Source organism: Marmota monax, unplaced genomic scaffold (assembly GCF_021218885.2).
Source record: "Marmota monax isolate L192 unplaced genomic scaffold, Marmota_monax_Labrador192_F-V1.1 WCK01_AAM20220418_F8-fsc00066, whole genome shotgun sequence".
In the NCBI taxonomy this organism is placed as follows: Eukaryota; Metazoa; Chordata; class Mammalia; order Rodentia; family Sciuridae; genus Marmota; species Marmota monax.
In genome coordinates this window covers 10,413,480-10,671,126 of record NW_026692805.1, presented here as the reverse complement: position 1 = coordinate 10,671,126, position 257,647 = coordinate 10,413,480, and the positions used below count along the sequence as shown (strand labels likewise).

General features: G+C 38.3%; 1 protein-coding gene across 1 annotated transcript; it reads left to right on the top strand.

The window, feature by feature from the left end:
• Window positions 1–22,310: 22,310 nt before the first annotated feature.
• On the top strand, window positions 22,311–221,800 carry Itga8 (integrin subunit alpha 8). The gene is made up of 30 exons (XM_046448373.2): window positions 22,311–23,039; window positions 23,685–23,818; window positions 56,359–56,459; window positions 60,349–60,472; window positions 65,607–65,668; window positions 66,780–66,825; window positions 70,766–70,891; window positions 71,940–71,984; window positions 77,523–77,566; window positions 78,452–78,508; window positions 81,611–81,663; window positions 91,578–91,783; window positions 94,283–94,474; window positions 123,147–123,192; window positions 125,549–125,656; window positions 130,873–130,928; window positions 131,290–131,444; window positions 132,697–132,834; window positions 133,351–133,418; window positions 134,779–134,926; window positions 147,413–147,505; window positions 151,895–151,974; window positions 156,815–156,895; window positions 166,475–166,580; window positions 169,357–169,515; window positions 187,367–187,495; window positions 193,834–193,947; window positions 207,607–207,708; window positions 216,858–216,980; window positions 218,952–221,800. Exons 1-30 carry the CDS (start codon window positions 22,843–22,845, stop codon window positions 219,036–219,038), a joined length of 3,180 nt encoding a protein of 1,059 aa, XP_046304329.1. The 5' UTR covers window positions 22,311–22,842; the 3' UTR covers window positions 219,039–221,800.
• Window positions 221,801–257,647: the final 35,847 nt, after the last annotated feature.

The window sequence follows — 257,647 nt, the reverse complement described above, 5'->3', positions numbered from 1 at the left end:
TTTTTTAGTTAATGCTTTACTTATATTATAAACTTATGGATGATTTTATATTTTGGTTTATTTAATTCAGGTATCAGTGGTAAAAATGGGAAGTGAGAGATTATGATGGGGTTAATTAAGTCCTTTTCCATACTCTCATCAATTTGTCTTTTGAGGGCTCTCTTATTTTCTGCATCATAAGGCACACCAGGTTAAACTTGGGTATTACTTGCCCCAGTTCTAGAATAAGCCAATTCTCTAGAGAGCCCAATTCCTTTTATTGGAGAATGGTGTTCGAAACCAAGGTATGGTTCTAGGCTGTGCTTATTGCTTCTGGGGTGTCATTGTTTCGAGGTCCTCTCAGTGGTAATTCTTGACTTAATGCTCCTTATTTTTGACTTCTCAAACATTCCTAAAAGAGAATGGTGGTATGCGCCTCTAGTCCCAGCTACTCTGGAGTTGAAGGCAGAAGGCTTCCCTTGAGGTCATGAGTTTGAGACCAGACCCCGCAACATAGTGAAACTGAAATTCAAGAGGAGACTGGATTCTTCCTTCTGTTGGGAGGTGGGGCCTGCGCAAGCTGTAGGCTATTTAATCACGGCAAGGAATGCCTACCTGTGTCAGCTCCGAGGGTCGCGGCTGGCAAAGTCCAATTCTCCTCCACTACCACTGAGTCAGCTGTGTGGCAGCTCTCAGTACTGCAGCTCCGAATGGGGGCGCTGTGCCCTCCAGTGTGGCACTAGACTCCAGCAGCTCCCCACCAACTTCTTTCCAGGTTCTTCTCTCACAAATATGAAGAATGAAGTTCACAAGACAACGGAAGACCAGAATGAAAGGAGTAGGATTTATTCAGAGGTAGGAAATAGAAACAGAACTCTCACATGGGCCAGAGGGGACCCCCAACATGGGTTTCCATCTCAGTGTGCTAGCCTAGGGGTTTATATAGCACTTGGGTCAACACTGTTGGTCCACATTTATGCTCATTAGGGTTTGGAAGAGTACCAGTGTTAATGGTTAGATCTGCAATTCTATTCAGGTGTGCCCCTCTTCGGTTTTCCGACTGTTGGTAGGGAAGCAGGAGGTTGAGGTGCTCAGATTGTGGGTGCTCCTGGTTGCTGTGTAGAGCAGGTGTCTGTACCTGATGGCACTGGGCTGCCTCCAGCTAGTGCCAGCATAACAGGCTTTGAGTGGCCCCAGCTGGTGCCTTCTGCCTGCCCTCTAGCCCACTGGCCAGCTCCTCCACAGCTTCAATAGCAAGACCCTGTCTCAAAATAAACAACAAACAAGAAGGTTCGGACCGGGGCTAGGAGCCCGCGGAAACTGTGTCTCGGTCCGGGTCCTGCTGAGGGCAGGTCAGGACTCACCCATTGCTTGGGTTGCCTGGCAAGGGGAACGAAATGCTGCCATTCGCATAGGATACCAACATGGCAGAGATCTGATGTCAGCAGAAAGCGGTGGAGGAGAGATCTTCATCAATACCAGCGGTGACATAAGCAGTTGGTCTCCTGGTAAGGGGGGTGAGGCTCAGTCACCCGAGTCTCCTCAATTTGTCCTCGAGCCGGAGGGAAGGAGCCGGGCCGCCGCCAGCCCCCGGAGAAGGCCCAGCGGCTCGCCAGCGTGGTGACCGCGTGACCCCAATTGGAGAGGGAGCGGAGCGGAGCCGCCACCCACACCCGCCAGGTGGGCAGACCCACGACCCAGTAGTACATGGGCGTGGTAGGAGGGGCAGGGCAGAGCCGCCCTTCGCGCTTGCAAGGTAAACAGACCTGTGACAGCCTGGCGGGTCAGGCCCAGTGGCCTGCCAGTGTGGTACACACGTCACCCCAACTCGAGTAGGGGCAGAGCAGATCCTTATCCCACGCCCGGATCAGGCCCTGCCGGTGTGGTGGTCACGTGACCCCAATTGGAGTGGGGGTGGAGCGGAACCGCCACCCGTGCCCGCAGGGTGAGCAGACCAGTGATCAACCTGCAGATCAGGCCCAGGGGTCCGCAGGCGTGGTAGGAGGGGCAGGGCAGATCCGCCGCCCGCGCCTTCAAGGTAGGCAGACCTACAACAGACCGGCGGATCAGGCCCAGGAGCCTGCCGGCGGGGTACAAACACCACCCTAATTGGAGTAGTGACAGAGCAGAGTCGCCTCCCTTGCCAGGAACAGACCCAGCATCCTGCAGGCGGGGTAGTCACGACACCCCAATTGGAGTAGGGGCAAAGCAGAGCCTCCACTCGTGCCCGAAAGGTGGGCAGATCTGCGACCGACCAGCAGGACAGGCCCAGTGGCCTGCTGGTACGACAGACACGTCACCCCAATTGGAGTAGGGGCAGAACAGAGCCGCCACCAGCTCCCAGAACAGGCCCAGTGACCTGCCGGCGTGGTAGCCACGACACCCCAATTGGAATAAGGAGAGAGCAGAGCCGCCGCCCGCACCTGCAGGAAAGATACGCAAGCAGTATGAAAAGACAAGGAAAGAAAGGACCACAAGCAATGCAGGTCAACGCAACTTTAGAAGAGGTAACAGCTGCAGCAGATGGAATGTCAGATAAAGAATTCAGGATATACATGCTTCAGATGATCTGGAGTATCAAGGAAGACATTAAACAGCAAAATCAGACAATGAAAGATCACTTCGACAACGAATTACGCAAACAAATCCAGGAAGCAAAGGATCAACTATACAGGGAGATAGAGGTTATAAAAAACAAGCAATCAGAAATCCTAGAAATGCAGGAAGCAATAAACCAACTTAAAAACTCAATGGAGAATACTACCAACAGAGTAGAACACTTAGAAGATAGAACATCAGACAATGAAGACAAAGTATTTCAACTGGAAAAGAACATAGACAGCTCAGCAAGACTGTTAAGAAACCATGAGCAGAACATCCAAGAAATATGGGATAACATTAAGAGACCAAACTTAAGAGTCATTGGGATACAGGAAGGTACAGAGCTCCAAACCAAAGGAATGAGCAGTCTATTCCATGAAATAATACAAGAAAACTTCCCAGACTTGAAGAATGAGACAGAATCCCAAATCCTAGAAGCCTACAGGACGCCGAATGTGCAAAATCATAAGAGATCCACACCTAGACACATTATAATGAAGATGCCCAACATACAGAATAAGGAGAGAATTTTAAAAGCTACAAGAGAAAGGAAGCAGATTACATTTAGGGGCAAGCCAATCAGGATAACAGCTGATCTTTCAACACAGACTCTGAAAGCTAGAAGATCCTGGAATAACATATTTCAAACACTGAAAGATAATGGGTTCCAACCAAGAATTGTGTATCCAGCGAAATTAAGCTTCAGGATGGAGAATGAAATTAAAACCTTCCACGATAAACAAAAGTTTAAAGAATTCGCAGCTAGAAAACCATCTCTTCAAAACATCCTAGCCAAAGTATTACAGGAAGAGGAAATGGAAAATAACAATGAAAACCAACAGTGGGAGGTAGGACAGTAAAGGGGGGGGGGAAACAATCAAAGAGGAAAACAAACAATGTTTAGTAACAGAAATAAACAAATATGGCTGGAAGAACAACCCATATCTCAATAATAACCCTAAATGTTAATGGCTTAAACTCACCAATTAAGAGACACAGGCTAGTAGAATGGATCACAAAACAAGACCCAACAATATGCTGCCTACAGGAGACGCATTTGATAGGAAAAGACATACATAGGCTGAAGGTGAAAGGTTGGGAAAAATCATATCACTCATATGGACTTCGGAAACAAGCAGGCGTGTCCATACTCATATCAAATAAAATAGATTTCAAGCCAAAGTTAATCAAAAGAGATAAAGAGGGACACTACATACTGCTTAAGGGAACCATACACCAACAAGACATAACAATCATAAATATTTATGCCCCAAACAATGGTGCAGCTATGTTCGTCAAACAAACTCTTCTCAAGTTCAAGAGTCTAATAGACCACCACACCATAATCATGGGAGACTTCAACACACCTCTCTCGCCACTGGACAGATCTTCCAAACAAAAGTTGAATAAGGAAACTATAGAACTCAATAACACTATTAATAACCTAGACCTAATTGACATATATAGAGTATACCACCCAACATCAAGCAGTTACACTTTTTTCTCAGCAGCACATGGATCCTTCTCAAAAATAGATCATATATTATGTCACAGGGCAACTCTTAGACAATATAAAGGAGTAGAGATATTACCATGCATCTTATCTGATCATAATGGAATGAAACTGAAAATCAACGATAAAAGAAGGAAGGAAAAAGCATACATCAATTGGAGAATGAACAATAGGTTACTGAATGATCAATGGGTTATAGAAGACATCAAGGAGGAAATTAAAAAATTCTTAGAGATAAATGAAAACACAGACACAACATATCGGAATCTATGGGACACATTAAAAGCAGTTCTAAGAGGAAAATTCATTGCTTGGAGTTCATTCCTTAAAAAAAGAAAAAACCAACAAATAAATGATCTCATACTTCATCTCAAAATCCTTGAAAAAGAAGAGCAAAACAACAGCAAAAGAAGTAGAAGGCAAGAAATAATTAAAATCAGAGCTGAAATTAATGAAATCGAAACAAAAGAAACAATTGAAAAAATTGACAAAACTAAAAGTTGGTTCTTTGAAAAAATAAACAAAATCGACAGACCCTTAGCGATGCTAGTGAAGAGAAGAAGAGAGAGAACTCAAATTACTAGCATACGGGATGAAAAAGGCAATATCACAACAGACACTTCAGAAATACAGAAGATAATCAAAAACTATTTTGAATCCTTATACTCCAATAAATTAGAAGATAGTGAAGGCATAGATAAATTTCTTAAGTCATATGATCTGCCCAGATTGAGTCAGGAGGATATAGAAAACCTAAACAGACCAATATCAATTGAGGAGATAGAAGAAACCATCAAAAGACTACCAACTAAGAAAAGCCCAGGTCCCGATGGGTATACAGCAGAATTTTACAAAACCTTTAAAGAAGAACTAATACCAATACTTTTCAAGCTACTTCAGGAAATAGAAAAGGAGGGAGAACTTCCAAATTCATTCTATGAGGCCAACATCACCCTGATACCTAAACCAGACAAAGACACTTCAAAGAAAGAAAACTACAGACCAATATCTCTAATGAACCTAGATGCAAAAATCCTCAATAAAATTCTGGCGAATCGGATACAAAAACATATCAAAAAAATTGTACACCATGATCAAGTAGGATTCATCCCTGGGATGCAAGGCTGGTTCAATATACGGAAATCAATAAATGTTATTCACCACATCAATAGACTTAAAAATAAGAACCATATGATCATCTCGATAGATGCGGAAAAAGCATTTGACAAAGTACAGCATCCCTTTACGTTCAAAACTCTAGAAAAACTAGGGATAACAGGAACATACCTCAATATTGTAAAAGCAATCTATGCTAAGCCTCAGGCTAGCATTATTCTGAATGGAGAAAAACTGAAGGCATTCCCTCTAAAATCTGGAACAAGACAGGGATGCCCTCTCTCTCCACTTCTCTTCAACATAGTTCTCGAAACACTGGCCAGAGCAATTAGACAGACGAAAGAAATTAAAGGCATAAAAATAGGAAAAGAAGAAATTAAATTATCACTATTTGCAGATGATATGATTCTATATCTAGCAGACCCAAAAGGCTCTACAAAGAAACTATTAGAGCTAATAAATGAATTCAGCAAAGTGGCAGGATTTAAAATCAACACGCATAAATCAAAGGCATTCCTGTATATCAGCGACAAATCCTCTGAAATGGAAATGAGGACAACCACTCCATTCAAAATATCTTCAAAAAAAATAAAATACTTGGGAATCAACCTAACAAAAGAGGTGAAAGACTTATACAATGAAAACTACAGAACCCTAAAGAGAGAAATAGAAGAAGATCTTAGAAGATGGAAAAATATACCCTGTTCATGGATAGGCAGAACTAACATCATCAAAATGGCGATATTACCAAAAGTTCTCTATAGGTTTAATGCAATGCCAATCAAAATCCCAACGGCATTTCTTGTAGAAATAGAGAAAGCAATCATGAAATTCATATGGAAAAATAAAAGACCCAGAATAGCAAAAACAATGCTAAGCAAGAAGTGTGAATCAGGCGGTATAGCGATACCAGACTTCAAACTATACTACAGAGCAATAGTAACAAAAACAGCATGGTACTGGTACCAAAACAGGCGTGTGGACCAATGGTACAGAATAGAGGACACAGAAACCAATCCACAAAACTACAACTATCTTATATTTGATAAAGGGGCTAAAAGCATGCAATGGAGGAAGGATAGCATCTTCAACAAATGGTGCTGGGAAAACTGGAAATCCATATGCAACAAAATGAAACTGAATCCCTTTCTCTCGCCATGCACAAAAGTGAATTCAAAATGGATCAAGGAACTTGATATCAAATCAGAGACGCGCCGTCTGATAGAAGAAAAAGTTGGCTACGATCTACAGTCAGTGGGGTCGGGCTCCAAATTCCTCAATAGGACACCCATAGCACAAAAGTTAATAACTAGAATCAACAAATGGGACTTACTCAAACTAAGAAGTTTTTTCTCAGCAAAAGAAACAATAAGAGAGGTAAATAGGGACCCTACATCCTGGGAACAAATCTTTACTCCTCACACTTCAGATAGAGCCCTAATATCCAGAGTATACAAAGAACTCAAAAAATTAGACAATAAGAGAACAAACAACCCAATCAACAAATGGGCCAAGGACCTGAACAGACACTTCACAGAGGAGGACATACAGTCAATCAACAAGTACATGAAAAAATGCTCAACATCTCTAGCTGTCAGAGAAATGCAAATCAAAACCACCCTAAGATACCATCTCACTCCAGTAAGATTGGCAGCCATTAGGAAGTCAAACAACAACAAGTGCTGGCGAGGATGTGGGGAAAAGGGTACACTTGTACATTGCTGGTGGGACTGCAGATTGGTGCAGCCAATTTGGAAAGCAGTATGGAGAGTTCTTGGAAAGCTGGGAATGGAGCCACCATTTGACCCAGCTATTCCCCTTCTTGGTCTATTCCCTAAAGACCTAAAAAGAGCATGCTACAGGGACACTGCTACATCGATGTTCATAGCAGCACAGTTCACAATAGCAAGACTGTGGAACCAACCTAGATGCCCTTCAATAGACGAATGGATAAAAAAAATGTGGCATTTATACACAATGGAGTATTACTCTGCATTAAAAAATGACAAAATCATAGAATTTACAGGGAAATGGATGGCATTAGAGCAGATTATGCTAAGTGAAGCTAGCCAATCCCTAAAAAACAAATGCCAAATGTCTTCTTTGATATAAGGAAAGTAACTAAGAACAGAGTAGGGACGAAGAACAGGAGAAGAAGATTAACATTTAACAGGGATGAGAGGTGGGAGGGAAAGGGAGAGAGAAGGTAAATTGCACGGTAATGGAAGGAGACCCTCAGGGTTATACAGTGGAGGGGGTAGAGAGAGAGGAGGGGAGGGGAGGGGAGAGGTGGGGAGGGGGGAGGGTGGATGATGGGAAAGGCAGCGGAGCACAACAGACACTAGTATGGCAATTTGTAAATCAATGGATGTGTAACTGATGTGAATCTGCAATCTGTGTATGGGGTGAAGGTGGGAGTTCATAACCCACTAGAATCAAAGTGTGGAATATGATATGTCAAGAAATTTGTAATGTTTTGAACAACCCACAATAAAAAATTAAAAAAAAAAAAAAAAAAAAAAAAAAAAAAAAAAAAAAAAAAAAAACAAGAAGGTTCTGATATAATGCTTTGTCCCAAACCAAGAAATACGAAAGGAATAATGGAAAGAAGTAGATACACGTTCTGTAATTTACCTTCTGATTTTGTCACTGACTAGATAATGAAATCTCTTGCAAGTTACTTACCTCCGTCAAGCTAGGGACTCACCATTTAAAAAAAAATATGAATTACTAGATAATTCTTTTTTTTAAGAGTCATCTAAGCCGAGAAAGTTGAAAAAACTTCAGATTAAAGTGAAATAATACCAACAAAAATGTGAATGATTAAAAACATATTAAAAGAGATTATGGATATAAAGGGTAAAATAAAGACCATGCCCATGACTGAAAAATATTAGCAATCCTTTAGCATAAAAGGATTACTCATTCTTTTGGGTTTTTGAGACCTTTTAATAAAGGAATAGTTGTTTTGATAAATATTTTTCTCCACGTGTGAAATGTAATGCAAAAGTCAGTTGATAACAAAAAACTAGAACTTGATAGATTCATTTATTTTTTCAGATTCTGTCCAGTATTTTAAACCAATTACTGAATGAATATGAATATAACTTCCAATTTAAAAATATCTGAAGCTGATTATTTTTCCTAAAACAAATCCCACATTAGATCTTCTCTCTTTTTAATAGAAGCACAATAATCCACTCAAATTGTCCAGATTCAAATTCTTTAGCTTTGAATAATGTCAAAATATGTACTTCATAGTAATACTCTATTTGAAAACAACTAGTAAATATTGACAAAATATTTTTTCAATATTCTTAAAGACATTGAAGTGTTTATAAGACACTGAAGAGTTATAAAGCTGATGTTCAAAGGGAGAGAAGAAAGTTCAGAGTTGGATGCCACAGTCTGGCTGGGCACAAATCACTAGCCACTCAAGCAGGAACAAACTTTATTTCCGAACTCCCCCAAATGCTGCCCTATTGCTGGACAGCAGGGGTCTATATACAATTGAATACACAGCCTGTTTCAATCCAGTATCATCCAGTCATAGCAATTATACACAGCTTAACTTAATTATCATCATCTTAATGGCTCCCCTCTCAACCATTACTTCTGGCAAAATGCCAGGGGCCATTCCGACTCAGCTGTGGCTCTCAACATCTCCCCCTTTCTGTTTAATTAAACAACAAGCATGTGGCTTAGGGACCTTGCCTGTCTTAGGTTGTCCAATACTACATATGGTTCTTACCCATCATCGGATGAGCTGACCTCAAGGCTTCAGCCTTCTGTCTTAGATTAGTACCATTGCAATTTGATTTTACCCGTCATTGACTACCGGCCCAGCATACAGCCATACTTGTGGATAGGCCTTTGCACCAGTGTGATGGGGGTAAGAGTCTTTGCCTCACTTCTGTTGGCCCCCAAATTTGGCCTTTGCACCAGTGGGTGGCTGAGGTTCTTTGCCTCACCTCTGTTGGCCCCCAAATTTGGCCTTTGCACCAGTGGGGGGGTGAGGTTCTTTGCCTCACCTCTGTTGGCCCCCAAATTTTAGCTGAACGACTATCACAAGCAGAAGGGAGGGGGATAAAAAAAATGCCATGACACCAAGCCAATTGACAGCTCCTTTTGGAAAAATTGTACCATCGATGACACCATCAGCAAAGGTACCCCAGCACTACCACAATTCGCTGCACCAACAGATAGTTCCCAATGCATACAAGTGATACATAGTCCAGGCAAGTTCTGTAAGCAGTTCAAAGCAGAGGAATCTATTAATATGTCCATTTCCTCCCAAAGTAAATCAACTCCTTGATTGAGCATCACTTGTTGAGTTACATTATTGATTGGTGCATCAGTTTATACAGTTTGTTGTGATAGCTATTGCAGAAGCTGTAGTTTGGTTTTATCTTTGTCTTCACTGGCACTGGGATGAAGACAAGAATTCTGGCAATGATGGCTAAAAAAAAATTATGTAACATTCCAGCAGGCACTAAAAGAAAGCAATTTTCTAAACAATTTAGTATCCTGAATAGAATTAGATATAATGAAAAGGAAAGGTGAAAGTAAACAAACAGATCTGTTAACCTCCTTTTTTTTTCACATATTAAAACAATCCTCAACAGCTGTTTACCCAATTTAAATTAAACCATTTAAATCACGTGAATAAAAAAATATTTGGATCCCTTTTTTCATGAGCGCTCCTCATATATGACATATGGACATATGCACATACAGACATACAACACAAAACACAAGTGTGCACGCATAACATACAACACATAAGACAATAGTAAAGGCCTTGTAGCTTTTCACAGGTGAAATCTCCATTGCAATGTTTAAAAACTCCACAGTCAAAAAATAAAACTGATCAGAAAAACATTAATCTAGGTCTGTATGAGCTCAAAAAATAAAATAGAATTTTATGATGTGGGAAAGGGCAATAATAAAATAGATATTGAAAAAAAAGCATTCTGGTTACCACCTAGGTTTGACTCTTCTTTTGATATTCCATCCTTCTTCCTGTAACTTGCATAATGGGTCTGAAGGTATTCCCACAAGCAAGCCCCAAGGTATTTACATTTGAAATAGGCTTTAATGGTGTTCATTATTCATTAGCCTCCAGGTGTGGGAGAACCACTGTTGCAGATGTAAGGATATCAGCTATTATGGATTTGAGCCAAGTCATCTTCTTTTTGGTGATTCTGCAATCTGTATATGGGGTAAAAATGGGAGCTCATAACCCACTTGAATCAAATTGTGAAATATGATATATCAAGAACTATGTAATGTTTTGAACAGCCAACAATAAAAAATTAAAAAAAAAAAAAAAAAAAAAAAGAAATCGCTTTAGTTAGTCTCTTTGGAATCCAAATCGGCTGCTGTTCTCCCTGTGGAAATACACAAACAGACCCCCGACTCCAGGCAATCACTGGGTCAGGACCTTTCCAATGTCCTGTTAGGATATCCTTCCAAAGTACCTTGGGCTTATGTACATTTTTTGGACACATGTGCCTTTCCGCAGCACTAAACCCTGATGAATCCAAATTTAAAAAGTTTAGAGTAAAAAGGGTTATTTTAAGTTTATCTTTGGGGGATATATACCCCTTCCCAATTCCCTCTTTTTGCTTTAATAAGTACATTTTAATAGTTTGATGAGCTCTTTCAACTATGCCTTGTCCCTGTGGATTGTATGGGATTCCTGTTATATGAGTAATGCCAAATGATGAGGAAAATTCTTTAAAAGAGGTAGAAGTATAACCAGGGGTATTATCTGTTTTTAACTGTTTTGGAACACCCACAGTGGCAAAATTTTGTAAGCAATGAGCTATAATATCTTTAGTTTTTTTCCTCTGGCATGAAGGGAGCCCATCAAAAATCCAGAAGAAGTATCAACTGTAACATGCAAATATTTTAATTTTCCAAATTCTGGCAAGTGTGTGACGTCCATCTGCCAAATATGGTTAGGTATCAGTCCTCTAGGATTGACTCCAAGATTAACTTGTGGTAAAAAGGGCACACAATTTTGACATTGTTTTATTATTTGTCTAGTTTGTTCCTTAGTTATTTTAAAACACTTTTTTAAAGTATTTGCATTGACATGGAAGGATTTATGAAAATTTGTAGCTTCTTCTAGTGTAGAGAAAATATGTATGTCATGTGTAGATTTATCTGCTAAATCATTGCCCAAACTAAGGGCTCCAGGCAATCCTGTATGTGCCCTGATATGTCCTATAAAGAATGGATCTTTTCTGTCCCAGATTAGACTTTGTATAGTGGAAAACAAAGAGAAAACAGTAGAGGAAGGGGAAATCCTGCCAGCATCTTCAAGGGATACTATAGCATTAACTATATACTGACTATCAGAAAATAAATTAAATACAGGATCTTTAAACATGACAAAAGCTTGTAATGCTGCATTAATCTCTACCTTTTGAGCTGATTGTTTGGGTACTAAAAATGTAAAAGTTTGATCAGGGGTAACTACTGCTGCTGTACCATTATTTGACCCATCAGTGAATATATTTGGAGCATTCATGATAGGTGTTTTTCTTGTCATTTTTGGAAAAACTACAGGATGAGAAGACCAAAAAGACAACAAAGGATTAGATGGTAAGTGATTATCAAATGAAGCATTAGATTTACACATGATTATTGCTCAAGTATTTAACTCATGAGATAACTCATCAATTTGATCCATTGTATATGGAGTAATAATTTTATTGGGAGAAATGCCAAACACTCCCTTTGCTGCTTTATTCCTTTGAGTATTAATTGTCCTACAGCCTCAGGATACCTAGTAATAATAGTGTTAGGAGAATAAGATAAATGTATCCACAATAATGGAACTTCTTGCCAAAATACTCCTGTAGGAATATTTTTTGTTGGTAGTACAATAAATAATAAAGGCAAACTTATTTCAGTTCTATCCAAATGCATATTTTCCATATATGTTTCAATGATTTTTAATGTCTTTCTTGCTTCAGGCGTTAACATGCGGGGTGAATTTGGGTCTGATGGACCTTTTAGGATATCAAATAAAGGTCCCAACTCTCCTGTTGGTATGCCTAGATAAGGCCTTATCCAATTTATGTCTCCTAATAACTTTTGAAAGTTGTTAAGTGATTTGAGTTGATCTACTTGTATTTGAATTTTTGGTGGATGGACCATGGTTGAGGATAATAGAACTCCTAAATATTTAATTGGAAAATTTAATTGTACTTTATCTATTGCTATCTCTAGATTATAATTTTTTAATAAGTTTGTAAGTATGGCATAACATTCTAGCAATGTGGTTTTATCCTTGTGTGCTAATAATACATCGTCCATATAGTGAAATATTTGTAGTTCAGGATTTTGATTTCTAAGTGACTGGATTGCTTTGTTAACATAAATTTGACACATAGTTGGGCTGTTAGCCATCCCTTGAGGGAGTATTTCCCATTCATATCTCTGATCAGGACTTTCATGATTCAACGCAGGGACAGTAAATGCAAAAGGTGGACTATCCTCAGGATGAATTGGAATTGAAAAAAAAAAACAATCTTTAATATCTATAACTAAAACATACCAGCCTTTTGGCAAAGCAGACAATTGGGGAATCCCCGATTGAGCAGGTCCCATAATAACCATCTCATTATTAATGGCTCTTAAATCTTGCAATAATCTCCATTTACCAGATTTCTTTTTAATGACAAAAATGGGAGTATTATGGGGAGATACAGAAGTTTGTATATGTCCCTCCGCTAATTGTTGTTTGACCAGGTCATGGGCTGCTTGTATCTTTTATTTAGTCAGGGGCCACTGAGGAACCCATACTGGCCTTTCTGATTTCCAAGTAATTTTTATTGTCTCAGTGACCCCTCCAGAAAACCCAATCCATGTCTGTCTGTTCCTTGATCTATTTGTATTGGTGCTGCTATACCTTGTTCTTGTTCTCCTAATCTTTTTCCTTTCCTAAAACCTTGTATAGCCCTAATAGTGGGCGCATTTGGATTGATGTTATTTGTTAATGTCAAACCTAATTGATCTAGGACATCTCGTCCCAATAAATTTATAGGAAGATGATCCAATACATATGGCTGTATAGTTCCTTCACATCCTTCAGGATCCTTCCAATCTAATACCATTACACTTCTATGGGGATTAGTCGCCACTCCTAGGCCTCGAAGCGTTTGAGTGGCTTGTTGTAATGGCCAATGTTTTGGCCATTCTTGACGAGAGATGATGCTAAGGTCCGCACCTGTATCCAGTAGCCCATTAAATTCATGTCCTTGAATATTTAGTTTTAGCATGGGGCGAGAATCTAAATTTAAAGAAAGCATAGCCCAATCTCCACCTGTGGAGCCTGAACCCCTGGAACCTCTTTCTATAGTACGACTGGAAAATTTATCATATAGGCTGGGTATTATGAATAACTGTGCTATTCTATATCCTGGTGAAATTACTGATATACCCCTTGGAGAACTGGCTATAATTTTTATTTCACCTTCATAATCGGGATCAATTACCCCAGGACTTATCATAAGTCCTTTTAGAGTAGAAGAATGCATCTCAATAAATGAATGATTAGAACAAATTGAAAGCAAATAGGAAGATAGTAGATTCAAATTCAAATTTATCCATAACTCTATTAAATGTAAATTCACCAAATATTCCAATTAGTGAGGCCCTAAACAACTAGCAAGACCCTGTCTCAAAATAAAAATAAAATGAGTTGGGGATGTGGCTCAGTGGTTAAGCTTGGGGATGTGGTCATGGGTTAAGCTACTCTGGGTTCAATCCTGGTAACCACAACAACAATGAAAAATTAGAATGTGATAAAATAACAGAACCTATCTGTTTTACTTAGTACACAACATCCACATCAAAAGGACTGAACACAAACATCAATCCAATCAGCAATACCTTTTGACCTACCAATGCCATAACAAGGTGTATATCCTACCACAATGCATACTCATGAGTACCATGAGACATGCACATAACTGATCACAGTGATATTATCTGTACAAACACAAAAATGGAAACAATCCACATCTTTATCAACAGGAGAATGGATAAATAAACCGTAGTGTATTTATACGATGAAATCCTACTCAACAGTACAAATTAATGAACAACTGATACAAACAATAACACAGACGACTCTCAAACATACCTTGAGACAAAGAAGCAGATACAAATGAGGACGGTGTATTATTCCATAGATAAAAAGTTCAAAATAGACAAACCTATGCTATACTTTATTTATTAGGAACAAATGCTTTATTTATGCTTTACTTTATTTATGCTTTATTTAACGTTGAGGAGGAGACATTGAGAGCAGCACTAGTGGAGGTTTTAGGATGTGGTAATATTCTATTCCTTGACCTGGGTGATAGTTATAGGTATTTTGCTTTACGATACCCCATTACGAATTATATTTCTGTTTTGTGATTTTTTTTTATTTGTTAAACTCCAGTTTTTACGTGTTTACTCTTCAAGCCCTCTCCTGCCAGGCATTCACAAGGTTCTTTTTATTCTTTCTTCACAATTTTCCTGTCTGCACATCCTGTTGCCTTATGCCATCCCAATTCTGACCTTTATTTTTTCACATATGGAAAAATCTAAGAGGGTACTAACTATTCTCTGTTCTTCCTCAGACACGTAACTGTCAGATTAATATTCTTAAAACATAATTTATGATACCTCCCAAATATTCAAAATAATTTGGTAACCTCTCTATACCCTGCTATTGCCTCAAGAGTATTAACCAAGAAAGTTCAACCAAACAGTCACACACTATGCTCAAGAGTACAACAATTTTCATGCTGAGTTCCAGAAAATAGTGAGTACTTGAGGTCCCTGGTGAAGAGCAGGCATATGTGGGAAATTAAAAGCAAAAGATAGCATCATTCCATAAACAATCCATAACCAATTAGAAATGTACGTAGCCAAAATGACTAACGCTTAATAATGCTTCTTGTATGGATTCTTTCATAAGTTAATATATTTTAATTCATTTACTCCTCAAGCCCATGTGATATACTGTTGGTATGTACATTTTATAAATGGGGAAATTGAGGCATAGAAATGGTAAGTCATCTGACTAGGCTCTCACAGATAGGTGGCAACACTGGGTTGCAAACAAACCGCTGTATCTGGCTCCAAAATCTATTCTCTTAACCCTTGCACTACATTGTCTTTGTAGGACGCTTCAGTTGCTTATGTCTTTGTACCTGTGCACAGCACTGGTTTCCAAATAGAATCATACCGTGGCTAAGTGGACTGCAAGATTTAGAGCTCAAGAGAGACATGTTAACTATGTTTAGAGGTCATGTCTCACCTCTTTTGATTGAGATGCAAATGAGTGAGGTCACTCTGTAACTAAGTGCTAAACAAGCACTCCATAAAAAGAACTGTGATTTAGAGCCCTTCTGTCCCTCTGATGACCATTATTTCCCTGGTTTGGTTTGATAATGTAAGTAGTGGCAAGAAAGTTTTCAGGGGTTTTGTAAGAAATCATTCTCACATCTACTTTGAACAAATCCTCCTTGCAAACCAGTTGAGAAATGGGCTAAATTGAATCCATTTGATTTAGTCCTTTCTCCTTGCGGCAATACGGCTTCTTGCCTTTCCTTTTTCCTTTATGAGAGGACTTTAACTTTCATCGGCTGGTTTTAATTTAACTTGTCATATTTCTATTTTTTTTTTTGTACATCTGCCCAAGGCCTTTGGGAAAAGGACACATTTTTTAATACGTCAGAACAATAAAAACCAGAGAGATCAATTTAAGTCAATTAGTCATATTTTAGGTAATCTAAGTAGAAGGCAAGAAATTCACTTACAACTTTTAAGTTATTCTTTTGAAGCTTCCATAGTGTGCAAACTGGCTATGGCAGTTTAAAATTGCCATGTTCTTAGATAGCTTAGACACCATCGTGGATCATCATGGAAATCCTTAGATGAGAAGTAAGAGGGTAGTTTGTTTTTCAATATGAGGGTTGAAACCCAAGGCCTCTCCAATGTCAGGCAAGTGCTCTATCACTGAGCCACCTTCCCAACTCATTTTATTTTTGAGACAGGCTGGCCTTGAACTTGCAATTCTCCCTCCTTAGCCTATCAAATAGCTGGGATTACAGATGTGTGTCACAGTGCCTGCCACCAGGAAGCCTTTTTATGTAAGCTACACAGAAGCTGAAATGCACTGGTACCATGCAGGAGACATATGGTACTCTACAGGAGCGCTCAATGTCTTAACTCAGTTTCATGTGCACAGATGTATGTTAAGAATGAACTTTTCTAAGTCCATGGGCCCAGAAAAGCCATTTTTTTTTTGTTTTCCAGAAATAGGTGAGGCAGGCCACAATTATGTCATGAATAGTCCATTTTATTCTTTGGTTGGTCACATGGTTTTAGTCCTCTCTAATGAAAAATATCTCATAAAGAATTCCCCACCTGGGCTGAGGATATAGCTCAATGGGTAGAGTGCTTGCCTCTCATGTATAAGGCCCTGGGTTCAATCCCCAGTTCCTCCAAAAAAGAAAAAGAAAAAAACTTCCCCACCTTACCTCCACCCTCTTTATTCTATAACACCAAACACTGTTAGTTTTTCTCCTGATATATATCTATTTTATTATATTCTTATCTGTTTTCTTGCTTGTTTTCCACCTATATCCTCACTATATCATAAGCTCCATAAAAGGAGGAACTAGTCTTCCCTCAGTATCTGCACAGGATCGGTTCCAGAACCCCCATGAATACCCAGATCCAAGGACGCTTCAGTTGCTTATGTAAAATACTGTATTTTAATATAACCCATGCACGTTCTCTCATATATTTTAAATCATCCCTAAATTACTTACACATAATACAATGTAAATTCTATGTAACTAATTGTTATGCTGTATTGTTTAGAGAATAATAAAAATAAGTTGTTGTACTGTATTGTTTGGAGGGGAAAAACAAGAAAAAAATAAGAAAGTTGGCTTATGTTTGGTACAGACATTTTTCTTCAATAATTTCAATGTACAGTTGGCTAGAACTGGTGCTAGCAGGGCGGGGAGGGGGGCGGCTGCTGTATGTATCTCTTTAGTTCATCATTGTATCTCCAGTGTTGGCAGAGTGCCTAGTGTATACTTGGTACTCATATTTGTTGAAAGGATACAAACAATGAATAGATAAATCTACAAAATCAGGAAGGCAAGTGAGGCTGAGTAAGTCATAAATTTTGCAAGGATGACACAGAAATCCAATTTGGATGTTGCCATTAATTGGGAAAATATTAAGTAGTGTTTTTATGGGCTACTTCCTCCCCCGTCCCTCCCATCCTTCCTTCCTCCCTTCTAGCTTCTCTCTCTTTTCTTCTTCCCCCCCCCACCCCCCGCCACATAATGATTTGCAAAACTGTAACAAGGAAATAAAAAATGAATGTGGGAAAGATCACCTTTCATTTTAATGAAAGTATTTCAAAATTCCATTTGTGAAGGTCATCTAAATTATTTTGATGCTGTCATTTTTCACAAGGAAGATTTCTATTTCCCATGGAAAATCCCATGCACTCAAATAAGATCACAGACACTAGAGGGCAGCCCCAGACACCCCTATGGTGCTTCCTGATGATGGATAAACAGAGCAGCCTAACCTTGGGCTTCAAGCACAGGCATGTCAACATACAGATACTCCATCTTTCACCCCTCCAGGATTGGGGGACTTCCTCCATGGCTTCTCAACCTATTTGTAGGAGAACTTCTTTGGTGTCCTGCCTGAGTCTTGGAGCCTCCCCCAAGAGCTGAATGGAGATGGTCTGGAGTAGGCAGGGGAGGAAAGAAAGCCTTGATTTCCATTTTAAATGCCCTTATTCTAGAGTGGTACTCCGACCTCTCAACCTTAGCAGGCTAAGGAGATTTAGATTTTTTTAAAGCCTCTTAAATACATCCCTACACTTTCTTTTTGCATTGGACTCAAAAACAAGCCCATGGGGAAACTAGATTTCCCATTCTCCAGACTCCAAATTTATAAGACTAAAAGGCTGTTAGATCCCTGTCTCCCCACAAGTTTCCTTTAGTCATTTTGGCCAATAGCTAGCAAAAGTTCCCTCCTACTAAGCCATCAGACCTGTAAGATTTGCAGGATTCTGGAATGAACTGGTCTTAGTTGAAACTTGTAAATCAATCAAGATCCTGACTATAGGGTTCCAATGCCCACACCCCAGGACTTGACCTCTCAGAAAAATTTAGCCCCTCATTTCAATGATTGGAAAGAACATTCATATCTTTAACCTTCCTTTTAGAGAAAGCCTTGTTTTATCAATTTTTATTTTGCTTTAAAACAATGTTGTTTTTAAAAGTTTTTATTTTAAAAGAAATCCAAATCTGGTTCTGACTAGTGGGAATTTTCCTTCAGCCAAACCTGTTGGTTGTGCTTGAATCTCTGCCAGTATGGGGGCTATCACTGCAGCACTTTAAACTTAATAGTGGCTAATAAAATTATGAAGAAAAATCATAAAAGAGAATTACAAACAAAATCATCAAAAAAGAGAAAAAATGATTTGACTGTGATGAAAATCACCCTCTAGAGACCAGAATAGAAAAATTTGCAGACATAAGCTTATGTCAGCAGAGATACTTGACAGATATAAAAGTTGTTTTTCCTCAGTAGGTTTAACTCATCAGTTTCCATTCATCAGTTGTTTCTAAAATTGCAGGAAAGTTAAGTACAGCTGGGAAAAAGTAAAATTCAAAATCACCTCAATGACCCAAATTATAAGAGGTTGGAAAACTATTTTCCCTTTCTGGAGCATTTATTTTATTTTTTCCATATTTTTTATCGGTCCAGTATATTTATTTTTAAAGCTGATGGAATCTTCAAGAACACATTGCTTTCACATTTGGCTTATTTTTTAAGTGGTTTAGCTAACATATCGACAGTGTGGTTGTATTAATGAAATAATTATGTCAGAACTCTCATACCTCTTGATTTTAAGGTGTGAACACATCACATAACAAAATAGAGAAGCAGAATCAGAAATTAGAGTTGGTTGTTAAGTTTTGAATGTTTGTTCTAACTGCTTAAATACTGCAGCATCTCTATTTTGAAGCACTTCATATATGGCTACAAGTCTAAGATCATTTTTTTTTCCTCTGGTTCTCTTAACTTGTTTATTTTTGGAATGTTTTGGCCAAATCTGTTCCAACTTTGACCTTTGGGTTCTTTTCTTTTCTTTTTAGGGAAACAACTATGTATACCTTTCCCAGTATTAAACATACACACATATTCACATGCATGATAAACAATTCCCAGACTTGCTTTTCTGACAAATAAATCAGTGCCAGTACATCTTTGAAATGTCAAACTTCTCATTCAGCCTGAGACCTGTTGCTCTCCATGTGTTTCTTTGACAACATCTCAGATCTTAATGATTGGCATGGTTCCCAACTGTCAGAATGCTGAAAAGTACAAGACACCTATTCAAACTCTTCTGTCCCTGAAATTACTGCAGATGCTTTTTTAATTTTATTTTTCTGACTTCTTGGAAGATTTACTACTCTCCCAGACTTCTGGCCTCCCAGGAAGGTCAAAGAGCTTCAAGTTAGTTTACTTTCCCTCAACTCTCTTAAAACCAAGGTGCCACCAAACCTTTTTCCAAGATCACTTAGAAAAACACAGGACTGTTTTATTTTATCTCACAAGCAATACCCAGGCATGCTTAAAGGGTAAGTCCCAAATACCTTACTGCCTTAGAAAGGTGACTTTTTGTTATGATTGTAACTTTACACACATTATTATATAGAGACCTAATGGCATAAGGACTTGGTTTTGGCATCTGATAGGCCTGGATTCAAATCATATCACTTACTTCCTTTGTAAACATGCTATTATTGTACTTCCTAAACCTTAATTTGTGTCCTCATCTGTAAAGTAGAAAGTGGCAATATTAAAAATATAGACTTCTGTAATTCAAGAGCAAGTGTGTTTTAGAAGAAACGAGCAAGAATATATTCAATTATATGACAAGAAGGAGAATATTTTCCTTACCTATTCATCTTAGACAAAAAGTTTAATAAAAAAAATACAAATTAAGAAATATGTCAGTTGGGTGCACATGCCAATAACCCAAGTGACTCAGGAGGCTAAGATAGAAGGATCACTAGTTCAGAGCCAGCCTTTGTAAAAGCGAGGTGCTGAGCAACTCAGAGAGACCCTGTCTCTAAATAAAATAAAAAATAGGGCTGGGGATGTGGTTCAGTAGTTGCATGCCCCTGAGTTCAATCCCTGGTACACTCTCCCCCCTAAAAAGAAAAGAAATATTCCAGTAAAGTATGAAATATGTGCAATAGAGGATGCTCTGATGATGTGCTACCCCACGTAAACCAAAGCATTGTGTAATACACAGCTCATTCTCCCTCTAATAAAGTACATGGGTCAGGTGTACCTCTAGGGCCCTGCTATAATTTTTACCTATATAGATGTTACACATAACCTAAAGTTTGCCTGTAACATGATAAATTTCCAAATTTTAGCATAATAATGTCAAGAATGACCAAGTTGAGGTTATTCCCTAGCCTTATGCGTGTGGTGCATGTGAACTACTCATTGAAATTTGCTATGGGGAATAACATATTCATTAACAATAGTATTTTGACCAGAGTAGCAGATTCTGTGTCCAACACAAAAGGACTTTTGAATGACAGGGAAAGAAAAGTCTTTTATCATCTATTCTTAAGCCCTTATCTGGGAAATGACTATCCAGTTAGGAAATGATCCAGATGTGACAATTTGTCAATACATACTATTTATTTTTAGCATTTTACAGAGACAAATAAAAATAAGAAATTCATATCAGTCTACCAAGTGGGTTCTGATGATAGAGACAAAGACATGATATTCACATCAGTCTATCAAGCAGGTTCTGATGGGAGGGAGATAAGAATATCTGATTTTTCAGTGGGCTCAGAGATTTTCCTCCAGATAGTCTCCCAAGTCTGAATCTGACAGCTCTCCAGACTACAACTAATGCAAACTAATCCCAGGCTAGTAACTCATTCAACAGGTCCAGCATCTAATTCACCACCTATTTCTTGTACCTTCTTCACCTCCACCTGCTAATACCATCTGTGGTTCTTCTCGTCTAAATGGATACTGTCAGATTCACCTTGGACCCTTTCCTCCTGCAATCTCTTCTCTGACCCTTTCTCTTTCCCTAATATTTGACCTTCCACTCTCTTACTTCTCCTACCCAAGTAGGGCACTTCTTTCCCCCCATGCATCTCTGGGAATAAGCTTCTTCGCTTTCTCTTCCTTTCAGTAACCATGCATATACACACCCTTGCCTCTAACTTTTTGAATCCCTGTGTGCAAGCCCTGTCTCTGCTCTAAAACTGGATCCTTTTGTTAACACAAGTTCTTGTTATGAAGATCAGGAGATCCGTCCAGCCCTATTTCCCGCCAATCCCTAGCCCACTCCTTTTGTACTAGTCTTGTGCACAACCCTTTAATCTAAGCCTTTTTTTTTCTTTAATAATGTCCCTGCGACTTTCCCTCCTACAATACACAAATCTAATGCTTGCCTAAGTCTACATCTGTCCCCAAATTTGTTCAAAATACCTCAGAAACTACTTACCTCTTCTGACTCTACTCTCCTTGCTATTTACCCTCTGCCCTATACTGTATAAGCATTAGTCCTGTGATCCTGGAAGCTCCATGTGCTAAGTAAGAGCATCTATACTTCAATTCCCTTCTCCTCCCTTCTTCACCTCCTGGTTCCTGAGTCCTCCTTGCACAAGGGGCATAGAAAGAGATCAACAATTAATAGCTGTGCATGGGAACTGAAGTTTAACCCTTCTGATTCTAATCCACACCTTTTACTCCTGCTTTGGATAAACGGTACATGGCAACATCCCTAACTTTGCCACATCACAATCACACAGGATGGAGATTTACTACCAAGTCATTTTACTACCTTTGAGTAGTAAAAGATGCCTTTGAGAAAGACCTAAGTAAAATCCCCAACACTTTCTTTATTAGCTGCCTCTTAAGTAGGGAGGAGTTAAGGGAGGTGGGGATTGTTGCATTTCAACTTTAAACTCCCAGTCACAGATGAACAAACGCGTGGAACCCTGAGTGTCCTCAGGCTATAGAAAAGATAGATGCGAAGATACCAGTTTTACTCCGCCCTTCCCACCCTTCCATCCAAGCGGTGCAATGGGAAGAAACTGGCACAAACTGTCTCCCACTTGAGAAATTAAAACAATGGCCGGCGGTGGCATAAGGGAGACTCACATAGTCCTCGCAATGCAACTGCAATAGAAAGCCGGCAGCCCCAACCAGCGCCAGACGTCCACCGCCAGCCTATTAGGGAAGCCTCGGGGTCGCGGGCTCCTGTTCGCAGCCGGAGAACCCGCCGCTAGGAGGCGCCGCGAGCGCGCCAGCCCCGCCCGCTGCTGAAGGAGGGCTAGCGCCCGATCCCCTCCGCCAAACCCCTAGCCGCCGGGCAGGCAGGCGGGACTAGACGCGGGGACTGTCACTGCAGACGCGCCGCTCCTACCGACCCGGGACGCGAGCATCAAGGGAACTCCAGGCGCCACCCTGCCATTTGTCCCACCGGAGTCCTTGGCTCCCGCTCCCCAGTGAGCAGCATCAGGAAGACGGCGATGTCTGCTGGGGCCCGCCGGAGGAACCGGGCGCAGCATTTCGCCCCCCTCTGGTGTTTCTCGGTCGGGTTGGGGATGCTGTGGTCCCCTGCCTCACAGGCTTTCAACTTGGACGTGGACAAACTCACCGTGTACAGCGGCCCAAAGGGCAGCTACTTCGGCTACGCAGTGGACTTCCACATACCTGATGCCCGCACGTAAGTCGCTCTCCTGGGGGAGGTGGCACGCGTGCGCCAACCCGCTCACAGGTCGGGTCCCGGCCCCTCTGCTGTTAGCCCCTGGTAGGTCTCCCGAGCTTGGAAAGGCAGTGTCTGAGGTCCCACCCGTCTGCTCACCAGGGCTTCCGTCCCGTTTTCGGCTGGCCATGAGCCCCTTCTTTCCCTTTGCGCGCTAGATGTGCCTTGTGAACTTTGAACTAGAGAAATGCCACTGCAAAGAACTCCCGGTTCAAACTCCACTCATGCATCCCATAAAGGAGAGAACGGGACCGAACTGAGCCAGTTAAAACAGTTAAAACAAAAACCCAATATGGTGCAAGTGCTGCTGGTTGGCTGCAAGCACCTGGGCTCTTGTCCTCTACTTTCTCCCCATGGACTCTCATCTCACTGTATCTACATAGCTCCACCTAGAGAAGAATTAGGACCACTCGCACCCTCTTCCAAACCAGGTTTCTGACGCCCATTTCTTTCCAAGAGGAAATCAACCTTAACACTCTCTCCATCATAAATATGCTTCTGCCCTCCACCCCTACTCCAGCCTCAGTAGACATGCACCTCCTGAGTGCAACGCGTGCGCACAGTTTTATGATTGCCACCAGGTGACCTTTTCCAATCCTTTCTCAGAGCAAGTGTCTTGGTGGGGGCACCCAAAGCCAATACCAGCCAGCCGGACATCGTGGAAGGGGGAGCCGTCTATTACTGCCCTTGGCCGGTGGAAGGATCTGCACAGTGCAAGCAGATACCGTTTGACACCACCAGTAAGTGCTATTTGTCATTCTGGACTCTGGGCCCTGGTTTGAAAGAGCCAGAGCAATCCTGGAGTCAACTTCCGACTTTCTTTGTATTCATAGTCCTGTTCAACTTTTAGGTATTGTGGGCGGTGCAGGTTAGAGAAATAAGTCTTCAACCCTGAGTAAAAATGTTTAGTGAACCCTAGAGAAGGAATGTTATCTGACCCTGAGTGTTTAGATGCATCCAGGTAATTTCTTTTTCCTTTTTCCCCTTGCTGTCCAGAGGTGAGCATTTTTAGGGTGAGTGGATGTTTTGGAAAATACAAAAGTTACATCTTAACCTTGACCATGGACAGAATGTGGTTGCTTCCCAAGGACCAACCTGGGAAAAGACAGATTCTTAGCCGAGTTCCAAACTCCAGAGGCAAGACTTAGCTGACTTAGCTGCAGCAGACCCAGACATCACTCCATGTTGCTGTTTAATTCTTTACAGAAAGAAAGAATTTTCTTTCAAAATATTGGACATTGGATGCAAACTAGTACAGGCAGAGTGTGGATGGATTACATTCATTTCCAAAATCCCTAGACAGATGTTTCTTATTTAATTAAAGGAAAAATACATTTTAAACAATTCAGTCTGGTTACGTTTCCTCTGTGTTTTCTCTTTGGGTTCTAAGAAAATACTTTAAATGTAATGTGTTCAAAAACATTAACACTGAATATTTTAATTTTTACCACCAAACCTTTATGAATTCAAATGATATGTATTATCAGAAAGCTAATCACTTTCCAGAAAAATGTGAATATGTCAGCTCAAATAACCCTTTGATGACCAGTCATTTAAAATCCCTTGTGCACTGCTCAATTGTTTTATAACATCATTCTCTGTGTATTTTGTTGGTATCCTAGTATGCATTCAGAACTTATGTAGAATGTCCATTTTATCAGAATTTTAATGAAATCCATTGGGTGGTGTTTACTTGTTAATTTATATCTTTTGTGCTAAGGAGAAAAAGTATTTCAGTTCTATGAATATGGAAATCATTTTTAAAAAATCTGTGCAAGAATTACCTTGAATTATGACCAAACTAAGAAAGTCTTCCATAAAAGCATTTTTAAATTATATTTTTCATGCCTGTCTATATATGGTCATGATAGCTTATTTGCTGTTTCATTAAATAATTCAGTTATTTCATAACCAAGTTTTATAAGCTTTTTTCTTTTAAATTTAAGGATTGATAATGGAAAAATTAAGCTGCTTAATGTTACTTTATGACAGAAATTCTTTAATTAGTTGTTTTATCAGGCTTGAGATGCCTCCTAGTTATGGACCCTAAGTTTAAGAAAAAAACTTCCTAAATCAGAAAAATTGATCAGTTAAGTGTGAAATTAATGCCATTTTAATCATTCATGCCAAAATCCTTTTAATTTTTTAAAATATTTAAAATTCAGACCTTGACAAGTAAAAGCATCCTTGACATCAATTGAATTTACATTCAGGAAAACAGGTGTTTATTTTTTGACACATTCAGTTTGTTTTCACCAAGAAACAATCTATAGTCATGGAAACGATTTTAATAACCCACCTAGGACATTTCTTAGCACATCAAGTCAGGATCTAGTTGGTGTAGTTTTCCTTTGATAAATGGAGAATCAATGTCTGCCCAGATAAGTTACACCTGAACAAACACCTTCTATACCCCCAATCCCTGTAATGCCATGATTCAATAGATAAAAACTAGAAAATCCAGGCATTAGTATGAGTTTTTAAAAACTGACCACTCCTAACCAAGATTTTCTGGTGTTAAATCACAATAAGTAAAAATTTCCAAGGTTCATTCTAAAGCACTTGTTTGGAACTTTGAATTCACTTTCCCAGAGAAAACTAATGCTGAAAGATTGGGCTTTGGTTTCTAGAATAGCCCACAGGAATGTATTTAACCCTTTCTGTAGCTGAATTACATTTGCAATGAAACACTTGGGGACAAACCAGTACAATTTAATCAATTAAATGAATAGGAAAACAATGTCAAGGAAAGGTCAATATTGCTTGGAGAAAGATGGGAGTGGGGGTAGATGACTCTTAAGCAGGTTCTGAAAAAGACAGTTGGATGTCTCAAAGGGCTTCAGAGATTGATGCTGCTGGCTTTATACTAGATCTTACTTCTAAATGTGTGGAGTTTTTCTTGACAGGTAGACAGATGCATCCTACTATATAGGATTACTATAATTGCAGTAATTTGAGGACTCATAAATGGAACAAAGTGGGAGGGGGCAGGAGAGAGAAATAGATATTCCTGAAATAACTGAGCAGGAATTTCTTTAAAAAAAATAAGCAAGGCAGGAAGGCTACACAAAGTTTGTAAGAAATGAATGGTTCATAATGGAATGAACAGGGCAGTGATCTGTGGAAAAGGGTGTCTCACGAAGAGAGGTGGGAAATTTTTCTTTGGGAAAAGAAAGTTCTCCTCCTTAGCCATCAGGGGGTACTGTGGGCCCAGAAACCTTGGTTGCTGCTGGGAATGGCCTGGAAAAGGGGAGATGAAAGGGAATCAGGACCACAACTGGGTGCTACTGAATGGGTGCCAACACTTGGCACCTATTTCCACCAGTTACTTTATCCACATGTCCTGAGACAATGGAACTGGCTGTGAAGTGAAGAAGGACCAGCAGAGCTAGCTCCAATCAGAGCAGGCAGTTTTGTGGGCAGAGTAGAATCTTGGAAAGATAGAAATGGACCTTGCTGACTCTAGGTCTTGCACTCGATATTGCCAGTCGTATCCTGTTTATTGATTACTACCATGTACCAGTCACTTGATTACTACCATGTACCAGTCCCATGATTCCTAATCTGTAACATGAATAAGGAAACTGACTTCAAGGGTCTGGTCCAAAATGGCATGATTGAGATGGAGTTCTGCCTACTCCAAATCTAGCCTCTTCACCTTGCCTCCCTCCCAAAAATGGAGAGAGGATTAGTTCTCACAGCGTGCAAGTTCATGGTTGTGACAGGATCATGAGGAGCCCCAACAGGCACTGTGCCCCTTTCCTGACTTTTCTCCATCCCCCCCCCCCCAACACGGGCTCTAGATGTTCCAACAGAAGTGCCCTACAGAGAAGAGCTACAAAGGAGGAACAGCTTTGCTAGGAAAGTTGTAGAAACCAGAGGTTTAGAAGCAGGGTTTGTCTTGGTTGTGTATGTCTCTGGTTTGCTCAAACTCCCATAGAATCGTCCCCAGAGTCCCCTATTACATCCTGAGTTACTCTCTGCCCAGTGACAATAATTCACTGTTTCCCTACAAAGAGGAAGCAAATGTCCCTACTTGACAATGTAGTGGCTCTGACTGGTGAACACCTACAAACTGATATCCACATAACAGTTTGTGATGTGCAGGGCATTTTATATATATATATTTCCCAATATTCCTCTGTGGGGATATCTATGACTTTTGCTGTCTTGTACCCCGTCTACTCTTACTATCATGTCTGAATTCAAGACGTGCCAAGTAGGTTGACCTTTTAATAAAGTTGTTTCAACTTGTTCAGGCCTCTTGGGTGTCTGTAATTTAGCATTTTGCTGGAGTAACCAACTACATTTTCTCAGCCTAGATACTAAAGTAGATGGGCCTATAATTTAGACCCTGAATCTGGCTGTGATCCTGTACCTCAATTTAAGATCAACCACTTTTGAAAAACAAATAAGCTGTTAGTTAAATTTTTCATTAAATAATAATGATTTATAGCTTATCATTTAGCTTGGATTTCTGGGGGGTCTATTTTTTTTTTAAATTCAAAAAGAGAGGAAGCTTGGACTTTGCCTACCATTTCAAATGCATGAATACTATTAAATTCTGCGCCTTTCAAGTAAGGAAAAGGGAAATTTTAAGGAAGCATATGGTGGTGGGGGAGGTGCAAAGAGTAGATAATTTTCCTGCTCTGCCCAAAATCAAATGGTTCCAAAAAAGCACTTCTCTCATCTCCCTTCTGTCTTTCCCTCGTACTTCAATAGAACAAAATTCCTCCCATCACCAAATTGATTTCTTTCACTTTTGCCTCGGGAGCTCTCTGAACTATGCTGTATCTTAACCAACTTAAAACATCACATCTGCCTAATTCATGCCTCTCGTCGCTAAGTCTACTCCAACATTTATTTCTTCTTTTTTCCAACACTTCCCAAACTCATGTGAAGATTAAATAAGGATGGCTAGATTACAACCCTTCTGATAAAAGGGGGAATGAATGAAAAAAAAATGAAACAGTCACTTCATTTTTGGAATAATGAATGGGTGATTTGCAACAATAATAGCCAAAGCAGAGAACATGAAATATTTGATTGTTTTCAATGCTCAAGTGGCACATTTGGAGGAGGAAGATAATGGCTTGTGCTAATAGATGATGATAATCATCATAGCACTGACATCAGCAGAGTCAGTACAGCTGGGATACATGCACAATTAGGGACCCACATAAAAAGGGAACAGGAAGAGCTGGGAGATGCCATTGAGATTTGGAAGTCATCTGAGAGACACTACTAGAATTAGCCTGGCCTTAATTTAGTATCTTTGTGCTTAAAATAAGTAAATGAAAAACCCCTTCGAATGGAAGATGATTTGGTTAGGACGTTTCAAAGCTCCAGAACGGTAACATTTTTGTTGGAATTGTGTTTTAGCTTGGAGACCAGAAGCCTTTGTTTTGGGAGTTCTGTTTTATTTTGTGTCGAGTGAGCCCACAATAAGAAGCAGCTTACAGCATCTGTTTCTGTGACTGGTACAGGACTGGTTTTTGATAGTATGGGGTGTGCCCTCTTTCTCATGTGAGGGTTAGGAAACATATTGGTCACAGAAGTCTTGCTTTTCTGACTTGCCCAGAAAGAAATTAGGTTTTGTTTGGGAACAAAGAAAAGAAAAAAATGTAGGTCAGAGTTACTCAAGTAGATGACAGAGGAAATAATATAAATGTGATAAGATTCAGGAACAGCAGAAATCTATGGTACAGTAAGCTCAGCTGTAAGGTTAAAAAAAAAAGTGAGGGGGAGCCCAAAGATTACCTACTTCTTTTTAAGAATCGATAATGCCAGGAGTAGAAAGAGTTTTGTTATTTGCATATATACATATATATGTACAGAAATCTTCCTGTACCGAGTGCTGATCCCACCGAGTCATCAGGTCTTGTTTGGCTGAATGTTTACTTTTTCTGCAAGCAATTCTCCAGTTCACAATGGTTACTATGTCTGAATATGCGGACCTGACACAGGCAACCACCATCCAGCCCTGAAGGGATCCTGATTGGCTCACACACCCATGCAACAGAATGCAATTGAGTCCTGATAGGAGCAGAGAGGAGGTAGTGGTCCCCACAGCACAGCAACCAAGGAAGCAATTAGAAAAAGGAAGTCCTTGAAACTCTGGCTAGAAATAGGAAACAGACCTGCTCTATGGATAGTTGGGTAGTATGAACATAGGAGCCTGTTCCTTAATCTGCAAAATTCTTTCAAGAAGCTAGACGTCCGTCGGAGGGAAGAGGCTGCCAGGTTCTTGGCAGGAATCTTCCATGCAGCAGCTGCAGCATTTTGGAAGAGTTGTCCAAAATAGTCTTGACGTTATCCTGGAAACAAAATATGTTTTGACATTTCAGCTAACTGGTTGAGATGAATGAATTCAAATATTACCCCGTGTGTATAAAGAGTTCTGTACCTGAGAGTTGTATTGATGAAGAGAACGGCCGACATCATTAAGAGCTCCACTGAGGTGTGTCCTGATGGACACCATCCAGACACACAGACATGGATTTTTTGAGGAAGATAGACGAAAAATGTATCATTGATCTTATTAAAAGCACCCCTTCATCTTTTAACCGGTCAACATGCTTAAGACCTTTAAAATATGTAATTTTCCAAATGCATTTGAATATATGTTTAAAATATATCTTTAATACATGCTTTAAAAATATGTATGGTAAAGCAAGGTATACCTGAGTGATGAATCCTAAACTAGATTTTAAATAAAGCCCAATTCTGGGTTATGTTATAGGGAGACTTTAGATGTGCAAGCAAATAATGATTCACTGATAAGTGATTGATACTCAAAATAGTCCACTCATTGCCTCAGTTGGGCTATTATGGAACCCAGGCAGGCAGTTCTCAGATGGATGTCTCCAGACATCCTAGAAGGATTCGAGCTCGACCTCATCTGTGCAGAAAGGCCAGAACTTGGATCTCTGATATTTAGTGTAGCATCCCAAATGCCTGCCAACTTGAGAATCTTTTCTAGATCCATAACCATTAGTGAAAATGATCCTTTAGCTGTTGTGTTCTTTTGGTAAAAATAAGGCATCAGTTACAAAATTAAGTCTTTCTAGAAAAATAAATCTTTCTAGGTATTGGGGGAAGAGCTGACTTTGAAGGGGGAGTATAAGGAAATTCAGGGAGGGTGATGGAACTTTTTGAATCTTTATTATGGTATGTGTGTATTTGTCCAAACCGATAAAACTATGTATCAGTAGAAGTGAATTTGATGGTGTACAAGTAAAAACCAAATGAAAAGAGAAAAATACCTCCATGGATAGTATGAGAGAGCTATATATATGATCAATTTGGTTTTCTGACCATTGCTATGAGCATGTTGACAGTAAGATCTTTGACAGCAATAAGTTCGGATACAATAGCTCTTGAAAGTCTGACATATTTTATGACTGAATAACATAGGCCACTGCTCCCAAATAAGGGTGAACAACGAAATCATCATGTAGGACCTTCTTTATCGTTCTGTAAATAAAGATAGAATGTTCAGCATGTATTTGGTGGAAGAACTGTGAGAACATGTTGAGTAAGAATGACCCCTGTGCAATCCAGTGTCACCCTGTGTCTTTCCTCTGTGCTTATGAAATGCAGGCATGGGACTCCTCCTTGGTGTTAACTAAGCTAAGGAGGTCTCACTTCAAACACGTGTTATAGTTATCCACAAAAGTACAACTGCACTGCAGGGCTTTTACTTATTCACATTAGGTCAACTTTTTTCTTTATCTCTGGTATTTGACATGGGAAAACAGATTTGGATATGACATTGCAAAAGCCTCTGTATCAATCTGCCCGGATTTCCAGGCCATACAGAAACTAGGGAGAAGGGTACACACCATTGCTACAGGGATAGGTTTATTAAAGGAGCCCAGGTGGCCAAAATTACACCCAGCATCCCTCCCAGAGGTAATGATGGAAGACAACTCCTGGTAGCTGCCTCCATTGTCACATCCTGTGATTTATCCAGATGTTTCCATCCAACGCTTCTTGCCACATGGCTTGCACAATTTACCTCCTTCTCCCAGTTCTTCATGCCACAGTACAGTACAAGTACATGGCAAATACCCCCTATATATACATGTCCCCCTCACCCTGGGCCTCAGTTCTTAACCACTCAGAACTTCTTATCTTTCAGTGATGACTTTCTGGTACTTTCAGCTTTTCTCTCTCCCTACATTTTCCCAAAGGATATATACTTCAGAAATTAATTCTAAAATCATTGTGAGTCCTTTTTGTGGAAAAAAAGGGACACAACACCTAGAAATGTTTCAGGCCGCCTGAATATGGATAGTCCATTAAGTAAAGCATAAGATATATGATGAAATATTATACAGCCATAAAAATGAAGTCCACAAAGTATCAACATTAATATGGAAGATATGCTTGTTTTAATGTTAAATGAAAAACAAACTCCAAAATTGTATCTACAAGTTTTTTGTAGTATGAGAAGGGAAATGAAACCAAGTGATATGCATGGTAGAAGGTGGGGACAGGTTGAGGACTGACTGCTGGTATGAAAGTCATACTCATATCTTCAAATCTGCTGACAGAAACATTTTCCTTTTCTCACCACATGATGTGCTCTCTACCACAAGTGTTGGGTTTGGGATGAAAGCCCCAAAGAACTGTGCAATTTGAGTGTTCCAAAAACATCTTCAGGAAAAGCCATTTATTATAAAAAGAAGTAAAATCAGTGCTAATCACATGTCCCTAAGACAACCTTTTTTTTGTTGAATTTCCTTTCTTGTGGTCTTTTAAAGGTACGGATACCATTTTGATAGGTGCAGATAATAAATAAAGTATTCAACATTTAAATAAATTGGAATCACCAACCTCCTAGGCATGCTTTGGCTTATGAAATGTCAGAAACAATGAAGATCCACTCCAGGTGTATAGAGAGTATGCACTGTGCCTTCTCTCCCTTTCCCAGTAGGGAGAAGTTGGACACATGTATCCATAAGGAACCTCCATGAGCTAGGATCCTTGGGTGGTTTGAATAAGCAGAACCTTCCTGTCAACTTACATGAAATATATAATATGAGCAAGAAATAAACCTTGGTTATATTAAGCTAGAGATTTGAGGTCATTTGTTTCTATAGACTCATCTGGGCACTTTTTGGCCTATTAGTACATGTGAGGAGCAATAATGGAAATAAATGTTCTACCCCATGAATACAGTATTTTTTAAGTTCATGAATTCTTAGTGCCTTTTCTAGAAAAACATGCACTATGAGTCTCATGGGAAGAGACCAAATGTAATTATCTCTGCACCTGTTGGATACAGAACCAGTTTTTACCCTTCACGTTCAGTCAAAATACTTTTATAGAAGAGATTCTGGAAAATGCATTCACTACCCCCAACTGCTTTTCCCTTTTCCCTTGCTCAACCCTTATTGCTGACAAATATGTCGACATACTTTTCATTTATAGAAACAGACACGTCTTTACAGAATTCTGAACAATTTACTTGGGTCTGAGTAATACAGTTTATCCCCAAAGAAATGCTCTAAATAGATTTTTAGCTCACCGTTGGGGCACATATAATTTCTTAAGGGGGGGGGAACCCTTCTTATTGAACATAGCAGATCAAGAGCTAATCACCAATTCATATTGTGAAACTGAATACCATATCATGACTTCACCTGAATGGTTCAGTGGAATCGAAAATAACTCTTAGCGTTTGTGACATTCCACAAGCAGTGTTCTTCTAGACCCTGGAAGATGGCCACAAAGCTCAAGGCCTTGCCCATGTATGGTTTACAGTGAACAGCAAGGACCAGATGAGAAAAATTAAGGTAAGGTTGAGGGGACAGAGTGGGGGAGTGGGCATGTGTACACGCATGTTATTTTAGGTTGGGGTGGCATTATTTTTCTATTGCTGCTATGACAAATTACCACACATTTAATGGCTTTAACAACACAAATTGATTATTTTACAGTTTTAGAAGCCAAAGTCTAAAATAGGTTTCCCTGGGCTTGAATCAAGGTCTTGGCAGAGCTGTGTTCTTTCTGGAAGCTCTAGGGACAATCTCTTTTCTTGCCTTTTCCAGCACTCACAGCCTGCCCACATTCTTTGGCTTATGGCCTTTTTCCATTTTTAAAACTAACAATGTTGGGCAGAATCCATCTCCACTTCCTTCTTCTTCTCTGTCCCCCTCTTTCACCTTCAAGTACCCTGGTGATGACATTGGACCCACCCTTACCATGCAGGATAACTTCCCTCTCTCAAGGTCAGATGATATGCAATCTTAATTCCATCTGCAACCTTAATTCCCTTTCTTATGCAACAATTTATTTATGGGCTTGTGGAATGAAGGTGTAGACTGGGGGGGAGGCCTATTATTTTGCCTATCACAAGTGGTCAAAAATTTTTCATTGAGTAGCTGATATTTGAGTGAGGGTTTAAATTAAGGAGGTCTCCCTGGGAGAAGAGCCTGGATTGTAGCAAAGTCAGTGTTCAAGACTAGAGGGAAACTAGTGTGCCTGGGAAATGGAGCAAAGGCCTCTGGGCCAGAGAAGCAAGTCAAGGAAAGAAGGATACAAAACTGGCCAGAAAGCCAAGTGCATATAGGGTTGGGGCCATAATCCCCAAAGATGGACTCTCAAATGCCATAATCCCAAATGTTGAAATCCCAAAAGATCAAAATCTCTGAATTCTAAAATCCCTGAAGTCTAAAATTTCAAAAATATCATTTTGAAAATATAATTTTAAAAATTTATCTAAAAGACAATTTATAGTTTTTAAAGGAGATTTATGTGGGACACATAAAAACAGGACTGAACACTTCATAGATCTCTTTGCATTATAAAGCAGACAATAAGAAGATTCATAGTTTTGCAAACATAAATTCTGTTATACTAATGACAGTTGTGAGTGTGACCATATGCATAAAGAAATGGTCAAAAAGTGAAGTATATAAATCTACTTACTATGGTTGATAATTGTGTGCACGTGGCTTTCTAACTGTCTTCTCTGAAATTCTGTGATGGACAACCTAAGCTTTTGCAAGATCAATCAAAAAATCTCTGTAGGTAACCACTGCATGCAGAGTTGCAGAAAGAGCTAAAATATGGAGAGATTTTATCTTTCACAAGTACAGATGTATAAAAAGAACATCTCCTTATTTACTGAGGAAATTCCAAGGTTTTTAATGTTTATATCAATGCTTGCAAGCTAAGTCAATTATTTTATGATAATAAAATTTCAGTGTCAATTTTTCAAAAAATACTTCAAGTAAATTATGACTCTTGAAAAGTCATTATACAATTAATACTTCTATTATTGGAAAAGATGCAAAGATACAACACATACAAAGCAAATTGTAAAAAGAAAATGATAAGGATTTAAAATAGTAAGAGAAAAAAAACAAAGAAACCGAGAAAGTCTGAGGGCACAAGAGGCTATTGAAATAAATCCTAAAGTTCAAAAGCCAGGGAGCCTGGAGTTCTGATGTCCATGGTGGTACAAGAAAACTTTGCCCCAGCTCTCAGAGATCAAATCACCTTCTATGTTCATTCTCTCTGGTCCTCTGGCTAAATAGATACGTTAATCTCTGGAAACACACCCCAAATAGTACTTTACCAGGTTTCTACACTTTCATTCTGTGTAACAACGCATCTATTCTACAAATAACCAAAAATATGCTAATCCTTTCCCCAGAATTTGGCTTTCAATCCCTCTTAGATAACTTTCTTCCCCCTCAATGGGAATTGTGGTTTGGGGGATTTCAACTTTTGGGATTTTAATATTCTGGATTCTAATCTTTCAGGATTATGATTTGGGGGATTTTTGACTTGAGATATAGATTTTGATCTTTTGGAATTTCAATATTTGGGATTATGGCATTCAGGGTTGTGTCTTTCAGGATTATGATCAGATCTGGGATCAGGATTTTGGATTTTATTTAATGAGTGATGGGAAGCCCAGGGTGCCTTTAAATAGGCAAGTAACATGATTTGAATTATGTACTTGAAAGGATCAGTCTCACTTCTGGATGAAGAATAGCCTGGGCCTGTGTCAGAGCACAAACAGGAGCCTCTTCTCATTGTCCAATAAAAGAACTATGGCTTGGCTTGAGTGAGAGCAGATGGCTGAGAAATGGTTGGACATGGGATTGGAAAGTGCAGTTAGTAGGATATCATTATGGGTCAGATGAAGAGTGCAAAAAAACATCTTGACTTGAGTTTCTGGAGAGAAGAGATTGACACAGGGAACAGTGGGAAAAAGAGCCCATATTGGAAGAAATATCAAGAGATGAGTCCAGATATGTGAAATTTGGTACTTTAGTTGGACATCCAAATGGAGGTCAAATGGGCAGTCGGATAAATAAACCCAGACCTCAGGCAAGATGTCTTGAGGATTTAAATTAGGAATCAGAAGTATGTGGGTGATGTTAAAGAACATGACTTGAGGAGTGAGTGTGGATAGAGAGAAGAGAAGTGAATCAAAGAAAAAGGAACATAAAAGAGATAAGATGAAGGTTGAGGCCACCCTGGAGCACCCTGAAATTGAGAGAAATATTAGAGAATACAGGAGGATGCATCAAACCCACAAATGAGCAGCCTGTTAGGTGAAAGCTGGGAATATGGGTTGAGTGAATGAGGACTGAAGTTTAAACATTTGATTTACTAATTGAAGATTATCAATGACTGAAAATAGTAGTTCAGAGCAGTATATCAAGAAAGGAAGTGGCAGAAGACAACAGGAGACATCAATGTAAGCAGACAATTTTTAAAGGAGTATTGTTATAAGCAGGACCAGAGAAATTTAAGTCAAGAAGATCACATAAGGTATTAGCCTAATAGAAATTATTCAGAATACAAGAAGAGGGAAACCACGATGATCAAAACAGAGGAACTGTGCAGGAGCACATTCCTGAGTGGATGAGAATGGATGGGATTCTTACACAAATGGAGGGACTGGCCTTAGAGCATCATAGAGGGAAGGCAGTTCAGTCTCTGCAATGGGAAGGAAGGCAGAGAAAGGAAACAACCAAGGGTAGGTTCTTGGATTTGGGGACTGGAGGGAAAAAAATTATCATTTTCCATTTCTTGCATTTTCTTAGTAAAATAAGAAGCCAGGTCATTGGCTAAGAGTGAGGAGGCAGAGAAGAAGGTTGGGAGGAGAAGACAGTGTGACTGGTAATAGCAGAATGACAGAATGAATCAACTAGTGAAGAAATGGGATGCCCAGGAAGTGTGTGGACAACACGAGTCTGAACCTGTTTGTTGAATGAGTAAACTTTTGTCTCTGCTCACCCCACAGAATGGTACCGTTTATTTAGGGTAGGACTTAAGAAGATCTCCTAGAGAACAACTCCATCTTGGATTTTAATCTTCTATCTTGGAAGATTAAATACAGTGCAGACATAAAAAGTTTGAATTCTTCAGTTCCTACTTTTTGTAACATTAGGAGGTTACCTTCTTAAAGAAACACAATATGAAAACTCATTTGTGAGATGAATGGTTGGGACCCCTTTTTAATACAGCACTTCTAGAAACAGGGATGAAGCCTAGAGGAATATGCAGCTATGAAACAGGAGGGAGTGGGAATATATTTTTCAAGTGCTAATGGGAAGTAAGTTTATACAACCTTCATTGTGAAACCCAATCACATCCTGTATTTAAAGTGGTCCTTTGAGATTATACACAAAGATATTTGTGTCAGTTGGCTTCCTGAGATTCCCATGCTGAGAGGTTTTCATTACTTCTTGAAGCAAATAAACAATGGGGCACTAAGCAGAATCATGCTGTGCTCCTGACCATCCAAAGGTGATATCTAAGCCATACCGAGAGTTCTGATTTCTCAATTGTGCCTACAACCATGATATGTGATCCCAGGTAATTACTCCAAGGATGAAAACCCAGAGAAAGTGAAAAATTCAAAGAGCTGAAAGCAAACCACAGTGGTTGAGAATGCTGAGGATGATCCTGGCAAGGTCAGGGATTATACTGGTTTGTCCTTGTAGAAAGAACCCTGCTCCATGATAGAGAATGGGCTTGAAGGTGGCAAGCCTAGAGCAAGGAAGGTGAGCCAGGAAACTGTGCCAGTAACCAGAGCTAAAGCACATGATGGTCACCATGGAGTAATGGAAATAGGGATGGAAAGAAGATGGACTGAGAGGGATTTGGAAGGAAGGTGTTTTATTCAGCTTTTTTGCTGCTGTGACTAAGGACCTGGCCAGAACAACTGTAGTGGAAGAAATGTTTATTTGAGAGCTCACGGTTTCAGAGGTCTTTGTCCATAGAAGGCTGGTTCCATTCCTCAGGGCTCAAGGTGAGGCAGAACACAATGGCAGAAGCAGGTAGCAGAGGGAAGCAGCTCATATGATGATCAGAAAGCAGAGAGAGAGGTCACACTTGCCAGATACAAATATATACCTCAAAGCCACACCCCAACTCCCACTCCTCCAACTGTAGATACCACTTCAGATACCACTCAGTTAATCCCTATCAGAGGATTAATTCACTGATTGGGTTAAGACTCTTACAACCTAATCCTTTATCCTCTAAACCTACTTTCATCGTCTCTCACTCGAGCTTTTTGGGGACACCTCATATCCAAACCTAACAGAAGGATCAACCAGAAGTGATGACTGAATGGAATTTGTAAGCACAGGATTGGTAGTTTACAAGAATGAGTTTCCTGGGCTGGGGTTGTGGCTCAGTGGCAGAGCACTTGCCTCGAACGTATGAGGCACCAGGTTGGATCCTCAGCATAAAAGATAAATAAATAAAATAAAGGTATTGTGCCCATAAAATAAAGGTATTGTGTCCATATACAACTAAAAAAAAAAAGAATGAGTTTCCAGTGTATGGCTTGGTTAATGGGGTTATTATTATATTGGGCAAAACTAATGAACAAGATAGACATAGTCTCTGACCTTGCAATGCTTCCTATGGAAGACCAGTAGCTGGCATCTCTAATCCAGGTATAAGTGCCATAGTAGCACTTTTCTAGTGAAGAATACTTTAGGTGTTCAAAAGGACCCCATTTCTAACTGAAGGGGGTGGTTTTTATGTGTCAAGGAAGGCTTTTCAGAGAGAATGGCACTAAAGGTCAGATCTAAAGAGTGACGTGAATGTGCATGTGTGAACATGAATGAATGTGTGCATGTACATGTCCATCTCTGGGATTGGCAGATAAGAGAGAAAACTGCTGCAGCCAATGTGGATGTACTGGAGGAAGTTGTAAATGAGGTCAAAACTGATGTTTTCATCACTACAATGTAACTGGAGCCAGCTTCGCCTTTCTGACTATTATGTTGCACTTGGGACTCACCTTATTTTGTTTTGTTTCAATCTGGTCTGCCACAGATGGCTGAAGCTTTCCCTTTGAAGAGGTCATTCATCCATTTCTTAACTCCTAATTTCTTGCTCTTCTTGCATCATATCAATCAGTATAATACCCACCTCCAAAATGGTTCATATTGTACCAGCAAAATTCCACATTATTTCCAGAACATACCTTACATAAGACCTTAGTCAAGTTACATATGAAAAAGGTTTCAAATGATATTCAATGTAGAAAGCTTATTCATTTTTTTATTAGTAAGCAAAACTCTAAAGAACACTAGCTAGCTACTCTTGGCTATTCAAAATAGTAGAGTTGGAAACGTGATCTCTATTTTAGGGAAGATGATCTTAACATGAAAATAATTATAGCAGAAAATGTAATTGGTGATCCACAGCAGGAAAACTATATAATAGGAAGGTTGCAATACCATCTATATGATTGCTGTTCCAAATCCATACATATAAACATAATTCTTAAAACTCTAAAATTACACATTTATCTCACTTTATTAGTATTTGGTTATGTATGAAATTGAAAATTTAAGTACTGATATAAAGAAATGATTTAAAATAAAAGTTCCAGAAAGGAAAATTTTATTTCTCTATAAACTAAAGAAATGAAATAGAGTCCCTTAAATTCTGAACAGCTGGATGAATTTATCAAATTTAACAGCAACTAGTCACAGGGAATTGAATTCTAACAGCCTTTCACTTGCTACGTCATATAATTCCTTATATAAGCTTTGTTACATTTTATTATTTAAAAAATTTGGAACAATATTTTTATTGTTGAATAATTGAAATAACTTTACTTTGTAAGTAAATAACTGAATTCACTTTGTAAGTGAATAACTGAAGTAATTTTACTATATTTTAAAACAGCTTTTTAAAGAATCAATTTGGGCCCAGTGCAGTGGTGCACACCTATAATCCCAGCAGTTTGAGAGGCTGAAGCAGCACGATCTCAAGTTCAAGGCAAACCTCAGCAACTAGAGAGGCCCTGAGCAACTTAGCTAGACTCTGTCTCAAAATAAAGAATAAAAAAGACTTGGGATGTTGCTCAGTGTTTAAACACCCCTGGGTTCAATCTCTGGTAACAAAAAAAAAGTGATTTGGGCAAATTGGCAAACAAGAGGGAAATGTATTTGACAAGATAAAGAGCTGAAAAGAAGGCCTTAGAGTATGACTCAGAGGGAACAGAGGGGTAGCACCTGATTGAGAGAATACCCCATACCTAGAAATCGGCTGAGGTCAGGGTCCACAGGTGCAAGGCACAAGACATTTAGACATGATCCATTAGGAAGACAAAAAAAAAAAAAACTGTGTGCGTACAATGCACTATGTACCTATCTAAATATTATACATATATGATATAAATCATTACTCTCTGTTACATATAATGTCCACTTAATCAGAATAACACATTTCTTGAACATCACGTGGAAAATGAATTAGTGAGATATTTCCTTAAATACTTGAAAATTCATATTAAGATGACCAAGAGTGTGAAGTCTACAAAGGTGTTCTTTCAATAGTGATCTTGCAGTATTAGGAATCATACATTCAGATGTCTAGTCTTCTGGGAAAAAAAAAAATCAGCTCTTGTTCTTTTTTGGGATTTGCCTGACCACTGCTATTTTATCTTGAATTTTAACTGAGTGCTCTTCATTCTCACAATTTCAATGAAACTTTTACAGCACACGTTTGACTGTGGTAAAGATCATAAGCAAATGTTTAAAGATCTCTTTCCCCCTCTTCCTGATTAAAACTGTCTGAACAGCTCCTGCAACGGCTTTAAGAAAGTCCCTAAGGGGATGGATTTGGAAGTGATGACTGAAAGTTATAGGGGAAACTTACTGTTTTTCCAGTACAAGGTCGAGAGCTTTATAGTTTTCAAAAATCACATCATCTGCCAAAATGTTTGGTCCCACCTGTGTCCGTTTCAGCTTCTCCCTTCCCTTGCCCATGGTGATCCATCTTCACTTCTTGTAACTCTCCCCATTTCGCTAAATGAGAAGATTGGAAAAACCTGTTGTAGTTCATGTGCGCACCACATTCTACACTCCCTCACTCCTGCTCTCAAAGACATACTCCCGAGAATGAAGGAACCAAAACCCAGTAGGCTTGCCACCCACTGGGAATTGTACCGAGACAGTCCATCGCTGCCATTTAAGGATGATTGCATCAAAGTCTAGAAACGTAGGATGAACCGGATCAATTTTACTCCTAACACCTATCTAAATTTCCCAGGTTAGCCTACAGAGTTTTTCATTGTATCTTCAGGTTTGTCTTTTCTTATTTTTTTTTAGATCATAAATGTAATAATGCCCACTCTAAGCACTCTCTCTCTCTCTCTCTCTCTCTCTCTCTATATATATATATATATATATATATATACAGAGTGCTTATATATATATATACACACACACACACACACACACACAGAATATTTGCCCTTTCAACAAAAGTGGAACCATACTGAACAATGAATGTATCATAGACAAACTTCTGAAGGAACAGATGGGCCGTTGGTCATTCATTGAGGGTCTATTATGTGTCCTCCACTGTTTTAAAAAAATGGGAAATTCACTGGAGAAGCAGAGGAGTCTCTGTTCATGAAATTTAGGCATATTCTCAAGGGCGTAGTCAACACACGTGCAAACTAACAAGGCCATCTGAGATGGTGGCAAGTGCTACAAAGAAAACTAGAAAGAGTAACAGGAGGAGTGAATGACAGGGCAGTCTGACCAGGTGGCTGAGGGGATGTGTGTCTGGGGAAGTGACATTTGAGCTACATCCTGAGTATTGAGGAGGTAGCAACCCTGTGGGACTCACGGGAGGAACAGTCCAGGCAGCATGAAGAGTAACTGCAATGGCGAGACTGAAACAGCTGGGTGTGTTCAATGGACAGATAGTGTGGCTGCAGCTTCATGAACCTGAAAATGTAGGAGAGGGTGAGGCCAGAGAAGCAAGCAGGACAGGTTTTGTTGGCCCCAAAGGCCACTCCAAACTTACTGTTGCAGAGGTGGCATCATAAATCATCCAGCGAAGAGCGAGATTGTTTTGTAAATGATGTTGGGACAACTGACTCTTTATATTGAAATATGCAAGATATTCCTGCCACATTGTATGCAAAAATAAATTTCAGATGGACAACAATCTCCATATGATTAAAACAACAAAAGAAAAATTGGGAGAAAGTACTTGCAACTGATATTTGTAAAGAAGACTCCAGACCCCCAATGGGTGATGAATTTGTGGTAATCAAGGCTATTAACCAAATAAGATGAGCCAAGGATATAAACAGGCAATTCACAGAAGAAAAAAGTGAATGGTACATAAAGATGAAAAGAGGATCAATCTTACTAACAATCAGGGAAATGAAAATGAAAACAAAGTGAGATATACTTCACAGTCACTCTGGTTGGGAATAATTTAAATGTCCTGCAACATCAAGAGCTGATACCTCCTCTCTCACGAGCCACTGGTGGGTCTGGAAATTGTGGTTGCTTTGAAGTGATAAAATGGATGTGATCATATTCTTTGATCCAGTAACGTCATTTCTTGTCTGTTGCCAGAGAGAAACCCTTGTACATATGCAGATGACGATGGATATAAGGATACCTAGAGATCATGTTTATAGTCATTGTAAAACTGAAAATGAACCTAATTTTGTTTTTGTTGTTGTTTTGTTTTTGGTACAGGGGATTGAAACCGCATCACTGGCCCTTTTTATTTTTTGAGAAAGGGTCTTGCTAAGTTGCTTAGGACCTTGCTAAATTGCTGAGGTGGACTTTGAACTTGTGATCCTCCTGTCTCAGCTCCTCTGGCTGCTGAGATTACAGGCATGCACCACCATGCCTGCCTTAAATCTAAAGTTTTATATGTAAATGAAATAAATAAATAAAATTTAGGTGATTATTCAATGTGATTTAGTACTATATAGAAGTTATAAAGAATGAACTGAAGATGTCCATCTGTCTTTCCATCCATTCGTCCACCTACCCATCTATGTCATTATGTATTTGTCTTTGTATCTAGCTAGCTAGCTATTCATGGACATCTCATCTCTCACAGATATAAAATTGAATGTAAAACACAAATACAGGCTGCTACATAAAGATAAGGTGATGCCTTATTTTCAGTTAAAAGGAATCCACAGCTAGGCGCTATGGGGCACACCTGTAATCACAGTGGCTTGAGAGGCTGAGACAGGAGGATCCCAAGTTCAAAGCCAGCCTCATCAACAGTGAGGCATTAGGCAGCTCAGTGAGACCCTCTCTCTAAGTAAAATATAAGATAGGGCTGGAGGTGTAGCTCAGTGGCTGAGTGCCCCTGAGTTCAATTCCTGATACTCCCCACCCCCCCAAAAAAAGAATACACAAAAGAATACTCTATCAATTGTTGGCAAACCACAACTAAATCTGATCTACCTTCTGTTTTTGTACTGCCTATAAGCTAAGAATAGTTCTTACCTTTTTAAATGGATGAAAACGATTTTCAATAATAATATTTTAAAGAATAATATTTCATGACACATGAAATTATATGATATTCAAATTTCTGTGCCCATAGATAAAATTCTATTGGAACACCACCACAGTCATTCTTTTATATATTACCTACGGGTTGCTGTTGCTATAAGGACAGAATTGAGTAGTTATGACAAAGACCATAGAGATAGAATAAACTGAAACATTTATTATGTGGCTCTTGATGGAAAAAAAAATTGCAGAGCCCTGATCTCTATTATCCATAGACATTATTTTTTAGATGGCCAGAATTCATGATGGTGGCAACCTCTGGACGAGGAAGGAAGTGGGGAAAAGGTGGTATGGGCTTTAGATGGGACTGCTGCATTTGGAAAACTTCACAATCATCAGTTCTATACAGTAGGAACACGTGGTTGCCATATTAAGTCCTTATACTTTTCATACTTGAAGAAGAAAAAAATATATTTTATACACATTATTCTGTACCAATGCATACAACTCTATTCGTACATGTTTTAACAGTAGGATAGTAATCCATTTTATAGACAGCAGAAATTTATTTTTGAGTCCCTTATATATGTGCCTGTAAGTTCTAGTTTTTCATATTGCACACAGAACTGTAGTATGTTTGTATTATATCTTTGGGCATTAGTGTTGTATTTTAATTGAACAAAAATTTCAAGCAATTTCTCAATCAAAAGAAAAAATTGCATTTAAAAATTTGACACATATTGTTTATGGACATTCCAAAACATTGCAATCAAGCTACTCTCTTAAGAATAAATATTATTAATCTTTTGCCAGACTGGTAGATGACAAGTGTTAAATCATTGTTATTTTAATTTGAGACACAAGATGTTTCCATGAATTTACAAGCTATCTAATTTATTTTCACCTGCAAGGCCTATCCAGGCCCTTAGAACTTTTTCTCTATAGAATTTTAGTCTTTCTGTATTGATTTTTGAGCTTTTTACATATTAAATATATTGATCTTCTCTTGAAAAAAGACTCACTAGGATTTTCACTGTTTATTGGACACAAATAGAAATGTTTATGTTTTTCATTTTAGGCTATAAGGTATAAGATGCCCTTCTTCTTTGCCAGTGTGTGCAATTTTGGGTGAAGATATCCAGAGCTTGTTTTGTTTGTTTGTTTGTTTGGTTGGTTGGTTGGTTGGGTTTTTTTTTAATGTCCAATCAAAAGCATACAAATTTTAAGAAGGAAATTAATTATTTTCTTTTTTTTCCTTTTTTTATTGGTTGTTCAAAACATTACAAAGCTCTTGACATATCATATTTCATACATTTGATTCAGGTGGGTTTTGAACTCCCAATTTTACCCCAAATACAGATTGCAGAATCACGTCGGTTACACATCCACATTTTTACATAATGCCCTATTAGTAACTGTTGTATTCTGCTACCTTTCCTATCCTCTACTATCCCCCCTCCCTCCCCTCCCATCTTCTCTCTCTACCCCATCTACTGTAATTCATTTCTCTCCTTGTTTATTTTCCCATTCCCCTCACAACCTCTTATATGTAATTTTGTATAACCATGCGGGTCTCCCTCCATTACCATGCAATTTCCCTTTTCTCTCCCTTTCCCTCCCACCTCATGTATCTGTTTAATGTTAATCTTTTCTTCCTGCTCTTCCTCCCTGCTTTGTTCTTAGTTGCTCTCATTATATCAAAGAAGACATTTGGTATTTGTTTTTTAGGGATTGGCTAGCTTCACTAAGCATAATCTGCTCTAGTGCCATCCATTTCCCTGCAAATTCCATAATTTTGTCATTTTTTAGTGCTGCATAATTCTCCATTGTGTATAAATGCCACATTTTTTTAATCCATTCATCTATTGAAGGGCATCTGGGTTGGTTCCACAGTCTTGCTATTGTGAATTGTGCTGCTATGAACATTGATGTAGCAGTATCCCTGTAGTACGCTCTTTTAAGGTCTTCAGGGAATAGTCCGAGAAGGGCAATAGCTGGGTCAAATGGTGGTTCCATTCCAAGCTTTCCCAGGAATCTCCATACTGCTTTCCAAATTGGCCGCACCAGTTTGCAGTCCCACCAGCAATGTACAAGAGTACCCTTTTCCCCACATCCTCTCCAGCACTTGTTGTTTGACTTCATAATGGCTGCCAATCTTACTGGAGTGAGATGGTATCTTAGGGTGGTTTTGATTTGCATTTCTCTGACAGCTAGTGATGGTGAGCATTTTTTCATGTACTTGTTGATTGATTGTATGTCCTCCTCTTAGAAGTGTCTGTTCAGGTCTTTGGCCCATTTGTTGATTGGGTTATTTGTTTTCTTATTGTTTAATTTTTTGAGTTCTTTGTATACTCTGGATATTAGGGCTCTATCTGAAGTGCGAGGAGTAAAAATTTGTTCCCATGATGTAGGCTCCCTATTTACCTCTCTTAATGTTTCTCTTGCTGAGAAAAAAATTTTCAGTTTAAGTAAGTCCCATTTGTTGATTCTTGTTATTAACTTTTGTGCTATGGGTGTCCTATTAAGGAATTTGGAGCCCGACCCCACAATATGTAGATTGGAGCCAACTTTTTCTTCTATCAGACGCAGAGTCTCTGATTTGATATCTAGCTCCTTGATCCACTTTGAGTTAACTTTTGTGCATGGTGAGAGGAGGGGATTCAGTTTCATTTTGTTGCATATGGATTTCCAGTTTTCCCAACACCATTTGTTGAAGATGCTATCCTTCCTCCATTGCATGCTTTTAGCTCCTTTATCAAATATAAGATAGTTGTAGTTTTGTGGATTAGTCTCTGTGTCCTCTATTCTGTACCATTGGTCCACCCGCCTGTTTTGGTACCAGTACCATGCTGTTTTTGTTACTATTGCTCTGTAATATAGTTTGAAATCTGGTATCGCTATACCGCCTGATTCACACTTCCTGCTTAGAATTGCTTTTGCTATTCTGGGTCTTTTATTTTTCCATATGAATTTCATGATTGCTTTATCTATTTCTACAAGAAATGCCATTGGGATTTTGATTGGCATTGTATTAAACCTATAGAGAACTTTGGTAATATCGCCATTTTGATGATGTTAGTTCTGCCTATCCATGAACAGGGTATATTTTTCCATCTTCTAAGATCTTCTTCTACTTCTCTTTTTAGGGTTTTGTAGTTTTCATCGTATAAATCCTTCACCTCTTTTGTTAGGTTGATTCCCAAGTATTTTATTTTTTTTGAGGATATTGTGAATGAAGTGTTTTCCTCATTTCCGTTTCAGAAGTTTTGTCGCTGATATACAGAAATGCCTTTGATTTATGCGTGTTGATTTTATATCCTGCCACTTTGCTGAATTCATTTATTAGTTCTAGTAGTTTTTTTGTAGACCCTTTTGGGTCTTCTAGGTATAGAATCATGTCAACCGCAAATAGTGATAATTTAAGTTCTTCCTTTCCTATTTTTATGCCTTTAATTTCTTTCGTCTGTCTAATTGCTCTGGCCAGTGTTTCGAGAACTATGTTGAAGAGAAGTGGAGAGAGAGGGCATCCCTGTCTTGTTCCAGATTTTAGAGGGAATGCCTTCAGTTTTTCTCCATTCAGAATGATGCTAGCCTGAGGCTTAGCATAGACTGCTTTTACAATATTGAGGTATGTTCCTGTTATCCCTAGTTTTTCTAATGTTTTGAACATAAAGGGATGCTGTACTTTGTTGAATGCTTTTTCTGCGTCTATTGAGATGATCATATGGTTCTTATCTTTAAGTCTATTGATGTGGTGAATAACATTTATTGATTTCCGTATATTGAACCATCCTTGCATCCCAGGGATGAATCCTACTTGATCATGGTGCACAATTTTTTTGATGTGCCTTTGTATCCGATTCGCCAGAATTTTATTGAGGATTTTTGCATCTAGGTTCATCAGAGATATTGGTCTGTAGTTTTCTTTCTTTGAGGTGTCTTTGTCTGGTTTCGGAATCAGGGTGATGTTGGCCTCATAGAATGAATTTGGCAGAGCTCCCTCTTTTTCTGTTTCTTGAAATAGCTTGAAAAGTATTGGTATTAATTCTTCCTTAAAGGTTTTGTAATACTCCGCTGTATACCCATCCGGTCCTGGGCTTTTCGTGGTTGGAAGTCTTTTGATTGCTTCTTCTATTTCATCTATTGATATTGGTCTGTTTAAGTTGTGAGTATCCTCCTGACTCAGTCTGGGCAAATCATATGACTTAAGGAATTTATCGATGTCTTCACTATCTTCTATTTTATTGGAATATACGTTTTCAAAATAATTTCTAATTGTCTTCTGTATTTCTGTAGCGTCTGTTGTGATATTGCCTTTTTCATCCCGTATGTTAGTAATTTGAGTTCTCTCTCTTCTTCTCTTCGTTAGCATGGCTAAGGGTCTGTCGATCTTATTTATTTTTTCAAAGAACCAACTTTTAGTTTTGTTAATTTTTTCAATAGTTTCTTTTGTTTCAATTTCATTGATTTCCGCTCTGATTTTAATTATTTCTTGCCTTCTGCTACATTTGCTGTTGTTTTGCTCTTCCTTTTCTAGGGCTTTGAGATGAAGTGTGAGCTCATTTATTTGTTGGTTTTTCCTTTTTTTGAGGAATGACCTCCAGGTGATGAATTTCCCTCTTAAAACTGCTTTCATTGTGTCCCATAGATTCCGATATGTTGTGTCTGTATTTTCATTTATCTCTAAGAATTTTTTGATTTCCTCCTTTATGTCTTCTGTAACCCATTGATCATTCAGTAACATATTGTTCATTTTCCATGTGATGTAGGATTTTTCCTTCCTTCTTTTATCATTGATTTCCAGTTTCATTCCATTATGATCAGATAAAATGCATGGTATTATCTCCACCCCTGTATATTTACTGAGGGTTGCCCTATGGCATAATATATGGTCTATTTTTGAGAAGGATCCATGTGCTGCTGAGAAAAAAGTATATCCACTTGATGATGGTTGATATATTTTATATATGTCAGTTAAGTCTAAGTTGTTGATTGTGATATTGAGTTCTCTAGTTTCTTTATTCAGCTTTTGTTTGGAGGATCTGTCAAATGGTGAGAGAGGTGTGTTGAAGTCACCCATAATTATTGTGTTGTGGTCTATTTGATTCTTGAACTTGAGGAGAATTTGTTTTATGAACATTGCAGCACCATTATTTGGTGCATAAATATTGATAATTGTTATGTCTTGTTGGTGAATGGTTCCTTTTAACAGTATATAATGTCCTTCCTTATCCATTTGATTAACTTAGTCTTGAAGTCGATTTTATTCGATATGAGGATGGCCACCCCTGCTTGCTTACGAGGACCGTGTGCGTGGTATATTTTTTCCCAACCTTTCACCTTCAGCCTGTGTATGTCTTTTGCAATCAGATGTGTCTCCTGGAGGCAGCATATTGTTGGATTTGTTTTTTTAATCCATGTTACCAGCCTATGTTGCTTTATTGGAGAGTTTAAGCAATTAACGTTTAGAGTTACTATTGATATATGGTTTGTACTTCCAGCCATGTTTGATTATTTATCTTCTTTTTTTTTAATTTAATTTAGTTTTTTTCTCCATGGTTAGCTTTCCCCCTGCCCTCTGTTTTTATAGAGGCACTTCCCACTGATGGTTTTGGTTATTGTTTTTCATTTCTTCCTCGTGTAGTGTTTTGCTCAAGATGCTTTGCAATGCTGGTTTTCTGGCTGCAAATTCTTTTAGCTTTTGTTTTTCATGAAAGATTTTTATTTCGTTGTCGTACCTGAAGCTTAATTTTGCTGGATACAGAATTCTTGGTTGGCATCCATTGTCTTTCAGTGTTTGAAATACGTTGTTCCAGGATCTTCTCGCTTTCAGCGTCTGTGATGAAAAATCCGTTGTTAACCTTATTGGTTTACCCCTGAATGTAATCTGCCTCCTTTCTCTTGTAGCTTTTAATATTTTCTCTTTGTTCTGTATATTGGATATCTTCATAACAATGTGTCTTGGCGTTGGTCTACTGTGATTTTGTGTGCTCGGTGTCCTGTATGCATCTAAAATTTGTATATCCGTTCCCTTTTTTATTTCTGGAAAGTTTTCTGTAATTATTTCAATCAGCAGGCTACTCATTCCCTTGGTTTGAATCTCTGTACCTTCTTCTATCCCGATGACTCATAGGTTTGGTTTTTTTTATGTTATCTCATATCTCTTGGATGTTTCTCTCATGATTTTTAACCAGCCTTTCTGAATTGGCTAGGCTCTTTTCAAGATGATACATTTTGTCTTCATTATCTGACGTTCTGGCTTCTACTTGCTCCACTCTGTTAGTGATACTCTCAATTGATTTTTTAATTTGGTTTATCGTTTCCTTCATTTCTAGAATTATTGTTTGATTTTTTTTATAATCTCTATCTCCTGATAAAGATGCTTAACGTCTTCTTTTATCTGTTTATGTAATTCACTTTCAATGTGTTCTTTCAGTGTTTGGATTTGCTGTCTCGTATCCTCTTTAAGGTTCCATTCCATCTGTCTAAGGTATTCCTTGAGTTCTTTATATGACCATTTTTCTGCTGACTCTAGGTCCTCCTGAATATTTAGGCTGTCCTTCATTGTTTGTACCCCTTTTCTTCCTTGCTTTTTTATGCTGCTCATGTTACTTCTTGTTCTGCTTGACTGCTAAGTTACTGTTTACTCTTATAAATTTATTTGATGCTTGGGAAGAAAGATAGTAGAAGGGAAGGGAAGAAGTCACTAAAGAGAATGAGAGTAGGCAGGTAGAATTCAAGGAAGGGGGAATAAGAAAATTGAAAAGAAATGAAAAGACAAAAGAAACAAAAACAAAACACACACAAAAAAGTTAGAAAATAAAGAAAGAAAGAAAAGAAAAATAATTTTTTTTACAAAAATAATAATGATAATAAAAATAATGAAAATTAAAATTTAAAAAATTATAATAATAATAAAAATTTAAAAATTTAAAAAAATAGAAATATTAAAAAAAGTTAAAGAACAACAAAAAAATTGAAAATGAAAGAAAAAAAAGAAAATGAAAAAAATGATAATAATAATAATAATAAATGCAGTCATAGAGTTCGATTAATTTCTCTTTCAGTAGGTGGAGCTGTGCCCACTGGGTCAAGCTTCTCCTCTCATTAGGTGGAAACCAATCACTGTGTAGCAGCTCTTCCTCACAGACTGGGCGGGTCTCCAATCCTGAGTGCCTAGGGCCTTCTCTTGTGTTTCCTCAAGCCAGGCCGCGCTCACCTGTGACGCTCACCACAATACTGGCTACACACCTTGTCTTCTGCTCCTGGGAGCCCTGTTGCGCTGGTTTCAATGCAGTTATCTCCTCTGCCCATGACGTCAGTTCTCTGCCAAGATGGAATCCCATGCAAATGGTGACTGTTCGTTCCCTTTGCCGGGTGACCAATGCAATGGGTGGGTCCTGACTGTCTCTCCCAATCCCCGTTTCAATCCTGTGGCCACTGCCTATGAAGGCTCAGTTGGTTTTTACCTCTGAAAGTTCATAAGGGCCAACCAGTTATTTCAGCGGGATCGTTAGTGCTGAGTCATGAGAAGCAGGCGAACCGGAGCTTGAATGCAGCCGATCCGGGCTCGGTGTGTGTGTTCTGAGGGGCCCAGACTGTACACCCCAGATCCACATCAGCTCAGCATTGCCTAGTGATCCTGAGCAAACAGCATTTATACAATTTACAGCTCCCTATACCCGCGCAGTTGAAGAGGTCAGAGACTTGATCTCTCCCCGCCCGCTGCCATGTTAGATCTCCTCAATGATATTCATGTTGCCCTTACAGCTTCCTGGCATAAGTAAGTTCTTGAGATTATACAAATTGCTGCTTCTGTTTCCAGTCCAGATTTCTAGAAATTAAACCCTGCCGCCGTCGCCTCTTCCCTGGGGCCACGCTCAGGGGCGCCATGCTCGTCCGCGACCGTAGCTGCGCCGCCGCCCGGTGCCCGGCCCCTGGGGCCCAAGCGGCTGCCGCCGCGGCTCTCCAGCCCCCTCCTCTGGAGCATGGGTCCCCTCGCAGGGGGATGCAGAACGACCCCAGAGCAGGCTCTGTCCAAGGGTGCAGCGGCAAACAGGCGACCCAGGCGTTCAAGGCTGCGGTCCAGCCTTCAGAGGACAGGGCTCAGCACGCAGCCCAGATCCAACCTCTAGGTGCAGCTGCCGGACAATGTAGACATAGCCATCAAGACAGCCGGCAGAGAGCAAATGGCAGCTCCCGCGGAGTGGATTTTCGGCACAGAAACTGTAGCCCAGCCAACAATCCCAATCCACAAACTCTCCCTGTATAAAAAATATTCAAAAAAAAAAAAAAGGCGGGGCGCACTGAGCTTTCTTTGCCTAGGGTACTTACAATCCACTGCTGATTACACATTCACCTTCTCTGCCCGGAGCGAAGCGAAAGAGGAAGCAGATGGGAGCAAAGCGCCCGCGGCTCTGGGCGGCAAAGCGTCCGGGAGCCAAGCGTCTCTTTTTCGATCTCTTTGTTCTTCCTGCTGCTTGACAAAGTGGTCCGCTACAGATTAACGGTGAAAGGAGCTCTTACACGCTGCGCGAAATCTCGATTAAAGCCGCTGCTCTGAGCACCACGCTCAGCACTTCAGCAACCTCCGTGCGCAGCGGCCATCTTCCGGTGCTTCAAATTTTGAAATTAATTATTTTCTACAAAGGTATCAAAATATTGAGTATATGGTAAGACTGAATATATATAAATTATTCTTTTAAAAGTCTATAAGCATACATATACACAGTTGAAGGTTTAATGACATTTATTTTGGCCTTATCTAATGGAGAGTCAAAAGTTCATTTTGGAATGTATTTATGATAGAATCAAGGAAGAAAAATAAAACACATATGAAAGGAGACATGTAAATAAGAGGACCTAGAACCATTTTTGTTTTGTTTTGTTTTGTTTTTTGTACCAGGGATTGAACTCAGGAGGCACTTAACCACTGAGCAACATCCTCAGCCCTTTTTTTGTATTTTATTTAGAGACAGGGTCTTGCTTAGTTGCTTAGGGCCTCACTAAATTGCTGAGGCTGGTCTTGAACTTGCAATCCTCTTGCCTCAGCCTCCCAAGTGGCTGAGATTACAGGTGTGTCCCACCACACCCAGCTAGTACCAATGTCTTTAGAAACTCATCAACTATTATTGATGACACTCCTGTTAGAACAGTGCACTTATAACTGTGTGGGGAATCAGTTGATTGGGAAACAACAGTGAATAAAGATATTTGCCTTTGTTTAAGACTTGAAGAGGATTATAATTGGGAGGAGCTTCTCCCCAGCTGATTCCTTTCATGAGGATCCCTGTGAAGTATGTGTAAAATTGTGTTGGACTGTCATCTTTGGTGGCTGTGTGGACACATTACTCAGTTAAGAAATAAGGCTTTGGCATGCTTGATGCTGGCTCCTGCTGTCCAATGATGAGAAATTGTGTGCTTTTCAGACCAGAGAGAATCTTGTGGTTTGGAATTTTTTAAAGCAGTTATAATCATTTGGTCTTCTATCTGAAACAAATCAACAATTTAATTTCTAATAGAAGAGTAGATTCAAGACTACCAGAGTCCACATTAAGTTTCAGGTATGGTTAGCTCTAAGATGTAAAACATGAGAAAATATTTTTTTAAGTTGTGAAATGTCATGTACGTATTTTCATTCTGTATTGATGTAGTGAAAGTCATCCTCTATTTTGGACTTAAAGAGAAATCACCCTTGTGTATGGAAATTAGTTTTAAGTATTTTTTAATTTAACATATAAAATGGTATATATTTACAGTGTACAACAAGGTATTTTGATATATGTATATACTGTGGAACAATTAAAGCAAGCTAATTAATCTATCCACCATCTAACACAGTTACTTTTTTATTGTTGTTGAGGTGAAAACATTTACTGTTCTCTTGGCAGTTTTCAAGTACACATTATAATAACTGTTGTCACACACAGCACAATAGATTTCCAAAAGTTATACCTCCTAACAAACTTTTCACGCATTGATCAACATCATTCTACTCTCTGCTTCTGTAATTTCAGCATTTTTACATTCCACACATAAGCAAGACCATGCACTATTTGTCTGTTTGTGCCTGGCTTATGTTATAATATACGTTAGTAAAATGTACCTCCAGTTCATCCATGTTGCCACAAATAAAAGAATTCCCTTTCTTAAGGTTAATTAGCATCCCAAGTGTATATGTGTCACATTTTCCATATCCATTACTCCATTGGTGAACACTTAAGATGATTCCATATCTTGGCTGTTGTGAATATGTTGCGATGAGCATGGAGCGTAGAGATCTCTTCAACATACTAATTTTATTTCCTTTGGATATGTACTCAGATGTGGGATTGCTTGAGCATGTGGTAGTTCTATTTTTTAACTTGAAGTATTTTAACTCCTCACTCCTATCCATAAGGGTGGTACTAGTTTGCATTCCCATCGACAATGTGCCATCATTCCCTTTTCTCCACGTCTTTGCCAGCATTTGTTTAGTCTTTTTAGTAATAGCCATTCTTACTAAGGTGAGGTGATACCTCATTATAGTTCTAATTTGCATTTCCCTGATGATCAGTGTGATGTTGAGCATTTGTTCATATTCTTGTTCACCCTTTGCTTTTGAGAAATACCTATCCAGGTCCTTTGCTTAGATTATAACTGGATTATGTGTTTCTTGCTATTGAGCTCCTTGAATTCCTTATATATCTTAGGTATTAACCTTTATCACATGTATGGACGGTGAGTATTTTCTTCCATTCCATAGGTTGTCTCTTTACTCTTGGTTGTTTTCTTTGCTCTATAGAAGCATTATAATTTGATGCAATCCCATTTGCCTATTTTTGCTTTTGTGGCCTCTGTTTTGGGGGGGTGATGTCCAAAAAATGTTTGCCAAGACCGATATAAAAAAAACTTTCCTCCCATGTTTTCTTTTACTAGTTTTACAGTATGAAATCTTCCAATTCAGTATTTAATCCATTTTGAGTTGATTTTTGTATATAGAGTAAGATAAAGGTTCTTCTGCATGTATATATCCAGTTGTCCCAAGAGCACTTATTAAAGAAGCTATCCATTACCTATTGTGTGTTTTCGGCACCTTTGTTAAAGATTGGTTGATTTTAAGTTTTGGGATTTATTTATGGGCTCTCTATTCTATTCCATTGGTCCATGTGCCTGTTTTTATATATTATGTTATTTTGATTACTGTAGCTTTGCAATATACTGTATTTTAAAGTCATGTAGTGTGATGCCTCCAGCTTTGTTCTCTTTGTTTGGGATTGCTTTGGCTATTTGGTGTCTTTTGTAAGTTCAATATGAATTTTACGATTGCTTTTCCTTTTTCTTTTGTTTGTTCTAATACATGGCAGCAGAATGCATTTCAATTCATTGTTTACAAATGGAGTACAACTTTTCATTTCTCTGGTTGTACATGATGTAGAGCATACCATATGTGCAGTCATACATGTACCCAGGGTAATGATGTTCATCTCATTCCACTATCTTTCCTGCCACCATGCCTCCTCCCCACCCTCCTCCCCTTGGTCCAAAGTTTCTCCATCCTGCCCCCTTTACTCCCCCACCCCCATTATGAATCATCATCCACTTATCAGAGAGAACATTTGGCCTTTAGTTTTTGGGGATTGGCTTGCTTCACTTAGCATGATACTCTCCAGCTCCATCCATTTACCTGCAAATGCCATAATTTTATTCTCTTTTAATGTTGAGTAATATTCCATTGTGTATATATACCACAGTTATTTTTATCCATTCATCTCTTGAAGGACATCTAGGTTGTTTTCACAGTTTAGCTATTTTAAATTGAGCTGCTTTGAACATTGATGTGGCTGCATCACTATAGTATGCTGATTTTAAGTCCTTTGTGTATAGACCAAAGAGTGGGATAGTCAAATGGTGGTTCCATTGCAAGTTTTCTTAGGAATCTCTGTACTGCTTTCCTCATTGAAATTTTAATAGGGATTGTATTAAATCTATAGATTGCTTTGGGTATCATGGCTATTTTTTAAATTTTATTTATTTGTTATGTGTAACAGCAGAATGCAATTCAATTCATAGTACATATATACAGCACAATTTTTCATGTCTCTGATTGTACACAATGTAGAGTCACACCATTCATGTCTTCATATATGTACTTAGGGTAATGATGTCCATCTCTTTCCACCTTCTTTCCTATCCCTATGCCCACTTCCTCCCCCTCCCTCCCCTTTGCCCTATCTAAAGTTCATTTATTCCTCCCATGCTTTCCCCACCCCCATCCCCATTATGAGTCAGTTTCCTCATATCAGAGAAAACATTCAGCCTTTGGTTTTGGGGGATTGGCTAATTTCACTTAGCATTATATTCTCCAGCTCCATCCATTTACCTGCAAATGCCATGATTTTATCGTCTTTTAATGCTGAGAAAAATTCCACTATGTATATATAGCATATTTTCTTTATCATGGCCATTTTAACAATATTTATTCTTTTCAATCCATGAACCAAGTATACATTTCCATTTATTTTTGTCTTCCTCGGTTTCTTTCATCAGTGTTTCATGGTCTTCAATGTATAGATCTTTCAGCTCTTCATTAAGTTTATTCCGAAGTATTTTTAATGCTATTTTGATGGGTTTGATTTTCTTGACCTTATTTTTGTACAGTTTATTGTTAGTGTATAGAAATGCTACTGAATATGTATGTTAATTTTGCATTCTGCAATTTTACTGAATTTGGTTATTATTTCTAACATTTTTTGGCAGTCTTTAGGGTTTTGTGTATATAAGACCATGTTATCTGAAAACAGAGATCAGAGACAATTTAATTTCTTATTTTCTGATTTACATTCCTTTTATTTCTCTTTTTTTGCCCAATTGCTCTGGTCAGACTTCTAATACTATGTTGAATAGAAATGGCAATAGTGAGCATCCTTATCCTGTTCCTTCAACTTTTCATCATTGAATATGATATTAACTATGGGCTTGTGATAAATGGCCTTTATTGTGTTGAGGTATGGTCCTTTAATACCTAATATGTTTAAAGTTGAGTTGCTACAATGAAAGGATAAATATTATCAAATACTTTTTTCTGCACCTATTGAGATGATCATATGTTTTTTCTTTTATTCTATTAACATGATGTAGCATGTTTATTGTTTTGCATATATTGAAACTTTATCCCTTGCATCCTAGGGATAAATCTCACTTGATCATGGTGAATAGTCTTTTTAATGTGCTGTTTAATCTGGATTACTAGTATTTTGTTCAGAATTTTTGCATCTGTGTGCACCATGGATATTGGCCTATAATTTTCTTTTCTTGGAGTGTCCTTGACTGATTTTGGTATCAGGGTAATGCTGGTCCTTGGAAATATTCTCTTCTCTTCAATTTTTTTTGGAAAAGTTTAAAAAGGATTAGTATTAGTTCTTCTGGTATTTGAATGCACAAATTTATTACTGTGTATTTTAACTGGATGACAAATTTTACAAATTATTAATAATTGATATCCTCCTTGTCAGACAACAGAAAGATCAGAGTTAACGGAACCAAAGAACCTATAGAGTTTAAATCGAATCAGTGGTTTGGAGCAACAGTGAAAGCTCACAAAGGGAAAGTTGTGGTGAGTACAAATTGTGTGATTATGGTGTTGCTTTGGAATACCAGGTGCCCAGAAATGTTGTAATGCTCATATTTAGAAAAAACCCATTACCCAGGAACTTATTACACTCTCAAAGGTAAAGTATTGGCTTCTAAAGAACTTTAGTGCTTAAAATTAAACAATGTAGTTTAGTGTTCAAAACTATGGGAAATGAAGCTTGTTTCCCAAAAGAGCAGTTAGATACTTTCACATATTTTTAAAATGACTAAGAAATATGAAAAAATAAGGGCTTATTATTCAGGAGAGTATTTTATTGATTAAGATTTAAAGATCTGTCTAAAATCTGAACAGAAAAACAAGAGTACTCCTCTAGGGATGTTAAACAATCTACACCAGTTATCACTGATTCTTTTTCGAATAAAAGTCAAGCTTTCTTTAATATAAAAATGTTAGAAACTACTAACTACCTGATTTTGTGATTTCATTAATGTTTTTGTACTGAAAACTCTCAAATAGATATCTTTTAGTTTTAAACTGTTGTGGCTATAATTCCTATTCTTATTGCTGATACACAATAATACATGTCTAAGTTGTTGAGAAATAAGTAACCATTGAATTAATCTGAATTTGGGGGGGGGGGTTAGGGATTTTTTTTAAGTTGTTGGCTTTAATTTCTCTTCAACAATAAAGAAATAATTTTGGATTTTAGAATTTGTTTAAAGGTATTTGAATTATAGTTTATTAAGAATAAACATCTAAAGAATAAATACCTAAATTACAGTTTAGTGAGAATAAATATCCAAAAGTTTTATTTATTCTGTGGCTAACCTCCCCCAAAAGATTTTTTACAAAAATAGAGGACATGCAAAATATATATAGGTTGTCTTCTTTAGTTAGAAATACAGCATTTACAATGCACTTTATATAGTTTTTACATTTATATAGTTTTCTTCCAGAATTAATAAGATCTTTTTATTCTTTAGTAATATATGGCTTATGAAAATACTATTGAAAAACTAAGTCCATCCTAATAATTGTTTGGAATTCAAAATATCTTTGGGGTACTTTATTTTTTTTGGAGTCTTGAAATTTTATCTGTAGCACACAATTGTTGCACATGTATTCAATATTTCTAGAAACCTCCAAAACCATTGGAAATACAATATATAATATGTTCATGATAAGAATGTTTTATTTTTGATATGATTGCATTTTTTAAATTATGTGATGAAAAAGAGAATAGTGTAAAGTGTATTTCCAGTTAATCTTTTTTTTGAGTGCTAAAACTTAGCAGAATGAAGAATTAAATTCTACCCTATGTGATACAATTATTAAAATTAATAACTAGCAATGTTCAATAATTAATTATATAAAATCTGCCTACAGAAGGATCATCTTTCTGGGCAAGGTGGCACATGCCTGTAATCCCAAGGGCTTGGGAGACTGAGACCAGAGGATCATAAGTTTTAAGAGCCAGTCTCAGCAAAAGCCAGGAGCTAAGCAACTCAGTGAGACCCTGTCTCTAAATAAAATACAAAATAGGGCTGGGGATGTGGTTCAGGGGTCGAGTGCCCCTGAGTTCAATCCTCAATAATCCCCCCCCCCCAAAAAAAGGATCATCTTGAATACCCAGGTATCATGGGTACACATTGGACTTGAATCAAAACCTAAACATATCATATAAGTGAAATTAAGCAGATATATAGAGAGATAATATCTATATCTATATTATCTATAATAACTTTTTAGAATGGACATCAGGCAAGCACTGGATACTATCAGGCCTACAGGTGACTCTTTTCACTGTCCCAACTCCCCCTGTATTTCAACATTTATACCTTGCATTTATTATACCTTGAATTTATTAACCAAGTAACTGAGAGGGCCCTAAGACAAGGGAGCCTAGATGCCTTGGAGACTTTAGGGGCACTAGCAAGGCTTTATACTGTATAGGAAAGCAAAACTACACAGCCAAAGTTGTAGAAAGGATTGGCTTGAAAATATGGGTTGTCTCTGCTAAAAGTATGTATTGGACTAGATTATGAAGGATACATTTAAAAGCAGAAGATGACTTTAAAATCAGTATGTCTTCACTTCTCATTAGAAGATAGCCTAGTAGCTCCACCTTCTAGGATTCTGCACTTCTGTGTCCTTAGGGATGAGGCTTGGGCAATCAATTCAAGCTAGCAAAACAGAAGTCAAAAAAGCTGCCTATGTTTTGTACACATTTACTGCCTCTCTCATTCTTAGCAACATTAATGTTATTTAACTTAAAGAGGATTTCATTTCTATCCTTTTAAATATTATGCCCTTGTTAGAATCTAAATTCTGAAGAAGAAACCAGAGCATGTCATTTTTAAAAAACCACATTTTTCTTATTGATGTTTAAATTATTTTTTGTTGATAAAATTCCTAATATTGTGTGAGCTAATTCAAAGGCAAGTCCTAGCACCATAAGGAAGACTCTAATAAATGTCTTATTTTCTCCAGAGGAGCATTCTTAAAATTAGAACAAGTGGATGAAGCATCAGATAAGTTTCTAATATGACAAATTTGTTATCATAAAAACAAAGATGTAATAACTAACACAAAATATTTTAAAATTGTAAAATTATGTTTCACTTTCTATTTAGTGGGCATGCATTTAATTTAATTTAACATGCATTTATTAAGAAACATCTACATAAAAAGCTTTGTGTTAAGTGCTGTTGGCAGTTTAATAAATTCCAAAAGAGTCTCCAGTGTGAGAGCAAGTGTAACATGCACCCTTATCAAATTTACCACTCTATAGGTGAGCTAGAAATAAGCATGTATGCTTCTTTTCTAACCTTTTGGGGTTTTGCCTTGTTAGAATTGAGAGTGCATTTATGGAATGACTTTGATAACTTGGCTCCTTCAAAAAGATTGTCTGTGGCCTTTAGAGTTTATCAGAATAAATTTCTCCATAACAAGCAGAGTCAGATTGTTGAATTACTTTACATTCAATGTTATGCTTTGGAAATACTTATAGGTCATTAACATGTGCTTTTTTAAAAAATTGTAGATGGAGAGCATGACTTTATTTGTGTATTTTTTTTAATGTGGTGCTGAGGATGGAACCCACATGCAAGGCAAACACTCTGCCACTGAACTACAGCCCCAGCCCCAACATGTGCTTTTTAAATGACTTTTTGATTACTTCTCATAAAATTGCTGAAATAGGCATAAGATGCTGTCTCTTGCCTTCAGTTTTACTGTGCATAAAAAAACAATGAGTGAAAATAAAGCCCAAAACACTGTGATAAGGAGGTAGTATGTCTAGATGGAAGTCATTATTTAAACATTCATAAGAAGCAACTATGGGAATCCACCAAACAGAGGTTTATAAACTTGTGTGCATCCTTTGATCATTAGCTGTCTTGTAGGTTCAATTTTTTAAAAAAAGAAATGAATAGAAAATACAAGTTATTTGCTTTTAGGAAGTAATTTTCTTTTGCCATGTTACTTTTTTTTAAATTTAAAATTCTGTGGAAGGGGTCATTCCTTTGTACGTTTAATGTTTGGCAGTTACTGTGTATTAATCTTAAAAAGCAGCTTGGCAAGTTTAATTAACTCTATCAACCAAGGACTCACTAGGATGATGAAGGCCAATTAATTCAACTGACAATTTAGAATAGTATGTCCTAACTTTAGGTACACGAATAGAAAATTCAAGTCAAACTATTGTATAAAAAAACTACCTTGAGGAGAGAAGGGGGAAGTGCTGGGAAAAGATATTGGCCAAATTTTATTGTTATATTGTGTGTATGTGCAAATATGTAACAACAAATCCCATTAATATGTACAACTATTATGCACCAATAAAAATGTGGGGAAGAAATAAATAGAAAACTACATCAGAAATATTTTTACTATCTTTGATGTTTCCTAGGCCTGTGCTCCTTTATATCATTGGAGAACTCTTAAACCAACACCAGAAAAAGACCCTGTTGGCACTTGCTACGTGGCAATTCAGAATTTCAGTGCCTATGCTGAGTACTCCCCTTGTCGGAACAGTAAGTTATTTGTATCCCTTGAAACTGAAATCTAGCTCGATGGCTTTTCTATGATAGATAGGAGTGCAGGTAAATTCAAAACACCAATGGGGGCTGGGGTTGTGGCTCAGTGGCAGAGCGCTTGCTTAGCACGGGCATGGACCGGGGTTCGATCCTCAGCACCACTTAAAAATAAAGGAATTGTGTTGTGTCCACCTACACCTAAAAAACAAATATTAAAAAAAAAATACCAGTGATACATTGTAACATTATAGGGGAAAGGGAGGAAGGTGTAGATTATCGACAGCTTTGCAGGATGTCTTGCTATGATAGGGAGGCCAACGGTCAGAATTCTGCTGATCCTTTTCTATGTTTTTGGAAATTCAGTTATTAGATATTCTGCAGTAGAATTGATTTGTTCCCTGTTTTAGGTCTGAAACTGTCAGTTGCTGCTTAAATTTTACCCAGTATTCTAAAGAAGGTGGCTGCCCATTCTGCTTGTTTATGGCAGCCATGGTGTTGGTCAGCTCATGGTGTTGGGCCCAGCTCAGCATCAGCTTTCTGTCTGGCCTGTGTTCTCAGGGGCTGTTGCTTTGATTGACAGACACTTTTCTCCTTAAGGTGTTACATTCCCCACAACCAGCACTACCACCATTTTTTCCCTCAGTGAAGACGCTGTACACTTAAGAGTCCCAATCTCCCCTGCAGTTCTAGAAATCTTCTAACAAAGCATGTTTTAAAGGAAGCCTGTGAGTGCCACTTGGGGGACATTGCTGTATAATCCCTTTATTTTGTAGAATACCCAAGGACTCTGAGATGGCATGATGGGTGGATGGACTGACTGATCATCTGCTCAGAGTTTTTTGGGAACACCTCCATTTTCTAAGTGCCAAGTAGATTACTGGTTTTTGTAGATAAGCGACCAATGGTGTTTTTACTCTTATTCTTATTAATTCAGCAAATGACATTGATGGGGAAAAATGTCATTGGAAAGAACTTTCTAGAGACTGATTTCAGTATATGTTTTTTTTAAAAATCTCAATCCAGAGTTAGTTTAACTCTGAAAATTACAAGTGAATCTTCCTCATTTTGCATAAATATTTCTAAAATTCAAGATTATTGGGAACTTAGTGAGCCCCTGTTTCAAAATAAACAATAAAACCAGGCACAGTGGTACATGCCTGTGATCCCAGAAGCTTGGGAGGCTGAGGCAAGAGGATCACAAGTTCAATGCCAGCCTCAGCAAAAGCGAGGTGCTAAGCAACTCAGTGAGACCCTGTCTCTAAATAAAATACAATTGGATTAAGAGAGAGGCCACTGAATTTTACACCTGAAAGTGAAATTTATTTTTAACTCTGATGGGTTTTGATGAGGAAAATGATTTTCTAAATGTCAGCTAAATAAATAATCTGTGGAATAAGGACTTCGTTTTAAACAGCTATATGGAGGGTTCTTTGTGGATAACAAGATTTCATTATTTATTCATTCAACACATTTATTGAACACATTAGCACTACCCATTCTACAGTTAGGGGATACATCAAAGAATAAGAGAAAAAAAAAACCCTGTGTCCAAGGAACTGACACTTCAGTGGGAGAGATAGAGAACAAACAACAAACATATCAATAAATAAATTCAAATATCATATCAGGTAGAGAAAAATGACTTGAAACAGCAAGGCAAGAGAGAGAGGCATGACCCAAGCCTGGAGGGACAGGTAGAAGGGGGCTCCTTAGACAGGACAATAGGGAGAAATTCTTTTAGCAAGTGGTAGTTGGGATGGTGAGGGGAGGAATTTCCCAGGAACAGGCCATAGTCAAGAAGAGGTTAGCGTGGCTCACCTTCCACTCAGGTGCTTGGTTCTTGGGTTTGGCAAGAGGTCAGTGTTGTTAAGCCCAAAAGATTCAATGCTGAACTTGTTTTATCATTGCTTATACCTATCCATAGCACATTTTTCATGATGGCTACAGATGCTTCCCCAAATTACACATTTTTTTTTTTTTGTAATTAAAAGCTGAGCCTATCTTTGCACGCCTTTTGCCTTGATGACATGTCTTATTCCTCCAGCTGACATCAAGGGTGATCATTTGTAAAACCTGTCCCTACTTCTTGTTCTGCCCCTTTGCCTGACTGCCCATGTGATGTGAGAGCTCATACAGCCCATAGAATCTAGTCTTGTGGGGCACAAGTTTCAGTGTGAGGTTGAAGCATTATTTAAATATAAATTACAGACACTCAATCTTGAGCTTCTTTATGGTGCCAATTTATTTATTCTTTATTTTCCTAAATAGAAGAGTAATGGAACAAAGGCAAAAATGGAGTTCAGGCTGAGTCGCAGAATAGCTAAGTAAATGGCCAAGAATTTTTTGGACTCTAATACAACCCATAGTCTTCACATCCTCAGGGGCTCCCTATTCCTACTTGTACTTCTTCCTCTTTTAATCATCCAAAGATCAGACTTCCTGTCATGGCTAAGAAATTCACAGTTCATTAACACAAAGCCAGCTTGTTCATGAGCATATGGTCAATATCACAGAACAGGAACATCAACAATATTATTTTCAAAAGAGAATTTAAAGAATCACTTCTGTTCATTCCACACCACAAACCCACTCCGAAACTGTGAGCAATGTGGGAACTAACCTGTTCATTCATATGGATGTCACATCTTCAGCTCTAACAGTTATTCATGATTCAGGTGACGAGAGTTGACACACACTCTCCCATTTTACTCTGGATGCCAAAAACTAGTAGCAAATGAACAGCATCCATCCTCACATTCCTGAGTTCACTGGGACGTAATTATAAAGTTCAGAGACATTCTGAAATTCCAGGAAGAAGGATGCCTTCAGCTCTTCCAATAAATCATAATTCAACAAGAAAAGAGAAATGGCTTTGTGGATGAAAGAACTTCACAAGCTACTCCAGTTGCCACTCAAAATAAACATTTGAAGTTGGTTATTTTCTCAATGAATTTTTTTTAAAAAAATTAGTGTTTTTTCTTCATCTTTTTCAGTTTCTTGTTTTAAAGCAAAATAGTTTCCAAGAATGATCATGTTCCTTTCCTGTTGAATATTTGACAATATTAAAAGGAATAGTTGACTTTTTTAAAAAAAGTTTGTGCCTTCCAATGTAAAAAAGAAACAAAAGGGAAACCAGTAGAGAAAGAGGATCAGGTAAAGGAGTAAGGTAGGAAAAAGAGGTACTAGGGAATTAAATGGACCATATTTTGTACACGTGTGAATATGTCATAATGAGTCCCACTATTATGTATAATTCTAATGAAAAAGAAAAAGGTTTATGCATTTAAGAATACATTTCTTAAACATATTGAGATTAACACATGTAGATTCACATAGTAGTCTATCATGCATGCACATATATTTCTAGATGTGTATGAATATTTACACCCATAACTTTCTAGAAAACCAGTACCCAGAGGTTATACAGATGAACTTTTATGGAACTAAATAAAATTCATAGCCGTATGCCACAAAATATGATTATAAAAGGAAGTAAGAGGGTTTGGGGTTGTGGCTCAGTGGTAGAGCACTCACCTAGCATGGGTGAGGCACTGGGTTCGATCCTCAGCACCACATAAAGATAAATAAATGAAGGTATTGTGTCCATCTATAACTAAAAAATATTTTTTAAAAAAAAGAAGGAAAGAATTTTGTCACAATATGTTGTATATGGTAGATAACTTGAAAATGTAAAAAAAATAAATTAAAAAAAGAGGGAGAGCATCTGGAGAAACTGATGATGACAATACTAAAATTAGCTAAGTACTGACCAAAGGCAGGGGATGGGGGGAAATGGAAGATATTCTAGGAAAAGCTGGAAGGACAATATCCATTTCAGAAAGCATCTAGAACAGGCACACATCCAACCTGTGAGTGTTTCCTGTGATGATGTGTATTTGTTTCCTTTCCTGCCCTCTCATTTCAGTTTTCATTCTGGAATATTCTTGATTAAAAAACAAGTAATTAATAGCATGTTCATATCTAGCACCACACACACACACACACACACACACACACACACACACACACACACATTCTTTTTTGGTAGTGGGGGATTGAACTCAGGAGCACTCGACCACTGAGCCACATTCCCAGCCCTATTTTGTATTTTATTTAGAGACAGAGCCTGACTAAGTTGCTTGGCACCTTGCTTTTGCTGAGGCTGGCTTTAAACTTTCCATCCTCCTGCCTCAGCCTCCCAAGCTGCTGGGATTATAGGCGTGTGCCACCACACCTGGCCCATATCTAGCTATGTTAACTATTAAGATTTCCCCTAGTTAACTACATGTTAGCTATAATTCAAGCATTTTAGAAGTGCTTAAAGTACAAGTTATGAGCAGTACATTTCTAATCTTAATGCCATAAAGACTTCTGGTAATAAAATTATTGGAATCCTTCTATTGGTCTGTGTGTAATTTACATAAGTGTACAGTGAGATATTTTTGGACATTCTGTTAGTGAATAACACTGAATACAAAACAACCATTCCTAGAGAGTGTTCTCTTTGACGAACATCAGCATTGAAGTGTCCCTGTGAGAGTGATTGCAATCAGAAATGGAATTTGCCAATTTACCTAACAATAAAAAAATTTTAAGGTCGGTTCCTAATGAAAAGCACAGAAATGGAAATCGTTTTTGGTGTTCCCCCAGCAGAAAGCAAGAACACAGGTGATCTTTCTCCAGGCATTCCTGTTAGGAATGGCAGATGTATGAGAAGGAGCAGACAAAGATGAGAGGTTACTGTCACAAGGGCAATTAGAAAGATAGATTAAAGGTGGAGATTTTAGTTCTTCCAATGAACATGATTTGTAAAACCCAATTTAACTCTGTTTTTTTTTTTTTTTTTGCTGTATTCCCTAAGTGTAGAATAGTCAGTACTCTAGGTGAGCAGTAGATCCAAAAAGATATTATTCCTATTGCTCTTACTATAAATCACAATGATGTTTAGAATCAGAAAATATGTGGAACATATTTAATAAATTACTTGGAATGAATTTTTAAAATAAAGGACATATTAATTATTTCAGGTTTAGAAATCTATAGGGAAAACAACAAAATATCTGGAATTGGTTATTAAAATATATCTTAGAAATGATGATGTTATAACCCTTATATATCTTGATCCTTCCAGGCAATGCCGATCCTGAAGGCCAAGGTTACTGCCAAGCAGGATTTAGTCTGGAATTTTATAAGGTAAATTTTTTTGGTCTTGCAGTCTCTAATATTTCATGTGGTTTGTTGCTGTTTAACCCTCTTTCCCTCCCATGCCCCTCAACAATAGCAACAACCAATGAACCTTTAGGTACCTATGTATTCATGTCTGGCAATATAAGATTATTTTTCCATTTACTCTTTATTTGTGTTAAGGAATCTATGCACATAACAATTTACTGATAAAACCACATATAATGACATATGTATAGGAATACCAGGAAAAGCAATCATCTTCTTTCCTATTCCCTGTAGCAATTGTTTTTAAATGAAAATCTCAAAAACTCAGGGAAAAATATATTTCTAAAATGATCAGAAGAATCTATAAATTATTTAATCTCTTAGCTGGGACTGATTGATTTGGTTAAATATGAAAATTCACATATCCTTTTACAAAATTAAAAATACAGATGTCTAGTACTAGTACTTGAGGACAGACATTCTAGGGTTTTGAAATAGAAATACAGTAGAAATTTTTCCTCAACATATATTGTTTGACTGTCTGTTCATTGTATTTTCTGTCAAGACTTTGTTGTTTTGTATTAATTTTTCCCCCACTGGGATTTACAGATTTAGGGTACCAAAAGTGGGACTGTATGCAGTTGAAAATATATTTATATTTTTTAGTCTGGAGAGTTTTCTTTCTTTCCTGAGAAGGGGTTAGGCTTGCAGATATATGAGAAAATAAAGCAGGCATTACTGTGGCCTTGAAAAAAAATCAGGACATAATTTTCCTTTTATTATCAAGGCTTTTCCAAAGACCATGCCTGCTAAATCGTACAGCATTAAACAGGCAGATGTTTTGTTTACCAGAGGCAGTGCCAAAAAACTGAATTTATATATTCTCAAGGGAGGAAGTTCAACTTATCTGAGTCATATTACCACTCTTTAATCACATACTAAATATTGAAAGGAAATTAAAAGAGGAAAGAAAATGACCTGCAGGCCTCTGATACAAGGACCTCTTTGAAAAATCGTTTTTTAATGAGAACAAATTGTTAGAGCAGTGCTTATTAGCAAAGATTTATGGCTCTGAAAGTTTCTCAGTGTTTCTTTTCCAATTGTTGTTCCTGTTGCTGCTTCTGTTTTGTAGAATGGAGACCTCATTGTAGGAGGACCTGGAAGTTTTTACTGGCAAGGTATGTTCTGTTAGCAGAGGAGAAAAGCACATTTGTTGCTACTAATAAGGAGTCAAATGTTGACTTTTTATTACATTAATATTTTATCCTTAGTCATAGTTTCTTGATTAAAGCATCGTTTCAATTTGTACTCTTATATAGAAATGCTATTTTAAAAAATTCTTGCAACTTAAGAATTAATTTCTTCCCCAAGAATTTATTGAAGCTGTGCCAGGTTTTGTGTTAGATGCTAGGAATATAATAATGGGTGAAAACAGATATGGTTTTACCTTCACATAACTGGGGAAAGATACAGGCATCAATTGAATAGTAACATGAGTACCTAAGAAACTCTGATCATGATACACATGAAGAAGTAAAGTAATGTCATACTGGGGCCAAAAAATGAGGAGGCTTTTCCAGGGTGGCTGCAAATAGGTGAGCTTTGTATTCTGATCACTGGATGACAGGGAGCTGGAATACAGATTGTAATCTACTTAAGGGCCACCAACTCAGGTGCAACCCAGCATGTACCTAAATAGGATGACTTCCTCTAATTCTTTTTTTTTTTTGGTACTGGGTATTAAACCTAGGGGTGCCTAACCACTGTACCACATCCCCATTTCTTTTTATTTTTTAGTTTGAGACAAGATCTCACTAAATTTCTTAGGCCCTCACTAGGTTACTAATTAGGATTTTTAAAAGGACAGTAGGAGCTGTGTATGGAGTGGCAGGCCAAGGTAAACAGCATTGTCACTGTCCTACAAACAAGACTCCACTGGTGGATTTAAAGAGTGTAAATGGATGGGTTCAGCTGGAGTAGGAAGGTGATATTTGTCCTCAGAACAATGGGAAAGTGCTGGGGAAGTTCATGGCATACTATTATCAAATTCCCGTTTTAACACCATCACGATGGCAGTGATCTGGAAAGCTGATTGGAAGTTGGCCGAAGTGAAATATTAGCAAACTAGTCATAAGGTTGTTACAAATTTATAAGCTAATTAAAAGTTTTTAAAGTCAACTAGCTATAGGTTTCAGGTAAACATGTTTGCTCCTTAAGAATAGAGATATACAGATTGAAAAGGAGGAAAAATTTGCCAGGCATGGTTATGCACACCTGAAATCAGGAAGCTAAGGCAGGAGGATGGCACGTTTAAGGCCTGCCTCAGCAACTTAGTGAGGCCCTTAGCAACTTAATGAGACAGTGTCTCAAAATTAAAAAAATAAAATAAAAAGGGCTGGAGATGTGGTTCTGTGGTTGAATGCCCCTGAGTTCAAATGTTACAAAAAAAAAAAAAAGGAAAGAAAAATGCACGTCAAGAATATGTTACTGACTTAAATCATTTGGGTACCACTCACTGAGTTAGAGAACAATGGAGAAAACAGATTTAGAATGAGTTGGAAAGAGAAGGTGTTGAGGTTGCTTTTGGTTATGTTTTTTTTTTTTTATTGGTTGTTCAAAACATTACATAACTCATGAAATATCATCTTTCATACATTTGATTCAAGTGGGTTATGAACTCCCATTTTTACCCTAAATACAAGTTGCAGAATCACATCGGTTACACATCCACATTTTTCCATAATGCCATATTAGTGACTGTTGTATTCTGCTACCTTTCCTATCCCCTACTATCCCCCCTCCCCTTCCCTCCCCTCTTCCCTCTCTACCCCATCAGCTATTGTTCAATTCTCTCCCTTGTTTTTTTTTCCCCTTTCCCCTCACCATCTCTTATATGTAATTATGTGTAACAATGAGGGTCTCCTTCCATTTTCATACAGTTTCCCTTCTCTCTCCCTTTCCCTCCCACCACTCGTCTCTGTTTAATGTTAGTCTTTTCCTCATGCTCTTCCTCCCTGCTCTGTTCTTAGTTGCTCTCCTTATATCAAAGAAGACATTTGGCATTTGTTTTTTAAGGATTGGCTAGCTTCACTTAGCATAATCTGCTCTAATGCCATCCATTTCCCGGCAAATTCCATGATTTTGTCGTTTTTTAGTGCTGCATAATACTCCATTGTGTATAAATGCCACATTTTTTTTATCCATTCATCTATTAAAGGGCATCTAGGTTGATTCCAGAGTCTAGCTATTGTGAATTGTGCTGCTATGATCATTGATGTGGCAGTATCCCTATAATGTGTTCTTTTAAGGTCCTCAGGGAATAGTCCGAGAAGGGCGATAGCTAGGTCAAATAGTGGTTCCATTCCCAGCTTTCCCATGAATCTCCATACTGCTTTCCATATTGGCCGCACCAATTTGCAGTATGTTGACTATAGAAATGTTGGGCTGTCCAAGAGTTTTTCAATTAAGAATTTAGGTATCAAGGCTTAAGTTCTAGGAAGATGAATTTATGATAAAAATTTATATAAAATTACTCTTAAGCTTAATTCATACACATTAATTATGAATATCAAATAATTGACATCTTGGTCTTTAAAGATTATTTTGCAAACTGAAAAACATATTTTGCAAGAGAGGGACATAAAATAAAATTTATGTTTATTTTTAAAAGATTGTCTTCTAATTCACTTGGTTAATTTTGCATAATCCATTCCTCTGTCTAAATTGGGAAAAATGTTTGATACAAATGATTTGCTATAAATTAGCTCTGGCAAGGGCATATAGAAGCATTTGTCTGAGATATAGAATTTAAAAATTTATACCAGTTTAAGATTATGTTTATAGACCCAGCTGAAGAAAAAAAGCAAAGGCAGTATGTATGTGGGAGGGAAAGAAGTTTATAGAGCTTTAATTAAAAGAAAATTGGCAAATTCTACAGATATTGTTCAAAAATTCACGTGTAAACACCATTGTCGAATATTAGAACAGTCATTTCGGTCCCAGTGACTTGGAAATATTTATGACGTGGTTTGATAGTTTTATTCTTTCTCCCCCTCTCCTTTTTTTTGGGGGGGTTGAACTTCAAACAGAAAAATTGTGGGAATTTTATGTGTGAGTTTCTCAAGAACAATTTGGCTTCAAAATTGATGTTAAATATTAGTCTTTTGAAAGCATTCCTCCAGTTTCCTTCCAAGGAGCTCATAAGTACACTTCTGCCCTAGATGTCCATAAAAGATGTGGAATGCAAAGCAACTATAGTGGAAAATTACTATCTTTTAGATAATCATGTACTCCAATACAACCATATTTCAAGACTTTCAAGTGTGACTTTATTTGGAAGAGATTAGCAAAACTTCTTATCAATATTTGTGGCCATGGGTTCCTTTATTGCTAAATTTCTGGATCTCACTGAACCTAGCTCCTTCCTACTGTCATAATTTTATTCTCAATATATTTTAGCATAAAAAGTAAATGACTCACTGATCATATTATTTCTTCCTTTAACTTAACTGATATGTTTACAATCTATTGAATCTTACTTATACTCAATCTAAATTATTTATTTAGATTTACTGTACATCTATACTTTGCAAGATTACAAAATTTTATTAAAATGACAAAGGAGACCTTGGTTGTCATGTCAGATATCCTTCTAGCAAAATCATGTGACCTTAGAGAATGCATTCAAGTGCTCTGAGCCTCATCTTCCCCTTTTCTAAGAAGCTATATAAGGCTAGATGATTTCAAAGTTTCCTTCTAGCTAAAATATTCTAGAATAAGAAATTTAATTATATAAATTGAAGGCAAAGGGAGTATGTATGCTGGAAGCAACAGGAAGACATAAAATGTTCATGTCTGGTCTTCTGTGCAGCTATAATCAACTCTACCTTTCAGTTCTAGTGGCAGGTGGGAAAATTTATCATCAAGAATGCAAGTAATTCCATGGTAACTTTCTTTTTTTTTAATTATTAGTTGTTCAAAACATTACAAAGCTCTTGACATATCATATTTCATACATTTGATTCAAGTGGGTTATGAACTCCATGGTAACTTTCTGGGTCTGCTGAGGGCCTGCCTCTTGCATTCATTCAGTTAACATATTCATTTGTCTAAAAACAGGTCAAGTGATCACCGCCAGTATTGCAGACATTATTGCAAATTACTCATTCAAGGATATTCTGAGGAAACTGTCTGGAGAAAAGCAGACCGAAGTGGCTCCAGCTTCCTACGATGATAGTTACCTTGGTGAGATCCACTGCTCAAGACATTTTTTTCTTGAAAGAAAAGCAGATTAAATATAGATGTTTATTTGATTCCATACTTACTTGATGTCATTTGTCATCTTCTATAAGTTTCCTTTCCTTATTAGAATAGATGCTTAGCTCTTCTCTTTAAATACAACTACTTTTTTTTTTAGTCATGTTGTATACTTGCATAACTTGAGAAGCTATTTTGTTTGTTTTTGAGCATCTCTTCTGTAGGATCCATAACAATCTTTTGCATATAAAATACTTTGCTGATAGCAGACACCATGTATTTGCAGGGCTGCTACCAATGTTACAGGGGCAACAATGGTTGCTGAGCCACTGTCCAGATCAGCAACAAGAGACTTTCCAGCTGCTCGAATATTCTCACACTTTATCATATGAAAACCACACAATATCATTTCATCACTACTCTTTCCTACCTTTGGTATCCCAGTGGTATTTTATTTGCTTGATAAATTTGAAAAAAAAATTTAAATGGTAGTTATGTTTTGTAGGAACAGCTAGCACCTCCTCTTGGAGCTAAGTGAAATTTCTGAAAAGTAATTACTAAAGGAATTAGGAAGCATGCTTTGTTAATGATCAAAAGTAGCAAAACTTGACAAAAAGGTTATCTTTAAGAGTATCTGCCTAATCATGATGAATCAGCAGCTCTTAAAATGTAACAGCTGCCACTTACACATACAGATTGATTATGAAGTGTTCATGTTTTGAACATTGACCTCAGAATCTGATTTTTTTTTTGCCAGTTTCTACATAATGTTGGTAGTAACAACTATTGTGTATCTAGGACTTAGTATGAAAGTATTCATAGTAGTGAGATTACTTTTCCTCTTTATTGAACCACGGGCTTTTATTTCATAATGTTCATAAAGATTTCTAAATAAAGGAGTACTGTCATTTTTTTTCATTTCTTTCTAGATATATCTCATTTTTTTCATTTCTTTCTAGATACATCTCATTTTTTTCATTTCTTTTTAGATATATCTCATTTAATCTGATTACAGTTTGTTTCTTTTTTAAAACAGGATACTCAGTTGCTGCTGGGGAATTCACTGGAGACTCTCAGCAAGGTGAGAGACATCATTGAACTTAAGTCATTTTAAAAGCATGACAAATAGGTAAACTGGCATTAAAAGTCCTTTTGTAAATATGTTTTCTTTGCTAAATACAATATATATAAATAGAATCCCAAATACATATGATAATATTTTTGCAGAAAATATATACATATTTGGTGCAGCATTTTCCATCGCAACAAATTTAATAGGAATTGATATAAACCTTAAGAAATAAAAATTAGGGCAGTCATCCTATGTTATGAATGAAAAACGTACAGAAGGTTAAATGAATTAGACAATAGCCATGCCGTTAGCAACAGACGAAATTTGAGAAACTAAGATCCCTCTTTTAAATTTAACTTCTAAGATCTCATGTAGTATATGTCCAAAACTACACTCCCCACCTGACTCCTATGCCTCATGCCAACATTACTTCTCTCTTTCCCTTTGGACATGTGCAGTCCCAAAATAACAGCACAAACTAATGCCTGTTCTCGTGTATGACAAGCGTTCGCCTGCCTTCTATCCTTTCCTTTCCTTTGGCTGTTGTGTCTGTTTTCAGTCCTCTCAGTCTGTATCCATCCCCACCTTCCAGTGGCCAAGTGCTTTTATTTATTTATCTTTTTAGGTCAATTTTAAATGTCATCTTCTCCAGAAATCCTTACTTAGCCTCCTTCTGTAAACTCCTATGTCATCTTCCTTTTCTCTCTCCTGTGGGATTTGCCATTCATTAGTCAAACGTGTGTGTGTGTGTGTGTGTGTGTAAAGTGTGGAGCATGCAGAGGTGAACAAATGGCCCTTAATCTCAGAGTCTGATAGATACTAATGAACAAAGAATACCTAATTTGAAATTGTGCTAAGTACCATGATAAAGGCCAATCTTTGCATTCTAAAGTGTGTAAAAAAATGGAGTTTTCAAGGAATTCATTTTGACTGGCTGGACTTTGATACGAATAATGAAATAAGATTGGTTTAGAGAAAAGGGACTGGCCCAGATCATGTTGGGTCTTGTAGGTCATGGAAATGATCCTAGAACTTATGCAAAAAACAGGGGAGAAGCCACGAAAGGTTTAAGTAGAGTAATAATTATTATCCAATTATACTTGTGATTTGAAAAACAAAACAAAAAGAAAGGAAAGGAGATTAACCACAAAGGCTGTAAGGCTGTTTCGTGTGTCTCCTTGAAGGCAAAATTCATATATATATATATATATATATATATATATTTTTTTTTTTTTTTTTTTTTTTTTTTTAACTGGGGATTGAACCCAGGGGCACTTTACCACTGGGCTACATCCCAGTCCTTTTTATTTTTTATTTTGAGACAGGGTCTTACTAAGTTGCTAGTTGTTGAGGCTGGCCTCAAACTCACAATCCTCCTGCCTCGGTCTCCCAAGTCACTGGAATTGCAGGCATGTACCATTTTGCCCAACATGATTTTCTTTTTCTTTTTTCTTTCTCCATGGCATTTGAGCACTTGTTGAAAAAGCTGTCTAAAATAGTACTCTGACCCAAGGAAATTAGTGATGCTGCACATCAACAGTTTCTCAAGAAAGATGGCAGAAAATAAATAGTGATTTTCCATTGGATCTCAGGAATATCTAGAAAATGTATCCAAATTTTGAGGATATCTGAAATAAAAAGTTCTCTGAAACCATACCGCAATCAGTTCACTAGGTCATTATGAATCCAAGGCTGTCCATGTTCACTGTTTACTTAATTAGACACCAGGGACTTAGAATGCCATGAAAAAGGATTTGATGTCCTTTACATGAAGGGTTCTTAATATGGAATCTCTGGACTGTTGAGTGGTCCACAGATAGGCTTCACTAGTTTTGAGCTCTTAGATATTTTATATATATATATATATATATATATATATATATATATATATATATATATATAAAATATAACATATTATATATATCATATATATTTATGTATGACATATATATCATATATAAAATTTATATAAATATATATATGTAAATATATATTTATAAAAATCTCAAGGTTTCCATGTATGTGAATTTTTCTGTTGAGAGGATGCATAAGTTTCTTTCCACTTCAAATGTGTTCATGACTCAAAAAATACTAAGAGCCTGTGATCTCATTTTGGAATCAGCTGTGGTGGACTTAAGACCCAAGAAAATGATCTGAAGTTGACCCTTATCGGGAAAGTAATGGAATATGGAGAAGGAACATTGACCTGACGGTTCTTGACTTCTACTCAATAACTATGGTCTCCACAGTGACTGAATCTTCCTAAGCCTTGATTTCCCTATATATCAAAATGGGATATTAAATCCCTCCTCTTTAGAGGTTAAGTGGTATAAATATGAAAAATCACATGGTATATTGCTTACTCAAGAGAAGACATTCAATGAAAGTCTCTTTTCTGCTTCTCACTAGACACAAATTTTCAGGTCAAAGACCTAAATTTTTCCTGAACATATTGCTGATATTGAGAAACTTCTGAAGGTTTCACCATGAGTTACTGGAATAGATCTAAGAAATGTCTCCTATTTTCCCTTCCAAGTAAAAATCTGTGTAGTTGATTGACAGTTCTAATTTGCCTTTGGCCCTAAGTAATTAAATTTCCTAATCATTTACAAAAGATTATAAACATCTTTAATCAAAATTTCATTTAATAGCTCCTTAATGGTGTGGTCATGGGAGGTTGCAGATTCCAAAGTTACTGGGTGTCATGATTGATTTGGGGGGAACAAGATTCTAAATGTTTGTGAGATATAAGAAGTAATGGTTGCCCTGCATCTCAAATGACACAATCCCCCTGAATCTGTCTTAGTTGACAGGTCTGACCCTGAAATCAGTCAATTCCATTATATTAGACTGTGGTGGGTTCTCAGTGTCAGGAGGATCTAATTTATATCCCCCCACAAGATGACTGAAAAGTGGACGATATCCTACAAGTGCTAGAAGCTTCCTTGGCCAGAACCGTATCTTGTCCTCCTGTTGCTCTAGGTAGACTATTCACATGCTCTCTCAAGCTAACCCCTCTGCTTTGTCCCTTTTGCTCTTGTCCTCAGAGATGAAATTCCAGCAAGTCTTGCTTTTCTATCTTTCATAGAACCATTTGTCCTTTCTCCTGTGTCATTCTCACTACCATCCAGTCATACTCTTACTTCTCCCATTGAAAACAAAAACATCCACTTGTCCCACTTCCACCTGTGGCTATAGATAACACCTGTATTTCTCTGCTTTGAAAGGATTGTCACTTTTCTCTTCTGGTATTCTCTGTGTGACAGTTCCTCAGTTCCCTTGTCCTAAGCCTTGGCCTCTTGATCTGTGCTGCTTCTGATCTTGTCAGGCAAACTAGGGGCCTCCATGTGTCTGTCTCATCTTCCCTGAACCTCAGGAGCACTGGACAGCTTGGATTCCTCCCTCCTCATCTCTCCACCTGGCTTCCCTCTAGGTCCCTGGCAGCTCTTTCAGTTCCCTCACCTCACTGAGTGACCCAGGAATAAATCCATGGACAGTTTCTACAGAATTTGAGTTCTCTCTGGGTGATCTCGTAGTTTTTATTTCTCCAGCTTAGACTGATTTCCAGGAGCATGGATCCAGCTTCCTACTCCACATCTGTAATAGAGTAGCCATCCCAAATTTGATGTGGTGGTATGGAAGGCCTTCCCTTCCCTCAGAAAGAGGTGCTGCCCTCCACTGTCACACTCCCAGCTGCAACCTAATGGCAGCGCAGTCCTCTAAGTTGCTCAAGTCAAATACCTTGGAAGTCAGCCAAGTGCTCTTTCTCTCACCAGATCCAATCCACAATCAAATCCTGCTAACTGAACCTTCAAAATAGAACCAGAATCAGACCACTTCTTTCATGTCTTTCTTCCTGCGTATTTTCTACTCTGATCCAAGTTTCCATTATCTCACACCTGTATTACTGCAAGAGCATCCTGCCTGGTCTCTCTGCTTCACCCTTGCCCTCCTATAGTCTATCCTAAGTCCAGAAATCAAACCACAATTTCAGAAACATAAGTTAGATCATGTACCTCCTTTTCTCCCAATGAGTTCCCAACTATAACCCAAGTCTTTACAATGACCTAAAAGGCTCTCGTCATTGGCCCCCATCTGGTCTCATCTCCTGCTCCATTACCCCTCACTGGTTCTATTGAAGTCACTGTGGCCTCCTTGCTATTCTTTGAATAAGTCCAAACGCACTTCTACCTGAGGACCTTTGCACTTGATGTTCCTTCTAACGAGGACATACTTCTGCCAGATATCTACAATATTTACTTTTTCCTTTTCTTTGGTCTTTGCTCCAATGTTACCTACTCACTGAGTCTCCCCTGACTACACTAATAAATTGCAATCCCTTCCCCATCCTAACTCCAACACCCCATCTACCAGTTCATCCCTTAGCTTTTCTCTACTACATTTATTTTATTCTGCTATGCCATTTAATTGATTCTAGTTTTTAGGTGACTGCCCTCTCCAACTAGAATATAAGCTCCCAGAGACCAAGTCATTCTGTCTGTTTTATTCACACTATATCCCTACAATCACATGTACATATTTGTCAACTGGATGAATGAGTTTACATATGAAATATCTAATGTCTGATCTAAGTGAATCTTCCCTGGTGATTAATGCTAACACCATACACACCCAACTCTGCTGAAGCACAGAACAGCAGATATACTTAATGCTGCAATGAATATGTGCTGTACCTTTAGGAGCAGTTTTGGAGGATGGGTAGCAATTTGGATAGAATAGGAATCTATTCCATTGCCTCTTTTCTTTAAATTATACTAAATTTTAAACCCTAATATAAAAGATGGTTTAGATTTATATAAATGAGAGATAGAAATAATAATAATTATCATTATTATTATTTATAATCTAACTCCCATAGATTGTAGGTAATTGTGGAAAACTAAGTTCAATGATTCAACTCAGGTATATGGCGGACCCATGACTGCAACCACTGTTTTCTGAACCTACAGCCAGGCCTCTGTGCACTGGAATATACTGCCCCCTCCTCAGAGTTGTCTGCTGTACCATCAATGCTTCCTCCCTGAGATGTGCTTAGCTACCTTGTTGCCCAAAGGCTGCTGCCAACATTCCCAAGAGGAAGTAAAATTAAATTAGCATCTAATTTATGATATGTGTTTTTTTCTTAGGTGATCAAACTTTGCATTTAGTTTTAGCATGTTAGTATCATGGGAACTGTACTTCTATACCAGCAAAAAAAAAAAAAAAAGTCCCAAAGTGACTACTGGCAAATTAGAATAAAAGTTTCAACCTAGAAATCACTTGCAGATTTGAAAAGTCTGGCTGATGTTCTAGAAACAGAAGTGCATGCAGAATGTTATGAAAATTCGAAAATCTCAAAGAAAAACTTGCTCTTATGTTTTCTATTGTCTGTAAAGAAACAAAGGTTAATGAAAATGTAATGCAAAAATCTGATTTTGAACTTTTAACACACTACCCCATTTTGAAAATACTGTCATTACCACTTACTTACTATACAGATTTAAATATACGTGGAATTTTCCTTCAAAATTTCTATTTTATCCCCAGAATTGGTTGCAGGAGTTCCAAGAGGAGCACAGAATTTTGGATATGTGAGTACTTGACAATGCATTCTAGAATATTTCTTGTTTATGAAAAGAAATGTTTTCTTGCAATATATTTTTAAGTCTTCAAAATTTTTCTTCAATAATGAGTGCCTCCTATTGATTCATGTTGTTTGCTTACTAAAATAGGAAGGAAAACAAATGAGGCTAAATTTGATCAGATCCACGTGCAGGAGAAGCTTCATGATTTGTGGGACCTAGTATAAAATGAAAATGTGGGGCAATTTTTTTTTTTTTGCAAATAGCCACAATTATCAAAGATTTTTGAATTGTTAAAAATTTCAGGGCAGCAACAACAAAGCATTAAACTAAGGTTGGATCTGGTGGCACCCAGGGCCTTATGTGACTACATAGGCCACACACCCAGGAAGCTAACCCTATCTGTGTGCACAATTGAGGAATGTTGTAAAGGCTTCCATTGCTACAATCAGCACTTTAATGTGTCTCATACAGTAGAAATAATAAATCAACAGTGATTTCACTAGGACATTAGTTTGCTAAGTTCTGAGTTCTTAGAGTAGCATAAGAACAGAAATAGATTTAGACAAAAATCCTGATTAATAAGTTATCTGACTATCAGTTTACCTATTCTCAGTGGTCTTGAATTCAACTATTATTTCCCCACTTACTTCAGTAAGCATGCATATTCTGAAAATATTCTGGAGTTAACTACAGACAAAAAGTTTATTTGGATTTTTCCTTTAGGTCATTCTCGGGGACTTGCAGTTTTGTTTTATATATAGCTAACTCTTATTACTTATTAAAGCTTATTAGTCTTCACAAAAAAATAAATTATTTTTAAGTTGCATTTTTTTAAAAAAACAATTTCTTTAGCTTTATGTCAAATGATCTATCTAATTTCTCTGATTTTAGGTGTCAATCATTAATTCTACAGATATGACCTTTATCCAGAATTTCACTGGTGAACAGGTAAAGATATTTTAATATGAAATCATAGTATCACTCAGTGCTAATATACTTTAATACTTACATCATTTATTCATTCACTCAAAAAATATTTAATGAGCATCCGATATATGTCAGAAACTGATCCGGGCACTGGAGATACAACAGTGCAGCTGAAAGATGAACCCACCTCTCCTGCAGCTGTGTGTGGGGTACAGCAGGATGGAAGAGTTAATTTGCAATCAAATAAAATGTTCATGATAATTTCTGATAGTGATCAGTGATATAAAGAAAATAAATAGCTAGATAATTAAGGTGTGGTAAAGGATCTCTTAGGGTGGTCAGGGGATCCTCTGGGGGCAACATCTAATGCAGAGCTAATAACAGCTAATACTAAGACACTCAAACATCTGACATGTCTGAGAAGCACAGAAAAATCTCCAGTATCTATACACAAGAGAGACAGAAATAAAAGCCAAAGATAAAGAGGGGCAGGGACCTACCCCATGAGCTTTGTGAGGAATCCCCTAGTTTCAACTTATTTTTTAATAAATTCACATTTGAAATTAAGTGCATGCTTTTAATCTGACATGAACAGCCTGTATTAAGCTCTTGTCTTTCAAGATGACATAAAGATAAAGCCCTTTAGAATATCTCTTCCTTGAGGTGGCAAAGAGAGAATCCCATGTTCCACTTAGGATAATCTCTTAGTCACTTTATGTTGCAATTAAAAATGAGTTAATTGAGGCTATGCTAGAATGGACCAGGGTCTTAATGAAGTAACTAAGTAATTACTAGTAATAAGTGGTTGCACAGGTAGAGCTGGCACTGCATGTTGGGAAGTAGTTGTATCTACGGGTCCTCAATAACATCGAGGAGAAAAGCTCCCACAGACAGTGTGAGGGTGTGTATGTGTGCATGTGTGTGCTTGTGTGCTTGTGTGTGTCGGAGAGAATAAGCTAAACACCTAAGAACCCAGTAATTCAGGACAAGAGATTGCAATATTAAGAAATGCAAGTAAGATTTCTTCTGTTTTCTGAAGATATTGTCAGGGCTCTAGGAAAGAAAGAATCCTAGAAGAGCAAGCTAGAACATGTCCTGGTGTGTAGGACTCTCAGAGATTCTCCATGCTAGCCACTGAGCCAGGCTTGCCCAGCAAGGCAGACTACCCTCCTTAAAAGAAAAACCCCACTACCTGCCAGGATCCAAAACGGTCTTGGTATATTGCCAGTGATGTTTAGTGTACCTGGTGGTGAGCTCTCAGTACCTCCTTCCCTTTGAGAAGACAGTGGCAACTCTGAGGTCTCATCTTCTTGGTCACTGCCAATGGGCCTGGACTTCTGCTGCTCTTGTTTCCTGTAACTGGAACCCTCTCCTGAGCCTCAGTAGTATATGGGGTCTTGAGAGCCCTTTCCTCCCAGAGACTACCATTGCTCCTTTCCCACTGTCATTTCCTGAGGTCCTACTGTGAATGGGTCAATTCCTGAAGACAGGATGCTACCACCCTCTTGACCAAATATGGTCGAGGCCACAATTTATCTCCCACCCTTCATGTTCCTGGGTATTGTGACTGGTGAAATTTGCCACATTTCTTCAAGCACTGAATTGGGTACTGCTGTCTGAGAGGCATGTCAAGAAAATTGATTAGCAGGTTTTTAAATGAGCAGAAAATGATTTTGACATCTTGTTGCCAAAATGTGGGGAGTCAGTCCACCTGTTACTCTGAAATTTTCCACAAAGCAGTTCACATTTCTCATGATACTCTTTCGGAAGTTATGGAGGAAGGAGGCAGGAATGGCAGTGAAGTTGGATGGGTCTGTAAATTTTGAACAACTATAACTAAGGGCATTTGACCAATGTGTGCTGAGTGCATGTATGGTGATATCACACAGAATCCCACGTTTCAAAAGAGAAAATGCAGAAAGTGTTCTTTAACTAGATCTCTTTTTACATGTTTATCATTAGAAGCATTTTAACATTGCTAAATTTAGTCCTTCTGTAACTTCTCATCTTCAATACCACCTAGTTTGATAATCTTAAACCTCAGAACTTAATGCATACATGATGAAATTTCTCTGAGCAAAGGCTGCACACATCACACAAGGTATAAGATTTGCACTGTTTATGTTTGGAATAAAGAAAAGAAAATGAGAACTGAGATCATGGGATACTTGGTAACTTTCGTGTTCTCTCCCTCAGCAAAGAGATTTTGGTACCTGGTGCCTATTTTGGTCCAAACATTGCTTAAGTAGAAGAGAGAACTAAACTGATCATTCTCTGCCTTCCATGGACATACACTCTAGAAGTTGATTAGCTTAGCAGATGGCAGGAGGCTAAATCAATTGAAACTTCAGATGGCAGACCATGGAAACTACATTGACAATCTGGAATGATCAGCCATATCTGAAAAGACTATATAACTCCTGACAACCTAGATTGAACAATAAAATATCAGAGGGAAAACACAGGGAGATTATGGTACCCCACTTACACTTGTAGAAAAGATTCAGGAGCTTTCATTGAATATGAGCTCATCATAAAATTGATACTGAGATGTAGGTTCCCCCCAAATTAAAACTGCCCTTATGCTTTAATAATATACAGGGGCCAAAGTAGAGATTAGCAATCCCACTTAACTCTTCTGTTACTGTTCTCATAAGAATCATCCATTCTTTGTTTCCACATGTGGCATCTCTAAGAAAGAGGGGCTGCATGGTGATCCATCTGAAAACATTTGCATACGAGGCTTCATATGGAGGTGGAATTGGATTTGTTCTGTGGGATTCAAGATTATAGAACTAGGTGGGATTAAAGACTAGAAGTTATGAAAGGTTGCATGAAGCACAGAACATTCTAATCATTGTGTTCACAGATTGAATGGGCTGATTGTGAAGCCTAACCAGAGGAGGATGTCCAAGCAGATGTCAGGGTTATTATGGGGAAAATTATTCATCGGGTCAGAGTGAGACTAAATGACTCCGACAGTCAGTCCACATCCAAGGATTTAAGTGCAAAAATGTATCAAGATAAGATGCATCATTCAGGAGTAATTAAGAGGTGACTATAAAAATGACTTTTTGAACACAAAATATGTCACTTTTGATCTTTTTTTTTTTTTTTTTGCAGATGGCATCTTATTTTGGTTATAGTGTTGTTGTATCGGATGTTAACAATGATGGGTAAGTTTATAAGAACCCCCCTCACACTCTATATACCATGGTCATCCATAAAGATGGGATATTTTTTATTCCTGAAGTATATCCTTCTGTACTTCCTCAAAAACATAGAGGCTCCCTTGTTTGAACTTTTTTTTCTGATTCAGGACAAGAGGATGTATCTAATAAAGAATTCTGTCATCCTATTTTATGTCTTTACTGAGATTTTCCACATCTGCCACTTCTAAAAGGGGACTACTTTATTTGGTTTTATTTTTAATTTTATGAAGTGAATAATCCTTGGCCACTCAAAATCCACATCCATTGAGGAATTTGTTCATCTTCTCTTCGGTCTTAAGAATTTTCCCCCTAGAACGTGATGCAGTCATAACACATTTGCACAAAAATGAACTTTTTTCCTCCTGACATTGCTTTAACCAACTATTAGCAACATCCATGGGGGAGATGAAATAATAATAATGTTATTTTTCTGATGAGGATAGTAATTACAGTCAAGCTTCGACCAAACAGCACTATTGCATTATGGTTGCTGTGACATCATTACTTCAAAAATAAATGATTATTAAACACCCCTTTATTCACTATAAATTCATAGATCATTAATAAGATCTTTAAGTTGAGATGTACTGAGTATCCACCCAATAGATACTTTGCTTGTTGTCCCACACATTGTTCTCAATGCCCAGAACACTGTACAAAGTTGAAGAAATTAGTCTGGCTCTCTGTTCTCAGGGAGCTCACAGTTTGGCAGAAAGGAAATATCTGAAAACTCCTATCACATTCCAGAATCTGGACCAAGTTCTTTAAATAGATTTTTGATAGACATTTTCCTGTGACCTTTGTACAGCTAGAAATGTACTTTCTATATTTTGTTGTGGCATATGATCGGAGTTCATTAACTTGTATACCTCTTGGAAAATATCCCTTTATTATCCTTTCATTGAACATTTATTTCTTGAGACTCTATTATGCCCTGGTTCTGGGTGCAGAATGTAAAAACTTCATGAAATTATGCTAGAGTTGGAAAAGTGGGAGCCACACAGGAAAAAAAAAATAAGTCAAATACAGAGAGTAATAGATGGTGATAAGAACTCTGTAGAAAAAGCCCCAAACGCAAGGACTGAAAGCAACCAAGATGTCCTTCAGTAGGTGGGTGAATAAATAAGCTGTGATACATCCAGACAATGAGATTTTATTCAGCTCTAGAAAGAAATGAGCTATCAAGTCAGAAAATGACATGGAAGAACCCTAAGTGCATATTCCTAAGTGAAAGAAGTCAATGTATAGAGGCTACATGCTGTATCATTCTAATTGTATGACATTCTGGAAAAAAAAGAAAACCTACAGAAACAATAAAAGATCAGTGTTTGCCAGGAGTTTGGGGGAAGGCAGGAAGGGATGCATAGGTGGGGCACAGGATTTTAAGGGTACTGAAACTATCATAAAAGATACTGTCACTATGCACTTGTTAAATCCCAAAGTATGCACTACAGCTGTGGTTGATAATGGTGCGGGAGGGTCAGGTCACTGATGGTAACAAAGGCACCACTCTCGTGGGGGATGAGGGTGGGAAAGGCTATTACAGGAGAATGAGTAATGTGAGAACTCTGTACTTTCTGCTCAGTTTTATTTGACTCTAAAGCTACTCTATAAGATAAGGTTTATGAATTAAATTTTAAAAGAAAACAGAAAGGAGTGCTAGGGGACTTTTTTTCTTTTATCTTTTTTATTTTGATTCTTTGGTGGTGCTGGGAATGCTAGGCAAGTTCTCTCCCACTAAGCCACATCCCCAGTCCCATGGATGTAGTTATTTTTCTTATGCAATCCTTTTTTTAATTGATTCTTTGTGGTTATATATAACATTAGAATTCATCTTGATAAAATCACAAAAGTGTGGAATGTAATTTGCTTTACTTGAGTCCCCAGCACTTCCTCCTTCCTCCCCCTCCTTTCTCCCACACCTCTATTTCTGCAATTTATTTATAGGTATTTTTAAAATCAGTGTCCTGAGGATATGTTTGGTGTTGAGACTCACTGTGGTATGTTCATGGATATTCTTGTGGAATTTGGTCAGATTCACTCCACTGTTCTTCCCTTATCCTGTCTCTCCCTCCTCCCCCCAACCACCTGCTCTACTTTACTGATCTTTCCTCTAGTTTGATGCAATTCCCTCTCCCTTTTTTTCCCTTTTGTCTGTCTCTCTTTTTATCCCCTTCCCTTATTTTGGATTAACTTCCACATATCAGAGAAAACCTTCACCTTTGACTTCTGGGGACTGGGTTGTTTTACTTAGCATGATGTTCTCCATTCCCATCCATTCATTGGCAAATGCCATAATTTTATTCTTTTTTAGAACTAAGCAATCTTCCGTTGTGTATCTGTACCACATTTTCTTTATCCATTCTGTTGAAGGGCACCTCCGTTGGTTCCACAGCTTGGCTATGGTGAATTGTGCTGTTATAAACAGTTTTACATGAAGTACATGGAAAAAACCTCAGTGATGATTACAGTGGAGAAAGGACCTAAAGGAGATAAAAAAAAGGAAGCCATTGATGACGTAAAGGGGAGGAGTGTTCCCAGACAAATAGTAAAACTAACAAATTTCTGGAGGTGGGAGCTCCTGGCATATTTGAGGAACAGCAAAGAGTCTCAGAGAGGTAACAAGGGGGAGCCTGATCATAAAGGTGCAGAGGCCACTGCATTCACCACAGATTTACATAGTGCCCCCCAGACTCTGCCATGAACTAGGATGAGTCTGTCTCCAACAGGGACACTGCATCCTGTGAGCCCTGGAGGATTCCAAGGCAGGGAGTGGCCTGCTCAGACTCTGGTTTTCACAGGTGGGTTCTGTCCACCTGGTCAAGTGCCACATGCCAGGGCACATGGGACAGGGTCTTGGACCCATGCTACAGGCATGGAGGGAAACAGAAGTAGTTACACTCTGGATAGATATATTTTGAAGGTCTAGTTCAGTACCAGTTTTCTCCTGGAAGCAGTTTTAACTTAAAATCAAATTCCCTTAATCTCTATTTGTCTGAGTGTAAAGAAAAAGAAAGACTAGATGCACCAGTCAAGAATTCCAACACGGACAGACTGTAACTGTCATGGAAGGCTGTCAATAACTTAGGAAGACAATTGTTGAAGAAGAACTTGAAGCCCAAATGCAGCCTGTTCTTCAGGTTTATTGAACCCACTCTACGGTGAATACAAAACATCAGCGATGGCCTTTCAGATGTGCCTGGATACGTTTCTCTCAACAGAAGAAGGTCCCATGACTACAGGGACTTTTCCCTGTGAATGCTCTGTGGCATTTTATAGGGCACAGATTCATTCCATGTGTGCCTTTCCGGAGGCCGCTCCTGTTTTGAATCCCTGCAAATTTTCCCAGGTTTCACAATATGCCCTGGAGGGTCCTCTTTCTTTCCTGGAAACGTCCTCAATTTAGACTATAGCAAAGTTTTGTGACAATGTTTATAGTAAATATTTTTGCCATGCTAAGAACAACCAATAAAAAAAAAAGAAAAAAAAAGGACAAAAACTCATGAGAAAAGGACTTCACTGGCTTCCTGCTGATCGAAACAACATGATAATAACAACAGAGGAATTTTCAAGTGATAAATTTGTTCTTTCTTGATGTCCCTATAAAAACTGCTGTGCACACGACTTCTCTTTTTTATTAGGTAACATATTCCAAATTCTTCAGACTGCATGAAAAAATAGGTCCATTAACTTAAGGTTGTCATTCTCAAAAAGGTGAGGTAACCAAAGGTGCTAATAACTTAATATTGCCATTCTCAAAAGTAAAGTGACCAAAGGGGATAATAACTTGCTGTTTGTAATTACTCAGATATCTCAAATTTAAATTCAAGGTCCTATCAGAAATAAATTTATTTTGGAAGCAATTGCAATTGGTCAAAGAAAGATCCCAGATAAAGATAGGTAGCTAAAATGAAATCTGACATGAAAATAATGGTATTGGTAGCATATAAAGACTTAAGAAAATCACTGGGCCAGGTCATTGTTCATGGTTCAGAGGAAGACTCCCTCAAACACACACAGTTATGGGATGGAACCAGACTTTCCATTCTCCAACTGAGAAAATCAAGTATAATTGTACACGAGGCTACCTAGTGAACATCTTCAGGCAGCGTGTATTCCTTATCAACTATGCAACAAAAACAAGGTCCCTACAAATGCTCCAGCATCTCAATATCAGGAAAAAGAAAGTGTCATTAAGTAAAGTAACAAGTAAATGGGTGGAGATTTTCCCCAATATTTTTTACTACAAAATAAATCTTCCAGTATTCTGAGTGGACTCCAAAAATTTAGACCAAACAATTGTGTGCCTGCTGGCTGGGAGATGATACTGTCAAGCCTGTGATGGTTTTGAAAGTACAGTGTAAACAAACTGGCAAAATTAACTTCAGTTTAGTTATCTTACGGCAGCCAGAACTACAACTCTTGTCAATGTAAACTTTGCTAGAAATTTCTAGACAAACTCCTTAGCAACAAGTAGGGATGGTATTTTTCATCCTGTACCCAAGGAAGCAATCTGTTTTGTTTTGGTTTGGTTTGTTTTTTTCCTTGAGGCTTTTGAATCTTACAGCATTTATACTATTTCAGATATTCACAGAATTACAGTTTAAATCATTGGACATTTATTTCCATATGCCTATTGTTTCCAGCCTCTGTGAGGCCAAAAGCAGATAAATTTACATAGATTCATAGTAGTTTGTTAACTGAGAGCAGTTTAGAGAAATCTGTTTGAAAGCAAGAAGCTTTGGGTGGATATGGCTTTATGTTCGATTTAGTACAAGTATGATCATTTGTCCAAGATATGTCATTATGATCGAATTAGGTAAAACATTTAGAAAGTTAAAACATAAAAAGGCAGTAAGTTAAACTAATTTCTATAATGTAATTATGCATAATTCTTATATTTGTTCTTGCCTGTCATAAATCAATTAGATTGATTAGATATCAACTCTATTGTACAGTCTACTGATCTGCATTCTTTTAATGAATAACTACATTCTGAATGTTAGTCATGGAACTTAGCATACAAAAAGAACTACTGGAAAAAAAAAGAAAAAGAAAAGGAAAAGTTTATATATTAACTCAAACCGTTAATAGCAAATGACTGCTGAAAACTTGAATTCAGATTCTTCCTATTGAATATTCTCATTGGTGGGTCTGCTCATACTTTATCATAATATTTGTGCTTTGCTTTTGATGAAAGTGTTCGCAATGTTCTGTATCAAATGACGTGTGAAAGATAAGATGAGTTTCACATGGTATGAGATTATCAGAGTGAACTTAGACATAAAAGTGAGACGAAAATAAAACCTGTATAAAGGCCGCACTGAGTTTGACATTTCCGATAAAATGAAGTTTAAGTACACATCCTACTTTTATGAAATACCTTCACAAAATGACTTAAATCTTGTCCAAACAACGAACATGACCCAGAGGAAATGGTACTTAGCAGAACCACATCATTAATATTCTTTTTGCATCATTGTTTCTTTTAGATTAAAATATATTTTAAAAATCTCCTCTCTCTCTCTCTCTCTCTCTCTCTCTGTGTGTGTATCCTTTTAGAATGGTACCCAGCCCACTATACTCAACTACTTATCAGAAGTTCAACAAAAGTCATCTTTACTAATAAATATTTTAAAACTTTACGCTTGAATTGGGTATATTTAACAAGAGGATGTGGCAATTTTTGAAATAGTTTAATGGCACACATAGTCTACGGTGGTGGTTTTCCAACCATTTTTTGCCTGTGGTTTATAATACATTTGATATTACAAATCAGTACACACACATGCGCACGCGCGCACACACACACACAACTGAAACGAAAGTTTCGCAAGACAATATTATCTTTATTACATATAAGGCATTTACTCTGTCATCTATTATTGTATGCAATTTCATTTTTTAAAATGCTGGCAGAGACCCATTATGCTGATTTCATAACCCACTAATGAGTTGCAAATCAAAGTTTTAAAATGCCAGCCTAAACAATAATATATACCATGATTAAGTGGTATTGCTAATACAATACTAAGTCCAAAACACTCTCTGAGGCACACTGTACCAATTAAATCCAAGACAGTTATTGTGATCAACTCTATGAGAGCATAATCATAAATTAAGAACAAATGCCTCTTTGTCTTCTTGGAGGTTAAGAACATTTTAAGACAGTTAAGTATCTGGGGAAACATATTTCTAAGAAAATAAATCAATGCTTTCATATTACTTCTAAAATCCAAGGATTCCTTGGATGTGCCAGACCTTCACAATGATAGGTCTAATAATGTCCAGTTCTAGAATCTGATGTTCACAGTGAGGAAGGTTTTGAGCCAGTTGTATGAGCCCTGTGTCATGTTTGAACTCTCGGAGACCAATTGTATGGCTTGTTCCTTCTCTACTGAATTAAAACATGACTTTGCTAAATCTGTGCAGTAGGGAACCAGCGACATTGGATCTTACCCTGAGGAAGGAGGCACCCACATAAAACTTAGGTGTGTAACAAATGCCTCTTCATATGGACAGTAACAATGACAGAGACAGGCAACTGAGGCTCCCCCTAAGGAAAGGCCAGGCACTGGAGGAGCACAGATCCCTGCTCTCCTCTCATCTAGCAGGACAGCAAGCAATGTGAGCAAACCTAAAGTTCTGGGTTTACAAGTTGACAGGAAAACTGAGTAAGAAGGACAGAGAGATTCCCTATAGTCCCTCTTCTCCCCCTTCAGTTCCCCATTATTAACATCTTGCATTGACGTGGTCCATTCGTTACCATTGATAAATTTACATTGACATATCAACAAAAGAGCATAGTTAACATTAAGATTCACTCTGTGTTATACGGGTGTTGCCAAATGCCTACCAATGCACAGCCAACATTAGAGTACCATACAGAATTGTTCACTGTCCTCAAAATCTGGTGCTCTTCTTGTCATCTCCGTCCACTCCCTCATCCCTGGCAACCATGCCTCTTACTGGTCCCATAGTTTTGCCTTTCCCTGAATGTTAGCTCTTTGGAATCATAGAGTATGTAGCCTTTTCACATCTGCCTCTTTCACTTAGTAATATGTATTTTCGGTTCCTCCTTATCTTTTCATGCCTTCATCACCCCTTTTTTTAAAATTACTGAATCCTATTACATTGTATGATGTACCAGTTTGTTTATTCATTCACCTACTGAAGAATATCATGGTTGCTTCCAGGTTTTGTCAATTTTGCTTTAAACATATGTGTGCAGGTTTCTGTGTGGACATACTTTTTTTTTAAAGATTTTTTTAATATTTATTTTTTAGTTATAGGTAGACACAATATCTTTATTTTATTTTTATGTGGTGCTGAGGATTGAACCCGGTGCCTCACGCGTGGTAGGCGAGTGCTGTACCTCTGAGCCACAACCCCAGCCCGTGTGTGGACATACTTTTTAAACTCATTTGGGCAACTACCATGGAACATAAACGTCAGATCACATGGTAAGGCTATATTTAGCTCTGTAAGAAACCTAGACTGCCTCCCAAAGGAGCGTCTCACTTTGCATTCCCACCCACCAGCAATGACTGAGAGTTCTTATTGTTCCACGTCCTTGCCAACATTTGGTGGTGTCAGCAGTCTGGACTCTAGCCATCCAAGGAGATTTGTAATGGTATCTTATTGTTTTAATTTGCAATTCCTAATGATATATGATGCTGAGCATACTTTCATATACTTGTTTGCCATCTATATCTTCTTTGATGAGGTATCTATTCAGATCTTTTGTCCAATTTTTCTTTGTTTTTTTTTCTTGTTTTTATTATATATTATAGATACATAATATAAATTATAAAAATAGCATATAGTATAATGTAGTGTTGTATATCATAATAGGATAGCTAATATATTTTGGGGAGATATTATTCTTAGCTCACATTATTGAGTTCTAAGAATTCTTTGTATGTTTTACTTTTCCAATCAAATGTGTTGGAATCCTCCTAGCATGGAGCCACCATGACACACCCCCCCAGGGTGCCTTGACCTCATTTAGGACAACACTACCCTCTGGAAAGCTCACCTCCAGGCCTGCCTGTCAGAATCGTACCCAAGGCACATGCCATCTCCTCCAGGGCACCTTCCTTAATTCCCTCCAAGCATACAACCTCTGCCCTGTCTGTGATTCCAACATTAACTTGGATCCCCCATATTACTTTTCCTAGCCTGCCTTGTTTTCTTATATAATATATGGGTAACAATTTAACCTCAGTTGTAAATTAATCAGGGACCTAATTAGCTCATCTACCAGTCATCATTGTATTCTTTCAATAACTTATCATAGGATCTTTAGAGTATCTAGTAGGAACTAGCAGGAACACAGGATGCCTGTGACTTAGACTCAGAAGCAGACAGGAGACCAACACCATAGGCAAGGTGAAAATTCAGAGAGAAGGGACACAGCAGTGTTGGTGTCTTTCAGACCTCTCAGATCTGCAAGCAGGTTCTGACTATCAGTAACTGCCCTCAGTTCATCCTTGACCTTAACTATTAATGAGTTTTAAAATATACAGCATATATATGATGTACATGCTATGCTAATATTAATATGCATTTATATTAATATATATCAATAAGGTGTACATTTAGTAATATGCTATATATGGCATTAATGTACTTGCTGTGTTAATGATATAATACTAGTAGTAATATATTAATGATACAAAATTAAATTATAATAATATTTTATCAATTGTGTTACTTGTCAAACTCCAGCATTACCTAATCTACATACATATAAACAACAAATGCAGGTTTGTATTTATTTGTGTTAATCGGCCTTTTACGTCATTGCGTTTTCCAGGATAGAGCTTCCTTCGGGCAAACTTTAGTCATTAGTAGAGGTCAAATTGTGCATTATATTTGGTGAGACATTTTAAATTTTTTTAATTTGTTCTTTTTAGATACATGTGGCAGTAGAGTGTATTTTGACAGATTATACATACATGGGGTATAACTTATTCTAATTAGGATCTCATTCTTGTGGTTGCCTGTGTTCATACATAAATACACCACCAGTGAAACGCAAGATCATATACACAGAGTGGTGTGGCTTTTAATTTTTTAAAAAGAATTTCAATTTTTTATTTTTTATGTTTTTAAATAAAAATCAACTAACTAGGAAGGCTTATGGCAAAAAAAAATAAATAAAGTTTCCTGTTCTATACTTCTCTGTGAAAGAAACACCTGTAAGCACTGTTGGTTTTTATTCTCCTGATGGTTATGTCTTCATCTCTAAATCATTTGTTAGGTGTCTGTTTCTTGAATTTTTAAGACCTTAAAAGTCATCAATTTGTTTCCTGCTATAATTGACATATACAAAGAATGACTATAAATTTTCGTCTGCGACGGAAAGTTCTTCTGGCTTTCTAGCCAGCACTATTCACTTCTTTGGATTCTTTTATTTAACTAGAAGTAGCAAAAGGAAAAGGAAAGATAAATTTATTTTAGACCTTATTTACTACAAAAGCAGCATAATTTGGTCTATAGCTGTATCAATTGTAGACAAACTCTAATCTCCTTCTAGAAAAATAACTCCTTAGGTGTTTTTGATGTATTTTCCTCATGTAACTACAACTTATGGAAAAGCACTAAAAAGCTGGAAAGGGTTTCTGTGGTTTTCTTAAAGTAGTCATTTTCAAGGTAGTGAAAAGGTTCCAGGTGATAATTTAACAATTCTTATTTTCTAACAGCATTCTATTTCATAGATATAACAAAGCAGTGATAGAAATACAATGATTGTAAATTGACCCTCGGAAAAGGAAAAATATCAATGAAAATGTCCAAATTAAGCCTATTACGAGTATACCCAAAAGCAATCTTCTGCCCTCCAGTTTGCTGACTGCTCTCTTTGTTCCCTACAGGATGGATGACATATTGATTGGGGCACCCCTCTTTATGGAACGTGAATTTGAGAGTAACCCTAGAGAAGTAGGGCAAGTCTACCTGTATTTGCAAGTGAGTGCCCTCCTCTTCCAAGATCCACAGGTCCTCACAGGCACCGAGACTTTTGGAAGATTTGGTAGTGCTATTGCGCACTTAGGGGACCTGAACCAGGATGGATACAATGGTAATTCAAATTACTGCATGGAAGTTACTTATGTCATAATTTCATGTTATTGCTGCATCAAGGAAACAATGGGCACTTTAAAGTATACATGTGGTGTAGGCAGTGTAGTTGTTATTGTTGGTTTTTAATAAATTATTAAAATCTCAAGGCAATTTTTAAGTTTTTATGTTTTGACTAATGTAGATGTTACATGGAAATTTTCTCATGTTCAATTTAGGAAGTCCCACAATAGCTCTCAATAGTGACTTGAGGCCAGCTAGAGAATCTTCTGTATGTAAAGAGTCAAGACAAATAAATACATATTGATATATTAGCAAATATATTGTCTTCTGACTAACCTATATGAATTATATATAGTTTATGTTGAAATGTGATTGGTCTATAAACTCCAATTTAAAGGCATTTTCAATGTTTGCAATAAAGTAGTGCTAAATTCCTGGTGTAGGGTTGCAGTTCTTTAGGTTGGAAAGTCATGGATGCCTTTTGAGTATCCTCTTCTCAGAAAAATATGAAAGTTCACACAAAATTTTATAGACATTTTCAGGACTTTTCAGTTAAGAACCAAGAGTGAGTTTCTAGATCAAAGTCGAGAATATAACAGAAACTTGCTGTACAAAAATAGTCTTGGAAGTATTCACATCAGATCAGAATTCATTTGTACTTTTGACAAGTGCTATCCAACTCATGCTTTCTTTGAAAATACAATTTTAGTTAAGTACAGTGGTGCACACCTCTAACCCCACTTCTTGGGAGGATCACAAATTTAAGCCAGTGTTGGCAACTTAGTGAGAACCTATCTCAAAATAATAATAATAATAATAATTAAATAAAAAGGGCTGGTGGTTTAACTCAGTAAAAGATCACCCCTGGGTTCAATCCCCAGTAACATAGAAGAAATGAGTATTTCTGGGCAATGTGTGTTTAGTAATTTTTTTTAAAAAAATATTTTTAGTTGTAGATGGACATAATACATTTATTTATTTATTTTATGTGGTGCCGATAAATCGAACCTAGCAGCTTCCAAGTGCTCTACCACTGAGCTACAATCCCAGCCCTAGTAATTTTTAAAGTACCAGAAAACATATTAAAAACTTATGACTCCACGAACTGACAAAAGACGAGTTCCCCTTTAAGTGACTCACTGCTGCTTACAGTGCATTATTTCCTGTCACCCAAGTGAAATAATAATGTACAATTATCTATGACTGTATTCATATTTTTTTATCTTAAACCCTTTACAATACTTTTAAGAGCTAAAAGAAGCATTTTTAACCCCATCAAAAGAGTCTTAGACTCTGAGCCTTGGGATTGGGAGTCCTAAGTAGGTAAAATAATGCCCACTACCTGAGCTTAACAGAGGGGACAGAAATCAAGTCACTGACTCCGAGGAAGAGAAGGAAGAGTGCCTTTACCCTACCCCACTACCATGTCCCTTCTATGAGGTCTGAATTCTGAGATCATTGATGTTGACCTGCTGAATGAAAGCAGACTTACAGTCCTCATGAATGTAATTGAAACCGAGTCCTAGTTCATTCCGTAATCTCTTTGACCTAGGAACAGAGAGAAACGAAGGAACGTTACAAACAAGGGACAGAGCCATGGTCCACTGCCATAGCCTCTTATGTGACCATGTTGGGGGTATTCTTTTTCAAATACAATTATGTATTTATACTTATGGCTCAGGAAAAAACCTGCAAAACAATGAGGCAGGTGAACTGTATGTGAGTGGGAGTCAGGTACTATGGTTCTCTCTAGGTTCCCCAATAATCTTCGACTATTAAATGAGTCTTGCCTAGCTCATAGGACTGGGTAACCATTTAACAGTATCATCTTTAAAAACAAGGTGTTTTCTTTCTTTTCTTTTCTTTTCAAAAGAAACAACTCTTAAGTACTCACAATGGCACTTATCTGGTCCACCTGCCCTGTGATCTGTGATCTGACCTGGTTTCCTCATTCCCTACCAAGCTCCCCCATAGGTCATCCTTGGGCAGTTGACTTCGCTTGGAGTGTTCTTCCCTCTAAGTTTCATGTGGTTGGTTCCTCCTTGTCCCTAGGCTTCAGTTTCTCTGCAGACATGGCAATGCCACCTCTGGTCACCTAATCTAAAACAACACTCCCACCACTTCCAATTGTATCAACATTAAGATTCTCTACACAGCACTCATCACTTTTGATATTTTTTGATTATGTCTCCATTCAAATTGTCTGTTACCTGCACCAGAGCATACATTTTTCTGAAGACAGGCAGAGACTGAGTGTCCCACTCACTGTTGTACCCACTGCACCCAACATGTAATAAATAAATACTTGTCAGTCAATACTTGTCAGATGGATAAAAGACAACAGATAATTTTTCTGTTGCTGCAGTACTACTGAATCCTCCTCCTGAAAAATGTAATAAACCCTTTGGATTTCAAGATATTGCTCTTTGATTGTCCTTATCGATTTCTAAAACATTCTCCTTTATTTCAAAGTATGTTTCTATGTCTCTATTTGTAGACATCGCCATCGGTGTGCCCTTTGCGGGCAAGGATCAAAGAGGCCAAGTGCTCATTTACAACGGGAATGAGAACGGCTTGAACACCAGAGCGTCCCAGATGCTGCAAGGAGCATGGGCCTCCCAGACCATCCCTTCCGGATTTGGCTTTTCTTTAAGAGGAGATTCAGACATTGACAAGAATGATTACCCAGGTAAGGTTTTCTTCCTTTTCCCATGTGAGAGTCTGCTTCCTGGCAAGAGTCCATTCTCTGGAGAGTGGATCATGTGTAAGCAGTTCTCTCATAAAGATGAAGGTCGAGCTTAAACACTTTCATAAGAATTTGAAGGAAAATAAAACAAAACTTTCCCTTTCCAGGCAAGAGACAACATTAAAGAGGCAAGATGGTTTAAAAAGCTGCAGTCGACATAAAACTTATCAACTTTGCAGCCCCAGTTTTCACTGAAACCCTGAAGTAATTTTGTCTCTATTGGCAAAGACAGCGTACATCAGATACCTTTCTAGAATAATTTATTTTAATCCAGTAATTCCCATTTATGTTCACAGTTCCAATTAATCAATAGATAAGCCTCAACATTTTCTGTCATAAGACTCATGTTTTTAGAGCATAAATATTTTCCAGCCGCATTTTGGAGCTTTCCAAAGATAGACTGAATATTTTAAGGAAAAAAAAAACAAAAAAGTGGTTCGTGATGAGAATCATAAACTCTTCTTGATTACCTAATTCAAACTGAAATTCATAAAGTGCTGATAGATAATTCATGTTCTGTGCATTCCACATCAAAATAGGGGTTTGTCTTCAAGGATTATTTCAGTAATCAGAACTTTTAGCAAAGAACATTAGGCTCCTTGGTTTTATGGTTCACTTTTTATTTTTATGTTGGTTATTTTTAAATGGTTTCAATAAATGCTGAGAAATAATTAATAGTTAACTGACAGCTTCAGCTATTTATTGAAACCTTGTCTCTTCCCACCAGCACCTCCCCTAATTGGGAATTTTCCATATGTTTCCATATATTTTCCAGGGTTTTCTCTGGTTTGGGGCAAGAGTCCAATAAGCTGACTGCCTAAATATACATCATTAATTTTAATATGTTGGCTTTCTCTTCTCCTCTGGGATTAGGCAAAAAAGGATAACATTACACATTTTTATAAATTTGCCAGAAACCTTTCACAACACCAACATAGATGTTGTAGTGGGCTCAAAGAGGATTTGCTATTATGTCGTATACTAATGCTTTCTACCTGTGGTAATGTCAAGAACATTTAGTTATTTTCCTAGGTCATGATATATTAGTATAGTCAATGATGGTTAGTTTTACTTTTGGGGAGGTGAGGGTGAGAGAGGGGATCTCCTGCATAATGTATTCTAATTTTAAATAATTCAAAAATCTAGATCCCTTATGTTATTCCTACCCAACATATGTCAGGGTGATTAATGAAATTCAACTCCTGGGTTGCGATTTAGTTGAACAGTTAATTTAGGAAGTTCTTGCTATTCCTTAGGCCTGTCTTAGGCTTCCTTCCCTCACTCTCAGTACCAGGGGACTTGACAGACAGAATGGCTCTGCCTGCCACCAGGCAAAGGAAGTGAAGGATGTGTTGATCAAATAGCCAGTGTGTTGCTCAAGAGAGGAGGAGGCTGGAGTCCGATGGAGACACCATTTGTGGTTTCGTGTCTAATGAGGAAAAGGAGAAGGCACTTTGGAAGTTTCACTTTGGCTTGGTGTGAAGAGGGGTTGGCAGGGAGTCACACCAGTGTAGTTAACAGTGACCTGGATCCCGGGAGTGGCAGTGCAGATGTGGAGAAGTAAATGGTTGAAGAGCTTGTTGGGACATGGAATCAACAGGGTAGGTTGACAACTGTACATGGAGGATGGATGAAGGAGAGAGAGGCTTTTATAATGACTTCCAGTTTTCTGGCTTTGGTGACTAGCTGGCTGGTGGTGCCATTTGTTGAAACAGAAAATACGAAGGAGGACCAGAAATGTGGAGAAAATAATGATTTTTAAAACATTGTGAATCTGGGAGAACTTGGCCCACCCATGGGCAGGTGGGATGCCCCAAGCAGTGGGAGGCATGGGTCTCAGCCGGAACTCCAGGTGCTGAGGGAGTGGAGGCTAAAGTAGTATCTGTGCTTGATGCCAGTTAGGAATAATTCAGATTCAGCAAGATTTCTCTGTCAGTGAATTACCCTCTGGAGTCCTTGCTCAAAGCTTCTTGACCCCTCTGAACATGCTCAGTGTTTCTCAGTTCCACCAACTACATGCTCAAGACATGAAAGATAATCTTCATACTGAGCTGAGAGATAATTCTCTTTGTATCTTGGCTCTTTTCTTGCCTTTCTCCAGGAAATCCATAGAATGGAAGAATTTGCAAATTCATGAAATACTTAAATCTTGCAAGTGCAAGTCTCTTTTTGGAACACAATAATATAGTTCTTGAAAAAAATTCAACATGTTGCTGAATATTATGTTTGTGAATTTTAAAATATTTTATGAGGAAAATATTGTTGCCCTTTAGAAATTTTATAATCATTTGGTCTTAATTAAAATCATCACCAGAAGAAAATGTACAGGCCCTGTAGCCCTATATACAAGCATCTCCCGTTCCCCTGATTACTTCCAGAACCTGAGCTAATTCCAGGACCAGGGCTGCTGCAAATGATGAACAGGTTATGACCAGCCAACGAGCAAGTGGGGGAAGATTCGTATTCTGGGGGATTCCTTAGGCCTGTCTTCCACTCAAGAAGGGGCAGGGGCACATTTTAAAATTCACATGCGTTTTTCAAAGTCACGTGTTCTCAGTGGCTCTGTTCCAGTTCTTCCATTCTAAATAGACCAGAAACAAAAATCCCAGATCTCATGACTGCATCTGCCTGGTCACCTGCAGGATCATGAGGAAACAAATGCAAAGTCAAAGAGATTAGAAATTCTGAACTGACACAAGTCAAACCACTTGGAATCATTATGAAATGGAACACACCTAAGAGACGGTGCTTCCCATCAGTGATGACACACAACATGGCTCCCTTCCCCATTCTTGAGATGAACCGGCATGTTTTCCCCATTTGAGGTACTACAGTGGTGAGCAGCCATATAAAAACAGATTGCAGCGTTGGCCTTCTTTGTCCTCACTGTCTGGGCAGCTTGTGAGGAACCAACTCAAATAATGCAGACATTCCCTTTGCCCCACTCATAGATAGCACAGTACTCTACCTGTTCTTCACAGAACCTGGCTGCTATTTACACGGAGAAGGAGTAGGGATGAGTGTGATGCTTTATGTTTTCTTATTGTGCATTATAGCTGTTTCATCTTACACACTGTCTAGAAATCAGTTCACCTGGTACCTGAATTAACTAAAAGCACGGCCATGTAAAAAGATGTATGTCTACACATTCTAGGATGATGAGAACAGGCAGCCCAGGTTTAAAATTTGACCCCATTGCTTTCTAGCTGTGTAAGAGTAATAAAATGTCTTGACCTCTCTGAATTTCAGTTTCCTTTCTATAAAATTAGATGAGAACAGGCTGGTGTAAAAATGAAAGAATTGAATTGTCATGGGATCTGTTCTGCAAGCTACATATGTTATGTCTTTCAGCAAGACCACTTGTTTTGGGAAGAAGGAATGCCAGAGAACTCAGGCATGGGATCAATTATATTGTTAATATTTTTTGTAATTATAGCAATTATAACTACTGATGTATTATAAGTCCAAAGCATACTAGCATTGAAGATACATACAGGGCATATCCATTAGAATATTATCATTATCCCTTCATACACACAGATATACTCATACATATATGTGTATGTGGGTTTATATTTGTTTGTATGTATATGTTTTCACATAGCAGGAGAGTGGTAGACTTCTTTCTTTTTGAAAAACATCTAACTAATATAAAAATAACCTTATTAAAGACTTCCATCAGAGAAAGGGAAACCAGATGCCTGATTTTGAATTCCCACCCAACACTGGTTCAATTGGCACTCAATGGGTTATTTGACATTTTTGAGTTTCCGTGTCCTTATCTGGTAGTACAGAGCTAAAAAGACCTACTTTGCTTGGGTCGGGGAGAGGGGTGGGTTGCACTTTCTAAGTTGGGAGAGGATTTTTACAAAATGTCCTGAATAGCTTAGAATAGCAAAGAAAATAAATTTGATTGCCACTCACAGAATAGAAACCACTTTACTTCCCAGTCACGTTGGGCTCACGTATGATTTTGAAGAACTGCAGTCAAGGATGTTAGAAACAAACAGCCTGGGTTTAAAATTTGACCTCACTGGTTTCTAGCTATGTAAGAGTAAGGAACTGTCTTCGCCTCTCTGAATTTCAGTTTTCTTGTATATAGAAATAGACAAGAATATATTGGTGTGAAAATGGAAGGAGATAACTTTATGATATAAAATGAGATCATATATTTAAGTTCCAGTGAGATTATATAGAACTTGTTTAATAAATAGCAGCTCTTTAAACAACTTTTTAAAACAAAACTGTATATATTTTGGAGGCATTCTTTTTCCTCTACGCAACTAGTTGATATTCTTTTCTTTTGCTCAAATAAGCAAACTTCCATGGTCTCCAAGTTTAACGTACAGTACATTTGCTTCTTCTGCCCCAGAGTAAGGATATATCTGTTGGGACCCTGCTGGGTGGAGAACCATTCAAAATATTCCTGTTGCTGGACCCTCAGTAGAAGGTCCCCCCAAGATCATGAGTTTGCTACCCCAGTGTGACAAAATCCACTACCATTCCTCTTCACTCCCACCCCAAAGTGAGAGATGAGAGACCAGGTACTTCTCTCTTTCCTTACTGCTGTGCTTTATAGGGGGCCAGGGAGAGAAGACGCTCTTCCCTCTCAGCCCCTTAGCCATTGAAAAATATTTGGTTACATATAAATTAGGTGGGAACTAGTGTGATAACAATGGGAATTGAAGAAAAGGAACTAACAAAATGGTGTGAATGAAAAATAGACTGTACTGGACTTACGGGCTGTAGTGAAAAGCAGAAGAACAGCAGAAAGTAAGAGGTGACTGTAAAAGACCACCTGGAATTTTGAGCAGGATACCTGAGAAAAATACTGTCTCAAGGACAGACATGGGGAGATTTATGGAGATTTGATTATAGAAACATGGGCAATCATTTTCTTAATGTCTAATGTATCCACCCATTTTTTTTTTGGCATTTTTTGGTAACAAATATTGTCACCGGGCACACATACAGAAATAGGAGTCATAAGTATTTTCATTTCTAGCACCCAAGTTGTTTTTCTTATTCAAAATATGGATGTGTTCAGGTTCCCATGTTGATGCTCCTTGGAAAGTTAGGATTGACCAGAAGGGTGTCTTACACACATTAATTGAACGAAAGCATTTCAGAGGAAAAACAGCTGTGATGGTCAGAATTCTTAAAATTCAATGATCTAGTTTAATCCCGTTAAACATAGTTGCATAACAACACCATCTGCTAAATGCAGAGCCCAGACATGAGAGGGTGGAGGAGAGGGAAGGGTAGGTTTTGTTGAGGAGCAGAAATCTTTCAAGCAGGGGATCCAACATGGCGGCGAGAGGGGAGGCAGCGCTTTCAGTACCTCCTCAACAACGGGGTCAGAGAGACGCATGGATACGCTTAGATTCGACCTGCTGAGAAACTCCTAGCAAAATTCCACTAAAGAGAGACCGGCCGGGAATCGGTAGGATTTTTGGAGGTGACAGTCTGCGCTAGGCGAGTGAATCTCCTCCACGCAGCGAAGAGATCCAGACCCACCAGTGGCTGCCCGCGCGACTGTTGGCTGCCTGCACACGGCCCCCGCATCAGGGCGGATAGCCTCCGAGGCGCAGCGCAGCAGGAGCGGTGCAGGGACTCTAGGAAGAGGTCTCTCGCCAAGCCTTCATGAAATAGCAAACCGGGAGCTGAAACCAACCAGAGACAGACCAGTCCCACCCCTCCCTTCGGACACTCGGCAAGGAGCCTGGGGCCCGCCATAGCAGAGAGGTGACATCACCAGAGTTCCGCCCACAGAATTCCTTCCCAGCGGAATCCACGTTAGCAGGTGTGTGACTCCCACCCCCTCCAGATACAAGCAGCCAGGAAACCTCGGGAATCTCTCCGGGGATGTGTCTGTAGGGAAGCAGAGGGGATTCCAGATCCCCACCTCCCCTTAACACCAGGGGCGACACCCAAGATCTTAGCCGCCAGTTTCTGGGGGCGTGCCCACCAAAGGGGTCCGGAAAAATTAAACTGTTGGTTCCCAGATCACCCCACCACAGCACTGGGGCTTAGATGAATGACAGAGAGGGTGTTCATCGTTCGGGATATAGGACACACGGTGGGGCTGCAAGTGTAATCAGATCCTTGGGGAACCGCCTCTGGTGAACAGGACCTGGCTGGCTGGCTGGGAGGAGGAACAGGGGGAGGGGCCGGATAAGTGAAAGGGCTCTGGACTAACAGGATTGAGAGACTCCCAGGAGCCACTGTACAGGGATTTCTGTCAGCACATAGAGGGCAGAAGCTCGGCTCAGAGGGCACAGCTCCGCCTATTGGAAGAGAAGAAAATGGGATTCAGCCATAGAACAGGGGATGCCAGCATGGCAGAGATCTGATGTCATCGGAGAACAGCCGAGGAGAGAACTTCATCGGTGCCAGCGGTGACGGAAACAGTTGGTCCCCTGGTAGGGAGGGTGAGTCACAGATACCCGAGTCTCTCTCGCTTTGTCGTCGAGCCAGAGGGGAGGAGCGGGGCCGCCGCCCGCGCCCGCAAGGTAGGCAGACCTGCGACCAACCTGCAGATCAGGCCCAGCGGTCTGCAGGCATGGTAGGAGGGGCAGGGCAGAGCCGCCGCCCACGCCGGCAAGGTAAGCAGACCTGCGACAGACCAGCGGATCAGGCCCAGCGGCCTACCAGCGTGGTACACACTTCACCCCAACTGGAGTAGGGGCAGAGCAGAGCCTTCGCCCGCGCCCAGATCAGGCCCAGAGGCCCGCCTGTGTGGTGGTCAAGTGACCCCAATTGGAGTGGTGGCGGAGCGGAACTGACACCCGTGCCCGCAAGGTGGGCAGACCGGCGACCAACCTGCAGATCAGGCCTAGCGGTCCCCGGGCGTGGTAGGAGGGGCAGGGCAGAGCCTTCGCCCCCACCTGCAAGGTAGGCAGACCTGCGACAGAACGGCGGATCAGGCCCAGGGGTCCGCGGGCGTGGTAGACACCTCACACCAATTGGAGGAGGGGCAGAGCAGAGCCCCCGCCCGCACCTGCAAGGGAGACTTTTCAACTATACAAGAGCAATATAAATATATAGGGGGGGAAAAAATTTCAAAAACACAACAGTTTCACCAAGAAGAAAGAAACGCAAGCAGTACGAAAAGACAAGGAAAGAAAGGACTACAAGCAAAGTAGGTCAACTCAACTTTAGAAGAGGTAACAGCTGCAGCAGATGGAATGTCAGATAAAGAATTCAGGATATATATGCTTCAGATGATCTGGAGTATCAAGGAAGACATTAGACAGCAAAATCAGACAATGAAAGATCACTTCGACAAGGAATTACACAAACAAATCCAGGAAGCAAAGGATCAACTATACAGGGAGATAGAGGTTATAAAAAACAAACAAACAGAAATCCTAGAAATGCAGGAAGCAATAAACCAACTTAAAAACTCAATTGAGAATACTACCAGCAGAGTAGAACACTTAGAAGATAGAACATCAGACAATGAAGATAAAGTATTTCAACTTGAAAAGAATATAGACAGCTCAGCAAGACTGTTAAGAAACCATGAGCAGAACATCCAAGAAATATGGGATAACATTAAGAGACCAAACTTAAGAGTCATTGGGATACAGGAAGGTATAGAACTCCATACCAAAGGAATGAGCAAATTATTCAATGAAATAATACGAGAAAACTTCCCAGACTTGAAGAATGAGACAGAATCCCAAATTCTAGAAGCCTACAGGACGCCGAATGTGCAAAATTATAAGAGATCCACACCTAGACACATTATAATGAAGATGCCCAACATACAAAATAAGGAGAGAATTTCAAAAGCTACAAGAGAAAGGAAGCAGATTACATTTAGGGGCAAGCCAATCAGGATAACAGCTGATCTTTCAACACAGACTCTGAAAGCTAGAAGATCCTGGAATAACATATTTCAAACACTGAAAGAAAATGGGTTCCAACCAAGAATTGTGTATCCAGCGAAATTAAGCTTCAGGATGGAAGATAAAATTAAAACCTTCCACGATAATCAAAAGTTAAAAGAATATGCAGCTACAAAACCATCTCTTCAAAACATCCTCGGCAAAACATTACAGGAAGAGGAAATGGAAAATAACATTGAAAACCAACAGTGGGAGGTAGGACAGTAAAGGGGGGGAAAATAATCAAAGAGGAAAACAAACCATGTTTAGTAACATAAATAAACAAATATGGCTGGAAGAACAACCCATATCTCAATAATAACCCTAAATGTTAATGGCTTAAACTCACCAATTAAGAGACACAGGCTAGTAGAATGGATCTCAAAACAAGACCCAACAATATGCTGCCTACAGGAGATGCATTTGATAGGAAAAGACATACATAGGCTGAAGGTGAAAGGTTGGGAAAAATCATATCACTCATATGGACTTCGGAAACAAGCAGGAGTGTCCATACTCATATCAAATAAAATAGATTTCAAGCCAAAGTTAATCAAAAGGGATAAAGAGGGACACTACATACTGCTTAAGGGAACCATACACCAACAAGACATAACAATCATAAATATATATGCCCCAAACAATGGTGCAGCTATGTTCATCAAACAAACTCTTCTCAAGTTCAAGAGTCTAATAGACCACCATACAATAATCATGGGAGACTTCAACACACCTCTCTCGCCACTGGACAGATCTTCCAAACAAAAGTTGAATAAGGAAACTATAGAACTCAATAACACAATTAATAACCTAGACTTAATTGACATATATAGAATATACCACCCAACATCAAGCAGTTACACTTTTTTCTCAGCAGCACATGGATCCTTCTCAAAAATAGATCATATATTATGTCACAGGGCAACTCTCAGACAATATAAAGGAGTAGAGATAATACCATGCATCCTATCTGATCATAATGGAATGAAACTGAAAATCAACGATAAAAGAAGGAAGGAAAAAGCATACATCACTTGGAGAATGAACAATAGGTTACTGAATGATCAATGGGTTATAGAAGACATCAAGGAGGAAATTAAAAAATTCTTAGAGATTAATGAAAACACAGACACAACATATCGAAATCTATGGGACACATTGAAAGCAGTTCTAAGAGGAAAATTCATTGCTTGGAGTTCATTCCTTAAAAAAAGAAAAAAACCAACAAATAAATGATCTCATACTTCATCTCAAAATCCTTGAAAAAGAAGAGCAAAACAACAGCAAAAGAAGTAGAAGGCAAGAAATAATTAAAATCAGAGCTGAAATTAATGAAATCGAAACAAAAGAAACAATTGAAAAAATTGACAAAACTAAAAGTTGGTTCTTTGAAAAAATAAACAAAATCGACAGACCCTTAGCCATGCTAGCGAAGAGAAGAAGAGAGAGAACTCAAATTACTAGCATACGGGATGAAAAAGGCAATATCACAACAGACACTTCAGAAATACAGAAGATAATCAAAAACTATTTTGAATCCTTATACTCCAATAAATTAGAAGATAGTGAAGGCATAGATAAATTTCTTAAGTCATATGATCTGCCCAGATTGAGTCAGGAGGATATAGAAAACCTAAACAGACCAATATCAATTGAAGAAATAGAAGAAACCATCAAAAGACTAACAACTAAGAAAAGCCCAGGTCCGGATGGGTATACAGCAGAATTTTACAAAACCTTTAAAGAAGAACTAATACCAATACTTTTCAAGCTACTTCAGGAAATAGAAAAGGAGGGAGAACTTCCAAATTCATTCTATGAGGCCAACATCACCCTGATACCTAAACCAGACAAAGACACTTCAAAGAAAGAAAACTACAGACCAATATCTCTAATGAACCTAGATGCAAAAATCCTCAATAAAATTCTGGCGAATCGGATACAAAAACATATAAAAAAAATTGTACACCATGATCAAGTAGGATTCATCCCTGGGATGCAAGGCTGGTTCAATATATGGAAATCAATAAATGTTATTCACCACATCAATAGACTTAAAAATAAGAACCATATGATCATCTCGATAGATGCGGAAAAAGCATTCGACAAATTACAGCATCCCTTTATGTTCAAAACTCTAGAAAAACTAGGGATAACAGGAACATACCTCAATATTGTAAAAGCAATCTATGCTAAGCCTCAGGCTAGCATCATTCTGAATGGAGAAAAATTGAAGGCATTCCCTCTAAAATCTGGAACAAGACAGGGATGCCCTCTCTCTCCACTTCTGTTCAACATAGTTCTCGAAACACTGGCCAGAGCAATTAGACAGATGAAAGAAATTAAAGGCATCAAAATAGGAAAAGAAGAACTTAAATTATCACTATTTGCAGATGATATGATTCTATACCTAGCAGACCCAAAAGGCTACACAAAGAAACTATTAGAGCTAATAAATGAATTCAGCAAAGTGGCAGGATATAAAATCAACACGCATAAATCAAAGGCATTCCTGTATATCAGCGACAAATCCTCTGAAATGGAAATGAGGACAACCACTCCATTCACAATATCTTCAAAAAAAATAAAATACTTGGGAATCAACCTAACAAAAGAGGTGAAAGACTTATACAATGAAAACTACAGAACCCTAAAGAGAGAAATAGAAGAAGATCTTAGAAGATGGAAAAATATACCCTGTTCACGGATAGGCAGAACTAACATCATCAAAATGGCGATATTACCAAAAGTTCTCTATAGGTTTAATGCAATGCCAATCAAAATCCCAACGGCATTTCTTGTAGAAATAGAGAAAGCAATCATGAAATTCATATGGAAAAATAAACGACCCAGAATAGCAAAAACAATGCTAAGCAGGAAGTGTGAATCAGGCGGTATAGGGATACCAGACTTCAAACTATACTACAGAGCAATAGTAACAAAAACAGCATGGTACTGGTACCAAAACAGGCGGGTGGACCAATGGTACAGAATAGAGGACACAGAAACCAATCCACAAAACTACAACTATCTTATATTTGATAAAGGGGCTAAAAGCATGCAATGGAGGAAGGATAGCATCTTCAACAAATGGTGCTGGGAAAACTGGAAATCCATATGCAACAAAATGAAACTGAATCCCTTTCTTTCGCCATGCACAAAAGTTAATTCAAAATGGATCAAGGAGCTTGATGTCAAATCAGAGACACGCTGTCTGATAGAAGAAAAAGTTGGCTAAGATCTACATTCTGTGGGGTCGGGCTCCAAATTCCTCAATAGGACACCCATAGCACAAAAGTTAATAACTAGAATCAACAAATGGGACTTACTCAAACTAAAATGTTTTTTCTCAGCAAAAGAAACAATAAGAGAGGTAAATAGAGAGCCTACATCCTGGGAACAAATCTTTACTCCTCACACTTCAGATAGAGCCCTAATATCCAGAGTATACAAAGAACTCAAAAAATTAGACAATAAGAGAACAAACAACCCAATCAACAAATGGGCCAAGGACCTGAACAGACACTTCTCAGAGGAGGACATACAATCAATCAACAAGTACATGAAAAAATGCTCACCATCTCTAGCAGTCAGAGAAATGCAAATCAAAACCACCCTAAGATACCATCTCACTCCAGTAAGATTGGCAGCCATTATGAAGTCAAACAACAACAAGTGCTGGCGAGGATGTGGGGAAAAGGGTACACTTGTACATTGCTGGTGGGACTGCAAATTGGTGCTGCCAATTTGGAAAGCAGTATGGAGATTTCTTGGAAAGCTGGGAATGGAGCCACCATTTGACCCAGCTATTCCCCTTCTTGGTCTATTCCCTAAAGACCTAAAAAGAGCATGCTACAGGGACACTGCTACATCGATGTTCATAGCAGCACAATTCACAATAGCAAGACTGTGGAACCAACCCAGATGCCCTTCAATAGACGAATGGATTAAAAAAATGTGGCATTTATACACAATGGAGTATTACTCTGCCTTAAAAAATGACAAAATCATAGAATTTGCAGGCAAATGGATAGCACTAGAGCAGATTATGCTAAGTGAAGCTAGCCAATCCCTAAAAACAAATGCCACATGTCTTCTTTGATATAAGGAGAGTAACTAAGAACAGAGTAGGGAGGAGAAGAGCATGAGAAGAAGATTAACATTAAACAGAGATGAGAGGTGGGAGGGAAAGGGAGAGAAAAGGGAAATTGCATGGAAATGGAAGGAGACCCTCAGGGTTATACAAAAGAACATACAAGAGGAAATGAGGGGGAAGGGAAAAATAATACAAGGGGGAGAAATGAAGGTCAGTAGAGGGGGTAGAGAGAGAAGAGGGGAGGGGAGGGGAGGGGAGGGGAGATAGTAGAGGATAGGAAAGGTAGCAGAACACGACAGTCACTAGTATGGCAATATGTAAATCAATGGATGTGTAACTGATGTGATTCTGCAATCTGTATATGGGCTAAAAATGGGAGCTCATAACCCACTTGAAGCAAAGTGTGAAAGATGATATATCAAGAACTATGTAATGTTTTGAACAACCAACATTAAAAAAAATTTAAAAAAAAGAAATCTTTCAAGCAATAAAAACTGAAGGAAAACATGGGCTGGATGCCAAGACTATCACTGTTTCATTCAGACCTCTAATATACAATGATTATATCATGAAGTCATTTCATACAATTACACTCCGTGAAATAAAATGACCCATCATCTGTTTTAATGAGGTGTGTGTGTGTGTGTGTGTGTGTGTGTGTTGTAAGCAAAATAAGTGAACAAGAGAGAGTCTATATACAATAGGAAATGGGGGAGGGGGGCTTAACTGAAGAGACTGATGCATTTTAATTAACTTTGAGCTTCCTTGAAATTGATCAAGTTTATTTGAACCAAGTTCAAATCTTGTAGTAAAAGTTTATTTTCACTTCTCAAACTGTTCCTCAACTTTGTATGAAAAGCAAAACATTACATTCCTTTAGAGCAAGATTTTCATAATTTCATTATAAACCCATTAGAAATTAGAATTTTACATTTCTTATAAAAATATCTTATGAATTTGGATTGAATTGAATTAATTATACTGAAAAAGTTCATGGACCTGAAACAAGTAGTGTCATAAATTAGAAGTAAAAAGGAATTGGGAGGTAAAGGGCCTGAGTTCTAGAACCAATTCTCCCAACTGTGATGTTAACAACTCAGCTTCTCTGGGCCTTGTTTTCCTACCTAGAAGCAAAGTAGATGTATGAATTGCTTTTTAAAAAAAATTTAACTCTAAAATTCCTTGATTCTATTATTCTAGAAAGACCTAGATATTCTGCCTCCACAGCTGCAATTTTGAGTGAATTACTAAGGATTTATCTTTTAAAAGATTATACCATACTCTCTTAACTGTTTCTTGGACAAAATTCTAGACTCACAGAAAAGCTGATAAGTCCTTCACATGGCTTTTCCTAATAGTAACATCTTGTACATCTATAGTACAATAAAATATTAACGGATCAATGGATCTGTTGGAAATTCTACAAAATTTCATCATTTGTTCCATTCATAATTTTTTTAAGCCAGGATCCAATCTAATATCCCTTGTTGCATTTAACTATCTCATTTGCTTAGTCTTCTGTACTCTGTGAGGGTCCGTTGGTCTTTGCTGTCACAACTTTGACACTTTTGAAGGGTATTAGCCAATTTTCAAGCGTGTCCCTGAATTTAGGTTTGCCAAATGTTTGCTCACAACTAGGCTGAGCTGATGTATATTTGGCAAGAATACCACACAGGTCATGCTGTGCCCTGCATCATGGGCCTGGAGGCATGAGGTGATCGTCTGTTGTCTTTGACACTTCAATCCCTTGCTAAGGGTGCTATCAGCCAGGTTTTCCCAAGATGTTTCCCCCCATCTCTGAAGAGCTATTATTAGACTATACAAATATCTCATTTCTCATCATACTTTGGTCCACTAATCTAAGCATCCACTGACAAGTATCACCTGTAACAATTATTACTGTCCAGTTGCGATTTTCTCTTTCCATCATTCCAAGGCAATTTTTGGAAGTGATTTGATCCAAATTAATTGGAGCATAAATGGAGAAAAATTGTTGAAAGGTAAATTGGGGATAGATAATTAAAGGCCTTGAATAGCATGCTGAATAATTGATACTCTTAGGAAAACAATGAGAAAAGGCAGCATCTTTTATAGTTCAAAATGATGTTTTAAGGACTTTAGTCTTAAGCAATGAGCAGAATGAGTTGTAATAGAAAAGAAACTTGAGTTTGAAAACATTAAAGATTCCCAGGTGAGAGTGATGCACTGAATCAATTGAGTTCAGCTGGAGGTGTTTGGAAGCCAGAAGCCCAGGTCTACCCTCAGCTCCTGCTGGTGAGAGCTGGCGGACGATTGCCCTGCCTCCCATCCCTCAGACAGCTGGGGAGCATCCTGCATGCCTTTAAGAGGTCCTGTCCATCTCATTAACTTGGAATGAGCCTTTATACTCAGAAGTGTGTTGGAGAAAATATTTAACAACCAACTTTCCAGAGCAAAAAAAGAAAAAGACAAGATTTGTATAATTTACCAATTTTCACGGTGCACATATTGCCACCATGATTGATTTCAAGCTGTATTGACTCCTCTGTGGTAAGAGTTATATCATTGCTCTATGTACAGCTGAAATGAACCTGGCATACCTACATACAAGTGCCCAGGCATCCACAAACACACTCATCTTTTATGTTTATGATGTCTTTCCAAGGAGGAAATTCACAGACTGAGCTTGAAAATGACTCTGGTCTATAGTTCAAATTGCATTTATGAAAAACCAAAAGAATATTATCTGCAATTATTTTCAAATCCAATAGCATAGTATGCTGAGCTTTTTTCTCCCCAGGCTTAGATTAAAACACAACAGCTTGGGAACTGTCACATCTCTGCAACAGATATTTCTATTTTGTTTATTCTGATATGAAGACCTGTGGGAGCCCCTTTCTGCCTTACCCCTGGTTCACCTTTGATGAGGCAGCCATATTGAAATATGGTGCCCTCCATCAAGGACACAGCAATGACCTTAAATTGAAAACCCAAACCCTCTCACACACCTGAATCATTTTCTAAAACAAGACTTTCCACAAATAATAATCTTTCATACATAATTCACCCTAGAGTCTGCTTCAGAGCAGATTTAAATAATATCCTACTTGAAAGTAGTAAAATATAGCAAAAAATTTCCCTCACCAGATAAGTGAACTCTTGACTATATATGGCTACTACATATTTCTGCCACAGGGCATCAGTGAGTAGGAGAAAATATCATTTACCCTTCATCTTGCTTGCAAAGATACAGTTCATAAAAAGGTGCTGCCTTGCCATGATTCCTATCAGTGAGAGGAGGAGGGAGAGAGGGAAGGGAAAGAACTGGAATAAGCTGTCCTCGTATTTAGAACCTCACATTATTTCTGCCTTTCCACTGACCATTCTTTCTCTAAGTTATTTTAACTTCTTAATATGCAAATTTTAAATCACCATTTAGTGTCATTATATTGAGTCTCTGTGCACCCTAGCCATTCTCCAGGAGTTCACTTCCCACTGAGGAACTCAGGTCAAATGTCACTTCCTTAGGAAATCAAAATAAATGTCTCTCACCCCACCAGACTGGATGCGGTATAAATTGAAAGCTAGGGACAAATTTGGTTTTGCTCACTTTGGAATCCTGGTCTTCAAAACAGTGATGGATACAAACGTCCCCTTGTCAATACTGGATATATCAGTGGATGGTTTATAGAATGAATAGTGTGAAGTCGTGAATGAGTGAACAGACCAACTTCCTCACAACCACACATTTTGGTGCATAAATTATTGCTCTCATCTCTTTAGCTCACCAATGCCTTCCAACCCTACTTTATCAGCAAACTATGTAATTCCTGTACAGAATGAGATTGAAAATAGAAACAGAGATGATGAAAATAAACTTTGGTATTCCTCTCCTGGGAGCACAAGATGCTCCAAAGTGGCAGGCTTGTTCTTGCTAAGCATTCAACTCTTGCTCCTAGTTCTATCTTAGCTGGATATTTAGGTTCAAGTGACTGAATCAGGAGAGTCCGTAGCCAGCAAAACGGGAAGAGCACCACACCAGGGGATGGGGCCCCATGTGATCCTTTCTTCACCCATCATGGACCAACTCTGAAGCCTGGGACATACTTAAACCTGTTAACCTTAGCTTATCCAACCACACAAGAAAAATGACTAGACCAAACACCCACCATTCAGAATTGTTGTGGACACAATTTGCAAACTCCCAAACTACTCTGTTAGTCAATTGCTCTTCTTTCTTAACTCCACTGGCCAAATGGAGGTGGAGGAGTGGAATCAAGCTCTAAGCCCGAGGTCTGGGTTCTTTGCCTCAGACCTGCTTCTGTGCTGTAAACTGATGACACAGGTGATCTATGTCTAAAACCACCTCTAAATCATAGGTAACTTTCAAAATGATCAGTACAGTGAGAAAATCCCCTTCAGTCCTTTCTATTTGGAAACATTGTCACAGAATATTGTTCTTTCTATAGGGTAATCATTGGACACATTTCCTGTGATGACATTAGTGCCTGTTACCTAAAATCTATCAACCCTAAAAGATGCTCATAAGAGAGTGCAAAAACAACAAAAGCCTGGGGTCTAGCCGGGCCTCAGATGAAATTATGAAGTAGAGGAAGCTCATTGGGGGAAGCCCAGTTCTTCTCTTCCTCGGCTTCTTTCCTTTCTGTCCCTAGAGCTACCTCACACCAATCGTAGGAATGTGTACTATTTCCCTTAATCAAATGTGTGCTATGGAAGGATCTAAAAATCATAATATCTTCCTCAGGATAGGAGTGATTCAGGAGATGTAGGTCTCACTAGAGACTTTGATTCAGTGGGTCCTGGTCTGTGTTTTTAACATGATCCATTGGTGAGTTGGTTGATGGACACTAAGTATATTGAGTGCTGGGAGTACCTGTGTGCTTGGCTTCAGCAGACCCCTACGTGCCCAGGTGGGGCAAGGACTGGCTCCTGGTGAGTGAAGAGTTGCTGAGTGATCATGCCCAGCACAAGAAACCACTGGCGTAAATGTTCTTGCCTTCCCCTATTCTTCTTTTATAAATTTGCACATTTCTATCTTACGGTATTGGTTTGCTTGGGCGGCCATAGCAAAGTATCACAGAGTGGGTTTTAAGCAACACCTAGGAAATTTCTTCCCCCCCCCCAGTTTTGTGGGTTAGAAATCCCACATCAAGGTGTCTACAGGTTGGTGTCCAAGGCTCTCTCTTTGGTTTGTAACTGACCATTGACTCTCTGTGTTTTCCCATGTCTCCCCTCTGTGTGTGTCTGTGTCTTCTTATAACACCAGTCCTACTGGATTAGGCCTACCCATGTGACCTCATTTTTCATTCATTACCTTTTTAAAGACCCTATCCCCAAATCCAGACACATTCTGAAGTACTACAAGTTAGAACTTCCACATGTGACCTGGGAATGAGCACAATTCAACCCACAGCACTTAGCAAGCCTAGAAACCCCACGAGGTTCCAATCATAGGCGTTTCTCCATCAGGTTGGATGTCAAGGGAAGTGTCTTGTGAGCTGCTGGGCTCTTCTGGAGTATGAAACCATTCCCAATAGGCAGCTACTTATAAATGACACTGGTCTTACAGAAACAAACTTTTCCCTGGGATATTCAGTAACTGACTGGACAGCACACATAGTGTTCATTGGTGTGGTCATGACAAGGACAAAATGAAATGCCTTTGACACAGTGACATGGAATTCAGCAAGTGGATCAGCAGAGCAGAGTAGGGGAAGAAATAATCCTCGCAGCCACAGGATGTTAATAATGTATAGAAAACTATTTTCATAAGGCAGACTCATCGTTTGATATTTCGCTCTTTTTTGTGGGATTTTTTTTAAAGGAAAGCAAACGCTTAGTAAATTAGAATGTTGCAACCTAATACCATGTTCAAGCTCATAAATGTTTTTCTTCAGAGTTCATTTGGAAGCATTTCAGACAGATTGTTAGGATTATTACTTTCTGGGATAAAATCATGCATTTTTTTTTCAAACATTTCTTCCTCAACTCATAACCTTCCCCTCAGTAATATTTTGTATGTTGCAATAAAAAAGCAGGGAAGAAAGACAGCCTCTGTCTATTTTTAGATTAACACATTTGCCAGACTTAAGGAGACTTATCTAAATGCCTCCTTCCCACAGACAAGAGCTGTTTTTCTAGTGCCAAACACACCAATGTCATAACCCACTTCCAAAGGGACATTGCCAGATTTATGTGCCATCTTTAACCACAGCATTTCATACCATGTCTCTAATCCTGTTATTTCTCTTAATATCATCATCGAATGAAAGCGAATAGACCTTGGTAGGTGCAAGTAAATGACTCCACTTGACAACCTTCATTCATCTTAAAAATACTTGGGTGCTAGGGGAAGAGGCTTACCAGAAATGGAGCCCGGTCAGTTATGGGCAGTGCCTGGAGGTGATTCTGTGTGGTGAAGGCAGAAGAAATGCCAAGACAGGAACCATGAGTTGGTGAAGCCAGGTTGCACAGGTGATATGCAGGGTCTCACTTACAGGGCTGGTAAAACCAGGGAGAGTGTCAGAAAAGACCCCCACCTCAGGAGGAATTTTGTGTCAAGAGACTAAGGAGAATCCTGGATTGTACATCAGAGCACAGAGAATGCAGTCGCCCCACCCCAACAAATTCTCCTGAGTTCTTGGCTTTCTCATCTGAGATCCTTAAAGGCTTTACCAGAGAAATGGCAGTGAATAGTGGCTTCTCCAAGGTCATTCAGAAGCCAGTGGCAAAGTAGACCAGAAGGTAGACTTCCTAGTTTTTACCCTTGATTCATTAACTTTCCACTTGAAATACTACACCACATTGAAAAGAGGGATTCAAAGGCTTTAGAGAAATTCAACAAGAGATTATGTACAAATCAAAAATTGGCCTGTAGATGCACAAAAACCTGTATCCAAATATGTACAGTGACTTTTCAAAACCCAGAAATAACTCAGGGGTCTCTTAGCCAGAATGGACAGTCAGATCATGGGTCATCCAGTGCCACACGCAGTGGGACACCACTCAGCGACAGGTGGAATGAACTCCCAACACACAACGTTATGGGTGAATCTCAGACACACTAAGGTGAATGGAAGAAGCCAGATCCAAAAGGCTGCATACTATACATGTCATTCTGGAACAGATTAGATGATGCCAGGTGCTAGGTGTCAGGGCAGGTTGGACTGCAGAGTTGCTTGGGGATGATTGTTCTGAGATGATGGATGGATTATTCTATACTTTTTTTTTTAGTACTCAGGATTGAGCTCAGTGGTGAAGGGGCACTCGACCACTGAGTCACATCCCCAGCCCTATTTTGTATTTTATTTAGAGACAGGTCTCACTGAATTGCTTAGCATCTTACATTTTCTGAGGCTGGCTTTGAACTCCTGATCCTCTTGTCTCAGCCTCCTGAGCCGATGGGATTTCAGGTGTGCACCACCATGCCCTATCTCTTAATTGTGGTAATAATTACATGACTAGATGCTGTTTTGAAAGCTCTCACGTCTGTATATTAAAAAGAATAAAATTTACTATGGTAAAATATATTTCAATTTTAAAAAACCTTAAAAAGAGAAAAAATAAAATGTAATGTGGCATCACAGTAAGCATGTAGGAGTGTGGCTGAGCACCAGACTGTCCAGTCTTCAAACTGGGTCCTGCCTCTCTATAACTCCTCTTCCTCATTATTATTGTTATTATTTTATTCCCATAAAGTGGGTATAATAAAAGTGCCTTCCTCAAGAAATTGTTGCAACAAAGGAGTTTAAGTAGTTCCCTCTTGACCATAAGGAATACATTCCATAACCCCTGGTGCATGCCTAAAATTGAATATGATCTTACCTTGGATATTCTGTTTTTTATGCATTATTGTGATAAAGTTTAACTTATAAATTAGACACAGTAAAGTGTTAATAACTAGTAAAATAAAACAATTGTAACAATATACTGTCATAAAAATTAGTAAATATGGTATCCCCCCTCTAAATATCTTACTGTACTATACTCACCCTTCTTGTGTTGATGGGAGATGATACAATGCCTACATGATAAGGTGATGTGAGATGAAACAGGCATTGTGTTTTAGTGTTAGGCAACTATATAAGGGTTAATTGAACACAAGTACTGTGATACTATGATAGTTGACCTGATAACCAACATACTACTGAGTAACTAACGAGTGGATAGCATATACTGTGTGGATACACTAGACACTTCTCAGAACAGTGGCCAATTTAAAAAAATACATATTTTAATTTCTGGAATTTTCTATTTATAGATTTATATATTCATAAACATGTGACTATACTTTTATGTATCCATGTGTATATTAAATGGATATCTAAATATTTGTTTAATATTTTCAGACCACAGTTGACTGTAAGAAACAAACTATAGAAAATGAAACTGCTATAAAGGAGGATTACTATAATTACATTTTAGATAATTAGAATGTTAGCTTTTTGTTTGACATTTCCTGTACAATTGTGCAATATATCTCAGGATAAATGCCTAGAAATGCAAATTCTATGCATTATCACACAAATTAACAAACTATATTCCAAGAAAATTATACCAGTTTATTCTTCCACAAATAGAAATGTAAGTTCTTGGTCCTCTGCTCTCTTCCAACCCTGCCTAGTTCTAATCTTTTCATCTTTTCAATTCAAAAAGCTGAAAAAGATATTTCATTGTCCATTCCTTTGTCCTCCTTTGATGACTAGTGAAGTTGAATATCTTTTGATCATAAGTATTTTATGTGAATAATCTTTTTATTAGAATGTTTATAGTTTTATTAATTTTTATGAGTTTTTTAAAAATTAAGCATAATAATAATAATTAGCACTCATTTTTACTAGGTACCAGACATTCTACTGAGCACTAAAATATTAACTAGCTTTTGATGGAGCATATATGTACTTTGTAAACATTTCCTTGCTTCTTTCATTTTTCTTTCAACTTTGCTGAAGTTTTTTTATGTTATCTGAAAAAGTTAAAATTTTTAAAATTCCTTTGTCATTTCTATGTTTCTGGTCATGTTTAAGGGGGTCTTCCCTTTTGAGTAATTGTAATCATTTCATAAACTAGTATTTTTATGTTCCTGTGTTTCTCATTTACTTGTAAGTTCTTTATAGCAATTCTCATTGTAGAAGTATTCTAAAATAGTAAAATAAAAATTGTACCAGGGATTGAACTTAGGGATGCTTAACCACTGAGCCACATCCCTGGTCCTTTTTACCTTTTATTTTGAGACAGGATCTCTCTAGATTGCTCACAGCCTTGCTAAATTGCTGAGATTAGCTTTGAACCTGCGATCCTCCTGCCTCAGCCTCCTGAGCTGCTGTGCACCGCCGTGTCCGGCTAATAAATGTTTTTAAATTCCAAGATGAAAAAAAAAGGAGACATCTGCAGCAATTTGTAGCAATAAACTTCAGCATCCATCCATTTTTCAACAAGACAGGAGTGAAATGTGAGAAGATGGTCCCCAGGGAGGTGATAGGTGGGAAAGGCTGACAGCTTATGGAATGTAGTGCTGGAGGGGCTGCAGAGACTTCTCCCACGAAGTGGCTCTGGGTGCTTCTTGAATACTGGCTCCTCTCTTCCTCCTGTCTGCCTCTTCCATGTGCCCTTTCTCCTAAGAAATCTCCTCTTTCCATCTCCTCCCTGTACCCTGTGCACCTACCCAAACCTCAAAGACATATTCAAAACAAAGCTCATGTTTTCAAATAGCACTTCTTCCAACGCTAAGATTTCTTTCACTGTTAGTGGAATCAGATTCAACAATCCAAGCACTACTTTAAAGGCTTGGCTCTTCTTTCTCACATAAGAATAACAGTTTTAGAAAATGAAATACAAAACAAAGGTGTAATACATCTCCTATGACCTCACATTTTTAGGGTAATTTTTTCTTGCCAACTGATCCTGCGTTTATGCTAACAGCCCTTTTGTTTCCTTAAAAGTACTCAGTTATTCCATCAAAAGCCAAAAGGAAAATAAACTCTGTTTCTCAGGCAATGTGAGGCAATAAGAAAGGCCTTGAGCACTTTGAGAACATTTTTTTTTATTGAGTGGAAAGAACCAATTATAGTTACCAGTTATTTCTTGCGGGGTGGGGGGGGGGGGTGGGGAGGGCGTGGAAAAAACAGTGTCTATGTAGAGAGAGGGCAAAGTGTTTCTTTTGTTTGTTTTTAGATCTGCCTTTAAGATATTTCTGTAAGGAAGACAAGTAAACATTAGATAACAGCGTGAGACCTATGTTATCTCAAAGTAAGGAAGAAACTTCAGAATTATAAATTCAAAGATCAGCACAAAAATTATTTTGTTTGTAGATTATCATTTAAATTCCTAAGCACAAAATTAATCAAGAATTTTAAAGGGTATTGTTTCTGTCTGTGTAGGTATACACACAAATATGTACATATACACATAAATGTACATGTACACATGTCTATAGCATATATTAACGTATATGCATATAAATGTTACATATATGCAATATATATGAAATTAAATACACACACACACACACACACACATATATATATATATATATATATGTATATAAGAGAGAGAGAGAGAGGGAACACAAGAGAGAAAGAGAAATCATATAGTGCTTATCAAAACCAATCGTATATTTTGGAAAGACAAATTGGTTAGAAACACAAACCAGTAAATCAATTCTGCTCCCCTAAAGAGACTGACCAATTTAAGGTCCTGAGTATAAATTCTCTGGCATTTTCCAGCAGGCACAATACCAAGGTGGTGTCTCAAAAGACAAACATACTTTTGTGGTAGATAACTGTTTTCTTGGCTTCTAAAGAACTGTGGCCACATTCTTATGAAGAAAATTGTGGCCTACTTTGCCAGTTATTTTATTTTTCCAAAGTAGGAAAATTCCCACCCATAGGCACAGGAATTAAAGTTCCTAAAAGAAAAGTTCTCTTCCTGAGGACCATCAGGTGGTATCTCAAATGCTCACCTCTAATGACAATCTGGTTGTGACGAATCCTCTATGTTACTTTCTAGAATCTGATGTGTGTGTGTGGTGGGGGGGGGCGGTCCCAATACCTCCAAGTACACAGCAGAATTTAACTATGGTTTATATGAACACATCTGAATAACTGACTCATTTCTTCATCCCTCTCATCTTTTGTATATTATCCCATTATTACTTACTTCCCTACTTAGCAAGCATTTATGAGGTCTCTACTCTGTATCTGACAGGGTACCTGCTAATGTGGTTGCAAAGATGATTTCTTTCTTCTTTTATTTCAACCCATACTATTCTATGAAGTACCGGGGACTTTATGCAAACCTAAAGATTTCTGCTTGGAAAAGTTTACAGTCTTGTTTTCTTTGCCCATCCAGGGAGTCCATTCATAAAATTCACCTGTGATTTATGCAAATTCTACTCTTGCTGTATAAATAGCCATCTTACTCAGAGTCAAGAGCACAGCTTGTAGTTCCTCTTGAATCGCTTTTCATAATGGAGCACTCCTGTCTGGTGTCAGGTCAACACATATGGACTCAGGCCAGGGCCACATGTGTTACACTTGTCTAAATATTGGAGTCTGTGATTACACAGGATGGACTGAGTTTATGTTTCTGCAAATCAGTGGCTCCTTTTCCTGTGACATAGCAAAAATGCACTGATATGCTAAAAGAGGCAAATGTAACAAAAATGAATGAGAAAAATCACTGGAAAAAAGTTGAAGTTTTGATATCATCATTTAGCCTTATAATATTAAAAATTGGTAGACTTAGGAAACCTTCGTATCTTCAAAGATTCAAGCCCTTAAAAAAGAGTTTTGTTCCATGAGCCATAGTTGGCCATTTGCTTACTGTTTTCTTTAATTTTGCTAATAGTGAGCTCTTTAGATGACTTTTGTTCGACTTATCTGAACATTAGTATATGCATAGATGCATATTTTTAAATGCAGAGATTTGGTGTCAAAATTCTGAGTCTATTGTTGCAATCTGTGTATCTATAAGACATCTCACTGTGCTTTTGATCTTAAAGATGTTGGAGTCCACTTTTTAAATACAAATTTTAACTAGAATTTTTGTGTCTTAGGTTTAATTTTCCCAGAGCAGATATTAAAACAAGGACTAGAAAACAGGTAATTGGTTTGAGAAATGATCTCCAAAAATACTGGTAAGGGAGTAAGGAAGAAAGACATAGGATATTTTAAAAATTCTTCTTATCAAGGTAGCTGCTGCTATGGGCAGCTGGGGCTCCACCTGAGCAGGAAAATCAGAGGCATGGGGGCAAGCATGACTGAGGGATAGGAAACTGTACTAGTTTTCATCTGGTTCCATCCATAAATGGCCAAAAGCCCATTAAGCCCTCAGGCGGAAAGGTGGGAGCAGAGGTGGCTGTAAATCATTCTGCTGTGCAAAATCCATTATTCCAATTTAATTATGCTATTAGTTTCCATATCGAGCAACAAACTCAGGTTCCTTCCCCTCCTTTTTGTTTTTTAGGGGTCTTGGGTTTTTTTTTCTATTTTCATTTCTACTTTATTACTAAAGTGAACCAATTATAATTTCAACTGTTTTCTGCTGGTTGGCTCTTGTTTCTTTTTTTTTTTAATTTTTTATTGTTGGCTGTTCAAAACATTACATAGTTCTTGATATATCATATTTCACACTTTGATTCAAGTGAGTTATGAGCTCCCATTTTTACCCCATACACAGATTGCAGAATCACATCAGTTACACATCCATTGATTTACATATTGCCATACTAGTGTCTGTTGTGTTCTGCTGCCTTTCCTATCCTCTACTATCCCCCCTCCCCTCCCCTCCCCTCCCCTCTTCTCTCTCTGCCCCCTCTACTGACATTCATTTGCCCCCCTTGTATTATTTTTCCCTTTCCCCTCACTTCCTCTTGTATGTACTTTTGTATAACTCTGAGGGTCTCCTTCCATTTCCATGCAATTTCCCTTCTCTCTCCCTTTCCCTCCCACCTCTCATCCCTATTTAATGTTAATCTTCTTCTCATGCTCTTCGACCCTACTCTGTTCTTAGTTACTCTCCTTATATCAAAGAAGACATTTGGCATTTGTTTTTTAGGGATTGGCTAGCTTCACTTAGCATAATCTGCTCTAATGCCATCCATTTCCCTGCAAATTCTATGATTTTGTCATTTTTTAATGCAGAGTAATACTCCATTGTGTATAAATGCCACATTTTTTTATCCATTCATCTATTGAAGGGCATCTAGGTTGGTTCCACAGTCTTGCTATTGTGAATTGAGCTGCTATGAACATCGATGTAGCAGTGTCCCTGTAGCATGCTCTTTTTAGGTCTTTAGGGAATAGACCGAGAAGGGGAATAGCTGGGTCAAATGGTGGCTCCATTCCCAGCTTTCCAAGAAATCTCCATACTGCTTTCCAAATTGGCTGCACCAATTTGCAGTCCCACCAGCAATGTACAAGTGTACCCTTTTCCCCACATCCTCTCCAGCACTTGTTGTTGTTTGACTTCATAATGGCTGCCAATCTAACTGGAGTAAGATGGTATCTTAGGGTGGTTTTGATTTGCATTTCTCTGACTGCTAGAGATGGTGAGCATTTTTTCATGTACTTGTTGATTGATTGTATGTCCTCCTCTGAGAAGTGTCTGTTCAGGTCCTTGGCCCATTTGTTGATTGGGTTGTTTGTTCTCTTATTGTCTAATTTTTTGAGTTCTTTGTATACTCTGGATATTAGGGCTCTATCTGAAGTGTGAGGAGTAAAGATTTGTTCCCAGGATGTAGGCTCCCTATTTACCTCTCTTATTGTTTCTTTTGCTGAGAAAAAACTTTTTAGTTTGAGTAAGTCCCATTTGTTGATTCTAGTTATTAACTTTTGTGCTATGGGTGTCCTATTGAGGAATTTGGAGCCCGACCCCACAGTATGTAGATCGTAGCCAACTTTTTCTTCTATCAGACGGCGTGTCTCTGATTTGATATCAAGCTCCTTGATCCATTTTGAATTCACTTTTGTGCATGGCGAGAGAAAGGGATTCAGTTTCATTTTGTTGCATATGGATTTCCAGTTTTCCCAGCACCATTTGTTGAAGATGCTATCCTTCCTGCGTTGCATGCTTTTAGCCCCTTTATCAAATATAAGATAGTTGTAGTTTTGTGGATTGGTTTCTGTGTCCTCTATTCTGTACCATTGGTCCACCCGCCTGTTTTGGTACCAGTACCATGCTGTTTTTGTTACTATTGCTCTGTAGTATAGTTTGAAGTCTGGTATTGCTATACCGCCTGATTCACACTTCCTGCTTAGCATTGTTTTTGCTATTCTGGGTCTTTTATTTTTCCATATGAATTTCATGATTGCTTTCTCTATTTCTACAAGAAATGCCGTTGGGATTTTGATTGGCATTGCATTAAACCTATAGAGAACTTTTGGTAATATCGCCATTTTGATGATGTTAGTTCTGCCTATCCATGAACAGGGTATATTTTTCCATCTTCTAAGATCTTCTTCTATTTCTCTCTTTAGGGTTCTGTAGTTTTCATTGTATAAGTCTTTCACCTCTTTTGTTAGGTTGATTCCCAAGTATTTTATTTTTTTTGAAGATATTGTGAATGGAGTGGTTGTCCTCATTTCCATTTCAGAGGATTTGTCGCTGATATACAGGAATGCCTTTGATTTATGCGTGTTGATTTTATATCCTGCCACTTTGCTGAATTCATTTATTAGCTCTAATAGTTTCTTTGTAGACCCTTTTGGGTCTGCTAGATATAGAATCATGTCACCTGCAAAGAGTGATAATTTAAGTTCTTCTTTTCCTATTTTGATGCCTTTAATTTCTTTCGTCTGTCTAATTGCTCTGGCCAGTGTTTCGAGAACTATGTTGAACAGAAGTGGTGAGAGAGGGCATCCCTGTCTTGTTCCAGATTTTAGAGGGAATGCCTTCAATTTTTCTCCATTCAGAATGATGCTAGCCTGAGGCTTAGCATAGATTGCTTTTACAATATTGAGGTATGTTCCTGTTATCCCTAGTTTTTCTAGAGTTTTGAACATAAAGGGATGCTGTACTTTGTCGAATGCTTTTTCCGCATCTATCGAGATGATCATATGGTTCTTATTTTTAAGTCTATTGATGTGGTGAATAACATTTATTGATTTCCGTATATTGAACCAGCTTTGCATCCCAGGGATGAATCCTACTTGATCATGGTGCACAATTTTTTTTATATGTTTTTGTATCCGATTCGCCAGAATTTTATTGAGGATTTTTGCATCTAGGTTCATTAGAGATATTGGTCTGTAGTTTTCTTTCTTTGAAGTGTCTTTGTCTGGTTTAGGTATCAGGGCGATGTTGGCCTCGTAGAATGAATTTGGAAGTTCTCCCTCTTTTTCTATTTCCTGAAGTGGTTGGCTCTTGTTTCTATGAAGCCCAGTTTTGTTACCTCTGAATTTCACTCTGCAGATTTAGCTATTGTCATTCCCATTTGTGTTGGTTCGCTCCCACCAAGAATAAACATTGTAAATTAGGTTTAAAAAAGTGGGTAGTTTCACCTACATACTAACCAATCATTGAAACTCCCTGAAACAACTGTGAGTGCCATCCCTCCAAATACTCCAGAATCATCTATTGCTGTAAGCAAGCTTCACCTCTGACCTGATGGTTGAACTTTAGTAAATTTATAGCATGGCCTTCTTAAGCCTCCGTTTCCTCATCTGCAAAACTATACTAACGATAGAGACTTCCTAACTTCTGGTTAGGAATCAAAGTAAATTGTTTAGAAGAATTTTTTGTGGAAGTAAACATTCAATCAATATAAGCTATTTATTATTAACGCTTTGTGATTTAAGATTGTTAGAATATATGTCAGTTATTTCATCAACTGCTGACTGATTTGCCAAAAGCATACTCACCATCCAAACTACCTATAAAGAACAAATGGTTGTATCCCTCTCCAGGGGTAAAAATCGTGGTTTCATAGGGTTGTGGCTGGTAAGGGCATCATAAGACACTATGCATAGTGGACACTGAGAACTGCTTTGTGCCTTTTCCTCTTCTAGGAATGTGTGCCACTAGTTTGCAGGATAGGAAAAATGATGTTATGATGAATTTCTTAGGCACTTCTAGAAAGATGGTCTCCCTGAGTGTTGGAGGATTTGATATTAGTTGACTCTCCTGTCATATCTAGTTGTTTATCCTGAAGCTCCAATACCCTTTCCAAAATGTCTTCAGAAAGGTTTGTCCGTTCTTGTTCAGTGGTTCCTACTCTGCAATCAGCGCTTCAGGATGCTCATGTGCTACTTCTGTTTGTGAGCTTAGTACAGGTTGAGTACCCCTGATCAGAAGTGTTTAGGATTCCCAGCTTGGGGAGGTGTTGGAATATTTCATATACATAATGAGATATCTTGAGGATGGGAACCCAGTCTAAACATGATATTGGTTTACATGTTTATATACATCTTATACACCCAACCTGAAGGTAACTTCATAAAATATTTGTAATCATTTTGTGCATGAAACAAAGAGTCGTAGTGTGGCATTTTCCACTTGTGTTCCATGTCAGTGCTCCAAAAGTTTTGGTGTTTGAAGCATTTTGAATTTTGAATTTTTGTATTAGGGATGCTCAACCTGTAGATTTTTTTCTATAAACCGTGCGTGTATTTTTTCTTCTGTTTTTTAGATTTACTTGTGGGTGCGTTTGGAACAGGAAAAGTAGCTGTTTACAGGTATGTGGCTGGTGGTATGCAAATGTTCTTCTAATTGTTTTAGTTACATTTTCTTTTTATTGTTTGTTTTGCCTTAAAAACCTATTCTGATTATTCTGGATAATACTTAGATGCTCTTTTTAAAATCTGGAGGTATTTTGGCCCTCAATTTTTAGCCTTTCATCCTTCTCTATTTTTATTTTCATACTTGATGACCAAACTTCCAGTCCCTACCAGTGAAACATTAAATAAGACTTGAAACTCAGAAAATCATAAAATGAGCCACTCTTTAAATATTACTGTATTTGAACTTTTCTTTGTACTTTGGAAATCATTGAAATGTGCACTCATAGAGGAGTTTGGGGTGGGGGAATTTACTCTTTACCTTGGCTGCTATAATCAAGTGTGGACACTGAGTTAAGGAATAAAACATACCAGGAGTTGGCAGCCTGCAAAATCAAGTGTTGATCAGCAGTTCAAATGCAACAGGCGTGGAATCCAAGCCAGGCCGTTCCACACACTCACTAATTTGTAACCTTGGATAAATTCCTGTAACTTTCTAAACCTCAGGTGTTTTATCTGCAAAATGGAATAGCAATGCTGACTTTATTAGATAACCTTTGTTCAAAAGAATTCAGTGAGAATCTGCATGTGAAGTACTCTGAACACTAGCTGGTTAGATAGTTGATGCTTAAAATGTTTGGACTTTACTTTAAAACATTTATAAGAATTTAAGAAACTATGTCAGGATATTGAGACAAAAGTCAGAGAGCATAAATAGTTGTCCCTAGGCATGTAGGGAAGGTAGTGCTAATACAGTCAGCTCCCAGAGAAAGTCTGAGGTTAAGGTTTCCTGCTGTAGGTGGGTTTTCTTCCTCATCAGTTCCATATAAACTCAATGAGAGCTGATTTATACCAATGACTTTCCACTTCGGGCTCTAGAGAATCAGGCAGTTGGAACTCCCAAAGTTTTGAAGCTTGGGGCTTGGGATTTGCAGTGGCCACAAAAAGTTGAAGAGAAATGGCCCCATGGCCCAAACTGCTACTTTCTGCGTCTGCCATTGCTCTTGTGTCAATGCACTGTTTCCCATGAGCAGCTCCCAGCCAACTACTGAACACAACAAGGACATAAATAGAAGCTTATTCCTACAAGACATGCAACTCCCCTCACAGGTAACTCTGACCCAAGGACACCCCATCACCCACACCAGAACTTTCTTATTCAACCTTCTCTCCTCCCTTCATCCTTACAGGTATCAAAACTCCAAGCCTCCTCCCTTCACTCCCCTTTTCTTCTCATAGGTGTTTGCCACAATAAATATCTTGGACACCTAATTCCATTTTGTCATCTGCTCTAATAAGGACTGGAGTTAACACAATATTGAGAATAAAAATAATGAAGTACAGATATACAGCATAAAGCACCTTAGGAAAAATCCCAGTAGGCCCCATGTGGTAATGATGAAATTGTTTAAAGCAATGTCCTAAGCAACTTTCTGACCTCCAAGTCACAGCTCCCCCTTCTGTCTTCAGAGAAGATTTACCCAACATGGCGTCACTGCATCCTGAGATATGGTGGCCTTGACTCCTACTGTCATCCTGAAATCTGGTGGCGTTGATTTCCAAGCTTTAAAAATCACTCCACTCACTTCTGTGGTGACTTATTCTCTGGTCTTTTTATCCTCACCTGAGTGGCCAGAATAGTGCTAACTCCATCAGTTCCTCTCAAACTTTGTTGCATGTTAGAAATACATTCCAATGTGGTTCTTGCCCCAGAGGTTCCCCTTTGGTTGTTCTGTGGTATGGCCTGAGCCTTGTATTTCAAAGTTCCCTGGGTGATTCTATTGGGCAGTCAAGATTAAGAACCACCACTCTGAGTTAAGCACAGAATTATTCTGTAAACCCACCCTCGAGTGCTTAGCTAACTCTGCAAAGCTCAGATAGAACTTTGTCAATTGAGGTAAAACATTGTCAATGAGCCAACAACATTGTAAAATTCAAATACTTACTGTGAGTGGCTGGAAGATGATGGATTTTCTCAAGCATGAATGTAAATATTCTACCAAATTGTAAAGCAGTATTTTATACCAATGTAGTCACAATATTGTGAGTCCATTCCATAAAGAAAGCAGGTCTGTGAGTATGGCTACACTTTATAGGCCCACAGCATCCCTTATTTGGATTCATATGCTATCAGGTGTGTTCAGAGGTAGCTAATTGAGTGTGCTGCCCTTTTATTCATGCAGAGAACAGAATTCTTGGCACAAATCTGGGAATATTGGCAGGAGCCTTTGGAAGCAGACTTCTGCCTTTCAGGAAGAGAGCTTCTGCCTGTCGCTGGTGAGGGCCATTCAGACCCTGTGTTTTCTCCCTGCAGAGCAAGGCCAGTTGTGACTGTGGATGCCCAGCTTCTGCTGCACCCAGTGATTATCAATATTGACAATAAAACTTGCCAGATTCCAGAATCTTTGACACCTGTGGCCTGGTGAGTTCACCCAGTGCTTCTCAACCTCTAATGTGGATTCAGATCACCTTGGTATCTTATTTTAAAAAAATGCAATAGTTCAGTGCAGTAAGTTTGAAGTAGGGCCTGAAGCTTTGTATATCTAGAAAAAGCTTCAAGAGGCCACTGATGCTGCTTGTCTGTGGACCAAGTTTGAGTAGCAAGGAAGTAGTCTTTTAAATGCAACTATGACATGATGCCGACCTTTGGCTAGTTCTCTGATCTTTAGGCTCTGAAATGAGAAGCATCAAAACCTTTGGGAAAATTCCCAGTGAAACAAACCTTGGAGAGATCTCTTTGGCATACTAAAATGTTAATCAAACTAAAAATAAAACAAAATACCTTATCTTGCATTTGCATATGTTTATGGATACCACTTTTCAGATATCTCTTATGTATCCTCCCATGCAACTTTTCTAATAGTCTAGCTTGGGTTAAATCATTGCTTCCTGTGCTGAATGCAGATGTCAGTTTTGTAACATAGCATGTACAACTAGATAGAAGGTAAACCTTACAAAAAAAGAGATTTTTTTTTTTGTATGCCCTAACCTGAACTTTTGTGATCACGATCTCATCATTAGGAATAGTGGTAGAATCATGGCCCCTTGGCCTGGACCACAGGAGAATATTGCTTAGCCAGCTTTTCAAAGTGTCCCTTGTGAATTGTGCCAGTCACATGAAAGGAGGACAAAATGAAACTAGATTATATCAAAACCCAAGAAAATAACCCCTAGTATTTCAAGAGTAGGTCAGAGGTCATTATATTGGATTATGCCAACTGGGCTTATCTCCTGGAAAATCAGTAAATCCCTGAGGTGTTTGAGATTTGCCCTCATTTTCCAGGAGATGCGGTCTAACTCAGGACAGTATGTTCAGTTTCTCAGAATGTCAGAATGTAGAACAGGCCAGTCGTGACCCAAATAAGTTATTTCTAGCCCGTGTTACTATGTTACTGATGGCCTTTCGACAGGAGTTCTTATCAAAGTCAACACTTGAGGATGGAGGGTGGGGGATCCAGAAGACCCCGAAGAATTCTTCGAAAAACATCCTGTTGCTGGGAGCTCCTATAGCGGGCAGGCATGTCCTCTCCCTTAACTGCTTTTGAAAGTAGTTGGGAAATGCCCTGAGCACATTTTTAAATGGTTTAAACCATAAAATAGTATAATGAAAACCTGATCTGAGAAAATATGTGAAAGAGCCAGAACTTTTCCTTAGCCTGGCATGATTAAATGAACATTAAATGAACTGTGAGTGCTACTTGAGTGTGAGTATTAAAACTTCAATATCCCCATGTAGTCTTCTCTAACCCTGTGGATTTCTAGAAGGAATTCCTTCAACATGGACAGCACACTCTGGTATAGAATGTGGTGGTTTTGAACAAGATAAATTTTTTTTCCTAAGGACTTTTAGTTCCATGGATAGTTTCCTTAAAATTTAAGTAGTTTTATGGAACCTGTTTGGTTTTACAGAAAGATTATTACTTTTAAACCAGAAAGTGTTCTTTTTGTGAGCAATTTTCCGATTGCATTAAGTCATTTTTATTAAGATGAGATGCGATTCTTATGTAGACGAATTATATTACATTCCTTTAAAGTTATTTATTTAATTCTATTGCACATGTTTCCTGAAAGGCATTTTATTCTCATTTGCAAAATTTATGAGTGGGCCTGTAATCCCAGATTAATCCCTCAGGAGGCTGAGGCAGGAGGATTGTGAGTTCAAAGCCAGCCTCAGCAAAAGTGAGGCACTAAGCAACTCAGTGAGTCCCTGTCTCTAAATAAAATACAAAAACAGGGCTGGGATGTGGCTCAGTGGTCAAGTGCCTCTGAGCTCAATCTCCAGTACCAAAAAAGAAAAAAAAAATCTGAATGGTACCTCAGAGTATTAAAAATATAGAGAGAGCAGTTGTTTTAGTATACAATGTGTCTCTCTCATTCTTTATAGTTATTGTTATTATTCTGATAATTTAGCATAGTTTTTTCAAAGCAATTGAAAGGCCTCTGTGAATAACCTTTTACTGTAGATCTGAAATGGTTCTTCACTTTCATCAATATAGATTTGTCTTTCCTTTTTTTTTTTTTTTTTGGCACTGGTAATTGAATCCAGGGGCACTTTACCACTGACCTACAACCCCACACCTTTTTATTTTTAATTTGTACAGGGGTTCATTAAGTTGCTTAGAACCTTGCTACATTGCTGAGGCTGGCCCCAAATTTATGATCCTCCTGCCTCAGCCTCCTGAGTTGCTGGGATCATAGGCATACAGGCATGTATAACCAAACCCAGCTTATTGTAGATTTCTATCTTTCAATTGGCTGTGTAGCTTTATAAGATAACTGCTATTGGCTTTCTAAGTTAGAAAAAGAAAAGGAAATCCAACTCATTAAATATCAGCATAATTAATTTTAACAAATTAGAAAAAAACTAGTGGAAATTTGCATTTTATAAATGCAAAATTAACTAGTCAATTTACCAATCTGGGAAAAAACAAACAAAAAGCCTTTCCAGATTTAAGTAACTTTATGTAAAATCTAATATTTGCCATCATCATAAAAGGATTGAATTGGTGAGAGTGAAAAATGAATTGTTTTGTGTTTTTAAATCAAATTTCATATTGATTTCATTTTCTTCTCATCATACATGGATAGCTATGATCAGACTCATATCACAGGATCATTATTCCAACCGTGCATAGGTGGCAATTAGTATGAGGATTGTGTCTTGTCCTGACCATATCAGAAGCACTGTCTGTGAACAGTTTCATTTAGATTTATGTGATGAGGGGTCTGGATTGATTTCATGGTTGTTGTTCCAGTCAGACCTATTCAGAATAATGGGCCATGCCGAATATGATCATAAGTTCAATAATGGTTCACAGCTTTTCCTGACAACCCAAGTATACTTTATAACTATGTACTAACCTGCAAGTGGTCCTAATTCTACGGTATATAAAACACATGATGTCTGTGCATGGATCTGTATATAACAGATTTTTTTTCTGTGTTTTAGATGAATATGCCAGTCCACTGCTAAACTAGTCTGAGGTTTTTCTCTTTAGATTAGCACAGAGTTCTTAGAAACTTGTGACAAAGTTTTTTTTTCTGCTAAAGACATCTTTAAAACAACAGGTTTTAAAGATGCTGTTGTCAGTAATTCAGTAAGTTGTATAGTGGTTATATTAAGCTTCATGAAAAATGTGAGTCATCCAGTTGTTAATGATATTGAAGGAACAGAAAGAGGAAACTAAGAAATATAGACAGAGACTAACATATAATCCATAAATCAACAGTAACCTTCAGTTGATAACCTCATTTACCAAATACCTTCTCACAGAGTGGAAATAATGTCTACTTTCATAGCTTTAATTTCTTCCTTTTCCAAAAATCTATATTGCTTTTGAACGGTTCGTATTAAACAAAACACTATCTCCAAAATTGTTTTAATTTACACATGTCGATCATTTCATTACAAATATGAATTTATCTTCTAAAAGCTAATGAGCTTTGTCTATGCAGAATAATGATAAATAGAATAAAGGTCAATAGATGACTTTAACAAAAAAGTTGTGCACAGAAAAAAATTCCATTTTTGGAAGCCGGACCTGCTACAAAATTTAAAGATGTGATTAACTAGTCATTGTCCTTGAATACTTCTAATTGAAGTAGAAGTGCACCGGAATTTGTGATTTCTCTGGGGAAGTGGTATAAACACTTGTAATGGCATAGACATCTCGGGAAACTTTTGACTTAATGGTATGTGGCGAATTATTTACCCTGAAGGGAGACATTGACTGGGGTCACAGAGATAGATGAATCCCAGATGTGACACATTTTCATTATGTTTGACACAGGAAGCCGGCATATAATTAAAGTATGATTGGGGCTTATTTACTTTGTTTGAATTCTGTGGAAATATTTAAATCATGCTGTAGTATTTTGTTGGTAAAATCTTTAAGACTGTCATTAAATCATAATAAGTATTTTCTTATATTTTTTACTTCCTTTGAAATGTGAAAAGGCTCCATCTTTCATGCTATTAGAACTTAAGAATTTTTCCAAGAGGAAGGTAAGAACATTCAACAAACTCAGGAGGAGAAAATGGGATGTTTCTCGTTCCCGCTGTGGTCACAGACCAGGGCCAAGTGCAGGTCATCCCAGAAGCCAGAGCAAGATATTTCCTTGGATTAGGATTCAGGCAGGTTCATGGCAAAACTGTAGAGTGTCTTCCATGTACATCTGTCCTCTCATCGCTGTCTTCATAGAAAACAAACAACAACAACAACAACAAATATATATATATATATATATATATATATATATATATATATATATATATATGAGAGAGAGAGAGAATTTTTAATATTTATTTATTTATTTTAGTTTTCAGTAGACGCACCATCTTTGTTTTATTTTTATGTGGTGCTGAGGATCGAACCCAGTGCCCCGGGCATGCCAGGCGAGCGCGTTACCATTTGAGCCATATCCCCAGCCCAATAGCCTATATATTGTGCCTACCTAGCTAGACAGCAGCCTGAAGCTCCTTATTTTCTTTCTCTTGTCCTCCTTTTTCTTTTCCCTCTACTGCCAGTCTTACTCCGCATCTAGCATGCTACCACCAAGTTCCAGTCTTTCCAAGCAGAGTGGGTGATGTAGGTTAAGCAGAGTGTGCTATTCTATGCTTTTTAGGATTAAATTCACACTATTTAGCATGACTTCAAAGCCCTGTTTCCCATCATTCCACCAAGTCAGCTGTGCCTCCTCCAACTTCCATACCTTGTTGGATGCTGTAACCACACTGGATCTTTCAGTGTTGCAGATGGGGCCATGTTCCTACTAATCTAGGCTTTGCCATTACTATCCACCACTGTCCTGCCTTGTTCTTCACTCCATTGCATATGAAAGATATTTATATGTGTCCACTGAATAAAAGCTGCCGGGTATTAGTTGATCAATTGTTAAATCAGTTGAACTCTAGTAATTTTTTCAAATATTACTTTCCTATGGCCAGTTACCTGTCTTAATTGTATTGGTGTTGTGGCAGACTTGTGGGAAACGTGTGTGTGTGTGTGTGTGTGTGTGTACCATTAAAAATATAAAGGGAAAATTATGTGTTCGTTTTAATGGGGGAAAAGGATAGGAAGATTTCTACTTCAGATTCAAAACTGTATTAACCAATCAATTATTGACTATTTTTTATAGCTTTTCTTTAAGAGTATGTGCATCTGTAGCAGGTCAGAGCATTTCAAACACAATAGGTGAGTATACTCCTGTATTGTACCAAGAAAACTGAACAGTAATCATCTCTCTGCATAGACTATATAAAACTAAAGATCCCTTACTCAACACCCAGATTTCTATTGCACTTTTGGAGACTTGTACATAATATTACTTCAATAACTGTTATTACTATTATGTATAAAGTATATAATTGTGAGGAAAATGACAATCTGTAAAACATTACAAAAAAAATTTGAGCTTGGAGAATACTTTGTAACTTTGTTGTTCAGTTCATGTATGTATCTGATCTCAGCTAATTAGAAAAAAAATATTTCCTGAATAAGCAATTTAAAATAAGAATTCATATCTGAATACTTTTCCTCCCCTGATTCTATTCAGCCCTGACAGCTGAGGTGCAGTTAGACTCCCTGAAACAGAAAGGAGCCATTAAAAGAACACTCTTCCTGGGTAACCATCAACCCCATCTCCTCTTCCCTCTGGTGATAAAGCGTCAGAAATCCCTCCAGTGCCAGGATTTTGTCGTTTACCTTCGAGTAAGTGTTGCAGAAATCATTTTCGTGGCCTCTCACATGCAAATCTGAATTCCAGTCATTTTCCCCCATGTAGTCATCGTATTTGTCTCCAGAGATCCCCATCTATTTTCATTTTCATAGGAGGAAACTTCAAGGTTGAATACTCTTCCTGACCCTGACTTCAACTAACCTAATGATCTGTTGCTCTTAATTTCTAAGGCTTCTTTCTGTTTTGAACAAAATCTTGATAACAGCACTCAACTCAGGTGGTTTTCATTTCTAAGTGCCTCCCCTCTAAAGATCATAAAAGTTCAATACAATTTATTTGAGTTTTTATCCAATGCAAGTATGTCATGTTGTTAGATTTTTATCAGTATGCATTTCAAAGCCAACTTAGGAAAACATTAGGCATTCAAGGCTTTTATTAAAAGTAATTTATAATTATCATTTTTAAAAGTAATATGTTTTTACAACTCTAAAACCTGCCATGAAATTTGAAAAGTCCAAATATTTATAACACAAGTATCGACCTTCACCTTGCCAGTGGTTGGGTGATGGTCATTTATTCTCATTTCTTCTCCCATAAGGGACTGGTTAGCAAGAGGAACCCTAGGGAAGACCAGAGATTCACAGCCACATTCACACGTGAAAAGCCAGGCATGACTCACACAGCTTACTGTGGCCTTAAATGGCACAAATAAAGGGTGAAAGGCCCGATGTGTGCTTGCTACTGGGTGTTTAGCCTCTCCTTGGAAGAATTCTGTGCCTTTTATCAAGGGAACGTGAAATGTGCTGAAGATGTTTTGAAGTTCATGCAAGCCAGGCCTTAAAGAAATAATAAGGGAAGAAGAGAATCAAGATGTTTTTTTTTCCCCTGAGCCTAAGAGTACTCATAAATTATGGCAATCTCCTGAAAACAAAAATCCCAATTCTTGATGGTTTTCATTGCATTTACAGTATATAAGTGTAATCTTTTGCTTTACAACTTGACTGATTTTGTGTGAGTTGTTGACAATCTAGAGATCCCAAAGTTTCCCTCTAGAAGCACATGTTGGTGAAGCTGGGGCTCTAAATGATTGCATCACTGAACATAAACTAACTACGCTAGCTACTATATACCACATAAATCAGCATGTGTCTAAACCTTCTGCCGTGGTCGTTGCTCTATCAGTCACTTTCACTGAGCAATGTCGAGCGTTGCCTGCCTTTTGCAGACCAACATCTTGCAGCTATTTCACGGAGCCTCTCTTGAGCTTGTGGTTATTTTTCCTAGGATGAAACAGAATTCCGAGATAAATTATCTCCAATCAATATTAGTTTGAATTACAGCTTGGATGAATCCACCTTTAAAGAAGGCCTGGAAGTGAACCCAATACTAAACCACTACAGGGACAATGTCGTTACTGAACAGGTATGTCCTCGATGAACTTTGGTGGCACTTTTGACAGGTAACCTTTGGGGGTGTGGGTTCCTGTGACCTGAGATGAAGGCTGGCCCCTGATGTTTTCTTTCCTGTATATAGTTATGCAACATTTGGGAGGTTTTTTTTCTTTTTTCTAAGAGTTTTTTCTAACATGTTTCCTGAAACACCGCATCCTGATGTTTTCTGAAGCCCCTCCCCTTATGCAACCAAGATTTAATTTGTTCAAAATGTGGCAGTAATAAAAGCAACACAGCCTATAATACTCAAAACAATGACACATATCATACTTGACTGACATTTCAAAATTAATTGGAATTAGACAACAAGGTAAACTAGCCCATGTTGAGAGGTCATCTCATAACCTAGGGTACAGGACTGGGTAGAATTGGACATCATGAGATAAAAGCTTTGGTTTAATTTTTGGAATTGCTTGGAATTTTCAAGAGAAAGGATATGATTCAGGCTTTCCCAGATTATTCCTGATGTCTGGTTTGTACAATACAGGCTCACATCCTGGTGGAGTGTGGAGAAGATAATCTGTGTGTTCCTGACTTGAAGCTGTCGGCTAGACCGTGAGTTTAAATAAATAAATGTGTGCATTCTATCTAATGAAATACAGATGTTTATTTAAAGTTTCTCTGGATAAGGTACACACTTCCAACTAGAGGGGAAAAAAAGCAACTTACTTGAAATTCTTGAGTTTGGCAACACTTTGGGTTATCCTGGGGTTTGGTTATTTCTTTGCCATTGGCGTCAAATGACACCCTGAGATTTTGGCTGAGCTATTTCGTCTTTCAACAAAAGTTAAAAAAAAAAATAATGTTTTTTGTTAAAAGTAAACTCACATACAGGGTGGCTGGGGTTATATTTACTTGCCTGAGTCAAGTGGGCAAAGCATTCAGAGAGGGGGTTCTATCTACACCTTAACCAAACTGGTTTTCACAGCATGCATGGCTCAAAGCCATCCTTAAAAGTGTCAAAACAAAATTCATTTTAACTTGCTGGAAAAAAAGGAACTTAAAATGCACAGAAGGGAGTAAAGCATAAGATGTCAGAAAGTCAAATAAGAATCAAAGGGCTTCCTAGTTGTCAGTAACTGGGGGCCCAGACTCCAGCATCTGTAATTTCAGAAAGAATTCAGACTGAGATATAAAACATCCTCTGGTAGCAAAAGCAGATTTGTGCTCCTTCCTCTCCCAGAAACTATGGTTACTGCCATAGTTTGGAATCTGTATGGTAATTTCTCAAGGGAACTTTGCCCAAACTTCATAATTTACCAAGTGTCAAAAGCAATGGATTTGAGTGAAGGTCAAAAGTGGAAGAGTCATTTCTAAATGTTGGTTTCATTTGGAGTTCAAAGTGAATTAAGGTTCTTCAAAATCCTTCAAAACCTTCTATCAGCCATTTAGGATCCTGTTTGATCTGCCAGTTTCTTCCTTTTTATCATAAGTGTGTCATGTCCCTTCTTACTTTCTAAACCATCTCTCTTTTTTCTCATAACCTATTTTCTTCCTAATATATGTTTTCAGCAGTGTTCTGAAGCTGCTTAATTCTGGCTTTTAAGCCAAATGTTAATTTTGCAGAACTTTTTGCTAGCAGGTTGCTAAGTATATTGGTAGCTTGGAATTAACTACAGTGAGACGATTTATACCATTGGAATCCACAAATGCTATAAATTGGTTTTCTTGTGGTTTGAGATCTGGTTGTCAAACATTCCCAGCACCCCACTGGGTGTTTTTCTGCTATTCCCAACCAGACACAGTTCTCCTGACTCTTCCTGCCACTCCTTCCTGATGATCTATCTTCTTTATTGAAGTTCTAGTTTAGTATTTGCTCTGTTCCTTTTCCCTCCTAAATTATTTTAAAAGAAAATCCATGAAGTCAGAGAAATAGAATAAACTAATCATTCTTCCTAAAACTACATTTTTTTAGAGATAAGCACCAGATTATCATTGGAGATGAAAATCACCTTATGCTCATAATAAACGCAAGAAATGAAGGGGAGGGGGCCTATGAAGCGGAACTCTTTGTAATGATACCAGAAGAGGCGGATTATGTTGGCATTGAACGTAACAACAAGGTAATGCCTGAAAATTATTTGAAGTAAGGAGCTGGGTATGCTTTCAAATTCACATAATGTTAAGTAGGGTCATCAAGCCTGAGTGAGTTTCTTCCTAACTGAGAGAGAACAAAATGGTACCTTGCTCTGTCAAATCATGGTAGGATGAAGGGTTTACACTGTGGTAATGTCTGTCTTTGCCACAGTACAAAGGTAAGTTTGCCAAAGACTGAAAGCTGAAGCAAGGAAGAGAACAGAGCTGGACAAATGGTAGATCAGCTAATATCCCAGGCTAACTCCCCGTCCTTGTGGGATTTTCAAGGTTTGTTTTGAGTTCCTTTTAGTTCCCAGCAGGTCACTAGAGCCTGGTTTTGATTATTAGTTGGGAAAAAGGTCCAGCCAATCTTGCTGAGCACTGATAACAACCTGGACAGGAACTGGAAAGGAAACTAGTAAATTTTTCTTTCTTCTTGGTCCACTTTGGGATTGTGACCAGGAAAAAAAAAACTGTTTCTATGTTCTTATGTTTGTTAAAATGACACTATGCTATTTATCCTCTTTACATTCGTTATCAGAACATGAAATTTCCCACCTCAATATATCCTCTGCTCCTACAGTGTTCTTAATCACTTGGTCTAGAAAACCATTATTAATTCATTATATATTAATAAAGAGTCCCTCAGTTTCAGAAGTATACAAAACTCACAATTGAGAGTAGAGACCAAGTTCCACATTTCTTTCAATAGGAACAGGCACATCATAGGCACTCCTTAAATACTTGTTGAAGGATTTATTTAACTAAAGTTTATTAAATGTCTTGCTGGTTTCCAAATACTGAAACCACTAGGAGTTCTAATGATTTTTTTTCTAATGATTAAGGAGTTCTAATAATTTAATAAAAAGGTATTCCTCTGTTTTGATATTGCTATTTTAAAGCCATTTTAATACTTAGGGAATATGAAACACTCTGTTAGCACTTCTAGTTTCAGGAATTTTGTTTTAATTAAATGATCTTTTCCCTGTAAAAGAAAAGAAGAATCCAGATGAAAAAGAATCAAGTATCTTTGACTCATTTAAAATTATTATGAGTTTCAATGGAAGAAATTCATAGAACAAATATCTCCAAGTTCATCAAGTTGTATCCATTGAATATGTATAGCTTTGGTTGTGTCAATCATACCTCAATAAAGGAGTTTTAAAAAATGGTCCAAATTTTTTCTCTTTTCCATGTCAGCAATGAGACTAGGAAGAGGAATATTCATCCCATTTGTTTTCAGAAGTGTATGAAGCTGTACAACCTGTTCCTTCCTGTCCCCATTTCAGACATGAAAATCAATTTGTCCCCTCATTTCTCCAGTGAATGGCCTATAATCATTTCATTTTCTTCTTCCTCTAGTTACGTGATTTTCCTTACTCATTTCTCCATTAAAGTTACTTCAAGATATGAAAATATGAGAATAAATGGAGCACTTTTGAATGGGAGAAGGAAGATGGCGGCGAGGGGAGTGCATTGCCCCCGTGTGCTGCTTCACTGTGTGGGAGTATGACAAGTCAGGACGGCTAAAGGATATCTTGTTAGGAATTTCCAGCAATAGTGGGGTGCTCCGGAACCTGGAGGAAGGATTTCCATCGCACGAGGATCGGCTACTGGGACTCAAACGCGAGAGGTTTGTCGCACGGAGGGTAACACTGCTTATTCAGCAAATCGCCCCGCGGCTAGAGTCTGCAGCGCGCGCTGGGAAACGAGGAGATAGCGACGCAGGGATACAGCGCTGCAGTTTCTGCCAGCCGTGCAAGCACCGTACTCAGGGCTGAATTCTGGGTTCGAGATGGGGGAAGAAAGCGGTCCATCTCGGTTCTCCACACCGGTCAGACCACAGAGGAGGCCAGCAGCCACCATGTTGGAAAGCTGACGTTACCATCCCTGTTTGCGACTGACCGCAGCTCATTCAGCCATAGAACAAGAAATTTCAGGCTGCAATTCGCCTGCGGCTTGGAGACAGATTGCTAGGGTTCAGTGCCTGGGTGCTTCTTAGAACCTGATCTTATCGGAGCGAACACCGAGCGCGGGGCGGCCAAGTTCCGGCTCCCGGAACCGTCCCGGAACCGTCCTGGCCCAGGGCTGCGGAGCCTGCGGAGGCTGCTTCTTGGATCCTGCTCCTATCAGAGCATACACCAAGCACTAAGCGGCCGAATTCCGGCTCCCGGAACTGAGCCCGCGGGGACTGCTTCTTGGAGCCTACACTTATAGGAGCTTACACCAAGCACGGAGCGGCCGAGTTCCGGCTCCCGGAACTTCCCTGGCCCGGGGCTAGGAGCCCGCAGAAACTGCTTCTCGGTCCGGGTCCTGCTGAGGGCCGGTCAGGACTCACCCGTTGCTTTGGTTGCCCGGCAAGGGGAACGAAATGCTGCCATTCGCATAGGATACCAACATGGCAGAGATCTGATGTCATCAGAAAGCGGTGGAGGAGAGAACTTCATCAATACCAGCGGCGACAGAAACAGTTGGTCTCCTGGTAGGGGGGGTGAGGCACAGATACCCGAGTCTCTCTCGATTTGTCGTGGAGCCAGAGGGGAGGAGCCGGGCCGCCGCCAGCGCCCGGAGCAGGCCCAGCAGCTCGCCAGCGTGGTGACCGCGTGACCCCAATAGGAGAGGGGGCGGAGAGGAGCCGCCACCCACACCCGCAAGGTGGGCAGACCCGCGACCCAGAGGTACATGGGCGTGGTAGGAGGGGCAGGGCAGAGCCGCCGTTCGCGCTTGCAAGGTAAACAGACCTGTGACAGCCTGGCGGGTCAGGCCCAGGGGCCTGCCAGTGTGGTACACACGTCACCCCAACTGGAGTAGGGGCAGAGCAGATCCTTCTCCCACGCCCGGATCAGGCCCTGCCGGGGTGGTGGTCACGTGACCCCAATTGGAGTGGGGGCGGAGCGGAACTGCCACCCGTGCCCGCAGGGTGAGCAGACCTGTGACCAACCTGCAGATCAGGCCCAGGGGTCTGCAGGCGTGGTAGGAGGGGCAGGGCAGATCCGCCGCCCGTGCCTCCAAGGTAGGCAGACCTGCAACAGACCGGCGGATCAGGCCCAGGAGCCGACCAGCGTGGTACACACACCACCCCAATTGGAGTAGGGGCAGAGCAGAGCCTCCACCCGTGCCAGAAAGGTGGGCAGATCTGCGACCGACCAGCGGGACAGGCCCAGTGGCCTGCCGGTACGACAGAAACGTCACCCCATTTGGAGTAGGGGCAGAGTAGAGCCGCCGCCCACGCCTGCAGGGTAGGCAAACCTGCAACCGACCGGCGGATCAGGCCCGGTGGCCTGCCGGCGTGGTACACTCGTCACCCCAATTGGAGTAGGGGCAGAACAGAGCCGCCGCCAGCGCCCAGAACAGGCCCAGTGACCTGCCAGCGTGGTAGCCACGACACCCCAATTGGAATAAGGAGAGAGCAGAGCCGCCGCCCGCGCCTGCAGGAAAGATACGCAAGCAGTATGAAAAGACAAGGAAAGAAAGGACCACAAGCAATGCAGGTCAACGCAACTTTAGAAGAGGTAACAGCTGCAGCAGATGGAATGTCAGATAAAGAATTCAGGATATACATGCTTCAGATGATCTGGAGTATCAAGGAAGACATTAAACAGCAAAATCAGACAATGAAAGATCACTTCGACAAGGAATTACACAAACAAATCCAGGAAGCAAAGGATCAACTATACAGGGAGATAGAGGTTATAAAAAACAAACAAACAGAAATCCTAGAAATGCAGGAAGCAATAAACCAACTTAAAAACTCAATGGAGAATACTACCAGCAGAGTAGAACACTTAGAAGATAGAACATCAGACAATGAAGATAAAGTATTTCAACTGGAAAAGAACATAGACAGCTCAGCAAGACTGTTAAGAAACCATGAGCAGAACATCCAAGAAATATGGGATAACATTAAGAGACGACACTTAAGAGTCATTGGGATACAGGAAGGTACAGAGCTCCAAACCAAAGGAATGAGCAGTCTATTCAATGAAATAATATGAGAAAACTTCCCAGACTTGAAGAATGAGACAGAATCCCAAATCCTAGAAGCCTACAGGACACCGAATGTACAAATTCATAAGAGATCCACACCTAGACACATTACAATGAAGATGCCCAACATACAGAATAAGGAGAGAATTTTAAAAGCTACCAGAGAAAGGAAGCAGATTACATTTAGGGGTAAGCCAATCAGGATAACAACTGATCTTTCAACACAGACTCTGAAAGCTAGAAGATCCTGGAATGACATATTTCAAACACTGAAAGAAAATGGGTTCCAACCAAGAATTGTGTATCCAGCGAAATTAAGCTTCAGGATGGAAGATGAAATTAAAACCTTCCACGATAAACGAAAGTTTAAAGAATTCGCAGCTAGAAAACCATCTCTTCAAAACATCCTCGCCAAAGCATTACAGGAAGAGGAAATGGAAAATAACAATGAAAAGCAACAGTGGGAGGTAGGACAGTAAAGGGGGTAAAAATAATCAAAGAGGAAAACAAACCATGTTTAGTAACAGAAATAAACAAATATGGCTGGAAGAACAACCCATATCTCAATAATAACCCTAAATGTCAATGGCTTAAACTCACCACTTAAGAGACACAGGCTAGTAGAATGGATCACAAAACAAGACCCAACAATATGCTGCCTACAGGAGACGCATTTGATAGGAAAAGACATACATAGGCTGAAGGTGAAAGGTTGGGAAAAATCATATCACTCATATGGACTTTGGAAACAAGCAGGAGTGTCCATACTCATATCAAATAAAATGGATTTCAAGCCAAAGTTAATCAAAAGGGATAAAGAGGGACACTACATACTGCTTAAGGGAACCATACACCAACAAGACATAACAATCATAAATATTTATGCCCCAAACAATGGTGCAGCTATGTTCGTCAAACAAACTCTTCTCAAGTTCAAGAGTCTAATAGACCACCATACCATAATCATGGGAGACTTCAACACACCTCTCTCGCCACTGGACAGATCTTCCAAACAAAAGTTGAATAAGAAAACTATAGAACTCAATAACACTATTAATAACCTAGACCTAATTGACATATATAGAGTATACCACCCAACATCAAGCAGTTACACTTTTTTCTCAGCAGCACATGGATCCTTCTCAAAAATAGATCATATATTATGTCACAGGGCAACTCTTAGACAATATAAAGGAGTAGAGATAATACCATGCATCCTATCTGATCATAATGGAATGAAACTGAAAATCAACGATAAAAGAAGGAAGGAAAAAGCATACATCACTTGGAGAATGAACAATAGGTTACTGAATGATCAATGGGTTATAGAACACATCAAGGAGGAAATTAAAAAATTCTTAGAGATTAATGAAAACACAGACACAACATATTGGAATCTATGGGACACATTGAAAGCAGTTCTAAGAGGAAAATTCATTGCTTGGAGTTCATTCCTTAAAAAAAGAAAAAAAAACAACAAATAAATGATCTCATACTTCATCTCAAAATCCTTGAAAAAGAAGAGCAAAACAACAGCAAAAGAAGTAGAAGGCAAGAAATAATTAAAATCGGAGCTGAAATTAATGAAATCGAAACAAAAGAAACAATTGAAAAAATTGACAAAACTAAAAGTTGGTTCTTTGAAAAAATAAACAAAATCGACAGACCCTTAGCCATGCTAGCGAAGAGAAGAAGAGAGAGAACTCAAATTACTAGCATACGGGATGAAAAAGGCAATATCACAACAGACACTTCAGAAATACAGAAGATAATCAAAAACTATTTTGAATCCTTATACTCCAATAAATTAGAAGATAGTGAAGGCATAGATAAATTTCTTAAGTCATATGATCTGCCCAGATTCAGTCAGGAGGATATTGAAAACCTAAACAGACCAATATCAATTGAGGAAATAGAAGAAACCATAAAAAGACTACCAACTAAGAAAAGCCCAGGACCGGATGGGTATACAGCAGAATTTTACAAAACCTTTAAAGAAGAACTAATACCAATACTTTTCAAGCTACTTCAGGAAATAGAAAAGGAGGGAGAACTTCCAAATTCATTCTATGAGGCCAACATCACCCTGATACCTAAACCAGACAAAGACACTTCAAAGAAAGAAAACTACAGACCAATATCTCTAATGAACCTAGATGAAAAAATCCTCAATAAAATTCTGGCGAATCGGATACAAAAACATATCAAAAAAATTGTACACCATTATCAAGTAGGATTCATCCCTGAGATGCAAGGCTGGTTCAATATATGGAAATCAATAAATGTTATTCACCACATCAATATACTTAAAAATAAGAACCATATGATCATCTCGATAGATGCGGAAAAAGCATTCGACAAAGTACAGCATCCCTTTATGTTCAAAACTCTAGAAAAACTAGGGATAACAGGAACATACCTCAATATTGTAAAAGCAATCTATGCTAAGCCTCAGGCTAGCATCATTCTGAATGGAGAAAAACTGAAGGCATTCCCTCTAAAATCTGGAACAAGACAGGGATGCCCTCTCTCTCCACTTCTGTTCAACATAGTTCTCGAAACACTGGCCAGAGCAATTAGACAGACGAAAGAAATTAAAGGCATAAAAATAGGAAAAGAAGAACTTAAATTATCACTATTTGCAGATGATATGATTCTATACCTAGCAGACCCAAAAGGCTCTACAAAGAAACTATTAGAGCTAATAAATGAATTCAGCAAAGTGGCGGGATATAAAATCAACACGCATAAATCAAAGGCATTCCTGTATATCAGCGACAAATCCTCTGAAATGGAAATGAGGACAACCACTCCATTCACAATATCTTCAAAAAAAATAAAATACTTGGGAATCAACCTAACAAAAGAGGTGAAAGACTTCTACAATGAAAACTACAGAACCCTAAAGAGAGAAATAGAAGAAGATCTTAGAAGATGGAAAAATATACCCTGTTCATGGATAGGCAGAACTAACATCATCAAAATGGCGATATTACCAAAAGTTCTCTATAGGTTTAATGCAATGCCAATCAAAATCCCAACGGCATTTCTTGTAGAAATAGAGAAAGCAATCATGAAATTCATATGGAAAAATAAAAGACCCAGAATAGCAAAAACAATGCTAAGCAGGAAGTGTGAATCAGGCGGTATAGTGATACCAGACTTCAAACTATACTACAGAGCAATAGTAACAAAAACAGCATGGTACTGGTACCAAAACAGGCGGGTGGACCAATGGTACAGAATAGAGGACACAGAAACCAATCCACAAAACTACAACTATCTTATATTTGATAAAGGGGCTAAAAGCATGCAATGGAGGAAGGATAGCATCTTCAACAAATGGTGCTGGGAAAACTAGAAATCCATATGCAACAAAATGAAACTGAATCCCTTTCTCTCGCCATGCACAAAAGTGAACTCAAAATGGATCAAGGAGCTTGATATCAAATCAGAGACACGCCGTCTGATAGAAGAAAAAGTTGGCTACGATCTACATTCGGTGGGGTCGGGCTCCAAATTCCTCAATAGGACACCCATAGCACAAAAGTTAATAACTAGAATCAACAAATGGGACTTACTCAAACTAAAAAGTTTTTTCTCAGCAAAAGACACAATAAGAGAGGTAAATAGGGAGCCTACACCCTGGGAACAAATCTTTACTCCTCACACTTCAGATAGAGCCCTAATATCCAGAGTATACAAAGAACTCAAAAAATTAGACAATAAGAGAACAAACAACCCAATCAACAAATGGGCCAAGGACCTGAACAGACACTTCTCAGAGGAGGACATACAGTCAATCAACAAGTACATGAAAAAATGCTCAACATCTCTAGCTGTCAGAGAAATGCAAATCAAAACCACCCTAAGATACCATCTCACTCCAGTAAGATTGGCAGCCATTATGAAGTCAAACAACAATAAGTGCTGGCGAGGATGTGGGGAAAAGGGTACACTTGTACATTGCTGGTGGGACTGCAGATTGGTGCAGCCAATTTGGAAAGCAGTATGGAGATTTCTTGGAAAGCTGGGAATGGAGCCACCATTTGACCCAGCTATTCCCCTTCTTGGTCTATTCCCTAAAGACCTAAAAAGAGCATGCTACAGGGACACTGCTACATCGATGTTCATAGCAGCACAGTTCACAATAGCAAGACTGTGGAACCAACCTAGATGCCCTTCAATAGACGAATGGATAAAAAAATGTGGCATTTATACACAATGGAGTATTACTCTGCATTAAAAAATGACAAAATCATAGAATTTACAGGGAAATGGATGGCATTAGAGCAGATTATGCTAAGTGAAGCTAGCCAATCCCTAAAAAACAAATGCCAAATGTCTTCTTTGATATAAGGAGAGTAACTAAGATCAGAGTAGGGAGGAAGAGCAGGAGAAGAAGATTAACATTAAATAGGGATGAGAGGTGGGAGGGAAAGGGAGAGAGAAGGGAAATTGCATGGTAATGGAAGGTGACCCTCAGGGTTATACAGTGGAGCAGGTAGAGAGAGAGGAGGGGAGGGGAGGGGAGAGGTGGGGAGGGGGAAGGGTGGAGGATGGGAAGGGCAGCGGAGCACAACAGACACTAGTATGGCAATATGTAAATCAATGGATGTGTAACTGATGTGATTCTGCAATCTGTGTATAGGGTGAAGGTGGGAGTTCATAACCCACTTGAATCAAAGTGTGGAATATGATATGTCAAGAAATTTGTAATGTTTTGAACAACCCACAATAAAAAATTAAAAAAAAAAATGGAGCACTTTTATGTATGCTTATAAAGATGGTGTTTGATGACCATTTTGAGTTGAAAACTGTCATCGTGTAACAAACCTCTACAAAGAAAGAAAAATCATCTATAAATACTTATATGCAAATAATATGTGAGCAAATTACAAACATGAAGCTCAAGTGTGATATTTTTTTAAATGTTCCAGAGCTCCACTCACGTTTTTGTTTTGATTCCCTTTGTGTCACTCCACCCCTGACTTCATTAAACAAAACATCCATGTTCTTTTAGCAAAACTTTCAGCTGACTGTTCCCTTGGTTGCAATGGAAAACCTGGGAGAGGGCTTATCACTCTGTGGTTGGCTGTAAATAATACCATCGACCTTATCCGTCATCTCAAATGAACCCTTAGCAAATTTTTCTCTCCATCAATTTCCCTTCGGCCAAGATTTTTATTCAGTCTTTGAATTTTACAAGACTAAGCCACATTCTGTTTCCTTCTTTGTTTTTAATACAGTTTGAGGTTTGTGAACCTTTTCATTTAAATGCAGTTTAGGTTTTGTTTTTTTAGTAAAACATTCTCTTAAGGGGAAAAGTATTAGGAATTATCTGATTGTATATTTGGGAGTTTTATTGTTGTTCTTGAAAACATTCATCTTTTAGATGCTGATTATTACTTTCTCTAGAAACATGAATTGAGCCAACCTATACCCTTTCTTTCATTGATTTTTCTTCTAAATTTTTCTAGGAATAAAGGCCTATATGCCTTATTATTGTTGTTATAATAAAATACGTGTGAGGTCCGATTTACCATTTTCACCATTCGCAGTGTGCAATCCGGTGGCTTACGTTCACACTGCTGTACACCCATCACAGTTTCCAGTTCCAGAACTTTTCATTATCCCAAACTGAAACTCTGTCTTCATTACAGTCCCATTACCCTTTTTTCCCATACCCTAGTAACCACTCTTCTTTCTGTCTCTACAAAGCCCCTTCTGTTCTAGGTAGTTCATACACATCTTCACTTAAATCTCTCCAAGCACCTCACCTTCAGCCTGTCCCTAACTAGACTTTTGTCTTCCCACCACACACTCCTCCTGTATTTCTATCTCAGAGAATGGCAGCAGTAGCCACCCAATTTCCGAAAGCCTAAAGCCAGTCCTTCATTTCTTAGTCCATATTCCACCTCTCCATCCACTGGCACTGACTCTGCCTTCCTCTCAATCGGCATGACCCATTAACCAGATTTTTCCAACAGTCTCCTAATTCATGTTCCCATCTGCCTGATACCAGTCCCTTCACTACAGAGAAAACCATCTTGTTCAAATGCACATCTGACCATGTCACTCTCTGACTTGAAATCTTCACCAGTTCCCTGTTGTTTGGGGAATAAGATCCAAATCCTTCACATGACTTCTGAAGCTATTCATACTGCCACCCCAGCTCACCTCTTTAGCCTCACCATGGCTTACTGGTTCTTTCTGCTCACCTAACTTACCTCTCTTTACTCATCCTTCAGACACTGATAATAATTGAGATGTACTAATAACTGAGACTTAATAATAATTGAGGTTGCTAATATTTATTAACAGTGGCTATGGGCTAGATACTGTTTGGAGCTCTTGTAGGTATATAATTTATTCAAGCCCCATAACAACCTTATAGAGAAACTGCTATCATGATACCTGTTTTTTAGATAAGGAGAAATGAAGTAGCATGCCCAAGATTACAACAGTCATTGTTTCTAGCAGAATCAAGATTCAAATCTCACCTGTCTAACCACTGGCAAGCATTGTCCCCTTCAACTTAAATGCCACCCCCACCAGGACATCTCCAATTGCTCAAATCCATGTGTATGTTCTCCTTTATCATGATTTATTTCTCCTGTTATAAAACTTACCAGCTCCTACATAATAATATGTTTCCATTGCTTGTTATAATGGCTGGTAATTTACTTGCTACCATTATAATATTAATTAGAAATTCAATGAGGGCAAAAGATCTTATCTATCAAAACCTGATAAATAGCTGGTCCACAGTAAATATTTTTAGTGGATGAATATGTGAGTGAATCATACTTTAAGAGCTATAAACAGATTAGAACCAAAATGTTCCTGGAACTGCTGACGAAAATAATCTAGAAATATCTAGAAAAACAATCATTGTTTCTCTCGTAGAAAGGAAATAAAGGTTAAAAAAAGACAGAGGGTGGAGGGGATGTGGGAGTGAGAAAAACCTTTGATTGATTTCAAATAACTATTTCTAGAAAGCTGGGAAAATGTCCTCATTTATCCTTTAAGACTTAGATAAGATGAAAAAATATTTTCTATAGAAACTAAATCCTTGAATTATATTCAAGGGACATATGGGCACTTGTGAAAGCTTTTTATTCTGTCTTTGTGTCTGAGTTAATAATCTCAACATGAAACATCTCTGTGTAATTAGGATTAGTTATGGGATTTTAAGAAGTTGAATACTTGCTAAATCAAACTTTAGAAAAGAGAAGATGACCAGCTTTTGGAAAATATGCTTTTTGGTTCCTTCAGCGTAACTAACATGTCATTCAGGGTATTTGGAGAGAGCGTGTGTTAAATGTGCTTCCAAATGTCAGTGATTTACTCCTTTCCCTTTAGTTAAGACTGTGTGTGTTGAAGTCTCAAAGTGTGTGATTTGCCTAGGGAATTCTCTATGTGGATGTCTGGAATTTAGAGTTTGTTGTTTTGATTTGGGTTTGGATTTGGGGTTTTTCATTACTAAAGTAGAAAGAAAGAAATAGAGGATCTTTTCCAATACTTTTACTTGAAAATTTCACATTTCTTCCTTCCATAAAATTTCAACACTTCTGATAGGCAAAGGACCATCTTGGTGGGAATTATCTCCAGGACAGAAATCCCCAAAAGGGTGATCCATTGTAAAAAATAATCATATTGCAAGGTTATCTTTGGGAATTGATGACATGTAATAGTTAGAGCAAGATAATGGATTAGTGTAAGTAGCTATCATCCAATGGAGAGCAGGGGCATAGGCCAGTAGGTTCCAGATTATGGAAAAAGAGTCAGGATGAGAGTCGAGGGAGGGATTTCTAGGCAGCTGGGAGTAGCATGAGGACAGGAAGTAGAGGTGGGAGGAGCAGAAGGCAGCAAAGATAAACTCCTTTTACCTCCCCTTCTCTAGGGTAGAGTTCTTCCAAGTTGACTTTTTATAAACTCTAATCAAAACAGGATATAGGGAGAAGCAAAGAGATTGGAATTATACTAGTTAAGTATAAAAGTCTTCTCTTTGCATATTTGGAGTATTGAACAAAATTAACTCTAGACAAGACCATGATGGGTAGAAATTTGTATTCAAGGAAATTCTCTTGCAAATGTTCATCAAGTCTTGTGATGAACCATACATGTTACTGGATTTCGCTTTTGAAATTTCGCTTTTAACATAAGGAATGTCTGTTTATTCATGCCCTGATTTACACATTAACATCAGTGAAAATAATGTCCAAAATATTCACGTGAATATGAGCATTGTGTTCCTCGGTGAAGCCCATGTTTACCATTTAACACATTTTCTTCTAAAATTTTACTTTCCCCTTTTTCTCTCAGATTTCTTCTGAGTCAGTGGTCACAGATTAATTTCTGTGCAGCCCTTCTCACACAGGTGTTTGAAATCAAGGGCAGCTCCCAGGCCCCACATGCTTCATGTCCGGGATGTAATTTATTCTGCCCCTTGAAATCCAAGCTGGTGTTCTTTCCCGTTGTAGGTACTGCGGCCACTGAGCTGTGAGTACAAGATGGAAAATGTGACCAGGATGGTGGTGTGTGACCTTGGGAACCCTATGGCGGCTGGAACAAATGTAAGAGAAAACCAGCAGAATGTACCAATTTCCGTCGAATTGAATTTTACAGAGAAATCGTACTCCCCCATTAGCACTCATCAACCTAGCACACAGCACCCAAGACAAATTAGGCAGGAAATTACCAAGGTGGAAGAATTTAGCACTAGAACCATAGACTGATGATCACAGGTCAAAAATACAAAAAGATGTTGACTTTTACAGGGTTTCTTTTTAGACTTTACATTTGAGTCTTTTTCAGCAAATCTATGAAGATGTTCTTCCTAGATTTTTTTCCTTTAATATTTTTTTTAATTTTATAAAGACTTTCCCCCTTGAATTAAAAAATAAATAAAATGTACGGGGGGGACTTAAAATAACTTAATTTTAGCAAAAAAAGTTTAACTATTATTTTCAGTATACCTTCCTATATGGATATTATTCACAGTATTCATATTTAAATTATTGCTATACTGTAGCTTTTGAATCAACTGTGCTAGGTATTCATTTGAAAAATAACACAGAAAATTGTTGATAGCAAGGGCAAAAAGGTTGATGACTTTCTCTAACATGCTTGTAAAAGAATAGGAGTTATTTGTTTTTCTCCTTCTCCTCCTTCTTTTACTTCTGTTTCCAGATTTAGGAACTTTCCACTCAGGACTACTTATGGACAATCAATTTCTTTTATGTAATCCTAGTTTAAGTCCACACATAGTAACTTCTTATAATAAATCTCATCATGGCAATTATATTATAAAGTCATAAGGCAGGAAAAAAAATTCTGAAATCTGAAAATACTACATAATTAAATCTTCCATAAACTGAACTAACATATTCTTAGATTTAAAATTAGTGTTCATATTTATCAATGAAATGGTTTGTTTGAAAAATCTTATGAAAAGTTATAATTATATGTAGGTTTGTATTCAAGTGACTTCTCCATGGATTCTAAAGAGTGCTGCTCCTCTGGACATCCTTTTAAAGGGAGCTCTGCAGTCACTAAGAGCATCCTGTCCTTCCCTGGGAGATCTAGGCACACACAGAGAAGCCTTCCAGTAAATAAATCTTTTAGGCCAATGCTTCACAAAATTACCTGAGCATGTGAAACCTTTTTCTCAAATAATATATATTCCCAATTTATACTTCAGGATATAAACAAGAATAATATAGACTATATAGACTGTACACTGATATTGGGTATTTTAAAAAAATGTACCAAGCTGTAGTCCAGTAAACTTACTTCTTGGGTCAAAAAAATATTTAAGTGAAAGGTAAATTCCTCTAACAGATTACTGTTGGGTAACATGGATCAATTCTCCTGTGTGTTATAAACCCATCCCTGGAGAAAGGGGGTACTTTTGTGTTCTTTTATTCAATTTTCCAAAACAACCCCATGAGTCAAGTATTCCTGCAATTTATGGATGAGGAGACTGGGGCACAAAGAAATCAAATGAATTACCCAAAGTCACACAGAAGTTGAAGACAGAACCTAGATTTAAACCAGGCCTAACCACAAAGACCTTACTCTGTCTGGTCTGCAAAACTGTGAGAGGATTTGGATAAAAACTAATGAAGAGCAGATGAGACTTTAAAATGACTCCATGGAAGAGAATGGGATGTCCAAACTGAGATATTAGAACATTTTTCACTATAATCCTTTTTAGTTAGAAGCTAATAAATTCTTTTGCCAGTTTTGAAGAAAAATATCCAACCACCCAATATGATTACCTAAGGACAAATGAAAATGAACTGACATGGTGCCATAGAGTTAGCATCTGTAGGTGTAGTCACTCTGTCCTTCTCCAGTATTGGTAAGTGTTAAATCTGGACTAGAGTTTGTATAAGGTCATTGATAACAGAGGATCGTCTTGGAGCAAAAACTGGCCACCAGTGTCATTCAAAAAGGAGGGTAAAAATGGCGGTGTGGTCTGAACCACAAATGTGTTTATGTGAAAGGATGTCAATCCATTTTACCAGCAAATAATCTTTAAAAGTCAGGGAAGTAAATTGTTTACATTCATTTATCTCCGAGTTCTCTAGTAGGAGAAACCTAATAGCTTTCTTATCTTACCCCTTAATGCCCTTAAACACATCAAATTTTATTGCATTCTGTTTTGTTATAAAAGACTTTGATTTATTTACTTCTTCATTTTGTACTTTTAAAAGACTCTCAGTGAATTGTAGTAAAATTCCAAATAGAAATGCAGCTCTAAATCTTTTTTTTTAAAAAATCATAAATCACCAGGAATATTTATCTCAGTCCCAATATTTTCAAAAAATTAATTTCCAAGTGACTTTTAGCATAACAAAACACTCAAGGTAGTATTTAGAAGTTTTACTTCTGATTTTTAAATAGTAAAGTCATATTCCTTTAGTAGTTATAATAGAAAACAGTTCACGACAATAAGGTTCCTAACAACTCGCAAGTTTTCTATAATAAGAAAATGAAAAGAGAAAAAAGGAGGGGAGATCAAAAAAAATTTTGAAATGAATATCCCAAGATCTGGTGTTAGGTATGAGTTAAGACCACATGTGCCTCTTATCAATATGACCTTGCCATGCCTTGATTTGTCTTCATCCTTGTGAACTGCTCTATACTGAAGACCAACATGAAGCAGCCTCATTCACAATACTGTACAATTCCCATCATGGGTGTGTGCAAACAAGGGCACCCTCCCATCATTCTTTTAACAATTTTTACTGCATCCTTCTGTATGCCTCTTGCTAAACTAGAATCTGACAATATAAATATGAAAATACGCAATTTCCTTTCAATATGAAAATCTAAATTTGCAAAGTCATAGATTTGAGTTGTGGTAGAGTAGTACAAGGAGACCGAGAATAAAGAGGTAAAAATTCTTCCTGGCCTGGCCGATGACTACAGAACTTAGACAACAACTCTAATCCTGAGTTTTGAAGCCTAAGTAGGAGTTCTTCAAGTAGCAAAAGGCTTAAAAAAAATCTCTCAAAGAAAAGAGCATGAGCAATGGCCTGACCAAAAAAAAAAAAAAAATCACCCATTTGGAATTAGAAAGGACTTGCTTGTTACTGGAGCATGAGGGTGCACATGCTTTATAATTAAGATACATCTTGGTTTAAATACAGGCTTTTGCCACTTATCAGCTATGAAACTTTGGGCAAGTCACAGAGAAATGGGGAAAAACCTACTTGTAGGAAGTTTTGAAGTAAGACACTGAGATGGTGTAAGTAAAGCTACTAGGATGGTGTTTAGCCCTTAGCACATTCCATAAAGTCCAGTGAAATAATGAGGATGATCTATGACCAAAATGATAATTTACTCTTAGAATTTTATTGATTCTCATTAATGTGTTTTTAGATTCGATTTTATTCTCATAGTATAGTAGCTGTGATTCTGGAGTCATTATGCAAGGGTTTAAATTCCTGCTCTGTAGTTTATTGCTCTGCACCTGGAGCAAGACATCTCTTTAATCCTCAGATTGCTATTCATTTATAAAATGTCAACCACTGTACCTATCTCAGAGTGCTTGTCTTAATTACAGGACATGAGGCACATAGGCATAGTACAGTGCTTGGAAGAATAATGTAATTTTGTAGACATGTTAACTATTATTCCAACTTCCTCATTTTATATGATTGTTTTCTCCGTTTTTAAAATCTATTTTCTTTTTTTAAATTTTTTTAATATTTATTTTTTAGTTTTCAGTGGACACAACATCTTCATTTTATTTTTATGTGGTGCTGAGGATCAAACCCAGGGCCCCATGCATGCCAGGCGAGCGTGCTACCACTTGAGCCACATTCCCAGCCCCTATTTTTAAATTATAAAAATAATAGAGCAAAAATTAATAATAATAAGAGCAGTTTTTTAAAAAATTGGAAATAAAGGAGGAAAAAATGATCCATACAACCATAACCCTAACCTAACATATTGTTGTGGAATACTTCCCTCCAATACATCCCCACTCCCATGTGGTAATTTTTCCATGCATAGACTTTTTAAAACAAGTTACACAAAGAACTTTGTAACTTTTATTCTTTGTTGTTCACTATTACATCAACAGCATCATCCACATTATTGCATTGACCTTATAGCTATAATTTAAACAACTATATAATGTCTATCAAACGGAAGCATCATAGATTTCTGAACCAATCCTCTCATATATTTGGGTTGATGCCAATAAATGCATTAGGGAGGTGACATACAAAGAAGGGGTACAGGACAAAATATAGATTGACTTGAATCTTCTGGACCCCTGAAGTCTGATTCCATGACTTCCTCTCAGCTCTCAGTCACCCAGGGCAGAAGCAGATAAAAGGATATTACAGAGACTAAGTCTCAATTTTTGGAGGAATTACTTAGGAAATATTTTCACATAATAACTTTGTGTCCTTTGTGTGTTCTGTTGTTGTTGTCATTGTTTTCAGTATTCTCTGGGCCTCCGGTTTGCAGTTCCACGTCTTGAGAAAACCAACATGAGCATTAACTTCGATCTCCAAATCAGAAGGTTAGACCTTTCAATGCTCACATTATGGACAGCACTCATGAGCAGAGATTCATAGTGAAATATCTGCCACTTACAAGCTCTTTTATATGAAAAATTCTTCTGAAATCAGAACCTAGACTTTCACAGATCAGCTATTCTTCATTTTTCTCAAATTATTTCAGTTTTTTCAACATTTTTCTTTTGACACAGAGTCTGCATTTCATAGGCCTCATTATGAGATAATCAGATTTTGTCCTGGACACCCTTCACCTCACTTCCCCTCCACTTTCCCTCATTCCACACACATGACTTCTCCCTCCCCCACCACACCCCATAGTCACAGTGTAGCATCAGGTAATTACTGCAAATCTACAAAAAAAGCATAGATTTTGCATGTGCAATCTTGAAATTGCCTGACATTTTCAGGATGAAGAAGTCTGTGATAGTTTACTTGGGAGCACAATGCAGGCAACAGAATATCATATTTGGGGGGCAGAGCCTTTTCCAGCAATGATAAACTGAGCCACATAGATGGCCATCTCCCTTTTCTAAGGATGATCCTGTTCAAGAACTCAGCTGTAACTTTGTCCTTTCATTGTCTATTCTGTTTGCTCCTTCATGACCAAAAGTGGTAAGGAAGACCCACAGAGTAGTGAGGCATGCAGGTCAAGGCTTCCTGGCACTTCGACCCATTAGCTGGGAATGGAATCAGTTTAATGGCTCAAAATCCATATTAAAAGAAAAGGATCTAGGCATGGTTATACACATGCAGGTACCTTGTGAAGTAGATAGGTATTTTCTTTTTGTGGTCTGTTTTAGTCAGCTACTACGTGACTGTGACTAAAAGAACCAACCAGAACAATTGTGGAGGAGAAAAAGTTTCTTTTGGGCCTCCCAGTTTTAGAGATCTCACTGCATAGACAGTAGCCTCCATTCCTTGGGACTCAACGTGAGGCAGGACATCATGGAAGAAGAGTAGTGGAGGGAAGCAGCTCACATGATGATCAGGAAGCAGAGAGAGACTCCACTTACCAGATACAAAATTTATACCACAAAGCCATGCCCCACCTCCTCCAGCCACACCCTACCTGCCTCAGTTACCACTCAGTTAACCCCCATCAGGGATTAATTCAATGGTTGGATTAAGGTTCTTATAATCCAATCATTTCTTCTCTAAACCTTCTTTCATTGTCTCACACATGAGCTTTTTGGTGGATACCTCACATCCAAACCATAATATGGTGTAAAGTTTTAAAACTTCAAAAAACTCTGGTATAGATGCACATATGTGCCTTCCATAGTTATAATTTGCTCAACATTTTGAATCCCTGTTCTAATGATAGAAATGACTACAATTTGATGCTTAGAATTTGGTTCTCTAATAGCAATGCAATGTGACTAATCTTTAAATTTATCTTAATATCTTTCAAGAAGTGCCATTAGCATGCGATAATTTTTAGAACAATTATTCTGTGCAAAAGATCACCTTTTAGTACTACATCAATGAAAGGTTTAGAGTTTTTTTAAATATATAAACTCTAGAAGAGTATAGCATATTTTTAAAAATCTGCAACTTGCATCACAAAACACCCTTCCTCACACTTTGTGATAGATCTCTTGTGAGGAAGGTATTCTAACTTAACTTAGATATTCTTTTCTGACTTTTCCTAGGTATTTCTTGAATTTAACTTAAATATTTTCTGCTGAATCTTAGAACATTTTTTATTTTCTCCAGATAGCAATGAGATGCAGATGAAATGAATGTATTCAAAAAATATCTCTTCATGTTACCAAAAGATTATTAAATCGCTTTTTTATATTGGCAAAACAATGTATTTCCAAAAAAGTTCAGATAGTTGTGAATATTTTCAGTTCGGAACTATTATGCTTGTATTACTGAGTTTACAGGGGAAAAGCGCCAAAGTGAAGGACCCACATCACTCTAGATATTCGCCTGAAGCTTCTATTTCTCTCTATCGTTGCCTATGCCATTGATCCTACAGGAGCATGAAGCTTTATGTACTTGGGGAAAGATATGTCTCTCATAAAAATGCATGGCCTTATTTAGGAAGAAAGTGCCAAGCAAATTCACTGGTATTTCCTCCTTTCTCTTGATTGCAGTTATGAATGAAAGAATGGAAGCAAACAATTTAACTGAAGAGGCAAAATACACTATATGATATTGTAAATGCCACATCCAAATCCATCTTTTAGAGCATCACTTAATTAATTCAATAATGAAATGTTGAATTGGACAGAAAATAGAAATGGATACATCTTTAACATCCCCTTTCATCTAACAATGGATCATAATTATATTTCAGGTCTACTCATGACTATTTTAACATTATACTAAAAAATAAGAATGCAGATATGCAGAAAGAACAGGAACATAGATAAAACATCAAATTCTCAAAATATATATTATAGAGATAAAAGTGTTTGAGAATATTTTTAAAACTCAAATACTAAAAGTATTTAAGAGATGGACATTTATCTGCTTATGCTGGAAGGCTCTGAAGATGTAAATAAGAATTGAGAGGGTAGTTTTATATTCAGTTTAACTGCATTTAAACCCAAAATAAATTAAACCAATGCTATGAAGTATGAACTCTTATAACCATACTTGATCACCATTACCTATGCCTAATTTCCTTTTCTACAAATAAAAAAAAAGAGAAATGGGCTTTTATAAGTTAATAAGCTTAAAATATTTTCTATTAGCAAATATTTGAATTAACCGTCTTTCCATGCCCCTGATCTAAATGACATCAACATTTCCCTCCCTGGGTAGAGAGGTTCTCACACAGCAGTCCCCACATACAAACGGGGTTTTGCAATTATTCTTGAAGTTACTTCCTAAGTAGTGGTGAAATGAACATTATATTGTCTTTGCTGACATCCCAAGGACCACAGAAAAATATAAAAAGAATGTTAGAAAATAGGAAACAGTGGGAAAAAGAAAATGGCATTTGGGTAACAAAGTAAAAAACATGTTTTTCTGTGGTTTATGCCATAAGACGTAGTCATGTAGAGGAAATCCATCCTTCCTTGCATAACTCAGCATTGTGGCAGTGATGGATTGCTTGTTTGAATGTAGCAGGGGTATTTGTGAGGGACACTTCCTTCCAGGAAGGTCAGAGAAACATCTAAGTTGTATATCAACCTGGTTCCTTTATTACAAGGAGATCTTGTCAACTCCAGTGGTACTCAGTAGTCTGTGTCTCAGGAGATGATTCTGACTAATCTACCAGAGGGTTCAGACTCTGAATCTGCCATTGCTCTTGCTGCATCTTAAAACAGCCTCTAACAGCCTCATATTAGACTGAAACTCAAAGACAATTTCAACATTTGACCTTCATTTACATTTTCAGGATATCATAGTGAATATGTTGTTCTCTAAACTAATTACCAACAAAACTCAATGGAATTATTATGCAATAGCTTAAATGATACTTTTTCATAATTCTGATTTACACTACTGCAAAGCAGTAATGAACTGGAAATAGAAAAAAAATCTGGCTAATCTGTGGAGCAAGGATATTTCAATTTCAAAACTAAAGAGTTACTCAGTACATTTGGGACCATAAAGTCTGCCACAAATAGAATTATTTGGTAATGATTTCTTGGTGGTTAGAAATTTGAATCCTGCCTTTGAAAGAAGAGGAGGAGAGGTGAGGAATGAAAAGAAAAGGTGTGATAATAGTTAAATGAATGGCCTGGAAACTGGAGTTCAAACTTCACTGAAAAAGTTCTTGTAGGCTCCTTCATTAGGTTAGCAGTGATGCTCCACTTCAGGAAATGCTGGCACCTGCCTGTTTATATCTGCTATGTGTATTTGCTGGGTAAATTGCCTTATCAGTACAAACAATAGGATCAGGACTTTGCAAAAGCATCATGGGAACAATTCTGTCTCTTTTTCCTTTGAAAGCAGGACTTCATCCTGTTCTTTCCAGCTCCCACATTTTGAGAGCTTCAAAATCTAGACAGAAACTACCCCATTACCATCACCATGGCGTCAAATCTTGTCCCTTAAATCCAAGTGATGGGTAGTTTTATAATAAAACAGCAAAATTAAAAAAAAAATTGTCACTGTTCAAAGAAATATCATATTAAATACACACTTTCTAGCTTGAGACTCTTGATGCTTTTCAGAAAGATCCATGTCACCTCTGAATGGCCTGTTTATGAAATGCCCAACTTCCTTGGGTCTCATTTCTCCTTGCCATTAGCCATGTTTCCAATTCACTCCCCACTCCTCTCCCAGACAGTGAGTATGCCATGAACATACACTTATTTTAACATTAACTTAAGTAATAAACCAAGAGGAAGATAAAATTGCTGCCAAAACAATGTATGGTATGAGGCATTCCAGAGCCAAACACAAATGCTTTTTCAATTAAGTGCTGCTCTGGATTATTCATGCCAGTTCCCCTCTTTATAAGCATGGAAAATCAGGAGTTGACTGTGTTGTCGTTTCCCATTTGATGGGCAGTGAACATGATGCTCAGAGATGTTAAGGAATTTGTCCAAGGTAGAAGCCAGAAAATGAACTCAGCTAAATGCCTTTTTGCTTTAGCCATTGAGACTAAAAAGTGTTGGCTTCTCTAGATCTGTATCGTATTTCCAGATAAAGTGTCTCCTTGTGGAAAGTTGTTTCCTTACTGTTGGTCATAAAAGATCTTAGCATTGCCTTGTACAAATGGTTATGATTTTGTAGAATGAATATACCATTGTTTTCTGAATGATCAGGTTAGGAATGTGTGTTGCTCTTGTGATCATCAGAATGTCTTTTAGGGTCATATAGTGTGTAACACACCTGAGGAAATATAAATTTAAATAATGTATCATTGTGTTTTAGTTCCAACAAGGACAACCCAGACAGCAATTTTGTGAATTTGCAGATCAACATCACTGCTGTAGCTCAAGTAGAAATAAGAGGGTAAGTAATAAACAAGACATAAAAATAATATAATAGCATGCAGTAGCAGTAGTGGTGGTATAGCTCCATGTATGTAAAGATTTATGATGAAATACTGGTAAAGATTATGTGGAGAGGCCGGGGATATATCTCAGTTGGTAGAGTGCTTGCCTCGCATGCACAAGACTCTGGGTTCAATTCCCAGCACCATATACATCCGCACCAAAAAAATTATATGAAATATTCCTAATGTATTAGAGATCATAATTTACTTTGTTACCAGTTTTTATTCTTTTCTACTCATCATTAACATTCTATCAGAAAATACAGTGAACTTTGTGTAATAATTAACTCTAAGTATATCAAAACATCAATGAATTCCCCAAACTGACAGTTCAGTAATCAAACTAAAACAAAAAAAAAACAGTTGATGAGAAGCTAGATAAAATAGACAACCGAAAACCATATGATTGCCTGAAAATAAGGTCACTTTTCAATAATTATTTTAGACACAGTGACAATTTAGCCCCACTCTATCACACATTGAGTTTAATAAATAACTAACTCTCAGGTGCAAGGGTGGATGGAATGTACATTCTGTATCTTTTCCCTTTGGTCTTGTTCTTTAAGGAAGGTGCCAATAAGCAATCACCTGAGAGACAGGAGGAAAGTGGTCAATGGACTGCCCAAGTTCTGTTCTTGTACAAATATGTAATCCATTGATCTTGTTATGGTAATTCTGCTTTTTTCAGAACAATCAAGGACTTGGTTAAAAATGTCAACTGGTGTTTTGGACCAATCATCCTTGGGGTTCCAGAATACTGGTTCCCTTCCTTTTCCACAGATCCTGAGTGGTTTACACTCCTCCACGATAACAATGGATTTCTACATTTCCAGAGCCACTCTCCATGGGCCTTCTTATGGCTGTCCCATGGTGCTCTCACAGGGACCCTGCCCAGGTGTCTGGGTACCACTGAGCACCCCCCCAGTGGATTAGATGATGATGATGATGATAATAACATAATATTATTATCAATACTGCCCAACACTTATCACCATTTTCTGTGTGCTAGTCATGTATTATATCTTATTACATAGTAGAATCCTAGTACAAGTAAAGGAATTGTGGTACAAGAATTCAAAGGCTCTACAGGTAGAAAATAGCCAGAATATGTACATTGGCAACCTGTCTCCAGAGCTCATGCTCAGGAATGAGCATGCTGTCCTGCTTATGAGACAGAGTTTTTTGGACCCTGTCTATAAAACTTATGTATGTATGCTCTCTGATTTTTGTATTCAAACCAATATTTTTATTTTTACCCATTTTTTGTGCACATGCTTGTAGTTCATTCACTTTAACTGCACAACAGTCTTACATTGTAAAAATAGAACATAATTAATTCACCCATTCTACTCGTGATGAAAATTTGGAACTTTTCTTTTCTCCTTTTTACAAACTTTTTCATGCATGTCTTCCAGTACACAATGGACAAATGTCAGCCAGGCGTTATGTTAAAAACTGAAATTTCAGGATCATAGAGTTTACACCATTTAACTTTACTAAGTAATTGCAATCTCTTTTTCAAAATAGTTATGTCAAGTTGCACTCCTACCATAAGTGTATGAGAGTTTTCATTGCTACACATTATCAGATAAAATGGTCCAGTTTTTAATTTTAAGACATTGATGGATAAGAAATAACATGTAACTGAAAGTTTAATATGCAGCTCCCTATCCTTAAATGAAATTGAGATTTTTATAAGTTCATGTCTCTTAGTTATTCACATTCAGAAAACTTCTTGTTCATATTATGTACATATTTCTACTAAAAAGGATTGACTTTTCCTTGTCAATGCACAGAACTTTGTTTCTATTCAAAAATTTAGATGCTAATCTATTAATTACACATGTGCAAATATCTTTTCATAATTTATGGGGTCTGTGGGTTTTTTAAGTCACATCTACTTAGTTATAAATTACATACACTAAAATTCAGCCTTTTGGGAGTCCAGTTTGAAGAGCTATAAAACCATAAAAACTTTCAATATAGAACAGTATCATCACCCCAGTAATTCCTATAGATTCTTTTCTAGTCAGTCCTTCTCCTGCACCTAAACTCTGGGAATCTTGATCTATGTTTTTGTCACTATATTTCTACCATTTCAGAATGTACATAAATGGTCTCATTCATTCAGAGTGCACTTAGCATAATGATTTTGAGAAGCATCCATCTTCTCACCTGTATCAATAGTCTGCTTCTTTTTTCGCTGAGAGGTATTCCATTATATGATGTCCTGCAAGGTGTTTGTTGTATGGTGAACATATAAGTTGTCTATAGTTTGGGGCTGTTAAGAATAAAGCTGCTATGAGCATTCACAGCCAGGTCTCTGTTGAGAATTTTGTTTTCACAAATGGAATTACTGATTTGCATAGGATGTATATGTTTGTAAGAAATTGCACAACATTTTCCAGAAAGGATATGCCATTTCCATTTTGCATTCTCACTAGCAATGGATGAGAGTTCTATAGTCATGTTCATCCTAGCCACCATGTTTTGTTTGTTTATATTTAGTCACTCCCTGAGGCTTTATTTTCATTTGCTTAATGATTAGTTGTATTGAACATCCTTTCAATGCCTACTTGCAACTCTTTTTTTGATGAAGTGTCTCAATTTTTTTTCCTCATTTATTATGTGATTGTTTGTCTTGTTCTTACTGAGTTGTAGAAGTTCTTTACATATTCTAAACAGAAAATCATTCATCAGTTACATGTCCTGAAAACATTTTCTCCCAGTCTAAGGTATGGCTTTATATTTTCTTAGCTGTGTTCAAACAAAAATTTCTAAAGTTTGCATGAAATCCGGTTGATTAATTTTTTCACATTTTGTGCTCTTTGTATCCTGAGAAATATTTTGCCTTTCCAAAGTCACCAATATTTTTATCTTCTGTGTTTTCTACCAGAAGTTTTATAATCTTAGATTTTACATTTAGGTCTCTGATTAATTTTAAGTTAATTTTTGTATTTGGTGTGAGGTAAGAGCTGAAGATTGTCCATTAATTATGGATCCACCAAACAGATTGATCCATTGATGAGATTAAAGCCCTCATGATCCAATCATCTTCAAAAGACCCACATGTAAAAGCCTTGGAGATCAAGCCTTCATTATATGAGCTTTTGGGAGGGCATATTAGATCCAACCCATACAGTGCTATTATTTTCCTATAAGACTTGTTTCAGTAGCCTTCTAAAATTTTGACATGTTGAATTTTCATTGTAAATCAATTCAAAATATTTTTAAATTTCTTTTATGATTTTTTCTTTAAATCATGAGTTGGCTCATGGGAAAAGATTTTGTTTGATTTAGATTTTTGGAGCTAAGCTAAATGTTTTATTTTAATTGATTTCTGTTTCTGTTCTAGCTCTTGATGAGAAAAAAACACTGTTTTTAAAAGACAAGAAAACATAAGCAATTTTTTTACTATTGTATTTTTAACTTTTAAGCTATTGGGAATTAAACCCAGGAGAGCTCTACCTCTGAACTACATCCCCAGCCTCCTCTTTTTTAAAATTAATTTATTTAATTTTATTTCAATTTGTTATATATGACAGTAGAATGCTTTACAATTCATATTACACATATAGAGCACAATTTTTCATATCTCTGGTTGCATACAAAGTATATTCACACCATTCATGTCTTCTTACATATACTTAGGGTAATGATGTCTGTCTCATTCCACCATCTTTTCTACGCCCATCCTCCTTCCTTTCTCTCCTACCTATTTGCCCTATCTAGAGTTCATCTAATCCTCCCATGCTACACCTCCCAATCCCACTATGAATCAGCCTCTTTATATCAGAGAAAACATTCAGCATTTGGTTTTGGGGGATTGGCTAGCATCACTTAGCATTATCTTCTCCAGTTCCACCCATTTACCTGCAAATGCCATGATTTTATTCTCTTTCATTGCTGAGTAACATTCCACTGTGTACCGCAGTTTCCTTATCCATTCATCCACTGAAGGGCATCTAGGTTGGTTCCACAATTTAACTATTGTGAATTGTGCTGCTATAAACATTGATGTGGCTGTGTCCCTGAGGTATGCTGTTTTTAACTCCTTTGGGTATAGACCGAGGAGTTCGATAGCTGGGTCAAAAATGGTGGTTCAATTCCCAGTTTTCCAAGGAATCTCCATACTGCTTTCCAGATTGGCTGCACTAACTTGCAGTCCCACCAGCCTTTTCCCCCACATCTTCTACAATACTTATCGTTATTTGTATTGTTAACAGCTGCCGTTCTGACTGGAGCGAGATGAAATCTTAGAGTAGTTTTGATTTGCATTTCTCTAATTGCTAGAGATGTTGGACATTTTTCATATATTTTTTGATTGATTGTATATCCTCCTCTAAGAAGTGTGTTGGCCCATTTATTGATTGGGTTATTTGTTTTGGGGTTTTTTGTTTTGTTTTGTTTTGTTTTGTTTTTTGATGTTAAGGTTTTTGAGTGCTTTATATATCCTAGAGATTAGTGCTGTATCTGATGTGCTTGAGGTACAGATTTGTTCCCATTCTGTAGGCTCTCTATTCACCTAATTGATTGTTTCTTTTGCTGAGGAGAAGCTTTTTAGTTTGAATCCATCCCATTTATTGACTCTTGGTTTTAAGTTTTTCACTAGAGGAGTCTTATTAAGGAAGCTTGGGCCTAATCCGACATGATAAAGATTTGGGCCTACTTTCTCTTCCAGTAGGCACAAGGTCTCTGGTTTAATTCCTAGGTCCTTGATCCACTTTGAGTTGCATTTTGTGCATGGTGAGAGATAGAAGTTTAATTTCATTTTATTTCATGTGGATTTCCAGTTTTTCCAGCACCATTTGTTGAAGAGGCTATCTTTTCTCCAATATATGTTTTTGGTGCCTTTGCCTAATATGAGATAACTGTAATTATGTGGGTTTGTCTCTGTGTCCTCTACTCTGTGTACCATTGGTCTACAGATGCCAATACCATACTGTTTTTGTTACTGTTGCTCTGTAGTATAGTTTAAGGTCTGGTATAGTGATGCCACCTGCTTCACTCTTCTTGCTAAGGACTGTTTTGGCTATTCTGGGTCTCTTATTTTTCCAGATGAATTTCATGATTGCTTTTTCTATTTCTATGAGCAATGTCATTGGGATTTTGATTGGGATTGCATTGAATCTGCATAGTGCTTTTAGTAGTATGATCATTTTGATCTTTCCATCTTCCAAGCTCTTCTTTAATTTAATTCTTTAGTGTTCTGTAGTTTTCATTGTAGAGGTCTTTCACCTCTTTTGTTAAGTTCATTCTCAAGTATTTTATTTTATTTTTTTGAGGCTACTATAAATAGGGTGATTTTCCTAGTTTCTCTTTCTGAGGATCTGTCACTGATTTACAGAAATGCCTTTGATTTATGGGTGTTGATTTTATATCCTGCTACTTTGCCAAATTCATTTATTAGTCCTAGAAGATTTCTGGTGGAATTTTTTGGGTTCCAGCACTCTCTTTTACACCTTTTTTGGAGACAGGGTCTCACTAAATTCCACAGCTGGCCTTGAACTAAGCAATGCTTCTGCCTCAGCCTCTTAAATTGCCGAGATTACAGGTGTTCACCACCATGCCTGGCACTATCTTATTTTTATATCTTTTCAAAATTTTCAGCTATTATATGTGAACTTCTATCTTGTTCTTTAAGCTTGGCTTAGCTTAATTTGGCTAACGCAAAAATAAGTGGGAAGTGTTTAGCAATTCCAAAATAAATTTAAAGTTGGGAAATATTTTTATTTAATAAGTCATAACTCAATCCAAGGCTTAATGGAACTGTCTTTATTTTCATATATTTATCTTATGAGGTGCATTTCTGCCATCACTTACAGTAAAAATAAAAGAAGAAAATTTCTATTCAATTGTGCCAGTAATCCAAACAGTTTATTAAAGTTAGGTTTCTTACATGGGTACAGTTATTTTAATTGTTAGATTAAAGTCCAAAGTCTGTTCTCTAAAACAGTATTGAAGTTCTTTTGGATCACTTTATATAGTAAAACTCTTTCCTCTGAATATGCAGCAAAATATTTGTTCCAGTGTTTATTTCTTCAAGGAATGAACAGTTGCTATTCTAAACACCTTACATGTTCAATCTTCAGAAAAATTTTATTTTCTTTTGTCCAATAGTATTCATCTGAATATATTTTATCACTTGCTATCTTCTACAGTATTTTTTCCTTAATTTACTGTTGCTCTTACAGTTTAAAAAATAAACCAAAATGGATTTTGTTGAAGCTGAAAATTGTAGATAACTACTTCATTCGTTTCGTAGCTAGATAACACCAACATTGTCTTTGGCCCAATTTATATGCCATTTGTTGGGACAAAGGATCAATTTAGCATAGCTCTGTGAGAAGTAAATTTGGCCACTAGAGACATCAAAACATATATTGAGCTTATAAAAGTAAGACAAATTGCAGGATTTGTGAAATAATCAGAATTGGATGGGTTTGTATTAGGAACTATCATGATCTAACCAAGTTCTATATAGGATACTGTCCACAGCATTGTTCTGACAATAAATGAATGTCTTTGCTATTTGAAAGTAATAGGATTTCAAAACAGGGTTCACAACATATTATCATAACTTCTGGGCAGCATACACACTGTCAAAAACCTAGTTCCTTTATTCCAGAAAAATTTCATTTTAGGAAAATTAGGTTAATATAAAACCCATACCAAAAATGCTTATACCAATTTATTGAATTAACCCCAAACTGCAAACAACCCAAATGTCCTTCAACAGGTGAATGATAAATGAAGTGTGATACATCCATATCATAGAATACTATGAATTATTGAGAGATGGACAACTTGAATGGGACTCAGAATTATACAGAGTGGAAAAAGCCAATCCCAAAAGGCTGCCTACTGTATGTTTCCATTTACATAACATTCTTGAAATGACAGAATTGTAGAAATGGGGAACAGATTAGTGGATGTCAAGAGAGAAAGGGAGGAATGGGGACACATAGCCTATGAAAGAATATCTTTGTGGAAATAAAAATGTTCTGTATCTAAACTAAATCAATGTCAATATTCTGGTTGTGACATTACATACAATAGCACACCTTGGTTTTAGAAGATGTTACCATTGGGGGAGATTGATTTGTGGGTATAAGGGATTTTTTATATTATTTCTTATAAATTGCATGTGAATCTACATTATCTCATTATGAAATTTAAATTTAAAAAAACCTATTCCTTGGGGCTGGGGATGTGGCTCAAGCGGTAGTGCACTCGCCTGGCATGCGCGGGGTCCTGGATTCGATCCTCAGCACCACATAAAAATAAAATGAAGATGTTGTGTCCACCAAAAACTAAAAAATAAATATTAAAACAAATTCTCTCTCTTAATAAAAAAAAAAACTATTCCTTGCTTCCAATTCCAGTCTGATATCCAATGCTATACAATGCTACAATTAACAGTACACCAGTCTTTTTACTAACTGAAAATCTCCAAGAATAATGCTCTAGCCTCTATTTTAGAAGGGAGGAATATTCAATAGACGTAGTTAGATTAGTGCACAGGCTGCTCATTCCAAGAAATTTAGATTATTGTATTTTTCCTTGATGATTTGCTTCCTTTTCTAAAAATCTTCACGTTGAAACAATAGTGTGTCACTGATTTACTTGGGACCCATTCTTTTCCATGGTTTCCCCAGCTTTTAATCAGTCTTCAATGGATAAATAAATAAACCATACTGTTATGACCCTTTTTAATGATTATTTTTCCTGTGCTCCACAATAAATTATATTTATTTATATATTTCTACTTAAGTTTTGTTACAGAACCCTGCTAGAAAGTTTAAGTTGTGTTTGCTAAATATCATTGCATCTTAGGGGCCCCTAAAATATACTGTATATTGGAACAAAATGGGTGAGCTGTAGTGCTCACCTGCAGCTCACCCATTATTCTCTGTATATCAGTTTTTCTTTTGTGTGTAAAATGAGAAGTTTTGATCAGATTATCTCCATAGTACCTGTTAAGGTCTAAAAATTTGATTCTGTAATCCTAGAGAATTTATAACCAGTCCTATAGGATTAAAAACTATAAGAGCCAAAATTTCAGAGAAAATATATTCAGCTTCTGGTCTATGTTTGTTCTGTATGAAAAAAAAATTCCCAGAGATGCACAATGGATAATGAATGTTGAGCATAGACTCCCCTCTCTATTGCCAAGCTGAGAAGAAAGTAAAGATTTGGGAGGGGAAGCTGGCAAGGCCTTTGGGAATGGAACTCATGATCTCTGAGATTCTGTCTAATGAAAGCAACACACCATGTCCTGTGCTCTTCTCCCCATTACATCCCCAGGTTTGAGCATAATGTGATTTAACCAAATCAAGCAGGAAAAGAGAACACAGCATAATGACAAGAACAGGGCATGATGACAAGCCAATTTGAAGGAGTGGTTTTTGAGGTGTCAGCACAGCAAAGCTGAGCCCTACACTTCTTACTTAACAGTTACACATTAAGGACATGCAAAGGGACTATAAATTTATAATCTAATAACATTTTGTGGGTTGCCCATTTTGAAATGCCCTTCTCCCACCCACCTCTAGGAAACAATGCACCCAAATTAACTTTGACCACAAGCATTGGAGATGTTTTCCAATTGTCTGTGGTATACAACCCAAACAGTTTATCATAATTTTCAAGATAAAGCAATACAGACATACTGACTTTAAGTTACTTGCTCTTGGGTCAGAATTTAACCCAATAAGTTGTACTTTCTACCTTGGGAAGAGATTACCTCCAAGGAGGAGAAAAACCAGTAACATTTAAATTTCCGAGAGACTGTGGTAATTATTGGATATCCCTAAAATGGCATTTGGGACTCACCCTTGCATTCTCTACTCTAGAACTCAATCATACTTCATTTTGTTCTGGCTCTAAACCTGGTCTGGTGAGAGGTCTGACTGCATTCATAAGAAACTGAAAAAAATATCTAGGATAAAGGAATATACAATGACTGTTTTATATTCTGAAGTCTCAAACCAGAAACAGAATTTCTTTACAACTGGACATCTAACACAGAGGATCCTAGAAATTTACACACACACACACACACACACACACAGAGAGAGAGAGAGAGAGAGAGAGAGAGAGAGAGAGAGAGTCTCACTTTTCAATATGACTTAAAGCAAGGATTATATAATCTTTAAACACAGAAACATACACACACAGGATGGATGGATGGATGGATAGATGGATGAATAGACAGACAGATAGGTAAATGGACAGATGAATGTATAATGTTCAATTACTCCTCTCAAGAATGCTCTCTGCTATTCCTCCTGGTGTCCACGGACGAGGTGCTATAAAATAGTTGATCTCTGAATAGGAACAAATGTTTCAGATCCTCCACTAATTCCTTCAGTCATTTTGTTGAACTTCACTTCCAGTGTTTTTCCTTGTAGACAAATATCTTTTGAAATAAATCGAAAGCCACCTGTTTTGTCTGATGACCGTGCAGTGTACACTAGTGAAACATTCCTCCCCTGGGCCATCAGTAGCAATTAACACAGCACTCCATATTTCAGAGTATCCCACCCTCCGCAGATCATTCTGCCCATTCATAACTGGGAACCGGAAATGGAGCCCCGCACAGAGGATGAAGTTGGACCATTGGTGGAGCATATTTATGAGGTAGGTTTTTTTTTTCTTCCTTGTACTGGGGATTGAACCCATGGATGCTTTATTATTGAGCTACATTCCCAGATTTGTTTGTTTTGTTTTGTTTTGTTTTGTTTTGAGACAGGGTCTCAATAAGTTGCTGAGGGCCTTGCTAAGTTACTGAGGCTAACCTCAAATTTAGATCCTCCTGTGTCAGCCTCCTGAGTTTCTGTGATTACATACATATGTCACTGTACCCAGCTGGGTAACTATTTTCGATTAGCTGTTTTCTATGTTAAAGTTGTATTAGGGTTTTATTTTTATGTTCTTTATTAACAAACATACAGCATTTTGAAAGACACCAATCCAAGTTTTGAGCTTTATGTAGTATTTAGATTTTATGCTATCACATTGCAGTGGGTGGTGGGAGATGTTCTGGGCACTCACAAACATGGCCACTTCTCCTTGGTGGTGAGAGCCATTACATGGTAAGAAACATTTTATCCTGTTACTGTTTTCTTTATTTAAATGTTCTTTGTTTGCTCCCTTTTTAATATTTGGATAGCCTATGCATAAAAATGTCTAACTCCCTAGACCCTCTTTCATTTCAGATAACCTTAAAACTCACCCATTGAAGGTCACCAATTAGAAAGGTGCCAGATAGAAAAGTTTATTAATTTTTCTTATACTAAAAAATGTACATATAATACATGAGATGGGTATGTGGCAGATAGATAAGAATAAATTTATTTTTCATTCAAATAACCTGATTAGAAATTAACAATTTATTTTGAAGTTTGAAATAGTCTATTGGTTAGTAAAATATTTTCCAGAAGCAAATAAGCAAAACATGAAAAGAAACTGATGTTCTTTTCCCATTTTAAGTCTTACATTGTGAACAAGATAAAGATTTATTGACATGGAGCTAACTATTTAATTTTTTTTTTTTTTTTACAATTAGAAACAAACTCATAGTAAAGGGTTAGTTTATTCATTGTTCAGCTTTTTGGTTTGGTTTGTTAATAAAGTTAATGCTATTAGTGGAGAGTGGTTATTCCTTTTCAAGGTAATATAAACTGAATTTTGATATAATGAAGTTCTAAGGTGTTTTCTGATTGAGGCCCCTTCTAGAGAGTGGTAATGCCTTATGTTCTTTTCCTATGTAACTTATGCCATCGATTCAATGATTCTAGCTTTGATTTTCATCTCAAGCTACAGGGTCACTAATAGCATTCTCTCAGGGCAACTATAAAGCCATTTCCAAACTGAAGAGCTGTTTCCATAAGTGGGGAAAAGCCTCAAGTCCTGAGTAGGATTAGCCTGGAAACCTCTATTATCTGCCCAAACTGCAGCTCAGGTTTGGAAGCCCTGTCCAGAGCTGGATCAAAGTGTGGCCCTAAGCTCATCTGATAGTGAAGGGATAACCCTGTCCCAGTGGCATTCAGATCAGGAACCTCACCAGAAAAATGAAAAGCTGTCAAATAATTTATTAAATTTGCATGTGTCTGTTTCTGCTCAAGAAAGTTGAAACTTTATAGTTTGCAAAAAAACACCCAGACTCAATCATTCCCAGGGTAGTGCTGTTTCTGATCTTAACATAAAGAGATCATAAAAGTTTAGGGTAATTACCAGCAGTGCCAAAAGCAATCGTCAAATGTTTCTTACATGCTAATCTCATGTCTCATAATATACGGTACCAATGAATACCATACTTCTTTGATAATGTCAGCTAAATAGGCCACCTAAATAAGCAAAAAAATTTTTCTTGTTTCATAGACCATGATAATTATCACAACTGTGGGGTTGGGGGGAAGATCCCTGTTAACTTTGAAGTGAATTTCTAAGTCCATGATAAATCTAAATATGCTTAGTGTTTTTGGCAAGCTGTTTTGTGTACTGTGAATATGGGACTTGTGTGTTAACAACATCCATCTCTTTTCTCGATGTGAACTTTTTTCCCTGGGGTTTGCTGATTAAAACAAAAGTAGCTCAGCTTTGAAATATGCAAAATGAACTGAAGTGAGTACCGGCTGGCTTTTGCCCTTGATGGATAACCATTTTCCAGAGGGTAAAAGAGAGTGCATCACATATGGTTGCAATTGACAAGTCAGTAGTCAGGGAACAAAAGGCAGATTTTAAATATAAAGAAAAAGTCAGTATGTTTTGAAAGCATTTAATTAAAATTGCATTTCTAGTGCTATCATTAATACAAATTCAAGGTAACCATTGCAGTTATCAGCCATGGTTAATATAGGTTGGGCAAATATAGGTTGGGCATACCTATTCTGAAAATCAAAAATGTATTCCAAAATCCAAAATTTTTTGAGACCTGACATGATATCACAAGTAGAGAATTTCATACTTGACCTCATATGATGGGTCACAATGAAAGATTACCTTTAGGCTTCAAGGTGAATATGAATTTTCAATGAATTTTGTGTCTAGAGTTCAGTCTCATCCCCAAGGTATCTCATTATATAAGTGCAACATTCCAAAATCCCAAACACTTCTGGTCCCAAGCATTTTGGATAAAAGATGTTCAACCTGTATGATCTTCAGTGAAGAAATCCACTTTCAGAGCTTCACAAACTAGACCAAAGAGTTTTTTCTAAACACCATCACATCACGCTTTCAGAGTTCCTGATTCCCATATGGACTTTTTTCTTCTTCTTCTTATTTGCTAGAGTTATTATCATGATGACTTACAACCAATAGCACATGCCTTTAAAAAAAGGTACAGGTCGACGGAGTTGGATTTCATATCCCCACCTTGAACTGTACCATTCCATAATCTGTCACTTGCTTACAGCTGCACAATATTGGACCGAGTACCATCAGTGACACCATTCTGGAGGTGGGCTGGCCATTCTCTGCGCGGGATGAGTTTCTCCTTTATATTTTTCATATTCAAACTCTGGGACCTCTGCGGTGTCAAACAAGTCCTGATATCAACCCACAAGATATAAAGGTAAGAGCTTGATCTAATTCATAGCTTTATACACTTTTTAATGGTAAGGAAAAAGTAAAAATGGCTGCTTGTTTAAAATTAAAATAGCAAAGTAATTTTATGTTGCTTCAATGATCATTGATTAGAGCTTTCCTTTCAGTTTTCTAGTTAAGCACCAAATTTAAATGTCACTCCTAAAAAACTTAAATTTTCCTAGGTTTTATTGCTCATAGTAACTTGTGATTTATTTAGCCCATTTCAATATGCATCTATTATGTAGGGTTTGATGAGCAATACCACCAAATCAAAATCATTAATAGATATGTCATGTTTTGGAGAATTAGTACAAAATTCTATTTTTGAAGTCTATTTGGTATATTTCCATAAGACACAAGCATCTTTGCCACAAAGGGCTCTTCCAGCTGTTGTCAATAGCGAGTGGTAAAATACAGGAATTTGCCAAAGGCTTCTCGACTCCCTAAAAACCCCCAAACTGGAAGCTTATAGAGAAACCTAGAGCAGCAGCACGCTGCACCTCTTAAATGCTTCCAAATCACCTGGGAGTCTATTGAAATGCAGGGTCTGGAGGACCCCGACATTCCACCTCTCTGCAAGCTCCAGCCTCCTGTGCACGTGATGGTCTGCTGGAGTTCATTAACAAGGAGCTCAACTGTCCAAATAGCTGATCCCATCCAGATTAAGACCCAAATTTGGCTTAGGTTCCTTCTGAGAAGGAAAGGAACGAATTAGCATAAGCCCTAGAAAATGTCACATTTGTATGAAAACAAAACAAAAAAATTGGTTAATCAGATGGTGTCCTCAGAAGACAACTTTATTTAAGAACAAATATTCCCTTAGTAGCTACAGGGACACAGTAACTATGGGGCAAGGGAAGGTTTCCTGAAAATTTTATTTGACTTAACCATCTGGGACAAAGGGCAGCTTTGACCCTGGGCCCAGGCATTGGGTCACTGGGAGTCATAATAGGCTTTCTGTGTCAACTCATATGCCTCCTTGTTCAAAGACAGGAAGACAAAAAGGAGACTCAATGGTAAAGGACTTGTGGGGCAACAGTCTCTTTCTTCATGGAGAAACAATAATAAGGCCACTGGTATTCCATAGTTATTTGAAATACTTGTCCCTAGGATTTTCCCCCCATTTCCTTTTTCTTCACTCTTCATTGGGATAATTTTAACATCCTAAGAGACTGTAGCTCCTTATACAATAATGTCTTCAAATATTGATGTATAACATTGAAGTATTTCAAACTTTTTCATATTTTTTTAATTAAATTTTTTATTTCTTTTAATTAGTTACACATGACAGTACAATGACCTTGACATATCATACATTTGAATCAGATGAGATATAATTTCTCATTTTTCTGAGTGTACAAGTTGCAGAATCATATTGGTCATGCAGTCACATATATACACACAGTAATAATAATGTCTGTTTCATTCTACTATTGCATATTTTATTCTGTATTTTTCATGTACTATATGGATTCTTAAAGCACATGATAATGTGGAAAACTCCTGTCTCTGAGTGCAATGTTTAGTTTATATCTGACACTATTTATATATGTTTGTATATATTGTGTAACTTGTTTAATGTTCACTATGTTGGTTGTGAGTTATTTTTTTTTCTTTGTGGCAATTAAACAATCACTTACAGTGACTGGAATAGTACTAATAGATAACTTGCTCAAATGTTGACAGATTCATGAAAACCAAGAGGTAGTATACACTAAGCACCTGGTATCCAGTACTTCCCACTTATTGTGTAAATACTCATAGATTTTCATTAAAAATCTGTCCAAAGCTAGAAATTTTTTTAAAAATGCAAATTCTGCTCATTTTCTAAAGTTCTAAACTCCTAAAAATTGAATGTAATATTTGGTAACAATATTAAAATTGCAACAGATCTCTAAAGTAAATAATTAGAATAATATATGAATTCTTAAAATTCTGAATTCAAGGAAAGGTTCAACAACATTACTTAAAGGTTCTCAAAGTATGTCTACCTATATTTAATATATGCCCTGAAAGTCTAAAAGACTTTTTATCAATAAATAGATTTTAAAGTTGATAACCAGTATATTTCAAATCAGTGGCTATAAACAATTGAAAACATTTGAAAATTATTTTTCTCTTAAGATATTAAATAATTTCTTAGTCATATTGCTACTAATTCACTTGGCAATTTATTTCTTCCTAGAGAATGGAAAGATAAACTGTATTTTCTGTCTTAAATACAGAGTAGAAATTAGTGAAATGGAAATTGCATTTTTTTCTTATATGTTCTTATCTTCAGCACAATAAACATCAGACACTTCTGATTTTTTTTAATAATTTTTATGACTTTATTTTATTTATTTATTTTTATGTAGTGCTGAGGAAAAAAAACCAGCACCTCCTTAGGCAAGTGATCTACCACTGAGCCACAACCCCTGCCTGACATTTCTGATTTAATATTAATTTTAAATACTTGCATAAAAGCTAATTGCTAGTTTATTTTTATTTGTTTGTTTGTTCTGTTTTTTTTTTTTTTTTTTTTTTTGGTAAGAAGCAGAGAAAGCAGGTTTAGTAAAAGGACCAGGGAGGCAGAAATATACTTGTTAAAGCAAGAATCAAATCCCAGTATTCAGTCTTGCTTCACCCAGGAGTAAGTTACAATTCCTCCTACTTGTGCTATGGAGTGAGCGTGTTCTGTCCCCCTCCAAAACTCATGATAAAATTTGGTTCTCAGTGTAATGGTGTTGAGAGGTTGTGGGGCTTTCATGATGAGTTTGGTTCACAGGAACTCTGCCCACATGAAATGGATGAATGCTGTTCTTTCAAGTTAGTTCTCCTTGAAGGGTCCCCTAACATGGCCGTAAGCTGTTCCTCCGCTTCCTCTCACTTCCTCTCTCCATGGGACTCCTTCCATTCTTCCTCCATGAAGCTGCACAGGTGCTGCCTCCGTGCTTTTGGACACCCCAGCCTCCAGAGCATGAGCTAAAATAAATTTTCTTTTATAAACTATCCAATCACAGTTATTCTCTATTAGCAATAAAACGGACTAAGACCATTTGCCATACAGTTTCTTTATAAGGAGAAGGACAGGTGGCAAATCCTCTGACACATCTGTGTTTGCCAGCAGTCCAGTTTCCACATATCCTTCTGCCTCCTGAGGACGTTCCACACACCACTGGACCAACCCTCCAGATGTTCCATGGCCTGTCATAGAGAACCTTCACCCCGACTTTCTGAAGCCAAGGGATTTTCACAATTCTCCCACCACATTCTCCTCCTCAGCCACTCAGTTGATTTCCCTTCAACCAAATCCCTTTCTCCAATGTTAGACATGCATCTTAGCCAATTTTGTCTTAGCCAATTTCTTCCTCCCATGTATATTCTCACTTTTGCTCAATTATTACTAAAAAGAGAGCTCTCCTCTCTTCTCAGCCCTCTCACAGATTTCCAAAAAACCTTATCATAAAAAAGAAACTATCCAGATTTTCTTAGAAGCATCTTCTAGGCCACCCACTTCAAGGAACCAGTGCCACCAATCTAAAGCCTTTGGAATGTCCCAGATATCCCTTAGAATCTCCACAAAGCTTCCACTTTCTAATTTCCCTCTGATTAAACTTATTTCCACCTAAATATCAGCATTCGATATCATATACTTAACACAATGATTTTTTACCCTATTTTTTAAATTATTCATATGGCCACAGTCCTGGATACTATTATTTTTATTGCAAATACACAGTTTTATGGCATCAAAACCATATTGAGGCTTAAGTAGGCTTTTTGTGGACTGGCTTGAGAACTGAGCTACCATTCGAAATATCATTTCTAAAGAGAAATGCATTCTGAATGCCAAACATCCAAAGCTTTCTGAAATCCAACCCATCTACAAACTGAAGAAGTGTTCCAAATGCAACATGAGGCTCAAAGTCTTCTCACATAAGCCCCAAAGTCCAATAAGTCCCTAACAGGGTTCAGTTTTTATAACAGTAACTGGTACAGTTTGGTTATCACCCAAGTTACCCAAATGTCCCCCAAGTTTGAGGAGGAAACACTAACAGCATGAACTTTCTAACCTGTGACTGCTTTAGGAAACAATGGGCCAACTTATCAGCTCATCCACACCTTGATTGCTCAAGTTGGGAGCATGGTCACTGAGTTGGGGTGGGGCAAGAGTGACCACACACAGATGCTGTTAGAAGTCTGTGTACTTTTTTATTTGAATGCCTGCCTCCCAGCAGGCTTCGGTGAGACTCATTCAACTTGATTTGCTGACATTGTTCAAATCTCAGAATCTGAGGTAGGTAGAAATATGGGTGGTAATGGGGTTCAGGAGAAGATGAGCTATGCAAATCCTCATTTTTCTACCTGAGAAAACCAAGACCAATGTCCGCATGGTGGTCCAGAAGTGCCTTGGGCTCACTCTCTCCTGCTCTCACTCTGGCCTTCTATGACATGGTTGCTGCCCTTGTGTTTCTGTTCCCCCAGGATGGCTTCCACCTCCTCAGGTTCATTCACCTGCCGTCTGTGACGTTAGGGACATTAGCAGACATCCATGCAGGTTCTGCCTCCAGGCTTCACCATCTTAGGTCAGAGGAAGAAGACTGTCATGTGGCAATTTCTTCACGTTCTACCATTCAAAACATTTTGAAACATTCAACTGTCTGCAGCATTCAGACCAATCCATTAAATCTAATTTGTTCCAGATCCTTCTTGGAATCAGATTTTAGAGTTGAGTAAAGTATTTCTCAACTATACTAAAGGCAGTAAAATAATTATTTCAAACTATCAATTTTGTTATTTTGGTGGACTTTATCCTGGGGTTTGGAGAGGCCTTCAAACACACTATGATCTTTTGATAAGATGAAGTTGAAAATGTAAAATCTACTGAGGAACCAAAAATTTCATAAAGAGTAAAGGATTTTTTTTTCAATTTGGCAAGATTTGTGATAAACAGTGAGAGAAAGGGGGAGAGGAAAGACTAAGGAATGTGAGACTGTACCTAAGACAGATAGATGCTCAAATGTAACCAGTGTTAAGATCACAGCACATTCTGGGTCTAACATCAAGGAAGAAGAATCCTGAGATCAAAATGATCTGATGGAGACACACTGGAGAGAGTATAATGTAAGAGAAAGCCCTCACTGTTTATAAGAATTGTCTTTAGGGCCTGGGAAGCAGGAGGTTGCTGCTGAGAACTAGGCTTTTCAACAACACCAATCCCACAGGAAGCCCAAATTACAACCAGATAGCACAAACATGGAGTGCAGAGACACAGAACCCGTCCATTTGTCAAGGATTATAGCCCTGCAAATCGCTTTTTAGAATCAAGTGGGCCTGCAGACAGTGGCTTGGCAAATTTGCATAGTTTTGTCTTATCCTTATGAGTACTTTCTTCTTGCCTAACTGCCGCCCGATTACTGGTTCTCATTAATTCAGAAGGCAGTGACCCCTGTCAGTTCTCAAACAACTCTCCCTCATGCTCTCTCTACTTAAAAATCAAGACAAAAAGGAAGATCATTTCTTCTTTCTTTATGTTAGCTACTGATTTCTTTTTATTCTTTTTTTTAATCATTTTGAGGGCCTTAAATATTTGCAGCCTCAATTTATTTCATAGCCAGAGCATTGTTTGATGTCTGTTACTTGCCCTGTAATATGCTCGGGCTTCTGCTACAAGCTCTCCTTCTTGTGGGGGTGAGGGGTGGTCTATTCAAGAAAGCAGTACTGAATTTTCTTCTCTTCTAACTATGATGCCATAGTAACAGCTATCACTAGCTCCTGGGTTTGTCTTCTCCATCCTGTCTTATGTGTGCTTTCTTCTGAGAACATTTCCTCTGACAGAGGAATTTATTCACCTTTTACTCTTTTTTTTTTGTACCAGGATTGAACTCAGGGTTGCTTAACCACTGAGCCATATCCCCAGCACTTTTTTGTATTTTATTTAGAGGCAGGGTCTCAGTGAGTTGCTTAGCACTTTTCTAAGTTGCTGAGGTTGGCTTTGGGCTCGAAATCCTCCTGCCTGAGCTGCTGAGATTACAGGTACGCACCACTGCACCCGGCTTTCACCTTTTACTCTTAAGAGTGCCTGTACGTCAAATTCTTGGCCACCAAAGAAATATACCCCTTGTGTCCCATTTCTTTTTGTCTATCTTCTCTTTGAGATAGCCTTCGGGTATGTGTGTGTGTGTGTGTGTGTGTGTGTATGCACATATATGTGTGCATATATGTGTATGTATACATATATGCATATATATATGTATATACAAACACACACACATGTTAGAAGACTATATCAGGGAGAAGATAGACAAAAAGAAATGGTTCCCAAGAGTATATTTTATTTGGATATCTATATCTATATATCTATATATATCTATACACACACACACACACACACATACTAGAAAGACTAAGGAAAGACTAAGGAACGTGAGACTGTACCTCAGAGAGAAAGATGCTCAAATATAACCTGTGTTAAGATCACAGCACATTCTGGGCCTAACTTCAAGGAAGAAGAATCCGGAGATCAAAATTATACATATATATATATATATATATATATATATGTGTGTGTGTGTGTGTGTGTGTGTGTGTGTATCTTTTTAAAGGGTTAGTTGCCAACCATAGAAAAATGATATGAAAGTACTAGTTCCTAAGTTAGGTATATTCATGCCTTTCAAGCTAACCTGGTTTCTGCAGCCTTAGGGGTAGGGACCTAAGCCCATCAGCCCATGTATATTTTTAAATGCAAAAACACTATGTCCAAGACTAGGAAAAGCTCCAATATTACCTCTGGAGTGAGTGATGATTCTTCTAGTATGCTTTGCATGAACTTTTCAGGAGGAAAAAAATGTTTTTTTTTCTTTCCCCACAAACTCTTAACATTTGCTTAATTACAAACTACACGGACCCACGGACTTGTCCCCACTTACATTTAATTACAGACCAAGAAGCCCATGAGAACAGTCTACTGTTTCTTGTGTGCTAGGAATACCTAGCATCCAAAGACAAGTCACAAATAAGAGAAAGGTAACCCACTTGGCTTTGGTTTCCAGCCCCTATCTTCCAGTGTTGCACGTCCAACTGCATTGCACATTCTAGCCTCTCAGTATCCCTTTGGTCTATAAATTAAAACCTATGCCAGAGTGAAGAGTTTGATGAAGAGTTATGAAAATAACTTTTGCTGCGGTCAAATTTGGAGTAGCAGCTGGAGAAACATATTTACTAAGAATTATTTCCTCATTGCAGAACAAAGCCATTGTCATTTGTTCTGAGGCAGCCACTGAAGTGTTTACCAGCCGCTCCTCATAGCATTTAATGTCTGCCTAACAGGGTGCTAGGAAGCTGGACTCTTCACTTCCAGCGAGTTCAGATTCAGGAAAAACATGGGCTGTGGGTTCATGGCTCCAAATGTTCCTCTTGAAAATGGACTTTATTGTTTACATTTCTTGGATAACTTCTTCCTTACTTTTTGTCTTGTTTTGTTCTTTGAAATAATTTCTGGAATGCCATTTGAGAAAACTAGTTTCCAAGCCACTTGAAGACCTTTTGACCACAGTGTTTTAAGTGTGGTATTCCACCACTTGTAAAATCCAAGTGTTACAAAAAGAAAGAACTGTGTTCCACTGACCCCTGTCTTGCAAAGGACTTATTCTCTAGCTCAGAATAAGCCCAGTGTTTTATTGAGGGACTGTTACAAATATTTGTGAATGACACTATACCCCAGTAGAATATGTTCCTTATTTCTACACAAATTGCACCTGATGAAACCTTGCAGGAATTTCTTGCTGTTGGGCTATTGTTGATAGCTAATACTGATTGAGGTGAATACTGATGCTTCTAATACAATCATGCGCTGTCACATGGGAATAAAGAATCTTTCCCTAGTTCATTCCAGTACCTCTTCTCTGTAGTTTGGTAGCTACAAAGTTAATTGTCAGCAACCTATAAAAATAAAAATAACACATGGTGGCTCTAAAAGGGAAAACAACACATACATAGGGTATATGATAGAAACTATCATACTAATTAAGGATTTCCCCAATTCTCAATTTCCTTTCCTAGCTCAACTTTTTGGATTAATTGCAGGAACTGCTCATGGGACAGCCAAGTTCATGGGAAATTCTTCTCTTCTGATAATATATCCTTTTCATTCTCCTCAATGGCTACTCCAGACCTTCCCGACTCTTCCTGTCCACTGTCTCTCACATTTAATACCAGGTGATCTTAAAATGATCTATTGCCCCATCATAACCCCTGGCCCCATGCCAGCCCACCCAGCCCCACCCACCTTCTAATCATGTCTCATCCATTCACGACTCCTCTTCATCGCCTTCAGGGGAAGGACAACTGTTCCTCCAGCTCCTCGTCTAATTTTGCCGCATCAAATGTCTCCGTTTTCCTGTAAGACCTACCTTCCCCTTTCTATTGGTTCCTTCCTTGGATCCTGTAAACTTACTAAAATTTCCTGCAACTGTAAAACAAACAGTAAGCCAAATAACACTGCCCTGTGCCCTCCTCCAGGAATGGGTCTCTTTTTCTTCTATTTACAGCTAAACTGAACTTGCTATCCCTACTTCATTATTTCTCATTTAATTGGAATTTTTAAAAATTTCCATATTAAAAAAAAACTAAATATCCATCATAAGAATATATCAGGCAATATATGAAGGAAATTTTATACCTCTAGTGGTGTTCCCACCCATTGACTCTTATGTGTTCTATTAACTTATGTTTTATATTTTCATTTTTCATTCCTATAAGGGTTGCACTGTCTATTGCCAATAGACAAGGATACTCTTTTAAAGTTCCCAATGTCATTGTTATATCTGAAATGGAAATTGGCAAAACTTCCCTGATATCTATCATCAAGTCTCTACCACTGGTCATACTTTAATGACTACTCTTCCAGCCTTTTTCTATTTATAGATACATAGAATAGGTATGCATCACTTTTTCTATTAAGAAGTACAGCTTGATTACATAATGCTATAGTGTAACGTGACTTTCCCCCTAATACATGTATCTTTCTAAATTAAAATATAGCTCTATATTGCTTTTTAAAAATATCTAGTCTTGTATACATGTATCCTAATTCATTTAATCAATTACTTACATTTGTCCATAAGGTTTAGATTGCCCATTTTCCTCTGTTATACATAGTGTTGCTAGGAAAATTAATGTTTTGTTTTGCTGCTTTATTTGGAGGACAAGGTTCATCTCAACTTAGAGCCATTAGAAATTATTTTAATGAGAGTAATAGAAAGATTTAAACTTATACTTTTTCAAATAATTATTTTTCCATTCACTCTTTAGCTAGTGCAGTTTGATTTTTGCCTGTACCATCATTCAAAGGGCATCCATGATTTCTTTTGGAGGGGGAGCAGGGGTTGTACTGGGGATTTAACCCCAGGGCAATTTACCACTGAGCCGAATCCCAAGCCCTTTTTATTTTTTTATTTTGAGACAGAGTCTTTCTAAGTTGCTCAGGGCCTTGAAGGGTTGCTGAGGCTTTGAATTTGCAATCCTCCTGCCTCAGTCTCCCGAATCACTGGGATTACAGGGGTGTACCACTGCGCCCAGCCATCTATGATTTCTTAATCAACAGATTTTTTTCTCACCCTTCTTTACTACCTCTCAGGATCTCTTGGCATCCTTAGTTGTTTATTTTTGCAATTTTCTTTTCCTTGGGCTTCTATAAAACCACACTTTCCTGGACTACCTCTTACATCTCATTTCCCCATCTGAATTTTCCTGGCTGAATCTTCTTTCTCAGCCTGTGTGTTCTTCCTGGGAGGTTGAATATGACTGTGCTTCTCACATACATGTTCTCACTGGGCAACTTAGAGCAGTTAGCAGAAATTGTGGTTCGGTTTGATAGACACTGACGGGCACCAGAGCAAGCATGTGCAACATGAAACAGGTCAGGCATTAGCCAGGTGCAGCTCAGGATGCAGCACAGTTCTGCATACTGGAGTGCTGGATGTGGGCAGCTCTCAGTGAGAGATGAAGCTGAAGAAGGCAGGCAAAGGCAGTGATCAGTGGGTAGAGACTTGTACATGTCATGCTAGGGAGTGTGGACTCGACTCTTTCTGTCTATTCAGTAGATTTCTCCAGATCCTTATGACTTACCCTATGTGGTGCATCCTACATCTGCAATGTAGAAATTTCTTTTTTCATTCCATAGAGCTAAGTATATTAGTATTGCTTCCCTTCCATAACCTGAAGGAAAACCAGGTTAAAGAAGACAAAATTCGATTTTCAGCCATAGAACAGGTAATTTCAGGCTGCCATTCGCCTGCGGCTTGCAGACAGATTGCTCGGGCTCAGTGCCTGGGTGCTTCTTAGAGCCTGCTCTTATCGGAGCGAGCACCGAGCGCGGGGCGGCCGAGTTCCGGCTCCCGGAACTGTCCCGGAACCGCCCTGGCCCAGGGCTGGGGATCCTGCGGAGGCTGCTTCTTGGAGCCTGCTCTTATCAGAGCATACACCAAGCACAGAGCGGCCAAGTTCCGGCTCCTGGAACTGCCCTGGCCCAGGGCTAGGAGCCCGCGGAAACTGCTTCTCAGTCCGGGTCCTGCTGAGGGCCGGTCAGGACTCACCCGTTGCTTTGGTTGCCCGGCAAGGGGAACGAAATGCTGCCATTCGCATAGGATACCAACATGGCAGAGATCTGATGTCAGCAGAAAGCGGCGGAGGAGAGAACTTCATTAATACCAGCGGCAACAGAAACAGTTGGTCTCCTGGTAGGGGGGGTGAGGCACAGACACCCGAGTCTCTCTCGATTTGTCGTGGAGCCAGAGGGGAGGAGCCGGGCCGCCGCCAGCGCCCGGAGCAGGCCCAGCGGCTCGCCAGCGTGGTGACCACGTGACCCCAATTGGAGAGGGGGCGGAGCGGAGCCGCCACCCGCGCCCGCAAGGTGGGCAGACCCGCGACCCAGTGATACATGGGCGTGGTAGGAGGGGCAGGGCAGAGCCGCCGCCCGCGCTTGCAAGGTAAGCAGACCTGTGACAGACTGGCGGGTCAGGCCCAGCGGCCGGCCAGCGTGGTACACACGTCACCCCAACTGGAGTAGGGGCAGAGCAGATCCTTCGCCCACGCCCGGATCAGGCCCTGCTGATGTGGTGGTCACGTGACCCCAATTGGAGTGGGGGCGGAGCGGAACCGCCACCCGTGCCCGCAGGGTGAGCAGACCTGCGACCAACCTGCAGATCAGGCCCAGCAGTCCGCAGGCGTGGTAGGAGGGGCAGGGCAGAGCCGCCACCCGCGCCTGCAAGGTAGGCAGACCTGCGACAGACCGGCGGATCAGGCCCAGGAGCCTGCCGGCGTGGTACACACACCACCCTAATTGGAGTAGGGGCAGAGCAGAGTCACCGCCCGTGCCAGGAACAGGCCCAGCGACCTGCCGGCGGGGTAGTCACAACACCCCAATTGGAGTAGGGGCAGAGCAGAGCCACCACCTGTGCCCAAAAGGTGGGCAGATCTGCGACCGACCAGCGGGACAGGCCCAGTGGCCTGCCGGTACGACAGACACGTCACCCCATTTGGAGTAGGGGCAGAGTAGAGCTGCCGCCCGCGCCTGCAGTTTAGGCAAACCTGCAACTGACCGGCGGATCAGGCCCGGTGGCCTGCTGCCGTGGTACACTCGTCACCCCAATTGGAGTAGGGGCAGAACAGAGCCGCCGCCAGCGCCCAGAACAGGCCCAGTGACCTGCCGGCGTGGTAGTCACGACACCCCAATTGGAATAAGGAGAGAGCAGAGCCGCCGCCCGCGCCTGCAGGAAAGAAACGCAAGCAGTATGAAAAGACAAGGAAAGAAAGGACCACAAGCAATGCAGGTCAACGCAACTTTAGAAGAGGTAACAGCTGCAGCAGATGGAATGTCAGATAAAGAATTCAGGATATACATGCTTCAGATGATCTGGAGTATCAAGGAAGACATTAGACAGCAAAATCAGACAATGAAAGATCACTTCGACAAGGAATTACGCAAACAAATCCAGGAAGCAAAGGATCAACTATACAGGGAGATAGAGGTTATAAAAAACAAACAAACAGAAATCCTAGAAATGCAGGAAGCAATAAACCAACTTAAAAACTCAATGGAGAATACTACCAGCAGAGTAGAACACTTAGAAGATAGAACATCAGACAATGAAGACAAAGTATTTCAACTGGAAAAGAACATAGACAGCTCAGCAAGACTGTTAAGAAACCATGAGCAGAACATCCAAGAAATATGGGATAACATTAAGAGACGACACTTAAGAGTCATTGGGATACAGGAAGGTACAGAGCTCCAAACCAAAGGAATGAGCAATTTATTCAATGAAATAATACGAGAAAACTTCCCAGACTTGAAGAATGAGACAGAATCCCAAATCCTAGAAGCCTACAGGACGCCGAATGTGCAAAATCATAAGAGATCCACACCTAGACACATTATAATGAAGATGCCCAACATACAGAATAAGGAGAGAATTTTAAAAGCTACAAGAGAAAGGAAGCAGATTACATTTAGGGGTAAGCTGATCAGGATAACAGCTGATCTTTCAACACAGACTCTGAAAGCTAGAAGATCCTGGAATAACATATTTCAAACACTGAAAGAAAATGGGTTCCAACCAAGAATTGTGTATCCAGCGAAATTAAGCTTCAGGATGGAAGATGAGATTAAAACCTTCCACAATAAACAAAAGTTTAAAGAATTTGCAGCTAGAAAACCATCTCTTCAAAACATCCTTGCCAAAGCATTACAGGAAGAGGAAATGGAAAATAACAATGAAAAGCAACAGTGGGAGGTAGGACAGTAAAGGGGGGGAAAATAATCAAAGAGGAAAACAAACCATGTTTAGTAACATAAATAAACAAATATGGCTGGAAGAACAACCCATATCTCAATAATAACCCTAAATGTTAATGGCTTAAACTCACCAATTAAGAGACACAGGCTAGTAGAATGGATCACAAAACAAGACCCAACAATATGCTGCCTACAGGAGATGCATTTGATAGGAAAAGACATATATAGGCTGAAGGTGAAAGGTTGGGAAAAATCATATCACTCATATGGACTTTGGAAACAAGCAGGAGTGTCCATACTCATATCAAATAAAATAGATTTCAAGCCAAAGTTAATCAAAAGGGATAAAGAGGGACACTACATACTGTTTAAGGGAACCATACACCAACAAGACATAACAATCATAAATATTTATGCCCCAAACAATGGTGCAGCTATGTTCGTCAAACAAACTCTTCTCAAGTTCAAGAGTCTAATAGACCACCATACAATAATCATGGGAGACTTCAACACACCTCTCTCGCCACTGGACAGATCTTCCAAACAAAAGTTGAATAAGGAAACTATAGAACTCAATAACACAATTAATAACCTAGACTTAATTGACATATATAGAATATATCACCCAACATCAAGCAGTTACACTTTTTTCTCAGCAGCACATGGATCCTTCTCAAAAATAGATCATATATTATGTCACAGGGCAACTCTTAGACAATATAAAGGAGTAGAGATAATACCATGCATCTTATCTGATCATAATGGAATGAAACTGAAAATCAACGATAAAAGAAGGAAGGAAAAAGCATACATCACTTGGAGAATGAACAATAGGTTACTGAATGATCAATGGGTTATAGAAGACATCAAGGAGGAAATTAAAAAATTCCTAGAGATAAATGAAAACACAGACACAACATATCGGAATCTATGGGACACACTGAAAGCAGTTCTAAGAGGAAAATTCATTGCTTGGAGTTCATTCCTTAAAAAAAGAAAAAACCAACAAATAAATGATCTCATACTTCATCTCAAAATCCTAGAAAAAGAAGAGCAAAACAACAGCAAAAGAACTAGAAGGCAAGAAATAATTAAAATCAGAGCTGAAATTAATGAAATCAAAACAAAAGAAACAATTGAAAAAATTGACAAAACTAAAAGTTGGTTCTTTGAAAAAATAAACAAAATCGACAGACCCTTAGCCATGCTAGCGAAGAGAAGAAGAGAGAGAACTCAAATTACTAGCATACGGGATGAAAAAGGCAATATCACAACAGACACTTCAGAAATACAGAAGATAATCAAAAACTATTTTGAATCCTTATACTCCAATAAATTAGAAGATAGTGAAGGCATAGATAAATTTCTTAAGTCATATGATCTGCCCAGATTGAGTCAGGAGGATATAGAAAACCTAAACAGACCAATATCAATTGAGGAAATAGAAGAAACCATAAAAAGACTACCAACTAAGAAAAGCCCAGGACCGGATGGGTATACAGCAGAGTTTTACAAAACCCTTAAAGAAGAACTAATACCTATACTTTTCAAGCTATTTCAGAAAATAGATAAAGAGGGAGAACTTCCAAATTCATTCTATGAGGCCAACATCACCCTGATACCTAAACCAGACAAAGACACTTCAAAGAAAGAAAACTACAGACCAATATCTCTAACGAACCTAGATGCAAAAATCCTCAATAAAATTCTGGCGAATCAGATACAAAAACATACCAAAAAAATTGTGCACCATGATCAAGTAAGATTCATCCCTGGGATGCAAGGCTGGTTCAATATACAGAAATCAATAAATGTTATTCACCACATCAATAGACTTAAAAATAAGAACCATATGATCATCTCGATAGATACGGAAAAAGCATTCGACAAAGTACAGCATCCCTTTATGTTCAAAACTCTAGAAAACTAGGGATAACAGGAACATACCTCAATATTGTAAAAGCAATCTATGCTAAGCCTCAGGCTAGCATCATTCTGAATGGAGAAAAACTGAAGGCATTCCCTCTAAAATCTGAACAAGACAGGGATGCCCTCTCTCTCCACTTCTTTTCAACATAGTTCTTGAAACACTGGCCAGAGCAATTGGACAGATGAAAGAAATTAAAGGCATCAAAATAGGAAAAGAAGAACTTAAATTATCACTATTTGCAGATGTTATGATTCTATACCTAGCAGACCCAAAAGGCTCTACAAAGAAACTATTAGAGCTAATAAATGAATTCAGCAAAGTGGCAGGATATAAAATCAACACGCATAAATCAAAGGCATTCCTGTATATCAGCGACAAATCCTCTGAAATAGAAATGAGGACAACCACTCCATTCACAATATCTTCAAAAAAAATAAAATACTTGGGAATCAACCTAACAAAAGAGGTGAAAGACTTATACAATGAAAACTACAGAACCCTCCTAAGAGAGAAATAGAAGAAGATCTTAGAAGATTGAAAAATATACCCTGTTCATGGATAGGGAGAACTAACATCATCAAAATGGCGATATTACCAAAAGTTCTCTATAGGTTTAATGCAATGCCAATCAAAATCCCAACGGCATTTCTTGTAGAAATAGAGAAAGCAATCATGAAATTCATATGGAAAAATAAACGACCCAGAATAGCAAAAACAATGCTAAGCAGGAAGTGTGAATCAGGCGGTATAGCGATACCAGACTTCAAACTATACTACAGAGCAATAGTAACAAAAACAGCATGGTACTGGTACCAAAACAGGCAGGTGGACCAATGGTACAGAATAGAGGACACAGAAACCAATCCACAAAACTACAACTATCTTATATTTGATAAAGGGGCTAAAAGCATGCAATGGAGGAAGGATAGCATCTTCAACAAATGGTGCTGGGAAAACTGGAAATCCATATGCAACAAAATGAAACTGAATCCCTTTCTCTCGCCATGCACAAAAGTTAATTCAAAATGGATCAAGGAGCTTGATATCAAATCAGAGACACACCGTCTGATAGAAGAAAAAGTTGGCTACGATCTACATTCGGTGGGGTCGGGCTCCAAATTCCTCAATAGGACACCCATAGCACAAAAGTTAATAACTAGAATCAACAAATGGGACTTACTCAAACTAAAAAGTTTTTTCTCAGCAAAAGAAACAATAAGAGAGGTAAATAGGGAGCCTACACCCTGGGAACAAATCTTTACTCCTCACACTTCAGATAGAGCCCTAATATCCAGAGTATACAAAGAACTCAAAAAATTAGACAATAAGAGAACAAACAACCCAATCAACAAATGGGCCAAGGACCTGAACAGACACTTCTCAGAGGAGGACATACAGTCAATCAACAAGTACATGAAAAAATGCTCAACATCTCTAGCTGTCAGAGAAATGCAAATCAAAACCACCCTAAGATACCATCTCACTCCAGTAAGATTGGCAGCCATTATGAAGTCAAACAACAACAAGTGCTGGCGAGGATGTGGGGAAAAGGGTACACTTGTACATTGCTGGTGGGACTGCAAATTGGTGCTGCCAATTTGGAAAGCAGTATGGAGATTTCTTGGAAAGCTGGGAATGGAGCCACCATTTGACCCAGCTATTCCCCTTCTTGGTCTATTCCCTAAAGACCTAAAAAGAGCATGCTACAGGGACACTGCTACATCAATGTTCATAGCAGCACAATTCATAATAGCAAGACTGTGGAACCAACCTAGATGCCCTTCAATAGACGAATGGATAAAAAAAATGTGGCATTTATACACAATGGAGTATTACTCTGCATTAAAAAATGACAAAATCATAGAATTTGCATGGAAATGGATGGCATTAGAGCAGATTATGCTAAGTGAAGCTAGCCAATCCCTAAAAAACAAATGCCAAATGTCTTCTTTGATATAAGGAGAGTAACTAAGAACAGAGTAGGGTCGAAGAGCATGAGAAGAAGATTAACATTTAACAGGGATGAGAGGTGGGAGGGAAAGGGAGAGAGAAGGGAAATTGCATGGAAATGGAAGGAGACCCTCAGGGTTATACAGTGGAGGGGGTAGAGATAGAGGAGGGGAGGGGAGGGGAGAGGTGGGGAGGGGGGATGGTGGAGGATGGGAAAGGCAGCGGAGCACAACAGACACTAGTATGGCAATATGTAAATCAATGGATGTGTAACTGATGTGATTCTGCAATATGTGTATGGGGTGAAGGTGGGAGTTCATAACCCACTTGAATCAAAGTGTGGAATATGATATGTCAAGAAATTTGTAATGTTTTGAACATCCAACAATAAAAAATTAAAAAAAAAAGAAGACAAAATTCTCAAGATGGAAGTGGGGGTGGGAGGGGCAGAAAATGAGGTTTGTATAGTCAGTGCATCTCAAATAAAGAATGCGAATAGGATATTATGTGTGATGTATTGGAACTCTCAAAATATTTTTTTTCCAGCCATTGGATGTACCCAGCATGAAGCGTGAGATAAAATCACCAGTTCTAGAACACTTTCAAAATAAATTCAGGGCTGAAAACAAGCTCCACTACAGCATCGTGTGCATGGGGCATGCTTTGCAAAAGTCATTTTCACTAGGACATGGTTCTCTCCTGAGGAACACCTCTCCCAAGCACTGGAATGTGGGGTGCAGTCATGCAAACATGAGGCCCTTGACCACATTGGGTTATTTTCCCACTTTTCTGCTACCTCAAAAGCCATCTTTCCACCCTGAGTTTTGCCAGCTCCAAATATAATGAGAGGAAAGTAACTCAAGTCTGAAAATCAGCTACACATTTTCTAGCCTTCTGGGGAAATTGCTTCTGCTTAAAATCTTATCCTTACAAGACAAACTTCCCAAGAATGCGTTTCCCCCATGCTTCATGAATTCCTGTAACTGGAGAGTGGAAAGGCTCATTCCTTGTCAGTGCAGGTCATTTTGCTGTTGAACATCTTGCTGGTAAATCACATGTCTGAACTCTCCTATGAATCCAATTCACTTGGGAGCGAAAAACTGCCTAGAGTTCAAGGCTAATGAAAGGTAACAACTGTTAATGCAATTGTGTATGATCTCTTCCGCTTTCTGTTTGCAGCCTGCAGCCTCCCCAGAGGACACCCCTGAGCTCAGCGCCTTTCTGCGAAACTCTACCATTCCTCATCTTGTCAAGAAGCGGGATGTGCCTGGTGTTCAGCTCCACAGACAGAGTCCCACAAAAATACTGGTGAGTCGTCTCTGTGTGCATAGATCTGAAGAGAATGATTGGACCCGTCAGAAATCCCAGATACAGAGGGTTTTAACTTCAAGTATTATTTGCAGTCTCCTCTGATGCTCAGATATGCCTGACATATTTTGGCAGTACATATTGTAAGAAATGAAAGTGACTTTTCTGAGAGGATTAAGGAGCATTTGTGATATAACCTTTTTGTTCTTCTAAACCTGTCTCGGAGGCTACTTTAGAGAAATAAGGATGAAAACATCAAATGTGACCTTTAATCCATTTTAAGAACATGAAGGTTCAGTTGTTAACCTATCCACAGAGAGTCTGAAGTGAGCTTAGAGGAGGGCTGTTCATTCACTGGGCCCTGAGAACCTACCTGTCCTGAATCTCAGAGTCCTCTGCCCATCCAGAAGAGTAGGGACTGGTATGTTCAGATTTCCTGGGTCATAATCCCTGTAGCATCATAGTGTTAGAGTCCGTAGTTGCTCTAGGTTGAGCCTAGGCTGGACTTTGCAAAACTTTACAAAGCATTCATGAGTCAGTATTTTTGATGCAGTTCTCCTACTCATCCGAATGTTGTTTTTAGAACTTTATCTCCTTACCTGAACATCCACTGCTTCCCTGACCATGTGGCAAAGGCTAAAAATGAGCATCAAGGAGCAATTTAGCCCTGTTCCACAGGTCAGTTCCATAAAGAGTAAGACCATACAAGCACATCTTCCAGCCTTGCACATGTAATCACCCTAGAATTCATCATCCTGGGCAGACACACCTAGAGGATTGGGATAGGGACAGGCCTAGAACAGTGTCCCAGCACTTAGATGGTGCAGGGATTGGGTAGGTGCTTCTTGCCCCACAGCTTCAGTACAGAAGCTCAATCAAAGATGCATTATCTTGTGGTGGCGCTCAGTCAAGAGCCATAACTACCCAAAGCCAAGAATAGTCAATCCAAAGAGGTTAGCAAAAGGGAGAGACACTTGGCAGGGGGTCTCAAGGGCAAGAAAAGAATAAGGAAGAGAAGGCAGCATTTGAGCCAAAGAGGACTCTGTAGTTATTTCTACAGTGGCCAGAGTCACCTTCCTTGCTGGTCACGAGCCATGAAACACCCAGATCCACACTTCTGGTCCATGTTGGATTCACTCCTGGGCTCATCCAGGTACCACTGGGCTCTAGCCCTTGGGTAATCTTCTCTCCCTACCTGTTTGCTCTGTTGAAAACCCATGAGGATAAGAATATGTTTAGTTTCCTTAGTATTTTTTCTTCAGGGTGTAGCTCAGTGCCTGGCTCATTTGTTGAGCAAATGTATGAATGACACAGTGGATGAAGTTATCATGGCCACTACTAATAGCTTTTAGAGTCACCTCCAAAATGCTCTTGGTGTGACATTCCATCTGAACCCTCAATTCAATTCTAACTAAATATGTTGCAAGCAGTTAAAAAGATAGTGATGATGGAGACTCAATTCACTAGCCCCTCTACCTACTGAATCTGAAATAAAATGACTGTTATGACAATGAACAGCTGCTTTGGGGAATATAATTATTTGCGCTGGTTATGAAACTGTAATAATTCAAAATAGCTGAAGGGAATAAATCTATGTTTGAGGAATTGAATCCCTGATTTTAGCATTTGTATGACTGGAAGAGGGGTAATATTCACTTGAATTCACAGAATTGAAAAATTGAAAGTTAGCAAGGAATTTCAGGAGATAAAGCTTAGAATAATGGTAGGAGTGAAGGTTATTGGACTCCTCAACTAAAACAGAGGATGCACTGGATACATATAGCATCATTCTTGGCTAAATTAGAAGAATCAACTACATGCTAGTACACGTTGAGGAGGGCAGAGGCAGAGAAGTTCCAATAAAGGCCAGATTTGGGAAAGATACCGAATGAAAACCCCCTATCTGCAGGCTCCGCTTTTCCTTGAGTTCTGAATCCAGATCAGTTCATTCAGGGACCCTGTCTGAGCCAGCCACGTGCCGAGAAGCATGTGAGCCTTGAGGAAGACAAAGAGGATCGGATCCTAGGTGGGAAACTGGAGAAGTCCTAAATAGACTTCCTTTCTGTTCCCATCCTCCTATACTAACTTGGAATTAGTTTATTATTGTTTTTTAAAAAGCAGAGACAAATATTTCTTTAAACCCTGGTAATCCTAATCATTTATTTCAGTTCAATAAAGTAGGATAATGCTGCAAAGGATTATTCATAGTCCTGAGAATTGAACATGTTACCCAGAACATCCATAACAATTTATTAGTGTTAGTAAACAGCCATCAAAGAGAGGGTGTTAGGGTGAACAGACTCAAATTCCAACTCTCTAGTTCATTGATTTAAAAAAGCAGGGAGTGGTTTCCAGAGCCTTAATTTTAATTTGGAATGATAAGAAAGTTCTGGAGATGGGCAGTAGTGATGGTTGCAAAACAATGTAAACATATCCAGTGCCACATATATGCTTCAAATGGTCAAAATGATGTTTTAAACGTATGTTTCAAACACTCTGGCATTCATTTATTTTATCTTGACATTAAAAGTTCAAACATGGAAGTGGACAGAAAAGTACAAGCAAACAGGGCAATTAACTGAGGTCAAGCAAGGAGTGTTTGTTAAAAATATAAGTGCCTGAAATTACATAGCAAAAAGCTCTAATTGGCAGATTATGATTCAAGTACCTATAAATTTTATAACCGTATACTATATACATACCCGTCCCATAAATTCATACAGCTCTGTATATTGTCATCAAGGAAAAGCTTCCAGGGTGAATAATGAAACAGAAAACAATGATTGACATCTGCAGAATTCTAATATGTACACTACAAATGGGAAAAGCCCTTTGGAAAAACCAATGTTCAAACCCACATAGAACTAACCATGTGAAAAATAAAGATTCAGATTGTTTTTGTTTTTCAAATTTCCACTTCTGTGTATGTCTCATGAGTACACTGAGGCAAAGGAGATCAATAACTTAAAATTCTTCTGAAAATTGTGTGCCTTTTTGTTGTAGAGTCAAATATTTTTCCTTCTATTGTTTCTTATTAAATATTTTGACATAAATTTTAACTTCTGAATATCATAGAAGCTTACTTGCTCATGGATGATTGCCAAGGCAGTCTTTCTTTTCCTTATCTGATTTTAATTCATCTTTTATTCACATTTTCCCTTATAGGATCAAAACTTGCAAATCATACACCTCCCTATGTCCTCAAGTCAAAACAACTCTGGAGAGTGATTATGCAGAGTTTATTCTAAAATCAAAAGCTAAATAAGACCTCCCACTGTTTTTGTTTGGTTAAAAACAACTTACTGAATCACATTTCTGATTAGGAATTTAAAAGTGCAAAATGCCAACATCCTGTGTTGGGATCATAATTTCCAATTTGCATAACATTTTTTGTATCTATCACACTGAAATCTAATTCTCCTCCACCTAAGACTATATTTGCCTTTCTCATCTTGTTCTCCTGCTGCTTTTGTTATTATCACCTCCTTCTAATCCTCTCCAAACTTTTCTGTCTTCCCTTTCACTTCTCTGATTACAGAAACCTTATCTTTCTTAGTTTCTCTTGAGCATTTTATACTATTGGCCACCTTCTGGAACTATTACATCCCTTGGCTTCCCTCCAAAAAATTCTCTCATGGGTTTTGTCCTACGTTCTGGCTAGCCCTGTCTTAGAATAATTAAAGGGACTTCTCCTTTTCCCATCCTTAAATGCCCTTGTACCTCAGATGTCCATCTTCTGGACCTCTGCTTTCCTCCCATTGATTTTGCTTTTTCAGGGAAATTTCTGGCATAACCATATCTCCAATCCTGCCTAAATGCAGTCTGCCATCTTAGCCCTCCCTTCTTGCAGTCAAGACTTGAAAGGTTTGCCTAGATGTCTGATAGCCATCCCAGTCCCAACCTATTCAAAACTCTTGTCTCCAAGACCACCCTAAATGTGCCTCTTCTCTAGCAGTCTCAATTTTAGTAACACCAGTATGGATCCTACCAGTACCCTTCCACCCTGTTCCGATACAAAGAGCTCCCTCCACTACTCTCTCTCCTTCATTGCAAACTCCAAATGTCTATTCTACTTCCTAAATTTCTCTAAAATTCACCTTTCTGTCTTTATTCTCAATGCCTCTGTTCAGGGCCTTAGCATTTCTCATTTGGGCTCTTGCTACAAGCTTCTTAATTATCCTCCTGCCTTCAACTCTATTTTTTTTTCTCAAATACCACCTATCTCTCTAAACACAAACCTGATCATGGCCCTTAATTTAAAAACTTGACACCAGTTCTCCAGTACCTTCTGAATGAACTCTAAGCTCCTTAGCATAAGCAGTATTGTTCTTATCTTATTTCCATCTATCCATCTCACCCCTATGTACCCTGCCCTCCCCTTTCCTGAGCATGCCCTTCCATTGTTCAGGAGAACCTTGTGCCAGTCACCCCATTCTTCCAGGTAACTCTCACTCTTCAAGGGCCATTCCACACATCAGCTTCTTCAAAGTCCTCCAACAGAGCTAGCTAACCAGGATCAAAATCTCCAGGGAGGTCACAACAGCCACCAACTGGCTTCCGTCTTGCCACCTGAGGGTGGGATTAGCAGTGAGTAGCATCTTAATTGTGGAGCATAAAAAAATGGAAGAGTCCCCATGAGACCCAGGAACTGCAGAGCTTTGGGATCTCTTGCTTCCATCATCAGCACCTCAGGCTCCAAATCTAATGGTACAAGGATAGTCCAGTTACCTATATTTGGAAGCATCATGTACAAATCTGACCTTACCAAAATTTATTCTGATATATGTTACTGATTGCTTAGTATTCTTAGAATTCTTTGTTCCTAAAAATATTCTTATGGTAATATATTCTTCAGGTTATTATGTTATTTATCAATTTCATTAAAGTGAAATGCTTCGATCAAGTACTTCACATAATGTTCAATAGACTTATTTGTATTGGGCACCTGTAGTACAGTGTTTGAGACATGAAAAATGAATAAGGATAACCCCTAAGATAAATTCAAAGCAGTGAGAAAATACTCTGTAATGCCAAAAAAAAAAAAACAGTGCATGTTTAATGGCATAAGTTGGTGTGAACATACTGTATGTACAGAGATACGAAAAATAGTGCTCTGTATGTGTATTAAGGAATGCAATAAATAAATAAATTTTTTAAAAAAGAAGTATCATTCTGTACATTTGCACATAGAAAATGGACATTCATTAATTTCCATACTGGAATTCAATCAGAAATATGATTGATAAAATATTATTGGTTTGATAGGTAAAATGTCATCATAATGAACACTTTCTAGGATCATGCATCTCATATATTCAGAGTGACCCATTATAAGTTGGGAAACCTAAGGAACTGGTTAAAAACAGCCTGATGAATAGAATTCACAGAAGGGCCTGCTCCACAACTAGGAAGTCTTTTGGGCAGAAAGAATCATGTTATGAAACAAATGCTTATCAGTAGGTCAATAATTTTGAGTCTCCAAGATTATGGACTTGGGAGCTTCCTCTGTAGCCTTCTCCACACTTGCTCAATATAGCAACTAGTGGAAAGAATCTCTATAAGAAACATCTTCCCAGGTTCTGAGTAAATGAAATAGAACAACTCATTGACTATTTCCAGAAGATGAGTACTTAGAACAGAACTTGCATTTTATTCATGTCCATTTCTCTCTCTTACCACTAACATCCATGCATCATTACCACTAATGGTAATGATTGTCCTTGGTTGTTTCAATACCTCTGTTCTTTCCTTAAATTACATTTGCAGATAAGGCAATGACTTCTGAAGAAATAAAATGGAAATAAGCAGATTTTAATGTTGATTTTCTACCAGCATTTAAAGATGCCTGTTTCAGTCAGCTTTTTCACTGCTATGACTAAAAGACCCAGTCGGCACAATTGTAAAGGAGGGAAAGTTTATTTGAGGGCTCACGGTTTCAGAAGTCTTAGTCCATAGAAGTCTGGCTCCATTCTTCAGGTGAGGCAGAACATTGTGGTGGAAGAGTATGACAGAGGAAAGTAGCTCACATGGTGATCAGAAGCAGAGAGAGACTCCACTCTCCAGATACAAAATATATACCCCATAGCCACACGACCACTGAACCACTTCCTCTAGCCACACCCCACCTGCCTCCAGTTACTACTCAGACAATCCCATCAGGGATTAATTCACTGATTAGGTTAATGCTAAAACCCAATCACCTCCTCTCCAAACCTTCTTGCATTGTCTCACATGTGAGTTTTTGGGGGACACCTCATATCTAAATAATAAAACTGCCCCTGTCTTTTAATGTGCTGTCCCTGATGTTGGGTTTTTTGTCTTGTTTTGTTTTGTTGCAGAATTGTACAAATATCGAGTGTTTGCAAATCTCCTGTGTAGTGGGACGACTAGAAGGAGGAGAGAGTGGAGTTCTCAAGGTCAGATCTCGACTGTGGGCCCACACGTTCCTCCAGGTAATAATATCACAGATACATCTACATACCATTCACTAGAACCTCTTCTCAAAAGTTCAGTGGGAAGTCTTTTCAAAATAACTTTTTAATTTAAATATTTTTAGATTTTCTAATTTTAATTTTTTTTATTGCTGTACTAGGGATTAAACCCAGGGCCTCCCACATGTGAGGAAGCTTCTACCATTGACCTACATTCCCAGTTCTTAATATTCTCACCTTAATTTTTAAGTTTTTATCATTTGCAAAATTTTTAATTTAGATGTTTAACATGTTTAAATTTGAAAATTTTAATTGCTTCACTAAAAACATTTGAAGGAAATTTCTGTGGAGGAGTTGAGGTCATCTTTCCCTGCAGGTAAAGATGATTTAGCCACCCTGAGGCCCTAAGACCTTCAGTAGTAATGTAGAGTCAAGCAAGTATTTTCACTTGGCTCACCCCTATCTGCCCAGTGCCAGGTACACAGTAGGTCTCCCATAAATATTCACTAATGAAAGGATGGCGAGTATGGAAACACAAGCCAAGCCATGTGTCCAGAAAAATAAAAAAGAGAAAATCAATTTAAATGGGAAAAAGGAGAGTGTTCCAGAAAGTTCCTCAGATCATGTGATCCTCCAGCACAGGCTCCAACCATAAAAGCATCTCAGCAGAAATCCTGGTTTGTGGAATTTATAGATTGTTCTGTGCTTTGCCTTATCTTTACTGTGGGTTTCTCTACTGCCCTGGATAAGTCCATTGATTGTCTGCATTTTAAAAGTTTAAAAATCTCTTTTACAGTAATAAAATGAAATTCAACTAAGTAATTAACTACCGTATTTTAAGACCTTATTGATGAGGCAGGGTTCTTCTTTAAAACACTAAATTACAACTCCAACCAAATCTGTGCATTCTTGCTCAGTTTTTTAAGTACTTACAAACTCACCTGGTTCATTGTGCCACTGAAAATTCTTTTGAGCCCACCTATAAACATAGAATTTTATTTCTCTATATTTTCATGATTTCTACCATTTAAAATATGTCTCTCATCTCACAATTCTTTTAATTTTGTCCCCAAAACAAACAGGAAGAAAATTAGTTACTTTTTAAAGGTCATTCGGATACCTTTATTATCATCATTATCATCATCATCATCATCATCATCATCATCATCATCTTTTATCGAAGGCAAGGGTTTCATCTCTATTAACATGTTGCACTGGATCATCCTGCTTTGTTGGAGTCATCCATTCATTACAGGAGACTCCACAGCACTGCCTCACATTCTGGCATTTCCCCACTATCCTACAGTTCATGTCACAAGGAGGTTGTCACCCACTTGTGACAACCCAATGTGTCTCCGGACATCGACAGTTTCCTGGGGACAAAATCATCCCCCTGTGTGAACCACTAATCTCTCTCTTTTTTTTTTTTTTTTGGCCAAACCATTATTTATATGTTCACTCAACAAATATTTATGGAGCACCTACTGTGTGCCAGGCACTGCTTCACAGGGAAATATCAGTGAGCAAAGTAGATGTAGCACCAACCTTCACAGAACTGTCCCCTCAGCAAAGGAGTTGGAAGTGACAAAAGCATGCATAAGCCTGTTTTAGACAGAAATAAGTGCCCCGAAGCCAGTGAAACAAGGTCTCAGGATAGAGTGGGAAAGGGGGCTGCCTCTATAGGGAGGGTGGGTGCAGGATCTCAGGAGCATAATGTTGTTCAGTCAAGTACAGTAATAAGCAAAACTAAACAGTTCATTGGTAAATCTAAGAGAAAATAAGTGAATGAAAACACAAAATTTACTAGAGTAGTAAATATCCCCTGAGTAGGGGCCATTCAGGGAAGAACATAGAGAATGTTTCAAAGTACTGATGATGTTTCACTAAAAAAGGTACGTGCATGTTCATCTTGGATTTTCCCTATCACTATATGTTGTAAATGATGATTGTCTTTGCCCAGTATTCAATTGAACAACTTTCATTCAAAGGAAAATACCAGAAGGACTGAGACAGTTTGGAATCTACTACAATAGTTCAAGGGAAGAGGAAACTAAGAGCTCTTTTACAATTTTATAGTTCTGACTGTATTAGTTACCTATTGTTGCATAAAAAAAAATTCCCCCAACTTGGCAACTTAAAATAATAAGTATTCATCCTTTCACCCTGAAAGTTAGGAATCTGGCCACAGCTTAGCTGGGTGCTTCTGGCTTGGTGTCTCTTCACTGAATGATACAATTAAAATGTCAGTGAGGGCTGAAATCAATCTGAAAGATTGACTGGGGCTGGAGGACCATCCACAAGATGGTTCAAGGACATGCATAAAAAGCTAGTGATTGATGTTAGGAGAGCCAGGTCCTTGCTCCGTGGACCTGTTCAGATGGTGCTGATTGAATGCCCTCCTAACACAGTGGTTAGCTTCCCCCAAGCAAGCCCGGAGAGAGCAAATCTTGCATGTCTCTTGTGACCTAGCCTTGGAAGTCACATTCTGGCATTTCTCCAATATCCTAAAGTTCATGCTTATTACCCCTGTTCAGTATGGGAGGGACCCACATACAGGTGTGAAACACCAGGAGGCAGGAATCACTGGGGCCTCCTTGGAGACTGTCTACCCCAATTACATTAACCAACTCTTTACCTTCCTACTTTTTTTAAGGTGAAACTTAAAACATAAATCATAAATCCTGTTCTTTCTCTAATCAAATGAAACTAGAAATAAATGATACTATCATAACCAATATGTCAGTGCCCTAAAAGTTGATGTAACAACCACAAGCTGATTATCTTCAAGCTACAGACATTGACCCTCTCAATCAGAAGTGTAAAACTAAGGTGTGCACAGAACCAGTTCCTTCTGCACACAGTGAGGGAGAAACCATGCCAGGCCCCCTCCTGGCCCTTGCTGGCTGCCAGCCATATTGGCATCTGGTGGCCTACAGACACGTCACACCAGTATCTGCCCCGTCTTCATATCACTTCCTGCTCCATGTCTTTGTGTCATCTCCTTTCTGTCTCTTCTGAGGACATTCATTGGATTAGAGCCCATCCTAATTACTAAATGCTCATCTCTAACCTTTCCTTAACTACATCTGTAATGACCCTCATAAGGTCATGTTATGAAATTCTGGATGGCCATGACTTTAGGGGAGACATTATTCAACCCACTCTAGTCATCAATCCAACATCCCTCCTGAAACTTTGCTACTCCATTTTGCCACAATATTTTAATTAATTAATATAGTAAGTGTGCTTTTTTTTTTCCAGTACTGAGAATTGAACCCAGGGTCTCTGGCTTGCTAGGCAAACTATTTACCACTGAGCTATATCCCCAACTCTTTTTAAATTTTATTTTGAGACAAGATCTCCCTTAGTTGCCCAGGCTGGCCTCGAACTTCTTCTCCTGCCTCAGCCTCTGGAGAAGCTGGGATTATAGGCATGTGCCGTCACACACAGACAATACACTGTTTAAAATGTCACTAACCTTAATAGTACAGGGGGAAGAGATTAGTTGGGTTTAAGGCATTTGGGGTATAACTGTTTTCTTTCAGTTCATTACATACTTTTAAAAATATAGTCTCAGGTACTTCTTCACTAATCTTGGGCAGATTTTCTAATCAGAATAAAGCTATGGTGACTCTTTTGTATTTTTGGTAAACACTGGCAAAGTATGTTTTTGAATTTTATTTATTTTTATTCATGTTTTTGGTACTAGGAATTCAACCCAGGGTGCTTAACACATCCCCAGCCCTTTTAATATTTTATTTTGACACAGAGTCTTGCTAAGTGGCATGGGGGCTTCACTAAGTTGCTGAGGCTGGCTTTGAACATGTGCTCATTCCTGCCTCAGTCTCCTAGTCACTGGGATTACAGGCATGTGGCACCACACCCAGCTGAATTTTATATACACACCTTCCTCTGTGAAAACTACCCATAAGCAAAGTGGTAAAAACTACATGCACACATTAGAACAAGTTCTAGGAGCCCTGACCTTGATTTCCTCTGTTTTTGCTATCTTTGGTAGATACTGGGTCAGGAGGCAAGAGCCTGGTGCTATTCCTAATTAGCTCTGTGAACTTTCATGGGGCTTTTTTTCCCCATTTGAGATGAAGGGATTGGGCTAAAGGCTCCTTTTATTCCTAAAACTTTACTGATGTATGGGCAGCTCACATGGAACCTCTCCTAATAAGTTATTTATAATGTTTATTCTGCTTAGCTTAAGTCAGCAATAACTCGGCATGCTTTATTAATAGCCTCTTTTGTATTATGTTTACACTTAGGTTGACTCAGAACAGACTATACCTAAATGGTTCTCTAAACTTAAGAGCAGCCAGCCAACCTTTCCAAAGAGATATGTCTGCAAATAGCAAGGTTTCTATTGAGTAATCACCACACAACTGGGCGCCAGGATAGTAAATGCTTGTGTGTTCTGAATTATAACTTCTCACAGAAATCCTGTGGGATACATGTTGTTATTATTATTATTATTATTATTATTATTATTATTATCTGCATTTTACAGATAAGCAAGCTGAGACGTGGAGGTTAAGAGGCCTTCTCTAGGTCACGTAACTAGTAAGAGGAGGAATCTTTGAGTTTTTGTCCTATGTATGTTACCTTGCTAAACTGCTACAGATTTCTATGTGAAAACTACATGCTGTAAATTTTACATCATAATCGCAATGCTACAGGTTGCTAAACTAACTCTTCTGTTAGACTACTGCACTGTAACAACTGTATAGATATTTTATAAATACTATGTATTAAAGCTTTTTAGCTTTTTTAAGAATACAATAAATTTCATAACATGCCATTTCAGAATCCAGTACAAATATAATTCTTGAATTACATTGCCCAATATAATGGTAATAGCTACATGTGACTATCTAAATTTAAAGTATTTTAATTTCAATAAAATTAAATATTCACTTCCTCAGTGTCACTAATCACACTTCAAGTGTTCAGGGGTCTCTCCTCTTAACTCCTCTACAAGACTGTGCAAAAGCATTTCTGTCCTTGAAGAGAGTTCCACTGGGATGCACTGTTTTAGAACTTTAGGGAAGTATGTTTCCCTTCAAACTTATAAGATTATTTCATATAGTCAATTATCATATCTATGAATGAAGATTTGGACTGTGTTGAATACTAGCTTCCTGACTTTTATTATATCCCCTGATAATGTAAGAATGAGGCCCCCTTTTGTTTCATGATGGTGTCATCTGCTGCCTCTAAAGGCAAAAACCTTTGTCAAAAATCCACTTTTTACTAAGTGCAGCATTCCAGGTTTGAGTAAACACAACCACCTCCCACTCTCCCCACTAGCCAGCAAGGACAGCAAAATGATGTGATTTTCAGACTGAGGAACAAAATGTGTTGGCTTTACTTCAAAGCTTGGATGTAATTAGGGACTGTACAAGTAAACTTTTGGATTCAGAACTGCTTAGCAAATAAAACATTGAAATTCTGCTATATACAATGAAAAAAAAAGTTGGGGGGATTACATTCTTTGAAAGTTAAATTTGGAGGGAGTCTTCCTCAAATTTATAGCTGACCCAGGAATGTGAGCTCCTCTAAGGCAGGAAGAATGTTCTGTCTTTGGCTCTCCCAGCAGCCCTGTAGCACCTTGCCCAGGGAAGCTATACCTGGCACTGCAATGGTTGAAATACCTGTGGACAAGTTCTAGGGTTGGCTGGGCCATAACGTATTGACTATTCATTCATAATGAAACCAATCAAGCTAACCAGGAAAAAAAATCATAACAAATTATCCTTCTTGGTCTAATGCTGATAACCCTGAAAGCAGCCAATATTCTGGCAAAGTTAAAAGCATGTTGCCAGAAAACATGAACAAGAAGTGGCTTGAAATGTTCTTCTCTAGAAATGTGCCTTGACTGCTCAGTTTGAGATACAAAATACAGCTGAATGCATGGATAATCCTAGGGGATCCTCTCTGCACAGCTGGAAAGGTCTTCAGTGAGGAGCTTTGGGTCATGTTTGCTATGACATTTGACTTTTCTTCCAAATCATTTCCACCTTGTCCTGAAACCCAAACCACAAGCTGATCTGGTTCAGTGACTTTAGTAAGGACTTCTTGTCTTGTAGGCAAAGAAGTGATCATTTCACTTTCTTACTTCTCTCCAGTGAAACACTTCTGGCTGAGATGATAAGGTTCTCAAATTGAGGAGAAAACCTTAGCAGGGGTTTAACAATGTCAAAAAGTAGGCTTCCTCTTCACTCTGAGCCACATTCTCATTTGATTCTTTTGATCCTATGAGGCAGACAATCCAGGATACCAAGTGACAGAAACAAGTCCAAAGGGTCATTATTCTCTCCTTATTCCCTGTCCAAGCTGATGATCAGCACTATTAAGTGCTCTCAGCATGGTTTCCAGCCCTCAGCCAAAGGTCAGGTAGCTTCAGAAGTCTGAGCAATACAAGACCCTCCCCACACAGCTGTCATAATTGATTTAGACTCAACTGGGGGAATAGGTTTTGAAAATTATCTCCTACAACCCACATCTATGCTCCTTAGACACAACCAAAGGACATATTCAAATAGATGAGGCATTGTGCTCCCTTTCATTTCTTTTGCTGATACAGAAACTGAGAACCCTCCTGGACATCCAGTAATAACCTGCTGCCTCGTTTGATACAGTTTCTACCATTGAAGCAAAGCATAAATCCTTTCCCATTATAAGGAAATGAGAGGCAAGTTGCTTGCTATTTTGTAATTGAAAAATGCGGAAGCAAGCATGCACTCCAAAAAAGCTTTGCAAAATATTCTACATCTCAGAATGTTACATATAAATCTTTGTGTCATTTATTTAACAGTTAATCTGTTCATTCCCTTGCCTTATAAAGGAAAGTTTAAACACAAAACTTTATGTTAAAATGTCAAATGGTTTCTTGAAGGGTCTTTCATAAAATTTAGAACTTTAAATGAGATAAAAGAGAGAAAGCATAAAAAAAGATAAGTTTTTTAAAAAAACTATTTTCACCCTATAATAATTTTGAGAATGAAATTATTAGTGTCCCAATGATAAATTGTCATGTCAGATTTTTATTGTTTTAATTATCTTTGGTATACATTTTTTAACACTAGTTTCTTCAAAGACTGAACAACAAAAATTATGTCATTTCAGAGGTATTGAAATGACATAAATTTGAAAACTATAATTAGCCTATTCAAGTCATATTCCACTTTTCATAAATAATATGAGCTTCCTTAGGTTGCTCATTTTCCTAAAGACACAACTTTTCAATCAAATAACCAGAAGAATGACTCTACGACTCGTATTCCATCAATTTGCTTAGGATCACTCTGCCTTTTGCTGTTGCTTCTTATCTAAGGGTTGGAAGAGAGGTGGATTAGGGAACCCCAAGCCCATGCAATCTAAAGGTAACTATGCACTTCTCTTATTACTTTGAGCATGACATCATACTGAAATGAGGGAGAATGCTTTTTCCATGAAAGAGTTATCATTACAACCCTACAATTGAGGGACAAGTAAGTATTTCAGTCTACAAGTTTCCATTCTATGTGTGACATTCTATTCCAGAGGTCAGCGGAGTACAAACTGCATCTTCATTTTCCTATTAAATAAGACCCAGTGTTTCTTATTTAAGAAGTCCCTGGTAATGGAGGGACTGGCTAAACAGTAAGTTGTTAGCACAAGAAGTCAAACCAAATAACCTGTATCAACATTCTGAAGTCTTTCCAGGGAAAAGGGTCACTTCCTGGGATACCAGAAAACACTGGCATGAGTCACCAGGTGTCTAGCCACACCAGTAGCCCAAATTTGTGTACTTTCACAGTTTCTGCTTATTTCAGTATTTCAGTCTTGGAAGCCTAATGCCAGAGAGGAATGCATTACTGCAAACTCTCTATTTGTATATGTTTATGTGTGTGTGTGTGTGTGTGTGTGTGCGTGTATATATATATATTTATACACAGACACATAATATATTGAGGATTTTTAATAGTTTTATCATGAAATCCAGAAGGAGATAAATATTTTCTTCCTCCCTAATCCAGGCTAGAAAGTCTACAATTCATGGTTAATGCAACTTGATGCATTATATTTGTTCTGTCCCTTTGTAAACATACAAATGGGACAGAAAAAAAAGTTTTTATTTTAGTTAATCCTAAATGAACCCCTTGTCCTGTGATTGTTGCTTAAAATGGAAATTTCCTTTATAATTTAAAGTTTCTCCAGCAATTTCTTAGGTTTTGTCTCCTCACAAAGCTTAGCTCCTGGGAAATGTTGAGTATTTAAACATGGGCTCATAAAATGGAAATGTGTTTTTAAAATAATTGTGGAGAAGGAATTAAGCAGTTCAAAGGCAGGAAAGGGAGAGGTTTTGACCTTGACAGACATGCTTAGGTACTTAACCAACTCAGAAGCCTCATCTCCTCTCCATTTGTTGCCAATAATTTTTATTTGTACCATTATTGTAAGCAAACCATTGTGCGAAAGTACATAATAGAGACAGCCAGTGGGCTTACAAACCGCAGTTTAAATAATGCAGTATGACAGAGAAGGAAGGCATTTTTCTGGGGATTAATAGCTATCTGGGGTAAAAAGAAGGCCCCAGATATTGTCAAGGAATAGTAAACAACCTGGTTTGTCAGTCCTCAATCAACTCTAATATGGCAGTGATTGCTCTTACATGAGTAATTGCTGGATAGGAGATTACTTTTAATGTGAGAATATTATACTTGTTTTGTAAAGAGCACAATTGAAAGCATTCAATTTAAACAGGGAATCAATATCGTAACACTGCCCATAATTATTTCTCATAAGTTAAATACTCGCCCAGGCCACACCTTGGACCTATGATGCAGAACTAAGATCTTTGACATCAACCCAGCTGATCATGACCTAATAACACACATTTCCCATTCCTTGGCACTCCAGGGAATTTTTTTTTTAAATGACAAAGATGCCTTTTTATTTGCCGTAAAGGATAGAAGAAATTTTGCTTTTGGAGAATTTAAAACAAATAACAAGCTGATGTAGGAGTTTCAGTCTTTACAGACTCTTTGCCTACCTCCTAACTGACTCAGGCCCTAGGTTGTGTTGGTTTGCATGGGTGAATAGATAATGAAGGTAAGACCTCATCGTGAACTGCAGCCCTCAATATATATCACGACCTTTTCTTAAGACTTCCCAAACTTCCTAATTCAGTTAAGGGAAAGTTGCACATCCAATTCAGTAATTGAAAACATTAAGCCTTTTATAAGGTGCTCTCAAATGACTGGTACATGGGGTAGGATCATCAAACAGCCAAATCATTAGATGTCTTAAGTCATCCTCTATTCAGGTGGTCCATCAACCAATATCAATTAAGCCCTAGTGCAGAGTTCTAGGTGCCATGGAAGGTTTGTACCATCTAGTTGGAGATAAAAGTAAACCTAGGCATCATTTAACATTATTTTATGAAAAAGATAATAGAGATGCACTCAGAGAGATGTCTCAGGAGGCAATACCATCATTGTGTAAACATAATATACTTAAATGAAGGCCGCTATGATGCCAGTAGGCAATATAATCTTATGGGACTACCATCATATACGTGGTCTGTTGATGACCAAAAACATCATTATACATCTCACAACGGTAAAATTTTTAAAAATCAAAAAGTTAAGCCACAATGTGAAAGTTCCAAAAAGTATTCAAATATGTTCTCATCCCAGACTTAATTAATCAGAATCTCTAAGATGGGTCTCAGACATTTCTGAAGCCCAACAAGGTCCAGTGGTTTATGAACCACCAGAAACAACAGTAAAGATTGGGGATGAGTGGAAATGTGAGAAAACCAACTGTGGTCAACAGTGGGAGGGATGAAGGGAAGAGGAAAGGAAAATTTCTTAGAGAAATATAGTTGTCCACATTCTGCATTCTAGATTTTGACCCTCATCATTTATGTGCTAAAAAGCTTTCATATTTTATTCTTTCATAAATGCAGAAAATCAAGTAAGAGGAAATCTTTTTTTATCTAGAATAGATGCAGAGATGGAAGGTCTTGAACAATTTGTTTGCCAAAGATACAACCTCAAGTGAAGGAATATGATTTTCTACCAATTTTTTAAAGTGAACTTGGAAATGAACAAAAGCTTCTTTGTTTGGGGTTTGGGAGCATAGACATGTACTTGAGTATTCAACAAAAATCTTCACATACACAGAATACCCAGGCTAAAATTTCCCCTGGGTCTATCAGTGAAGATGGTAAGGAATTAGATTGAAATTGCCAAGTACACAGAAGATTTTATAAGCAAAGATTTCCAAACTTTATTTTTTAAAATTCTCAAAGATAGAAATAAAAAACCAACTTTCAGTTAAAATGGAAATATCAGCAGAGAAGTGAACAGCAGAAGAATGATACTTTCAAAAGAATTTTTTCCAAATGAATGGAGCTATTTACCCTGAAGAGCTAGAAAGAATAAAAGCCAAATATATAGTAACTTTAAGTATGTAAAATTTGTATCCTTTGACTTGTCCTTATCATAGGCAGAAAATAGGATTTACCAAAGAGAAAGAGAATTCAGCTGTAGGAAAAAAATAAGCTTCATAAAAATATATGAACAAAATTATTATAATCCAGATTATTGAATTGGCCTCCAGAGACCCAGCACTGAATCTTAGATAGTGATGTGCTAGTAAGTGTTTAATAAACTGAACTGCTCTTTGGGAGGGGAGAAAAAAAGCTCTGAGGTATAGCTTGTGTTGATTTCCATGGTGTAAATGCTTTCATCATGGCTGTTTTCAGGCTACCAACATGATGTCAGTGAATACAGAGCTGGGAAGAGATGCCCAGTAGCACACTATTATAAATATGATATTTAGTCATAAATGGCATTAGGAGCATAGATAATAGGAAAATGTAATAAAAATGACTAGGTATTGAGTTTTGAATATTCATTACCTTCCAAGAAATACAATGGACTTACATCTACATTGAAGGTTTAATAATGTCTTTGTTTAACAACTGACACCAAAATTTTTGAAATTTTAGCAATTGGCTCTCAAGAGCCATTATGAGGCCAGCTCTAGCACAGCATTGGGTTTAGTCACTGTTTCAAGTGGAGGAGAGTCACAGAAGCATAAGTTCTCAAAGCAACTTTCCTAAGTTATTCCCAAATATTTTCCCCTTGACTTTAATCAACAGTTAACATGACTGTTTGCTGTGAAGAAGGTTTTTAGTTTGATACCATCCCATTTATTGATTCTTGATGTTATTTCTTGGGCTTTAGGAGTCTTGCTGAGGAATTCAGTTCCTAAATTGACATGATAGAAAGTTGGGCCTATATTTTCTTCTAGTAGGTGCAGGGTCTCTGGTCTAATGCCTGGGTTCTTGAGTCACTTTGAGTTGAATTTTGTGCAGGGTGAGAGTTAAATTTCATTCTACTATCTATGGATTTCCAGTTTTCGCAGCACCATTTGTTGAAGAGGCTATATTTTCTCCAATGTATGTTAATAGCACCTTTGTCTTGTATGAGATAAGTGTATTTATGTGGATTTGTCTCTGTCTTCTATTCTGTTCCATTAGTCCTCATGTCTATTTTGGAGCCCATAGCTTGCCATTTTTATTATAGCTCTGTAGTATAATTTGAGGTCTGGCAGTGTGATTTCTCCTTCATTTTTTTTTTTTTTTGTACCGGGGATTGAACTCAGGGGCACTCAACCACTGAGCCACATCCCCAACCCTGTTTTTGTATTTTATTCAGAGACAGGGTCTCATTGAGTTGCTTATTACACATATACAGCACAATTTTTCATATCTCTGGTTGTATATAAAGTATGTTGATACCAATTCGTGTCTTCATACATGTACTATGGATAATGTCTATCACTTTCCACCATCTTGCTAACCCCCTGCCCCTCCCTTTCCTTCCCACCCCTCTGTCCTATCTAGAATTCATCTATTCCTCCCATGCTCCCCCTCCCTACTATAAGTCAGCCTCCTTATATCAGGGAAAACATTCAACATTTGTTTTGGGGGGATTGGCTAACTTCACTTAGCATTACCTTCTTCAGTGCCATCCATTTACCTGCAAATGCCATGATTTTGTTCTTTTTTATTGCTGAGTAAAATTCCATTGTATATATATGCCACATTTTGGTGAGGATGTGGAGAAAAAGGTACACTCATACACTGCTGGTGGGACTGCAAATTGGTGCAGCCAATATGGAAAGCAGTATGGAGATTCCTTGGAAATATGGGAATGGAACCACCATTTGACCCAGCTATCCCTCTCCTCGGTCTATATCCAAAAGACTTAAAAACAGCATACTAGAGGGACACAGCCATATCAATGTTTATAGCAGCACAATTCACAATAGCTAAACTGTGGAGCCAACCTAGATGTCCTTCAGTGGATGAATGGATAAAAGAAAAAAAAATGGATGCTTTTTCTATTTCTATGAAGAACATCTTTGGAATTTTAATAAGAATTACATTGAATCTGTATAGTACTTTTGGTAGTACGGCCATTTCGACCATATTAATTCTGTTTATCCAAGAACATGGGAGATATTTCCATCTTCTAAGGTCTTCTTTAATTTCTTTCTCTAGTGTTCTGTAGTTTTCATTGTAGAGGTCTTGACTGTATAACTTTTGCTAGTAAATGGATGGATCTGGAGGCTATCATGCTAAGTGAAATAAGCCAATCCCCAAAACCAAAGGCCAAATGTTCTCTCTGATGTGCAGATGTTAGCACACAATAAGGGGAGATAGGGCTGGGAAGAACAGAAGTACAGCAGATTAGACAAAGCGGAATAAAGGGAAGGAAGGCAGGGATGGGATATAGGAAAGACAGTGGAATTAATCGGAAATAACTTTCCTGTGATCATATATGAATACACCACCAGTGAAACTCCACATTATGTACAACCACAAGAAGGGGATCCTAATTAAATAAGTTATATTTTAAGTATGTATAAGATGTCAAATTCACTCTACTGTCATGTATTAAATATTAAAAATAAATAAAAATTAATATAAGAAAATTAAACAAAGAGAACTTTTGGAAACAGTCTATCAGAAACATTGTATGCTTGTAGGTCAGTGGTTCTTAACTGTGGCAATTTTGCTCCTGGGGGGACATTGGGGAATAACTAGAAGCATTTTTGATTTTCACACTGGGGCATCTGGTAGCAAGGCATGCATTGAAGCTGAGAAACCTGGCTCTGGGTCTTCAGTACAAAGTGACATGCAATACATTTCTTATGAACTAAGTACACGATATTATCCTCTGTCAGATAACAAGAATTTTGTAACTCATCGTGTCTGCCCTTTATACTTTACTGGCAGTAACTATATTAATCCTTGTGCATTTTTTAGGACCCTGATTTTCTGCTTCATATTAATCTTATATATAAGTCTTTAATTAATAAGATAAATTATCTTTAAAAATAGAAAGGGCATGAATTGTATATATATGCCATATATACATACATGTATATATGTAAACACCAATGGTCCATTGGGTGTTTGTATGGATGAATGGATGGATGAATGTTTGAATGGATTTTTGGATGGATGGATAGATATATGAATGGATGGATGGGTGAATGGAAGGAAGGGGAAAAACAGTAAAAAAGACACTGAAAACAATTAAGTGGCTACCAACAGAACTTTTAAATGCTTTATAGGAAATACACTTAAATAAATATTTTTACTTTCAGAGAAAAAATGATCCCTATGCTCTTGCATCCATGGTGTCCTTTGAAGTTAAGAAGATGCCTTATAAAGATCAGCCAGCTAAACTCCCAGAAGGAAGCATAGCAGTGAGTATCATTCAAAAATACATGGGCACAAATAACATCATTAAAGTCATTTTTAATCACTGTCTAGGATGTGCTTGGTTTACATGTTTACATTGAACTGAGAAAAGTTTCCCATTTTTACTTCACCATTTTTTATTTCAGTCTGGAAATTTCCTAGTGCCTTTTGATCTGGTTTTTAAACTTCCAATATAAATTTCTACCTAAAAGAAAATTGCAGTGTCTTACTAATAGTATTCATTATTTATTAATCAATCCATTTTGTTTCAGAGAAATTCAGATAGCAATGATCATCATAATGAAATTGTACTTAGTCTTTAGTTGTAATGGTAGCAAGATGAGTCCCCTTGGGGAGGGAAGAAACCCTTCCTTAGGGCAAGTTAGTCATGGACTGGCGGCTGCATGGCTTTAAAAGTCATTACTTCCTCTCTGTGCAAAGAACCATGATTATGTCCTGGAAAGAAAAAAAAAAACAAAACAAGAGTACACAATGAATGAAATTTCTTTTTTTTAATTGGGTTTATTAAACATCACTGACACCCAAAATCTGTCACAGAACAACTTCTGACATGCTCAGCAATGTTGCAAGGGCTATACAGAGGGATGAAGGTATGGGTGATAGGAGACCAGCAGCCACCATTACCAAAACTGTGCCATTCAAGTTGTGAAGATGTCAGAAACCTCTGAAAAACAAACTGCTCTGAAATACAGTATTAAGATTTCAGCTTTCATCTCTTGATTATTTCATGGATATTTACAACCCCCAGATTGAACTCTTTGTTATACAAAGTGTGGTTGGCAGGCTGGAGCCTTGGCATCACCTGGGAGATGATTAGAAATACAGGAACTAGCCTCACTCCAGACCTGCTGAGTCCCAATCTGCATTTTATCATAATCATCAGTGGATCCATAAATACACTCAAGTTTGAGAAGCACTACGTTAGATGGTGTATAAGTTGGTCCTATTGATATTTCTTTCTAGCTGGGTCTTTATTTATTACTTCATTGCAATAGTTAATCTTTATCACCTAGTCTACTTTCAACAATTTAAATTAAACTGATCCATTGGTCAATGATCCAACTTTGACCAATGGATTAATGAAACAAAATCATCACTCATGCAGCTTTAAAAATGCATAAATATATATGGGCTAAGATTTCATCCAACATATCTGGACTAAGTAGACCTGAGGTGGGGTCCTGGTGCTGTGCTTTAAAAGCCTTACAAGTAAAATTGATCAAATTGTGTTCTACGCTTGTATGAATATTTCACAATGAATCCCACTGTTGTGTGTAATTAATATGCACCAATAAAAGAATTTTTAAAAGCCTTACAAGTGCAAATTGTGTAGTGGAGCCAGAGTTAAGAACTTAAGCACAAGCAGTTCAGATCACCTAGAAGAAAGCCTAAGGCTTGCAAGATAGAGTCATCCAGATTTGATCCTGGCTCTGCCTTGCTCCAATTAGGAAAACTTCGGGAAGTCACTTAACTTCCCTAACGCTGTTAACATCACCCACATGTTGGCATTATGAAGGCAATTTTTAAAATTATGTACATAAAGCTCTGATATTTTACCTGGAACAGGTAAATCTCAAGTCTCAATCAATGCTTCTAACATTCCTCAATGTCTTACTTTCTCAGTAAGCCCACATTAATGATAATCAAGATTTGCACAAAGTATTTTGAAGCCAGCATGGCCACATCTTTCTTTGTTTAGATCACCTCTCTTTTTCTCATGAGATATCTGCTAAAGCTTAGATTTATGTTCAACCCCAGAAAACAGAGGCTTTGGGCTTTTAATATAGAATGTTCATCCAAAGAGGTTCAAAGGCTTATTGCTTGAAGGGAGATAAATCCAATCCCTTTTGTTTTCTCTGAGCACGTGTTCCATAACAGAAACACATGTTACAGTTGATTCCATCAACAGAATTGCATCTTTCTGTGCTGGCCACAGGTGATGGCCTGATGTTCTCAACTCATCTCAAAAGATCCATGAAATGATCAAATGCATGCTTCCCCCAACCCGTCTCCAGTTACCATATTGCAAAGAAATAAAAGACTTATTATTTTATACAGATGATTTACCACACCATTTAGGTAAAGGTTATTGAAAAAACATTTAAGAATGGAAGAGCTTTCAAGTCTCCCAATATCAAACTGGAGATTTTGCCAGTACAGAATTAGCTGTGTAATACAGGCAAATAGTTTTTTCCATGAATTGAGTTGAGAGAAGAACTCTGGTTGGGGCTGGCAGACAATTTTTGCATCAACATCTTTTCAAAGATCTTGTTGTTGTCTCAAAAAAAAAAAATACCAGCAGAAGAGAATTGCTGTAAGGTAGTAAAATCCATTGGAATGGGTAGTTTTAGAATCATCAGAGTTCCAATCAGCCACTGGGAAAAGACTGTAATGAGACTAAATAATTTGTTCTCATTTTCCCAGACATTTGTGCAGTATAATTAGTTTGTACATCTTTCCAACATGGTCCTAATTCAGCCATTTCTTGAGCCTATGTATGCTTTACATATAGAAGAAAATAGCAATTTTTCATCTTCTATTTGCATAATATCTGCGTTTATAACAAATGATGCCTTCATGCAGTGTGACATGTGTCCTGTTCACAGGTGAGACAAAGGTTGTATAAGTCAAAGGGAATGAGAGAACACTGAATCATTATAGCACAACAGAATAAAGATTACTATACTTTATTACTGAACATTATTACTGAACACTATTTTGGTTTACCAATGTTATGGTTTGACTATGAGGTGTCCCCCAAAAGCTCCTGTGTTAATGCATGAATGTTCAGAGGTGAGGTGATTAGATTATGAAAGCAGTACCCTAATCAGTTCACTCTAGTTTGAATAGACTAATTGGGCAGTAACTGTGGGCAGGAGGGGTGTGGTTGGAGAAGGTGGGTCACTGGGAATGTGCCCTGGAAGCTTCCATCCTTCCTATGGTTCCTTTGTGCCTCTCTCTTCTTCCTGTCTGCCATGAGTGGAGTAATTTCCCTCTACCATGCCCTTCTGCCATTATGTTCTGCCTTGCCTTGGGCTTGCAGCAATGTAGTTGGCCCACCAAGGACCAAACCTTGAAACTACGAGCCAAAATAAATTTTCCCTCCTCTAAGTTGTTCCTATCAGGTATGTTGGTCAAAGAGATTCAAGTCTGACTAAGACCCCAGTGAACCTTGACATGTGCATGCCATGTCACTAATGCCCAATTCTATAATTTACATCTGGAAAAAGTATTTGTAGTGTAATTCCAAAGGGACTCATTATCAAATATTTTGTAAAAAATCTTATTTCAAAATTCATATGTAAACTTCAGATCCATTTGATTTTAAGAACTGTTAGCAAAATTTCAACACCTGACAGTAGAATCCTAATATTAAATAATTGGTGTATAGATTTATGGCAGTGACTACTTACCTTATAGGAGCAATTTAAATGCTGAAAATGAGGTCAGATCCACTTGGTGTTATTATTTTGTTCTAAATGGCACTGTAGGTAGGGTGGGTTGGTACATTTATTTAAAACATTCTTCTGACCCCACCAAAGTATGTATATACAAGATTTTATGATATATAAATACAGATGTCAACATTAATTACATTTGCAAATACAAGGAGTTTTTTTCTTCTATCTTGGTATTTTTTGTAAAAATATACAAAAACATATCATAAATGTCTATGATAAAATGTAGATATTAAAAATTTATTTGTGGTCTTTCAACCATATTAAAAAATAAGATTTATGACTTGATGAAGGTAAGATTAAATTTTTCCTATTTAAGATCACTTTAAGAAAATCCAAACCACTTATAATTTATGGATTCCACTTCCTAAACTTGCAGATAATAAGTGAATTGTTAAAATTGAATGCTATACTTTAAGTAACTACAAGTGGTCCAGTGTAGAAACTGCCAGTCAGAGGTGGATATTGAGTTCCTGATATGTGGCCAGTGGGACTGAAGAACTGAACTTGTAGCTTGATTTCACTTATACTCATTTAGATGTAAAATGAAAAACTTGAGCAAAATGAACTACTTCTTCCATTAAACATTGCTTCTTTTTTTTAGGACTATATTTCCCTTTAATCATTGAAAATTTAGCCATTGTTATGTGTTACTGGTGTATAGTGCACACTGGATTCAGAGACATTTAAAAAAAATAAAAAGAGTGTTAGATATCTTTTAAAATGTTTCTACCAATTACATATTTAAATAATAATAAGTTTATCAATAATAGATAATAGTTAATACTTAGGGTTAAAATATTTTAAAGTTAATGTCCCCTATTTCTTTTCACCCTGGTGTGGCTACTAGAAAATTGTAAATTATACATGTGGCTCATTAGGTGGAAGCTATAGCCAAAAATAATACAGAGCTTCAGAGAACAGAGTGTTTAATAAATAATGTTTCAAACCAATGAAAGAGTCTTACTGTAAATCGTTGCTTAGTCATTAGAAGCCCTAAAAATCTTCTGTTTATTATCTAGTGGATCCTTCAGTCCAAGATTCTTGTGGGCTTGTCAAGATGAGCTGTAAGACAAATATAAATATTAGAAATTACAAAGTTTGGGTATTTGTCAACATTTTACTTCCTGGCTCAAGCTTCCCCCAAATTAGCCTGCAATTCCATAGTCCTGGCACATATTTAAATAAACCGTGGTCCTATAAAAGTGATCGATTCAATTCCTTCCTTTTAAGCTCACTAGCAGTTTAAGTCTAGTTTATTGACACAGTATTGAGTTTCAGTAAAAGCTATGTTTTGCTGGTTTCCACATGCAGGTGAAATACCCCCTTGCCATTGGCAGATTTACAGACATGAATGTCACGGAACTCCCTAGTCACTATCCTCCCAGAAGGATCTCTCTTTCCAAGATGTGTGTGTATGTGACTTTTGTAATTACACATTACATTTGGCTCTTCCCAGGGACAGAGCCTCCACATTGCAAGTCTGCAGAACTGCTCTGGGCCACTGTTGTTGATTTTCTGGATTTGCACTGCCTTTGGTGTAGTGACTTTATGAATATGCACCAAAAAGCCAAGAGAGGGCTGGGGCTGTAGCTCAGTGGCAGAGCACTTGCCTACCTAGCATGTATGAGGCACTGGGTTCAATCTTAGCAGCATATAAAAATAAACAAATAAAATAATGGCATTCTGTCCATCTACAACTAAAAAAAAAAAAAAAAAAAAAGCCGAAAGTAAGTTTAGGCAGACACCAAGATGAAGGAGGTCTCTACAGTTGCATCCACCTGTAGACTGTGATTGGGCCATCTCATTGCCAATTGGATGTCAGATAGGCAGAGAATGAGGAAAGAAGAATGCTGGCACAGAGAGACCCCCCTCCCCCCAAGCTTGTCTTTGAATACTGTGTGTACCATTCCCCTGATGAACTGCACAGGAATACATGTAGGCAATGTATAGACATGCTTCATCCTAACACTTGAGAGAACTCAGAGAAAAGGTATAAAGCGGTACTTTTTAAATGAACTTAATGTTACTGGAAGCAGAATGGCAACTGTTTTGATAATGAGAATTTCAGATTTTGGAACTGAAAGGGAATTTCAAAATTTTGGATCACAGCATGGTGACCATTTCCTCACAGACTCTCTTAGGCCCTGCTGTCCAAATTTTGGGAAGTAAAAGTAAGCAAAAAGCCAGCAGGTTTTATAACTATCCCCATAAAGTAGTACCCTGCTTCAAGGGACTCTATTAAACATATCTTGATCTATTTCATGTTTTATTTGTACATTTTCATCACTATAGCAAAATAACCCTTCAGATGTCTTTATTAGCTCTTTCTAAGTGAACTTCCCTGCCTCTTTCTACAGATAGACCAGTTTTATAGACAATGCATCAAAGCCTGCTCTAGCCAAGTGGCAGAGGCACCTGGCATTCCATAACATTCCCTACTGTTAGATGAACAATGTGAAGAGTCTATGCTCCCTATTTCACCTCCTTCAAAATTTCTTTAACTTACAAAACTAGGATTGCTTCCTAAGTTTACCATGAAATAGTAGGAGATGACTTAAGATATTAATTAGGTGAATCAGGAAACTGAAGATTCAGAAGCATCTGTTGCTTTTCGTACCATGAATTTCCCTGTTAACAAATCTGGCTCTTTTAACAATTTCCCTGTTAGCAAACTTGGCAAGCTCCAACACAGGCAAACAACAACAACAACAATGAAAAAAAAAAAGTTTTCTTGGTGGACTAGCGCTTAGGGAGAAAAAAAAAAAAAACTTTTATTTTAAAAAATTACCAGAATTGTCCTTGGCTCCAGATTTCTCTCTCCTGGGTCATTGTAACTGGACTCTGAGCAGATGATCACTACTGTTCCTTTTTTTTACTAAATTCTGAAATTCTCATTACCAAAACTGTGTCAGTTTGCTTCCAGTAAAATTATGTTGAAATACTACTTCATGCCCTTTTCCAGAGTACTGAAAATGTTAGGATTAAGCAGTGCTTTCATGTGTATCATCAGATGTAACTAACCAAGGCAAAGGAACATAAAGAGAAATCATATAGATTCTGATATGCTCATGTAGTCACATATACACAAAGGATCATCTTAAAATAAATTACCCGAGCTGTAGAATCCAAGTAGCATTGCAACCATTTGGGGTACTTAAAATGCTTTTCTCCAATATGTGAACCATGTGTCTCATCCTTGAACAGTGGCAAGCAGGCAGTCATGATGCCATCATTGGGATGGAATGTCACCCTTTCTTATTGATGAAATGGGGAAAATGCTAACAAGGAACATTAACAGGCAAAGGGAGAAAGTGTAGTGGTGAGTAGATTAAGGGCAGCCTTTTTCTTATTTAGAAGGACTATCAAGTCTCTGGCACTGCTGTCAATGTTGAGTGACTACTAATTCTCACTATTCTGTGGATTCCATTGTTTAATCTGGATAAAAATGATACCCAGGGCTGTAGAATCAGTGAATTGGGGCATCACCATGTCTGCAGTATAGGGGAAGTGAACTGAAAGGGGATGAGCAATTAAAAAACCAGGACAAACTGAGAAGACCATCAGCCAGGTGCCCACATCTAGTTAAGAAGACAGAACAGAAGAGGGAGCATGGTTAGGACCCACTACTTGGGTTCAGGCTATGAAAATATCCAGACATTTCCTGCCAGGGCAAGTTCCAGAGCTACCAACCTTAGTCATGATTTTATCCTCTCCTGATGAGTGGGTTGTAGAATTGTGGTCTAGAGTTCTTGGGCATGTTTCAGGATTGGAATCATGATTCTTTCAACTAGCACACTTAAAACTAGGAACACAGGGCTGGGGATGTGGCTCAAGCCATAGCGTACTCGCCTGGCATGCGCGGGCGCTGGGTTCAATCCTCAGCACCACATAAAAATAAAATAAAGATGTTGTGTCCACCGAAAACTAAAAAATAAATATTAAAAAAAATTCTCTCTCTCTCTCTAAAAAAAACAAACAAACAAACAAAAAAAACTAGGAACACACAGACCATTAGTGAAAGCCATGCTTACTCTCTGTTAAAACCTGGCATGCCTGTATTGGTGAGTAACATTTGAGTCCAGTAATTTTTATTTTCTTTCCCAAAAGGTTTTAGTAGCATGGCCAGGTCTCTCCTGGCTTTTTCTGGGGGCAGGGAGCAGTCTGCAGCTTCCTTGCACAGACTCCCAGCACACAAGCAATAGAAGTGCTTCTTACGTCCACTCCGGGAGGCAAGGATGGGTCATAGGTGTGAAGCATGCCATCCAGCTAGAAAGGTCTCATTTTCCTCCAACCTCCTTCACAACAGTGGGGAATGAAATGGGATCCAATCTCCAGATGCTTATTTCAATTCTGCACCCCAAAATTGGATTTAGCATTGAAGGGGGCTCTAACACATCAAGATGACATTTACTTTGCTCACTGCCATGTCAACCTAAATAACATCAGAGATTCTCCAAAGGACAATGGTATTTACTTGAGAATAGAACAGCAGTGCAATGGAAATGTGCATGCTGTAGTAAACAGTAAGTGTACTTAAATAGGTTGCAGCAAGGCAAAATGTTTAAAGGCAAAAACAAGGAGGATTGTATAAAATAGGGTGAAATAATAATCCTGAACCACAGAGTCTTTAAATAAGATAGAAGAAAACAATTTTACAAAGCTGTTTGGCCGGCAAGTATCTGTTCAATTTTAGACTGGCATCCCCTTTATTATTAAATAAATTAAGCTGAAAGGGGTTCAGCAGGTGTTCAAATCTAGTTAGAAATCATCAAGAAGGTTAGAATTCATCTAATCTAATCTGATCATTTTACAGATGATACAATTGAGTCCCAGAAAAACTAAGCAATTTCCACCACTAACAATTGCCAGTCGTAGGATTCTTTAGAAAATTCTGTGCTCTATCAGTGAAAGAGACCCCAGTGCTTGAAACCCAATTTAAAGTTCTTTCTTTCCACCTTGTTGATTCCTGGTCTGCCGCAACACACGACTAAATTAGTCAGGGTCACTCCAGGTGAATTGGGCTGGCTACTAAATAATCACAGGCACAGAAAGTAATGTGAGGAGCAATGGCTCCTTAGCCCCAGCTCCCACAAGGGAAGCAAGAGGGGCAGATGAAAGAGAGAGAGCACGCCTGAAACCATTCTACTTATTGAGGAGAGCTGTTCCATAGAACATTCCATCCAGAAAAGGTAAGGGGTAGTATTCCATAGGAACAAGAAGGCAGCCCACTCCATTGAGTAATGCCCACTCCCAAAGCCTCACTCTCCTGCTGAGTGGAGATCAGGAAGCTTTCTGACCAGGAAGCCTTCTGACCAGGAAGCCAGACTCCACATTTCCATCGCTCAAAGCTAGGGGGCGCTCAGCTCCTATATGGCAGCTCCCAACACTGGACCACTTCTCCAATCTAGCCCCGATGCCAGTGATAAGTCAACCGATCATGAAGCATCTGTCATTAAGACTTTCACCCCTTATGCCCACACCTGGATATGCTTGTTTTTTCCAGTCCATGTTCAAATGCTTAGCCTCACAAATCTCTCCTTAAACGACTTTCAATTATTTTATGGATCTGTTAAGAACTCTCCACAGTGTTATATGGGCAATTGCCACCTTATTTCACCAAAACACTTTTTCAAATTAAAACTCAAAGCTCATTTGCTTTATTTTCATTTCAGATTAAGACCTCAGTTATTTGGGCAACCCCAAATGTATCCTTCTCCGTCCCACTGTGGGTCATAATACTAGCAATACTTCTTGGATTGTTGGTTCTGGCCATTTTAACTTTAGCTTTATGGAAGGTAAGTTGATTTCCTTTATTTTTACTTTTGAACTGCAGAAGTCACTCTGCAGATATTGATAGAAAGATATTATTAGGGATTTTAAAAGATAATGCTAAAGGCATCACTTAGAGGTTTTGAAAGATCTAAAGGATATAAAGGGAAAATTGTGTTTTATTTGCTTTGACATACTTGATATGTTTGTGTGGCTCATATTTAAGAAAAAAAAGGGGGTATTTGTTGTTGTTTTTATCTTGAGATTTCTTGTGAATAAAAATATAGAAACTTAGGCTTTATTAACTAGGTAGGACCTGTGATCTTCTGTCCAATATTCTTGGAGTGATAATGTTATTATGAAATTTCATTGACCAAAATCTTAAGCTTCTTGACATTGTACTACCAGTAATCCTTTGAGGTTTTTCTTTCTAAGCACTGCACTGATGCAATTAAAATGTCAGTTCTAATTTTTATTTTGATTATTAATTAATCCAAATGGATCATGCATATCATAAGGTGCTTGAACTTGTTTTTTAATCTTGCCAATTAATCTGTCTTTATTGGGAATCCCTAACTTAGTCTGTGGGAGGTTTATTCTAAAAGTCTGCAATGGGAGCTAAATGCTGGCCCCAAAACATGTACTACTGCCAAGTTGTACAGAGCTTTCCATTCCAAAAGAGAAACAATGCCATGATTACATGACTATAAGCTAATTCAGTCACATCTCTGTTAATCACTATTGTTGTGGTTCCCTAAAAAACATTGTGTATTTTTATTTTGAAACAATATGCAGCATGCTTAACAGACCCATAAACTGATAAAGCCTTGGCTTCCAGTTAAAGAATAGTTTTTCTAATCATCATCACCTATTTTGTGCCATCCTGAGCCCACATAGTCGATGGAACATATTTAGGAATGACTTCTGTGTTATTCTGCTATTTTTATAACTTTATTTCCAATAAACATAAGTACAGTTCAAAGCACCAAATGACAGAGCATTCCACTAGCAATACAAAAAAGCCCATGTTGGGCTTCCAATATGAGAAACAATAAATAAGAATTGAGGTTCCAGATTCCTAGGAAAAGATACACCCTCCTTGGTGAAATTCAAGAGAAAGAAGATTCTAGAATCATCTCTTCCCAAGTTAATCTATGTAAAGTCACTAAAATGCCTAAATAACAAATCAGCTCTCCCTCTATGTACTGCATGTCCCACCCAGTGCAGAGGGATATGTGGCACACTTCTTCCTTTAATCCACCCCGTGGCCACTTACAGAATTCTTCAGGAGACAATATCCCTTTTCTGGTCAATAGTTATCACTGTTGCTGACTCAGCAAAGATGCAGAAAAGCACATAGGGCATCCTTGGGACACACTGCTGTAATCCCAGGAGAATATCCAACAATCATGAGTGGTTGGTATAAAACAAGTACTTTCTACCACTACTACCCAAACACTCTGCCCTCCTGCTTACCTTGGCCCATGCCATAAATTCTCTCCAGGTAAACAACATGCTACCTTCTCCTCTTAATTTGGAGAACTGGGCAGGTTATATTCACACAGCTCCAAGTTCCTTAGGAAATACATAAAGTGAAAATTCTTCAAACGAGGGAACTCCACAGTTCAAATGAGGAACTCCAAATGGCTTGATTTCATACCCTGTTTTTCTTTTCTTTTTTTTTTTTTGTTTTTGTTTTTGTTTTCTTTTTTATAATTTTTTTATTCTTGGTTGTTCAAAACATTACAAATTTCTTGATATATCATCTTTCACACTTTGATTCAAGTGGGTTATGAGCTCCCATTTTTACCCCATATACAGATTGCAGAATCACATCAGTTACACATCCATTGATTTACATATTGCCATACTAGTGTCTGTTGTATTCTGCTGCCTTTCCTATCCTCTACTATCCCCCCTCCCCTCCCCTCCCCTCCCCTCTTCTCTCTCTACCCCCTCTCCTGTCATTCATTTTTCCCCCGTTTTTCTTTTCGTAGTGCGGGTTCTTTGACAGAGCAAGACCTCCTCAGGATGATATGGCTGACAGAGAACAGCTGACCAGTGACAAAACTCCTGAGGCGTGACAAGGAAAAGCAATGACCAAAAACCCAAACACTGATTCTGTTCAAAGAAAAGAAAGGACATAAGGGCTAAATAAAGGCTTTCCTGTACCTGCCAGTGACCTAGGAAATGAAGGGCCCCTGAGTTTATCACCTCATCTACTCCACACTTTAGGAAAGTTTCCATAGAGCCCAGAAAACCTTCTGGAACAAGGAGATGCCAACACTGTAGAAGCAATCAGCATCATGGAAGATTTCTTTTGCTTTCCTCATTCCATATTTGACAGACATTTTGAAATGGATGAAATGGGAATGAGAATTCAAGTTGCTGTCCAGGTCAATCCAACTTGAGTTGCAAAGTCGAAATGTCAGAATCACTATAGAATTGGGATGAACTAAGACTGAACCGTCCAACACTGCTGTATCCAATGGAATATCTGACATCTCCCTATGGAAAAGAAACATTTTGAATGAAGTGATGGCTCAGGGAGATAAGCAATATGTTGTCGGTACTGTGAAAGTACTTTTGAAATGACAAAGATCATTCTGTAAGCGAGGAGAAATTTTTATTTATTTATTTTCCATTTCTCTAGGTTGAGATTCTGGTTGTCTAGAGGATTTGGAAATTAAGATTTGGTTAGCTAGTTTTCTGAATCGCTCACCTCTTTTCTTCCTATGATCACCACTCTGTGCAGTAACAATAACAGAGCTACTTCAGAATTTAGACCATATTAAGAAAAAGCAAATTGACATTAGAAGTTTGTTTTATTTAATATTTTCCTGCCTCATACCAGAAATCACTATTATTCACACTCTCTGAAACTCACAGCTGCTTCATTTAGCCTAACAAAAATGTTGCATTTTTATTTCCTTTCATATATATATGTTTTTTTAAAAAAATATTTCCACTCACTTAGTTAATACATGATTTTCAAGGTACTCATCACACTATGTGGTGTTTTAAAGTAATGGTAAAATTTCTAGAGTCCATTAATAAAAAAGAAATTTAATTAAATATGGATAAACTTAATTTTTAATAGCTATAACAGGCAACACCAATATTTATCTTGGGATTAAATACCTGTTTTCCCTGCTATACTTCATACTTGTATACACAGAGAAAACATGTTGAAGATAAATAGGATGGAAATATATAAATTATATAGATGTGAGACAAACATAGAAAACTAATTCCTAAAGATTTTATTTAAAGTTGCTTATTCCAACTTTATCATTCATTTTTTGCTAATCTTTATAGTCTATAATCTTGGAGGATAATCTTTTATTTAAGCTATTTTCCCATCATCTTTAATTTAACCATCAATACTTTTGTTTAAAACACTTGTAAATAATCCATAATCATGTGTAATATTATCATTTTGAAATAAGATTGGCCGGCCAAATTCATAGTCTGCACAATTTTGTATACTTTTTTGTATACTTTTTATAATAATGGGAAATTACTATGAAGAAATGCTGAACAAATTTTTATGTGCAATACTTTATAGACCTATGTATCTAAGGCATGTTTACACTGGCATTAGTTTTTTTAATTAATATCCTGAATATTAAGTATGATAGAACAAGCTGACTATAATCCTCAAGTTTACAAAGCAGTTGGAAAAAATTGTGTCCCAATTTCAACAATCACACTTTATTTGAAAAATGAGCCAAACTCACAGACACTAAATTTTATGTTGTGCATTAACCTGGAGAGAAGCCATTTGGCTACAGCTGCAGAACCTCATTGGAAAGCAGACGAAAGGCACATGGAAAAACATATTGTTGCAGTTCATCTTCTTTTTGCTTGTGAATTAAATCCTGTCCTGGTAGCTATTTCATGTCTGTCAGGAGCTGAAGCCAAGCTCTCAGTCTGTGCGGCTGATGGTAAAGAAGCATGATGCTTGCCTCAGAGAGTTGGAGAATCCCACACCAGCCTCTGGGGGTCTTTGGTGTTCAATCTTTAGGTAGAACTGGTTTTACAGATTGTTGACCATCTGTCATCTATAAGATGTGACCTAAGGGAAGCCAGGCAACTCTCTCTCCCCCAGATAATGGCCTGACTTTTGTCGAATCTGACATGTGACCAACAAAAATTAGCCTTGGGATTTTTGGTCATAGGAGAGTTCCTGAATACTGCACCCTTTGCCTTCAAGAAACTTAGATCCAAACATAGGGAACTGCATAGATAGTTCATGCAGACACCTGAGGAAACTAGAGATGCCCGGAATGGGACCCAGATCAGAGTAAGGCATGAGAACTTCAAGGGCCAACCATAGCTTCTACAGTCACAGCCGGGAGGACACTGCTGCCAGTAGGCACTGTGGGGGAGCATCCTATGCACAAAGTCCCTCAGAACGTGGAAGCAAATGGAGGGAGGGAGGAGAGTAAGGTCAGGTGAGCCTTCCAGTCATGGGTTCTTTGGCACTCCCTCTGCATGGAGAGCACCCTGGCTGCACTGAGGAGATAATGCTTACAGCTTTGCCTGTTTCTTTCCTAAGTCCCAATGCACTGTGTTCCTCTTAGAACCTATCTGTATTTCTCTTCAAAGAATACTCTTTTCCAATTTCTTGCAGCTGGTTTTTAAGATATGGGAAAATGGCCAAATTAAGTTTTATAAACTTGGAGATTTTTTATGCAGTAAATGAATAACAAGTACTAGTTACCACTGAAACCCCACTCTTAAAACTTAAATCTTGTTTTATTTAAATACATTTGTAGATATCTGTGAAGAATTTTCAGGTACCTAATTTACCTTGTTGTTAATAAAATTGAAATTAAAGACATGATGGAATATTTGTGTTTCATTTTATGCACAACATACAGCTTTGCTATAATAGCCAGAAATAAAAAAAAATCATTCTTATACCTTTATTCTTTTAAAATCTTTTAACATTGGAAGAAATTTAAAGCCAAACTACATGCTCCTTGGGATGATAAAGTTTCTACTTAGATTGTGGACATGGTTGTTCAACTCTGTGAGTATATAAAAATTATTGAATTGTACACTTTAAGTGGGTAAATTTATGCTGTGTGAATTATATCTGAATAAAGAGGTTAAATATTTTTAAGTCACTCCTAATATTTCCACCCTTAAACAACTGATTTCTTTACATTGCCTTTTAAATTTTGTCCACATGCACATCTTAGCTCCTTTTTCTTCTTATTTCCCTTGTATCTTTGGTCAACATCATTTCTTCTCCTATCCTCCAATAGCATTTTGTAAATGACTTCACCTTTCCATCTGTTTACATGACCATATTCCAGCTGAACTAACCCTCAATGAAGCAGAAGTTATATCTTTTCATCTGTGTTTTGTAAACCAAGCAACAACACCTACTATATAAACGATGCTCAAAAATTCTCCTAGAATAAATGAATTAATGTACATGTGTGCATAGTAATAATCATGGTGACCATGCATTTTGAAATCCACTTATATGACTAAGCACCAGAGTACACACAAATTGTATACATCCTCCTGTTTACAAGGCCCATACAATGCTATTACCAGTTGAGCATCTTTAATCCAGATATCTCAAATCTGAAATGCTCCAAAATCCAAAACCTTTTGAGCAGTGACACGATGCCACAAGTGGAAAATTCCACACCTGACTTCATGCAATGTGTCACAGTCAAAACACAGGTGAACTAAAAGTATTGTATAAAATTGCCTTCAGGCTCCGTGTATAAGCGTATATGAAACATAAATGAATTTCATGTTCAGACAGGTCTCACCCCCAAGATCTCTCATCATGTATGTATGAATATTCCAAAATCCAAAATATTTCTGGTGACAAGCATCTTGGATAAGAGATGATTGACTCGTATAATAATTTCCCAATGTTCTATTCAACTAGCAAACCACATTTATTTAACCATCTCCCTCTTTGGGGGAATAACTGTTCACAGCTTTATACATTAAGAATAGCATCAAACTGAATACTATCATATGTGGGGCTTTCTTTTTTTATTCCACTGAATGAAGTTTCAAGGAGGGGAGTGCTTGGTGAAAGTATATAAAGATGTTTATAGCTCCTGATCACATGTTGCTCTTAAGAAGACTGCATCAATTTGCATCAACTTAAACACACCATTTTCTTCACAATTCTGTCATCATTATTTAAATAGTTTGGTGATAGTTTCTGGATTTTATTTTTATTTATATTTCACTAAAATTCAGTGAATTTAATGCACATGTCTAATATTGAATTCTGATATATATCAGCCACTCTATACAACCAATTTATTGGCCACATATCACGAGACATTTATATACTCACTGACATTCTGAATCCCAACAAGAACCTACTTCTGAGTACTTTCCCTGTAGCTCAGAGCAAGCAGTTGGATGAATCCTTCACTTCATATGGTATGTCACATGCCCTTCAAAACCTAGATATATCTAAAAGCTGATGGTGGTCCAGAAGTACTTGTTTATCTAGGAGGAAGATATGCTAAACCAAATGTGAGAAAGGGAATATGAGTGCCAAAGATCAAGATGGAAGCCCCCAACCCAGTAAAAACTAGTCTCTTCAGGGTTAGACTTGCCTGAGGCACACACAGAAGGATCCATCCTGAGTCAGCCCCACTGACAAAAGCCTGCACATATTCACGGTGAGCAAGAAGAGGAACTCTTTTTCATGATAGTAAAATACTTTGTACATATAAGGTGGAAACTTTGCCATCTCAACAAATTCTATTGATATCTTTGCTACTTTCCTCCATTTTATGTGTGAACACTTTACTGCACTAATACCTTCTAAACATTGAGTTGGGATTTGGTTTCCTAGACAGGGAAAAATGAGAAAAGGCTTACTCCTCACAGAATTCTCTGGCAAGGTAGAATTCCCTTACAAGTTGCACACTTCCTCTGTGAAATTTACCACATCCATTCAGTTTAACCCTATGGAAAGATCTCTCTGGTGCCCTCAGGAATAAACATGAAAACCTTGGTCTGACATCCATGAATGCTAAGACAGTGACTCTCTAGAGTCTAACATTCTTTTTCCAAAACAGAAGATATTGATTTCTTTAGCATGAGGATTTTAAAACATCTAAAATTTAGGCTCATTTGAGAGCTCAGTAAAACCCTAATTCCCTGGGCAATGCTTAGTTCAGTGGTGACTTCAGAATGGCCAGTGTACATAAGGTACAACTTGGCTTGCCATTTTTAAATTTCTCCACCCCACCCGCAAAATACCATCTGCCTGACACACTGCCTTTGAAATTGTTTATGAGCAAGTTCTCTGTTATTTATGATTGTTGGACAAAATCCATATGGAAATGTAGCCTGATACTAAGGCCTCTTGACAATAAAAAGTCTTGAATTTAACTTCTGTTGGCGCCATGATATGACACAGTAGGAATGTTCTTAATATCTCCATGCCGTAGCTTATTTTGATTGTGCGTTGTGTTATAGAAACAATCAGGTCATCAACAAATTATTCTGCTATCCAACTGTTAGGTGGAATTCTTTTTTAAGTAGTAACAGTGGACCTCCCTCATTTCAAAGTTTTAGATTTCAAACCTTTTATTCACTTAATTGACTGTAGGGTACAGACATATTTACAACTTTTATTTCCTCAAGGATTTTTAATTTAAAAAAAAAACTCCATATTTTTCCTCTGTTTTGGTTTCCTAAGTCTACCATGAACTGAATGGCTTAAAACAACAGAAAGTTATTGTCTGACAGACAGACCTAAAGGCCAGAAATCCAAGACCAAGGTGTTGACAGGCCCATGCACTATCTGAGGATGTTGAGGAAGCACCTAAGTGTTCCTAGCTATACTGGTAGGCTCAGGTGTTCCTTGGTTAGTACCTGCCCCTCACCAATACCACCTCTTCTCCCTGCATGTCCTCAGCCTCTTCCCTCTGTGTCATATCCATGTTTCCTCTTTTTATAGACACTGGCCATATTGAATTATGGTCCACCCTACTGTTCTCATTTTAACTTGATTACCTCTATAAAGATGATCCTTCTGAATTGGGTTGTACTCTGAGATACTGGGAGTTAAACAACTCATTAAATATAACATCCTCCTTCAAAAGTATCTATCCTATAAGACAGTTTGAAAAAAATGAATCCAAGATGGAAAAGCACATTCACATTAAGGATAAGCTGGATTTAAAGAGAACAGCTTTACATCAACCTTTGATTTTGACTCATCCAGGTGAAACGCAAGCTTTGTTGAGTGCATAAAAGATTTACAAATATTTATTTGTTTTTCAGTCACTTGCTGCCACCATGCACAAACATGATTAAGATGATTGCATTTTTTATATCATTTCCTCATGTCTTCTACTTTGCTCTGCAAGTTCTTTCTACCATCATATGGCATTCTTGCTGCATGAGAATATTATGAAAGGAAGACCTGTGAGTTCCTCATATGCTTATTTGTATGCTCTGCTTTTCTTTTCTTTTGAAATAATCATCGTATTCTCATGAACAATAAGGATAAATGTGAGTTTTGTGATTGCTCTAGTTTGGATGTTGAATGTCCCCCAAAAGTCCACATGCCAAATGTTGGGTCCCCAGGTTGGCACTATTGGGAAATGGTGGAACCCTTGGGAGTTGAGGCCTAGTGGGAGTTATTTGGTCACTGGAAGCATGCCTATGAACAGGATTTGGGGACCCTGGTATCTTCCTCTTTCTTGCTTCTTGGTTTATGATGTAAGTGATTTTGCTCCACCTATACCCCCCAATATTGCATCTACACACCCCCACCAGAGGTCCAAGGCAATGGAGTCACTTTATCATAGACTAGAACCACCAAGACTATGAGCTAATTAAGGTGTTTCTTTTATAAGTTAATAAACTCAGTTACTTTTTTTTAAACCGCATCAGGAATCTAACTTACACAGTGACTGAATAGATTCCCTCTGGTTGGAAACAAAAGGCATTGATCATTGAGTTAATAGAAAGTGGAAGGGAATTTCCTTCCTTCAAGCTGAAGAGTTTAGTGTCTACACTGTTCATTGACACAGAAAAGGCGTTGTTTAAATCTGTAATGATACAGACCTGAGAAAAATAGCTATCATAAGGAATTACAGAAAATAAAACACATGCCATTCTCTGGGCACGTGTTATATGTGACACCCAGCCACACACCTGTGATAGGAAAGAGTTTACCAAATGAAGGAAAGTCCTTTGGTGCCAAGATGGGCGAGAGAGGTGCTGATCCACAGATGTCAATATGATCTCACAGACTGGGCAATAGGCTGTAGTCAGGGTTGGCAGATGACTAAGCTCAGCTTGCCTGGCTTCCACTCCATCTTCTGGACATCTTCCTTCCCAATCCTTATCAGGGAATTTCCATCAATCTGCATGCAGGAGGTGGCTCCAGTTCCAGGTGGAAAGCATGTAGCATCTCCCTTAGCCACTTGCCTCACGGCCCACACTCAGGTGCAGAAGTTTGAGCCCAGGAGCCACAGGCTTCAGCTCTACTGGCCGGATTTCATCACTGAAAGTAAAGAAACAAGAATAGGGGGCATCTCTGCATATCATGCAGAGAGATCTGGGGTTGTTCAATTCAAAGAAGAGAATGTCTGGGGAGAAATACTGACCGCAAGTATCTGAGGAACTGCTATGAGGAAGAGATCGTAAAAGTAGAGATTAGTTGGGGATGGAATAATAAAAGCAATAATGCAGACAATAAAACTGGAAATGCATTATGCATGCACTCTGTGACAGACCCTCTACTCAGTGCTTTACAAGCATTTTCCATTTAATCCTCACCACAACCATGTGGGGCAGACAGAGTCGAAGAAAAATTATTCTGACCCCTGATAAAAGGTAAAGCAGATCATTCAGGACCACTGCAATGGGGTTTTGCAGTAGGGGTGGGAGACTGGACTCAACCGCAAACACAACAAGGAAAAATAGGAATTTATAGCCAAGAAGCGGAGTAGAGGGCAGAGGATAGAAAAACACTGAGAGGACACATCAAGGCAAAGGGGGATTCTGACTAAGGGGTCAGCCAGGGTGATTGGATATTGCCTGGAATGGGGTAAACAGAGAATGGGGGTGCGAAATTTACAGACATGGAGAGCAAGGATTCTTTAGCAGGATTCTTGCCAATACTGGACTCTGTAAGGGCAGAGCTCAAAGTCTCAGTTCAGCTCAAGTTGAATAGCAGGCTCAGGGGAACCTGTCTACAGTCTAGTCAAGGGGAGAATCTTTGTCCACTACAAGAATTAACCTTGTTGTACAAATGAATCCAGGTCTAGGGAGAGTAAGTGACTTGCCAGTTTACACCATAGTCAGTGGCAAATTGGACATTCGAGTCCAGATCTGCCTAATTTGGGACCAGGATCACACAATCCACCATGGCAACAAGTATTAAGAATCCCTACTGTATTCCATGCTGGAAGTAGAGAAGGAACTTTTTAAAAAATATTTAATTTTTAGTTGGACACAATATCTTTACTTATTTATTTTTATGTGGTGCTGAGGCTCGAACCCAGGGCCTCGCATGTGCTAGGTAAGCGCTCTACTGCTGAGCCACAACCCCAGCTCCCCACCCCAGAAGGAACTTTTGGAAATAATGGGGCTAAATGGGTTTTCCTACCCTAGATGATCATTTTAAACAATGAGAGCATAAAAAGCAAGATGAGAGCTCAGATCCATGAAGGATTTCTAGCTACAAAAGTACAGAACTGAATCCTTCTTTCAGCTTACAAAGAGTTGGGAATTAGAACATCAGAACTTTTGTCTTCTTAAACTTTCAGAAGTCAACTTAGTTTCATGCATGTGATAAAACGATTCCAAAATCATTTGACTCCTGAACAGTTTGATGGATGCTATTTTAACTTTCAAGATTCTTGGAAAGAGAGAGAGAGAGAGAGAGTTCTGCTTCAGGTCATTTACCAACATTTGGAGCTGATATTCAGAGCCACAGGGATTTCAAGGATTTGAGAACAGTATGTTTTATTATATAATTTTCCTTATATGAAAAATCCACTTGTTAAAAGTCTAAATGGCAGAATAAACTTAATTTGTCAAATCAAAAGATGCGAAACTTGTCTGTTTCAACTGAGAATTTCACATAAATGTCCGCCGTGGGTCTCAAACAATTGCTGCCTGTCTATGACCTCATTTTCTAGAAGATCAATCTTTCATTTTCATCTTTGGGGAACTAGAAGTAATGAAAGATGAAGCCTGGAAATTAGAATTGCAATGTCATCCTCAACCTTGGAGGTTCTGCTAACTGAATCCAAATCAATCTCTGTCCATAATTAATTCAGTTTGGGTAAGGTTGCAATGTTATGCATTTTTTAAACCAAAATGCTATCTGTAGAATAGAAATATTCTTACTCTCTCCTAACTCAGTCCCCTGTGGGCCACAAATGGGAAGAAAACCAGGGTCCTTGCCTGCTTGAACTCTGAATCAAGGAAAGGTAATGACGTTCTGTTGCCTGAGGTGGGTAGAAAAGAGAAAAATCCAGAGAAAGTACTTTTTTTTCTCTTTATGTGTTTGGACTATGCTGCCTTCAAAAACTAATATTATTCTTTGGAGATGGGAATGATGTATTTGAAAGGTATTCGTGTGTGCATGTAAGACAAAGTGAGAGAATTCTGCACTTGTGGAGAAACCTCAAATGGAACTGCCAATGGAACGTCAAAAGCTACAATAAAGAATCTTAAGAACATTCTACTAGCCTAAAAGACATGGGAAAACAGATGGACTGTCCTCTATAGAGAGGTCTGGTGAGAGGGAAGCAAGTTTCCCTCTATGCAGATGAGATTTGCAGCACAGAGGTTAGAAAAGAGAAAGTTTATACAGAGTTGAGGACATGGAAGCATTGAAGAAGAGAGATCCCTCTACAGATCTTCATCTCATGGTGTTCCACATGGACAATGGGAAAGTAATACTTAGTGTGACATCAGTAACTTATTTCTCCAACATTGCAATGCTGGTGAACCCATACCAAGGGAGTTTGCTGTGCCTTTCAATGGTAGACTGAATGGCCCCAATTCTTCACTTTTCCCTGTAACTATTCCCTTTACCACATGGCTTCACTGCTCCATCAGTCAAAGTCCACCTGTCATTGCTCCACTCTTGTGTGTTACCTTTCCATCAGCCTGACTAAAATGCCTGACAAGAACAATTTAAAGGAGAAAATGTTTCTTTGGGCTCATGGTTTTTAGAGGTTCAATCCACAATCATTTGTCTCCATGGCTGTTATGGTTTGAATGTGAGTTGTCCCCCAAAAGCTCATGTGTACAACAACACAAGAAGGCTGAGAGGTGAAATGACTGTGTTATGAGAGCTTTACCCCATCAGTGAGTTAATCCCCTGATGGGATTAACTGGATGGTAACTGAAAGTTGGTAGGATGTGACAGGAGGAGGTGGGACATTGGAGAGTACCTTTGGGGCATACATTTTGTATCTGGCAAAAGGTTTCTCTCTCTCTCTCTCTCTCTCTCTCTCTCTCTCTCTCTCTCTCTCTCTGCTGCCTGATCATCATGTGAGATACTTCCCTTCACCACATTCTTCCACCATGATGTTCTGCCTCACCTCAAGCCCTGAGGAATGAGCCAGCTGTCTAGGAACTGAGATCTCTGAAACCGTGAGCCCCTTAATAAACTTTTCTGCCCCTAAAATATTTCTGGTCAGGTCTTTTAGTCACAGCAGAAAAAAAAAAAAAAGCTGACTAAAGCAATGACTCTGGTCCCAAGATAAAGCATCATGACCAAAGGGTATGACCATGGACAGCTACTCAGCTCTTGGAAGCCAGGAAGCAGAGGGAAAAGGGGAAGGGAAGATGAATGCTTCCAGAACTTGCACCCAGTGACTCACCTCCTCCAACCATGCTCACCAGCCTACAGTCACCACCCAGTTGGTCCATTCAAACTAGGATGGATTGATAAGGTTACAGCTCTCATAATGTAATCATTTCACTTCCTGCATTAACACGGGAGCTTTTTGTTATAATAAACCATAACACCTTGCTTCTGAGTTCAGCCAGCTGACATACCCTAGTCAATGGGATCTGAGCAAACATGTCGGAAGCACACATGCATAATAAATCTTGATCACCTTCATTTTAAACATCACCAAAAAAACACATGCCAGGTGAGGCTCCTTATCCCAGGTGGAGAATGAGAGAAACAAGGAGCAGAACCAGCTCCACCCAAACCCAGTAGATTAGAGAATCCCCTGCTAACTCCTAGAAATGTATACACAGAAAAAGATGTAAATCTTGCCTGAGAAGGAAGAGCAGAAGTTCAACATTAGAGTCCACTCTTTACCATCATGCTATCTGATTCCTCTGGAGGATACATGTGCAGGGGAATTAAAGGGATGCCCTGGAATCTCACTTTAGGCAGAGGGAGAGGCATCCTACTGAGGTGGCCATAGCCAGAAACACCCAGATGATGACTGGGTCCATGATGACCTGGAAGCAGGAAAGATATTTCCTCTCAGCCGCCATTCACCCACACATTCAATCCTATGCAGGCTCTTGAGATAATCATGACAAAATTCTCCCTAATATCCTTACAAGAGAATCTCCTTACAGAAAAAGGAACAGGGGAAGTCCCTCCTGGGATGCATACATCCTGTTTGGAGTACAATGAAGTGTGTGTGTGTGTGTGTGTGTTGTGTGTATTGAATATTTTAAAATTTTTGTGGGTAAGGGTATATGTATATAGGGATTTCTCATATCCAGTTATGTCTTTCTAAGCTTCTTGCCCTTAAAGTCAACCAACGATTACCACCTGAATGAGCCCATGCATATATTTTATTGTCTGAGACAGTCATCTAACCAGTGTGTTCTACAGTGTTTCTCTCCCTCTCTGTCTCTGTCTTCATAATTCTCTCTCACTTCTCCCTCTCTCTCTCCTCCGTAATGCTTTTGTCTGTGAGAGAGTCCTTACCTATGAATTGTCATTTTTTAGTTTAGAACCAGGATTTTCCTTTGATAAGCACGATCGTATTTCTTTTCAAGTCTAGTCCTTTTGGCCTATCTCTGCAAAGAATTCTTTTCCCCTCATTCCATGGCCTTTACATGTCTATCCAAGGGGCAGGAGATAAACCACACACTGCCAAGTATTTATCACTGACATTACAATTCAGTGTCTCCTACTTTTGAGTTCACATGAGGAAAAAATAGTCTCTTTTAGTTGTTTCAATCAAGACAAAAATTATGAGGAAGGAGAAGGAGTTTACATCTGGAGTGAGTTAAGTTCTGTGACTGGAGAAACAGCTGAGGGGAGAGGAAGGTGGCGGCTTCCCTCCAGCAGCCATTTTGCCTAAACCTGAAAATGTTTTTTTTTTCCTAAGGTTGTGAGGTTCCTTCACAGAGGAAAAGATGCAGTGTGTTTTCAAAGGAAATTCAGTAGTTTATTTATGTTATTAAACCACTTTTTGCCCCAAATATATTAACCAGAAATATACTCTTAACTAAAATTGGGAGGTCTTGGGGAAATTCTAAATTCTGCACAGTAATCAATAATTGGGCACAAGTAGAGCTTTTGATAAGATTTTGTGGAGAACTTCTATTAAATAATTTGAAGCCTAACATCTTTTATATCTGTTCCTGTTTGATGCCTGCTTTGATAATCTGGGCTTAAGTCACAGAACATTGACAACTAACAGCTTTGAGTAAAATTGATGTCCCCAAGGCCTCTGCACCTTTGTGGGAGTTGGACTTCTCTTCCTCTCTTATCTGCTATCTGCACCATTTGACTAGTGAAAAAATAATAATTCTAGCACATAAAATCGTTTTGGAATGGAAAAGTCTTCATCTGAGCATAAAACGGTATTTTGTCTATACTCAAATGTGACCTACTGTGCAAATTGCTACCTCAAGTTGCTCAAAGAACAAAAATTGTCAAAATGTTTTAAATCGATCTTTAAGTTTGATGGGAAAGAATCCTTTGGAGGAGTTCTTGTATTTACAAATAAGTTAGGTTCCAAGAAGTATTTCTTAAGTGGGCTTGTAAATTCAAAGGCAGCAATGCCTGAGGCATTTCCTCTAAATAGAGACTGAGTTGGCGCTTTGAAGGTTGAAAGCTGGGTCATAAACTCCTCCCACTTGCTGAGAAACAGTTCTCCCACAGTATCCTCGGAGGATTTGTTCCAGCACCCTGAAGAATACCAAAATCGTGGATGGCCCAGCCCGATATATAAACTAACATAGTATTTGCAGAGCACCTATGCACATCCACCTATAGACTTTAAACCAGCTCTACATTACTCATCATGCCTAACACAACAGAAATGCCATGTAAATAGTTGTTATACTGTACTGTTTAGGGAACTATGACAAGACAAAAAGTCTGAACATGTTTGGTACACATGCAATCTTTTTTCAAATATTTTCTAAACAAGTTTGGTTGAAACCACCCATACAGACCCCACCGATAAAGACAGCCAACTGTATTCTCTCGGGATTCCTCTGTCATTCCACATCTTTTACAACATAACCTCTCAAAAGAGTTGTACACTATGGCCATTTCTATTTCCTCCACTCCCCTATAACTTTATCCAGGCTCCTTGTGATCTTAAGGCCAAAGCCAAGGACCATTTCTTGTTCCTCATCCCCTGTTTCATGTGCATTCAGCGCAGCCGGCCACCCTATCCTTTTGGATATACAAGTTGCCATTTCAATCATGTGATGGTTAGGGACACTGACACCCGTATAGTTGAAAATCTGCTTATAAATTTTGACTGGAAGTCAATTGCAATAGGAGATGTCTAAGAAACTAGTTAATTTCATACACTTATGCATAAAAACTTAAAGATGACTGCATCTTTACATCTGTTTACATTTCTCTGAACTACAAATGGTGTGTTTATAAGTTTTGATAAATTCTAACTTTTTATCATAGATTTGGATGTATTTTGTAGTAGTGAAACATATAATAGACTATTATCTACATATTTTTGTGCATTTATGACATGTTTTTAATTTTTTTCAATATTTCCAGGCTACAAAGTTGATTTGAGAGGTTTTTTTTTTCAATTGTCACAAATCTAAAAAAAAAAAAAAAATCTGTGCAAAACTGGATCCATGCTGTTCAAACACATATCATCAAGGGTCAACTATATTCTCTTCTCCTGGCTCTTTCTTCACCACAGCTACCTATCTTCTGATCCCAGATTATCTTCGGTCTCTTTTGCATCCTTTTTCTATTGCTCCTTGCCTAGAGTAAGGCTCCAGCATACCCCACCTCAGTCTTCTCATTTGATATCTTTTCACTGTCTCTAGCTCACTCCTCTGCTCCATAGATTTAGATACCATCTCTCTGGCAGTGATTCGAATTCTGTACCGTGAATGCACACTGCAGGTTGATCTGTCCCAATGCCTGCTCAACACCTTCACTCTCCAATAGGATTCTCAAACTTTATGTATTCAAATTGTACATGAAATTGTCTTGTTCATTTTAAGTTTATTTCTTATCTGCCTTCCTCTGCCCCTACCCCTACCCAAACAGCAAATTTCCTCAGCAAATATATAAATAAATGTTGTGCATTAATTTGCATGTAAGTGGTTCCACTGGTGTGAAGTAGCTAGAAGAATCAAATTCATGGAGATAGAAAAAGACCACAGTGGTTACCAGGGCTGGGAAGAGTATGAAGAGGGAGGTCCTATTTCATAGGTACTGAGTTTCAGCTAAGGATGATGAAAAAGATGAAGCTGGGTGATAGTGATAGTTGAACAACAGTGTGGGGGTTGATGCCATTTAACTAGACACTTAAAAAGGGTTAAAATGGTAAATTTCAGGCTGGGGTTGTGGCTCAGTGGTAGAGTGCCCGCCTAGCATGCATGAGGCACTGGGTTCAATCCTCAGCACCACTTAAAAATAAAATAAAGAGGGGCTGGGTTGTGGGCTCAGTGGTAGAGTGCTTGCCTCTCATGCATTGGCACTGCGTTTGATCCCCAGCACCACATAAAAGAAAAAGCTAAATAAACAAAATAAAGCTATTTAAAAATAAATAAATAAATAAAGATATTGTTTCCACCTAAAACTAAAATATATATTTTTTAAATGATAAATTTTAAGTTACATTTTTGGCCATAATTTAAACACACACACACACACACACACACAACTTCATCAGTATTTCAAATCAATTGAAAAATAAATCTCTTGGGGATGGGGTTGTGGCTCAGTGGTAGAGTGCTTGCCTCACCTGTGTGAGGCACTGGGTTCTATTCTCAGCATCACATATAAATAAACGAATAAAATAAAGGTCCATCAACACTAAAAAATATTTATGTCACTGTAAATTCCTTAGTAGCTACAACATTCACCTGTTCACCACTTTACCCATGACATAGTCTTGATCTAATAAACATAACTACAGCTTGTCACAAAAGTAATATCAGAAGTACATTCAGGGTGTTTAATCTGCTCCTGAATTAGTGTTACATCAAATAGCTATCAATTTTCATGCTAAATTCTTCACCAAATAGTTTATTTTTGTTTTCTATTTTGTCAATCACTTTTCTTATTTTCTTGCTAATTTTATAGATGTCATGGACTTTTCACGTGCTGTAGGATTCTCTTTCTTTTTCAGACTCATGCCAACTCCCAAATAATATATCCAGTGTATTCATCATTTTTGTATATTTGTTTGTTTTTCTCCCTAATGTCCTTCCATCATAAATGTCTGCTTTTCCTCACTAGTATTTTCAATACTGTCATCGCTTTTGCACAGATGGAGCATGTCAGTGTTCATAATGTCCTCAACACCAGAAATTGAAGCATGTGAACAGTAATTACAATGAGACTAGTGATCAAATTTGCTCTCTGTGGATAAGCAAACATGAGTCAACATATTCTTATTTGAATCCTATATGTAAAGCTTTGCAACTGTACATAAATATCCAGATTTCTGGCCTCTTTGAAAATCTAGAAGATCCGCAACAGGGTCTACATTCTTCTGCAGCAAAGAGCTCTGGTCCTGAGTGGCAGGGCCCCTTCAGATTGATGTGGGTTTTCTGGTCAACCACAATTGCACCCAGCCCACTTTACTCATTACACCCTGGCCATGAATTGGTGAGCCTGGCCCCTGTAAATGAAGCCTAAACTCTAAGATGAAGCTTCATAAAAGAGACTTCTACACAGTGGGAGAGAAATCTTTGCCCCCTGATTCTGAATACCCCAATGACAAGATATGTCTCACTAATGCATATAAATTCAAACTGGTGCATTTATAAAAAAAAATAGACTGGTTAAATATGAAGAACCCACAAGAAAACAAAACAAAATTATTTAGTGAATACAAATCATTAAAAAGTTATTTCACTTTAAAATTACCTCCTGATAATAACTGAAACTTGTGGGTACAGTAATACACACCTGTAGTCCCAACTACTTGGGAGGCTGAGGTGGGAGGATTGAGTAAGCCCAGGAATTCAAGGTCAGTCTGGCTGGGCAACAGAAAGAGAACCAATCTCAAAAAAACAAGAAAGAAAATCTTTAAACAGCTAAGATTTTCAAATAAGGAAGAATTTCATTATGCTAAGCACACAAAGATAGAAGACTTGTTGCAGCAAAATTCTATAAATAGGTATTTATAGATACCTTCTAGATATTATCTGATGCTAACAGTCAGGTAGGTTCAGGTTGAGAACCTGTCTATATAAAGCTATAGTTGGTGTGGTTGCAAATAGGGGACATTTATAAAGATGACTAATTGGGAATGGCTGGACCTAGAATCTATGAGAATAATTCAGTATGTAATATATAAACACATATATTCAAATATTAGGATTATAAAAGGCAGAAACTTTTATATCACTTTTCTATGCCTTTACTTGGTGACAGAATTAGAAAACCAGATTTAAACGAGCTTATGCAACAAAGAGATTTATTGACTTGTGTCACAAGAAAATTCAGGATCCAGGGACCCAGCCTGCCTCCCTCTCTTGACTGTGAGCTCCTCCTTAAATTGTATGGTGGTAAGATGACCCCCAACATCTCCCAGATTTCAAGCCCATATCCTTGTTCCTGAAGATCCTAGAGAAAGTCCTTACTTTGACTCAGCAATGCCCAACCCTTAAATAATCATTGTGACCAGGCAAATGTGATGCTCCTACTGGCCATGACTGAATCGGTGCTCACATTTGATATGAAGAAGGAAGTTGACTTTACCCAAAGCATACAGACAGGGATTGAAAACAGGATCTCCTCAAAGAAGAATCAGGGAACTGTTATCAGGAGACAGTTACTACAAGAGCAATTTATTACTGCCATCACAGATTATCACAAAGTCAGTGGCTGAAAACAACACAAATTTATCTTCCAGTTCAACAGATCAGAAGTCTGAAAGTGGCCATGTGGGTTAAGAGCAAGGTGTTAGTGGGACTGTGCTCCTTTGGAAGCTCCATGGGAGAATCTGTTTCCTGTCCTTGTCCATCTTCCGGTGGCTCCCTGCTTTCCTTGGCTTGTGTTCCTTTCCTCTCCTTTCAAAGCCAGCAGCACAGAATCTTCAATTTCTCATTCTTCTCTCCTTCTACCTTCATCTGTCACTTCAAAGGACTTTTATTATTACCTTGGCCCCAAGGGATAAGTCAGAATGACCCCCTTACTTTAAGATCTGCTAATTAGCAACCTTAGTTCCATATGCAACCTGAATCCCCCCTTGACATGTAATAAGACAGACCCAAATGTTCCATGGACTCAAACGTGGATGTATGTCTTTGGGAGGGTAGTATTTTACCTATCAAATAATCCAGGTGCAATTATCTTCTATAACCTCAAAGTGACCCAACTAACTCTCCCTTATGTGTTCAGAATTTTTTCATTTTTCTTGTTGCTTTGTGCTAAATTCTTGCTTATTGATTCATTCATTCATTTATGTAATAAATAACCATTGAGTAAGTGCTGTAGGTCAAGCACTGTTTAGGGATAGACTACACCATGCTCAATCAGATGTTCCATTTGTCATGGAGTTTACAGTCTGACTGATTAACAGACCATAAATAAGCTAACTGACAAGTAATATTTAAATCAATCTATTTCTATGGAAGATTTATTTTCCTTCAGATTGGCTTGAAAAACAGATACCGACTATGTCTTTGAAATTCTGCTACTCTCTGTTTTTCTAAATGAACTCTGTGCCTACATTCCCCCTAGATGGTCAAGAGTCTGAATAGAGGAAATGGCCTTCTCTAAAACATGGTGGATTAAAAGCACTACTTCCTGCCTGGAGTCCCAGTGGAAGCCGAAGCCCATGGCCCAGAAAAAAAGCAGTCACAACTCTGCATATAAATCTTTAAACTACATCACCTCCCCTGTCCATGCTCCCCACCTCTACTAGAGCAGCAGTTCAAGAATATTTACATTTTAATCATTTTACTTCTAACAACACGGTGGTTACATTAGTTAAAAAAAAAATTAAAATAATTAAATTGAATTAAAAACCTCAGAATAATTTAGAAGGGAAAAAGGAAACAGTTTTTATAAGTCAATAAGATAATGATAATCACAATGATATAAGATGGATTTCTATTCTAAATGTTATCTGCCTATAGTTAATATGCCATTACATAAGGAACATTACAGATTTCATTCAGTCTTTCCACAGTAACATTTTGACCAGGTCTAGGCCATGGTGTATTTATAGGAGGTGAGTAGAAATGTGGCAGTTCTTTCATACAACTATAATAAGGCTATTTTTAAAGAGGCTTAAGACTTGGGACAAGTCTTAGGACATAGGTCAAAAGGTTTTGTATACAATCACTAAAAATTCCTTCAGTGCTTCAGTAGTTCAAGCCACATTTCATCCTTGTTAACTTGCAGGAATCATAGGTCCTTAAAAACATGACCTTGAAAAAATCCTTGTAATTATGTGTTGACAGCAGAACCATCTACTCCTTCCTACTCCAGTATACTTTCCTCCCCCATCAGAAATAACACAAATATTCACATGATCACAAACTCTAAATCTCATCTAAGTGCATTTCGCTAATTGCAGATAATTTTCTCCCAAAATAAATATGCCATTAACTAAAGACTTTATTCAATATATTTCCTTATAACCCACAAAATTTTGACTAGAGCACAAATACTAGTACATTTGTCAACCTTATATGATTTCTTCCTACCTAAAACTTTGTAGTTTCACAATATCATTCATTTCTATTGCATTATTAATTAAAGTCCTAACTAGACACTTATAGAACATCCAAAAGAATTCCACTTCTAAGGATATACCCCAAAGAATTGAAAAGCAGGGGATTACCAGATACTTGCATGCTAGTGTTCATGTCAGCATTAGCCAAAAGACAAAAGAGGGAGCAATCCTAGTGTCCACTAAAAAAAAGAATGGATAAACAAACTGTGGTCTGTACATACAACAGGATATTATTCAGTTTTTAAAGAGAATGAAATTCTGATCCATGCTACAACTTAGATGAACCTTGAAGATATATATTAAGTTAAAAATTTTTGACACAAATTCACAAATATTATATGATTCCACTAATAAGAGACATCTTAAAATCATCAAATCCAGAGAGGCACAAAGTAGAAATGTGTTTGCCAGGAACCAGGGAGGGAAAGTGTCTCTAGGCCAGTGTCCACACCTGATGCACACACAAATACAAAAGAACCATTTACTCTTAGGTTCCACAGGTCCAGCTTGGACACAGGCTTACCCTCCTTCTTCAAAGCCCCCTCTGCCCTGTCCCCCTCCTCCACTCTCTAACTCAGTCAATAGTTCTGCATGCAGTTGTTCAAACACCCAACTCCTTCTAGACTCCTGTCTCCACACCCACCACTCAAGGTGTCTACTCAGTCAAAAGCACCTTATCCATCCCTTGTGTTACTGGGCCAGTCCAAGCCTGTTTTATTTTTTACATCCATGACCACAACGTCTAGCTAATTGCTGTCACTACCTTCAATCACTCTTCATCCTTTTTTCACCCTTTTGCCAAAATGATCATTCCTAGGTACAAATCTGATCATGCTCTGCCCTCCACCCCAATTTCTCTGCCCACTTCCCAGAGGCCTTGCATCACTCTCTGAATAATGGCACTTAAGGTTTCCGGCACACCCAGTTGTCTCCCTACTCTGAGTTACTTATCACACCTCTATGATTTTGCCAAAGCGTGATTTTATGATATCATAATTTTCTGCCTGGAACTTCTTTTTAATCCTCCTTGTTCATTGGACCTACTTCTCCTCCTCTGCCCAGAAACAGTTCAGACACCATCACCTCTCCAGTATTATTGGTGATTGCCCCCTGGCCCCATCCCCACTCTGGGTCACCTGGCCTTCCTCTACATTCTCATAGATCACAGACGCTCATCCCTATATTCATTTCTCCACCTTCCCCATTATCAGCCCAATGGCGTATGCTCTGTCGCTTCTGTTCCACTGAGGCATATAATTGTGCCTTTTTTGTATCCAGGCACACACAGCAAATGTCATCTGTTCACCACTAAGAGAGTGTCATTGTTTCCTGGGATTTATAATACAGACAAGCTTTCTACCAAAAAGCTAACCAAAAAAAAGAAAAAAAAATCAGATATACATTGACCTGTACCTTGCAAACCCATTTCATTCTGATTCTTCAGACTATTATCGGTCAAGCAAAGTATCTCATACTAGAAGAGTTAGATTGAAAGATTCATGCTTTCCCTTCCCTGAGGACTGATTACATTAAAGAATGCAGACACAAGAAATAAATCACAATTGGAAGCTAATGAAGTACTCATTTTGACTCCTGCTGGCCATGCTTCTACATGGGAGTAATTCTGTTTACATCTCCAGAAGGGAAATCTGGGTTTCATTTTGTAAACTCAGAGCAGAAATCAGCTGCCTGAAGACGTCCTGACGCTGTCGCAGCATGTTAGGGAAATTCCTTCCATGTATTGCAGAGTCTCTGGTCACACCTCCACTCAAAAATGTGTCCTTTCTTCATGAAGGAGAAACTGTCCACTGCCCACAACCTGCCAAGTTACCTGTGGAAGCCCAGTCTAGGGTTGATTGGATCCTAGTTCCCAGAGGAACAAACATAGTCATGCGAGTTCTATTTATAGATTAAATCTGGTCACCACAAAAATGCATAGAAAAAAAAAAAAGATGGCCACACTCCACGGGGATAACCCACTTAAAGAAAATCCATTGATCACTGGGAAAGTACAGACCATGGAAGATTTAACCCAAGTCTTGCCTGAGTGGAATTTGACCTGTGTAACATCCCCCTCCTCATGTACCAGTTCTGCACCAGGCCTTCTTCACAGGCCTAATCCAAACCTGGCTTGCTGCTTTTCTTGATCTGTTTCTGGCAGATGGTATTTTGTGGGGCTGGATTGAGTTAAGATAACTAGACAGTTTCAGTGGTTAGAAATGTGAGCGTATGAATGGAGGCAAGGCCAACTCAAGTGCTCTCTTTCCAAGGAGGGGTAGGAAGGGGACCCATATAAGGTACTGGGGGTAAGATCTCTCTCCTCTTGGCCCTGAAAATATTTTAAAATTTTTCACAGTACGAATAACAACTCATTCTTTCTGTCACTGAACGTTTCACACAGTGTTCTAGTCACTAGTGTTCATGCTTGCAATCTATCATTTCCCACATTCTTATTTTAAGAAAACAAAGCAGCACAGGTATCATGATTTTATGAATGTGAAATTTTTCCTTTTGTGAGGAACACGTTGGTATCAAGCATAAATCAGAATGACAACAAAGATCAAAATCCGATAATTCTCTTTTTGGCCCTCCCTCACCCCATCCTTACCTTCAACTCTCAGTCCTCAGAAGGCATATTCATAAGCCCCAGAACCCTCATCATTTCAGAATACTCCAAATGTGCACAGATACTCTCAAAGGTCTGAGCCAACACCAAGAACCAGAGCTCTGCAAATATGCTCAATCTCAAGGATTTCTGAAAGAACACACCAGTGCAGGCCATTCAGGTCTCCAACACCCTCAGAATCTCAACCGTCTCATGGGATCTCAGATGGTGGTGAATCCTTTCCTCACTCCATGTGGCAAGGGCTGGGCTATGGAAAAAGTACAGATAATAAGCCAGATATTGAAATGCACTACCATGCCACATTAACTTAAAAAGTGCAGAACTCATCTAGAATGGAAAGACAGAACAATGGAAAACAACGAAACATCCAGGAACAAGATGCAAACACACACATATACATGAATTCATTGTATGATGCAAATATTTTAAACTGGTGTTTCATTTACAATCCCAGCTACTCAGGAGGCTGAGGCAGGAGGATCACAAATTCATGGTCACCCTGGGCCACATAGCAAGACTTCATCTCAAATGTGTGTGGCCACGTGAGTGATTCATGGGGGGAAAAATAGACTGTTATCTAATACTATTGAAACACTGGATTACCCGGTTTAGGAATATATTGAAGACTGATCTGTGTCTTATATCTTACATACATAAATACCATAAAATATTCAAAGAAAATGAGTATTGTGTATAATATTATCATAAGAAATATCTTTTTTAGTTTTTTGGGGTTTGGTACCAGGGATTGAACTCAGGGGTACTCAACCACTGAGCCACATCCTCAGTCCTATTTTGTATTTTATTTAGAGACAGTCTCACTGAGTTACTTAGCTCCTCGCCATTGCTGAGGCTACCTTTGAACTCGTGATTCTCCTGTCTAAGCCTCCCAAGCTGCTGGGATTACAGGTGTAGGAATGTCTTTTTAAGTATAAAAAAATACTTAGACTTTTCAAAGGTAAAGATGTGTTTGACAACCTAAACATTTTAAACTTGCCTATGGTATGCATGTGCACACGTGCACGCACACACAAGAGCAATATATGACATAGGATAAGTTTAAAGGTAATTAACAAGTTAGGAGAAATATTTTCAAGGCATCTTTTTAAAGGCACATAGAGAAAGCCATCTTACAAATCAATATCAATAAGGAAAAGAGAAACTTCCCACTAGAAAAACATGCAAAAAACAAAGAGGCAATTCACAAAGGTAGAAATGTAGATACAATGAAATGCTGTTAGAGATCAAAGACAGTCATATTAAACAACAATGGTATATCATATTTCAACTATCAGATTGGCAGAGACTAAAAAGAGTTATATTATCCAGGGTTAGAAAGTGGAGGGAAATAAGACCCTTTTATCCACTATTTGTGGGAGTGGAAATGGATAGCCCTTCTTAGAGAGCAATCTGGCACTGGGTATTTGAATTCAGAACACACATTTCATTTGGCCAGCAATTCACCTCTGGGAACCTATTCTAGGGAAGCAACCAGCTATGGAAAGATGAAGTCACACAACATTGTCAGCTACCTGTGTGTGGGATGGGAGCCCAGATACCCAATAGCTCCTGAGGACCACACAGTGAGGGGGAGGGGGTTCTGGCAGATTTCCAAGAGGAAGGGATGCCAGAGGCAAGTCTGGAGAAACAGGTGGAAAGGAAAAGAATTCAAGGAGAAAGGTAAGGCCAAGAGAGAACATTATGGAGACAAAAGCTGGAGTAGGGATCCTATAAGAATGGCAAGGAGGAAGGTTTGGAGAGAAAGGGGGAATATGAATGTTAATGATAACTATTAATAATGGCCACTTTGTGGGTAAGAAACTGAGGTTTGGTTACATGAGTGAATTTAGTTGTTCACATCACCTGTGAGGGAACTGCAATCGGAATCCAGGGCCATCAAACTATTCCTTACCCCAGCCATGACAAGGAAATTTGGGCTCCATCTCAATAGCCATTAGCTTCAGCGGAAGATTGTTTATAGTTATATTTGCCCTTTTGAGAAATTTTCTCCAGAGGCTGTGTGCAGAGCACAACAGAAGCCTCCCAGGCAGAAAGTAGGGAAAGTAGTCAGGTATTGATTGCAGAGAGACAAGATAGGAAAGAAATGAAATAGGAGAGAATCCGGGTTGGGATTGAAAGATACTCAGGAGATAAAATCCACAGGACTTGGGAGCCCTGTTGGGCAAAATGTGAAAGAGGTAGACAAGGAATCAGAATGACTCCAGATTTCTAGCTGCTGACATCCCAGGATGTCTTTGCTAATACCTAAATATTTCCTAGCGCCCTTCAACATACCTTACCTTCTCACATTTTGCTCCCATTCCTCCCTCCCCCTAAAACATCATCCCCAACTGTATTCAAAGTGAAATTCTACCATCTTCCAAAGCCTATCTAATGCCATGAGACTTCTCTCATGAAGTCTTCCCTGAAAACTCTCAGGACATTTTCCTGTTATCTATATTTGCCTTTATCTACCTGATAATTTATCAGTGATGCAGATGTCTTGTTTTCCTCTTTTGTCAGCCTTTTGATGGCAAGGGTATCACATGGCCACATGATACCCCTTTGAACATCTTCTGCGATACCCAACAGAGTCTCTTGGGCATGGTAGACATCTAAATCATTGACAAAACAAATAGCTCTCTCCCTTCCCCCTCTTAGATTTTGCCTTCTCAGCTTTTAGCACAGAGATACTATGAATGTTGCTTGCTCCAAAAGAGTTGGAAGGAAGTTTGGAATGCCTGAGGGAGATTTTCCTAATCCTCAACTGGCTGATAACACCACAGGAAGCAATCTTAAGGAAACACAGTGATGAAACAGCGGGGTCCTATTACCACTTCCTCGCTATACTGAACAGAACCATTTGAGAGTGATTTCCAGTGGAATGTCTTCCAAGTGTATATAAATAGTCATGGTCGGCTTGGTGAAAGTGTGTTTCCAAGATGAACTGATAAACCAAGCAAGATAAAGGAGGGTCAAGTGGACAAGATGAATTGTGTGGCACTTTTATAGACATAGTTTGCTGCACATTTCACTGGAAAGCGATTGCGTGAGAGCTCAGACACTCTAACAGTCTACCTCATTTTAGGGAGCATAATTCAAAACTTTTAATCTCAAAAAAATCAAATTAGATAAAGTAAATAAATAAATCAGGGAAAGATCGTTTACTGAGCTAAAATATTCCTAACTCTGCAGTGAATCAAGCACATGTTCATTCATGTCATAAGGCTGGGTTTGGGGGAAAATGAGTCACCCCAATGCCTCTTACCACAGACTGCTTCTACCATTGTGATGACATAATGAAGCTCTTCCTGAAGTTATCCTTCCTTTCAACCACTCCATGGATAAAAAAGAATTTCTCAAAGTATACCAGCTAGAACTCTAGTCCCCCCCAAAAAAAATTCACCAAAAGAGGTACTTCCATGATCAAATACATTTAGGAAATGTTTGATATTCTGATATCTCTTGCAAAATCACAGAGCACTTTGCCATAACAGTTGCTTCAACAAGCCTTACTACAAATATAATTTTACTTTTTTTAGACAGAGAGAGAGAGAGAATTTTTTAATATTTATTTTGTTTTTGGCGGACACAACATCTTTTCAACCCGGGTTCGATCCTCAGCACCACATACAAACAAAGATGTTGTGTCCACCGAAAACTAAAAAATAAATATTAAAATTCTCTCTCTCTCTCTCTCTCTCTCTTTAAAAAAAAAAAGTTCATTAAAAAATTCAACAGCCTTGTTGCTCACTTCTTCCAAGTCCAGACAGATGATTAGGAAATATAAAGAGATAATTTAATTCATTTGAAATTGCTGCTGGGTAGTGATTTTTATATTAACTCTTCCTGGGAGTGTTTACATTTTTATTAAGGTCTTTTGAAATATAATGATTTAGTTCCAAGGAACAGGGCAAATGCCAAGAACCTTATGTCTCTATATAGTAAAAGAAAAGTCACTTCCTCTTTCCATGCCTAAAGTCATCACTAGAAAGGTTAAGGGACTCTTTTACTCCATGCCATCTAAGTAACTGAAACAACATTTACCCCAAAACCCAGCCTTACCCTGCTCAACTCCTTTATAAACTTTGTGTTAAGAGTCACTCCCATCTCTGGCTACCTCTCTCCTTCTTAAAACAAAGGTTGCTTCCTTCTCTCTGACTCCTAGGGTACAATAAGAAATCAACTAACCCCTTTCAAAAAACCCATGCTTCCCCTTCTCTTGCTCCTTATTACTCTTCATGTAATTAATGTTTCCTTCTCCTTCTCATCCAAACCTTAAATTTTGTGGGGTCAAAAATGGTGTCTGTCTTATCTCCTTCTGTATGCCCAGAACCTGGCCCTGGCACACAGTAGGCAATCGATAGCATAAAGAATACAGAAATTGTGAGAGTGTGTGTGTGTATGTGTGTGTGTGTGTGTTTAATCCTATGTAACTAATAACCCTATTTTCAAAGAGAAAAGGAATGTATGATAATGGATAATTTAGTGAAATTCTAATGATTCCATTCAGCCATACTCATGAACTAAACATTGCTATATTAGGCATTGTTAAATAAATGTTGGTAAGGATGTGGGGAGGAAAGTACTCTCATACATTGCTGGTGGGACTGCAAATTGGTGCAACCACTTTGGAAAACAGTATGGAGATTCTTTGGAAAACTTGGAATGGAACCACTATTTGATCCAGTTATTCCATTCCTTATTCTATACCCAAAAGACTTAAAATCAGCATATTACAATAATGCAGCCACATAAATGTTTATAGCAACTCAATTCACAATAGCCAAACAATGGAACCAACCTAGGTACCCTTCAACAGATGAATGGATAAGGAAAACGTGGTATATATACACAATGGAATCTTTCTCAGCCATAGAGAAGAATGAAATTATGGCATTTGCTGGTAAATGGATGGAACTGAAGAATATCATGCTATGTGAAATAAGCCAGTCCCAAAAAACCAAAGGCTGAATGTTCTCTGATATGTGGATGCTACCCCACAACAAGGGAGGGTGGGGAGGGTAAGAATAGAAGTCCATTGGATTAGACAAAGGGAAAAGGGAAAAGAGCGGGAAGGGGAATAGGAAGGTCAGTAGAATTAATCAGACATAACTTTCCTAGCCTTGTATTTGAATACACAACCAGGGTAACTTCACATCACGTACAACCACAAGAAAAGGCTCCTAATTAGAATAAGTTATACTCCATGTACGTATAATACACTAAAATACATTTCTACCATCATGTCTAACTAAAAAGAACAAATAAAATAATTTTTTAAAAAGACATATAACATTTAATTTATATCTTCCAAGAATTTTAAACAATGAAGTGACTGTGGTAATCTCTCCACTGGCCCTCAAACATGGCTGATCGTTGCAGAGCTCAGAGCATGTTCTGGACACTGGGTAGGTTGGCCAATTCCCTCTCAGTCCTCTAACTCAACCCCAATGTTTATTTGATTGAAAGTTTCACCCTGACCCCCAATGCCAACGACTTACAAGAGGGTAATTTCCTGTTGCATGGAGGGTTGTGCAGAGGAGGCCTGGCTGCATTAGTGTGTTTCTGCCACTCCACGCTATCCAGGCTCCAGCACAGCAGTCCCGAGCACAAGGGACGAGCATAAGGGGGGCTAAGGAAGCGGGGGTGGGAGCCATATAGCCTTTGCTGGTGTGTGTGATATCAGCCGAATGGAGAACATCTGGGTCCTGTCAGAGTTTCCCAGAGATCTTCTCTGTCTAACTGTAGTGCGAGCAAATTAAGATTGATAAATTGTATGGCTCTTTCTGGCTTTAAAGATCCCAGATGCTCTGCTAAATTAATGGGCGCTCTATCTCCACTCAATCTGACACCAAAACAGAACCCTGGAAACATACCAGACTCCCTCTCCCCCAGCCTTCTGAGCACACCAGGGCAACACAGCTTTCCTAGCATGGATGTCAGCGTGCACACTTGTGCCTGTGTGTGTGTGCGCGCGTGCATATGCACACACGTGCACTTTCAGACTAGAACTTACCTCTACCAGGGTGCATGTGAGCCCATCATCTTGACCAACCAATGTACATCTGGAAATGGAAATTACTCAACTTGCCCAGAGTTTCCAAAACACCAAACTGTCCACTACAAAATAACACCAAGTAAATGAGATCATTTGTGTCATTTGGAAAGTATTGTTTTACACAAATACAACACATTACTAATAATACCTAAGATTGTTCTGTTCTTACTCTCTGGCACTCAGTTCAATAAACTGGTTCTCTATATAGCAGACAGCGTGTTTTGTTTATATGAATAGAAAACAATCATATATAGCTTGAGGAAAAGAATTTGAGGCACTTAGCTAATGCTATCATGTCTCTGTGAGATTTTAGAGATTAAATAAGACTAGGGAATGGCTTCTTGGTTGTCACCCAAATGTCCCCAAGTATGCAATTCCAAATGAAGGATCTCTTATAACAGTGCTTCCTTTAAAATGGAATTGACTAAAAGAAAATAATCCAACTGAAAGGTAAGCATCCTAAGAAGACACCTAAGCAGTCAGGCATGGTGACACATGCCTCTAAACCCAGAGACTCAGGGGACTGAGACAAGAGGATTGCAAGTTCAAAGCCAGCCTTACTAATTTAGCAAGATCCTGTCTCAAAATTAAAAATGAACAGGGCTGGGAATGTAGCTGAGTAATAAAGCATCCCTGGGTTCCATCCTCAGTACAGAGAGAGAAAGAGAAAGAAGAAGGAGGTGGGGGAGGAGAGGGGAGAAGAGGAAGAGGAAAAAGAGAACCAGGAGGAGGTGAGCAAAGCCAACAAAGAAACATCCTGCAGATTCAAATCATGGACTTGTCCACTTTTTCATATTCTTTCTGATAAGGGCACTAAAGAGAATTGGATAGAATTTGTCCTCTGTAACATTGTCCTCCAAAGCTTAAAATGTTCCTAAACATCCCTAAATTCCTGGCTGATGATGGTTAACGTTTTAAAACAAGGACTGTGTACCATACTCCTCCTGGTGGAATCTGCAGTCCTCCAGTCAGAGGCTCCCACCTGGGAACCACATTGCTTTCTTCAGCTGCTCATTTGGTTGTAAAAATTCTCTCACTCCCAGAACCCGTGATAATATTAGCTAACAGCTTTCACCCGTGCAGTCATTCACGCATTCATCCATTCAACAAATATTTGGAATACATTGGTGAAGAATAGACTGATGACTCTCAAAATGTGGTGTGTGGACCAGAAACATCAGCATCACTGAAAATCTTTCTAGAAATGCAAATTATTGAGCTCTACCTCAGACCTACAGATCCGCAAACTCTAGGGTAAGGGCCCCAGCAGTCTTCTGTTCAATGAGCCTCCCTAAGGGATTCTGGTGCACAGTAAAATCAGAAAACGATGCTGGGCATGGTGGTGCCCACCTGTAAACTCACTACTCAGGAGGCAGAGGCAGGGGGATCCCTTGAGCCCAGAACATTCTGCTAAATTAATGGTTACTCTATCTCCACTCAGCCTGACAACATTAGAGGAGTTTGAAATCAGCCAAGTACCATAGCAAGATCCTGCCTCAGAAAAATAGAAACTAAATAGATAAATGAAGTTATAGAGCCACCGACATAGACCATGGTCCTGCCCGTGGGGTGTGTTTCTAGTGGAAGGGGCAGGCAATAAATGCACAAGATGTGCAAGATCATGTCAGGAAATGATCAATGCTGTCTTTAAAAAAAAAAGTAAATGAAGGAAATAGGGAAAGAGTAATGGGGGGCTCTGGTAGATAAGGCAGTCGAGGAAGGAAAGGCCTCTGTGAGGAGAGGATACCAGGACAGCCAAGAGAGGGAAGGGAGGGAGGGGGACATGTGGCTGTGTAGCTTAGCATCATAGTTCTGTGTTCTGTTTCCCTTCCGTTTTCCACATAAACATCAGACCACACTGGAGAGGAGCCTGTCTTACCAGCCATTCTAAAATGTCCATGAGAATTCAAATCCTGAAAAGAAAAAAATTTTTTTTTAAAAAGTGAAAATCTAATACTACATCCAAATCACCACTGAACTTTAGAAAGCAGAAGGGACCAAAATAGCCAAGAGCTTGAGGAATTTCAGTTATCATTTGAAATAGACATAAGAAAAAAAATTCTTGATCGAAAAGATTTTGAAAATACAGAGTAGGCTGCCAAAGAGGGCAGAATGCTCCCTGGAAAGAGAGATTATTCTCCAACAATCGTGTTCAAGTATGATTCTGAGGGAGGCAAGCCTGAATAAGAGGCTTCTTTAGGGTCATACTTGTCCCCAAGAAGAGAAACATCTGCCTTATCACTTTCCTCAATGCTTTTGTAAAAATTCTCAAGCATACAGAAAAATGGAATGCTCACACATAGATCTATTATCAGGAATCCAAAATTGTTGACATTTTGCCATGTGTGTTTTATCTAGATGGGTAGAGAGAGAGAGATACTACAAGTTACTTGAAAGCAAATTACAGTTATCATGACATTTTACCAAGAATATATTACCAAGCATCTACTAAAAATAATATGTTTTCCTATATAATCACAATATGATTGTTACGACTAAGAAAATTAATAGTAACTATCTGATGCCTAGTCCATATTTATTTCCCCAGTTGTTTCAAACGCCTTCTGTTATGGTTTAGATGTGAGGTGTCCCCCAAAAGCTCATGTGTAAGATAATGCAAGAAGGTTCAGAGGAGAAATGATTGGGTTGTAAGAGTCTTATCCCAATCAGTGATTTAATCCCCTGATAGGGATTAACTGAGTGGTAACTGAAGTGGTAGAATGTGGCTGGAGGAGGTGGGAATTGGAGTGTGGCTTTGGGTACATATTTGTATCTGGCAAGTAGAGTCTCTGTGCCTCCTGATCACTGTGATGGGAGCAGCTTCCCTCTTTCACATACTCCTCCATGATGTTAAGCCTCACCTTGAGCCCCAAAAAGTGGAGCCAGCCTTCTATGGACTAAGACCTCTGAAACCAAGAGCCCTCAAACAAACTTTTTCTCCTCTATAGTTGTTCTGGTCAGATCCCTTAGTCACAGCAGAGAAAAAGCTGAGTAAAACACCTTCTTTAATGACTTACCTAGGTGAGAGCTCTGATATCCTTGCCTTGTTTAGGTAAAGACTTGCGTTCTATTTGGTTTTAAATTTAGCTATCAATGCTGGCATTGAAATTATGCCAAAATTTAATATGGTGAGGTTTACAAACCCAATAGTCATGACTCACAAGGTCATAGCCTGAGAGAGACACACAAAAATGAGAGAAAAGGAAGAAGAAAGACCAGAAATAACTAAATATTTTATTTATATATATATATATATATATATATATATATATATATATATATATATATATGACTGAATCCACTGAACCATTTATTCAGCAAAGAAACTTATCCTTGGACATGCGGTGATGGGACAGAGGGACACCATTCCTGGATTCTGAGGATCAACAGAGCCAGTAGAGAAGGACTCAGAAGCTAGCTAAAACTGCCACCAAGTGATGCGAATCCTGTCCTTGGTTCTGCATATGCCTATCCCCTACCTATTGCCTACCTCTTTTGCCTTACCTGCCATCCTTGAAAAATTCTTCAACTTACTTGTAATTTGGAATCTTGAAGATGACCCACGCATTGCTTACAGGGGCCACTTCTCTTGAGGAAGTAGCCTGCAGGCTGGGGCCAAGAGTAACAAGCAGGTGGGTGTATTACTCATCTTGGATAGAGTATTGTGGCACAAATTGAGCAGCCAGGGAAACCAGAGAAGACTTAGGTGCCATGCTAAACACTTCTTGGCTTCTTTGGTATGTGTGTAGAGTGCGGATAGAGGGAAATCCCTCCTGCATTCTTTTTTTGAGGGGCTTGTCTATAAATACTGGCATGTGAGAGATGTAAAATTTAACTTTCAGTGGCAAAAACAATCTGTAATACCATCATGGCTGACTAGAATGATAGAAATGAGGCCTGTTCATTCAACAGATATTTACACAACATTTGTCAGACCCAAGAATCTGTTAGGAAATGTAGAAGACTTGGACAAATTAGATGCTGGCTCTGCCCTTAAGGAGGTTACAGAGCTGTAGGGAAAAAAGTATCCAGCAATTTCCTAAAGATTAAAGCTATTTTGGTGATATATAGCAAAGGCTTAAAGAAAAGGTTTCTTAATTTGCCACCCAAAGTTGTCTCCACCTATCTATATTGGTCTTGGTGAGATTTAATATTGCATGTGGTTTTTGTTAGTTGTATTATACATAAGTTTTGGCAGACTTAGATTTGTTCCCTCATTTCATCCCTATACAAGTAATAAACATAGGTGTTTTATATGCCTGGTACACAATAAATTTTTTAACCGAATGAACTTCCCACCAGAAGTACTGCAAATATATTACAATGTCTTCACAATTTTGTACTAAGCACTTTTAATTTGCATTTAACTTACCTGACCTTCCACACTTTAAAAGACAAAGAGCCTGGCACAAGGGTGCATGCCTATACGGAGGCTAAGGCAGGAGGATCACGAGTTCAAAGCCAGCCTCAGCAACAGTGAGGTGCTAAGAAACTCAGTGAGACCCTATCTCTAAATAAAATATAAAACAGGGCTGGAGGTGTGGCTCAGTGGTTGAGTGCCCCTGAGTTCAATCCCTGGCACCCTCCACACACCAAAAAAAGGACAAAAAGGTCAAAGGGACCATTTTACTCATATCTGACCTTTCTTTTCAAAAATGACTTTATTCTAATTTTAGTCTTAAATAATGAAAATCATGTAGGCAAAAGCTGAATCTACTCTTTGGCAGAAAAAAAAAACACTCTGGAAATTACTGTAACTTCTGCATTAATTTGTTGATTTATTCCCACTTAAGAAAGCAGAGAGAAGCTAGGCACATGCCTATAATCCCAGCAACTTGGGAGGCTGAGACAGGAGGATGGCAAGTTTGAGGCCAGCCTCAGCAACTCAGCAAGGCCCTAGGCAACTTAGAAAGATCTTGTATCAAAATAAAAAAGGCTGGGGATATAGCTCATTGGTTAAGTGCCCCTGAAGGAAGGAAGGGAGAGAGGGAGGAAGGGAGGGAGGGAGGAGAAAGAAAAGAAAGAAAAGAAAGCAGTTCTTTAAATTTTCTATGGTTTAACAAGACACCAGAGTTACAGGAAAGTGATTTAAATAGTTCATATATCACTTGAACAACTAGATAACTGGCATTTAACCCATGTATAGTGTTCTCAATAGCAAATACAATTTAGAGACCTAATTTCCATTGTCACTGCAAGACTTTGGCAACTTTCCTAACTGTTCCTCAACAGAAATCGAGCTTCATTTTTAACTCTGAATTTTCTAAGACATAAAAGGCTTTTCAGTCTTCTCTGAGAAATAATCCAGAAATTTGGAATAAATGGTTAATAATTATCTAGACTTTGGCACTTCCAACAGTCTGTGAGATCATTTTTGTACTAAGCATAGTAACCATGTCTACAGCTCTCATTGATACTCAATGTTTGATTTAACTGTTGCTATATTTAAAATTATTTAAATACTCTATAGAGCGGTTATGATATCATTCAGTGGAAGTGGAATATCTACCAACAGTGGCCCCAATCTTATACCTGCTGCTTCTTAGGCTCAGCTGGAAGACCCCGGCTGAGCTCCAGCCCCTGGCTAAGATCAACCAGGCTGCCTCCCATGGTGCCATTTTATTAACTCACTCCAGGAAACGGTGGGGTGAACAAGGAGAATGTGTTCTCTGCTTCTCTGTGATCAGAAGGGAATGATCGCTTGGCTTTGGTTTCACTGGGCCTCCTCCTTTCCCAGCCTCTGACCCACCCAGGTCATCCCAAATGACATTTTCTATTTACCTTTGTGAAAAGCATGAAAGGACCGGAAGGCCTTGGTGACAGCTGGGACTCTCAATGGCTCAACTGGGTTCACTAAGACCTACTTGTCTTTCTCTGCTTTTCCCCTGACCTCCAGCAGAAGCCACTGGCTTTCCTGTCTCAGCTTCCAAGCTTCAGTTAACTCTCAGTGTCTCATGATTTTTAAGAAAGGTACCAAAAAGAGGACAGGATTTAGAAAAAGACGTTATTTGAAAGGTGCAGGGGCATCTGACTTTCTTCCCTTGTCCAACTGCCCAGAATCAACTTCAACATAAACAAATGTGACCAGCCCCTGCTGACCTAAAGGCATTTTTACTAAAGTCCCAGACCCAGCCAATTCCTCCTTCTTTAGAAATGGGCTCCAAAGGCTGGCCCCTCCTATGCCTGAGCAGGCTAACAGGGCCATTATCAGGGGAAGAATGTCTGGTTTACCTTCCCCTCTCACTAAAACCCTCTGCACAGAGTACCACATTGCCACAACCATCGGTTTATCCCAAAAGAAGCAGCAGGTCTGCACTTCGGTTAGCCAAGCCTAGGTGGAACCAGGCACCTGACCTGGTCAAGAATTGTTGGAGCCAGCAAAAACCAAAGTGACAGACTCCCAAGGTAGCAGGCCGGCCTATGTGCCTTTCAGTGTGCTCTATAGTAAAGACTCCAGAAGGCATTCTCTCTCTCTCCCCCTCTCTTCCTTTCCCTCCATACCCCCCACTCTCTTTTTCTTTCTCTCTCTCTCTCCCTCTCACTCCCTCACTTTCAGTCCATAACCACTATGCTGCATGGATTTCTCTGCTTGTTTATTTACTTATTTATTCATGTGTAGCTCACAATGAACCATACATCCGCACTTGAGTCTATATTATCCTGAGTTTCACTTCCTATGAGTAACAAACTCGGTCTTTGTTTCCCACTTACAAATTTCTGCATAAGATTATTCACAATTCAGCTTTGGACAGTTAATGATCAATGGCCCATTATCTGTGTCCCTAAAGGCCAAGTCATACAGTAATCTAAGCTATCCTATCTGGGCTCGTGATGGAGCAAATTCTCTATAAAGGGGTTATGGAATAAGAAAGAAGTATTGAAAACTCTAGCACAGAGGACAAAAATAAATTCTTTTAGCACCCAGGAAATTTTTGCACCATGCAAATCTCCAACTTCAGGAAATAATTGACCAAAGCATCCATCTGTGGGCCTTGAAGTCCATCATGACATTGGCCTCAAAGTCACCCCTCACGAGCTGACCCCCAGTCAATGACATAGCACATCAGGGTACCCCTGGGAGACATGACACTTCTCAGAGACATGGGACCTGCCTTTGCTCAAGGGCTCCCCAGTGGTCCTATTAAACCTTTCTTGAACTCCATGGTCATCTTGGACATTTCCATTCAGACTTCCTTTCCAGGATCCTTGGTCTGCATCCAATTTACATAATTAATATGAGGATTCTCAGCTTATTCCGGCTCCTGTGTATTTTTCCCTCACACAGGTGTTCACCCTATACAGATGTTCACACAGTAATCTCATCTTGGCATCTACTTTGTCAGAGGACCCAGACTAACCCGGCATGTTGGTAGTTCCACAAACTACATCTGTGGATGGGTAGATTTCAAAGAGAGTCCCAGGTGGCACAGAGCCTCAGAGTGCCTGGATGCCCGGGCAGGTACTTTCTTTCTTCTTATTACGGCTTTTTCCTCTTTGAAACATGTTATTTACAGTCCAAACGGGATAGTATTCTATGGCTTTTAGACACCCCTCCTCCAAAAGAAAAAAAAGAAAAAGAAAAAAGAAATAAGCTTTTCCTGAGCTTATTTTAAACTTGTTCTGGTTCCTTCCTCCCTGTCAGCCATGTGGATCTTCTCAGTAACTTCTGACTCCCCACTTCAGATCAGATAATGAAGTTCATTCTTCATTTCTGTCATCTACAACATGAGAGGAATCTTCCTCTGAGATTCAAAGTGTAATTAATCCCTTTCATTCTAGGGGACTGTTGTTTGCTGAGGCCCTGCATTTTTAATGCAGTAGCTTCTGTCTGCCTTTCATGGAGATTTGTTGGTCTTTCTCCACCTTACTAACTTCTTTGAAAGTGTCAGTCACTTAGTGTTCTCTGATCCTTCTGTCCACCTCTTCCTCTAGGGATTTTGGAATCCCAAAGTCTTCCTGCTGGGTTGTTTAGGATATCACTCTTTTGCAAGCTAAGGAAGGCAGCATCACAAATTCAAATTCAGAATCTCCAAATCAACATTCTGGAAAAGATGGCTTTATTCTTTAGTAATTAGGAAGAAAAATAAACAACTCTTCAGGGAAGTAAAATCCTTTCTTTGATGAGCCCTGAGTAACTCATGGACTCCTTAAGGGGTCTTTCCTCCTCCAGGTGGAGGGCAAGAGTCCTGGGGAGGGTCAATGCCCCAGATGCTGTGGCTTCAGGTCTAATACAGGGAACATTTTATCTTCTCAGTGATGTAAGATTTGGATCTGGCTCAGTGTTTCTTGTGGAGGTTTATGTGACCAGGCCAAAACCCTTACAGAGCAAAGCTCAAAGAGATTAGGAAAGCAAGAGCCCGCCGTGTGTGCACAAACAGGATCGTGTCATGAGGTGGGGAGGGGGTTGCTTTGATTTTTACTCTTCTTTCACCTTAGCTAAGGCTACAAACTGCCTCCAGATCACTGTGTATCAGAAAGTCTCAGTGGCAGACAAGATGGATCAGAGACCTAATCCATGCAGTACAGCCCTGGCATGTTCCCCAAAGAGCTGGCCCAAGCATAGAAGAGGAAAAATGGATCACAACCCTCCGGATCTGGCCATCTAACTCCTGAGTGTTCCAGCATGCCTTAGGGCACTCGGTGAGTTTAGGATCCAGTGTCCTCATTCCCTTGTTTAACCAAAATGACTAAAATAGAAGGCTTTCCTAGACAAACAAATAGATTTTTTTTTCTACTGCTTGTTCCTGTTTCTAGTTTATTGTCCTCAGGGAATATAGAAAAAGCAAATATTATCTATAGTGATTTCCTCTTATCAGAGGCCACATGCATGTGGCTTTATGTCCCCAAAGAATTTGTAGGCTTTCCCAAGGAGGCTTTCTCTCATATTGCCTCTTCAGTTATTTATTGTGACATTTCCAAAATAAACAACCATACAACCAAAGCACAGTCTTGGATAGAAATGCTGGAAGCACAAGGCTATTGGTTTTCGGCGGCAGACAGGACGCTGTGTGGGGAGCGGAGGAGCTGATCTCTTTAGCCTATTGAACTCTGTTCAGTTTCTCCAGTCACCCGTGCCTGCTTGACAATGCACATGACCTCATTTCCTGCCCTACTAAGTGGTGGCCACTTTGCAATGCAGGAGCTTCCATTCCTAAATTCGGATCTCTCTGCTGATATCCATGCTCTGCGTGCACTGTTCAGGCAAGATTTGGGGTTTTCTTAGTACAAGGAAACTGAAACTTCAACACTTGTTCTTAATCAAGTTTAACCCTGGGTTACAAATAGCCTCACAAAGGAGTAAAGAATTCTATCCTTGTTGGTGTGGGTGTGCTGTTTTCCATCCAAAAGTATTCCTTCTAAATCTAACTCTGTTGAAAATCTCCTAAAATGGAAGAAATCAAGTGGTGAGTGGAGGGAGAAGTCCTAGCTAGAAGCTAGTGACTAATATGTCAGTGAAACAGACCAAGTTAGGGACTACAAAAATTCCTGAATGTTAGAAAAGAAACAAGGCACTCCTGCTCAAGTGGAAGGATTTGGACACATCAGAGATTCTATTTTATCCTGTGCATAGTGTTTCCCAAGAGCAATCTCTTAAATCTTTCGATCTCATTTACATCTCCAGACAACATTTCAGGAAATGAATTCCTGCTCTTCAGGTGAACCCAAAGCTCCACGAATCACTGAGAAATCACTGTTAAGCTTGATTCTTTAACGTGAAAACAGCACAGGAATTCAGGAGGTCCAGTGGTAGATAGTTAGTATAAAATCATTGTGCCAACAGCTTAATTGTTTATTTTTCATTTTAACTGAAGCTAAAATGGATGAGAGGATACATCCTGTAATTTTCTTGAGAAATGGGGTTGGTCATGAATTAACAGTCTGCTCCTTTGAGAGCTGACCCCTAGGTATCTTTGTTAGTGGCCTAGAAGATGAAGAGAGGAGAAAGTACACAAAATTTAAGGAAAGCCTAGGAAGAAAGAAAATGGAACTATGGATGTGACATTTTAACCCAGGAGAAGTGCCATATCCTGAAGAAGATTGTCCCCAGTGCAAACCTTGAGTAAAACTGGAACAGAGGAAAGAAAGCTGAGGAGGGGGTGGAAAATCCATTAGTGATTTTCACTGTATAATAGAGAAATAAAAGACCAGTGTTCTCTGGGGATCAATGAAACTGTTCCTTCCTGACAAAAGATGATTTGTCCTACTCCCTACAAGTTAATCATTTTTACTTCCAATTGTATAAAGCAGAAAAGCTAAATTTCAATGACCTTGAAACAAGAGACATTAGATCCTGCTGTCTCTAGTATGACAGATATTAGGACCAAGACCTTGATTTGCCTTAGGAGTGAGGATCCATGTGACAACCACATGTTGTAGTTATGTTTCAGAGTGAGGGGTGTTAGTGCATTAATGTGTTGTACTTCACTCTGTGTATAAACACAATGATCCATAATTTTTTTAAAAACTCAATATACATGTTTTAAAAGAAATAACTGTAGGGTAGAATGGAAGGAATTTCATACTCAGGTGAAATTCTTGCATTTAAGAGGTTTGAGCATACAGCGGAAAGGAGAGAGAAAGGGGAACATTTTGGTGATATTTAGAAGGAACAAAAGAATGCTGGTCACAACAATGACTTTGTTTTGAAAAAGGATTCCCCAAATGAAAAGCATAAAAATCCTGGACCTAGAGTACCAAAACCATAGCCCCCTAAAGATGTTAAAATTGTCTTAAAGTCATTGTGAAGAATGGAACAAGTGACACTTTTTTTTTTCCTGGAACTAACTATAGTCTCCTTCCATGCAATAAAATGCAAAATTAATCAAGTAATGAGTATTTATTCAGAATTAT

Excerpts from the sequence above, each read along its gene's own strand:
- Itga8 (XM_046448373.2), top strand. The coding sequence starts at position 22,843 with ATGTCTGCTGGGGCCCGCCGGAGGAACCGGGCGCAGCATTTCGCCCCC. Across the intron at positions 151,975-156,814 it reads TTCGATCTCCAAATCAGAAG|TTCCAACAAGGACAACCCAG; the intron begins GTTAGACCTTTC and ends ATTGTGTTTTAG. Across the intron at positions 207,709-216,857 it reads TCCCAGAAGGAAGCATAGCA|ATTAAGACCTCAGTTATTTG; the intron begins GTGAGTATCATT and ends TTTTCATTTCAG.